The sequence below is a fragment of the Jaculus jaculus genome, chromosome 1, assembly GCF_020740685.1.
Source record: "Jaculus jaculus isolate mJacJac1 chromosome 1, mJacJac1.mat.Y.cur, whole genome shotgun sequence".
Classification (NCBI taxonomy): Eukaryota; Metazoa; Chordata; class Mammalia; order Rodentia; family Dipodidae; genus Jaculus; species Jaculus jaculus.
The window spans coordinates 42,703,140-42,991,497 of record NC_059102.1 but is presented as its reverse complement, the minus strand read 5'-3'; the positions used below and the strand labels follow the sequence as shown (position 1 = coordinate 42,991,497).

At 41.2% G+C, this 288,358-nt stretch overlaps 3 protein-coding genes and 1 pseudogene across 4 annotated transcripts; all 4 read left to right on the top strand.

Moving 5' to 3' along the window:
• Nucleotides 1–34,736: 34,736 nt before the first annotated feature.
• On the top strand, nt 34,737–43,283 carry LOC101608960 (annotated as a pseudogene).
• A 25,848-nt stretch (nt 43,284–69,131) lies between these two features.
• On the top strand, nt 69,132–261,839 carry Exoc6 (exocyst complex component 6). Of its 2 annotated transcripts, XM_045141870.1 has the most exons (23): nt 69,772–69,882; nt 70,856–70,966; nt 111,508–111,679; nt 112,910–112,957; nt 113,082–113,172; nt 116,125–116,170; nt 124,537–124,741; nt 125,780–125,932; nt 131,337–131,405; nt 135,918–136,001; nt 139,107–139,153; nt 139,890–140,010; nt 142,334–142,405; nt 144,809–144,906; nt 157,323–157,428; nt 160,218–160,327; nt 163,096–163,207; nt 163,912–164,046; nt 176,011–176,190; nt 203,398–203,539; nt 221,570–221,643; nt 258,770–258,882; nt 260,689–261,839. In XM_045141870.1, exons 3-23 carry the CDS (start codon nt 111,548–111,550, stop codon nt 260,819–260,821), a joined length of 2,271 nt encoding a protein of 756 aa, XP_044997805.1. In that variant the 5' UTR covers nt 69,772–69,882; nt 70,856–70,966; nt 111,508–111,547; the 3' UTR covers nt 260,822–261,839. The 2 variants fall into 2 exon arrangements, with proteins under 2 accessions (XP_044997806.1, XP_044997805.1); XM_045141871.1 differs by lacking the exons at nt 69,772–69,882; nt 70,856–70,966 and adding an exon at nt 69,132–69,259.
• Nucleotides 261,840–263,412: 1,573 nt separating this feature from the next.
• LOC101609251 (cytochrome P450 26C1) lies at nt 263,413–271,752 on the top strand. Its single transcript, XM_004653028.2, has 6 exons — nt 263,413–263,616; nt 264,131–264,355; nt 265,145–265,420; nt 266,686–266,841; nt 269,175–269,492; nt 271,375–271,752. The coding sequence occupies exons 1-6, from the start codon at nt 263,413–263,415 to the stop codon at nt 271,750–271,752; spliced, it is 1,557 nt and encodes a 518-aa protein (XP_004653085.2).
• A 4,057-nt stretch (nt 271,753–275,809) lies between these two features.
• On the top strand, nt 275,810–279,285 carry LOC101614465 (cytochrome P450 26A1). Its single transcript, XM_004653216.3, has 7 exons — nt 275,810–275,998; nt 276,236–276,460; nt 276,695–276,985; nt 277,063–277,221; nt 277,700–277,834; nt 278,365–278,517; nt 278,747–279,285. The coding sequence occupies exons 1-7, from the start codon at nt 275,810–275,812 to the stop codon at nt 279,086–279,088; spliced, it is 1,494 nt and encodes a 497-aa protein (XP_004653273.2). The 3' UTR covers nt 279,089–279,285.
• Nucleotides 279,286–288,358: the final 9,073 nt, after the last annotated feature.

The window sequence follows — 288,358 nt, the reverse complement described above, 5'->3', positions numbered from 1 at the left end:
GGATGGTCTCGAACTCACTGTGATCCTCCTACCTCTGCCTCGCGAGTGCTGGGATTAAAGGTGTGCACCACCATGCCTGGCTCCTATTAAAGGTTTTTTCAGCCTCAGTTTGTCCATCAGGACTATCTTGTCAATGTCACAGTGCTGTTACAAGAATTCAGTAGATTTTATATATGTAAGATTTTAAAGCCCAGAACAATAGACTGTAAAAGTTGGAGTTACTGTCATGACCAGAATATTATACTTTGCCTCCCAAGCTTTAGAAGAAAGATTTACATGGCTTTGTAGAAGAAGAAATTATTCTATTAAAAAAGAAACATTGGGCTGGAAAGCTGACTTAGTGGGTAAGGCGCTTTCCTGCAAAGCCAAAGGATCCTAGTTCGATTCTCCAGGACCCACATTAGCCAGATGCACAAGGGTGCGCATACATCTGGAGTTTGTTTGCAGTGGCTGGATGCCCTAGTGTGCCCATTCTCTCTCTCTATCAAATAAATAAATAATAAATACTTTTTTTAAAAAAAAGAAATATTGGAGATTGGGGCTGGAGAGATGGCTTAGCAGTTAAGGCACTTACCTGTTAAGCCTAAGGACCCATTTTCAGTCTCTCTCCAGATCCCATGTAAGCCAGATGCACAAAGGTGAGGCAAGTGCAAGGCTGCATGTGCACATTAGGTGGCACAAGGGTCTGGAGTTTGATTACAGTGGCTGAGGCCCTGGTGCACCAACTCTATCTCTCTCTCTCTTGTTCTTGCTCTAAAAGAAAAGAAAAAAAAAAAGAAATATTGGCAGGGCATTGTGGCACACACCTTCAATCTCAGCACTTGGGAGGCTGAGGTAGGAGAAACACAGGGAGTGTGAGGCCAGCCTGAGCTAGTGGGAGACCCTGCCTCAAACCTACTCCCTTATCCCCTCCAAAAGGAGAAATATTAAGTCTGCTATGGCAGAGGATGCCTATAATCCCAACATTTGGGAGGTAAAGGCAGGGTGATTCAAAGTCATATTGAACTACATTGCCAGTTTAAGGCCTGCCTTGACTACATTAAACCCTGTCTCAAAATACAAAAAAAAAATAAAATAAAAAAGAAATATTGATGATGATGTGTTAGGCATCATAGCCTGATTCCCAAACCTACAATTCATCTCCCTCTCCACCAAAATTTCCTACCCTAGTCTGGGCTTCCTTGAGATTTTTAATATTTTGACCCTGTCTTACTATGTAGCTGTAGTTGAGGCTACCCTAGAACTTGTTATGTAGCCCAGGTTGGCCCTTCTGCTTCTAACCCTGGAATTCTCTGGCTACAGGCATGCACCACCATGCTCAATTTCCCTGGGATTATTGCAATAGCTCCTTCAGTCTAAAGCTTTCCCAAATGAGTTATTTTGGCACACATGCTAAGCTCTTGGCTTAGCTTCTTGCCTCCTCTGGGCATGGCTCTTGTTGGTCCCTCGGCCTGCAATTCTCCCAGGACAGAGGTATGCGTGCTTTGGTCCCTGCTTGAGTCAAGTCTGTGCTCTAACTTGACCCCCTCAGAAAACCCCTGCCTCATCTACCACAACAGACCCCTTCCCCATCAGTCTCCACTCCTTTACATACCTTACTTTCTTCATAGAATCTTGTTATCTGCCTCTCCTTCCATGAAAGCAAGGCTTTGCTTATCCACTGTTGCCTCAACTCCAGCCCAGAGCCTTGGGAGGCAGCTATCATATGTGTCAATGAAGGAACCAGTGAGTGGATGAATTCAGGAGAGCTAGGGGAGAACTATGGATCTGGGTTTTGTTTTGGCTTCATGGGGCTGTTACTTGAAGGCTGTAACATTGCAGATGAGTATTTCTCCAGCTAGTGGAGGGACGGAGCTCACAAAAAGGTTTTTTGGGGGGAGGGGGGCTAGAAAGATGGCGCAGTGGTTGAAGGCTGATGTCTCTGGTTTTATTCCCCAGAACCCACGTAAGCCAGGTGCACAAAGTGGTGCATGTGTCTGGAGTTCATTTGCAGTGGCAGGAGGCCCTGGCGCATCCATACTCACTGTTGCAGTCAGGTTCGCATTGCTGCTAGAAATCATCCAACCAAAAGCAACTTGTGGGAAAAAGAGATTTATTTTGGCTTACAGGCTCGAGGGGAAGCTCCACAATGGCAGGGGAAAACGATGCCATGAGCAGAGGGTGGACATGACCCCCTGGCCAACATAAGATGGACCACAGGAACAGGAGAGTATTCCAAACACTGGCATGGGGAAACTGCCTATAACACCCATAAACCCGCCCCCAACAATAAATACACTACCTCTGGGAGGCTTTGATTTCTAATTGCCATCAGCTGGGGAACCTAGCATTCAGAACACCTAAGTTTAGAGGGGGGGACCTGAATCAAACCACCACACTCACCCTCTTTCTGTCTGCCTCTCCCTTAAATAAATAAGTAACTAACTAAACAAATAATTCCTTCCGAAGGTAGACTGAGAGCTGGCTAAGGTGAGGTACCTGTCAGTGTGACTTCTTCCTCTGACCGCTTTGCAGCCTTGGCAGCATCCTCGTTTCTTCCTGATTCCTTCCCAGTGGACCCTTTAAACACCACTGAGCCTGGGACTGACCTCTCAATGCTCTCCTCAGTTCCTTGATTTAATAAGAATCTTTAAATCAAGGAACTGAGCCAAGAACAATGCCACTGAACTCCTGTTTCCTGACCTTTTAGAAAACTCAAGGATGTGGGACAGAAAGTTTCACCACAATTAGCCAGGTCACTTCTGCTCTGCAGCAGCTGCCCTGTGGAACCTGTCTTCCTAGCCTGGCCAGTGTTTCTCTCAATGAAATCCTGTGTTTTGTGCTCCCGTGGGATATGAAAACTGGCTTCATAACTTTCTTTTTTCATGACATTTTCTTGGGAACAAAAATTAAATTCAATGGTCTCTTATTTCTTTGTCATATGATCAAATAATTCAAAAAATTCTCTGGGCATTTGAGGACATTTTGGAAGAATAATAGTATATAATAGTTATATTTATTTATTTGAATTTTGATTGAATAATTTATAACAATGTTGATGACTATCATTTATTAAGCATGACTAGGTGCAATGTCATGAGTTTTGCGTTGATTATCTTATTTCAGTCCTATCACATGGACTGGTATGCTAACCTGATAAAAACATCAAATTCACCCGCATCCAATTTAATTTTCTCAACTCTATGGCAAAGGTAACATTATTATCCTCATTTTACAGATGAGAATTTTACCAGTGAGAAATCTGAGGCTTAGAGAAATGTTTTAGTCTGCTAGGGCTGTCATGAGAAATAGCACAATCTGGGTGCTGTAAATAAGAGAAATTGGTTTTCTCAGTTCTGGAGGCCAAAGCTTCAAGGTTAAGGAACTGATTGGTTTCTGGCAAGACATCTTTTCCTGCCTTGGAGATGGCTGCCTTCTGGCGCTCTCAAGGCCTTTCCTCTCTGCTGGAATGGAGAGACAGCTCTTTGATGCCTCTTCCTTCCCTTCATCAGTATCACCGAATTCCACATTTGTGATCACGTCCCTACAGGCCTTATTTCCAAATATAATCACACTGGGGATGAGAGTTTTGTTGTATCAGTTTTGCGGGACAGAATTCACTCCATAACAAGAGGGTATGAGCTATAGACTACAGAACTGCTTGGTTGCTTGCTAATTCTCCAAGATAACCCCCAATGTCTCCACAGGGATTTGAAAAGCATCTTCCTGCCTGAATACTTGATAACATATATATAGCTCTCTCCTTCAAGCTTTACTATTCTTCTCTAGTGGGTGAAGGCGCTTGTGGCTGCTGTGTGCTTTATGTCTGTGTAGGTATGAAATATAGATCTCCCTCATTGCTGTTGCTCAAAGTTGCCTTCTGCCCCCTCCAGGTTACAAGAAGGAACCTGTCATGGATTCTGCCTGTCTTCCTCAGCTGCTCAAGGAGCACATTCTCCCTCTGCCACACCACCACCCCATGCCTCTACCTCTTTTTCTGTGCCACTTTTTTTTTTTTTTTTTTTTGAGGTGAGGTCTTGTTCTAGCCCAGGCTGACCTGGAATTCACTATGTAGTCTCCGGTGATCCTCCTGCCTCTGCCTCCTGAGTGCTGGGACCAAAGGCATGCTCCACCCTGTGGGGCCTCTGTGCCACTTTTGAGAGCTCTCTCTGGGCTGGGTTGGTCCATTGGTTCCTCTCACTTTCACATTTCATTTTAATCAATTGCTTCTTCTTTTCTGTTTTCGCTCACAAGAATGCCTTCTTTTACTCACCACCTTCATTAACTCAGCGCAGGGACAAGTCGAGCTGGCTCTGTTTCAGAAAGCCACATTCATGTTCAGACCTGCCATCTGTGTGGCTCCTGTGTCTCCTGGGTGGAATTCAGTGATACTGATGAAGGGAAGGAAGAGGTATCAACGAGCTGTCTCTCCATTCCGGCAGAGAGGAAAGGCCTTGAGAGAGCCAGAAGGCAACCATCTCCAAGGCAGGAAAAGATGTCTTGTCAGAAACCAATCAGTTCCTAAGCAGCTTGTCCACAGCACATCCCAGCGTCTCACTTTGAGTGGACCCAGAAATCTGTGTTAAATGAGCATCCCTCACTCTTGAGATTGTACTTCATAACTCAGGGAAGCATTCATTGGTTGGGTCCACCTGGTCTATACTAGTGTGAAGGTAAAGAATTAAAAAAAAGGGGGGGGGTTGTGGCTCAGAAGATAGCTTTGTGGTTAAAGACACTGGTTTCTAAAGCTTACCAGCCAGGGGTCAATTCTCAAGCTGCCCACATAGGTCAGATGCAAAAGAATGGCACAAGCATCTGGCATTGATGTACCCATGTATCGGCACACACACATACAAATAAAGTAATTAAATAATGAAAAAGAATGATACTTAATTTAGTTATTTAAGAAAGAAAGGCAGAATGAGACAGAGAGAGGGGAGGAGAATAGATAGAGAGAAATGGGAGCACCAGGGCCTTTAGCCACTGCAAACAAGTTCTAAGTGCACGTGCCACCTTGAGCATCTGGCCTTACGTGGGTGCTGGGGAACTGAACCCAGGTGCTTAGGCCTTGCAGGCAAGCACCTTAATTGCTGAGCCAACTCTGTAGCTCAGTACGTCTTTCTTTAGTACATGCTCACTCATGGTTGTTCCAGAAAATTCTCCCTACCCCAGTTCCATGCCTCATAACTGGTTGCTAGGGCTATGCCTGGTTCTGGTATCACTCCATCCTCTTGAACACAGTGCAGTTGGGATGTGCACCTTTTGGGCCCTTACTCTGCCATGCTCTCTGTGAGCTTCCATTGTCCCACAGTGCCAGTGCCAGCATGCTTGGATTACAGAAGCCAGCCACGGGCCTCTGGCTTTTTACATGGGGTCTGGGAATTGAATTCAGGTCCTTGACCTACACAAGTGCTTTCTTCTGATCCACTGATCTCCCCAGCCCCATGAACAAGATAAGAGTGTAACATTATCTTGCAAAGAGTGTTGTGCCAGCTGGGAGCCGTGGTGCACGCCTTTGATCCCAGCCCTCAAGGAGTCAGAGGCAGGAGGATTGCCATGAGTTTGAGGCCAGCCTGTGAATTCCAGGTCGGCCTGGACTAGAGTGAAACCCTACCTCGAAAAAAAAATTTGTGTTGTGCTTAAAGGGACTAAATTAAAAATTAGTTGCAATGATGTCAAAAATGACAAGATTTGAGCACTCGTTTATATTAGGAGAAATCACAGAGGTTTGTATATAAGGTGAAGATTATCTTTATCCTCTCGGTGGAAAGGAAGCCACAGCTGGAACTGGGAACCAAGTCAGAATCTTAGGGAAGCTTGGATCATGGATGCCAAAGAGAAACTCCCACTAGTCTGGCCAAAAGAGAGAGGCTGCACTAATCAAAATCTTTCTAAATTAACTTTGCCTTATCCCTTTTAATGTACTCCTGTCCACTGGAGAACCTGTTTTTCTTTCACAGAAGGCAGCGAGAACGGAGGATGACCCAAATCTATCAACCAGACAAGACAGCTGCCTCCCTGTGAGGAGATGAGCCACCGTAGCGCACGGGCAGGGCGCAGGGGCAACAGCAGGAGTGCCGCTTCCAGTCGATGGAAGCTGGCCGCTACTTGCAAGATCAAGCAGTTCTCTTTCACATGCAAAGGGAAAAATTGTTTGCCTTTCTGCGCGTGGGGTTCCATCTAAGGGCTTGTCAATTTGGGAAGTGTGACCCTCCACAGCGACTAAGGTAAACGTACGCCCTTGCCCTCGCTTGTGAAATGGAAAGGACCATTGTAAGGCCATCCTGAAGTTTATTCATTCGCTCATAAGCCCCATTATCAAGGAGAAAACAGGTTGCTGGGAGCCGGTGGTGGCCTTTCACACCTGTCAGCGGGAGGCATTCACAGCTGCTCTGATCGCTCTGAGAAGGCCCCCAGGCTCTCAGGATGGAGCATCGAATCATCTGGGCGCTGGAAACCTGAGCACAGGGCTCACCTGGCTCTCTCGGGCCTGGAGCCCTCCCTTGCCCGACGTAACTGCCTAGAGCGCCCTCTAGGGTTTCCACTCACCACTGGATTACAAGTATTTGGCTCTGCTTTTAGCAGCGACTGGCTATATACACAGTGGGCGTCTTCTGCACGCGGTGGGCGCAGCCTGGAACTGAAATCCCGAGCTTTAATTGTGTTAACAAGACTTTGAAGCAGGCCCTTCCTGAGCTGGTGGTGTGCAAGGGAAATGCCTTAGAGATACGGCTCACAATAGGGATATCCTTTCTGCTATCCCCCTGATTGAGGCAGAAATACTCAGTAAAGGGCTGAGCTTTGAGGTATTTAAAGAGAGAGATTAACACTTATTGTACAGGTGCTAATCACTGATTGAATTAATCAAGGGTCAAACTACAAGGTGTTAACAAGAAAGATTAGCGAATTCGGATGTGAATATTCAAAACTGGGGCTGGGAAACCTGGGGCCCGAGGTTTTTTCCTGGGCACATAACGGTGGGGGGGGGGGGGACAAAATAAAAGCCAAGGTAATGGATTACTAGTTTTGTCCAGTTATTTCTCCTTAAGCAGGGCTCTGGAATCACTAAAAGTATTAAATGTCCAGTGCACAACACAGTGCTTGCCTTATATTAATCACTCAATAGGTGTTAGATTTTGTTTATTACTTTTTATCTACACACACACACACACACACGTTTTTCAAGGGTCTCACTCTAGCCTAGGCTGACCTGGAATTAACTATGTAGTCTCAGGATGGTCTCAAGCTCACGGTGATCCTCCTACCCCTGCCTCCGGAGTACTGGGATTAAAACCATGCGTCACCACGCCCAGCTTCTACCTATATTTTTTTGAGGGAAGGTCTCATTGACCTGGAACTCACTCTATAGCCCAGGCTGCCTTGATCTCAGGGTGATCCTCCTACCTCAGCCTCCCTAGTGCTTGAATTAAAGGTATGAGCCACTATTCCTAGCTTCATTTATCTATTAAAGCCCTTATGTGGAATATTTTATTTTAATTTATTTATTTGACAGAGAAAGAGGGACAGAGAAAGAGAGAGAGAAAGAATGGGCACACTAGGGCCTCCAGCCGCTGCAAACAAACACCAGACGCATGCGTCCCCTTGTGCATCTGGCTAAGGTGGGTCCTGGGGAATCAAACTTGGGTCCTTTGGCTTTGCAGGCAAATGCCTTAACCACTAAGCTATCCCTCCAGCCCCCTTATGTGGAATATTAATGGAGTATAAAAGACAATTTTTCTTTAGAGAAAGGAATGAAAAGGAAAAAAAAGACTGGCTCAATTACTTTATTAAAAAACTACTGAGGAATAATTTGCCTCTAGGAATTGGCAGCTCTGAAAGGAATAACTTAAGCCCCACTACTTTTATAATAAAAGGATAGGGAGAATATTTCAAGGTGACAACATATGCTAAAATTATTTTCAATTTCTTTCTGACACAAGTGTCCTACAATCAGAGAAACAAATAACCAAGGATAGAGAACTTGAAAGTGAAATTAGAACATAAGAGGAAATGGTTGCTTCAAATGAGCAGCTATGTCCAAATCAGTAGTGCAGGATGGATGGTTTTCTAGGAAGACTGTATTTGCAGAGAGAATAAGGAAAGGCATAGGAGCATCCAGGGGCTCTTTCTCAGAACATGCTGCAGCTTTGAGAATGGGTGTTCATTTCAAAAGATAACAAAAAAAAGCCTGAACAAATCCAGAAGAGGTTAAACAAAAACAAAAGCAAGTAATAATATAGTAAATACAGTTAACTTAAAAATTATTTAAAACTCAATTGGAGCAATTGATAATTTGAATGTCTTTTTGGATACCAAATCGAGGTGGAAGATACTAACATTTACAGTGCTTTGCTAGGGCCATTGAAGGGCAAAATGCGAGCCCAAAGAAGACTTTGCATTTAGAAACTTCCAGACCTAGGACCTGGAACAGGTAACCCCTTTCCATCCTCCTCATACCCCTATGAGGCGAGTAATATTTCAGAGCAGGAAAACAAAGCTCTAACGTCCTGGAGATACTAGCGTGTGTTTACAATGAAATTCAGTCAAACAGGCCCACAGTTGTTGAAATGCACGTGTAACTCTTCTTCGATAGAAAAAAATTGTTCACCATTAAAGCTTAGTAAGTCATATGATTGTGCATGTGATCGGTCATGTTAACATTTTATCACACAGATTAGCACTATTCTATGGCATAAGGGCTTTACCTGCTCAGTCAAAATCTAGTATGCACATGTTAAAAAGTAGCAGGAACAAGATCATTTTAACAATGTATATGTTTTCTTTTTTTGGTGTGTGTGTTCATGTATGTGAGTGTAGGTACACACACGTAGAGGTCGGAGGACAACTTTGGGTGCCCATCCTTACTGCCTATCTTATTTTTTTTAAATTTTTTTGTTCATTTTTATTTATTTATTGGATAGTTACAGAGAAAGAAGGAGGCAGATAGATGAGAGAGAGAGAGAGACAGAGAGAGAAAGAGGCAGATAGAGAGAATGGGCGCGCCAGGGCTTCCAGCCACTGCAAACAAACTCCAGACGCGTGCGCCCCCTTGTGCATCTGGCTAATGTGGGTGCTGGAGAATCGAGCCTCGAACCAGGGTCCTTAGGCTTCACAGGCCAGCGCTTAACCACTAAGCCATCTCTCCAGCCCCCGCCTATCTTATTTTGAAGCAGGTTTTCTTCCTCATTCACCACTGTGTCTGCCAGCCCACTGTTGGCCCATGAGCTTCCAGGTGACTCCCCAGTTTTGGCCTCTCTTCTCACCCTTGGTGCTTTCTGGTGCTTTCTGGGACTATGTACCACCACAGTATCCGCTTTACATGGGTTCTGGGGATCTGAACTCCGGTACTCACGCTGCATGGCTAACACGTTATCCACTGAGCCATCTCTCCAGCTCAATTTTAAGAATGTATTTTCTTTAAATTTGCCATGTCGACATGTAATCGATGTTGTAATACAAAATTATTAATGAGATTTTTATGTTTTCAACAGTAAGTGTTTGAATTCTGCTGTGAATTGTTGAACCTCATTCCAGACCAACCACATTTCCAGTGTTCAGAAGCCCCATGTGGCAACTGCATTGGACAACAGAGATATAGGTGTGTAAAGTACAAATGTGCTGGTTCCACCCCTGGAGATAATGATTCAAAAGTATGTGAGATCTTCCAGAATGTGAATGAGTGAATGATGAGTGAAGGGTAGCTTTTTTTTTTTCCCCCCAGAAGAAAGGCCTTGCTTTAGTTGTTCCCAGCACCAGTAAGAATAAAGCAAAGCTGCCAGGCGTGGTGGCGCATGCCTTTAATCCCAGCACTCGGGAGGCAGAGGTAGGGGGATCGCCGAGAGTTTGAGGCCACCCTGAGACTCCATAGTGAATTCCAGGTCAGCCTGAGCCAGAGTGAGACCCTACCTTGAAAAACCAAAAAAAATAAAATAAAATAAAATAAAAAATAAATAAATAAAAATAAAAAAATAAAACAAAGCCACTTTTTTTTTTTTCTGAGACAGGATCTTACTATGTAGCCCAAGCTGGCCTTGAACTTAAAATTCTCTGGTTTCAGCCCCCTGAGTGCTAGACTTAGAAGCATATACCACCTCACTGTGCCAAAAGGCAGTTTTGAACCCCCTGTAAAGCATTACACATTTCTTTCAATTTGCTGTCCTTGGCATCATGACCCTGAGAATTCCTTGGGACTGGCGATTTCTCAGCTTTATTCTTTAAACTATTGTACAGTCGTCCTGAGCTTATTTAGCCATTTCCCCATTGGTGGAGATGTAGGTTATCTTTATTTACTGTGGTTACTGTAAGAAAACAGATTTTTTTCCTAACATGAAAAATAACATTTTTCAGAAAGGAGGATGGCATGTTTGTCAGGGTTTGGTAACTTTTTTTGTTTTTTTATTAGCATATACTTATACATAATAATGGATTTCATTATGAAATTTCATATATATATTCAAGCAGAAAAATAGAGAGAGAATGAGAATAAGAATGATCATGGGCAGGCCGGGGCCTTTTGCTGCTGCAAATGAATTCCAGACACATGTGCCACTTTGTGTATCTGGTTTTACATGGGCACTGGAGAACTGAACCCAGGGTAGTAGGCTTTGGTAGCAAGAACCTTTAACAGCTGAGCTCTCTCCCCTTCCTACTCCCTAGCCATCCATCACAGCATATAGATCCTCTGGGAGAGATGGGACTTCTTGAGTCCCTCTCAGAAGAAGTCCCTCTCAGAATTTGGGAGATCAAACAAATTGTCCAAACTGTTGGCCAAGGGCCAGAGCTGATGGCCCTCTGGTTTCCTCTGAGGTGCTCAAAGTAAGTCATCACAAACATTCTTTGGGAGAAGATACCTTGAGACTAGAGAGAAGGATGAACAGAAGGCAAATAGTTTCCTGTGGCTCAGGAGAGACAGTTTCTAGAAAAGCAGTGCCGGGGAGCCCAGTCTGGAAAATTCCCTGGGCTTTTTCACAGCTCTGCTCCATCCTCAAGGTGCCTGGATCCCTCATGCTGCCCACGGGTTGCCCACTGATGTTCTGACCCAGCGCCTGGGTGTCTCCACCACAGTTGCTCAGCTCTTCAGTCCTTTTCAGGAGAAAGCACACTGTTAACACAAGCTCATATGGCTCATATTAGCCAGCTCTGGGCTCCTTGAATGACACGCCCAAGACCATTAACTTAGGAAAGGCTTATGTGCGTTCATAGTTCTGGGGACTTGAGCCCCACGTAGGACTGGATGTGTGGGAATGACAGTCTGCATGTAATCCCAGTTCTTGGGTGGAAAGGGGGTCCCTGGGGCAAGCTGGTTAGCTAGACCAGCTGAATCAGCAAACTCTGGACTAAAGTGGGGAGCAGTGGAGGGAGAGAGCTAATACCAGCCTCTGGCTTTCACACGATGTGCCCATATGTGTGCCCATACTCACGTGTCCATGTGAATTGTGTGTGTGTGTGTGTGTATGTGTGCGTGCACACACATGCAAGCCAAGGTCCCTTTGCTGCTGAAGATGAATACCTGTTATGCATTCACATGGGTGTCTGAGGAATTGAATCCTAGGCTAGCAGGCTTTGCAACTAAGTACTGTTAATTGCTGAGCCATCCCACCTGCTTCTAATTTAAAAATAAAAATTGTCACTTTTTGAGATGGAGATTTGTTCTTGTAGCCCAAACAGGCCCAAAACTCATGATCCTCCTGCCTCAGTCTCCCAAGTGCTGGGCTGACAGGTATGTACCACTACGCTTTGTGCAGTCCCTGGGATGTTTTCTTCTCTGTTGTTCCTCATCCTCCATGGTCTGGATGGCTCACCGAGGATTCCTTTGCCTCTGTCACATCATAGAGCAACTTCCTTTCATTTTAGTCAAGGAACAAATTTGGCACATCCAAGAAGATGGTCCAGAGCACATGGTGTAAACCATACAACATCATGAGATGAACTATCCAATCCTACTGGTGAGTCGGCTAGTTATGCAACGCGGTGGGTTCCAGTACAGGATTGGCCATCTCACCACGATATTTAGTAAAACCATGCACAGAATATATTTAATAATAAATTAAGCAACATAGAATTATACCAACCTAAAATATTGTAAAACAGATTTCTGCTTCCTCTCCTCCCACACTAACCTGACAAGCTTAGCATTTACCCTGGAAGCATTTAAAATTAATGAGTCATCAGGCTTTGTTAAAAGACTTAATCTTTGTGTAAAGGTGCTCTGTTCCACCAAACAAAAAGGCTTCACAACTCATTTAAAGTAAAGATTAAACATTTTAACCAGAGCAGTGCCCTAGTTCATCAAATTTTATTTATGTCCAAATGCAGGGCGATTGGCAATGAAGAGCAATTCAAAAAGTCATCTCCAAGGCAGTTCTTATGCAGCGCCTTTACAGTCCCTATAAATTTCCCCTGGTGACCTTAGAGCCACTGCTTGACCACATCACCAAATATTTGTATTAGGTGTTCCTGTGTTTAACACACTAATTAAAAAGATGGTATTCTTTGAGTCTATCGCAAATCATTTTACTTCTAATCTCTTTCTGGAAAAGGCTGCTGGATAAATGGAACTAAGAGCTTGCTTTCTCAAAAGAGGCTTTACTGGGTTGCAATAAATCCAAGGAGTGGGAACATTAATGCACCTGAAGTGCTTTTAATGTCCCTATGGTGGGGAGCATGCTAAAAAGGTCCCGTTTCAGAGAATTTACCTCGACGGTTATAAATCCTCTGATAAATTACTATAATGGGATAAGCTTCACCAAAGGAAACATTGAGTTCAAACATAGTTAAATGCACTGGCCACAAAGGCAGGCTTAAGGACAGGTGGGGAGGCCATGGCACTTGGAGACATTAAGTCATAATGCTTGTCTTTGGTGAGGCCACATGACTAGTCCTGAAATGTGTTCAGAGGAAACCAAAATACCATTTGAAACCTCTCTGCTGACCCTAAAACAGTACATCTCCTGCCATTTTTTTTTCCTGTTTTGAATCTAGGGGGTGAAAGGGACCATAGATAGATCAGATCACATCCAAAGTGCAGTCTGAGGACCACCAGCATGGTGATCACCAGAAATCAAGAAAGATGAACCCATTCCATCCGAGCACGTTCCTGCTCAACCAGGATCCTTGACAGCAGTGTGGTGGGAGGCAGCTGGAGACTTCTTCATTAAAAAACACATTATTTATTAGCCTGGACGAATACAGCAATGGTAAGGCTGGGGGGAGAGAGAGCTCAGTTGGCAAAGTGTTTGTCTTGCTTGCAAGCGTGAGGACCTGAGTTTGATCCCCAGAATTTACATTAAAAATGCCCAGTGTGCAGACAAATGTTTGCAATCGAGTGCTGGGGAGGGAGAGACAGGTGGCTTCCTGGCGCTCACTGGCCAACCAGTCCAGCCTATTTGGCAAGCTGCAAGCCAAGGAGAAACCCTGTCTTAAATATGTGGATGGTGGCTGGAGAGATGGCTTAGTGGTTAAGGTGTTTGCCTGCAAAGCCAAAGGATCCTGGTTCAACTCTCCAGGCCCCAAGTAAGCCAGATGCACAAGGGGTGTACGCATCTGGAGTTCTTCTGCAGTGGCTGGAGGCCTTGGCATGTACATTCTCTCTCTCTCTCTCTCTCTCTCTATCTCTCTGCCTCCATCTCTAAAATAAATAAATAAAATATATTTTAAATATGTGGATGGCACTTAAGAAATGACACTCAAGGCTGTCCTCTGAACTTGACATGTATGTGCATGTGTACCTGCACACAAACATGTGCCCACATACATGAACGTGGATACATATACTTAGAAATTAAAGTAGCAAGAATAAGATTATTGAATGTTAACTAGCTCACATAGCATGTCTTATGAAAAATAGAGATATTTTCCAGAATAACAAATAACTTGGTGAGCATAGTGGTATAAGTCTCAATAGTATGTAAATGGCTTCACAGAGACCAGTGGGACCCTCTTGTCGGTCTCTGCATTGGGATTCTCACATGTTATGTTAAAATCTATTCATTAAACTGGAGAGATGACTTAGAGATTAAAGCACTTGCCTGCAAAGCCAAAGGACCCAGGTTTGATTCCGCAGGACCCATGTAAATCCAGATGCACAAGGTGGTGCATGTGTCTGGAGTTCATTTGCAGTGGCTAGAGACCCTGGTGTACCCATTCTCTCTCTCTTTCTCTACTTGCTTCTCTCTCTAATCAATAAATAAAAATTTAAAAATATTTTAAAAATTTGTTCACTGTCCTGGAATGTACATCTTTATTTGAGTTTTATTTATTTATTTGAGAGAGAGTGAGAGAAAGAGGGGGACAGAGAGAGAGAAAGAGGGGAAGAAAGAGAGAATGGGCATGGTAGGGCCTCTTGCCATTGCAAATATCTTAGACGAGAGTAAGATGTTAGACTTGTTGATAAAGTTACGACCTTTCTTACAATGTACAGAAACATTTATATACATGACATTATTTTTTATGCCAGTGTAGTCTCATAGGCATCTTCTTTCCTCCCCTAAGACTAGAATAGTCAGATTTTTAAAATAGGCTCTCTTCTGAAAAAAAAAAAAAGTGCTTCTTAGGAATGCAGATGTTCCATCCTCCAGACCAAAGGCAGGTAGGTGACTCCCAATATTGCCATTATCACGCCACCACAACAGAATGCAACCATGCGCGTGACCAAGACTCAAAGCTGCACTTCCCTGCATTCCTAGCAATGGGATGTGAGTGGATGTTGTATTTGGCAATCTGGAAGCTTTCCTTCCAAGGTAACTGATGTGTGCCCCTTGCTGTCTCTTATTTCCTCCCTCCTACAGAGAGCTGCCTGGAGTTCCATCATGGGCCAGGACGTCAAGGCCCCTGGCCTGGTAAACAGAAACCTAAAAGGAGCTTGAGATCCTGAGACCTTCTTGGTGCAAAACTCCCAGCTCAGTATGTGTGGTGGTTTGAATAGAATAGATGGCCCCAATATATTCAGTTCCTTATTGTTTGTAGTTTGCATCTGCAGCCACCTGGCTGGAGGCAGTGTCACTGGGTGAATCTTAAGGTGTGGTGGTGGGTTTCCAATTTCAATCTAAAGATGTGCAAAGTGTGCCTAGCAAGAGTTCCTGAAGTGTGCTGTGGCTTTTTGCTTTAGGCTTGTGCTTCTCTGTCTCTGCTTGGGCCTGTGCAGGCAGGCCAGCTTCTTCTGCCATTATAGAACTTCCCCTGGACCTGTAAGCTTCAATAAATATCCCTCCCTCCATAGCTGTGCCTGGTCTGGAAGTTATCTCAGTGAACCTGAAGCTGTCTGCTACAGTGTATTATATGAGAGAGAAACAATTTCAGGTCGCTCTGCTACTGTGTTTCTTGTGGCTCGCCCTCCCCTAGCTGACATTTCCTTTTACAACTGTGAAGGGGAGAGCCAGGGGATTCTCTGCAGGTCCTGGGTTAAGCTTCCACTTGTCTGGGGGGGGGGTTCCCATCTGTAGGAGCTTATCAGGGTGGAGTAACAGTGAGACTGGTGCTCCCTACAGCCTCTGACCAGCCTGGCCTCTCCCAGCTGCCCACAGAACGAATGGGGTTTCTTGGTCTGCCAGGGCATATAATGTGCTCTTTACTGCTCTTCCATAGTCCCATGGCTCCCCCCTCACTTGGGTGATGTGGCTAGGAGTGGGTCTATTCAACCCACAGGAGCATGCTAGGAATGGACATATGTCTTTTTTTTTGTAAATACGTGTTAAATTCTTATTGGACATTCTTTTTTTTTTTTTTTTTTGAGGTAGGGTCTAGCCCAGGCTGACCTGGAATAACTCACTATGTAGTCTCAGGGTGGCCTCGAACTCATGGCGTTCCTCCTACCTCTGCCTCCCAAATGCTGGGATTAAAGGCATGTGCCACCATGCCTGGCTTAAACACTCATGTTTTTAAAATATTTTATTTATTTATTTGAGAGAGAGTCAAGGAGTAAGAGGCAGATAGAGAGTGTGGTGGTTTGATTCAGGTGTCCCCCATAAACTTAGGTGTTCTGAATGCTAGGTTCCCAGCTGATGGATATTTGGGAATTAATGCCTCCTGGAGGGAGTGTATTGTTGGGGGCGGGCTTATGGGTATTAAAGCCAGTTTCCCCTTGCCAGTGGTTGGCACACCCTCCTGTTGCTGTAGTCCACCTTATGTTAGCCAGGGGGTGATGTCCACCCTCTGCTCATGCCATCAATTTTCCCTGCCATCGTGGAGCTTCCCCTCGAGCCTGTAAGCCAAAATAAATTTCTTTTTCCCAGAAGCAGCTCTTAGTTGGGTGATTTCTACCAGCAATGCGAACCGGACTGCAACAGAGAGAGAGAGGAAGGGAGGGAGGGGAGAGAATGGACACGCCAGGGTCTCCAGCCACAGCAATGAACTCGAGACTCATGGACCACCTTGTGCACTTGGCTTTACGTGGGTACTAGGGAATCAAACTCAGGTCCTCAGGCTTTGCAGGCAAGTGCCTTAACTGCTGAGCCATCTCTCCAGCCATAGCCATTTATTTTTAACAGCTTCAAGTCCATTATTCCATTGTAATTTTTGCTTTTCCAGTATTAATTGTTTAACTCTGTAATATTGAATGGGTCAGTTTCCCCTTTTGATTTTTGCATTTTACTTCTTAGCATTAGCATTCCCTTCTATAATGCCTGTTTGCTGCTGCGTAGCCTTAACTTCTGAGGTAACTTTAATAAACTGTTCTCCATTCATGTTACTGGTAGGTAGGAAATATAGCCACAGATGTGAAGTGGTGGCATCTGGCTCCCCATTCCCCAACTTGATTCTCCAGTGAAGGGTACTTTGGCTGGAGGCTGAGGGCTGAGGAGCTTATGGTTTCTGTAATGGGTCAAAGTTTTCAATGACAGGACAATACTGCATTTTCTTAAAGGATCTATTTTTCTTAGTTCTAAGAGTAAACCATCTAAATTGTGAAGATTGCTATGGCTTGAATATGCAATGTCCTCCACAGGCTCATGTGTTGAATATTTGGTCTGCGGCTGGTTGTGCTATTTTGGAAGATTCTGGAAATTGAAAAAGAGTGTTGGAAGAAGTTGGTCGCTGCGGGGGGGTGGTGGTGGTGGTGGTGGTTCATGCCTTTGCAGGTTATACTGCCTGTCCCCAGTCCCTGGTCCCAGTCCTTCCTAACTGTAGGCTTCCGGTGTACCAGGAGGTGAGGCAGCTCTCTGCCCCACCACCAGCCTAGGATCAGCCAAGCCGGAGACGTGGACTGAAACCTGTGAGGCCATGAGCCACGACAAATCTGTCCTCTTTTAAGTTGCTTATGTTGGATATTTTGCCACATCTGGAGAAGCAAATAAAGCAAAGATCCTTGGGGAACAGTGAAATTATTAATACCAATACCATGAATAGTGTTAATTACATTATTAGTATAAATACTGCTAATCACTAATGGTACTCATGTGAACTTCAAGTGCACATGCGCTTAGAATTTGTCATCTTTTAAAATTCACCCTAATTTTCAAAAATTGGTGCTCATTGAAACAGCAGTGAGGAAAGGAGAGCCTAGATGACATTTGTGTCAAATAAGTCAACTCAAATGCTTCTGCCATCTCCTTCCTCCCTCTTACTTACCTTTAAAATTAAAAATCCCTTCCCTTCATTAAGTCTGCCTTTGACACAGCCTTCAGTCTCTTCCTGGTTTGTTCATTCACCATCATTTCAGCATAGGTGTACCATGGAGCCCTATTTTTTTTAATTTGAGAGCGACGGACACAGAGAGAAAAACAGAGAGAGGGAGAGAGAGAGAATGGGCGCTCCAGGGCTTCCAGCCTCTGCAAACGAACTCCAGATGCGTGCGCCCCCTTGTGCATCTGGCTAACGTGGGACCTGGGGAACCGAGCCTCGAACCGGGGTCCTTAGGCTTCACAGGCAAGCGCTTAACCGCTAAGCCATCTCTCCAGCCCGAGCCCTATTTTTTGTTGCTTGTTCCAACTTGCTTTAGAACACTGGACTTACCTTTTTTCTATCTTATTATTTGTGTGTGTGTGTGTGTGTGTGTACATATCTGATGTGTGTATATATGGGGGTGTGCTTGCCAGGGAGCCTGTGTGGAGCTCAAGAGTGGTGGCTGTGTTTCTCCTTCCTTTACACCCTTTTGAGACAGTTTCTCTCGTGTCCACAGCTGCTTGAGAGCCTCCAGATTCTCCTGGCTACTGTGTCCCCCACTGCAGCCGTTGTGTTGGGATTACAGATATCTGCACTGCTTTGTGGAGAATTGAACTTGGGCCTACAGGCTTGCAAGCAAGTGCCTTAAACCACCGAGCCAACTGCACATAGCAGCAGGGTGTATTTCACATGTATATTTCTCATAGGCCAAGCATAGTGTGCTACAGAATCGCTATAGATGTTGAATGAAGGCTGCAAAAAAAAAAAAAAAAAAAAAAAGCCAATAGATGTGTGAGTAAATGCGCAGATGGATGGATGCTCAGCCTTAAGAACACAATGAATGGACGAAGAATTTCTCAGCGTTAAGGCTGCTACTGACTTCCTAATTGCTAAATTTAAGGGCCCACTGTCACTTCTCATTTCCAGCCTTTTGTGTTTATCTATTTATTTACTTTTGAGGTAGGGTCTTGCTCAAGCTCAAGCTGACCTGGAATTCAGTCTCAGGGTGGCCTCCAACTCACAGTGATCCTCCTACTTCTGCCTCCCAAGTTCTGGGATTAAAGGCGTGCGCCACCATGCCTGGCTTGATTTCAAACCTTTTTGTAATCTAATCTTTTCAACTTTCTTCCCTATATCATTTCTTTCTTAAGCATCTTTTTCTCCCTTGGCTTTCAAAATTGAATGCTATTCTTATCTAAACACAAACCCTCCACCTACTTTTTTTTTCAGTACCCTCCCTTCTTCTAGCCTTAATTGTGGACATGCTAAGCCTTGAGCACTGGACTCATTTCTGTACTTTTGGCCTGACTCTACCTGACATGCTCTCACTGTCAACCCTCACCACCATGCTGATAACCTCCAATCCGTATCTCTAGCCCTGACCTCTCCCCTGAGTTCCTGCCTCTTATCTCTGACTGCCCACCACTGAAGACTTCTGCCCGGATTTCCTACCACCACCAACTGACCTTCCCAGACTCCTGTCTATGGAGAAAGAGTGCACATCTCTCTCTCTCTCTCTTTCTCTCTCTCTCTCTCTCTCTCTTTCTCTGTGTGTGTGTGAGAGAGAGAGAGAGAGAGAGAGAAAGAGAGAGACTCGCTTCCACTGTAAACAGTAATGATAGTGACAGCTACCACATTGCAACTATCTATTTTTTGTCAGGCATTTCATATCATTATCTTGTTTAATCCTCATAATAGTTCCAAAGAACAGGAGTTGCATGCACTTTTATATAAGAAGAAACAGAGGCACTGAGAAGCTCACCGGCTGTTCCATAGCTAGAATGGGGGACTCAACATCAAGCATGACTAGCTGCAGAGCTTACGTCCATTCCATCCACAGCTGCCACAATGTATCTTCATAGCTAAATTCTTTGGCAGATGAGGGCCACCAGTGATCTCCGAGTCTTCAGCATTCTGTATGATCAATACCTCTCTACTGACATTTACAACAAGTGGTGATTAACCATAGAAGCTTTGCATTCAGGCAAACCTGTGTTCACTCCAACTGCCCAGTTCAACAAAGGGGCAGAAGAAACCTTCTGGGTCTCAATGTTCTCACCTGTAGATGAGGACACTCGTACCTACCTCCAAAAAGTATTGGAAGAATAAAGGAAAGAGTGTTTGTCATAAGCCAACCAACTAGCTGGGTATTGTGGCACACCCTTATAATTATAGCATTTAGAAGGTACAGGCAGGAAGGGCCACTTGGGCTACACAAGACCCTGTGTCAAAAACAAAACAAACAAACAAACAAACAAACAAAAAACAGCACCCAGGAGGCAGAGGTAGGAGGAGCACTGTGAGTTTGAGGACAGCCTGAGACTACATAGTGAATTCCAGATCAGCCTGAGCTAGAGTGAGACCCTACGTCAAAAAAAAAACAAATTAGGGCTGGAGAGATGGCTTAGCGGTTAAGCGCTTGCCTGTGAAGCCTAAGGACCCCGGATTGAGGCTCAGTTCCCCAGGTCCCACGTTAGCCAGATGCACAAGGGGGCACACGCATCTGGAGTTCGTATGCAGAGGCTGGAAGCCCTGGCGTGCCCATTCTCTCTCCTATCTGTCTTTCTCTCTGTGTCTATCTCTCTCAAATAAAAAAAAAAAAAACAAAAAACAAATTACCAAAAAAAAAAAAAAAATAGGGCTGGAGAGATGGCTTAGCGGTTAAGATGTTTGCCTTCAAAGCCAAAAAACATTGGTTCAATTCCCCAGGACCCATGTAAGCCAGATGCACAAGGTGGCACATGCTTCTGGAGTTCGTTTGCACTGACTGGAGGCCCTGGTGTGCCCACTCTCTCTCTTCCTCTTTCTCTCTTAAATAAATAATTTTAAGCCGGGTGTGGTGGCGCACGCCTTTAATCCCAGCACTCGGGAGGCAGAGGTAGGAGGATCACTGTGAGTTCGAGGCCACCCTGAGAATGCAGAGTGAATTCTAGGTCAGCCTGAGCTAGAGTGAGACCCTACCTTGAAAAAACAAACAAACAAAAATTAAAAACCCCAAAATAGACAACAAAAATGAACCCAACTATTTAGAAAGAGAAAGGGTCTCATGGGAAGGGAGAGGGAAGAAAGTATGAGGAGGGTTGAAGATGGTCAAAGTACATTATATACATGTATAGAAATGTTATGAGACCCATGATTCTGTACAATTAATATATGCTAGTAAAGTTTTTGAAGTATCCACCCAAAATACTCATCTGCTCATAAGTGCACATATGCAATATGATATATCTACATGATGAAATAAAAAGGAATGAATTTTGATACATGCTATAATCTGGATCAGCTTTGGGAATATGCCAAATGAAAGAAGTGGGACATAGAGGCCCCTATTATGTTCCATTTTACATAGAATGTTTAGAATAAAAACTCCGTAAAATAAGAAAGTTGAGGGCTGGAAAAATTGCTTAGTAGTTAAGGCACTTGCTTGTGAAGTCTAAGGACCAGGTTCAATTCCCCAGTACTCATGCAAGCTAGATACACATGGTGACACAAATGTCTGGAGTTCATTTGCTGTGGCCAGAGACCCTGGTGAGCCCATTCTCTCTCTGTGTCTCCCTCTCTCTTTCTCTCTAGTAAATAAATAAAAATAAAAAAATATAAAAACAACCTTAAGGGCTGGAGAGATGGCTTAGTGGTTAAGCACTCGCCTATGAAGCCTATGGACCCCGGTTCGAGGCTCGGTTCCCCAGGTCCCACGTTAGCCAGATGCACAAGGGGGTGCACGCGTCTGGAGTTCGTTTGCAGAGGCTGGAAGCCCTGGCGCGCCCATTCTCTCTCTCTCCCTCTATCTGTCTTTCTCTCTGTGTCTGTTGCTCTCAAATAAATAAATAAATAATGAACAAAAAAAATATTAAAAAATAAAAGAAAGTAGGTTAGTGGCTAACTAGGGTAAGAGGAGGGCAGTTGCAGGAGGGGATAGAGAGAGACTGCTGATGGATATGGAGACATTGAGGGGCAATGAGAACTTCCCACATCAGACGCGCTGTTGCATGCACAATTGTGTATGCATGTATGGTGCCCTGAATTCGGTCTTTAACAAGAACGAAAAAATGTAGAATCAATTCTCCCAGCAAGTCCTTGTGATGTCCCCAATACACCGAATACACTACCCACAGACTTTTTTTTTCTATATGCCAAAAGACTTGGAATTTCTTTCTAAGAAGACATGAGACTCTTTGTAGATCAATGAATGGTCATTCTAAATGCATATAATCTAGCCAAATACACTTAAGTATTTTAAAACTGGGCACTGCTCAGATAATTATTTCTAGAAACTATAAGCAAAATGAGACTGTAGTTTCCAAACAAGAGAGCAAGTTTACTGACTGAATTCTTACTCGTTTATCATACTCTTCTGTATTAATATCTTTAGCTGAGCAGTCAATCATAAAAAAAAAATCAATCCTCAGTAAATCTTATCAGTGCCACAGAAATAATGGCATTTCTGTTTACAAGGTGTCGATTGTACTCAGTCTTTGATAATGACTGCAGACAGTCAATAAACACTGAGACATTTACATGGCCAGTAGGAGACTAACTAAACTATCTAATCTTTCAAAAGACAGTCAACACAATGAACTCTAAGCCTAATCCCTTCAAATACTAGAGAGAGAGTTTAGTGCTCTAAATGCTACTCAACTCAACCCCTACACTAAAAATCACCATTAAAGCTTTCTTTAACTCACAGGAGAGAATTCTGATCTTAGTTCATTCAAGGATGGCAAGCCTTTATAATTGAAGCGTAGTGATTTATAGGACCTGAGGCTTGGGAAGAATGGCAGGTGTCGTAGGCTTTAACTAAACAGTGGCAGAAGAGCAGTGACTTATTTTAAAACGTTAGAGATCTCTTTCTTTGATTTTATGCTGTTTTGTTCACTATAATCAAGTAACATATTTTGTGCAGAACTCCAGTGTAGTTATATGTATTTATTGCTGGGATAGTCTCAAAAGGAGGTTGAACTATGTAAGTTACCCACTTCTTCTCTCACAGGCCCACAGTACCCAGTGAAGAGAAAAGTTAAAAAAAAAATTCCAAGATCCTGGGCCAGAGACTTTTGGATAAGGGGAAATTGAAAATACGTGATTATGAACTTATCAGGTTAGATACTAAAAGAAACTTTGGATTTTCTGTGCACATAGGAAGAGAAAGGAACATTTGCAGCATGACTTGTGTAAATGCCCTTTTGACTCTCTGAAGTTTTTGATGCATCTGTCAACCATACAAGTTCTCCAGTCTGGAAAACTGGGGCGGGGGCATTTCACCCAGAGTGCCTTGCCTGGGATGCTTGACTTGAGCCACGTTGCTTCTTTCCTGCATATGTGCAAAGTGTTGGATCCCCCCTGGTTCCTGTTTAAGAAGCCTGGCGAGGGAGGTCTGGGTTTATCGCTCCATTCCACATCCAGGGCGGGAGGCAGTCAGGAAGGGGAGTCCCGTTGCCGGTGGGGCTTTAATGAGCCACTTTACAAACACAGGAGGCCTTGCCCTGCCAGCCCGGCCGCTGACACAATGGGCTGCGGAGCTCTGATGTCCCTTCTGTGCAGACTAGAAAAGAGAGCACCCGGCTGACCTGGCGCTCTGCCCTGTCCGAGAGCACACTGGAATCTCAACTTTGCTGAATGCAGGAAATGACAGGAAATGCATGAAAATCCAGGAACAGTACTTCATCATGCCTCACGATTAAATACAGGAGGCCACTAGGTATCAGGTGGGCAGCGAGTTTTCAGAAGGCTAATCTGCTCATTTTGGAATTGTTGCATTCACACTGACAGGCCCCTAAACTGTCAACATCTTTGGGTACCATTAAAAGGTAGATTTGAATATCTTGGGATTTTTTTTTTTTTTTGGTAGTCCAAAGTACATATTTTTACCTATGTTTCAATTCCACTAGAATCCCAAATCCATTGATTCTACTGCATTTGCACTGTCAGTCTGGTACTTCTCTTTTTCTCTTAGCTCAAATTTGTAGTTGAAGATTTTAATCATTCCCTTGAAAATGCCCTCAAGTCCCTTGTTACCTCTCACTTTGTTGAACTAACAGCTGGACTTTCTCCTGCTCCACTTGTACAGTGGAACTAAGCTGGAGAAAGGCACACAGACAGGCTGGCCTCTGGCCTCATTTGTGTATATGTGTGTGTGTTATACATGTGTACATGTGTGTATGCAGGTTCCTATGTGTGTGGGCATGTGTATGCAAATGCATGTGGAGACCAGAGGTCTCGCCTGGAGTTCACTAAGTGCGTTACACAAGCTAGCCAGCAAGCTTTAGCAGCCCTCACGTCTCTACTTCTCCAGCACTGGGATTACATGAGTGCTGGGGAGCTGAACTCAGGTCCTTGTGCTTATGCAGCAAGTACTTTACCCGTTGAGCCATCTCCCTAGCCTTCTTCTTCTTCTTCTTCTTTTTGGTTTTTCAAGGTGGGGTTTCATTCTTGTCCAGGCTGATCTGGAATTCACTATGTATGTAGTCAGTCTCAGGGTGGCCTCGAACTCATGGCAATCCTCCTACCTCTACCTCCTAAGTGCTGGGATTAAAGGCATGTGCCACCACAGAGAGAGACAGAGAGAGAATTGGCATGCTAGGGCCTCAGCCACTGCAATTGAACTACGGATGCTTGTGCCTCCTAGTGGGCATTTGTGACCTTGCGCTTGCCTGACCTTTGTGCATCCGGTTAACATGGGATCTAGAGGGTCCAACATGGGTCCTTCGGCTTTGCAAGCAAATGCCTTAAGTGATAAGCCATTTTTCCAGTCCTTGTTTTCGATTTTTTTTTTTTTTTTTGTGGTGTTGTTTTTTCAAGGCAGGATCTCACTCTAGCTCAGGCTGACCTGGAATTCACTATGTAGTCTCGGAGGCCTTGAACTCATGGGAGATCCTCTTATCTCTGCCTCCTGAGTGCTAGGATTAAAGAAAGGTGTGCGCCACCATGCCTGGCTGTTTTCAATTTTTAAGACAGAGGCTCATGTAGCTTAGGCTGGCTTTGAGTGTGTTCACTATGTAGCTGAAGGTGATCTTGAGCCACTGATCCTCCTGCCTCTGCCTCCTGAGTGCTGAGATTACAGGTGTGCACCTCTACTCCAGCCTGATTCTTGCTACCATCAGTGGCTCTATTTCCCTAGGCCCTTCATTCATTACTCCATTGGATGATGATTATTTTATAGCTCTTATTTTCTTCTTAAAACTTCCATCTTCGTTACCATGACAACTTTGCTTCCTGTCTACTAAGAAAATGGAGGCCAACAGAAGGAGACTTCTAGAATCTCCCACAACTTCACAGATCCCCTGACAAACATTTGGGCTCATCTGTCTTGTTACTGTGCATGAAGTCTCCATCCTCTTTACAAAGACCAGCCCTTCACTCTCACATCCATACCCCGCCCTCAGTCAGTCAAGGACAACATCTCAGCTTTTTGCCCCTCTTCCTTCATCTCATTCTTTTCCATTATCAAGTATTTCTCACCATAAAAAACAAAACAGACTTCAAGGTATAATGGTGGTAAGCTAGCTTACAGAGGGATTTAAGCAAAACTATAGCAAAATATACTCTTCAGAAAAGTGAAGGTATATAGGTTATTATCAGCCACAGCAGAGAAATAGGAGAGACCAAGATCTACCAGAAAGGAAGAAACTGGCCAGAATCCTGCCGAGTTGCTTGTGCCTTGATCCACACAACTGCCTGGCCAGTGCCGAGCTGCAGGAGCAGGGACCAAACAAGGGGATTTTCCCATCTGGTCAGCCTCCTTGCAAAGTCAAGAAACCTGAAGGGGGGACAGCAAAGACCAGCTGAGGAGCTGCTGAAGGGGACACAGGCGCGACCAGCCAAGCAGTTCCAGTACAACTCCAGGCTTCCTGCACTTTCCCATCCCCCAACCATCAGAACTGCGAACCTCTGGAGAAGCTTTAAGCCCCTGGCAGCAGGGCATCCAGCACAGCTGATCAGAGCACCAGATCCACAGCACAACACAGAAGGATCAAGGTGGGCACTCAGCATTGGTGAGATTGGAAGCCACTTCAAAAGGTAATGAGGCCGAGTGACAAAAAAAAAAAAGCAGGTACATAGCCCTGGCAGTGCTAATCTCTCTCTTTCCATGCCAGGGCAGGTTATGGGTTATATATTCGTTGTTGTCTTTACCATTCTCAATTAAACTATATTTGGGGATTGACTATTCTTGCCTTTGATGCTTTCATATTTATAGGACCTTTGTCTTTTTCTTCTGTCATTTTTTGGAGCAGGGTCTGATTCAGACCCAGGCTTACCTGGGACCCATTTCAGAACAAAAATCTCAATCTCCCAGCTGACAGGATTAAGGGTGCAGAGCAACATACACCCTTAGAAATTTTGACTTTATAAGGTTATCTGTTTGTTGTAAGTTAGGCAGAAATACTAGCAAAACACAGCAAGTCAAATAAAAAAAAACTGTGGAAAGTCTCACCAGTAGAATGGATGAAGGAGAGGACAGAATATCTAAGCTAGAAGACCAGGTGGCAGATCTAATACAGTCCAACAAAGAGAAAGACAAGCTAATGGGAAGGTTTGAATGGGAATTTCAAAATATCCAGAACACTATGAAAAGATCCAACATAAGAATCCAGGGTATAGTAGAGGGAGAAGAATTTTACTCCAGAGGCATAGTAGGCATTTTCAATAAAATCATAGAAGAAAAATTTCTCCAAATTGGGAAAGAAATGCAATGCAGAAATAGGAAGCTTTTAGAACACCAAACAGACAAAACCAGGAAAGAACCTCTCCTCGCCATGTTATAATTAAACTACTAAACACGCAAACTAAAGAAAATGTATTGAAAGTAGTTAGAGAGAAAAAGCAAGTCACCTATAAAAGCAAACCCATCAGGATCACAGCTGGTTACTGAACACAAACTTTACATTTCAGAAGGGCTTGGAATGATATATTAATCCAAGTTCTGAAAGATAACAACTGTCAACCAAGACTACCTTATCCTGCAAATATATCTATCCAAATTGATGGAAAAATAAGGACTTTCTGCAACCAAAAAATAAATGGGCCAATGGAATTTATGACAATTAAGCCAGCTCTACAGAAAGTACCTGAAGGAGTCCTTCATGCTGAAGAGAAAGCAAAGCACACACATGAGGAAATAGAAAAAAGTAAATGATAGTCAAATAACACTTAAAACAAGTAAGTAACGGGAAAACAGGAAATACTACAAAACAAGAAGAATGGTGAGAATAATTACATACTCTTCAATATACTCTTAATATCATTGGCCTCAATGCCTCAACCAAAAGACACAGGCAGGATCCTGCTGTTTGTTGCTTCTGTGAAACTCATCTCTCAATAAATGATAGACACTGTCTTAGGGTGAAAGGATGGAAAATAGTATTTCAAGCAAATAGGCCTAGGTTGCTATCCTAATATCTGACAGGATAGACTTTAAACCAACATTAGTGAGGAAAGATAAAGAAGGTCAATTTTTATTGATTAAAGGAACACTCCAACAGGAGGACATTACAATCCTAAACATATATGCACCTAACATGGGGGCTCCCAATTACATCAAACACACACTATTAGACATTGTGGCTGGGGCTCCAGCAACCCTTTTTCATCCTAGATATACTTTTTTTTTAAAATTTTTATTTATTTATTTGAGAGTGACAGACACAGAGAGAAAGACAGATAGAGGGAGAGAGAGAATGGGCGCACCAGGGCTTCCAGCCTCTGCAAACGAACTCCAGACGCATGTGCCCCCTTGTGCATCTGGCTAACGTGGGACCTGGGGAACCGAGCCTCGAACCGGGGTCCTTAGGCTTCACAGGCAAGCGCTTAACCGCTAAGCCATCTCTCCAGCCCATATCCTAGATATACTTGAGGGTGGAACCCACTGCCAAAGACAGAAAGTGAAAGGAAAGAAGCAGTCTGGGTGGCTGGCAACCTTGTGGAGCTGCCATGCCAGCTCTAGTCAGTTCTAGTCCGTATCTTGAATCTTTTGCATGGGAGACTTAAGGATGTAAGTTGCATTCAATATTAAGTAATGAAACTGAGCCCATAGGTTTTCACTAAAAATAAGCTTCATTACATGAAGGTTCTAACTAAGGTTCAAAGCTGTTACCACTTTCGTTTCCTTTCATTAAAACATCCACATCAGACAAATTTCTGTGCAACATAAACTTTGGATCTCTACAAAGACTTAACCATTACTGAATCAACAACAGGAAAAAGAAAATAACAAGATAACCAGTGGAATCTGAATTTGGCCAGTGAGCTAAGGATGCCTGATGAATGACTTCAAAGAAAAGAATGTGTGCTGGGAATGGTGGTGCATGCCTTTAATCCCAGCACTAGGGAGGCAGAGGCAGAGGTGGAGGAGGATTGCTATAAATTCAAGGCCACCCTGAACCCTGAAAAAAAAAATATATGTATATATATATTGTGAATTCTAGGTCAGCCTGGGCTAGAATGAGATCCTACTTTGAGAGATTTTTTTTTAAAGAGAAAACAATGTGTGGCCTTGATTTTTACTATAATTTGGGTACAGTCTTAAACTTCCAAATTACATGTGCACTGCCAAGGCAACTAACTGCATGTCTGATGAGACAGAGATTGGAAAGTTTGTGCTAGATGGCTTGTTCTGTGTTGAGTGTCTCTTGAGATTCAGGCCAGAACATGGGCCATTGCTCATGTCTAAGGTGACTTCTGATCAGTGGAAAGAACAGACTTCTGCAGGTCTTACTTCTCACAAGTTTCCAGGAAAGTCATTGAAGCTTGAGAGTGCAAGTGCTTTTTTTTTTCTTTTCAAATCTATAGAATGGAAATAGCATAGGCATAAGCATTAGGACTGTTGAGATTAGAGAAAGAGAATGAGTGCAAAAGGCTTAGTTCATAGGAGTTACTCAATAAATATTTGTTCACCAGTTGATTGTGATAATAAATTGCATTTTATAAATGTTTTAGAATTTTTGAAACGCTCTCACATACTGGTCAAGTTATGGACAAAGTACCAAGTGCTGGTCAACACTTCCTCTAAGAGCCTTTGGATGGTGGGGTTTTAATTGGTTTAGGATATGACCAGCATTGTGGAGTTGAGCTAGTTGGCTTTATTATTCCCTTGCAACAGTTCCTTTGCACTCGTTGATTTCCATGGCTACATGATGATTACTTCCTGAGAAACAAAGGAACAGATGTGTTTAGAAGTAAAAAGGAAGCATACAGATCACCTATTGAACCCTAACCCTGTAAAACCTGGTGGAGATGGAAACTTTTCTATCATAGTGTGTTTGAAATGAAAGAATTTATATTTGGCATTCTCTCAAATTTTACTTTACAATAGTTGTTCTTGTAAGAGGATGGATTGTATCAGGGTCTGTAAACCAAATTTACTCCCAGAACTTTTGTAAGATAGGTTGTTTATAACAGCAAATTAAAAAAAAACTTTTAAAAAAAATTTTATTTGTTGGGGAGGGGGCAGATAGAGAGAATGGGTGCACCAGGGCCTCCAGTCACTGCAAACAAACTCCAGATGCATGCACCACCTTGTGCATCTAGCTTACATGGGTCCTGGGGAATTGAACATGGTCCTTAGGCTTTGCAGGCAAGCACCTTACTGCTATGCCATCTCTCCAGCCCACATCAATTTTTTAAACAAAATTTTATTCTTATTTATTTGAGAGAGAGAGAACGAGAAAGAATCAGAGAGAGAGAGAGAGAGAGAGAGAGAGAGAGAGAGAGAGAGAGAGAGGCAGATAGCAAGAGAATGTGCGCACCAGGGCCTCCACCCGCTTCAAATGAACTCCATTTGCGTGTGCCACCTTGTATACCTGGCTTACATAGGTCCTGAGGAATCGTACCTAGGTCCTTTGGCTTTGCAAACAAGTGCTTAAACGCTAAGCCATCTCTCCAGCCTGACATCAAAAATTTTGAGGAGTAAGCCGGGTGTGGTGGTTCATGCCTTTAATCCCAGCACTTGGGAGGCAGAGGTAGGAGGATCGCCATGAGTTCAAGACTACCCTGAGACTACATAGTGAATTCCAGGTCAGCCTGGGCTAGAGTGAGACCCTACCTCAAAAAACAAAAACAAAAAAAAATTTTTTGAGTAGTAACCAATCCAGAAAAGTGATAGTAGATAATGGGAATTTTGAAGACAAAGAATGGGGGGAAAGTGGGATGCATATGCTTGTCTTCCCAGCACATGACAGGCTAAGACAGAAAAATCACAGCCAACCAACTAACCAAACAACAAAAAAGAATGGGTATAGGAAGAACTCACCATTCATAATGGCTCTGTTGTGCTCCATTCTATTAATTATTGATATCAACAAACATTTATTGAAGACTTCTGTATGTGAGGTCCTATACTAAATATTTTGAGAATAAAGGTGAAAACACCCAGAAGTGGAAAAATTCTAGTTTAGCCTGTCAGCCCTGGTTTGGTTCCTCAGATCAACATAAAACCAACTGCACAAAGAAGCACATGTGTCTGAAGTTGGTTTTCCAGTGGCAAGAGACCCTAGAGCGCCCACACTCTTCTTGTTATTTCTTTTCTCCTCTCCTCTTCTTTCTCACTCTCTCAAATAAATAGATATTAAAAATAAAGCATCCAAGTTTTTATACATTTTCCCCCATGTAGTCCAGGACTTAGAGTGGCCTCGAGAAAGGGATTGTGTGTGTTGAACTATGAACTTGTGGTCAACAAATGAAGACAGAAAAAAAAAGGTCACTTTAGGAAACAGGACTGCCATCCAAGCCCAGAGGAGCCCAGGCCAGATCTAATGGATCACGGCTTGTCAGAAAATGGTTTGGAGAGCAAGTGCCAGCTGGGAGTTGCCATGGTGGGGATGTGGTCGCCATTAGCAGGTGAGTGTTCAGTGAACAGAGAGGGGCTTCAAGAGCTGGGAGAGGAAAGCATTCACTTTTGGAGCTCTTTAGTAGAGTGATATATAGCTTGTTACAGATGAAGTTGTGGGCTTAGGTGAGAAGTGCAATTGAAAATTGAGATTTGGAACTGGTCAACACTCAAAAGCTCCATGGAAATGGTAGGCTTCTTTTTTAAAGCACAGTTCTAATTGTTGGAGAAATGTCAAACTCACCCGGAAACACTAAAGGAACATTTAATCAGATTTTTTTTTTTTTGAGGTAGGGTCTCACTTTAGCCCAGGCTGATCTAGAATTCACTGTGTGGTCTCAGGCTGGCTTCAAACTCGCAGTGATCCTCCTACCTCTGCCTCCCATGTGCTGGGATTAAAGGTGTGTGCCACCACACCCGGCTTTAAACAGATTTTTTTTTTTTTTAATTAAGATTATTTCCTAGGATTTGCAGCTTTTGCTCCCAAGAATAAATTCAAGCTGCCTGGACAGAACAAGTAGGTGGTTGCCTATGGGGTTGTATAAGGAATGTTTCTAGAAGTCAGGTAAAAAGGGATGTCCTGGGTTGGGACTCTTCAATAAGCCAAGGAGGCAATGTCTTACAGTAATTAAGAGCTTAGAGTTCAGCATATCTGGGCTAAAATTCTGATTCTGAGGCCCAGAAATGGATTCTTCCAGTAGGTTTGAGTGCTGTCCTGGTGTAGAGTGTAGGTATCTAACCCACCATTCCAGGCAAGTAGGAATAAAGGAGACATTTCTCTACTGACCACTGGACTTCTCAAAGAGTTGGCACCTAGAGGATTTTGGGGTTTTTTTTTTGTTGTTGTTCACCAAAAATCCCAGGCTGACCTTAAACTTGTGGTGCTCCTCTTTCCTCAGCCTTCAGAGTTCTGCGATTATAGGCATCATGTCCATAGATTCTAAAGTACACAGTTGCTTTCTATATTTTAACAATATTTTATTTTTGTCTATTTATGTGTGTGTGTGTGTGAGAGAGAGAGAAAATGGGTGCGCCGGGGCCTCTAGCCACTGCAAATGAACTCCAGACACATGTGCTACCATGGGCATCTGGTTTATGTGGGTTCTGGGGAATTGAACTTGGGTCGTTAGGCTTCTCAGATGAGTGCCTTTAACCACTGAGCAATCTTTCCAGCCCTATGTTTGCTTTTTAAAGATGAATGAGTTGGCTGTGGCATACGCCTTTAATCCCAGCCCTCAGGAGGCAGAGAGAGGAGGATCACCGTGAGTTCCAGGTTATCCTGAGACTACATAGGTCAGCCTGAGCTACAGCGAGACCCTATCTTTTTTTTTCTCAATTTTTCTTAACATCTTCCATGATTATAAAAAATATCCCATGGTAATACCCTCCCTCCCCCCACTTTCCCCTTTGAAATTCCATTCTCCATCATATCACCTCCCCATCTCAATCAGTCTCTCTTTTATTTTATTTATTTATTTATATTTTTATTTTTTGATGTCATGACCTTTTCCTCCTCTTATGATGGTCTTGTGTAGGTAGTGTCAGGCACTGTGAGGTCAAGGATATCCAGGCCATTTTATGTCTGGAGGGAGCACGTTGTAAGGAGTCCTACCTTTCCTTTGGCTTTTACATTCTTTCCGCCACCTCTTCCGCATTAGACCCTGAGCCTTGGAAGGTGTGATTGAGATGTTACTCAGTACTCCAGTCACTTCTTTCCAGCACCATGATACCTTCTGAGTCATCCCAAGGTCACTGCCATCTGAAGAGAGAAGACTCTCTACCAAAAGTGAGAGTAGCATTAATATAAGGGTATGAATATTAAGAGAAGTGCTTACTGGGTAGTTTGATAAGCAAAAACAAAAACAAAACAAAAGAAAAAGAAAAAGATGAATGAGTAAACATCAAATATCAAATAGTCCACAGTAAAGATTTATAGTAAGTATCTGAGCATTGTGGTTTCTTACCATTTTTATGAGTCACTCTTTGTTTCAGACTTCTGACCACTGAGCTTCAAAACGCACATACATGTATGCATTTGAGAAGAAATGGAGGAATGAGTCTATTCACCAGACCAAAGATAAAAACGCTGCTAATGTTATCTCCATAGAACGTGATGGGTACTCAGCAGTGACACAGAGCTGACTAATGCTTCTGTGGTGTATTGCTTTTCCTGGCACTGTTCTGAAGACTTTATTTTCATTAGTTTACCAAATCTCTCAACAGAGTTACGGGACAGCAGTTTGTCTGTTATGAGGAAAAGGAAGCTGTAGACCAGGGACAGTACTCAGAGTCACGGAGCTAACAAGTAGCAGAGGCAGGATTGACACTCGGGCCCTCTTAGCACTAGAGAGAGAATGACTACACTACACAGAGTGTGTATGCACACCTGTGAGGCAGGCTGTCACATTCTTATCTTCTTAAACTCTCACTCCTCCTGCCTCAGCCTCCTGGGTGCTGGGGTTACAGGTGCGTTTCACCATGCCCACTTAACAAGCCTGCTTTGAGCCTAACTCCACAGCTAGACACACTGTTATAGGAAAGCTTCACTGTGCCTATGAAATAAGGCTCAGTCAGACAAAAAGCACAATACTTACTTATACTAATAGAAATAATAATCATGGGCTGGAGAGATGGCTTGGCGGTTAAGGTGCTTGCCTGCAAAGTCTAAGAACTCATGTTTGAATCTCCAGGTCCCACGTAAGCCAGATGCACAGTGGCACAAGTGTGCAATGTCACAAATACGCACAAGGGGGTGCACATGTCTGGGGTTCATTCACAATGGCTGAAGGCCCTGGTGCACCCATTCTCTCTTTCTCTCTCAAAATAAATTTAAAAAAGAAATAAAAAGTAATAGTCATAATCACAATCATGCATTCACAATTTATCCCCCACCCCCTGCTACAAATCTCATGGGTAGGTGATTTCAACCCCTTGTCACAACCCTTCATTCATAAGGAAAGAGAGAGGTTCAGGGCCTATGGGTGGGGCCAACAAGTACGTACTCTTGGGAGCTTCCAGGAGCACTCTGTCCTCGCTGGTCCTGCTGGGCAGTTTCCCGAGGGGCCCCTTGTGGACAGTTTGTATATCCCAGGAGGCAACACTGATTGTCCTTTACCTGAAACGTGACTGGGAGACATGTAAAAGAACTTGAAGACCTGGTATAGTGGTGCACATCTGTATCCCCAAAACCTGGGAGGAAGAGGCAGGAGGATCAGGAGTTCAAGAACAGCCTCCTCTACATAGCAAGTTTGAGGCTAGCCCAGGCTACATAAGAACCTGTCTCAAAAGTCTAAACCAAACCAACTAAACAAACAAAGCCAAAAATAAAAACAAAGGGCGCTAAGAAGACAAAGCTTCAAACCACAAAGTGGAAACATTGCTGCTGTCTTGAGGGAAATTTGAATCCAAGATGATATTTTACAGTTACTTTAAGGAATGGATCTAATGTCTGTGTGCAAATGTGTGTGTGTATGTGTGTGTGTGTGTGTGTGTGTGTGTGTGTGTGTGTGTGTGTTTTCAGGCTTGGGTTGTAGTTCATGGTAGAATACTTATTTAGCTTGAGCAAGGTCACTACAAAAAAGAAAAAGGAAAATATTTTCTCATATTATGCTCAGTGAATAAGTATGTTTTATAATTAACTAACTCTTATTTAATTATATTCAATATCACTTACAGGAGAAAAAATTTCCAAACATAAAAATAAATCCCATTGGGCTTTATCTTTTTTTTTTTTTTTTTTTTGAGGGAGGGTCTTGCTCTAGCCCAGGCTGACCTGGAATTCACCATGTAGTCTTAGGGTGGCCTTGAACTCATGGAGAGCTGCCTACCTCTGCCTCCCAAGTGCTGGGATTAAAGGTGTGTGCCACCATGCTTGGCTGGGCTTTGTCTTTTGATTAGTGACTTTTTTTTTTTTAACCTAATAGGAAAATCCTTGTTAACAGAAGATTTGAGAACAATAAAGCAACTGGAGGTTATTAATATGAAAATATGGCCGATTGTTCCTCTTGTAGAAATCTCTCTGGACTGCCACTTCCTGAAAAATGACTCAGCAAAAACTCCCAAGAAGGGCTGTTCGGGTTGAATATGATTGTTTAGGTCAGGGCTTATTTCTTATCTGTAAAGTCACCTTTTGATTGATGATTCATGTTTCTCTTCAATAATGGGCTTTGAATGCAAACTGTTTCTTAATATAAACAAATGGCTTCAGTATTTCAAGCAAAACATTTCCGTTGGTTTAGAACTATTTCCTAGTTTACGCCCGAAACTGTAGTTTTTGATTTCAAAAGAGAGAAAAGAGAATGATTGTTTAGAAGAAAGTGTGCGAAGAAGGGGTGCCTTCACCATGGGTGGCCCTCAAGGCCTGCTTGGGATGAGAGGGAACAAGTGGCCCAAAGAAGTAGGTGCCCTGAATTTTGGCTGTAGAGACCTTAGTGTCCTGGGAGAGAAAGGGGATCTTTGGTAGCCTGGTAAAAAAATCTTCCACCATGTTCTCAAATTCCTAGTTCTGCTGAAGAGACCTAACCTACAAAAGTCGAGGATAAATGATGCATTGAGCAGTTGTTAAAAATACTAGAAAGCTGGGCTGGAGAGATGGCTTAATGGTTAAAGCACTTACCTGTGAAGTCTAAGGACCTAGGTTCAATTCCCTAGTACTCACTTAAGCCAGATGCACAAGGTGACATATACATCTGGAGTTCATTTGCAGTGGTTAGAGACCCGAGACACCCATTCTCATTCTATCTGCCTCTTTCTCTCTCTCTCAAATATAAATAAATAAATAAAAGTTTAAAATACAAGAAAGTTTTTTAGTGCTTTCTGAGGACATGCCATGTGAAAACTATGACACATGCCTGTAATCCTAACACTTAGGAGGCTGAAGCAGGAGGATTGCAGCAAGCCTGGTCTTCATGGAGAGTTCATGATAGCCTGGGATACATAAGACCCTGCTTCAAAAAATAAAAATAAGGGCTGGAGAGATGGCTTAGTGGCTAAGGCGCTTGCCTTCAAAGCCAAAGGACCCAGGTTTGACTCCCTAGGACCCATGTAAGCCAGATGCACAAGGGGGCCCATGCATTTGGAGTTTGTTTGCATGGCTTGAATCCCTGGTGGGCCCATTCTCTCTCTATCTGCCTATTTCTGTATTTCTCTCTCTCTCAAACAAATAAATAAAAAGAAAATATTTTTTAAAGAGTCATGGGCTGAGGCTTATGCCAAGTCACTTTACCCCAGCCTCAGTCCTCAAAATAAACAAACAAACCAACCAACCAACCAAATAAAAAATGTAGAATAATAGCATAAGCTACTTTCAGTTGGCCACCAGGTGGAGCCAAAATCTAGTTCTGTATTGGCCAGCGCAAGTTTAAGATGCACATTTGGGAAAAGGCCAACAGGACAGCTTGAATTTTTTCAATGAAAAGGCCATGAATAAACCAAAGATTTTTGTTTTGTATCCAGGGATACTGTCATAGAAGGGATTTTGAGTTGTCTCTTCAGCCTAGAAGTGCATAGAGCTGAAGAAGAATCACAATTACTATGACAGTGAATCCAGAATTTTCTTGTCAAATTAAGAAAAAGGTATCAATTTAACTGAGCAGTAAACACTCCTCAAATTGTTTTCATCACTGGAGTCTTCGTCATTCCTGTTCAGGGCTTCCATTCATATATATATATAGAAATTTTACATATTTATTTGTTTATTTGTGTGTGTGAGAGAGAGAGAGAGAGAGAGAGGGATGGAGGGAGGGAGGGAGGGAGAGGAAGTGGCAGATAGAGAATGGTCACGCCAGGGCCTCTGGCCACACTGCAAATGAATTCCAGATACATGCACCCCCTTGTGCATCTGGCTTACGTGAGTACTAAGGAATCAAATCTATGTCCTTAGACTTCATAGGCAAGTGCCTTAACCGCTAAGCCATCTTTCTAGACCCCATTCTGGTATTGTCCATCACTTGTCCACTACCTGCCTCATATCATGCGATGTGCTTTGGATCTGAAGCACATGCCTTGTTTTGGTGCACCTCAGTCTAGCAAGGTAGATAAATACCTAACAAAACAGCGGCACTAAGGAATTACAATGAGAATCAGACAAAACAGCAGCATCCAACATCGTCCAAGATGACTGGTAATAGGTGACAAAATGCTCTCCTCATCTGCCCAGCTCTCTACTGGTTGCATTTGTTCCTTAGCAAATGCTTCCAAGTCATGCTGTCTTCTCAAGTATATGAGGAAGGTGAGGCCACAGACAAGAACACATGCTTAGGGAAGAAGTTCTAGACTAAGGAAGCCATATGTATGAAAGCCCAGACATGCACAAAACCATGGTCTATTCCAGGCACAGGTGGGTTGAGACAGGAAGAACATTTAAATAGTCTCAGAAATGCCACATCTTCTGATTCTATAACAGAAAAGTACGCTGAGCTATGTCAGATTCAGAATGAAATTATTTAAAATTCCCATGATTTTGATGCTTTATTTTATTTGACATTATAAAGTTGTACATAATTATAGTGTACTCCATGATATTTTGAAAAAGTTCTTTAGGGGCTGGAGAGATGGCTTAGCAGTTAAGGCACTTGCCTAAAAAGCCAAAGGACCCAGATTCAATTCCCCAGGATTCACATAAGCCAGATGCACAAGGTGGCACTAAGTCTGGAGTTCGTTTGGAATGGCCAGAGGCACTGGCGTACCCATTATCTCTCCCCCCCTCTCTCTGTTTCTCTCTCTCTCTCAAATAAATAAATAAAAATAAAGTATTTTTTTAAAAAGTCCTTCAAGAATGGTAGGAACATCACTTATTGAGACAACACAGATTTATTGAAAAATCAGAACAGAAATTGAGTTTTCTGAAGAGTGTTTCTTTTAAAAGTGCTACTTAAGGGCTAGAGAAATGGCTCAGTGGTTAAGGCTCTTGTCTGCAAAGCTGAAGGACCCAGGGTTTGATTCCCCAGTACTCATGTAAAGCCAGATACACAGTGTCACATTCACCTGGAGTTTGTTTGCAGCATGTAAAGTTCCTGGAATACCCATTCTCTCTCTCTCTCTTCTATCTCTTTCTGCTTGCAAGTAAATAAGTAAAAATTATTTTTAAAACCTCTACTTTAATCCCAGCACTCAGGAGGCAGACATAGGAGAATCACTGTGAGTTCAAGGCCACCCTGAGACTCCACAGTGAATTCCAGGTCAACTTGGGCTAGAGTGAGGCCCTACCTTGAAAAACCACACACACACACACACACACACACACACACACCCCTCTACTTTAACAATGCACATTATTGTAGATCTCCTGAAAAATCATAATGCAATTGTTTTAAAAAATATTTTATTTATTATTTGAAAGAGGCAGAGGTAGAGAGAGAAAGAGGCAAATAGAAAGAGAGAATGGAGGGCTGGAGAGATGGCTTAGCAGTTAAGGTGCATGCCTATGAGGCCTAAGGACTCAGGTTCAATTCTACAGGTCCCATGTAAGCCAGATGCCCATGGTGGTGTATGCTCTGGAGATTGTTTTCAGTAACTAGAGGCCCTGGGGTGCCCATTCCCCCTCTCTCTCCTTTTCTTCTAAGCCTTCTGGGCATTAAGAAAATATCTCAGGGCTGGAGAGATGGCTTAGCACTTACGGCGTTTGCCTGCAAAGCCAAAGGACCCAGGTTTAATTCCCTAGGACCCACATAAGCCAGACATACAAGGTGGCACATGTGTCTGGAGTTTGTTTGCAGAGGCTGGAAGACCTAATGTGCCCATTCTCTCTCTCTCTCAAATAAATAAAAATTTAAAAAATATTTTAATAAAAAATAAAAATAATAAATCTTTAAAAAGAGAGAGAGAGAATGGAGCCAGGTATGGTGGCACATACCTTTAATCCCAGCACTCAGGAGGCAAAGGTAGGAGGATTGCCATGAATTCGAGGCCACCTGAGATTACATAGTCAGCTCTGGGTTACAGCAAGATCCTACCTTGTAAAACCAAAAAGGGAACAAAAAAGAAAGAAAGAAAGAAAGAAAGAAAGAAAGAAAGAAAGAAAGAAAGAAAGAAAGAAAGAAAGAGAGAATGGGTGTTCTAGGGCCTGTGGCCACTACAAATGATTTCCAGACACATGTGCTACCTTGTGCATCTGGCTTATGTGGGCACTGGGGAAAAAAATCCTAGGTAGGCTTTGCAGGTAAGTACCTTAGCCACTGAGCCATCTCTCTAGCCCCCAATGCTAAGTGCCTTTTTTTTTTTTTTTTTTTTTTGGTTTTTCAAGGCAGTCTCTCTCTCTCTGGCCCAGACTGACCTGGAATTAACTATGTAGTCTCAGGGTGGCCTCGAACTCAAAGCAATCCTCCTACCTCTGCCTCCTGAGTGCTGGAATTAAAGGCATGTGCCACCACACCTGGGTCTGATGCTGTGGTTTTTACCTAATTGAATATCTTGAAAGATTTCCTAATGTTGTAGTAATATCAACACAACTTTTAACTATCGTATTTTAGATAGCCTTTTAAAGACAAACTGTGATATAAGGATTAAATATTTACTTGTTGTCCATTACTTCCAAAGCTCTGTGCTTCTATGTCAAGATACTTTATTGAACAAATATTTATTGAGCATGTACCTTGTACCTACCTGTCAGCTGCTGGAGCCAGGAGGCACCAAGGACCCACTCTCCACGGTGGCCCTCTCCTCAGGCTCCCCCTCATTCACCTCTGCAGGTACACTGGCTTCTCAGGTCACCCACTCTCTTCACATTAGGGATCCCCATTTCTACCAACTTCTGTGCATGTGTCTTGGTGTAAATTCCTGTAGTATGCAAGTGGGAGCCATTCCGCAGTTTTCAAGCCCAGAGGCCTATCTTCCTTAAATACTCTCCTTTTCTTCTAAGCCTTCTGGGCATTGAGAAAATCATCTCAGGGCTGGAGAGATGGCTTAGCACTTATGGCGTTTGCCTGCAAAGCCAAAGGACCCAGGTTTAGTTCCCTAGGACCCACACAAGCCAGACACACAAGGTGGCACATGTGTCTGGAGTTTGTTTGCAGAGGCTGGAAGCCCTAATGTGCCTATTCTCTCTCTCTTTCAAATAAATAAAACTTTAAAAAATAATTTTAAAAAATCATCTCAACCATTTTGACATGTACAGTTGAGAGTGTTAGGTATATTCATAGCTTTGCAACAGGCTTTCCAGAGTTTTTTTTTTCTTTTTTCTTTTTTTGTGGTACTGGGGAGTGAATCCAGGGTCATCTTTTAGGCATCCTTCTATATCCTCTTTCTGTGCTTCCCTGCCTCTGGCAGCCACATCCTTCTTAGTTCTGTGACAGCTTTAGATGCCTCATATAAGTGGGAAGATACAGGATTGGTCTTTAGTGACCATTTGTTTCACTGAGCAGATATCCTCAAAGTTCTTTCTCTTGAGCATTTGAGAGGACACCCTTCCATTTTAAGGCTGTATAATATTCCATTGCATGTCATAACACATTTTGCTAAAGATTCAGTCACCAATGAGTACTTGAATTGTCCTTTCTGACATGCCTATTTCTTCCTTTTTAGCACAATCTATTTGAACACATTCTTCTCCTCTCTCATCTGTATATTTCTTCATTTATTTACACATTCACCCACCCAGCAGGTATTTATTGGACAGGCATAACTGTAGGCACCCAGGTATATTATCAATGAATGAAACAGAAAAAAATTATATCTTCATCACCTGCATCCTACAAGTGAAGACATAATAAATGAGAGAAGTAAGTGAGGTCTCCAGTGTGTCCAAAAGTGGTAAGTATTAAGGGACAAAAACAAAGCAGTGGAGGAAGAAGCATCACACTGAGGCTACCATGATGGACTTCATGTCCACCAAAGATGAGTTTGGAAGGAGTGAGCTAAGCAAACACCAGGCGTTAGAGCAAAAGGCGGAGCAGAAGCAGAAACCCTGAGATGAAGTAAGCCTGGCCCATGTGAAGACCCCCAGGAGACAGGGCAGCCACACGGAGTAGATCTGCTCCATGGCAGAATCACAGGTGTCCTTGCAGGAGGTGGAGAGATCAGAGCAGTAGATGAGGTCAGGCAGGGGGAGCTGCACGGCACAAGGCAAGGAGGTCTTGCCATCATTCTTTTTTTGTTTGTTTGTTTATTTTATTTTGTTATTTTTAGAGAGAGTGAAAGGCCCAAGAATTCAGAAGCCCAGAAATACTATCACGCTCCAAAGGGAGCTTAAGCGGGCCCCTGCACACCTCAAACTCCAGGCTTTACTCTCTGTTGGAAGCAAGTAAAGAATCCCTCTTCTCATTATATCAGAGCCCGCTCCTAATATAAAACTAGGTAAAAAGGGCATGAGATAGCCCTCAAGGATGGGAAATGAGTAATGAAGTGAACCACTTATTTGGTTTCTGTAAATAGCCTGCACCATAAGCCTTAATAGCCCACACCGTAAGCCTTAGTAGCCTGCACCATAAGCCATAGCAGCCTGCCTCAGACCACCAAGGTCATAGGAGACTGATACCACACTCTGCTACCCCCACCCAAGGACCTGCGCAAATGCTGACCACCAAGGTCATAGGAGACTGATTGGTCCACGAGGGGCTTGAACAAATTAAACTAATTGGCTTAGAAACTATGGAGTGGCACAAACTGACTGGCTCTCACCCTGCGGGCTCCTGATGTTAAAAAAATGATTGGTCTAATGCACAGGCTTTGTTAGAAACCCTATAAAAACTGTCCCATTCCTGCATTCGGGGCTCTGCAGTCCTCTACCCCTGTGCGGTGTACGACTGTGGGCCCCAGCGCGCTTGGAATAAAATCCTCTTGCAGTTTGCATCAAGACCGCTTCTCGTGAGTGATTTGGGGTGTCACCATATCTGGGCAGAGCGTGGGGTTCCTTTAAGAGCAAGAGAGAGGCAGAGAGATACAGAGAGAGAGAGAGAGAGAGAGAGAACTGGCATGGCAAGGCCTCAGCCACTGCATTTGAACTCCAGACGCTTGTTCCAACTCACACTCACACTAGCTTCCTCTCAAAATAAGAAACCTTGAAGGAGAACACGGCAGGGACCAGGTGAGCAGCCGCTGAAGGAGATCACAGTTAAGCAGCTCTGGTACAGCTCCAGGCATTCTGCACAGCCTCCCATCCCCCAACCACCAGTGCTGAAAACCACCAGAGAACTCATTCAACCCCAGGCCACACAGCATCCAGCACAGCCAATCAGAACACCAGATCTAGTGACCCAAGCAGCCTAACAGTCCACAGCCCAGCAGAGAGGATTGATGTGAGCACTCAGCATTGGTGAGGTTGGAAGCCATCCCCAGAGTAATAGGGCCTATTTACACAAAGCCGGGTACATAAACCTACACTGGAAGTGCTAATCTCACCTTCAGTGTCTGGGCAGGTTATGTGTTATATTTGGTTGATGTACCTTTGTCAGTAGAATGGATCAAGGAGAGGACAGAATATCTAGACTAGAAGACAAGGTAGCAGATCTAGTTCAGTCCAACAAAGAGAAAGACAAACAATAGGAAGGGATGAATGGGAATTTCATGACATATGAATTCAGGGTATAGTAGAAGGAGAAGAATTTCATTCCAAAGGAATAGTAGGTATTTTCCACAAAATTACAGAAGAAAATTTCCCCTAAACAGGGAAAGTGATACTAATACAGATACAGGAAGCTTTTAGAATGCCAAACAGACAAAATCAGGAAAGAACCTCTCACCATCATGTTATGATTAAACCACAAAACACACAAATCAATGAAACTATATTGAAAGCAATTCGAGAGAAAAATCAATTCACCAAGTTGCCTCCAAGAAACTCACATTTCTGTAAAAGACAGACACTATCTTAGCGTGAAAGAATGGAAAATAGTATTTCAAGCAAATGGGCCTAAAAAACAAGCAGATGTTAATATCTGACAAGGTAGACTTCAAACTAACATTAGTTAGGAAAGATGAGGAAGGTCACTTTATATTGATTAAAGGAACACCCCAACAGGAGAACACTGCATTCCTAAACATATATGCACCTAACATGGGGGCTCCCAATTTCATAAAAACAATAACAACAACCACAAAACGTTACTAGAATTAAGGTCAGAGGTAACACCAAACACAGTTGTAGTGGGTGACTTCAATATCCCACTCTCATCAATTGACAGGTATCCCAGCAAAAAAATAAACAGAGAAGTATATAGAGTAAATGAGGTCATAGAACAAATGGACCTAACAGATATCTACAGAATATTTCATACAAATGCTATAGAATACACATTCTTCTTAGCAGCCTTATGTTTTTATGTTGGGTCTGCATGAGGTTTATCTTGTCCTTTCCAGTAGCGTGCCAGTGCTCCTGAGCCTATAACCTGTGGTGTGGCAGCAAGACTTGCAGGGACAACTGAAGCCATTTTCACTCCATTGGAAAGAGCTCAGACGTTGCTTCAAGATCATAAGCATCAAAAAAAAAAAAAAAAAAAAAAAAGATCATAAGCATCATGACAAATTCACAAGCATCAGGCTTTCCAGGCACTGAAATGTCATGGGATTGGGCAGTATTATTGAGGTTTGGTGCCCATTCTTTTCCCCAAATGGATTTAGCAATGCCTTTTTCTTTGGCCTTCGAGGACCTGTTAAGGAGCATCAGCCTATGGCGACAACGCATAGTGCTCACCTGGTCAATGACTTTATTTGCGGAGGTCTTTTGGGTGCCATGTTGTGATTTTTGTTTTTTTTTTTTTTTGCAATTAATGTTGTGAAAGGTTGACTGCAGTCTCAGATTGGCGGGGAATTTCAGCCCTCCAAGGTTTTAAAAACCATCTGGCAGGACAGGAAGCTGGCAAATCTTTTCAGAGGTGCTCTTCTGAATTACCATCAGTCTCTGGTCTCCTGGGGATTAATCAATGCAGCTTACAAGTTTTTGTTACAGGTTAAATGACAAAGTCACCAGCAAAATGTGATTTATCAGCCAATTAGACCCAAGAAGAATGCAATTTGGTTTTGTTCCTAATTGTCCTAAATAAATTGGTGTCATTAAGTCAGTAAATTATGGGCAAAGCATCATCAAAAACAAAATAAAAGTTTTCAGGAGGAAAAAGAAAACAAATGACAATATATGCTGGTGAGGATGTGGAAAAAGAGGAACCTTCTACACTGTTGGAGGGAATATAAACTGGTACAGCCATTGTGGAAATCAGTGTGGAGGTTCCTGAGACAGCTAAAAACAGATTTACCATGTGACCCAGCTATATCACACCTAGAAATATAACCTAAAGACTCGTCTCAATACCTTAGAGATACTTGCACAACCATGTTTATTGCCACTCTATTTACAATAGCTATGAAATGGAACCAGCCTAGATGCCCCTCAACTGATAAGTGGATAATGAAGATGTGGTACATTTATACAATGGAATTCTATTCAGTGGTGAAGAAAAATGCAATTATGATATTTGCAGGGAAATGGATGGACCTGGAAAGGATTATACTTAGTGAGGTAACCAGGCCCAGAAAGCCAAGCACCACATGTTTTCTCATATGTGGACCCTATCTACAAAAGCTTGGACTTGTATGTGAGTTGGAATAAAACTCAGTAGCAGAGGCCAGTAAGCTCGAAAGGGGCTCTAAAGGGAGGGAGGGGAGGAGAGCACTTAAGGGGATGGTATTGTATACATGTAAGATGAACAGATTACTGGAGGTGGAATGGTCTAGGTAAGGACAGGAGAAGAGATTGAGTAAAAGAAGGGTGGGGGGAGGGTTAATCAAAATCTAAGAGGTTATGAATAAGCTGTATGTAAACCTAATTTATTGGACAGTAGCACACCAGAACCTATAGATTGTCACTAGAAAAATTTTCAGTGCCAGGGATGGGATACTTTCCAGTGAGCCATTTGCCAGGGAGGTCCCTGATACCCCCAAAACATTACAGGCCATTGCCAAGGCTCTTGGTTTCCCACTAGGAATAGATGGTAAGACTCTATTGCTGAAGACTCCACATGCTTGGGCTGCAAAGTCACTGACAAATCTTGGTGGACCTGATCTGAAAACCTCCTCTCTATAGACCAGCTAACAGAAAGCTGGAAAAAGCTATGCTATGTGCAGCTCTATTGGAGAGAGAGAGAAGTCAACAGTTGAAATAAACAATAGTGGATAATATAGGCCTTAAGTTTGACCAGCCAGGCCAAAGAAGCCAACAGATGCAATAGTGGTATGCCTGTTATGGGGAAAACCAACCACTCTCTAATTGTACTGGAGTTCTGCTCCATGGGAGGGAATACATGCCTGATATTGAAAACCTGTGATGGGGAAGGTCATGAGTCCTAGGGATGTAATGTCTGCTTGCATCTGCCTAAATGCATATATTATGCTCACCAAACTGCCTGGTAAGCACTTTTCTTAATGTTCATACCCATATAGTAAGGCGACTCTCACTTTTGGTTAGAAAAGCTTCTCTTTTCAGATGGCAGTGACCTCTGGGATGACTCAAAAGGTACCATGGTGCTGAGAAGAAGTGACAGAGGAGTGTTCAGCACTAAAACATCTCTATCACACCTTCCAAGGCTCAGGGTCTATTGCAGAAGAGGTGGCAGAAAGAATGTTAGAGCCAAAGGAAGGGTAGGACTGCTTACAATGGACTCTCTCAGATACAACATGGCCTCCATATCCATGACCTCATAGTGCCTGGCACTACCTACACAAGACCCTCATAATAGGAGGAAAAGATGATGACATCAAAATAAAAGAGACACTAGTTGAGAGGAGGAGGGAATATGATGGAGGGGAAAGTAAGGTGGGGAGAAAATTATCATGGTTTATTGTCTATAATTATGAAAGTTGTCAATAAAATTTTTTTTCAAGGTAGGGTCTCACTCTAGCTCAGGCTGACCTGGAATTCACTATGTAGTCTCAGAATGGCCTTGAACTCATGGCGATCATCCTAGCTCTGACTCCCAAGTACTGGGATTAAAGGCTTGTGCCACCATGCCCGGCAATAAATTATTTTTTTTGAAGCACGATAGGTGGCTCAGTCAGAAATACTATTTGAGGGTTAGACAGATGGCTCAGAAGCCAAGGCACTTGCTTGCAAAGCCTGAAGCTTGGGTCTGATTCCCAGATGCACAAGGTGGCCCATCTATCAGGAGGTGTTTGCAGTGGCAGGAAGTCCTAGCATGCTCATACTCTCTTTCTTTCAAATAAACATAATAAGATATTTAAAAATATTATTTGAAAGACTCCTACTGGAACGCACACATAATTGTGTCCTCTGAAGCACTCAGTGATCGTCATGTTTCTGTCAGAGGATGAGACTAAGGAAAAGCCTCTGTGTTCAGCTCGACCAGCACAAAAGATAACAAGCTTGCAGTGTCGTTGTTCTGACCTCAGTATTATTTGTTATTATTGCTTTTTTTAGACAGAATCACATTCTGTAGCCCAGGCTGGCCTGTAGTTCATGGCAATCCTCTTGCCTCAGCCTCCCAAATGGGATTACAGACGGCAGCCCCGTGCAGACTTGTAGCCGCTCAGTTTACTTACATCAAGCTTTCAGTCAGGGAGCTTTGTTCATGCCATTTTCTCTCTGAAAGAGTCTTCCCTTTTCCCTCTTTTACTTGGCAAAAGTCTGCTCATCTACTGCTGTTGCTTACTCTTAAGGAAGCCTCCTACCCTTTCTCAAGGCCAGTTAGGTGACACTCCTTTGTGTTTGCACGGTGACAGCCTGTGAGTCTCTTTCATAAAAGCCCTGATTATACTCTGTGAGAGAATCCACTTCCCAGAATGCACTGCAGCCTCCTCCAGATTAAAACGTACATTCCTACATAACTGTCCCAGAGCAGGAATTTGATGAGGAAAGAACTATAGAACTTGTTTTATGTTGTTGCTGTTGTTGTTTTTCAAGGTAGTTCTCACTCTAGCCCAGGCTGACCTGGAATTCACTCTGTAGTCTCAGGGTGGCCACAAACTCATGGTGAACCTCCAACTTCTGCTTTTCAAGTGCTGATATTAAAGATGTGTGCCACCACACCCAGCTATAGCCCTTGGGTCTTAACTCAAGCCTAATACTTCACATTTATCCTTCCCACACATGACTGGGTTGGTTTTCTTTAGCATACTGCATTAGCAGCACTATTTATATTTCTTAGATGACTCAAGTAGTGGCTAAAATGAGTTCTGCATTCACTTCTGTCACTTACTGGCTGAGTGACCTAGGGAACATTACTCAATTCTCTACCTCCTAAGGTATTGCACGCATTAAATGGGCTATTATTTGTAAAGTACTTTGAATAATGCTTAGCATACATGAATGATAATGTAGGCACTTATTAAAATGCCTGATTGCTAATTAAGATATATTTCTGGGGCTGGGAGGAAAGAAGTGGCATAAGCATCTGGTGTTCATGGGCAAAAGGCCTGGTTGTGTACGTGGGCATGTGTACACACATTCTCACACACAAATAAATAAATTTTAAAGATGATATGTTTCTTTGTATTCTGCCTCCTGACTATAGATACAATGTGGCCAGCTGCCTCCTGAGCTTCTTACTGTGCCTTCCCTGCTGTGATGGGCTGTACCCCCTTGAGCTGAAGCTAAATGAATCCTTCTTCCCTTAAAATTGAATACATATATGTGTATGTATATATATATATATGTCTAAAATATGATAACATATAATTTCATTTCCTAATTGCCACTAATATATAGTTATATGTGTAGACTTCATCCATCACTTCTCTATGTAGTAAGATGGCTGAGTGGATTAAATGCTAGCCATGCAAGTGTGGGTACCTGAGTCCGGATCCCCAGAATCCACATCAAGCCAGATATGGTAGTGGGTGTCTGTAGTCAGAATGCACTTATGGAAGGAAGAGAGGCAGACATAGGAAAGTCTCCTATAAACAAGTGGGCCAGCCAACCTGTTCTACACAGGAGTGATCGGAGACAGGGCCTACCTCAAACAAGGTTGAAGGTGAAATCTGATGCCGATGCCCGAAAGTTGTCCTCTGACCTCCACTGGGACACATGTGCCCATATGAACACACACGCACACACACACACACCACCTCCACCACCACCACCACCACCACCACACACTTTCTCAGTCATGGTTAACTGTAGTTAGAGGGGAAAAAGAAAAAGAACAAACCAGAATGGTAGAGTGGTTGTTCAGTGGCCTGAGTTGGGAGGTTTCCATCTAGGCAATTTCAGGCTGGGGATATAGCTCAGTGGTAGAAAATTAGCCTAGTAGGTGCAAGATCCTAAGTTATTTTTTCCCAGAGCATCCCATCAAAATCTGGGTCCTTAGGCTTCACAAGCAAATGCCTTAACTGCTAAGCCCTGATCTTGCCATGTTTTAATGTTTTATGACTATTAACACTTATTTCAGTTAGGACCCAAAGGATCCCCAAAATTAGTCAAGCAGTAGATCACATTTATAGGTATTTGGTATGTTTTAATGCCACTGGGTATGACATTGATTTGTATTTCATTTCCTAGTTGCCACTAAACATATAGCTGTATACTTAGATTTTATCTAGAGGCCTTCTAGATTCACTCATTGTTTATTGTTCTATTTTCTGCATAGATTCTACAAATGTTTTTACTTTTTCATTACCGCTCTACATATTTTATTTCTTTGCCTTGTCCTATCGCACTAGCTAGGATTCCCAGGACGATCTTGAATAAAGCTAGAGATTGCTGTTTGATTGAACTGAGGGCTACCATTCAGTACTTCGTTACATACATCAAATTAGCTGGGGCTTTTGGGTTCTGTAAGTTTGGTGAGCTGTTGTTTTCATGAACCCATCTACACATTTAAGGTAAGAATTACACCCACAGGAAGGTGTGGAAGGAAAGGGAGAGTGGGACTTGGGGTTCACCGAGGCTGGGCAGAACTGACTAGCAGGTGATAGCTGCCTGGGTAGGCTGGGTTCTCTTCCTCCTGGGACACCCTTGCCTTGTTCCCGGTTCCTCGATGTTCCCTAGAGACTGCAAACTGTAGCTGTGGCACCCGTGCCAGGGAAACCATGAATGGCTGGGATTCTAGTCTTGGTGGGGAACAAATGCCCATTGAGCTTACTTTAAAAAAAGAAAGAAAGAAAGCCAGTTTTTAGTTCCAAGGCTCCTAGAAGGAAAAAAACAGAGGTTCGGTTACAGAGAAGGAAGGAAAAGACCCAGAAAGGGGCATGTTGTTGCTGGGGTGGGGGCGGGGTGCAGCACGCTCATGGCCAGATGGTGTAGCCCGGAGACCACTCCAGTTTCCATCAGCTGCTGGTTTGATCCTAGCAAGCAGTGAGCTCAGCCTGCAGCGGGGAAGAGCGGTAAGAATGCAGCTGGAGAACACTCTTGTCCCACCCACCATATATATATATATTTTTAATAGCTGTCTTGAAATATGGCTGTTTAAAACTCTCCACTTCTTCCTTTTCCTTATTTGGTGAATTTGCCTTTAGCACTCAGACAGGGGAGGTTGTTTTTCTGACTCTGGCTTTAGGGAGGTGAACCTCTCCTGTGCTTTCAATCTGTGTGGAATGGCAGGAAATGCACTCAAGGAAAGTTCTGAATGCAAGGAAGATGCTGGCCTAGCCAGCGGAAACAGGAAGTTGTTGCCTGTGTCTTATACAAAGTGGAGGAAATAAGAGGCAGAGGGAAAATTCACTTTATGCAGGTGGGCGGAGCAGGAGCGAGTGGAAAGGAGGACAAGGAGATGGTGGCGGGCAGGGGACAGTCAGAGGCAGGGAGGACCTTGACTCTTCTGGTGGGGCTGCTGTCCCAGCAGAGGAGGGTTGGCCAGTAGAAATGTCAAAGGTATACTGGCTTATTAAGTAAACTACTTTAGGACAAGTGTTAGCCTATTCTAAAAGTACTATATTTAAATCAACACCAGTTTTTTTTTTTTCATATTACGAACACAGGCCTACAATTCTAAAACTGCAGAATAAGCAAAAAGTGAGAAAATAAATGTGGCCACATGTTACAACCACACCGAGGTCATTGTATTCTGTGTTCTTTGTGCCTCTTCTATAAATTTGAAAATGTACAGGACAATATTTTTTTTTGGTTCTTGTTCTGTAGCTCAGGCTGGCCACAAACTCCTTTCTCCTCCCGATGTGGGGAAGACAGGCCAGCTCCAGCATGCTTGGTAAATAAAGGTTTGAACTATGTAAAGAGGTGAATCAATTTTAAACCTATATGCTATTTAGGGTAAGATGTATCATCACAGGTATGTGTTTATTCTCTCGAATGTACCATGTGATTGACCAATGCTGATTGACAAGAGTGATTGCTCATCATGTATTTATGCATTTCCAGGTACTGATATGTTTAATCTGGAATTGTCAGATTTTTACCTTGTTTGGACCAACACTTCCTTTCAAGGCAAAAATAACTCTTGCCTTGCAATTTTCATTCATTCATTAAGGATTTTATTTATTTATTCATTTTGTTTTGATTTTTGATGTAGAGTCTTACTCGAGTCTAGGATGACCTGAAATTTACTAGGTAGTCTCAGGCTGGCCTTGAGCTCACAGTGATCCTCCTACCTTAGCCTCCTGAGTGCTAGGATTAAAGCGTGAACTACCACACCTGGGAGGGAGGGAGGGAGAGACAGAATGGGCACACCAGGGCCTTCACCTGCTACAAACAAACTCCAGACTCATGTGCCACTCTGTGCATTTGGCTTTACATGGGTACTGGGGAATTGAACTTGGATCACTAGGCTTTATGGGCAAGCTCCTTAACTGCTGTGCCATCTCTTCAGTCCCTGTTAAGCATTTCTTGAGCCTCAATTATACTAGACATCCTACTCATAAATATCTTTTCATTTGGTGCAAGTTGTATTAAATGAGTTTAATGATAGAAAATCATTGTTTTCCATTAAGTCTTAAAGGAGGGCATGATTACTGCAGGCTAGGCACACTCCTGTCACACCTGCTCCATCCTGCCATGGAGGAAAAAGAAGCCTCAAATTGGGGCTCTTGGTGGAGGTTGAAGTGAGTAATAGCACTGATCCGCTATTGCTGGCAGCCATCGGTCAGCACCTGAGGACATTTGGTCTTGCTCCCTGTTTGCTGGTTAACTGGAGGAATGGCCGATCCAGTCTGGGCCTGGTGGACAGCTTCCATTCAGCGTGCTGTGGCTGGAAGAAAGTACTTGTTTGTCTCTGCAGGTCTGTGGATTGGTGGGGAAGACTGCTCCAAGTATCTCTCAGGAAACGTTCTTCTCCGGTGGTGGATGGCATAAGTATATGAGGCCTCACAAAGCAGAGGCTCCAAACTTAGTGTCACTCTGTCACTTCAGTTCATGTTACTGGCCAGCGTAAGTCATTGACAGTGCAAGGACACAACCTGAGCCCACAGTGAGATTCTGGCAAGGGTGTACATATAGGTAGGAGTGACAAGCTGACAATTATATATAAATATATGTATATATATATATATATATGTATATATATATATATATAATTTCATTTATTTATTTGACAGAGAAAGAGTGAGGGAGGGAGAAAGAGAGAGAGAGAGAGAGAGAGAGAGAGAGAGAGAGAGAGAGAGAGAGAGAGAATGGGCCTGCCAGGGCCTCTAGCCACTGCAAATGAACTCCAGACGCATGTCCCCCCTTGTGCATCTGGCTAACGTGGGTCCTGGGAAACCGAACCTGGGTCCTTTGGCTTTGCAGGCAAATGCCTCAACCACAAATCATCCCTCCAGCCCCTGACAATCTTTTGATTAGATCATGCTTTATTACATTTTTAAAGAAAGAGGACTTAAAATTTTCGGAGCTATGAACTACTATGATAAAAACTTGCTGGGAGTGTATGTGACATGTACCTTTAAACTCAGCACTCGGGAGGCAGAGGAAGGAGGGTCACCATGAATTCAGGCTAGCCTGAAAGTACATAGTGAATTCCAGGCCAGCTTGGGCTAGAGCAAAACCGTACCTTCAGAAACAAAACAAACAACAACAACAAAAAATAAGATAAAAAGTTAATAGATTCATACGGAAGAATGGCACTATCCCATTTCCTTAACAATCTATCTTCTTGTATGAGCAAGAAAGCTTGAGATTAAAATCATAGTGCAGGGGGCTGGAGGGATGGCTTAGTGGTTAAGGCATTTGCCTGCAAAGCCAAAGGACCCAGGTTTGATTCTCCAGGACCCACGTTAGCCAGATGCACAAGGGGGTGCACGTATCTGGAGTTCCTTTGCAATGGCTGGAGGTCCTGGCTCGCCTATTCTCTCTCTCTCGCTCTCTCTCTCTTTCTCTGTCAAATGAATAAGTAAAAATAAAATCATAGTGCAGGGCTGGAGAAATGGCTTAGCAGTTAAGGCGTTTGCCTTTGAAGCCTAAGAACCCAGGTTCGACTCCCCAGAGCCCATGTAAACCAGATGCACAAGGTGGCACATACGTCTAAAGTTTGTTTGCAGTGGCTAGAGGCCCTGGAAAGCCCATTCTCTCTCTATACCCCCCTCTTGCATAAATAAATAAGAATAAAATAAAATTGTATATAAAATCATTGTGCAAAAGCCCATTTCGTCTTTTAGGCTTATTTTGGGCTGGCTGTAGACCACATTTCCATTGATAGTTTGGGGTATGTAGTTTTGGCATTCTTTCTTCCTCTCAGTGGCAATTAGTCCCCTTAAAGTCTTGACATCTTCATGTCCCTTTTTCCTTCCCATCAAAACTAACTGTGGCCAGGCATGGTGGTGCATGGCTTTAATCCCAGCACTCAGGAGGCAGAGGTAGGTAGATCACTATGAGTTTGAGGCTAGCCTGAGACTACATGGTGAATTCCAGGTCAGCCTTGGCTAGAGTGAGACCCTACCTTAACCCACCCCAAAAAGCAACAACAACAACAAAACAAAAATTGATTGTGCAAAAATGACCTGGCAATCTCAATTGCAGTGAGGCATAAGTATAGAGGAAGGATTAAAGTCTAAGTGCCTCCGGGAACAGCTGCATTGGAACATGAGCAAAAAGACCTAATGACTCTGGAAGGGACAGAATTAACAAGGAGACAGCAGAAAGGGCAGAGGAGCACAGAAAACAGGGGACCAAGGAGCTAGCCTCGAGACTTCAAAATTGCAATCCACAGGACACTATATTCTTCCTAGATTAAGATGCCTACTGGGACTTATTGGCAAGGGCAGAGGTTCAGGAATAATCATGAGCCTATGTTGATGCAGTTTCCACAGGGCGTATATCCTTAGTGTGAACAATATGAAAACGGAGGATCTACCAAATCAACTGTATGTAATGAATTTTTATAGCAAAGTGGTTCTAGTTCCTACCCATAGTTACTGTCTTAGAAAAACAAATGAACAAACGTAGCAGGCATCAGGCAGGAATGTTCTGAACTGTGTCAAGGTTAATAATAAGTAAAATGTTATAAGTAGAGACAGGACAGCAACAGCTGGGCAACATTTTTGGCTGCAAGGACTTTGATAGTGTGAAGGCAGATAGTGAGCTTGCTGCTTCTGCCTTGAGTGAATAGAGAAGTCTTACAGTAATCACAAGCAAACTATGCTTATTTACTGCATTATAATTATTTCCATATAGAACCCAATGTCTACAACTGGGGAAGCGGGGGCATGTGGAGCTATGGTGGAAGAAGACACAGATCAGACCTATGAGAACGTTCTGGCTGAGATTCAGTCTTTTGAGCTGCCTGTCGAAGCTACTTTAAGGTAGGAGTCCTTGATGTTTTATCATCTCCTTTCTTTTTCTTTTTCTTTTCTGATGTTTTGAGACAGGGTCTCACTCTGTAGCCCAAGCTTACTTTGACTTTTCAGCTGTCTTTTTGCCTCAGCCTCCTGAGTGCTGGGATTACAGCACCGTGCTGCCATACCTTGGTTTATATTTTATTGTTCTTTAGTGGCTGTAAGATAGTCCTTTGCCCTTCCTTTTGTCCTTTTCTTTATAGCAGAACAAGAAAAAATTTGAACAATAATTATAGTTCTATATATACTTGGTCTCAAAATTTTCTTATCCATATAGAAACTATAATAATTAATCCACTTTTTTGCTCATTATATTTTTTGCTCATTATTTTCCTGACCCCTAACCACAGAATAAAAATGTAAAATGACTTTTAAGGGGCAAAAAATGACTCAATGACATCTCTAAATAGGTACTGTACCTCTGCTGATGTGAGCTTTCAAATGTTTCTCTAAAATGTCTTTTATGAAAAACATGTAGAAAAATCAGACATATCAATGAAACAAATTTATATTTTGGTATATCTGAATTGTAGAAAAATATAGAATGTTTGTGTTGTGTGGTGGCTACTCCCTTGACTGTATGGTGATCTCTCAGATAATCTCAGTTAACATTTAAAAATAGCTTCTTTAGTAATGTGGATATTAATGTTCACAATTCAAGTACAGCATTAGATTGAATGCTCATGTGTCTTTGTGTTACCAGGGCAGTTTTTAAAATTTAATATTCCCTGATTGTCTGCCTATATATGACTCTCATCTGTGTGTGAATAAGATGCCAATCACTGCATGTGACAATGATAGTCAGTAAATATTTGTTGACTCATGTTTATACAGTAAGTGGAAGATGGAAGGGAGTTTTTGTTTTTTAATGTTGCCTCTTTATTCTCAGAAAATTCCTAGGGCCAAAGTGGTTTGAGATCCAAAGGGCTTACTTTAGCACTGGGCTTATAGAAAACTGAGTTTAGTTGTCCAATTCTTGGATTATCAGTATATAGTTATAGTTTCCACAAAAGTTTCTCCTGGAACATACTGGGTACTGTATCAGCCAGTGCCTTCTGAAACTTGAGCATTTGCCTAGTGGTTAGACCAGGAGTGTGAGAAAAATTAGAGGAAGTGAAAGGTAATTAGATGTGTTCAGTTACCGTGGCCTCTGCTGCCATTGCTGCTCAGACCCTTTGGTCTCTAATCCCTGACCCTGTCTGCCTCGACTACCACAGTCTTCGTCCATCCTAGAGCTGAGCTGTCAGCTAGTCTTGCTTCTGTGCTGGGCCTGACTTACTGCCTTGGTTGTTAGTTTTTTGTTCTGCCCTCTGCTCTTAGGAAAGATATTCCCAGTGCCAGAATTAGATCTGGCCTTCTTAAAAAAACAATTTTTTGATCTAGCAGCCACAACATTTTTCCAGCATCACTCCCAAGAGTGCAGGCTATCCAGATATGTGTCTTCAGTGATGTCTTTGCCATCGCTACCAGTGGGTTTGGAATACCCAATGTTCCAAAGGCTCCTGTTAAAACACAACAATGCTATTGTGAACAATACGGTAGAGTCACAAACCCTCTAGCAAGCCTCTATTTGGGACAATATTAGACAAGATTAGTTTGTCTAAACTGATGCTTTAATCATCTGGTTAGGTGAAGACTTCCTTTTTCGTTTAACTTTTTTCCACGCTGGAAGTGAACCCAGAGTCTCACTCATACTAGGCAAGGGCTCTGCCTCAGAGCCCCAGCCCTTTGTTTCCCTAATTGTTTGCTCTTAACTTCTGCATGACAAAAATCCAACCTATTTTGCAAGGCCTGTCCAAATGCTGTCTTCTATGCACCCTCCCTACCACCAGCAAATGTCAAGATTCTATTCTTTGAAGCTCTAAGGGATCCAGGGCATTTATGCCTCTCTCTCTTTCTCTCTCTCTCTCTCTCTTTGTGTTTGTGAGTGTGTGAGTGTGTGTGTTGGCTTTGGGTTATAACCACTCCCAGGCTGAAGATCCCCAAGGGCACAGTCTTGGTCTTACTTAGGTCTTAATATCTGACGCAGGAGTTTTCATGATATCTGAAACTTTAATAGCGAAATAAATATTTGTCAAACTTATTCCTATGAGATTATAAGTTAATGGTGATCTTGTGAGGCAAAGAAAGGAAGCAGTCCAGAGAGAATGCCGTCATTTCAGCAAAGAAGAGGAAGAAGTGAGGCTCAGTGCGGTGGCGCAAGCCTGTAACCCCAGCACTCAGGAGGCTTGAAGCAAGATCGTGAGCTCCAGGCAGGTGGAGGCTACATAAACCAAAATAACCAAAACAAACAAACAGAAGATGAGAGGAAGCCAAACTATTCTAAAATTATAAGTTCTAAGGGCAGAGAGGGAGGAAAAGAGGTTTGGATGGAGGTAGAAATCCTGGCAGAGAGACCAAAGCCTTACTGTAAGGTCCAGGAGAGGACAGAGACAGTGGGGCTAGGAATCCACAAGAGAGACATTCCCAGGGGAATCCTTGCACCTGGAAATTGAGGCAGAGAATATCTGAGAGTTCTCCTACTCATTTTCCCCTGTCACAGGAGGGGAGAGGCATTGCTTGAAACCAGCGTGTCCTGTTGTCAACTCCTAACCCTTCCAGTGCTTTCTCCCTGCCCGCCTTGTCTGCCATGCAGGAATCTGAGGTGCAGTGCTCAAGGTCAGCCCTGAGATCGGGGTCGCTGGACTTGCTTCTCTTGCAAGGTGAACTCTGAGAGCTCAGTCACTTTGAACTCAGACAGCTTCTACCAGTGTCGCTTTAGATGATTCAGTTGCTCTACTTCTGCAAAGCCTGCAGACCTTCCTGGCACCGTCCTCTGTTTCCCACCCCATCACATGGGAGAATGAGTCTTGTTTATCTGAATGAGGAGTTATTGGGACCATGCGTCATGTAGGCAGGTATCATCAATGGCCTGCAGCCTCTTGAGTCCTGTCCAAACTGTATGCACCCCACCTCCTGACTATATACTCGGCTGCTCCCAGAGCAAGCTTCCCCGAGTGGTGAGCCTGGTTCTTGCCTGGGGCCTCCTGTGAGCACCTTTGGCCTCTGTTTTGGATTTTTGGAAGATTGGATAAGAATCAGATTCTGTTTTTGTTTGTTTGGTTTTTTTTTTTTTTTTTTGTGGTAGGGTCTCACACTGTATCCCAGGCTGATCTGGAATTTGCTATGCAGTCTCAGTATGGTCTCGAATGTTGGGCAATCCTCCTACCTCTGCCTCCCACGTGCTGGGATTAAAGGCGTGGGCCACCACGCCTGGCAAGAGTCAGATTCTGAAGTCCTGTGTTTATTTTCATTCTGTGTAAGATACTGTAACATTGCCTTTAGTGCTGTTTGAGGAGAGATGGATTGAAGGGAGAGCTGAGGCACTATGATTGTCCTGATTCATTTGAGTTGCTAGTGAAAACATTTGTTAAGGTTACCTCAGACAGGTATACAAATTGAACTGGGGGATAAAATTCCAGGTTAGAATAGTGGAATTTGATGTTAGCCATGGAAATTGTGACTGAACTTAAGAAAAAAGAGAGAGAGAGATGCAAAGGATGACTTGGTGCCATACCTGGCGGTGTTCCAGTGTGGATTCGCTTTGGTACTGAAAATGTCCTCACTGACAAGAGTGGGAGGCAGCCCCCCCCCCACCCCAGGAGAGATCTACATTGAATTTGCTGTGCTTGTCCTTTTGTCCTGGGCATAATGCTGCAGCCAGGTGTTAATGTCCACCGGATAGGTGTCTTGATGTTCATGTCTGTCCCTCTATTTGACTTAAGGACCACCTGATGATTCCTTGCCAGCTTCTCCCTCTAGGGGATATGGCTGCCTTTGGGGGGCTTTGTGGCTGTCTTGAGCCATGCTAAGAAAATTTGACTTCAGGCTGCAGAGCTGTCTTAGTGGTTAAGGCATTTGCCTGCAAAGCCCAGGGACCCATGTTTGACTCCCCAGATCCCACATAAGCCAGACACACAAGGTGATACAAGCACCCAAGGTAACACATGGGTCTGGAGTTCGATTATAGTGGCTGGAGGCCCTGGTATGCCAATTCTCTCTTGCATAAAAAAAATACATCAGCAATGAGTGGGAAAGAATGGCGGAGAAAATGACAGTTGTGGCTGAAGCTTCTCTTCCAAACAGATGGGAAAAAAAAGAAAAGAAAATAAGAAAGAAAACTTAACTTCGTTCCAATTGTCCTAAGCTTTATTAACTTTTTTGAACAAGGAAGGTGAATAAGTCTCAACGAACCTAGCAGTTCTGCTCACGGTTGCCTGACTCTTCCTTTTGAGGCTATTCTGATAAATTGGTGATGGTAGCTGTGGTTTTAGGCAATGTTGTAAACATTCATTTACTCTGTTCACACTAGAACTTCGCCTGCCCGGCCTACTCCCCATGAATACTGAGGAGACCCGGAGGTAGTGGGGGTCTCCTTAGGCCCCCCTGGGGTCCTGCAGGTGTGTTGTTAGTCCCTCAGCGAGGCTCTGAAAATAGATCTGAACTGACTTGGTTCAGAAGTCGCAGAGTGCTTTGTTGCTGTCACAGAGCCAAACTGATAAGAAAGTCATGGACCCACTGTGGGCCCAGCAAAGTCGGCGGGAGGTGGTGGGGTGGGGCAGGGACATGGGCCAAATAGGGCCTGCAGAGGGCTGGGAAAAATAGGAGGAAAAGGGAATTGTACATGATGACGTACCAGAAGAAATTTTTGTAATTGTTTTATGATAACATGATTGTTCCACACTTGTATTCACAGACTCTTTTGGGCTATTTTCCAAAAGCTGACCATGAAGTTTTACCAGTTTAAGAGCAAACAGGATATTGTATTTCTTTGACTATAATGCTTTTAGGAATGAAGATAACACAGTTTTAGAAAAGGAGAGAAAATATTTTTAAAAAGTCCTACACATAGAAAAGTTAACTAGTTAAATTCAATGTTCGCTACTCCAGAATATGCTTGTTGTTTGTATTTTAAGAAATGTAAGATTTATACTATATTTTCTTCTATTAAGTACATAATTAAGATCAAATCTGAGTTTTAATCTGGACCATACAGTTGTATAATTTTGGCTTTAGTTTCTGAAACTGTGAGATGGAGAGACAATGAGCCCTGTTTCAAATGGTTAGTGTAGATGCTTAGCACAATGCCTTCTTGACACATTGCAAATGCTGAGTAAATGTCAACTATTATTATTATTGTTTAATTTACATGTAGCATATTTCCCCCAGCATAACAACATATATGTACTTATTTATTTTCTTGCTGTAGCCCAGGCTGATGTGGAATTCACTTTGTAGTCTCAGGGTGGCTGAGAGGCATGCACCACCATGCCCAACTATAATTATTTTTAATATATATTTTAGGGCAGAAGTAAATAAACACTCCAAACATCTTGAAACCCTGATTGGGGAAGAAATATTAAGTCATGAGACTCATTTGTTTTTTAAAAATATATTTTTCAAGGTAGGGTCTTGCTCTAGCCCAGGCTGACCTGCAATTCACAATGCTACAACTCATGTTGATACTTCCACAATGGACTCGCGAGCGCTAGGATGAAAGCTGTGCAGTACCACTAAAAACAATTTTTACTCATTTATTTATTTGCAAGGGGGTGGGGTTGGAAGAGAATGGGTGTATTAGGCCCTCTTGCCAATACAAATGAACTACAGATGAATGTACCACTTCTGTGCACCTGTCTTTATGTGAGTGCTGGGAAAATGAACACAGGCTGTGAGGTTTTGCAAGCAAGCACCTTTAACTGCTGAGCCTTCTCTCTAGCCGATGATAATCTTTATATAGGATTTGGTAGTTAAAAATTTACTTTATAGCCTGGAGGGATGGCTTAGTGGTTAAGCTGTTTGCCTGCAAGGCCAAAGGACCTAGGTTCGATTCCTCAGGACCCATGTTAGCCAGATGCACAAGGGGGCACACACGTCTTGAGTTCCTTTGCAGTCGCTGGAGGCCCTGGCACACACATTCTCTCCCTCTCTCTCCCTCTTTCTGTGTCAAATAAATAAATGAGTAAATAAATAAAATATTTTTTAAAAAATTACTTTATGGTTGGAGAAGTTAAGGTACTTGCCTACAAAGCCCAAGGACCTGGTTTTAATTCCCCAGTACCCACGTAAAGCCAGATGTACAAGGTGGCACATGTGTCTGGAGTTTGTTTGCAGTGGCTGGAGGCCCTCGTGTACCCATTTTCTCTATATATGTATATCTGCCTGTTTCTCTTTCTCTCTCTCTCAAATAAGCAAACAAATAAAAGAAAAACATGGCTGGAGAGATGGCTTAGCTGTTAAGGCCCTTTTGCCTATAAAGCCTAATGACTTATATTCATTTCCCCAGTACCCCCATAAAACCAGATGCACAAAGTGGTGAATGTATCTGGAATTTGTTCGAAGTGGCTAGAGACCCTGGCTTGCCCGTTTGCTCTTTCTCTGTGTCTCTCTTCACTCTGTGCAAATAAATAAATAAGTAAATATTTTAAAATATTGATTTTCATTATAAGATAGGTTCAAAAGATAGTCACGAATTTATAAAAGAAGTAGAGTCCTTGGAAATATGCAAATTGACTCTTAGCATCTAATTATTCCGTATAGCTAATTATTATCAGACTCAGGAAGACACAAGATATGTTTGGCTTTTTTGTTTTCTTTTCTGAGAAGCTTTTTCCTGAAGTTTGTATTTTAAAAGAAATACTTTCTTAGATAAGTTGGGGATGGGGATGGAAAGATGGCTTAGTGGTTAAGGTGCTTGCCGGCCAAAGGACCCAGGTTCACATCAAGTCGAGGTACAAGGTGGCGCATGGATCCGGAGTTCGTTTGCAGTGGCTAGAGGCCCTGGGGGCCCCATTCTTTCTCTATCTGTCTGTCTCTCTCCTTCTATTTTAAATAAATAAATAATCTAAAAAAATATGGGAGTGAATTTATACCTAAGGGACACAGAAAAATACTGTAAGTTACCACCAAGGAATTTTGCAAGGACACTTAATGGTTATGAAATGCCTAGGATAATCAGTAGATTTTGTTTTCCCCTTTTGTTGCATGTCTATGTGTATGTGGTGTGTATGTATTTGTGTGGACATGTGTGTGTTTGTGTGTAAGCCACAGATCCATACGGAGTGTCTTCTTCAATTGCTCTCATCTTTGTTTTGTGAGACAGGGTCTCTCTGAACTAGACAGAGCTCATTGTTTCAGCTAGACTAGTTAGGCAGCAAGCCCCAGTGGTCCCCCATCTCTACCTCTCCAGTACTGGGAATACAGACATGTGTCACCATGCCTAGCTTTTATGTGGATGCTGTGGATTTGAACTCAAGTCCTTATGCTTGGGTGACAAGCACTTTACTGACTGGCCCATCTCCCCAGGTCTGATTTTCCCTTTAAAAAATATTTTTTTTTCTGGGATAGAGGGATGGCTTAGAGGTTAAGGCATTTGCCTGCAAAGCCAAAGGACCCAGGTTCAATTCTCCAGGACCCACATTAGCCAGATGCACAAGTGGGTGCACATATCTAGAGTTCGTTTGCAGTGGCTGGAGGCCCTGGCATGCCCATTCTCTCTCTCCCTCTTTCTCTGTCAAATAAATAAAAATAAAATATTTAAAAATATTTTTTCCTTCTAATAGAAACAAATTACTTGCAAATATTTAAGAGGTACAATATAATATTTCAGTACATGCATACAGTGTATAACAACCAGGTAATTGGCATATCTAATATCTCAGACACACATCATTTCTTTGTGTGGGAACATTCAAAATTCTCTATGTTAGAAAATTTTTAATTTTTAAATATTTTATTTATTTATGAGAGAGAGTAAGAGTAATACAGAGAGAGAGAAAGGAAGACCATAGGCACACCAGGGCCTCTTGCTACTGCAAAGGGAACTCCAAATGAATGTGCTACTTTGTGTGTCTAGTTTATGTGGGTAATGGAGAAGTGAACCTGGGCTAACAGATTTTGCATAAAAGTGCCTTTAACCTCTGAACCATATCCCTAACCTTAAAAATATTATAAATTAACACAAATGGCTGTATTTATTGGGTACAATGTGCTGGTCTAATATGTTTGCACTGTGGAACGATCAAATCAATAATCTTATATGCATATATTTTTCGGTGAGATACTAAATGTTCTATTAGCAATGGTGAAATATATAATGCATCATTACTGGTGACTAAAGCTTATTCTTCCTGCCTCACTGAAATTTTGTGATCTTTGATCAACATTTCTCTCCTCATCACCCGCTTTCCCCACCCACTTCCTTCAGCCTCTGGTAATCACCATTCTACTGTTTCTATGAGTATAAGAAAAAATGTTCAGAAATAAATGCCACGACAGAGCCTTGCCATGTTTACACCACTTTGGGAAAGTTTAAGGTAGACAATGTGTAGCCAATTATTGTGCATAGTACCAAGGAGGTGACTCAGTGGTCAGGCACTTTCCCAGCACTGCAAGAATTACAATACCAACGACAAGAAAACAATTTTTCCTGGACATTTAACTGATATAATTTGCTATTTGATCTCCATTGTGATACTAGAGAAAAAAAAAAAAACATTTGGTACCTAAGTACTTCAGTCAGCAACAAGTAGAAGAAGATATGAGAAGGGATGATAGTTTGTCTCATAAGATGAGAAGGAAAATATGAGAAAAAGTCACAGAATAGAATGCACATTACTTCTTAATTTCCCTGTGGACTTTATAATGTTTAGTTTTTAAAAAACATTTTATTTATTTGAGAGAGAGAGAGAGAGAGAGAGAGAGAGAGAGAGAGGCAGATGTAGAGATAAAATGAGCATGTCAGGGCCTCTAGCCACTGCAAACTCCAGATGAATGTGTCACCTTGTGCATTTGGCTATATATGGGTATGGGGGAATTGAACTCTGGTCCTTAGGCATTGCAGGCAAGCACCTTAACTGCTGAGCCCTCTCTTCAGCCCAAAATGTTTAGTTTTTGAAGCCAGGTGTGGTGGCTCACATCTTTAATCCTAGCACTGGAGAAACTGAGGTAGGAAGATCATTGTGAATTCAAGGCTAGCCTGAGACTACAAGAGTGAGTTCCAGGTCAGCCTGGGCTAGAGATCCTCCCTCAAAACATATTCCTCACAAATACATGATGCATAAATTATATATATATATATACACACACATATATATATATATATATATACACACACACACACATATCTATACATATGTATACATACATATATATATATATATATATACATATACATATACACATACATATACATACACACACACACACACACACACACACACGCACACACATATACACAGAGTTTAGTTTTGGAATGAGTAAGCTAATGGTGCTTTCAGGATATTGTTCTAGGGTGGGACTGGCCATGCAATTTGTGGGGCTCAGTGGCAGATGATAATTCAGAGTCAATTGTTAAGATTTATGAGAAAGTGATGGCAGAGTATTAAACCAAGGACAAACGCACAGGTCATATGCCCATAAACCAGCCTGTCTGACAGTTAAGTGCAAATCCTGACACGCAACAGCAAATGTTCAATAAAAATAGTTGATGCATAAATAAAACCCTAGGGCAAATTACTTTTGAACTCCTCTGAAGACTGGCTCATAATTCATGAAAAACTGATTTTATTTGGCTGTAGTTTCAAATTTCCTTCTATTGTTCTCCACCGTGGGGGTCCAGATCTTTATGGGACAGCAGGTTCCTGAATAAGGGTTTGCAGAGGAATCCTCCCAAGCAGGCCGGCTTTTGTTTATTCTTGTTCACTTACAAAGCATGGCCACTTGGGGTCACTGCACTAAGGAGGTGGAGGCTGGAGGAGGGCTCTTGTGGTTGGTTATCTGGAATCATCTGGAAGTCACCTGGAAGGTTAGTTTGTTAGAGACAAAGCACTTCATATTTTGTTTCAGTTCTTCTATTATATACCAAGGACTCTAAGAAATATCTGAATGATATTATCAAAGTTCCAGGAGCATAAAGATGGTTAGGGTTTCCATGTACAGGGAGGGGAAATTCGTGGAGAAATATGCTTTACCTCATAGAATGTGCTTTTATAAAATTAAAAAAATATATTTATTTATTTATTTGAGAAAGAGGAGAGAGAGAGAGAGAGAGAGAGAGAGAAAAAGACAGAGAGAATGAGTGTGCCAGAGTCTCCAGCCACTGCAAACAAACTCCAAACATATGCACCACCTTGTGCATCTGGCTTATGTGGGTCATGGGGAATTGAACCTGGGTCCATTGGCTTTGCGGGCAAGTGCCTTAACTGCTAAGGCATCTCCCCAGCCCATTTTCTTTTTTAAGAACATGATTTTTTTCTTTCTTTTTTTTTTTGGTTTTTGAGGTAGGGTCTCACTCTAGCCCAGGCTGACCTGGAATTCACTATGGAGTCTCAGGGTGGCCTTGAACTCATGGCAATCCTCCTACCTCTGCCTCCCGAGTGCTGGGATTAAAGGCATGCGCCACCATGCCCGGCTAAGAACATGATTTTTATAACATTAAGTTTACCATGAGAAGGGTTTTTGTCTGGATCATTCACTTAACACAAATTGGGTGCACACAAGACACTGGGGTGGGCCTGGTTTGAGCACTGACTGGAAGTGGACCTAGACTCAGTGATTGAGTGGCTTACCACCACAATCTATGCCTCAGAGATGGACACTGACCCCAACACTAGGAAGATCCAGAGTACAAGATCCAGGGGGTCAAGACTCTAACCTAAAATACATCCCCCCCTTCCTCCTCTATGATGGCAGGAAGCAAATTTCAGGCATTCTCCCTTTAGAGAGCATTCCGAAATAACAAGGCTCAGATGCAGAGACCTGGTGCACAGTAACATGATGGTTAGAAAAAGAACATTTATGCGTCTGATTTTTATTTTATTAAAGAAGAAGTTATATGCTGTTCTACCTGGTTTACTGACAAAGGCCTGGTAATCCTAGTTTCCAGTTCTGGGTTAAATATTATACACGTGTTATCTCTCTAATCCCCTGGTGAGTCTAGGGACTCTCATTGTCTCTAATTCACACTTGAAGAAACTGAGGCTTAGGCAAGTTAAGTAACTCACTGAGGCCTAACATCTAGTAAGAGGTGAGTTGGAATTTGACCCCAAGTAGTAAAATGCCAGAACAAGGTTATCTGTTTTCTGCAGTTTTCTTCTTGAGTTTGGTCTGCTGACTGCAGACAAATTCTTACTTTGTTTGTTTCATATTGGACACAGAATGTAAATTCTGCCCTGAAAGTTTTCCTGGAGTATCTTCCTGGTGTGTCCCCTCATTTTTGGATGGACCTCTGGAAGCTAATACCTATTATTCTCCAAAACAGCATGGATGTGAACTGCCTGTGTACCCTGCCATCCCTAACCCCCTCTTCAGACCAGACTAATGAAAACTTTACTCTTTGGACAGCCTTGGTTGTTTTTTTTTTTTTTTTTTTTTTTTCCTCTCTCACAATTTTTGTTTTGACATACTTATGTCCATGATTAAAATCTACACAAAGTGGGCTGAGGATTAGTTTAAGAGGTACTGTTGTTGGACAGCTCAAGTCTAGCTGTAACCAGGCTCTCTCGGGTTCATTATTCACAGCATTCTAAATGAAAAACCTGGTAGCATGTGTGAGGCTCTGAGTTTGATTTCAGCCTTGAAAATAAATGAAAGTGCAGAAAAGACAGACTAACAATTGGCAAAGAGCGAGCTGGGGATGTAGCTCTGTTGGCAGAACGCTTCCCTAGCATGCGCAAGGCCCTGGCTTTGATCCCTCGCACTGCATAGAACCTGGCTTGGTGGCATATGCCTATAGCCCCTGCGCTCAGGGAGTGGAGACAGGAAGATCAGATCAGGAGTTTAACGTCATCCTTGACTTGGAGGTCAGTCTAGGATACATAAGACTTGTCTTAAAAAAAGTTTATTAGAGTTTGGCCAAACCAGGGAGAAAATAAAGCTTCCTGATTCCTCTCCAGCTTCTTGTGTCAGCCTTAACAATTTACAGAAAGAAAAAAAAAATGGAGCAAAGGCTAGGAAATATGTAGGCTTAGATATGAGATGGTAAGAAAGGTCATTGGTCCTTTGGGGGATGGGAGGAGGCCTCCCTTGGCTAATACCCTAGGCTGCCCAATGTTACACAGTTACAGCACAGTGCTTGCCTGGCATCTCAAGTCCCTGGGTCTAATCTCCAGCCAAACTATCCAGCCAGCTGAGCGAGCAATCAGAACAGGACAGCTTAGATCCACGACATTTAGCTTCAAAGTCTTAGCCAAACCTTCAGGTACTACTGAACTGTCTGTCTAAGGCCACAGAGAGGAAATAACAAAAACTATTTCAGAAGGAGAAGTGGTAAATGACTTCCTTTTGTTTTGAATTGTGCAAATATCCCATTGTACTAATCTTGAGATAATTTCTATAGACAGGCATTGAAACAGATCTGGTGACAGGAATGCTTAAGCAGGCTTGGCTTCCCAGAGCAGGGCGTTTGGAACTGAGGTTGGATAGATGGTGTCAGGATTGTGAGAGGAGAAAAGCTCTGGGTAGCCAATGCTCAGGAAGGGAGTACCGCAGCAGGAGATGGTTGCTAGGTACAATGCTGGCCTGTGCTGCCTGCCGGGTTTCCTTACCTCATCTGGCTCTAGTCTTCAGAGCAATGAATCCTGGTTATGCTTATCCTCTGAGCTAAGATAGCCCTTTCACTGCATAGAGAACTCGGTTTTTATTTCTTTGCATGGGATTCAGGTGCCTTCATTCTTTTATGATTCAGTTTTCAAAAGGTTTACCTTTCTCTTCTTGAGAGCTGAACCCGTGGAGCTGGGGAGATGGTTCTGCGGGTGTGTTTGTCTGATTTGCCCTTAGTTTGATTCCCCAGCACCTATGTAAACAGCTAGGCATGACCACACGCACCCTAACTCCAGACCTGAGGGGTGAAGGCTGGAGAATCTCTGGGCTCACTGGTCAGCTAGTTTGACACAACAGCAGCAGCTCCTGGTTCAGTGAGAGAATCTGTCACCAGGAAACATGTGGATGAGGAACAAAGGAAGACATCTGATGTTCTTCTTTGGCCTTCTCCTACATGCAGCACATACACACACACACACACAAATAAACAAAAGAGCCGAACTTAGAATTAGGGTGTGCTAATGCTGGATAATGGTGCCTTAGTCATAAGAGAGCAGACAGCAGAGGAAAAAAATTTTTTTTCCAGATTTTCTGTTTTATTACTTATCAAGGCCAATTTGTGTGGTCAGCCATGAACTTTTTTTTCATTTTATTTTTTATATTTTTGTTTTTCAAGGTAGGGTCTTGCTGTAGCCCAGGCTGTCCTGGAATTCACTATGTAGTTTCAGGGTGGCCTTGAACTCATGGTGATCCTCCAACTGCTGCCTCCCAAGGACTGAGATTAAAAGTGTGTGCCACCATGCCTGGCTTTAATTTATTTTATTTTCAAGTAGAGAGAGAGAGAGAGAAAGAGAGAGAGAGGGAGGGAGGGAAGGAGGGAGGGGGGAGATATTATGTGTGCTAGGTCCTCTGGCCACTGCAAATGAATTCCAGATGCATGTGCCACTTTGTGCATCTGGCTTTATGTGGGTACTGGGGAAATCAAACTGTGGTTGTTAGGGTTTGCAGGCAAGTGCCTTAACTGCTGAACTGCTGAGCCATCTCTCCAGCCCAGCCATGACATTCATATTCTTTGACATAAATTCTGCTCACATGGGAGTTTGTGATAAGAGTGGGGACCAGAGAATTTCAGGTAACCTTCTCTGGTAGTGCTATAGGTTTCTATCAAGGTGACTATAACACCAAACACAAAAGGCAAAAACAAACAAAGAAAAAAATCCAGACATGCCACTTTTTTTTTTTTTTTTTTTTCCCGAGGTAGGGTATCATTTTAGACCAGGCTGACCTGGAATTCACTCTGTAGTCTCAGGATGGCTTTGAACTCATGGTGATCCTCCTACCTCTGCCTCCTGAATGCTGGGATTAAAGGTGTGCACCACCATGCCCAGCTCAGACATGCCACCTTTTACATCTTGCTTTCATAGATGCTGGGGAATTGAACCCAGGCTGGGGGGCTTTGCAAGCCAGGGCCTTTAAAACCATCGAGCTCAGGACCAAGAAACACAAACTAGAGTCTTTGAAAAAGAAATCAGGTTGTGTTGGCACTTTGAGTAAAGCCCAGTGAGAACTTTAATATCCTTGAGTTGTTTTAAGCTACTAAGTGTGTGGTAATTGTTACAAGAACACAAAGTTAATATAAAAGCAATATAAGGTAGCCACTATTTTTACTATGATTTACAGATGTGAAAACGGAGATGCAAAGGTGAGGTAGGCTTTTAGCCAGAGTCACACGTTAATGTGTAGAGACATTAATTAAGGACCTCAATTTTGGATACTTGTCTTTGGAGTGCATATTCTTTTTCCAAGTGCACATTCTTAACTGTTAGACAATTCCATCTCTCAGATTTCTTGTGGGGAGGAAGAAGGAGGCAGGCTTCTAGAGACTCAGGGAAGGGAGTCACTCAGCTGGTTAGAGAAAGGCATAGCTAGCTCAAAGGAAAGCTGAAAGCTCTGATTAATGGAGACCAGAAAACAGTTGTCCCTAGGGCTAGGTTTGCATTAGGTTCTGATTAGTCACCATCACTGCGTTGATAGTGACAAACTGCTTTACTAAGTGTCCTAGAAACATTGTTAAGCAAGCCTTTCTATACAGCCTTGGCTCAAACCACCCACCTCCCTCCCTCTCCCTCTCTCTCTCTCTCTCTTTCTTTTTTTGAGGTAGGGTCTCACTCTAGCTCAGGCAGACCTGGAATTCACTATGTAGTTTCAGGGTGGCCTCAAACTCACAGCGAGCAATCCTCCTACCTCTGCCCCCCCCCCCCCCGCCGGCTTCCACCCACCTATCTCTGTGTTCTTTACTCCCTTTTCAGAGCTCTGACCCCTCCCCACCCAACTACATGGGTGCACTTTCCTTCAAGGACTTTGGCATGACATCACCGATTGCCTTGGACCTGTTTTGCGGTTTTGCATCAAGTATCCTAAGTCCTTGTTCTCATTTCATTTTTTCCCCTGACTCTACTCCACACTCCCCTGGAACTCTAGCTCCAGGCTGGCGTGGAGCTCACAGCGATCTTCCTACCTCTGCCTCGCAAGTGTTGGGATTAAAAGCGTGGGCTACCACGGTTAGGTTTCTTTTCTTTCTTTTCTTTTTTTTTTGGTTTGTCGAGGTAGGGTTTCACTCTGGCTCAGGCTGACCTGGAATTCACTATGTAGTCTCAGGGTGGCCTCGAACTCACTGCGATCCTCCTACCTCTGCCTCCCGAGTGCTGGGATTAAAGGCGTGCACCACCATGGCCGGCATTTTCTTTCTTTTTTTGAGATAATTTATTGTCAAGATGACTGGTCTCTGAGAACTTGCTTCAGGCAGGGGACACGAATTCACTCAGAATGGTCGCCATGGTCTCTAACTGGAATTTTTGTCGTTCCTAAAATAAATGCTAACGACCGCACCACGTGCAGTTTTGCTCTAGGCGAGCGCACATTTTCCTGTCACTTCGGAGCACATTAGCCCTTCTTGTGACACGTTCCCGAAGCTTTTATTACGGATTGACGGAGAGCGACTGGCAGTCCCCTCCTTCACGACGGTGGTACCCACAGCGCGTAGCACAGGGTCTGGAATTGAGTACTCACAGAATCAACACGTCTAGACAGCTGCGGGGAGGATCCCGGGAGAGCGCGGGCACCACCACCAGGAGGACACGCCCCGCCCCTCCGCCCCCGCCCAGCCATGTCCCGCCCCCTGCGCCCCCGCCCAGTCAGGCTCCACCCTGCTATGCCCCGCCCCCGCCTCCCCGCCCAGTCAAGCCTCGTTCAGCCCCGCCGTGCTCGGCCCCGCCCTGCCGCGCTCTGCCCCGTCATGCCCCGCCCCACTCCTCTGGACACGCCCACCTCCCGGGCCAGCCGTGCCACGCCCCTCCCCCGCTGGCCACGCCCCACCAGCACTAGCCACGCCCACCTCCCGGGCCAGCCGTGCCACGCCCCTCCCCGCTGTGCCCCGCCCCGCCGCGCTCGCCCCCGCGCCACCTGCCGCTCGCCCCTGCGGCTCTCGCGGTGCCGCGCCTTGCCGGCTCCTCAGCTTCCAGCCAAGATGGCGGAGAGCGGCGAAGGTCTGGGCACAGTCCCGGAGCACGAGCGGATCTTGCAGGAGATCCAGAGCACCGACACCGCCTGCGTCGGGCCCACTCTCCGGTAAAACTCTCGTCTTCCCGGGACTCGGGACTGCCCCGACCAGTGTCACCTCAGGAGTCCAGCGGGGCGTCGGTGGCTGGGCGCGCGCGCGCCGGCGGGACAGGGGGCGCGCGCGGAGGCGGGCGGGCGGGGACGCCCGTGGGCGGTGGGGCCCGGGCTGCGGCTGCTGCACCTGTCAGCCTCGGGAGCTGTCACCCGGCCGGCCGCAGGCTGTGGATGTGGTTACCGGGGCGCTCCAGCCCGGGACCCAGACACGCGTAGGCCTGCCTCGGTCGTGCCCGGGTTTGGCTCCGGCCGGGCTGGGGACCGAGGTTAACTGCCGGCCCGGGTGACCCAGGGGCCAGGTTGCCCGCAGGTGGAAGCCCGGGCGCATCGGTGTGCCTCGGTGTGGGAGAATTGAAATCGAGGAGGCGCCAGCACCCTTCTCCCTGCGGAGGCAGAGTGGGCGAGAAGGGAAGCTTTGCCGACGGAGGACCCGTTGGTGTGACCTGCACTCACTAGCAAGCTTCCCTGAAGACAGAAGCTTTTACTTATGGACGAACATTTCATTAATTTTAACATTAGTTTTTCTGTTTTAAGTAGATCCTCACTTTCTTTAAGAGTAGTCATTGGTTTTCTTGATGGTAAATTGGGGATGAAATGGGCTTTCAAAGTTTTAATTTGCATTTCTATGATGGTTAGAGACAAAAATGACATACTGGTGAGGATGTGGGGAAAGAGAAATCTTTATTTACTGTTGCTTGGAGTGTAAACTAGTTCTGCCACTAAAGAAAACAGTGTGGAGGCTTTTCAAATGTAGAAATGGAAATACCATCTGGCCCAGCTATACCACTCCTAGGCATGTGCCCAGGGGGCTCTACAGCTTGCCAGAGGGATACTTGCATATGCATGCGTGTCTGTGCTCTTTTCATAATAGCAAGGAAATGGAACCAGTCTAGATGTCCACCATCAAATGAAAGGATAATGAAGATGTGATATGTACACACAATAGAATTTTATTTAGCAATGAAGAGAAATGAAGTTATGAAAATTTCAGAAAAATACATGGAACTAGCAAACATTATATTCAGCGAGTTGTAACCCAGGCCCAGGAAGACACAGACCTTGTGTTGTCTCCCAACTCCTAGCTTCTGAATTTTAAATATGTGTATCTAGGTGGGAGCAAATGTGGGTAAAGGCTAGAGACTAGAAAGGGGCCAATGAGGCTGGGATAAAGGAGGTTCATAGGGAAGGGGTGGGGAAGACAGTAGAACCCTGAGTGGAAGGGGCCATAGGAGGGTGCATGGGAAAAGGGGGGGGGCTGGGAGATGAGGGGTGTGGAAAGAGAATCTATCAAAACAAAGTATGTTTGAAATTAACTGTTAGCCTTGTAACTTTGTACTAGATAATTAATATTCTATGCCAGACTGAATACCTGATGCCCCAGTAGATTAAGTGGGTAGTATGCTGTCATGAGCCATTAGATAAGGATAGGCAATCTTCAAGACTAGGTTCCTCTCTAAAATGTAAGGTTTCATCTGTCTGAGTTAGGCTAAATGTTGTGATTCATTTAAGGAACTCAAGACTCAATGTGCTTTATCAATAATATTTCTTCAGGACACATTTCTTGGAAATGAAGACCTGTAGAGAGAGGTACACTGAAAGTGAAGTCTAAAGTCAGTTCAAGTTATGCAAATTTGCTTTGCCTTGATAATCAGTTTATCTGGGGTGAGTTTGTGTATTCATTTATTCATTTAGCCACCGACTGCCGCTGATGAAGTGTCTAGTAAAGAGCAAGAATCACTTATCCCCTGTTGCTCTGTTTATTTGTAGAATGGAGACAAGTGTGTTTAGATGCTCAGAAAGCTCAGAACTGCCAAGCAGGTGGCAAGTTTATACATTTTTGTTAAAGTTCCTGCTGTTAATATGGTATTGCCTCAGCAGTGCTTTTTCATAGTTTTCCAGCATGATTTTTTTTTCTTTTGGTAATCAAACTGTACATTTAGTAATAAAAACAAATAAAATTTAAAAGAAGCTTTGCTTTCCTCACTGTGTCTTGAAACCGACAGTACAGTTTGGATATAGTTAACCAGAGTCATCTCTTTTTAAAAGTGGCATTGATTATGAAGGAGATTCTTTTTTATTTTTAGGTTTTTCAAGGTAGGGTCTCACTTTAGCCTAGGATGACCTGGAACTCACTATGTAGTCCCAAGCTGGCCTCACATTCACAGCAATCCTCCTGCCTCTGTCTCCTGAGTGCTAGAATTGAAGATATGTGCTACCACGCTCGGCCATATGCCTTTTTTTGTTGGAACCTACTCACTTACTAATTTTGGTAGTAAATCCCAGTGGCTCATGATTATCATGTGTGTGTATGTGTGCATATAGATTCATATATATGTATATAGACATATATATATACATATACATGCATACATACATATATCATTGTCTTTTTGGGCTTATTAGGTGTGTGTTTTATTTATACTTTTTATATAATCCTGATCAGTTGACATTTTTTGTCATTATGAAGTCTCTCTAGCTGTGTTTTAAATTCTGTTTTGTCTGACATTGGTGTAGTCATTCCAGTTTAAGCCTGCTTTACTTTCAGCTGCTTCTGAAGTGTCTGATTATATAGTGCACCGTCTTTAGGTAGCGCTTCGTTAGATTGTCATTCTATTTGACAACCTATGCATTTTGTTTGGATTGCTTAATCTATTCATATTTAGTATTTACATACATGGAGTTGAATTTGCTGCTTTTGTTTTATCTCATTTCTTTGCTTTTTTTTTCTGTTTAACTACTACTTTTTTTAAAAAGTTTATTTATTTATTTGAGAGAGTCAGAGAGAGAGACAGACAGAGAGAATGGCCATGCCAGGGCCTCCAGCCACTGCAAACGAACTCCATACACATGTGCTACCTTGTGCATCTGGCTAACGTTGGGCCTTGGGGAATTGAACCTGGGTCCTTTGGCTTTGCAGGCAAACACCTTAACTGCTAAGCCATGCCTCCAGCCCTTAACCACTACTATTGCATTGAGTGGATATTTTCTAGTATGACGTTTAATTGCTTTAATAATCTTTTTCAGCATTTTAAAGAAAGTTATTGTTTCTTTTTTCATAATCAACTTCAGATTTATCCTAACTAAATTCTAGTGAGATATAGAAATCTTACTGTATGATATTCATTTATTTTCTTGTTATTGTAACCAAATACCTTACAGAAGCATCTTAAGGAAAGAGAAGTTTATTTTGGTTTACCCTCATTCAGGAAGCAGTCTATCATTGTAGGGAAGGCATGGCAGCTGAAGGGGCTTGGTCTGCGGTGGTGGAACCTCTAGCAGTGGCTTCTGAAATGCCACTGACAAGGAAGCAGAGTTTGGGCCTGATGGGGTGGGGCGGGGCTATAATCCCGAATGGCACCCCTAGTGGCTATGAAGCTTTGCAACATTTCTTCTTGCAACATGTATTGCAGTATTTCTTCTGATATTTTTCTGCATGAGAATAATATCTCATAGAACAAATTGATGTTCTTTCATGGTTTATGATGGTATATTATGTCATCAGCCTTTAATTCCTAGAATAAATCCTGTTGATAGTGTATAACGCTTTTGCTGTATTGATATGCTAGTATTTTGTTGAGGATTTTTAGGGGTATTTACAAGGGCCAGTCTGTAATTTCTTTTGTGTGTAATGTAGTCTTTGATGTCAAGGTAATGCTTGAGTTTAGTAATTTTTTAAAATATATTTTAATTTATTTATTAGAGAGAGATGGTGGGGGGAAGATAATGGGCATGCTAGGGTCTCAAGCCATTGCAAATGAACTCCAGACATGTGCCACCTTGTGCATCTGGCTTATGTGGGTACTAGGGAATCACACCTGGGTCCTTAGGCTTCTCAGGAAAATCACCTTAGCCACTAAGCCATCTGTCCAGCCCAAGTTTCATTATGGCATTTTCATAGATATATGATCATCATCCTTTGTTCTTACGCATTCCTGTCTTCTACTGCCCTTTCCCATCCTCTAGCTCCTTTGTTCCTCCCCCCACCCCCAGTCATTTCCCTTCTGCTCTCATGGGCCATATAATCCTATTACCCTTTTGTATTCCCATCCCTTCTTTTATGGTCCCCTTTTTACTTTCAGGATCCACGCACACACATACTTAAAATCTGGATCCCACAATGGTAATTTTTTTGGCCAGTTTCTTAGTTTATTTTTTAGCATTTTCACACTTTCTTTCCCAGGTCATCCTTTATAAACTGTTTGGTGTGTAGTTGACTCTTGTCTTTATTGAGTTACCAGCCTCATCTCAGTTGCTTACCACCAAAAATCTTCATTGTTTTTGAGAATGTTCTTATGCTTGGAACTTTCCCATACTTTTTTTTTTTTTCCTGATTCTTTTCCCTCAGGGTGCAATCTCTGAGTCATTTCTCTGGAGATGAGGACATAGACAGTGGCCTCTTCTCAGAGTGACACCCTTTATCAGCATGGTGGTAGGTGGATTGGTAGTAAATTCTGGTCTTAGCCTGTCTCTCACCATATGGAGTCTGTCCTGTAAGTAAGCTGAAAGGAAGCTAGTAAGAATCCCAGTATCCATGGCTTTTGTACCTATGGTGGCAGCTCTGTTCTGTGACATCCTTTTGGGTTTGGGTATACCAAGGAAGACTGGATGTGAGCCATGCTCACCTCAGTGTTAGCCTCCGCCACACAAAGTTGAGGTCAGCGGCATAAGAAGTAACGAATGCCTGTCCTTTCTGTGGTCCTTGCCAGAAACTTGTAGGGAAGAGAGAGGCTCTTAGCCCCACCTACTCAGGATGGAGATTCCAGTATGTTGAACTGCTGGTGCATGGATGGGAAGAGGAGGCTGTGGTGTAGCACAGGCTGCACATTCTTAGTGTTAATTGTCAATTGTTTTGTAGATTTTCTTGAGTAAATGGTTCTTCTTTTGCTGTATGCTTTTAGAACAATCCCAGAGACTTTAAATGGTATCCTTTATTTTTATTTATTTATTTGAGAGAGGGAAAGAGGGAGAAGGAGAGAGAGAGAATGAATATGATGTGTGTGCTTCCAGCCACTGCAAACAAACTCCAGACGAGTGTGCCACCTTGTGCATCTGGCTTACATGGGTACTGGGGAATCAAACTGAGGTCCTTTGGCTTTGCAGGCAAGCCCCTTAACAGCTAAGCCATCTCTCCAGCCCTAAATGGTATCTTTAAAAATAATTTTTATGCTGGGTGTGGTGGTACATACCTGCCTTGAATCCCAGCACTTGAAAGGCAGAGGTAGGAGGATCACAAAAAGTTCAAGGCCACCCTGAGACTACATAGTGAATAACAGGTCAGCTTGAAGAAGAATGAGGCTCTACCTTGAAAAGAGCCCCCTCCCTAATTTTTTTTTTTAAACTGGTGGCACATGCTTTAATCCCAGAACTTGGGAAGTAGAGGCAAGAAGATTACAGATTCATATTTGGCTACTTAGTGAATTTGAGGCCAGCCTGGTATACATAAGACCCTGTATTAAAAACATTTCTTTTTATTACTTTCACTAAGGAGCAGATTTGTGTCATATTGATATTCCAGGAGTGGATCTCACTTAAAGATTACTCTTGTGTTTTTTTTTAAATTATTTATTTATCTGAGAGCGACAGACACAGAGAGAAAGACAGATAGAGGGAGAGAGAGAGAGAATGGGCGCGCCAGGGCTTCCAGCCTCTGCAAATGAACTCCAGATGCGTGCGCCCCCTTGTGCATCTGGCTAACGTGGGACCTGGGGAACCAAGCCTCGAACCGGGGTCCTTAGGCTTCACAGGCAAGCGCTTAACCGCTAAGCCATCTCTCCAGCCCACTCTTGTGTTTTTTTAAAGATAGAGGTAACTAAAAATAACAAAAAATAAGTCATTTAAAGCATTAAATTTAATGATAGTCCTGTATTAGTTTCTTTTTTCATTGCTATGACAAAATACCTGACACAAATAACAAGGAAGGGTCTATGATTTGAGGGAATCTAGTCTGTCATGGTGGGGTAGTCGAAGTGGTGGGTAGATGAGGCGGCTGGTCACTTTGGGTCCGCAGTTGGGAAGTAGAGATAAATGCTGGTTGTCAACTCACATTCTCCTTTTCCTTTTTTTTCAGTGCAGGACTTCAGCCCATGGGATTGTGCCACTGACATTCAGGGTGGGTCTTTCTCCTCAGTTAAAACTCTCTGGATACTTGGGCTGGAGAGATGGCTCAGCAGTTAAGGTGCTTGCCAGCAAAGCTTAATGACCCAGGTTTGATTCCCCAGTACCCACATAAAGCCAGATGCACAAAGTGGCACATGCATCTGGAGTTTGTTTGTAGTGGCTAGAGACCCTGGTGCATCTATTTTCTTTCTCTCTCCACCTGCCTCTCTCTCTTCTTGCAAATAAATGAAAAATAAAAGCAAACACTAAAACAAAAAACTCTAGAAACTCAAAGACACATACCGAAGTGTGTCTCCTTGGTGATTCCAAATGTAGCAAGTTGATGATGAAGACTAAACATCGTAAGTGGTCAGTAAGTGTTGGCAGTCATACCTCCTCTAGGTGAATGTTTTATCATTCTAAAACTGTGCATACCAGGCAGACACTGCTCATCCCTCACCTTTTCTTGGCCCCTGGAAACTATTGATTGCTTTCTGCCTATGTGGATTTACACTATTCTCTTCTGCATATCTCACATAAGCAGAATATATGACTGTGTTTTTCTTCTCTTATTTTAGCATAATATCATTGGGGTTCATTTAGACGTGTCCAGCCTTTAGCCTATGGATCCTCAGCATCCCTGGATAGCTATGAATGTGGCCTAGTGCATTTGTTGACAGTATAACAATGTCATATTGCAGTGTCAAAAGATAAGACACCCCTGAATTGTAATATGTACTTGCAGTAGTTTGGAAGAATTTGGTTTCTTCCAAATTCTCTCTCTCTCTCTTTTTTTTTTTTTTTTTGGTGGTAGGGTCTCTAGCCCAGGCTGACCTGGAATTCACTATGTAGTCCCAGGCTGGCCCTGAACTCATGGTATTCCTACTACCTCTGCCTCTAGAGTGCTGGGATTAAAGGTGTATGCCACCACACCAGGTTTTCATCACTTTTTTCCTCTCCTGTTATACAGGTCTTGTGTAGATAGCGTCAGCCACTGTAAGATTAGGAATGTCATAGCTACTTTGTGTCTGGAAGACAGTATTGCAGAACACTTCTCCCCTTCCTTTAGCTCTTAACTTTTTTTTTTTTTTGAGGTAGGGTCTCACTCTAGCTCAGGCTGACCTGGAATTCACTATGTAGTCTCAGGGTGGCCTTTAACTCATGTTGATCCTCCTTCTTCTGCCTGCCAAGTGCTGGTATTAAAGGCATGCGCCACTACACCTGGCCTCTTAAATTCTTCTTACCACCTCTTCTGCAGTGGAAGGTGAGATAGATATGTCTCACTTAGTGCTAAAAACTACTGTCACCTGTTCTCAGCACTTTTATGAATTCTGAGTCGCCTTATTGCTCACTGTCAGCTGAAAAGAGGGACTTCTCTAACCAAAAGTGAGAGTAGTGTTAATATATGGGCATAAACAGTTAGCCAGACAAAAGTAGTATATTTCTCCTAGGGCTTTTGACCACCCCAGCCATAGGCTTTTGATTAGGTTTTCAGTACCAGGCAGGAATTCTCTCCCAAGGAGGCACCTAAAATCCAACAATCAGCCATTGGTTTCTCCAATAGCAGACATGCCATCATTGTCTCAGTTGGCACATTTGGCCTGGTTAGCCATCCATAAGCTTATGGGGCTCACTGCTGGTTAAGATTGTAGATGACTTTTCTCCACAAACAGGTTGCATAGCTCTTTCCCATGTCCTGACAGCTAGGCAACAGGAAGGAGGCTTCCAGCTCAGCTCTAGCTTGATTTCTGAGTATCCTGTAGCCCAAGCCTTTGGGGTCTTTAGCAATAGGGTTTTACCATCTAGTTTTGGTGGGCTCTTGGTTGCCCACTAAGAAACTTTAATTCATAGTTTTTTATGTAGGTGTGATGTATGTGTATGTGTGTGGGCACACATGAGCGCAGATGTGCATGCATATGTGCACATGTATGTTTCTACACTTTGCTATAATATTGTGTACTTGCTGATATATTGGAAAAGTGTTTAGATTTATGACTTTCTTCTGTTAATATAAAAATTTTATGGAATCATTAGCATATTGGAACATGGAATTTGGTGAAACCTAAATCTGTGTTCCTAGGCCCTGGTCACTCATATTTGGCTCCAGAATAAACTATCTCTTACTCCATTTGAGATGAAAGGGGCAAAAGGAGAGGGAATGAAGAGGAAAGTTTATTTTGCCCATAATCTCAGAGATCTTAGCCTCATTGCCTTGGCCCTGTTAAAAGGCCGTGCATTATGACAGGAGCATGTGCAGAAGCAGCTGCTGACCTCATGGCGACCTGGAAAGAGTCAGGGTGTCCTGTCCCTTCTAAGTTCACCTTTTTGATGACCTCACATTTTCTTGCTACATCTTTTCTCAAGAGGGCCTTGAGTTGGTGACTAATCCTTTATCACATGGATTTTAGGAAATACTTGTGCAAAACATGGTATGGGGTAGACCTGTCAGTAGAAATACTGGCTCATCTGGTGAGCCTATTCTTTTTTTTTTGGGGGGGGGGGTGTGTTGAGGTAGGGTCTCACTCTGGCTCAGGCTGACCTGGAATTAACTATGTAGTCTCAAGGTGGCCTTGAACTCACTGCCATCCTCCTACCTCTGCCTCCCAAGTGCTGGGATTAAAGGCGTGTGCCACCACACCTGTTTCTTTTCTTTCCTTTTCCTTTTCCTTTCCCTTTCCCTTCCTCCCTCCCTCCCTCCCTCTCTCTCTCTCTTTCTTTCTTTCTTTGTAAGCCTATTCTTAAGTTTTAAGAGTCTGTTCTCAGGGCTGGAGTGATGGCTTAGTGGTTACTTGCCTGTGAAGCCTAAGGACCCAGGTTCAGCTCCCCAGTACCCACGAAGGCCAGATGCACAAGGTGGCCCATGTATCTAGAGTTTGTTTGCAGTGGCTAGAGTCCTGGTATGCCCATTCTCTCTCTCTCAAATAAACAAACACATTAAATATTTTAAAAATAATCGGTTCTGTGAAGTGTAAGTAGTCTGAAATACATGAGGCTTTAAAACTATCCTTTGTTATTTTGATGCATGAATGACGCTCTGCTTTTTTTGTCACTGTGCCTGGCTATGTGGGACCTGGAGATTCAAACATGAGTTTTCAGGCTTTACAGGCAAGTACCTTAACAGCTAAGCCATCTCTCCAGCCCCAGAAATGTATTTGTTAAAAATATTTTTATTTATTTATTTGCAGGGAGGGAGGAGAGGAAGAATGGGTATACCAGGGCCTCTAGCCACTGCAAATGATCTCCAGACACATGTGCTATTTTGTGTATCTGGCTTTACATGGGTACTAGGGAATTGAACCCAAACCTCAGGTTTTGCAAACAAGTGCCTTTCAGCATTGAGCCATCTCCGCAGTCCCAGAAATGTACCTACCTGTTAAAGTTTTTTTTTTTTTTTTTTTTTGACAGCCAGGTATGGTGGTACACAGCTTTTTTTTTTGAACTTTATTTATTTATTTATTTTTATTTGGGAGTGACAGACAGAGAGAGAAAGAGGCAGATAGAGAGAGACAGAGGATGGGCACGCCAGGGCTTCCAGCCACTGCAAACAAACTCCAGACGCATGCGCCCCCTTGTGCATCTGGCTAATGTGGGTCCAGGGGAATTGAGCCTCGAACTGGGGTCCTTAGGCTTCACAGGCAAGCGCTTAACCGCTAAGCCATCCCTCCAGCCCCCCGCTTTTTTTTTAAAGAGAAGGAGAGAGAAAGAGGCAGATAGAATGGGGGCTGGAGAGATATTTTAGCAGTTAAGGCACTTGCCTGTGAAACCTAAGATCTCATGTTCTACTTTACAGATCCCACAAGCACAAGGTTGCACATGCCCACTAGGTGGCACAAATGTCTGGAATATGACTGAGTGGCTGAGGCCCTGGTGTGCCAATTCTCTCACTCTCCTCTCTCTCTAAAATTAAAAAAAAGAGAGAGAGAATGGGTATGCCAGGACCTGTATCCACTGCAAACAAATTCCAGACACATGTGCAACTTTGTGCATCTGGCTTATATGGGTACTAGGGAATTGAACCTGGGTCCTTAGGCTTTGCAGGCAAATGCCTTAACCACTAAGCCATCTCTCCAGCCCTGTGAAAGTTTTTACCTATATAAATTTAATCTAGAAGAACTCACTGTCTCTTTTTGTTTAAATTTTATTTTTTATTTTTATTTATTTGAGAGTGACAAAGAGAGAAAGAGGCAGATAGATAGAGAATGGGTGTGCCAGGGCCTCCAGCCACTGCAAATGAACTCCAGGTGCATGTGCCCCCTTGTGCATCTGGTGTACATTGGTCCTGGGGAATTGAGCCTCGAACTGGGGTATTTAGGCTTCACAGGCAAGTGCTTAACTGCTAAGGCATCTCTCCAGCCCTTACTGTCTCTTTTAATGCAACTTTTACTTTAATGAAACATCCAATAAGGCTATTTCTAGCTTTTTTTCCCCCCTCCTTACACATGCTATACAAGTTACCTTCTTGTTTCTGGGACAAAACACCTGACCAGGAACAGCTTTTGCAAAAAAGGTTCCAGGGGAAGTTTCATCATGGTGGGGAAAGCATGGCAGGAACAGAATCCAGGCATCATGAAGTACAGTGATGCCGGCTGAGTATAGCAAGAGGGGTTAGGCTGCATCACTCCCAGGCCTGCTCAGTGACACGCTCCTCCAGAAAGGTTCTACCTTCCCAAAGTGCCCCAGTCTTCACAAACAGCACCACCAGCTGAGGACAATGTATCCAAGCACGTGAGGCCACAGGGGACATTTTACATTCTGATCACCACATTGGGCATCATCTAACCCTTGGGAGGTCCAGACAGAACAAAAAGCAGAAGGGTTGGAGAGATGGTTTAGCAGTTAAGGTGCTTGCCTGAAAAGCCCAAGGACCCAGGTGTGATTCCCCAGTACCCATATAAGCCAGATGCACAAGGTGGCACGTTGTCTGGAGTTTATTTGCAGCAGCTAGAGGCCTTGGCACATTCATTCTCTCTCTCTCTCTAAAATAAAAAAAAAAAAATTCAAAAAGCAGGAGAAGAAGAGTGGGTACTGTAGTTTGTGGTGAGACATCTACCTTCTGTCACTAGATATTGGAGCTTCTGGAGTCCCTTTGTATTCTGGGCTTACGCCAGCAGCCTCCTGGTTCTCAGACCTCCCAGCTTGGACTGAAATGTACTACTTCTCTCCAGCTTGCACAGACCATGGCATGGGGCTTCTCACCCTCCATGGTAGAATGACATCTTCCTTTCTCCTCTCCTCTTTTACCTCTTTCCTCTGGCCTGTCCTGCTCTCCTCCCCTTTCTTCCCTTTCTCATCTCCTCCTTTCTCCTCCCTATCTTTCTTCTTTAGGAGGTGGGAAACGTGGTCTCTTCCCAGGCTGGTCCAGTTACAGAGTGTGCCACTAAATCTTGCCCCCCCCTTTTTGTTTTTTTTGAGGTAGTGTTTCACTGTAGCCCAGGCTAACCTGGAACTCACTATATAGTCTCAGGGTGGCCTTGAACTCAAGGTGATCCTCCTACCTCTGCCTCCTGAGTGCTGGGATTGAAGGCGTGTGCCATCATGCCTGGCGTTTTTTTTCTTTTTAAATTTTATTTTATTTTGGTCTTTCAAGGTAGGGTTCTCACTCTAGCCCAGGCTAACTTGGAATTCACTATATAGTTTTTGGCTGGCCTTGAACTCTCAGCAATCCTCCTGCCTTGGCTTCCCAAGAACTAGGATTAAAGGTGCTTGCCTCTATGCCCAGCTTTTCTTGGTTTTTCAAGGTAGGGTTTTCCCCTAGCCCAGGCCGACCTGGAATTCACTATGTAGTCTCAGGGTGGTCTTGAACTCACAGCGATCCTCTTACCTCTGCCTCCCGAGTGCTGGGATTAAAGGTGTGTGCCACCAAGCGTGGCTCATGCAAGCATCTTTGACAGTCACTGAACTACTTCTCCAGTCCTCAGTTTTTATTTATTTATTTATTTATTTTATTTTCAAGGTAGGGTCTTGCTCTAGTCCAGGCTGACCTGGGAACTCACTATGTAGTCAGGGTGGACTTGAACTCATGGTGATCCTCTTACCTCTGTCTTCTGAGTGCTGGGATTAAAGGCACATGCCACCATGCCTGGCTCTCAGTTTTAATTTTTAGTTAATCAATTAATTTATTTTGACAGAGAAAGAGGAGAGGGGGGGAGGGGGGAGAAAGGGAGAGAATATTGGTGTGCCAGGCCTCCAGCCACTGCAAACGAACTCCAGATGCATGCGCCCCCTTGTGCATTTGGCTAACATGGGTCCTGGGGAATTGAACCTGGGTCCTTTGGCTTTGCAGGCAAACACCTTAACTGCTAAGCCATCCCTCTAGCCCTCAGTTTTAATTTTTTTTAAAATTTTTATTAGCATTTTCCATGATTATAAAAAATATCCCATGGTTATTCCCTCCCTCCCCCCAGTTTTAATTTTTTTAAAGATTTTATTTTTGTTCATTTATTAGAGACAGAGAGAGGGAGGGAGAGAGAAAAAGAGAATGGGCACACCAGGGCCCCTAGCCACTACAAATGAACTCCAGATGTGTGTGCCACCATGTGCATCTGGCTTACGTGGGACCTGGAGAATTGAACCTGGGTCCTTAGCTCTCTCAGGCATGAGCCTTAACTGCTAAGCCATCTCTGCAGTCCCTCAGTTTTAATTTTAATGCAATAAATAATGGTAGTCATAATGCATGTAAGAAAAGCTGTTTGGACTTCTCTGTAATTTTTTTCTGTTTTGAAGTGTGATGTGTGTGCATGGGCACATGAACTTGGAGCCAGAGACTGATGTTGGTTATCTTTCTCAGTCACTCTCTACCTTATTTATTTATTTTTTTGAGATAGGGTCTGTCATTTAACCTGGAGTTCACTTATTTTGCTAGACTAGCTATCTAGCAAGTACTGGGGCATCTCCTATCTCCTCCTCCCCAGTGCTGAGATTATATACAGGTACTTGCCACTTGCACTTGGCTTTTACATGGGTACTGGAGACTCAGACCCTTCCCCATGTGTGTGAAGTAGTCCCTTTACTGACTGATTAACCTCCCTAATATCATGTGGGTGCATATGTATGTATGTGTGTATTGGCATGTGTTATGCCTTCTTTTTGAGATAGAATCCCTTTTTTTCTTTTTCTTTTTTTGTCACAGCCTGTGCACCAGTCTACCTGGTCTACAAGCTTTGGAATTCTCTTGGCTCAGCCTCCCATTGCTGTAGGTATGATACACGTGCCACTTTGCATCAGGCTTTACAACCTGGGATGGCAGGCTTCCAGGCAAGCATCCTTAATCACTGAACCATCTCCACATCTTTCCCTCTATAAGTTATCAGAGTGCAGAAGAAAACAAAAAATTGAAAATTAGTGCTTTCAGTTAAAAGAGCCTCTTCCTGTTCTTCCTGTTCTTTGTCCTTCTCTTTCTGTCACTTCTCCTCCCTCCCCCACTTTCCCCTTTGAAACAGTACTTTCTATCATATCCCCTCCACCTCTCAATCAGTCTCCAATCAGTCTCTCTTTTATTTTGATGTCATGATCTTTTCTTCCTGTTATTTTTTTTTTTTTTTTTTTTTTTTTGGTTTTTTGAGGTTGGGTCTCACTCTAGCCCAGGCTGACCTGGAATTCACTATGGAGTCTCAGGGTGGCCTCGGACTCACAGCAATCCTCCTACCTATGCCTCCCGAGTGCTGGGATTAAAGGCATGCGCCACCATGTCTGGCTTTTTTCCTCCTATTATGATGGTCTTATGTAGGTAGTGTTAGGCACTGTGAGGTCATGGATAACCCGGCCATTTTACGTGTGGAGGAACACGTTGTAAGGAGTCCTACCCTTCCTTTGGCTCTTACATTCTTTCTGCCACCTCTTCCGCAATGCACCCTGAGGCATGGAAGGTAGGATTGAGATATTTCAGTGCTGAGCACTCCTCTGTCACTTCTTCTCAGCACCATAGTGCCTCCTGAGTCATCCCAAGGTCACTGCCATCTGAAAAGAGAAGGTTCTCTAACCAAAAGTGAGAGTAGCATTAATATATGTGTGTGAACATTAAGAGAAGTGCTTACTGGGCAGTTTGATGAGCATAGTATATACATTTAGCCAGACAGCAGCAGAGGTTACACCCCTAGGGCTCATGACTACCCCTATTTGTAGGTTTTCAGTATCAGGATGTATTCCCTCCCATGGAGCAGGCTTCCAGTCAAATTAAAGGGCAGTTGGTTTCCCCCATAATAGATGTGCCACTATTGCACCCATTGGCTCATTTGGCCTGGCTGGCCAAATATAAGGCTTGCAGTGTCCACTTTTGGGCATCTTCACTGGTGATTTCTGTCTCTCCCATTGAACAGCATGCAGCATGGTTTTTTTCCTGCTTTCTTTCAGCTGGTTTACATGGAGGAGCTTTTCAGCTCAGCTCTAGCAGGATTTCTTAGTGACCTTGTAGCCCAAATATGTGGAGTCTTCAGCAATAGGGTCTTACCATCTATTCCTGGTGGGAAACCAAAGGCCTCAGCAATGGCCTGTAGTATTTTGGGGGCATCAGGGACCTCCCTGTCTGATAACTCACTGGAAGGTATCCCATCCCTGGTACTGAAAATTTTCTAGTAACAATCTATGGCTCCTGTGTGTTCCATTGTCCAAAAAAAGTAGGTTTCAATATGACTTATTTATATTCTCTTAGATTTTGATTAGCCTTCCTTCCACCTTTACTTTACTCAATCTCTTCCCCTGACCTCGCTTAGGCTTTTTTTCTCCAGCTCAAAACAAACAAACAAACAAACAGACAAAAATCCCAACAATATTTATTTGAGACAGAAGGGGAGAGAGAATGAGAATGGGCAAGCCAGGGCCTGTAGCCACTGCAAATGAACTCCAGATGCATGCGCCACCTTGTGCATCTGGCTTTATGTGGGACCTGGAGAATTGAACCTGAGTCCTTAGGCTTCGCAGGCAAGAGCCCCAACTGTTAAGCCATCTCTTCAGTCCCCCAGATTTTTTTGGCATGGCTTCTATTTTGGCTTTTTATTTTTTATTTTTATTTTATTTTTTTTTATTATTTATTTATTTGAGAGTGACAGACATAGAGAGAAAGACAGATAGAGGGAGAGAGAGAGAATGGGCGCGCCAGGGCTTCCAGCCACTGCAAATGAACTCCAAATGCATGCGCCCCCTTGTGCATCTGGCTAACGTGGGACCTGGGGAACCGAGCCTCGAACCGGGGTCCTTAGGCTTCACAGGCAAGCGCTTAACCGCTAAGCCATTTCTCCAGCCCTGGCTTTTTATTTTTAATTTTTTTCTTTTTTTGGCTTTTCAAGGTATGGTCTCACACTGGTCCAGGCTGACCTGGAATTAACTATGTAGTCTCAGGGTGGCCTTGAACGCACGGTGATCCTCCTACCTCTGCCTCCCGAGTGCTGGGATTAAAGGTGTGCGCCACCATACCCGGCTTATTTTTAATTTTTAAAATCTTTTTATTTTTACTTATTTATTTGAGAGAGAGAGAAAGAAAGTGGGAGGGAGAGGGAGAGACAGAATAGGTGTGCCAGGGTCTCCAGTGGCTGCAAATGAACTCCGGATGCATGTGCCACCTTGTATATCTGGCTTATGTGGGTCTTGGAGAATAAGACCTGGGTCCTTTGCAGGCAAGTGCCTTCACCACTAAGTTGTCTCTTTAGCTCTTGGTTTTTCTTTTAAAAATTTACTTATTTACATGTGTGTGCTCACACTGGCCTTGAATTCTCTGCTGTCCTGCCTCAGTCTTCTGAATCATGGAATTCTACAGGCAACATGCCTGCCAAAACCATGTGTGTGTGTGCACATGCACGTGCATGTGCATGTACTCAGGCACTCATGTAGCATGTTCATGCCAATGCAGGTATGCGCGTGTTCAGAGACCAGAGGACAACCTTAGGTGCTGTCCACCTTTTTAAAAATATTTTTGTTCATTTACTTATTTAATTATTTGAGAGCGACAGACACAGAGAGAAAGGTAGAGAGAGAGAGAGAGAGAGAGAGAGAGAGAGGCGCGTGGGGGGAGAATAGGTGTGCCAGGGTTTCCAGCCATTGCAAACAAACTCCAGATGCCCCCTTGTGCATCTGGCTAACCTGGGTCCTGGGGAATCAAGCCTTGAACCAGGGTCCTTAGGCTTCACAGGCAAGCACTCAACCACTAAGCCATCTCTCCAGCCCTCCACTTCGTTTTTTTAAGGCAAGGTCTCTCACTGGTCTGGAATCTGTCTAATTAAGCTAGGCTGGCCAGTGAGTTCCAAGGATCCATCTGTTTTCACCTTATCCAGCTTTTTTCCCCAATAAGATATTTTATTTATTAAAAAACTTATTGACAGCTTCCATAAGTATAGACAATAAACCGTGACAATTTCTACCTCCATCCCTATAACCCCCCTCTCAAATCCACACTCCATTAAATCCCCTCTTCTTTTCAATTAGTCTGTCTTCTTTTTAAATTTTTTTAAATTTTTATTGGAGACAGAGAAAAGGAGAGACAGAGACAAAGAGAGAAGTGAGGGGGGTTGGGGGAGAACATATGGGCTTGCCACATATATCCTAGCCACAAATGAACTCCAGACTTATGGACCACTTTGTTCATCTGGCCTATGTGGGACCTGGAGAATAAAACCTGGGTCCTTAGGCTTCTCAGGGAAGCGCCTTAACTGCTAAGTCATCTCTCCAGCCCTGTCTTCTGTTTTGAGGCCATCATCTTTTCCTCCTATTATGAAAGTCTTGTGTAGGTAGTAGTGTCAGGCACTGTGAGATCATGAATATCAAGGCTATTTTATATCTGGGAGGTTGCAGCCCTACTCTTCCTTTGACACCTACATTCTTTCTGCTACCTCTTCTGCAATGAACCCTGAGCCTTGAAGGGTGTGATAGAGATGTATCAGTGCTGAACACTCCACTGTTAACTTCTTCTTAGCACTGTGATAACTTTTGAGTCACCCCAGTGGGTAACCACATCTGAAAAAAGAAGCTTCTCTAACCAAAAGTGAGAGTAGCATTAATGGGTATAAATGTTAAAAGGTGCTTACAGGGCAGTTTGGTGGCCATAATATATGCATTTTGTCAGACTGTAGCAGGTGTTGCTCCCCTAAGACTCATGACCTCCCCAGCCACAGGCTTTTGACTAGGTTTTCAGTACCAGGCATGTGTTCATTTCATGGAGTAGGGCCCTAGTCCAATTACAGAGTGGTTGGTTTCCCTCATAACAGACATGTCACTGTTGCACCAGTTGACATATTTGGCACCCAGAATCATTGCATTATTTTCTTAGGGTTATTCTTTTATGCCATGTAAAACAAACAAACTATCTATCTATCTATCTATCTATCTATCTATCTATCTATCTATCTATTTATTTATTTTGTGGCAGGGTCTCACTTTAGCCAATAAGTGGCCTTGCCACTGGTGTCTGTGTTTATATCTTTTAGATATATTTATATATTTTAGAGTACACTGATTCTACTTCAAGTTAAGTATAGAGCATCCTTAGGTTCTCCAGGAGGTAAGGCATTGCTGTCATAGGAGGTGGAAGCTCTCTGTGTATTGCAGCCCTCGAAGACCTTACAGTGGGGCAAGATGTGGAAGTGAAGGCCTTGGCTGATGTGTGTATTTGTGTCTTGATTTTTCTTTTTGTGGTGCTGGGTATTGAACCCAGGCCTTCTTGCAGTTTAAGCAGTGCTCAACTGCCAGTTAAATCCTCAGTTCTGTGTCTTAATTTTTAACAAAAAGTATAAAAAAAGAAAATAAAAATTTAAAGTAGCATATGCTATATAGCTTAGGTATCTAGTAAGCTGTGCCATCTAAGTTTGTGTAAGTACACTTTGCAGTGTTCCCCTGATGACAAAAGTTAGTGCATTTCTTAGAACATACACTGTGAACTGGGTATATTCTCAGTGGTAGAGTGTTTGCTTAGCATGCATCATCCATTGAGGTGCTGGGTTTGATCCCTATCACCACAAGATGAAAGAAAGAGAGGGAGAGAAGGAAACACACACGGTTTATTGTCACCAGCATTATGACGGTGTTTTATTTTTCTAATTATTTTCATTGGGTCTTAATAACTGGACACACATATGTGCGCGTGCGCACACACACACACAAGGTGGGGGGGAAGGAGGGAGGGAGTGTGTTGGATATGTTCCCCAAAGACCAAGTCCTAAAGTGGTTCTTTTGGAAAATAGTGGAACCTCTATGAGGTGGAACATCGTGGTCCTTAGGTCACTAGAGGCATGCCCTGGAAGGAGGTTCTGGGAGCCCAGCTCTTCCTCTTTTGCTTCCTGGCTAATATGTGCTTCCTCACCATAGGCCTAAAGAAATAGGGTCAGTTGATCATGACTGGAGCATTCAAGACTAAATTAGAACAAATCTTTTCACTTTTTAAGTTGATTATTTTAGCTGTAGTGATAGCACACATACACATTCATTTGTGATTTGTTAACTTTTTAAAAATTAAAAAAAATATTTTAATATTTATTTATTTAAGAGAGAGCGCGCATGCACGAGCACTCAGGGCATCCAGAAACTGCAAATGAACTCCAGACACATGTGCTAATTAATTAATTGCTAAGCCATCTTTCTAGCCCATGTTTGTGATTTTTGTGCCTTATTTTGCCCCCCAGTGTTAGAGGTCAAACACAGGGCCTTGTGCAAAGCTAGTTAAGTGCTCTACCACTGTCAATGTCAGCCCTGCATGCTTAAGTTTTTACTATTACTTTACTAACTTTTCTTCAGTAATTCTGTTGATATGTGCGTGTATATATGTAAGTGTATGCATACACATATATGTACATATTCACACATGTATATGTTACTTTTGTGATGCTGAGGCCAAAATAGTGGACAGAAACAGCTAATGGGAGGATTTATTTTGGCTCATGGCTTTAGAGGATTTCAGTCCATCCTGGTAAGGAAGGAAGGGGGCAGAGCAGCTCAGTTCAGTGCAGTAGGAACATGTGGTGAAGGCTCCTCACATCATGCAGGACTAGGAAACAAAAAGTGAGACTGGAGCAAGGGCCCACTGGGTATTACCTTCAAAGGCTGGCCCCTGGTGACCTGCTCCTGTCAAACAAGCCCCACCTCCTACAGGCTCCTTGCCTCACAGACTAGCACCACCAACTGAGGAACAAGCTTTCAAAACATGTGACTGGATAAACACTGAGAAAGCACATAAAAAAAAAAAAAAAAAGCAGGAGCCAGGCATGGTGGCACACACCTTTAATCCTAGCACTTGGGAGGCAGAGGTAGGAGGTTCACCGTGTGTTCAAGGCCATCCTGAGACTAAGTAGTTAATTCTAGGTCAGCCCGGACCAGAGTAAGACCCTACCTCAAAAAAACAAAAAAAGAAAAAAAAGTAGAAGCTGCCGAGAGATCAACATTAAAGGAGACTTATAACATCCCCTCCAGGGTTCAAGGGGGAGGGTTAGAGGACATTACAGAACTGGAGATAGAAAGAATGTAAGAGCCATAGGGTAGGAAGACATACTTAGAAGCATTGCTTCCTCGTGTATTCATGACCCCACACTGATTATGGATACCCCGCTGAAGAGAGGGTATGACATAGTGGGAATATGACCAATTTTCAATGTATTCATATATTAAGGTTCTCAATAATAATTTTCAAACCCACATGAGCCTGTGGGGGGGCATTTCAAATTCAAAGCATAATGATACATAATCACACATTTAAATACTGTTTTACTTCTTCATTTAACTTCTTAAACCTTAGATTGCTTCTTGCCTAATTTAATAACCCAATTCAGTAATTACAGTCCAGCACAGGTTGAGCATCTCTAATCTGAAAATATGAAATCCAACATGTTCCCAAATCTGAAACTTGGAGCACTATAATGCTACAAGGGGAAAATCCCACACTGTGAAATAGTATGTTAAACTGCATTTCAGGCTATGTTCAAAGAAACATAAATGAACTTCATATCATATTCCCAAAGATATCTTATTATCTATGTGCAGATTTCTCCAAATCTGAGAGAAAGAAAGAAATCTGAAACACTTGTGGTCACAAGCGTTTTACATTAGAGAGAGGCACTTTACATAGTTCAGATAGCAGCATCTTTGTCTCTAACTTTAGAAGGAAATCTTTTAATGTTTCTCATTGACTTTTGGGCTGAAGTATTTAAATTTTATCATATTAACGGAGAATCTATCAATACCCACTTTATTTTGCATTTTAACAAGAAAGGCTGTTGAATTTTGTCATTTTTTTTGCATCTTTGGAGTTACTTGATTTTTCTCTTCATCAATAACTGCAGTTTATTAATGGATTTTCAATTATTGAAAGATCCCAGTCATCATTAGCAATGATCCATGTTGTTCCTGATGATTATTTTAATGTGCTTTTGTATTCTCTACGTTAGTATGCTTTTAAAGATTATTTTGTATTGATATTTGTGAGATTGGTCTGTAATTTTCTTCTTTAAGGTAATCTTTGTTTTTAGAGTTTTAAATCAATATAATGTCCATTTCATAAACAAAATTGGAAGTTTTTCTTTTCTTTTTGTGCTTTACACATTATAATTAGAAGTTACTAGCTGATGCTTAAAGATTTCTTAGTTATCCCTGTGGATGTCAACCTGAGTCTGGTGGATTTTGTGGAGGAGTCTTTTTTAGTTCCTTTTCCTGTTTCTTCCTTGGTCTGTGTCTTTGATGGTCAATAAGTTGTTCTATTATAACATTATCCATTTATTTAAGCTTGTCAAATATGTTTGATGTTATGTATTCTTATAATTTTTTTATAATTCTTTTATTTTAGTATTTCCCTGTTTCTTCTAGTTTTGGGTAGCCATAGTTTCACTCTGCCTGTACCCTGCCATTAGGTTGGCTAGTGGTCTGTCTAGTCTGTTATTTTTTTTTAAGCCTGCTTTTGGATTTATTAGTTCCTTCCTGCTTTTATGTTTAATGACTCCTTTCATTTCTTTCATTTTTCTAGCTTTTTGTACTTTGTACCTTTTTACTTTCTTGATATTATTTAATGCTATGTTTTTCTCTGATGAATTATTTTACATCTAGTTTTGTTCTAGCTGGATTCCATATATCCTTATACAGTTTCCTTTTTGCTATTTTTGAGAAATTTTTCTGTTTTATCTTTGCATTTTTCCCTTTGATGGAACAGTTTTAAATAGTGTGTTAAAAAATTGTAGTGTTCATTTACTTCATTTGTAGATTTTAGCATTATAAAGTGCATAAGTTATAAACATAAAACTTTATTAATCTTGTTTTGTTTTCCATGAGTGCGTAGTGTTCTTTTTGTTTTGCTGAAAAGCCAGCTCTGCAGCGTGTTTGCCCTAATTATAGACTAACATTCCTGTAAAGGGCTCTGGTGAAGCATATATAGTTCATCTCTCAAGCTCTTTGGCAAAATGCACATTATATCTGCTTTAGGTAGTCTGATATTTTTAATTTTCTAAAGTTTTCTAGGGAAGCAGTCCATATATATTCACTTTCATTAATCTACCTAATTGTTTTTGAATTAAAATTTATTCTAGCGATTGTTCTGGAGAACAAATAAAATTATGTATATTGGGTATTTCCATTTTTCATCTTTTGTATTTTACCAAGTAGTACAAAAGTCAACAGGAAGAGACATCTCTTTGGTCAGGAATGTAAAAACAGGAAGGAGGAAGTCTTTTGCAAATCTGTGTTAGCTGATTACAGTCAGGTTTCGCTATAGAGGATATTCATTAGTGATTGTGCTGTGTCCTTACCCAGAGTTATAGCGAGCGTTAATGTCAGAACTACATGATGTCAACTCCACTTATAGGAAGTAATATTAACTAGCTGCACAACTAGGTTCTCTCCTATGCGTGGGAACAGGGTACTGATAGTGAGGACAAGTTACAGAAATTACACATCGGGAAAAATGAGGCAAGTAAAACTCAACAAAAAAATTGTCTGTGCTTCTTCATGGTATTTGACAGGTTAGATGATCCTTTTAAGCTTTAATGGTGTTTCTTTTTCAATGTTGAACATGCACAAGGCCAAGGACTCAGTCTCCAGTATCACCTACTTTTTTATTTTTAGTAAGGGTATGTTGCGTCTGTCCGTTAAACTTTTTTTTTTTTTTTTTTGACAAAGTATCAACTGAATTTTAAGAATCATCTAGCCATTATCTTTTTAGTGTACCTGTAGATGAAATTTTTCATGGTCATATGCGCAGAAAGTGTCTATTTTATAAACAAGAAATCTTTTTCAGGATTCTGTGATGAAATTGGAGTGTGTGTATGCATAATCACAAATGTGTATACACATACACACGCATTCTTTCTAGAGTTAGAAATTCTCAGTTGCTCTGCCGCCATTGAGATACCTGATTGGTTTGGTTCCTAACCAATTGTATATTATCTTATCCTAAATTCTTTATGTAGCACTACAGTATTACAGATGGTTTAAGAAAGAGTATGTAAGAGCTAGATGGCATGTTTGTTACATGGTTGTATCATTGTCAATATCATCCTGAGATCTTTTTGAAATTCCCTTTTCCTGTGGAGTATGCTAATTCAAACTGCTCTAGTTTAGACCGTTATTTCTGGCTTATTATGTGGGGTTACTTCCAAGAATTTTTTTTTTGATATGGCATAACCTGAATACTCGTGTTAGTTTAGAAGTAGGTTAAAAAAAAGAACCTCATAGATCTGTTAGAAATTTGCTTATTTATCATTTTGTAATTTTAGCAGTATCTTCATATAATACCTAACACAAGTAAATCATAAAATAATCTACTTTTAGGGTTGCTAATGACGAAAATAAAATATAGTTTTGTTTGATATTCATTTCCTTTTTTATATTTTAGAGTTTAGGAGCCAGTGCTAACTTCCCATCAGTTTCTGGTATAATATGGGTATTTTTAATGCAAACAGACTTTAAGATGATATTTAATAAAATGATTTTTATGTGTGTTCTTTTAATACCTGAAAACCTACATATCTGGTAGTATACAATAGCTGAAAATCATCCTGGGCCATAATGTCCATGCTTACAAACTTTTAGTGTTTACTGATCTGGTCTGCTGTTTTAAATCATTATAGCAAATCATGGAGAGCAAGGTAAAATGGCTTCATAAAAGGCAACAGAAATCTCCTTATTATGATTCATAGTACTTATATGTTAATTAGGTTGAGTATAAAGTTCACACATACTTTGATTCAGTTGAAAATAAATGTCTAAAGATAATTTTTTAGTGAAGAGTGCCCTCTATTGAGCCTTTTTACTCTATTAATTAAAATTTCTAGTTTGTTTCTTTACAGCACTAGTGAATTGAATTTAGTAATGGAAGATATCAGTTCCCAAGAAACAGGGAAATTAAAATATAAATATACACTTAATAGAGTAAATTTGATTTGCTATATGAATAGATAAAAGATAAAGTATTGATTTTATGTAGAACAGCTGGGAAAATTTCATGTAATTGGAAAATTATCTAACAGTGGCTCTTTGAAAATTATTCTGAAAGGATGACTTTTTGAAATTTTAAAGAAGTTGAAGATTAATAGTGAGCATATGTAGGAAAATCACATTCTTGGGATAGAAAAAGAAATTTGACCCCTGCAATGACTAACTGCTGTTGATCCACAACCTCATGGTCAATACCAGCAATCCCACTGAGGAGGACCCTCATTGGAATGGGGTCAGGGAGGGGGAAGATGTTGGTACCAATACATGCTGTGTCCATAAAAAGTTTCTACTTAATAAAAAAGCACAAACAATAAAATAGGGCTCAATATGTGAATATCTTTGTACAAATAAGACAAAGAGAGACTAGAAAAAAGAGACTAGAAAATATGTTGAATATAATTTTTCAAACACATTAAATGCATAAAAAAAGAAATTTGGATAGTACCAAAATGAATTAGTGCTGAAAGGAAAAAACATCATAAGGGAATTGATTATTCTTGAAAAAGTTTTAATATACTACTTTAAGTATTTTATGTAAATACCTACATAATTTATATTTTACCTGATATCTTTATTTAGGAACTCAGGAAAGACTCAACTTGGAATCTGGTTTGGGGTCTGTTATGTGGTTTTAGTTAGTTTTTTGTTATTCTAATAAATACCTGAGATACCATACAAGAAAAAAAAGATTTCAGTCCGTCGTCATTTGGCTCATGCTTTTAGATCTGTGACAAGGGAGCATGTCATGTCAGGAATAAATGGCAGGGCAAATCTGTCCCGGATACAAAAGAGGAAAAGGAAAGGGCTGGGGTCCATTGTCCTCTTCAAGGGCATGCCCCAATGACCTAAAGATCATTAGGCCCTAATTACTGAAGATTCCACCATGTCCCAGTAGCACTTCCTTGGGAACCAAGCTTCCAACACATGGACCCTCTGGGGTGCTGAGGTCCAAACTATACATGATAGTGGCCAGAAACGACTGCTCTCAGCTGCTTGTTGGAGTTGAAGTCATCTGAAGCCCAAGTAGATTAAAACGGCTAAACCATGAAGCCCCAATCATGTAGGTGACAGTTGCTGTGGCTTTCTTTGGACTGCTTACCCCTGGCCTTTTGAGTGTGTCATTTTTAGGATAATCAGATTTTTTAAATGGTAAATGCCTTTTCCCAGAGTAAGTATTTAAAGACATCTAGGTAGATGTAAGGTGTCTTCTAGCCTCTGAAGATGCATAGTAGTTTTCACTTGTCCTGTGTTTTGTTAGCCAAGACCTACTCATATTCAGAGAAGGAGCTACAGACCACACCCCTCAACGTAAGATGCACCAGTTTTGGACCTAGGTTATAAAGCTACTTCCTTTACTTTCCTGCTTCCCTAAAGAATGTGGCTTTATGCAGATACTTAGTGACTTAAGGAACAGTTATCCCCTATGAAACCTATTGTGTATGTTTCTTTTCTGCCTTGCTGTCCAGTTTTTATTGCATATATGCTTATGCAATAGTTAATAAACATTATGGGAAATAATCATCCTTTCTCTGCCTTAGAACAATTTAAGTTCTTGTTTGCTCATAGGTTACAGAGTATCAGAGGAAGTTATTATTCATGCCTGCTGAATTTGATAAAATAGTTGGAAAGTGTTAACGCTGGGCATAATACCTTTATACTGATCATCTTTCCTGGTAGCCTCGTTAGGGTGTAGCTGCAGTAGGATTTTTTTTTCAAAATGAAGTGGCTACTTGAAGCAATTTTTTTGTTTATTTAAGCTAGATGGTATATTACTATTTGATGCTTAAAAGCATTCTAAATCATGCAATTTATGAAATGCTACCTTACTTGCTATTGCTGAGTACTTTTTGAATTCACTGTTTCTCATGGTTGTGGATGAAATTTTGGAGCCTAAAGTATGTCTGAAAACAGTTGCAGTGTTTCAGATCCCATCTCTCGCTCCAGCTGCAGAATTTCAAAGACCATACCAGTGAAAGTTTGGATATGTCCTCAATTTACATAGCCAGAATAAAAATTTACTGAGATAAACTTCGCTCGGATAGGAACAAACAGTGTCTGCGTAGCTGCCTCCGGTGAGGCCGCGGAGGGAACTGTTGACACTTTATCTGGGCGAAACAGGTTCTCTGTGGCTTTCAGAGGCTTTTTTTTTTCTTTGTAACTGTCTTCTTATACTTGTTTGTCCCATTCTGTAAAAGCTTTAATAACTTATGGCCTTCTGCTGAGGGAAATGTTTTCAAATATTGTCTTTAGATCAGTTCCAGGTTATTAATGTAATGACTGTTTTTGTGAGTTTACAAATTTACTGAGTATCAAAATTTTGTTTTGAGGTATTTTACAGAGTAGCAGCAACTAGTATATAGATAGGTAGATAGACAGGATGTTTCAAATAGCATTTGAGAATTTCTAATCAGTTTTTAAAAATTACATTTAGGATTGTTTTCAAAGCAGTATTTAAAAATGTTTAGTTTGTCAAAACTTTGCAATCATAGGGTGGTTAATTATTTTATTGAATATATTTAATATTCAGAAAAATGTATTTCATGGTACTAATTTGTAAGAGTAGCACACAGAATATGAAAAGAATCAGTATAAATATGAAATTACTAAAGAGGTATTATAATTTTATTACTGTTGAATATTAAATTTTTATTAGAAATGTAATACTAAGATTTATAGCCTAGAAATTAAATGATAATTTGAAGTATTGGTGAAAAACTTGCAAACATACCTATAATAAACAATGCTCAAAAGAATATAAAAGCATTTTTTAAAAATTTCTTACAATGAAAAAATCAAGGCAAGGAAGACCTGGTAAAAATGTGGTTAATCTCTTAGAAGATAATGTCATTAAAAGTTGATACTAACACATAATGTATCCATACAAAGTGTGTTCTTAATAAAAAAGCATCTAGAGGAAGTCAGCAGTAACTGAAACAATTTTTGTCAGAGATAAAAGAGTGAAATTTTGTTTTGAAAAAGATTTTTAGAAACATGTGACACCAAAAGGTATAAACAGTGTTATTAATATCTGGAAATTACTGAAAAGCATTCTAGTTTTCTAGTATTTGCACATCTTTTTTCTTAAAAGCAATTAATTGAGTTCTCCCCACCCCAGGTAGGATGTTGCTCCAGCCCAGGCTAACCTGGAATTCATTGTGTAGTCTCAAGGTGGCCTTGGACTCCCAGTGATCCTCCTACCTCTGCCTCCCCAGTGCTGGGATTAAAGGCATGTGTCGCCATGCCTGGCATTAATTGAGTTAAAAAAAATTTTTTTAAAAAATTATTTGAGAGAGAAATAGGCCAAGACGGGGATGGGGAGGGAGAATATGGTTGTACCGGGGCCTCTAGCCATTGCAAACTAACTCTAGATGCGTGTGCCCCTTGTGCATCTGGTTTATGTGGGTCCTGGGGAGTCAAATCTGGGTCCTTTGGCTTTGCAAGCAAATGCCTTAATCACTAAATCATCTCTCCATCCCTCACTGAGTTTTAATAACATTTATAGGAGAGTCTGCCAGTGGCTAGTATTTTAATGATGGCCTTCATGATATCTTCCCATCACCATGATTGCAGCTGCAGACCTTTACCACATTCCTTCTTGGCCACGCAGTTAATCCCAGAACAACATATTCCAGGACAGACAAAAGTCACTTTTTTTTTTTTCTGGAAAAGAAACTATAATATTCCCAGTATAAATATATATGTTAGGATTAAGTACTTTGAGGTTACAGCAATTTTTTTCAATGTGTAGACATTATTTTAGTTTAAAATTGTCTTAAAGGGGCTGAAGAGATAGCTTAGCGGTTAAGTGCTTGCCTGTGAAACCTAAGGACCCTGGTTCAAGGCTTGATTCCCCAGAACCCACTTAGGCTAGATGCACAAGGGGGCGCATGCATCTGGAGTTTGTTTGCAGTGCCTGGAGGCCCTGGCACATCTATTCTCTATCTGCTTCTTTCTCTCTCTGTCTGTTTCTCAAATAAATAAATAAAAATTAAGGGCTGGAGAGATGGCTTAGCGGTTAAGCGCTTGCCTGTGAAGCCTAAGGACCCTGGTTCGAGGCTCGGTTCCCCAGGTCCCACGTTAGCCAGATGCACAAGGGGACACACGCATCTGGAGTTTGTTTGCAGAGGCTGGAAGCCCTGGCGTGCCCATTCCCTTTCTCTCGCTCTATCTGTCTTTCTCTCTGTGTCTGTCGTGCTCAAATAAACAAACAAACAAACAAACAAACAAACAAACAAACAAACAAACAAACAAACTCCTGTGCAAAAAAAAAAAATTAAAAAATTGTCTTAAAACACAATGAGCCAGTGTGGTGGTGCATACCTTTAATCCCAGCACTTGGGAGGCAGAGGTAGGAGGATCACTGTGAATTCAAGGCCCTGAGACTACATAGGGAATTCCAGGTCAGCCTGAGCTAGATTGGAACCTACCTTGAACACCCCCCCCTACAAAAAAAAAAGCAGTGAATTTTATTTTCTTCTCAGATATTGTGATAGAATTCCCTCTCTCTCTTTTTGGTTTTATGAGGTAGGGTTTTATTCTAGTCCAGGTTGACTTGGAATTCACTATGTCATTTCAGGCTAGTCTTGAATTCATGGCAATCCTCCTACCACTGACCCCTAAGTGCTGGGATTAAAGGCATGCACCACCACGCCCGGCTTAGAGTTATTTATAATGAAAATATTTAAAGAAAAATTCTAAAAGTAGGATATGCGCTTTTTGATGAAAAGTACTTTTTTTTAAACCAGTGATTAGTCTTTTTAATTCCTGTGAGTGTTATTTTTCATCAGAAATAACCCTTTTTGTTTTATAGAAATAAAACTTTGAAAGATTATTACTAATTTTATTTATAGGATGTAAAATCTGTCAAAAATTGAAGTAGACTTGGTTTCTAAGTTAAGAATTTGATGATAAAAGCATTAATTTCAAGCTAACCAAACTTTAACAATTTTATATTTTCTTATTTTTATATTTATAACCACTAGGTGGAGCCCTATACACACAATTCAAAAAGGTACCTGTGGAAAAAGAATTGCTTAAATTCTGAAAGTCTGATATATTTTAGATGATCAAACATTGTGTAATAAACATGTTTCAACACAGCACTTTGAAAAATTTGATAAGATTAAGATAAGATTAAGATAGATTATGTGTACTTTCAAACATTCTGGTATAGTTTTGAGACATACATTTCTAGCTTCCAAGATTAAAATATGTTAATAAAATCTTTAGTATAACAAACTATCTTTACTTTCTACTCACACAAAGTTTCTAAGTTACCATTTTTAAAAGACAAAACTTGATTTTACACCTCAATTTTTGTTGTGTAACATTGAACTTTGCCAGAAGTAAGATTTACTATGAGCATTTGGAAGGAATGACTGAACTCTTATCTTGACACCATTATTTGTATGTGGAGCACTTAGTTTCCACATTAGTGGATGTGGGATACAACATTTACCAACTTTCTATGTCTCTGTTTTGCTAGTTTTGTCATACTTATTCATAAATAAATCTTTATTTTTAGGAACTTGATTAGCTTTGCCAGTAAACATTAAACACTTGTGGGGGGTATCTTGAAGAAAAACTTATTTTCATTAAGATTATATATTGCTAAAAATTTAGTAATATATATGACATGTTAATATATTAGGTTAATATATTAACCAGTTTTCGGTTCAGAGTGAATAGTACTAAACAGTGTTGTCTTTCCTGCCCTGCAGTTCAAAATTTTAGACAATAGTGATGATTATTCAAAGAAAAAAAATAGATTTTTCAGAGTTTCTTTAACCGAACTCAGACAAGTCTGGGCCTCTGTTTTCCATGCTTCATATTTTTCTCATTTTGTTGCAACTTAATACTGCTAACAATTAGCTATGCCTCAGTTCCTATCCCCTTTTTCTGTCCACTGGCTGATTTCACCTGATGGGTGCAGCAGTGCACATCAGGGATTCCCTATTGAGTCATTCTCAATTGCTGATCTTCAAAGGTGATCTTTTTGGTTCCTCTGCTGCTACTTTCCCTCTGCACTCCATGCTGCTTATCACCACTGCTGACTGGAAAAAGTCCATTTAACATAATAATGAAGAGCACTGGGTCAGGTAGACTGAGGCTTAAATCCTGGCTCTATTTCCTTATTTATTTATTTTTAAAATATTTTATATTTTTATTTGAGAGAAAAAGGGAGGGAGGGAGAGAGGGGAAGAGGAAGAGAGAGAGAGAATATAGGGCCTCCAGCCACTGCAAACAAACTCAAAATGCATGTGCTACATTGTGAATCTGGCTTATGTGGGTCCTGGGGAATTGAACCAAGGTCCTTTGGCTTTGTAGGCAAGTGTCTTAACCACTGAGCAATCTTGCTAGTCCTATTTATTTCTTTTTGATTTTATTTATTTATTTGAGAGAGAGATAGAAAGAAAAAGGCAGATAGAGAGACAGAAAATGGGCACGCCAGGGCCTCCAGCTACTGTAAATGAACTGTGGAATGCCACCTTTTGCATCTGGCTTTATGAGTACTAGGGAATCGAATGTGGGTCCTTTGGCTGTGCAGGCAAGTGCCTTAACAACAAAGCCATTTCTCTAGCCCTTGGCTCAATTTTCTAAGTGACCTTAAACTGGGGTGCTAATCTGTGGTGACTGTTTAGTGAGATAGTGCATCTACAACATTGACTACATGATAAATACTTGTTACTTTTATTTACTTATTTTTAGCTTAAATATTTTTTTATGAGAGAGAGGCATACACAGAGTTAGTATGGGCATATCAGGACCTGCTAATGGACTCCAGACTCATCTTGCCACTTTTTGCATCTGGCTTTATGTGGATACTGGGGAATCCAACATGGGCCATCAGGCTTTGCAAGCAAGTGCCTTTAAGTGCTGAGCCATCTCTCCAGCTCCAGTACTGGTTACTGTTATTACCACTATCATTAAGGCATAAGCAGCAGTTGTAACTCCTTTCTGTGGCATTGTTCACTGGGAGAGCACATCTCTGCTTCTATCCTTATTCTCCTTCCACCATTTCTCCAGATTATTGCCAGTTAAATACAAATCTCATTAGAAAACAAGTTGCTAATTCCTGTATTGCATATTATACTACAATACTCCTGTAATCTGAATTGTGGGAGCTCCTACATGAGACTGTTCAATGGTCATACTTGATGACCTTCAATTCATTTGGGGTTCTTCTAGCACATGATCTTTATAAAAACATTTTGTTTGTTTATTTGCACTCAGAGACAGAGTGGAGAGAGGGGGTGGAGAGAGAGAGAAGGAGGAGGAGGGAGAAAGGAAGGAAGGGCAGGCAGGCCGGCATCTAGTTGCTGCAAATGCATTCCACATGCAGTGCTACTTTGTACATTTGCCTTTATGTTGGTACTGGGGAATCGAAGGTCACTAGGCCTTGCAGGAAAGTGCCTTAACTACTGAGCAATCTCTAGCCTTAGAATCATAAATGAGATTAGGTGGCTTAGTGTGGCCAGTTAACCTGGTTTGCTTGCAACCAAGAAGTTTCCTAGGATGGAAGACTTTTAACTAAATCCAGGGCAGTCCTTGACAGATTGAGAAGGTTGGCCACCCTCTTCCAATCCTAGTCTAAGTCGCCTTTCCCCTTCTTCTCCTCCTCCTCTCTGTCTCTGTCTCATTCTTCTCTCTCACCCCCTCTCCTTCCTCTATTATTTCATTTTATCCCTGTCCTCTCCAGGTCCTTAGTATGCAGTCCAGGCTGACCTTGAACTCACTGTGGCCTAGCACTCATTCCTGTCTCAGCCTCTTATTTTTTTGAGAGAAAGAGGGGGAGAGAGAGAGAGGGAGGGAGGGAGGTGAGGGAGAGAATGGGCATGCCACTGCACTCCAGCCACTGCAAATGAACTCCAGATGCATGCATGCATGCACCCCTTGTGCATCTGGCTTATGTGGGTCCTGGATAATTGAACCCGGATTTGCAGGTGAATGCCTTAACCACTAAGCCATCTCTCCAGCCCCCCCCCCTTTTTTTCTTTTAAGCTGTAGGGTCTAGCTCTAGCCCAGGCTGACCTGGAATTCACTATGTAGTCTCAAGGTGGTCTTGAACTCATGGCAATCCTCCTTCAGCCTCTTTTAAAAAATACTTTTATTTATTTAGGAGAGAGAAGGGAGGACAGAGAAAGAGAGAGTCAGGGCCTCCTGCCACTGCATACAGCTTTGACACATGAGCCACTTTGTGATGTAGCCAGGCAACTGGGCTTTGTAAGCAAGGACCCTTAACCTCTGAGTTGTCTCTCCAGCCCCATGTCTCAGCCACTTGAATGCTAAGATTGCAGATGATGTCTTCATAGCTGACTCTTTTATTAGTTTCTTTAAATGCAATGTGTTTCTTTGGTTTACAACTTTCCTTCACCCTGGGAGGACTGTTTGGGAAGAGGAAGCAGTGCAGGGAGAGAGGAAAGACAAGACAAGAGTAGACAGAGAGGGAGTATGCTCAAGGCACATGATACACAGTCGTGAAGATGGCATACTGAGGCTGGGGAAGCGATTCATGGGTAAAGCAATTGCTGTGCCAGTGTGAGGACCTGAGTTTGGATCCCATAAATCCCCGTAAAGCTGGATGTGGTAGTACGTTTACAATCGCAGCCCTCACTGAAAGCTGGGAGTCAGAGGCAGGAGAAGCCCTGGAAATTTGCAGGCCAGCCAGACTTGTGAGTCTGCAGCAGAGAACAAGATGCTTCATCAAACAAGGTGGAAGGTGAGGACTGACACCTGGGTTGTCCTCTGCTCGCTGCATGCACACCGGAGTGTGTGTGCACCTGCGCTACTACTGCTCATGAGCACCTCTCAGAGATTAAATAGCATACTGAGGAACCTGTCTTGTACAATGAACATAGGCTAGTAAGACTTTTTCCTTCATCTTGATTACACTTTCTGTGTACTGTGTTCATTGATATGGATCAAGGTGACACGTCATTGAATTAGCTTGGATTGCATGCAGTACTCATGTCTGGAATAGCAAATGACTATGACAAGGGTCAGAAGAGTACCAGAAAGAATGAGAATTAGTAGTAGGAGAACCAGCCCTGTTCTTCATATGTTCACAGGATAGATTGAGTATCCCTTATATGAAATGCTTAGGACCAGTTGTGTTTTGGAATTTGGATGCCAGGCAAGTGTTTTTCCCCAGTCCTTTATTTTAATTTTCAATCTTGATATAAGATCTTTCTAAATTACTCAGGCAGCTCCTGACACCTTGCATTTTGCCTTTTCTAGATTGTTACATATATGGAATCCTATAGTATGTAGCCTTTTCAAATTGGCTTCTTTTCTTGGTAACATACATTTAAGGTTCTTCCATGGGTTGGTACATTTTGCTTAGTGTTCAGTATTAATTAGTTTATTGTCTGGCTAAAGCGCAGGGTGTTTATTCATTAACTTAGAGGGACATCTTGGTACTTCCAAGTTTCGGCAATTATAAACATAAACATCCATACACAAGCTTTTGTGTGGACATATATTTTCAACTGCTTCTGATAAAGAAAATGAGTATCAGATAGCTGGATCCTATGGAAAGAATATGTTTAGATTTGTAAGAAACTGCCTCACTGTCTCCCAGTGTGGCTGAAGCCACATTTGTAGCCAGTTTGTATTCTGCCCTACATGCTTACTAGCAGTTGCTGTTACAGATTCTGGATGCTCTAATAGATAGATAGTTGTATCTGTTAAGGTCTTTAGCTCATTTTAAAATCAGGTTATTTCTTTGCATATTTTACATAGCAGTTAGCTTGTAGCTCTTCTTGTTATTCTTGACATTGCCTTTGACATAATTTCTTTAAAAAAATTCATGGCATCCAGAATCTTTGCTGGGTTGTAGCTTTGGTGTTGTATTTAAAGTTAGCACCAAAGCCTTGAAAAGCAACTCAGGGGAAGAAGGGTTTTTGCTTACAGCTCAAGGGTATTCCGTCCATTATGGTGGGAGACATATGGTGACATGGCTAATAGAAGTGAGCAATAGCCATTACAGAGCCTAATAGCTTCCAAAGCCAGAACGCAATTCAGGATTCAGTCTAGGACCCCAGTCTATGGAATGGTGCTGCCTGCAGTTAATATAGGTCTTTTTACCTCAAGTAACCTAATTTAGAAACTTCCTCACAAACATGCCCAGGTGCCTGTCTCCTTGGAGATTATAGATCTAATCTATTTGACAATCAGGATTCATCATCACAAGTCTACCCCTTATCAATTTGACAGTCAAACACACCACTTTTAAGCCATAACCTTCTACCCCTTGTTGCCATAGGCTCATGGCCATCTCACAGCAGAGAAAATGCATTCAGTCTAACTTCAAAAGTCCCCATGATCTTTAACAGTTCCAACACTGTTTAAAAGTCCAAAGGCTCTTTTGAGAATCAAAGCAGTTGCTTAACTGAGAGCCTCTGTAACATCAAAAACCAAGTTACATAGTTCTAGTATACAATGGCACAGAGTAAATATTGCCATTCCAAAAGTGAGGACTGAGGGCATAGCAAGGAAAGATGCCCAAACAGGTCTGAATCCTGCAGAGCAGATCCAAATCCTGCAGCTCCATGTCTGACAGCTGGAGCTCATGACAGAATCATTCAGATTCTTTAAGGGATTGGATGCCCCATTCCTCCAGCTCTACTGCCTGCAACACACACAACTTTGTCTTGGGCCAACTCTGTTATTTTTTTTTCCAAAAAAGAAAAAATTCATTTGCAATGGGAGAGAGAGCAGTAATGAGAGGGGGGGAGAGAGAGAGAGAATGAGAAAGAATGAATGGATGCTCCAGGGCTTCTGGCCACTGCAAATGAACTCCAGGAGCATGCACTACTTTGTGCATCTGGCTTTATGTGGGTACTAGGGAATTGAACCCAGGTCCTTAGGCTTTGCTGGCAAGCATTTTAACCACTGAGCCATCTCTCCAGCCCAAGGGTCAGCTCTGTCTGTGCCTACAGCTTTTCTGGGTGGACAGCCCATGATTTGGCACTCTCCATTGTAACTTGGGCTATCCATTGTAACTTGGGCTATCCATTGTAACTTGGGCTATACCTTCACAGCTTCATGCAGTGGTCTGTCAGGACCTCCTTGCAGAGATTCCAACTCTGCTACACATTTCCTGGCTACAGTGGCTCTCTGTAACTGTGATGCAATACCCCATTACCTCTGAAGGGGCTGTGGATGTAGCTCAATTTTTGCCTAACCTGCATGAAGCTCTGGGTTCAATCCCTAGCACCATCTCAAAAAACAAAACAGGAGCTAGAAAGATGGCTTAGCAGTTAAGGCACTTGCCTGCAAAGCCTAAAAACTCATGTTCAACTCTCCAGGTCCCACATAAGCCACATGCACACAGGTGGCACACATATCTGGAGGGCTCTGGCGCCGATTCCCTCTTTCCCTTCTCTTGCTCCCACTCTCTGACATAAAAAAAAAAAAAAAGGCCAGTCTGTTGGGCATGCCTAAAAAGAAAAGTTAGGGCTGGAGAGATGACTTAGTAGGCAAGGCGCTTGCCTATGAAGCCTAAGGACCTACGTTCAGTTTCCCAATACTCACATAAGCCAGATGCACAAGGTGGCACATGTGTCTGGAGTTCGTTTGCAGTGGCTAGAGGCCCTTGTGTGTCCTCTCTCTCTTTTTCTGTAATAATAAATATAATAAAATATTTAAAAATGTCTTTAAAAACCAAAACAAACCAAAATTGAAACTCAAACAGAAACATTACTCCCCCCCACCCCCATCAGTCTATATCTTTCATCCTGGAAAAAACGAGTGCCATACAGACAATGTTGTCAAGTTCTGCTGTGAGCTTGGTATGAAGTCTAGTCTCTGGGACTGCAGTGCTATCTGCCTCTGTGTACCTTCCAGGCTGACCCTGGGAAAACATTTCCCTAGGTGGTAGTTTTAAATCTGGAAGCTGCTTTGGTGGCATTCTCAATTTAGACTCTCGTCTTTCAAATGAATTTGTATATTTATAAGTGGAGCCTTTGATGGTTGGGGTCTTGCCCTCAGAGCACTCTTCCTGTGGTTCTAGTATATAGTACAGGAGGTTTCTCTTTACTGGTCTAATCCTTTAAGAATTACAACTTTCTCAGCACCAGCTTGTTCTGCAGTGTTAAACTCCCTTCTTTCCCAAAGCCAAATAGTATCTCTTTCATACCTTTTTGCTCTGCTTACTGTGCTCTCACAGGAGACTTGGATCAAAGCAGTGGGCAGTAGCCATGACACAGCCTGAATATCCTGTTTTGAACTTTCCTCCACTAAACAAATTAGTCCATTACTTTTGAATTTAGTTTCACTCAAGTTCTAAATACTCTTTTTTTTTTTTTTTTTTTTGCCAGAATATAACGTAAATGGCCTCCAGACCAGTTCCCAGTAGTCCTCATCCCCCCTGAAACCTCAGGAGCCAGGCCTCTCCTGTCCACATTTTTCTCAGCATTCTGGTCTTCCAAACTCCCACTAGAATAGTTAGTTAAGCTCAGTCCAAAGTTCTGAACTCTTCCACAGTTTCAGACTTGAAGAGGCACATGGTGGGGAAAGCATGGTGGCACAAACAGAAGGTGACTGCTCACACTGCATAGGAAGCGGAGCAATGAATGCTGGCGCTCAGCTTATATTTTCCTTTTCATTTTGTCCAGGACCCCGGCCATGGAATGGTGTTCCTTGCATTTAGGGTGGGTCTGCCCATCTCTGTTAACCTAAGCTAGCAATGCTCAAAGGATTCTTAGTGATTCTAGATCTAATAAAGTTGACAAGCAATATTACGTATCACATCAGGATCAGCTATATTTTCTCCTATGTTATATTTTAGTTTTTTTAAAAAACAACATACTTTTTTTTACTGTTTCTTTAAAATTTTTATTTATTTATTTGAGAGCAACAGACAGAAAGAGGCAGAGAGCTAGCGAGCATGGGTGCATCAGGGCCTCCAGCCACTGCAAACAAACTCCAGATATATGCACCACCTTGTGCATCTGGCTTATGTGGGTCTGGGGAATTGAGCCTTGAACCGGGATCCTTAGGCTTCACAGGCAAGTGCTTAACTGCTAAGCCATCTCTCTAGCCCCTAGGATTTTTTTTTTTTTTTGCAATTTATTTTTAGGTCAGAGATCCATTTTAGTTAACTTTTGTAAATGAATATTTGATAAGTGAATACAGTCAGAAAGGCACTCATTAGCTGTATAGTCTCAGATAACTTACATAACTCACTTGTTTAAAATAATTTTTTAGGGGCTGGAGAGATGGCTTAGCGATTAAGTGCTTGCCTGTGAAGCCTAAGGACCCCGGTTTGAGGCTCGATTCCCCAAGACCCATGTTAGCCAGATGCACAAGGGGGTGCACGCGTCTGGAGTTCATTTGCAGTGGCTGGAGGCACTGGCGCGCCCATTCTCTGTCTCTATCTGCCTCTTTCTCTCTCTGTCTGTCACTCTCAAATAAATAAATAAAAATGAACAAAAAAGTTTAAAAAATAATTTTTTAGGTTTTGGTTTTTTAAATTATTTTTTAAATATTTTTATTTATATATTTGAGAGTGACAGACAGAGAGAGAAAGAGGCAGATAGAGAGAGGGAGAGAGAATGGGCATGCCAGGGCCTTCAGCCACTGCAAACGAATTCCAGAAGTGTGCGCCCCCTTGTGCATCTGGCTAACATGGGTCCTGGGGAGTCGAGCCTCGAACCGGGGTCCTTAGGCTTCACAGGCAAGCACTTAACCGCTCAGCCATCTCTCCAGCCCGATTTTTAAAATTATTTTATATGTTTGTTTGAGAGAGAGAGAGAAACAGAGAAAGAAAGAGGCAGATAGAGAGAATGGCTATACTAGGGCCTCTGCTACTGCAGATGAACTCCAGACACATGTGTCACTTTGTGCATCTGGCTTTATATGGTACTGGGGAATTAAACCCAGGCCATCAGGCTTTGCAAGCTAGTACCTTTAACTTCTGAGCTATGTCTACAGGCCAGGTTTTGTTTTACTGAGACAGGGTCTTACTCTAGCCCAGACTGACCTGGATCTCACTCTGTAGCCCAGGCTGGCTTTGAACTCAAGAAGGTCCTACCTCAGCCTCCAAAGTGCTTGGATTTTAGGTGTGAGTCACCATTCTTGGCTCTTAACTATCAATTTTTAAACCATATAGTAGAGAGAGAAATAATACTGACAGCAAAGAATAAGTAGACTTAAAAATTAAAAACAGGGGCTGGGGAAATGGCTTAGGGGCTAAGGCTCTTGCTTACGAAGCCTAAGGACTCTGGTTCTATTCCCCAGGGCCCACGTAAACCAGATGCACAAGGGGGTTCATGTGTCTGGAGTTTGTTTGCAGTGGGTGGAAGCCCTGGCGTGCCCATTCTCTCTTTCTCTCTGCCTCTTTCTCTGTCTCTCAAATAAATAAATAAAATATTAAAAAAAACAAAAACAGGCCAGTTCTGGTGTTATATGCCTTTTATCCCAGCACTTGGGAGGCAGAGGTAGGAGAATTGCCTTGAGTTCGAGGCCACCCTGAGATTACATAGTGAATTCCAGGTCAGCCTGAGCTATAGTGAAACCCTACCTTGAAAAACCAAAATAAATAAATAAATAAAAATTAAAAACAGTGCCAGGTCCTGGAGAGATGGCTTAGCAGGCAGGAGCACTTGTCATAAGCATAAGGTCTAGAGAGGGTCTGAGACCACCATGAGTTCAATTCCCCAGAATCCATATGAACAGCTGGGCATAGCCATGCATGTCTGTAACTCCAGTTTTATGGGGAGCAGAAGCCAGAGAATTTCTGGGACTCAGGAAAACCACAGCTCCATGAGAGACTCAAGGAAATACACAGGTGAGCATTGGAGGGAATGGCATTCAGTGCTTCCTGGCCTCTTAGCATGCACAGACACTCTCATCTGCACATGCATACTGTACACAAATACCACACCACACCACACATGCTATTGAATGCCTCCCTTCCCCCCCACAACACCATTAGGATAGTGATAGAGCTTTAGTGGTATAGATCTTTCTTTCTTTTTTCCTTTATAATTTGAGAGTGAGACAGAGAGAATTGTTTTAATTTTTTTGTTTATTTTTATTTATTTATTTGAGAGCAACAGACAGAGAGAGAGAATAGAGAGAGAGAATGGGCGCACCAGGGCCTCCAGCCACTGCAAATGAACTCCAGATGTGTGTGCCTTTTTGTGCATCTGGCTAACGTGGGCCCTGGGGAAGTGAGCCTCGAACTGGGGTTCTTAGGCTTCACAGGCAAGCGCTTAACCGCTAAGCCATCTCTCCAGCCTGAGACAGAGAGAATTGACATGCCTGGGCCTCAGCTACTACAATCAAACTCCAGATTCTTGTGCCACCTAGTGGGTATACGCTTGCCTTACCTTTGTGCGCCTGACTTACGTGGGATCTAGAGAGTCAAACATGGGTCTTTTTGCTTCGCAGGCAAGCACTTTAACCACTGAGCCATCTTTTTAGCTCTAGAGTGCTTTCCTAGTATGCTCAAATTGTAAGATTTGTGGTATATTCTTTTTGTTTTGTTTGTTTTTTGAGGTAGGGTCTTACTCTAGCTCAGGCTGACCTGGGATTCACTATGTAGTCTCAGGCTGGCCTTGAACTCTGGGCAATCCTCCTACCTCTGCCTCCTGAGTGCAGGATTAAAGGTGTGCACCACCACACCCGGCTATATTAATTTTTTAAAATATGAATTTCTAGTTGTTTTGGCACCATTTGTTTAAAAGACTATCTTTTCTCCACTGTACTATCTTTCTTTTGGTCCTTTGTCAAAATTCTGTTGATTTGGCTAGGGCTAAGTGTTAGGTGCTAGGCTCAATCCCTAGCATTAGAAAAAAAGAGTTGAATGTATTAATGCATATTTGTTTCTGGAATAGCGATTGTTCATTGATCTATTTGTCTTGATTACTGTAACTTTACAATGAATTGTGAGTTGTCAGCATGCCAGTTTTGTTTTCTTCAGTCTTGTGTTGGCTATTCTGGGTCTTTGTCACCTACGTAAACTTAAGATTCACTTTCTTGATATCTATAAAATAACTTGATGGAATTTTGGTCTGATTGCATTGAGTCTATAGATAAACTGGGAATAACTGACATTATAACAGTATTGCCTTCCTATTTATTAGCACGAAATACCTCTTATTTAGTTCTTTGATTTTTTAAAATTTGATTTTATTATTATTATTTTTGGTTTTCGAGGTAGGGTCTTGATCTGGCCCAGGCTGATCTGGAATCCTCTATGTAGTCTCATGCTCTACCGACTGAGATAGCCTGGCTTCATTGGAATTTTATTGGGCGGTAATTTAAATTTTGGTTTGTTTTGTGGTGCTGTGTATCAAACCCAGGATGTTCATTTTTAACAAAAAGAAAACCTGAGAAAAGTTATGTGAGTATGTGTGTGTGTGTGTGAGAGAGAGAGAGATAGAGAAAAGAAAGAGAGATAGGTAGGTTATAGCCAAAGAAAGCCTTTCTAAAAGGAGGACAAAAGACTGGAAACCTATGAGCCAGAGATCAGGGAATGAGAGCATGTGATACAGGTGGAAGTAGCTTCATTTGCATAACAAAGGAGTGTACTTGATGTGTTTAAGAATTGAGGAGGCCGGTGTCACTGGCATGGAATGGGTAAAATGGAGATTAAGTAGTAGGAAACTATGCCAGTAAGATAAGATGAAGCACAATTATATAAGTCCTCATGGACCCAAAGGATTGCTGCAGAAGACAAGTGAGCATAATATCATGGTTTTATTTTGATGAGATCATTCTCATAGACATCATTTGGCTGCTGTGTTGAGAAGATATTGAAGGGAGGAGCAAGGTAGAATCAGACCAGTTAGGAAGCAATTGGCAATAATTGTAAGGCAAGACATGTTGGCCTCGTTAAGGATGATGGCAGTGGAAATAGTGAGATGTGACTAGGTTTGTTAGATTGTTTGTGAAAGAAGAGTGGAGAAAAAGAATAGTTAATGATGATTTCAAGGCTTGTTAAGAAATTAGAAAAATGGAGTTTACTGGGTTGAGGAAGATTATATGGGAAAAGCATGTGTGGGGAAGATATTTAGGAATTTATTTTTTAATATATTTGAGATACATACTCAAGGATTTCCATTTGGAGAGATAAGAATTTGTAGTTTGGTCCTGGAGAGATGGCTCAGCGGCTAAGGCAGTTGCCCACAAAACCTAACAACCTGGGTTTGATTTCCCAGTACCCATGTAAAAAGCCAGACGCACAAAGTGGCACCTGCATATGGAGTTCATCTGCAGTGGCTAGAGGCCCTGGGCACTCCTTCTCTTCTTGCAAATAAATAAAAATTAAAAAAAAAGAGTTTAAAGTTTGAATAGAGATTAGGAATAAAATATAAATTTGAGAGATGGTATTGTATACCTGGATTTTAACTCTACAAGATGAGATCAAGAGAGCAGTATCTGCACAAAAGAGAAGATGGGCAGGAGCAGTCTCAGAGCCCCTGTTCTTAATGAGTGCTGTCCTGTATTAATATCACTATCCTATAGTACTTACTCACCAGAAACTAAGCATACAAGCTGTGCTCAAGAGACCTATGATATATTTAGGGAAACAAAATATATGACATATATAAACATTAAAATTACAGAAATGTATGGTCAAATCTCAGCATAGTTATTGAGGACTTAAGTTTATCTATCCTGCAGATGAAAGGATTACTTCTTATAGAAATGATTGGCAAAGGCCTGTTAGAAAGAATATAGCATACTGAACTTCAAATAATGAGCAAACTGTTGGCAAAGTGCACTTTAAGAAGTCCTTAGAATCACTCTAATGCTCAAAAATGTGTGAGACTACTCAGAATCTAGCAGAGCTGTTGGTGGTGTGGTTCTGCTTGCTACAGCAAGAGTCCAGGTTTCCACCTGCAAGGGCACACTGAGCAGGGTAGAGGGCAGTGCTAGGCGTGACCTTTCAGGCCCCTTTCCCAGACCTGTTGCCCCAGTGGACATAGCTGACATCCCACCTTGCTGACCTTGGTTTTCAGCCTCTAAAAAGCCAACAGCCCAAAACCACCCCTGCAAAATCATGCATTTAAGAACCGCAAGTAAACAAACACATGTTTCAGGCCAGGCATTCCAAAGGCTTAGCTCCAGGACCAACAGGCAAGGTGCGTCTTTTACTGCGTAGTAAAGGAGTGGGTGTGGCGGTGTTGCCCCTGTGGCGACATGAGCTGAGCTTTGTGCCATGCTCAGGGAACACTGTGGTAGCTACAGTGCAGTCCTGTGCTTGGGAATATGAACTTTGCAAATTAGATCGCCAAACTTCAACTTTCAGCTGTCACTCTGGGGTTAGAGATTCTATAGCAGATATATGATCAATAACATCCATAAAGCAAGAGTAAAAACAATACCTATTTTATTGGATTATCGTGAGGATTAAAGAGTTAATATATATAGCTCTTAGAACATAGTAAATGCTATAGAAATTACAACTTTCTTCATTTATTCTTTATCCATTCACTCATTGGTTTTATTATAAGCTGTAATATGGTAAAACTTGTATTTGGTCTCCTGAGCCTTATACTTTTCTTTTTGGATACCTCGTGATATATTTAGGAGGTGTTTACCTTTTTGGCTACTAGCATGTTCTATCTCTTTGAAAATTGTCTCTTGGAATATTAGCAGTATTATCCAACCCATTCATTTATGCAGAGATTAAATCTCCAGATTGAGCTTAAAAATGTTTGGTAAACTGAAAAAGTAATTTTAGTTTTCTTATATGCATGCAGATCTGTGTATGATGACCAACCAAACGCACACAAGAAGTTTATGGAAAAGTTAGATGCTTGTATCCGTAATCATGACAAGGAAATTGAAAAAATGTGTAATTTCCATCATCAGGGGTTTGTAGATGCTATTACAGAACTTCTTAAAGTAAGGACTGATGCAGAGAAACTGAAGGTAGGAAATACATTAAAATTCCTTTTACTTTTCTCATTGAATTACATAATACATACATACTGTTAAATGCCCCTTCAAGAAACAAATGAGTGTGCCTGTTTGAGATTTCTCTTTGTGCTGTATGAACATAGCTGTTAAGTTAGTAACAGGAATAATCTCTGTTGTTGTTGTTTTTTTTTAAAATAACACATTGACTTAATAGGGTTTCTTTCCACTTACAGAAATTAACTCAAAAGCATGCTCTCTATGAAAGGCTGTCTTTGTAGTTTCAGAATTTTTTAAATGACAGTACAATATTGATAAAAAGCTACATATAATATGATAAAAAGCTATCCTCCAAAATCATTTAAAAGTTTACTACAGTGATTTTGTTTTGTTAGTTATATTCAAACTGAAAATAATTAATCGCTATAATTTTTGTAAGAAAGTTGCTCTGCATTTTCTCTTGTACGTCAGAAATATTATTGATTAAATGAGATTTGGATTTGTTCAGAAAATGAAATGTTTAATTATAAGAATTGTCTTGTTTTTACATTTAAAGTGCTTAGTAGACAGAATTCAAAGGTTATGATTAGAAAACCATTACATAAAGGATATTCAGATAACAAGAGACCAAATACAGCATCAATGAGGTCACTGAGCATCTTTGTTCAGAAATTAATGAGATTTTTAATAAACCAGAATGTGCTTCCTTACTATGATGACCTAATGAGTCACTTAATATGTGGGAAAATTTGAGGTCGAGCTTTGCCTGCACCTGCAGCATTAAAATGTTGCTGTGGATTGAGATTTCTGCGTTTGATGTTAATCAACCACCCAGTGTTTGCATTCAGCAAAGTATGAATGTTTAATTACCATAAAATGCAATCAGCATTTCCTGCAGACAGTGATGGCACATAGGCCTCATTGAAGTTATCAAAAAGGACCAGTGGTCAATTGGGTCACTGATTTGAATTGTTTGACAGACTTAGGAAAGCCAGTAAAGTTCAAAAATCCTGAGTAAATTTGAGAAGTTTGCCACAGAATCTGTTAAAAAGAACTGTCATAACTAATTGAAGTTAACAAAAGCCCTTTTCAATCAAAAGTTCAAGTTCAAGCTGTAGAGTTAATTTGAATTTGCATGTCTTTGTTCTAAGTTTCTCATGAAGCATGATCTGATTACAAGGGTGAGCAGTTACATCAGGGCAGTTTTATGCATATTTGTCTAACTAAGGTGAAATTATTTTTAAGGTGCAAGTTACTGATACCAACCGAAGGTTTCAAGATGCTGGAAAAGAGGTAAGAAAATGATAGCTTTTTCTGTGCACGTATTTGTATTCAATGTATGGATACTATTTAACTTTAAAGTTATGAACATTTAGGGAAAAAAAGGAAAAATATGAACATTGTTTTCTTTTCTAAGGTGATAGCACAAACAGAAGATATTATTCGATGTCGAATTCAGCAGAGAAATATTACAACTGTAGTAGAAAAATTGCAGTTATGCCTTCCTGGTAAGCTAAAGTTACCTATCATATAATGTTTGGCATGGTAAATTTATAGTTTGGTAATATTCTTTGTTATGGGAATTATAGATTATTTAGTGATTGCTTCCCAAAAGAGCCCATGATTACCTTTCCTGTTTGCTCTGTTCCCTGAATTTCTGTTTTATAAAGCCCCTGTTCTATTGTCTGTCATATCAGTTTCCTAGAACAATCTTTTTTTTGTTTGTTTGTTTTTTTGTTTTTTTTTTGAGATAGGGTCTCAATCTAGCCCAGGTTGACCTGGAATTCACTATGTAGTCTCAGGGTGGCCTTGAACTCACGGTGATCCTCCTACTGGGATTAAAGGTGTGCGCCAATACGCCAGGCTTCCTAGAACAATCTTAACTGGTCCATTTCTTCTCTGCCTTGTTAGGTGTCTGTGTCATCATCCTTCACTACACTTTTCCCCACTTTTTTGTTTCTCTGTTTTGCTTTTTCTCAGAATACTTTCTCATGGGGAGAATGCCTTTTTTTAAAAAAACAAATTAAACATATTTATTTATTTATTTACGAGAGAGAGAGAGAAAGAGAGGCATAGGCAGAGAATGGGTACGCCAGGGCATCCAACTGCTGTAAGCAAACTCTAGACACATGTACCACCTTGTGCATCTGGCCTATGTGGGTCCTGGGGATTCGAACTGGGGAACTGGGGTCCTTTAGCTATTTAGGCAAGTGCCTTAACTGCTAAGCTATCTCTCCAGCCTGAGAATTTTTTTTTGTTTTGTTTTATTTTTCAACATAGGGTTTCACTGTAGCCCAGGCTGACCTGGAATTCACTATGTAGTCTCAGGGTAACCTTGAACTCATAGCCATCCTCCTACCTCTCTGCCTCTGGAGTGCTGGGATTAAAGGTGTGTGTCACCACGCCCAGTTTTGAGAATGTCTTGATAACATTTTTTGGCCTTTGCCTAATTTACCTGATTTTTACCTCTAGTTTTCCGTTTGTTACTTAACAGGTTGGTTTTGCTTTGCTCACAATCTCATTTAGTTGATAAGGTAAGAAAACAAAAAATGCTAGGTCTCCCTTCTTGCCTTTCCTGCTATATTTTAGACTTATTTTCTGGATGGACACAATGGTGCATGCCTTTAACTCCAACATTTGGGAGGAAGAGATAGGAGCATTACCATGAGTTTGAGGCCACCCTGTGACTACATTGTGGATTCCAGGTCATCCTGGGCTAGAGAGAGACCCTACCAAAAGACTTATTTTCTGGTCTTTTGTTAGGGCTCAGATATTACTGGGACATCACATGAATTCTGACATACTTTCTTTACCTAGACCTAACATACTTTAAGTTGAAAGCATCTGTTCAAACAAAAGCAAGCAGGTATTTGCCACTTTTTTTCTTATTGTAAGGTAATCCATCTCACTATCTGATTTAACTTGCTGTTTTAGGAAGAAACTTAATCTTCTCTGTCTAGGGGAATAGAATGTCTTGTATAATATTTATATCATACAAATTATATTGTTAAAAACTGTCAATAGATTGTCCTGGCTAAAAAAGTTATTGTTTTCTCACTAATGAGAATAGCTTTTCAAAGAGTCAATGGAAATCCACTTCATTTAATATGTGATGGACTGGAAATATTTGCACATTGAGTACATAAAATGTCTACTTTTAATTTTAGATTTGGAGGGTAAGTTATGCACATCCTTCGGATGATGCTTAATAATATCTCTGTCACCCTTAGATTCATTGTAAGAGCCATGATGACATTCTCTGGGGTTGAATGCTTTGTTCTTTATGATTTTAGATAGTAAGTCTGAAAGTAAGGTACTGAGGGAGTGGCAAAGACCTGAGGCCAGCTGACTTCTTAGTGGCTGGTATGAGAGAGAAAGGTGAAGGGAAGCAGAGGGCAAGTCTTTGTTAATGCTGTTGTCTTTGCCTTTGATCAAGGCTGGACAGCACCTCTGCGTTCATGCAAATATTTTGTTGTTCTTATTTTATTTTTGGTTTTTCAAGGTAGGGTCTTGCTCCAGCCCAGGCTGGCCTTGAATTTACTATGTGGTCTCAGGGGCCTTGAACTCATAGTGGTTTTTCTATCTCTACCTCCTGAGTGCTGGGATTAAAGGCGTGTGCTACCATATCCGGCTTTTTATTTTGTTTTTAATTTCTACCTCCAGAGCTACCTTCTTTCCTTTATCCATCCCCTAGTTGGTAATATATGACTATATTGTGTCAGACACTAGGAAAATTGAAAAAGTTTATTACAATTTTATTGAATAACTTCTGGGTCTTTATAGAAAGGATAAAATGAATAAAGATGCTTTGCTGGTCTATTTCTACCTTTGTTATAATTCACTCTGCTGTTAGTACTTGACGTTTTTTCTTTCTTTGTAGGGTTGGTGTAAGTTTTCTTGTATACTTAATTATAAGACAGTTGTGTTATTTTTATTTATTTATTTATTTTGGTTTTTCGAGATAGGGTCTCACTCTAGCTCAGGCTGACATAGATGTAGTCTCAGGGTGGCCTCGAACTCATGGCAATCCTCCTACCTCTGCCTCCCAAATGCTACGATTAAAAGTGTGTGCCACCACGCCTGGGTGACAGTTATGTTGGAATTAGAACTAATGAATCTTATGGTTACTTAATTTTTCTCTCAAATAATAAGTACAGCCTTCTAATTCTAATATTAATTTCAGAATAGAATAATTGCAAATTAGTAAGTCAATATCTCAATTGCATGTATTTATTTTTACCAATTTCTATGTTCAATATAATATGTTAATATATGTAATACTCAAAATGTAGAAATTAAAATATTTTCACTTTTGAAACATACATTTTATTTGAAAATATCAGTTTTAACTACTCATAGCAATAACTAATAAATTTGTTATATTCTTGCCTGCTTTACTTATTGCAGTCTCTCAAAATATTCTTTTATGTTTTGAAAACAAAATATGTTTTTTAATGCAGTGCTGGAAATGTACAGTAAGCTAAGAGAACAGATGAGTGCAAAAAGGTGAGTTGGCTTCTTTCCTAATGTTTTAATTAAGATTTTTTTCTATTATTGTAAACACAGATATAACAGTGTAAGTTGTAGTGAATTGTATGAATTTTGCTTTCTACCTTACCTAACCTTTGTTCTTAGCAATTTGCTTATCAAGATAACTGGTATAGCAAACTGTAGCTATTTGTGAATCTTTACCTTTGTAAATGATTTCAAAGATTGACAGTATTAATGAAGGATAGACAACTAAACAGAAATCAGCAATCTTTTGTTAACTAATGAACATCCTAACACTGCACATAGTCAAGGGCTAAGTGCAAAATGTGATTTTGAAATTATATTTTGAAAATACGGGAGCCGGGCGTGGTGGCGCACGCCTTTAATCCCAGCACTCGGGAGGCAGAGGTAGGAGGATCGCCGTGAGTTCAAGGCCACCCTGAGACTACAGAGTTAATTCCAGGTCAGCCTGGACCAGAGTGAGACCCTACCTCGAAAAACCAAAAAAAAAAAAAAAAGAAAGAAAAAAAAGAAAATACGGGCTAGCATCACTTGCTATTTTATAAAAAAATAAATACATAGCAAATGAAAAATAATATAGTTTATTGATTGTCAGAGAAGCATAACTGTGATGATTAAAAAATTTTAAAACAATTAATTCCAAGATAACATTGAAAAGTCAGAAGAAAGAAGACATATTTGGATTAGGAAATAATTATTTTTTTCTTAGTTTATAACTATCACATTACATTACATACCAACCTATAGTTAAGGATTTATGTATGTCCTGCTTTTTTTTTTTTTTTTTTTTTTTAATAAGAGAGAGAAAGAGAATTTGTACATCACGGCCTCTAGCCATTGCAATTGAACTGCAGAAACTTGAGCCACCTTGTTACACATGTGAGCATGTGTAACTTTGTGCATGTGTCACATTGTGGATCAAGCCTATGTGGGATCTGGGAAGTAGAACGTGTGTCATTAGGCTTCTCAAGCAAGTGCCTTAACCACTAAGCAATCTCTTCAGCCCAGGATGTCCTGCTTTTTAAAATATATCTGTATTTATTTGCAAGTAAAGAGAAAGAGAGACCCATAGAGATAGACAGAAAATGGACATGCCAGGGCCTCCTGCTGCTGCAAATAAACTCCAGATGCATCCTTCACTTTGTGCATCTGGCTTTACGTGGGTGCTGGGGAACTGAACCTGGGCCTTTATAAGGACCTGAACTGCGGAGCCATCTTTCTAGCACCTGTCCTGCTTTTATAACCTTCAGTTTCATTAGACTTTATCAGTTGGTGCTAATTAGTGGAATGAGTTTTTCCTTATTCATAAATAAGCTAAAAGATTATATTATTATTTTCTTATTATCCTCATATTTTAAAGTTTTGAAAGATTTTATGCTTATTGCCAAAAAATAATTAAAGTCAAACAACAACAAAATACTACACCAGGCATTACCTTTCCTACTTTTTATTGACCAGTTTTCCTTTGCAGAGGCTTTTACGTCTTTTAGTCATTTCAGCATTTACATTCTTTTTCAAGTAACTGTTGCTGTTGTCTTACAGTATATCATTTTAGAGCATTATCTACTTTTTCAACAATTTCCAATTTCCCCAATATATTGCATTTTTTTCTCTCTGAAAACATTGCTTATTGTGTGGGTTTTTATTTTTAATTTTTGTATTTATTTTGCTTTATTTATTTATTTTTGAGACAGAGTTTATTCTATAGCCTAGGCTTTCCTAGAATGCCTTTGAACTTTTGGTGCACCTCCTCCCTCAACTTCCTGAGTGTTGGTATTATAGGCGTTAGACACCATGCCTAGCTTTTGTTGCTTTTAATCTAGTCTCTTGCTTTTCTTTGTTTTTCATGAAAATGTGCAGGTCAGTTCTTATAGCCCAGGGCATCTTAGTTTTGTCTGAGTGTTTCCTCATGATTAGGTTAGCCAATTTTGGCAAGTATTTGACAAAAAATACACCTCTTTTTGTGTTTTATGTGATATTAGTATTTAATTTGATGTTATCTCATGGTTATGCAAAATTTGATCATTTGGTTAAGGAGATTATTACTGGATCTCTTCGAAAAGGCCTTATTTTTAATCCTTGCACTTAATTAGCAATAATTAACTAGTATTTTGACACTTGTTTCCTTTTTGTTGTTGTTTACTTTTCTTTATTTATTTGAGAGAGACAGACAGAGACAGAAAGAGGCAGAGAGAGAGAGAGAGTGGGTGCACTAGGACCTCCAGCCCTTGCAAATGTACTCCAGATGCATGCGCCACCTTGTGCATCTGGCTTACTTGGGTACTGGGGAACAGAGCCTGAGTCCTGGGGTCCTTAAGCTTCACAGGCAAGTGTTTAACAGCTAAGCCATTTCTGTAACCCGACACTTGTTTCTTTTTTTTTTTTAAAGTCTTTTTTTTTTATATAAATTTTTTATTTATTTATTTGAGAGTGACAGACACAGAGAGAAAGACAGATAGAGGAAGAGAGAGAGAATGGGTGCCTCTGCAAACGAACTCCAGACGCGTGTGCCCCCTTGTGCATCTGGCTAACGTGGGACCTGGGGAAACGAGCCTCGAACCGGGGTCCTTAGGCTTTACAGGCAAGCGCTTAACCGCTAAGCCATCTCTCCAGCCCGACACTTGTTTCTTAATAACTCTTTACCTTTTACTTTTAGACTTCTTGCCTCAATCAGTTTTTATATTGGAGTTATAAAATAGTAGCTTTTAATAATGTTATCATTTTTTAATACTTATTAACTGGCTTTTTTGTTGTTGTTGTTTTTGAGGTCGGGTTCACTCTAGCCCAGGCTGATCTGGAATTCACTGTGTAGTCTCAGGGTGGCCTTGAACTCATGGTGCTCCTCCTGTCTCTTCTTCCCAAGTGCTGGGATTAAAGGTGTAGACCACCATGTCTAGCTTAACTGGCTTTTTTAATAAAAAGAAGGATTTTTCACTTATATCTTCATTTTCCCCCAACTATTGCTGTAGAATCATGAAGTTTAAAAAAATAAATGTTTCACAATTTATTATTAGTTATTATCATTCTTTTTGATATGTAGATTTGTTCCACATTTGTTTAGAGAAACCCCTTAGCCCAATTTTTGGGTCCTCATTTATCTTTGAGTACTTCCTGGCTTTTTGTACAATAAGATGTCCTGTCTCTCATCATGCTGGTCTTGCCCAGCTTTGATCCAAAGTAATAATCTTCCATGAGATCTGGTCCCTGACTGTCTTGGCATTTAGAAGCTAAGATTTGCAAATAAACCCGAGGTCTATCTTTCTCTCTCCTCTCTCTCTCTCTCGGTCTGTCTCTCTCATATACATATATAATCCTTTTCCTACCTCTTTCCATTTCTCATGCCTTTCCTCTTTGAGGGTTGCTATTAAAAGCAACTCTAATTTCCTTTTTATTTTTTTGAGGCAAGACCAACAGACAGGCCTTTTTTTTTTTTTTTTTTAAATCTGAGAGAGCAAGAATGAGTGAGGGAAAGAGAGTTGATGTGCCAGGGCCTCCAGCTACTGTAATTGAACTCCAGAAGTGTGTGCCACCTTGTGTGTCTGGCTTATGTGGGATCTTGGGAGTCAAACATGGGTCCTTAAGGTTTATAGGCAAGTGCCTTAACCTTTAAGTTATCTCTACAGCCCTCTTATTTTCTTTTTAAAAAATATTTATTTAGGGACTGGAGGGATGGCTTAGCAGTTAAGACACTTTCCCACAAAGCCAAAGGACCCAGGTTCAATTCCCCAGGACTATGTAAGCCAGATGCACAAGGTGGCACATGTCAGGAGTTTGTTTGCAGTGGCATGCCCATTCTCTGTCTCTTTCTCATTCTTTATCTCTCTCTCTCTGACTCTTTCTCAAATAAATAAATAAAATTTTAAAATTATTTATTTTGTGTTTTATTTGCAAGGAGAGAGAAAGAAGACTGAGAGAAGGAATGGGTGTGCCAGGGCCTGTTGCCACTGCAAGTGAACTCCAGATGCACGCACTACTTTATGCATCTGGCTTTACATGGGTACTAGGGATTCAAACCTAGACTGTTAGGCTTTGCAAGCAAGTGCATTTAACTTCTGAGCCATCTCTCCAGTTCCTCTAATTTCTTATTCTTCCTTGTGACCCCCCCTCCTCCTTTTTTTTCCAAGGTATAGTCTCACTTTAGCCCTGGCTGATCTCATTTTGTAGTCCCAGGCTGGCCTTGAACTCACACTGATCCTCTTATTTATGCCACCTGAGTGCTGGGATTAAAGGCATGTGCCACTTGTTTTCTATGTTCTGTGATTTCTTGGTGATGTGCTTTGGTTTGGTCTATTTATTTCCATTGTACTTGGTACTTGGGGAGTTATCTTTGAACCTGGAAGCTATCCTTTAATCTGATAATGTCCTTAAATGCTAGGAATTTTTTCTAAAATCATTGAATTTATAAGGCAAACTCCATTATATATTATTGCTTGGGATATATGAATCGATAGAACTAGAAATGAAGGTGCATGGATGGATGGAAATATGACCAAATGGTGAGGTAATTACTACATGGTAGTATCAGGTCATGGGTAATTTTCCTTTTCCTCTTTTAGATTCTTTATTTTTCTAATGGTGATGGCTTACTCTTAGATTTTTTACAAAAATATTTTATTATTTATTTATTTAACAGAGAGAGAGAGAGAGATTGAGAGAATGGGTGTGCCAGGACCTCCAGTCACTGCAAACAAACTCCAGATGTGTGTGCCCTCTTGTGCATCTGGCTAACTTGGGTTTTGGGGAATCGAACCTGGATCCTTTGGCTTTGCAGGCAAACACCTTAACCGCTAAGCAATCCAGCCCAACTGTTGGAATTAAAAAAAAAAATAGCATCACATATACTGAGAGAGACATGCTACCCATTTTGCTTGCATGCAGAAATAGACAAAGCTTAGGATATTTATGACTAACTTTTAGAAAAGTTCTATTATCTGGTGTCTGACTTCTGTTTTCTGTAAAAGTTTATTGACTTGGTAGGGATCTTAGCCTGGATTGCCAAGAGAAAGAGACCATATGTGAATTTTATATTTTACTACTTTTTTAGGGAATATAATATTAGAAAACCTCAGAAGCTGGTTAAGGGAAAGAAAAATGAGATAGGAAACTTGGAAGAGCAAATGTGATGGTGAGCTATTGAGCTAGTTTAATGCTTGGTATTGATAAGTTTCAAAATCTTTTGAGGCAGCTGGGCATGGTGGCACACATCTTTAATCCCAGCACATGGAAGGGAGAGGTAGGAGGATTGTCGTGAGTTTGAGGCCACCCTGAGACTACATAGTATATTCCAGGTCAGTCTGGGCTAGAGCAAAACCCTTCCTCTAAAAACAACAACAAAAAATCTCCCCTAAACAAAGCAACAGCAACAAAAGTCCTTTGGGGCTGGAGAGCTGGCTTAGTGGTACTTGCCTGCAAAGCTAAAGGACCCAGGTTTGATTTTCTAGGACCCATGTAAGCCAGATAGATGTACAAAGTGGCACATGCATCTGGAGTTCGTTTGAAGTGGTGGAAGGCTCTGGTGTGCCCATTCTCTCTCTCTGCCTCCTCCTCAAATAAATAAATAAAAATAAATTTAAAAAGTCTTTTGAGAAGTTGTATAAATTGTTAACCAAAGCATTCCACCAGAGAGGAAAAAGGAAAATTTATCTTTTAGGTTCTTTTCTCATTAGTTAACAATTCAACTTGTAGCATTAACTCCTCATAGTTCTGACTTATGTATTATAGATACTCATAGATAGTCTTTTGATATCTTAGGCATCAGTGACTCATGGACATCCCAGGATGGAAGCTGAGAGGTGAGCCAAGTGAAGAATGAAATGAACACATGGACTAAGTCAGTTGACTACACCTGCTGTATATTTTAAAGACCAATAGCAATACTTTTAGTCCAGCATCTATCACTTATGAATTCCAACATGTTATAAGCATCACTAGAAATTTTCAGAAGTTATACTTGTTGTAGAGAGAATTCTTTTGGAATATACCTAACTCAAATTAAGTCAGAAAACAGGCAAGCAGCAAATAATGTAGTCTAACTATTGATGAGTCTATTCTAGCTCAAGGTTTATACTGAAGAGATGTAATTCACTCTCTCACTATATCTAAATATTTAGTATTTTAGATTGCTAAACTAGGAATAAAGGAATCAGGTAAATTTTATGGAGAAACAAAAAGAAAAATTAAATGATGCAAAATGATTTCACTACGGAAATTAGATGCAGTATGGATATTAAGACCAGGTTGAAAATGTTCTAATTAGTATAGAGAGGGAAATACTGTCTCTAGTTCTTCACATATGAGAAAAATTATTCTGTAAGAAAAGATATATGTACATGTATTAATGTATGTCCCCAGAAATAATTGAATGTTTATGAGATACCAATCAAAAATATTTTAGGGGCTGGAGAAGATGGCTTAGTGGTTAAGGCATTTGCCTGAAAAGCCAAAGGACCCTGGTTCAATTTCCCAGGATCCATGTAAACCAAATGTACAAGGAGGCGCAGGCATTTGGAGTTTGTTTGCAGTGGAGGACCTGGCATGCCTATTTTCTCTCTCCCTACCTCTTTCTCTTGCTCTCGAGTAAATATTTTAAAAAATATTTTAGGGCTGGAGAGATGGCTTAGTGGTTAAGATGCTTGCCTGCGAAGCCTAAGGACCCATATTTGATCTCTTTCCGGATCCTATGTAAACCATACACACAAAGGTGACACATGCGCACTAGGTGGTGTAAGCATCTGGAGTTCGATTTCAGTGGCTGAGGCCCTGGCATGCCAATTCACTCTCTTGCTGTCTCTCAAAAAAAAAATATTTTAAGCATTGCCAAAATCATTATAATTATCTCTCTCCTACTCATACTATCAGCTAAATATCTCAATTTATGAAAAAAAGTTTATGTTGTTCATATTACTAAATAACCAAGATGAAATATAGCCCAACTTTGTACTTTGTGGTAGTATTTTATGACAGATTGTGCAAAATATATTTGATTATTGAGAACAAATGCTGTAAAAATATCCTCTGGAAAAGCCATTAAGTATATTTAAAAATCTTAGGAACTCATCGTTCAGCTTACTATGTTCATTAGCTGTGTCATTTATTTATTTATATATAGTTTCCTTACATAGCCAAAGATGGCTTAGAACTTGATAGATAGTCTATGCTATTCTTGAAATCTCCATTGTCCTGCCTCCAAAGTGCTGTGATTACATGTGTGTGCCACCATGGCCAGTGTATTTTTAATTCTATCTGATTCAGTAGGAAGGCATAGAATACTGTTGATTAAATATGAAAATTCTTCTACCTACTTTCAATTGGTTTTGATTATTCTATTGTAGGAAACAAAAAGTCTCAGTCCTACTACCAGTTGGTTGAGAATCCTGATGAGGTTGCATGTTCTTTTGTGTTTCAGCTTTTTCATCTATAGAACATTGATGGTGGTGTTTGCCATAGAAGTGTACATTGCAGAAGTCCAAAGAAAATTACATTATGCATAGGAAACTATGTGCTAGTTTCTCTTAGCACAAGCTCTAAATTACTAATTGCTATATGCACATGTCACATGGTACCATGTAAATAGTAGGCATTCAGAAAATATTTGTTGAATTTAAAAATTACTTAACCACAAAAAGCCAGGTGCAGTGGTGCACACCTTTAATCCCAGCACTTAGGAGGCAGAGGTAGGAGGATTGCCATGAGTTTGATTCCACCCTGAGACTACATAATGAATTCCAGGTCAGCCTGGGCTAGAGTGAGATCCTACCTTGAAAAAACAAAACAAAACAACAACAAAAAAAAATCACTTAACCAGTGATTTTTCACCTGATTTGTGTGACATGTTTGTAATTGCTTTAATAGTAGTGCAAATTTTTTTCAAAAATCCATTTTATATTTATTTAGAATTAATATATACTACATGCTTTTTACATTGTGATTTTGTGTGAATGCATGCTATGAGAAGAGAGTATGAAGTTACATATCAAATAACTAATATTTTGATTTAGAAATTAAATTTGTGTTTAAGATATTATAATGACTATGATAATACCCGATGGTACAGATTTTGCTAAAATGTAAAAAAGAAGTTTATGTTAGTGGAAGCCATGAATATTTGCCCTGAAACTTGTATTTAGTATATATACTCTGTGCTTAGTAAATAGAAATAAATGTTAATTTTTTTCTTTTTTCCAGTGCTAGGGATTGAACCTAGGGCCTTGTGCATGCTAGGCAAGTGCTCTACCGCTAACATCCCAGCCACTAGCACTCTTTTTTTTTTATGGGAATGTTAAACTGATTATTTGGATTTACTTGTAATATGAAGGTGATAAGAATTTTTTAATAGAATTTCCTTTTTTAACTTCTCACAGGTATTATTCTGCCCTTAAAACTATGGAACAATTAGAGAACGTGTACTTTCCCCGGGTTAGTCAATACCGCTTTTGTCAGCTAATGATAGAAAATCTTCCTAAACTCCGTGAAGATATTAAAGAAATCTCCATGTCTGATCTCAAGGACTTTTTGGAAAGCATTCGCAAGCATTCTGACAAGATAGGTGAAACAGCAATGAGACAGGTGAAATTAATAACAGTGTTCATAGTCTAGGATGTAAGGCTTATTCCTTTAGCTTGCACAGTATGCTTATCTTTGTTTAGTTTTACCCTTTTCTTATCTTGCCTGGTTCTTTAGAATGGATTTTGCTGGTGTTTCATTTACATTTTTCTCTCTCTTTTCAAGTGTGTGTGTGTGTTGTGGTGTGTGCGATATGTGTGTATGATGTGCGTTAGAGAGAATGTAGGCCCACATGTGTGTGTATGTGGAGGTCACTGGTCAACTTCAGGTGTGTCCTTACCTTCCACCTTTTTTTTTTTTTTGAGGCAAGGTATCTTTCTTGTTGTTCACTAGTGTTCCGCAGGCTAGCCGGCTTGTGAGCATCTGATTCTCCTGTCTCTCCTTCAAGCAGGCTGGGATTGTGGACATGAGCTACTTTGTCTAGCTCTTGCATGGGTTCTAGGGAACTGAGCTCCGGTCCTCATGCTTGCATGGCAAACACTTCATCTACTGACCCATCTCTCCAGTCCCTCATTTATTTCTTCTTTCATGCTAAGATCCATTTTAGGTTCCTTTTTAGGACAAATTTAAAATAGTGAGTTTGAATTAAAACTCCCTCAATTCAATAAGAGCAGAAGTAAACATAATAGAAGACACAACACAGTGTGGAAGTAAAGAGTGCCAAAAGTTGGTCGTTAAACTTTTCAAATAAAATTGGTAGTGTCTTACAAGGCATATTTGGAAAAGGAGAGGGAATGTCTAAGTGAAGTGAAAAGGAGACATTGCTGCAGGTGTAGGTAATACTACATGGAAACTAAGAAAACACAAACAGATCTTTTCCACCTCTGGATTTGGTGGCATACACCTATAATCCCAGCACTTGAGAAGCTGAGGCAGGAGAATCTTGAATTTACGGTCAGCCTAGGATTCATAATGAGTCCCACTTCTGCCTGGGCTACACAGAATGACCCTGACAGTTGGATGAATGATGGATAGTAAGTTTTGAATGAATTTTGACAAGAATAAAATTTGAAGTTATCTGAATTTTGTTCTTCAAAATAGGCACAGCAGCAGAAAACTTTCAGTCTTACTCTACAGAAGCAAAATAATGTGAAATTTGGGAAAAATGTATATATAAATGATGACAAAATTCCAGAAGAAAGGAATGATGTACTGAAACATGTACTGGATGAAGAGGCTGAGAATGAGGAGGAGGTAATGAAGTTTCTTTCTTTATCTGTTATTGAATAATTTTTTTCTGTTGGATTATAATGTACTTCTGTATTCTCAGGTATAAATTGAAGTCATGTCAATCAGATTGTAATGAGCAGTAGAATGATTTGAAATATTAGACTACACAGTTGACAAGCAGGATATATATTTGAAATACTAGACTACATCATTTGAAATAGTAGACAAACAGGATATATCAAAGTAGATTATGTTTTTAAACCATGAATATTTAAATCTGGCTGTTTCACCATAATTAGTAGTAAAACCAAATCTATTTTTTTGAGGAAATTGCTCATATTTGCATTGTTGCAGTCAGGTTCGCATTGCTGGTAGAAATCACCCAACCAAGAGCAGCTTGTGTGACAATAGAGGTTTCTTTTGGCTTACAGGCTTGAGGGGGAAGCTCCATGATGGCAGGGAAAACGATGGCATGGGCAAAGGGTGGACATCATCCCCTGGCCAACATCAGGTGGACAACAGGAACAGGAGAGTGTGCCGAACACTGGCATGGGGAAACTGGCTATAATACCCATAAACCCACCCCCAGGAATACACCGCCTCCAGGAGGCTTTAATTTCCAATTGCCATCAGCTGGGGAACCCAGCATCCAGATTACCTAAGTTTATGGGGGACACCTAAATCAAACCCACCACATGCATTATCTGTGGCAAATATTTTATTCCATAATGTCTCGACTCTTATTATTTAGCCCCTGGATAGCCCTTCTGTTTCACTTGGTCCTGAGGTTCTGCAAAATAATTTTTTTTTCCTGATATTTATTTATTTATTTGAGGGTGAGAGAGAGAAAGAGGCAGATAGACAGACATCAAACAAGCAGATGGGTGCTCTAGGACCTTCAGCCAGCCACTGTAAAGGAACTCTGGACACATGCTCCACCTTGTGCATCTGGCTTTATGTGGATGCTGGGGAATCAAACTTGGCTCCTTGGCTTTGCAAGCAAGCACCTTCACCACTGAGCCATCTCTCTAGCCCTCTGTTGTGTTTTTTGTCAAGATTTTTTTGTTATTATTAAAAAACGAAATCCTGGTCTGGAGAGATGGCTTAGCAGTTAAGCACTTGCCTGTGAAGCCTAAGGACCCTGGTTTGAGGCTTGATTCCCCAGGACCCACATTAGCCAGATGTACAAGGGGGCACACGCGTCTGGAGTTCATTTGCAGTGGCTGGAAGCCTTAGAGTGCCCATTCTCTCTCTCTCTCTCTCTCTGTCTGCCGCTCTCAAATTTAAAAAAAAAAACAAACCCACAGCAAAACAAAACAAAACAAACAAACAAAAAAACACAACAAAATCCTGAATGCAGGGGCTTTCCCCTGTTCGTGCCCTCTCATAGGCAGGAGCTCCCTGTTTGCTCTCCTTCATCCTTCTCTTAAGCTCTGGACTTCTCAAACCTACTCTTTTATCCTTGGGCAAGAGCCCTGCCTGCCTGCCTGCCTGCCTGCCTGCCTGCCTGCCTGCCTGCCTGCCTGCCTGCCTGCCTGCCTGCCTGCCTGCCTTCCTTCCTTCCTTCCTTCCTTCCTTCCTTCCTTCCTTCCTTCCTTCCCTCCTTCCTTTCTTCCCTTCTTCCCTCCTTCTCTCCCTCCCTCCTTCCCTCCTTTCTTCCTTCTTTCCTTGTTCTGGGCTTCCCCAATTAACCTAAAACTTTGAAAGAATCCTGAATGACTAGATACTTGAAATTATCCTTGAAAATTTATCTTTTTTTTCACCATTTTTTCTTTACTAGTTATGTATATACTCAGTTTGTAAATAGCCATGTTGGTACCATAGCCTCCTTCCTGTCCTCCCCCCTCTGAAGGGACCCTCCTCATTGGAGATGCCAGTTATCCCCATGGGGATTGTGGATTGTGTATTATGGGGGCAGCCATCAGTTATGGGGAAGATGCATATCTCTGTGCGTAATGTCCCAACTTGTGGCTCTCACAATCTTTCCGACCCCTCTTCCACGAATATCTTCGTACAAATTTATTCTCTCATTTTATTATTATTTTTTGTTTGTTTTTTCCAGGTAGGGGCTTGCTCTAACCCAGGTTGACTTGGAATTCACTATGTACTCTCAGGGTGGCCTCAAACTCACAGCGATCCTCCTACCTCTGTTTCTGAGTGCTGAGATTAAAGGTGTATACCACCATTCCCAGCTTCATCCTATTACCTTTTAAAGTTCTCACTGCAGAGACATCTGTTGAGTCTATTATTATTATTTTTTTGTTTATATTTATTTATTTGAGAGCAACAGACAGAGAGAGAAAGAGGCAGATAGAGAGAGAGAGAGAATGGACGTGCCAGGGCCTCCAGCCACTGCAAACGAACTCCAGACGCGTGTGCCCCCTTGGGCATCTGGCTAACGTGGGTCCTGGGGAATCGAGCCTCAAACCGGGGTCCTTAGGCTTCACAGGCAAGCGCGGAACCACTAAGCCATCTCTCCAGCCCTATTATTATTTTTGAATTTATTTCAAACTTAGTCCTTACCATAGGGAACCTAGTTATTCCTTGTTTATAAGTTTTACTGTGTCAGTGAGGTTTTATATTCTTTTTCTAATAACCTAATTTTGGAAAAATACAGAATTTTTTTTTTTTAAGACAGGCAGGGTCCCTCCATGTAGCCTATGCTAGCCTCAAATTTAAAATATGATACCATATCCTCCCAGGTGCTGGGATTACAGGTGTATACCACCATACCTGCTGATAACTTTTTTTTTTTTTTTTACCCTGACACTGGAATTACAAGTGTATGTCACCACTGCCAGCTTTTTTTTTTTTAAATTTTTTTAAAATTTATTTATTTGAGAGTGACAGACCCAGAGAGAAAGACAGAGTGAGAGAGAGGGAATGGGCGCGCCAGGGCTTCCAGCCTCTACAAACGAACTCCAGACGTGTGCGTCCCCTTGTGCATCTGGCTAACGTGGGACCTGGGGAACCGAGCCTTGAACCGGGGTCCTTAGGCTTCACAGGCAAGCGCTTAACCGCTAAGCCATCTCTCCAGCCCCTGCTGATAACTTTTTAAAGTATAGTGTTTTTGCATATAAGTAGTTTGTGTGGTATGTGTGTGGTGTGTGCATGTGCATATGCTGATGCAATGTTCTGTGGGCCTGCCTGTGGTAACCAGAAAAAAAATACCATGTATTGCTTCTCCTGCCTGTTTGTTTCTTTTTTCTTTTTTTCTTTTTGTGAGCCCAGGGATTAGCTGGTCTCTGCTCCCTCCCGCACAGGACTAGAGTTATAAATGTACGGGGGTTGTTTATTTGGGTTCTGGAGATTTGAGCTGGGGCAATCTCAGACTCCCTCAGGCCCTTGTGCTTGCATAGGAAGCAGACTTAACAGTTGAGCCAACGTCCCAGCCCCTGCCTAGAACTGTTAGTCAAACTGTAGGAATGTGGGCTCATGGTTACCTGTGATACCTGAGTCTTTATTGTGTATATTTATGTTCTGTGTCTGAGAATGAGACTACGAAGATACATAGGTGTGAAAACATACATATTCACACACACACACACGTACATGTGTATATGTGGTACAGATAGGTATATACAGTGGATGTTTGTTACTGTCTAGAATATAACGAATAGTCTTAGTTAAGTATTTTCCTTATATGGAATTTGTGTCTCTTGATTAGTCCATTGAAGTTAAATATTTTTGCATATGTATGTGTGTATGTGCACGTGCGTATGTGTGTGTACAGGTCTGAGGTCCATGTTAAGTGTCTTCTTTAATCATTCTCTACCTTACTTATTGAGAGAGAGTCCAAAGCTCACTGACTCAGCTTGTCAAGCTGTCCAGCTTGTCCTGCTGTCCTCCTGATTACAGGTGTGTGCTGCCACACCTCACACTTGCATGGGAGTCACTCTACTGACTAGGTCCCTGGTTCTAGCATCTAAATAAGGTTTTGTGTGTGTGTGTGTGTTTTGTTTTGTTTTGTTTTTGAGGTAGGGTCTCACTCTAGCTCAGGCTGACCTGGAATTCACTGTGTAGTCTCAGGGTGGCCTTGACCTCTCAGCAATCCTCCTACCTCTGCCTCCTGAGTGCTGGGACTAAAGGCATGCACACCACGCCTGGCTTAAATAAGTTTTTTTGAACTCCATATTTTTGTTGACTTCATTGTAAAATAACTACCATGAACTAGGTGGGATGGTGAATGCCTGTATTCCCATCACCTGGGAGGTAGGATCAGGAGAATCCAGAGTTCAAAGTTACCCTTAGCTATATAGTGAGTTTGAGATCATTGTGGACTAAAAGAGAATCTATCTCAAAACACACAATGCAACTCCATCCTAACAACAACAAAACCTTACCTTTCATGAAGAAAATCAGGAAATAGATGTAAACAGTTCAAGCAGTAGTGGCAGCTTTTGTGGAAAGGCAATAGAGCAGAGCTGGGACCATGACTCATTTCAAATGAGTAATTTTCAAAGCAGTGCAGGGATGTAATGCTCAGTGATAGAACTTTTAAATGAGGCTCTAGGTTCAGTCCTCAGTACTGAAAAATAAAGTTTCAAAAAAATAGACATCTGATGTTATATTTTATTCTGACAAATAACAGAAAAAAAAATCCCATATAGGTTGTCATTATTGAACACAAGATAATTAATATTACTAGGTAGGTTATTTGAGATAGCTTACAAATCACAAGCATAGTTTCATTAAGACATCTTGAAATAGACATTTTTATTTTTCTTGTTTTTCAGAAGGTTTCTATATTCTCCTTTTATAAAGTTCGAAATGGTGAAAATAGACCATTCTTAACTCAGTTTCCCCCAATCTATCCTGAATGCCTTTAACTGTGGGGATCATTGGAATCATGTTCCCTATTTTCTTGGATCTTGTACTATTATTGCATTTTTGTTTTCATCATTTTCCCTAACAAATGGCACTTTAATAAAAATAATAAGTCCACTTGGGATTCATGAGAATAGAAATGTGTTCCTTTGAATGAATTTCTCAAGTCTGAGATATTTAATATTTAACCAATCCTAAAGGTATATTTTTTCACATGATAACATAATGTGAATAGTTTTTTACATTATATGTTCCAGAAGTTGTATACATTGTAAAACTGATGTCATTGTTTTAAGTGGCTATTTTTTTACTCTTTAATTGCCCATAAATAATAGTTATGAGTCTTTATCTGGAAGCAGATGGAAGCAAACAGGAACAACCAAAGCATTCTAAGGATGTGAACTCGGGGTTAACAGAAGATTCTAATGCTCCCAACAGTTAAAGACAATGCAAAGCAGGCTGGGGAAAATTAAAACATGCTTTCTGTGGGAGAATTAAATAAATGTATAAAATCTGTGGGTTTTCTTACCTATCTTTATATTATACAGTAGTTAACTAATAGTTTAACCCTTGATTTCTTAAAATGTTTTTATTTTGTTAGGTCTTAACTGTTCAGGATCTTGTTGATTTTTCTCCTGTTTACCGATGTTTACACATTTATTCTGCTTTGGTAAGTATATTTAGATAATTATGACTTTCTGTGACCTAGTGTAATATATGTGTTTTTTTTTTTTTTTCTGAAGTAGGGTCTCACTGTAGCCCAGGTTGACCTGGATCTCACTCTGTAATCCTAGGCTGTCCTCGAATTCACAGCAACCCTCCTACTTTGCCTCCCTAGTGCTGGGATTTAAAGGTGTGCATCACTATGCCTGGCTAATATATGTGTTCTTCACTTCAGTTTTCTTAAAATTTTTTAAAAATTCATTTGTTTGAGAGAGGGAGAGAGAGTGACAGAAAGAGGCAGATAAAGAAAATGGGTGTTCCAGGGCCTCTAGCCAATGCAGACAAACTCCAGATGCATGTGTCACCTTGTGCATCTGGCTGTATGTGGGTCCTGGGAAATCTGGGTCCTTTGGCTTTGCAGGCAAGTGCCTTAACCACTAAGCTATCACTTCAGCCCAACTTGTTTTTAATTAAAAACAAATTCAAAACAGGCTATACCACATATGCTTGGTACATAGTAGTTTGTGTAAGCACATCCTGTGTCATTTACACAATGGGGAATTCAGAGCTTTTCTCAGAAAGGATCCTCATCAAGTGATATATCACTGTTCTTCCATTTCTCCTGTCTTTTTGTGCTCATGTTGTATCAAAATTACTTATATTTTATTTCTGCATATGTTTACTCCACATTACATTGTAAATACTTTTGGTTAAGCAGTCAATTATCTTTTTTTTTAAATGATTGCTTAACCAAGATATAATTCAGGGCTACGAATGTAGCTTAGTGGTAAATGCCTCCCTAGCATGTGGGAGACCTTGGGTTCTATTCCTCGCATCAATAAAAAAAATTCATACACCAAAAAGATACATGGTGAAGTCATTTTAGCTCAGGAAGATGCAACAATTACAAACATACATATTATATTATTTAATATGTAATATAACTAACATGTTATATGTATTTTTTTCATCTTAAAATGTCATCTTTGTGGTGGTCATGGGGGTGTACATTTTTTGCTATAGCACTGGGATGCTGAAGGAGGAGGATTGCCATGAGTTTGAGGCCAGCCTGGACTAGAGTGAGACCCTGCCTCAAAAAAGGCAAAACAGTAGTGCTTAAAAAATGTCCTTTTTGCTGGGTGTAGTGGCGTACGCCTTTAATCCTAGCACTCGGGAAGCAGAGGTAGGAGGATTGCCATGAGTTTGAGGCCACCCTGAGACTCCGTAGTGAATACCAGGTCAGTCTGGGTTAGAGTGAAACCCTACCTCAAAAAAAAAAAAAAAAAAAAAAAAAAAGCAATGTCCTTTTTGTCAGGTGTGGTGGCACATGACTTAATCCCACCACTCTGGAAACAGAGGTAGGAGGGTCACTGTGAGTTTGAGGCTACCCTGAAAGTAAATAGTGAATTCCAGTTCAGCCTGGACTAGTGAAACCCTACCTCAAAAAAAAAAAAAAAAAAAAAAAAAAGAAAAAAGAAAAAAAGAAAAATGAAATGTCCTTTTGGTATTTGGATTTGGTGCTTAAATAAGTGTATTTTAGCTGATGGTCATATAGCCTCTCCAGTTTTAGATACTGTTGGCTGGTCTCTTTACTTTTAGCCTCTTTAGATCTTTGAATCTAAGGTGTATGGATTTTTGAAAAAGTATTTTCTTTCGGGCTGAAGAGATGGCTTAGTGGTTAAGTGCTTGCCTGTGAAACGTAAGGACCCGGCTCAAGGCTCGATTCCCCAGGACCCACTTTAGCCTAATGCACAAGGGGGTGCATGCATCTGGAATTTGTTTGCAGTGACTGGAGGCCTTGGCATGCCCATTCTCTCTCTCTCTATCTCTATCTGCCTCTTTTTCTCTTTGTCGCTCTCAAATAAATAAATAAAATAAACAAAAATTTTTTTTTTAAATTTCTTTATTTATTTGAGAGAAAGAGGCCGATAGAATGGGCACACCAGGGCCTTTAGGTATTGCAAATGAACTCCAGACACATGTGCCACCTTGTGCACCTGGCTTACATGGGTACTGGGGAATTGAACCTGGGTGCTTAGGCTTCCCAGGCAAGAGCCTTAGCCATTAAGCTATCTCTCTCTCCCAAGGTATATGGTTTTTAAAAAGTATTTTTATGTATTTATTTGAGGTAGAGACAGAAAGAGGGAGACAGAGTGAGTATGGTCATATCAAGGCACATAAACTCTTGATGCATTGCCACTTGTGCATCTGGCTTTATGTGGGTACTGGGGTATTAAATCTGGGCCATCAGACTTTGCAAGCAAGTGCCTTTGACCACTGAGCAGTCCCTCCAAGGGGTATGTTTTGTAGATAGCACTTATTAAATTTGTTTTTTTATTTTAAATTTTATTTATTTACTTACGGGGGCAGATAGAGAGTGAACATACCAGGCCCTCCAGCCATTGCAAGCAAACTCACCTTGCACATCTGGCTTACATGGATTCTGGGCAATCAAGCCTGGGTCCTTAAGCTTTGCAGGCAAGAGCCTTAACTGCCAAGCCATCTTTCTAGTCCCATTTTTTTAAAAATAAAGTTCCAGTCTGCTCATCACTGTCTTTCAGTTAGAATGTTTAGTTCCTTTACATTTAATTTTAATACTGATAAGGTAGACTTAGTGTCATCTATTTGTTTTAACATGTCTTACATGACTTTTGTTAATCTGTTCCTTCATAACTTGTTTTGTATTCAGTATTTTCAATTGTACCATTTTACTTCTTGTGCTATTTAGTTCATAGCATTTGTCCTGTGTTGTACATTGCAAACAGTGTACTGCAGATTAATACCCTTATTTTTGTGCCATTTTCCATAAAAATTACATTGTTATCATTATTAGCCCATTGACAGCCTTATAATTATTTCTTTTTTTGTTTTGTAAGATTGAGAAGAAAAGTGTTGCAAATGAAAAATATACTAATGTCATCTCTGTATTTACCTTTATCAGTACTTCTTTTTCTGCATGTGGACTAGTATTGCTATCTAGTGTTCTTTCATTTCTGCTGAAGAACTCCTGAGTGCTGGGGTTAAAGGTGTGTGCCTCCATGCCTGGCAAATTTTTAAAATTTATTTATTTGATACAGAGAGAGAGTGACAGAGAAATTGAGAGAATGGCACTCCAGGACCTCTAACCACTGGAAATGAACTCCAGATGCATGTGCCACCTTGGGCATTTGACTTATGTGGGTCCTGGGGAATTAAGCCTGAGTCCTTTGGTTTGGCAGGCAAGCACCTTAATTGCTAAGCCATGCCTCCAGCCCCAATTTTTTTTTAAACTATTTTATTTAGTCATTTGAGAGAGAGAAGTAGGGAGGCAGATGGAGAGAATGGGCACACCAGGGCCTGTAGCCACTGCAGATGAACTCCAGACACATGTGCCACCTTGTATATGTGGCTTACATGGGTACTGGGGAATAGAACCTGGCTTCTTAGGCTTTACAAGCAAGTGCCTTAATTGCTAAGCCATCTCTCCAGCCCTGAAATGCTTTTAGTTAGAGAGTATGGAAGAATTGAACACATTTCTTAATTAAATATCTATGTAAAACATTTTCTGTGCTATGAATTTAGTTCATGAAATATTTTAAAAAGTAATATTTTGTCTAGATACTTAACTGTAAATAAATTTTTTTTCAGTGAAATACAGATTTTTGAATTTTTTTCTTATTGTTAAATTTTTCTTTATTTTTTCTTTTGAGCCCATATGAACAGGAGAATGTGATCTCAACTTTTCCTTTTGACTATGGATTTTTATTTAAACAGAGAAAATGACAGGGTGGAAGGAGCTATATCTATACAGTCATGTCTTTCATCAGCCATGTATGAATACTGCTGTAATAGGGATGTATTGATTGCTGTAGCATAATTAAAAACAACAAAGCCTTTGAATATTAGGGAAAGCTATCTAAAAGAAATAACTCTGGGGAGTCCTGAGAGATATATAAAAGTCACGTAAAGGAAACTGGGAATATCTTTCAAGAATTCCCTCTACAGAGGCTGGGAAATGAAAGGAGAGGAGCACTGGATAGCCTGAGATTAGCGGTGTGACAGCAAGGGATGGAGAGAGAGGCCAGATTGCATCTACTTCGTCTCAGAGTTAGGCTGCTCTGCTCATTTCTTTATTTAGTTTCCCTCACTAACTGCCACATTTTGGTTTCATTAGTCCAACTGCTCAATGTCAAGAGATAGATGCAGTAGGCAAATGTCAAAATGCTTGAACTTAACTTTATTCTTCCTAGTGGAAATACCAAATAAAGTTACTGTATTTGAACTATAGTGCCATGATATTCACTAGGAAAAGCCATTCAGTATTTATATTCCCTTTTGAAAACTTAAGTGATTCTCAAGGGATAAAGGAGAGAGGCAAGGGAGGGATGGGGAGGGAGGAGGGAGAGGAAGAAAGAAGGAGAACAAGAAGGGGAAGCGGAGGAGAGAAAGGGAAGGAGAGGGCGAATAAATGAATATGAGAAAGAGAATGAATGTAAGAAATGGGTTGAGAAATTTTCATTATCTTCCTGATTTTGTTTAGGGTGATGAAGAAACATTTGAAAATTATTACCGAAAACAAAGAAAGAAGCAAGCGAGATTGGTATTGCAACCTCAGTCAAGCATGGTGTGTGAAAATTTTCATTTTTGTTATTACCTTGTATCTCCTTATTTTGCTTTAATATCTTCAGAGCATGTATCACCATTCATCCAACTGTAAATATTTATAGAACACCTACCATTTCTAGTGATTGATTTAGGTGCCAAGGGAACAACAGTAAGTTGTCATGAGTTGCTTGTCTCATGAACTTACATTCTATTGGGACAGATAGTGAATTAAAAACATAAATATATAAAATGTTAGTAAGTAATAATGTTTCTGACAATATAGTAAATTATGGATTTTAAGTTTTTGTCTCACTGAAAAAAACTAAAGGTACTTGATATACATTAAAGTTTCTTTAATTTTAGATATTTAAAAAAGGTACTAAGGTGGTTGGAGAGATGGCTCAGTGGTTAAAGGCACTTGCTTGCAAAGCCTGATGGCCCAGGTTTGGTTCCCCAATACCCATATAAAGCCAGATGCATAAAATGGTGCATGCATCTGAATAAACAAGTTATTGTATGTGCACATGGCAGAACACTTCTCATCAGCCCAAAGGGATTGATACATGCAAGTCTAAGGGTACAGGCTGGAGAGATTGCATAGTGGTTAAGGTGATTGCCTGAAAAACCTAAAAACTTTTCAAATCTGCAAGATCCCACATACAGGCAGATGCAACAGTGACACAAGCATGCAGTGCCACACATGCCCACAAGGGGGTGAACATGCCTGAGTTCATTCACAGCTGCTGAAAGGCCCTGGCATGCCCATTCTTTCTCTCAAAAAAAAAAGAGTATATGGGTATATTTACAAAGTAGTATTCTGAGTGAAAAGACTCGTATGCAGTGAAATATGTACAAATACGATTTATGTTATTTGACATTTTTGAGACAGCAAAGCTGTAGGACAAAATGAGATCAGAAATGGCCCAAGGCTGGAGATCTAGAAAGGTAGTGCTCTACAAACAGGCACAAATGTGAGGAGCTGGTCATGGTTGTGCATGCCTGTTACCCCAGTACTGAGGGTGGGCAGAGACAGGAGGATTGCGGGGCTTTCTGGTCAGCCAATCTAACTGAAAAACGGGGGGCCACAGGTTAAGTGAGAGTCTGACTCAGGGAAATAAGGTGAAAGAGCAACAGGGGAGGACACCTGATAACTTTCTGTTACCTCCACACATGCACACATGGCACATAGTACCATGGCAAACACACCAGGAATAATAAATATAAATAAAGATCAGTAGGGGCTGAGGATGTAACTCAGTGATAGAGTGCTTGCCTGGCATGTATGAGGTCCTGGGTTTGATCCCTAGCACTACAAAAATGACAAAAACTACAAAGATACTGAAAGTATCTAGAGAGAAAAAGATCATTTTCAGAAACAGGACAATGAAAATATCCTCAGTGTTGAAAGAAAATCACTGTAGTGTAGTATCTAGTATGCAGTGAAAGGACAAACAGACGTTTTCAGACAAGAAAAATGGAGTTTGCCACCAAAACACTTTAAAGAAATTTTAAAAGAAAAGGCAGAAGGAAAGCAATAACAAATGGGAGATGAAAACACAAAAAGTAATAAATAGCAAAGAAAGTATAAATGTGTAGGCAAATGTATATTGATTGTGGGAAGTTATAAGGGTTTTAAAATAAGTTGGGAGTAAAATATATAATAACAACCACAGGCATTGGAATAATATGAAAAGTAGCTATTCTATAGTATTTTAGTTGTCCAGAAAAACAGTAAAACATTGTTTAAAATGATTACTTAAGGATGTACAATGTGATTTTTTTAGAGAAACTTCTAAAAGAATAGAAACTGGAGCTGGGTGTGATGGCTTACACCTTTAATATCAGTACTCAGGCAGCTGATGTAGGAGGATTTCCATGAATCCAGTTTGGTCTGCAGAGTTTGCCTGGGCTGAAGTTAAACCCTGCCTCAAAAAAAACCAAAAAACAAACAAACAAAAAAAACCACCAAAGGGGGAAAAAAAGAATAGGAACCAACTGTATACTTTTAATTTAATCGAGGTAGAAAAAACTTAGAAAATGAAAATAAAATGTATGTATGTCTTGGAGTGGATAAAATGATAATTCTAAACCTATAGGCATTTAGGCATTTGATAATATTGATTCAAAACAAAGCAGAATTTCCATAACTATAAGGAGAAACGGTTAAATTTGAAAGCATATAACAGGTTTTAAAATACCTTGTAAACCAAGTAGACAAAATTCCTGTAATAATATAGAATATACTTAATAGGCTTGATTGAATAGAATCTAGAGAATCCTACTTGACCAGTTATAGAAATATACTTTTTTCAAGCATATATGGAATGGTACAAAATTTTGATTATATGATATATTTTATAGCAGTATCAAGACATAGCAAACATGTTACATAGAGATACAGAGAGTACAAATGCCCCTAGGCTAGTGGTCTACCACTGAACCATACCCCTGACCCTTTGTCTTCTCCGATTATGTATTTTTAAATAAAAGCCTCACTCTCTAAAAACTGAAGACACTTAGATGTTTAAAAATTTGATCACATTTATGAAATATGCAAAATGTACAACTTTAACTCAGTTGACATATGAAATTTTTTATATGATTTATAGATGAAGGTCATCTGATCATATATTTTCCTTTATGTGTTTTGTTAAAAATAAATAGGCAAGCAAATCATTTTTAAGCTATTTGACTTTGTTTTAAATGGTATGAAAAGGCACTGAAATGGTTTTGGCAGACGATGGCATGTTCTCATAGCTATTTGAAAAGTATCATCTGACAGTTATATGGGGAATAGAAGGGTCAAGCCTAGAAGCTGAGATAGGTAGGAGGATGATATATTAGTCCAAATAAAAGATGATGGTTTCTTCACCTAGTCTGTGGAGAAGTAGGTTCTGAAATCCCATTTACTTTTTACTTTCTTTATTGTCTATCTCTGATTGAGTGTACATTTCATGAGAGTAAGGACTTTGTGTTACTTCTAAGTATGTCTCTGGTACCAAAAATGCATGTAGCATATAGTAGGCTCTCAATAAATATTTGTTAATCAAGTTGTAATGAAGTGGGTCTTTTATGTTATTGGTACTTATTAATTTAAATAGATTTTTTTATTTTTTATTTGAAGCATGAAACAGTTGATGGCTATAGAAGATATTTCACTCAAATTGTAGGGTATGTATCTAATGTGGAAGTATCTATTATTAATTTTTTTTTTTTTCGAGGTAGGGTTTCACTCTAGCTCAGGCTGACTTGGAAATCACTATGTAGTCTCAGGGTGGCCTCAAACTCATGGCAATCCTCCTACCTCTGTCTCCTGAGTGCTGGGATTAAAGACGTGCACCACCATGTCCGGCCCCTATGTTACTAATTTTATTCAACACATTAAACTAATTTTATTAAACCATAACAGCTGTACTTACCTGCACAAGACCTTTGCAAGATTGGGCCTGTCAACATTTCATCATGTGTGGGGGAAGGGCCCATGAAGCCCCACCCTTCCCTGAGGAGGTGTTGGCAGTTAATAGTGGCTCGGGGAGGGGGCTCATTTTCTGTAGTGAAGTAACCTCTGGTACCTGCTCCATTAAAGAAGTCCAGCCATGCTCATGCAGGCAATCCTAACCAACTTCACCGAGACACCACAAAGACACCCCCCCCCCACTCTCTCTCTCTCTCTCTTGCATGATAGTCAAGGAAGAACAAGGGGTTCAGTGGGAGAGGGTCATTACAGAGGGTAATGGAGGTGAATATGATCAAAATACACTGTATACATATATGAGATTGTCAAAAAATAGGGTTAGGGTTATTTTTAAAAACCCAGTTTTATTTAAAATTTGTTAAATGTCAGAAATAATGATTTGTACTTTCCTGTTTTTAAAAGTGCATGCTGTGTCGATAATTACTGTTGTAGGTTCTTTGTGGTGGAAGATCACATTCTACATGTGACCCAGGGATTGGTAACCAGGGCATACACTGATGAACTTTGGAACATGGCGCTCTCAAAGATAATTGCTGTCCTTAGAGCTCATTCAGTAAGTCAGACAATTCATGTTACTAGTTTAATTTATTTACTTCAGAAGCTTTTGTGCTATATAATGTGAGAGGAAAACTGTGCCTCTATCATCTTGCAGTTTTCGGTAATTGCTCAGATTTGGAAGTAGTAATGTCAGGCTTTTGCCTGGTTTTATCCAGGCTGTGTGATTTCATACCTGACTGAGGTTCCTAGCACCCTTTTTTCAGGCATTATAGAAAACACAGAACCAGGCTGGTCTCATTAATCTCAGCTGGCCTCTTCATTAGATCACCGAGAAACACTGTGAAGAAAGGGTCTTAATTATCATTCCAAATTCTTTGTTTCCAAAATAAGCTCCATTATTAACAAACACAGTAGAACTTGTTCTAGACTGACTTTAATTTATGGTAATATACCACAATTATGATTTTCTTAAATCTGTAGTTTTCAAAATTTGAACTCATTTGAAATAACTAATATTTATGTAATGAGGTTTGGGGGGGAGGGATGAAGGTTAAATGACCAAATATTTTTCTAATTCCTTTTGTGGGAATCACCAACATGTTAATGTTACAAAAAAAAAAAAAAAATTGAAGCCTGGTGTAGTGGTGCATGCCTTTAATCCCAGCATTTGGGAGGCAGAGGTAGGAGGGTTGCTGTGAGTTTGAGGCCACCATGAAACTCCATAGTGAATTTCAGGTCAGCCTTGGTTAGAATGAGACCCTACCTCAAAAAAAACATTCTTTTTTGAGGGGGCTGGTGAGATGACTCAGTGGTTAAGGTGCTTGCCTGCAAAGCCCAAAGGCCTGCCTTTGATTCCCTAGTACCCAAGTAAAGCCAGATATACAAAGTGGTACACACTTCTGGAGTTCATTTACAATGTCTTGAGGCCCCTGGTATACTTATTCTCTGTCTCTCTTCTCTCTCTCACTGCTTGCAAATAGATAAATAAAAATAAATTTTTTGAAACTAGTAATTGGTCAGTGTAGACTTTTCTTTAAGAGAGCTTTGATACTTAACTAAAATTTACAGTGTTTTAATTACAATATTTAAAATTTTGTAATCTATTATGTAATGGTAAAGTTTAAGATATATTAAATGAGGATTGTTAGGTTTTATGATATTTAGATTGATCAGAAATATTATAGATTCTTGTTGGATATGATGGCGCACACCTTAAATCCCAGCACTTGAGTGGCAGAGGTAGGACTGCCGGGAGTTCAAGGCCACCCTGAGACTACATAGTGAGTTCTAGGTCAGCCTGAGCTAGAGGGAAACCCTACCTTGAACAACAACAACAAAATAGAAGGAAAAGGAAATAAAGTAGTACAGATTCTTGATACATTAGCTAGTAAACTCAACCCCTTTCTAATGTATTAATAAAGAGTTTAGGGAGTTCTGGGTGTTGGATCCAGGGCCTCGTGCATGCTAAGAAGTGTTTTACCATGTAGCTGCAGTCCTAGTCTGTGAGCAATGCATTTTATTATGGTTTAAATTAAAATCAACTCAGTATATAAAATTATGCTATCATCCTATCAATATGAAAATATAAAATATTAAATGTAACATCACATTCAAATCACATTATATACTGCTTAAAAGGAATCATAAATTTGGACTACATAGTGAGATGGGGTGGAGATGGGATAAATTTCACTATCCCTTTGGTAATAATTTTCATTTGATTAATTACTGCGAAATACTGAATTGTCATTTAATTTTTAAAATTTATTTATTTGCAAGTAGGGACAGAGAGAGAGAGTGAGAATGGGTACACCAGGGCCTCTAGCCACTGCACATGAGCTCCACATACATGCTGCACTTTGTACATGTGACTTTACGTGGGTCCTGGGAAATCAGAAGTGGGTCATTAGGCTTAGCAGGCCAGCATCCTAACCGCTGGGCCATCTCTCTAGCTCTGTCATTTAATTCAATATATTTCTTTTATAAGGTAATACATCTCTTTTATAAGAAGGAGAGTAAATAAATGAATGTAAAAGGAAAACACATAGCATATTTAAAACCATTGTTTGTTTAAAATAATTAGTTCCTCAAAAATCTAAAGACCTATATAACCATAAATACCTTGTTTTGACCAAAATTACTTATGTGAAAATCTCAAGGAATTAATTTTCACTTACTAGATATGACATGTCGTGATCTCTTCCTAAACATTTTACTGAAAAGAGCAGCTAACTGTTGATCCACTTAACATTCTACTTTTATTTGCAGTCTTCTAGATTAAAGGGCAGTTTTTTAGGTTCTTGTTTTTAAAGCATTAGTAACTCTTGTTTTTGTTCTGCTTGTCTATATTTCCACCATCACATTCCCCAACTCCTTAGTCGTACTGCACTGATCCTGATCTTGTTTTGGAGCTGAAGAATCTCATTGTCATTTTTGCAGACACCTTGCAGGTTGGTACTGATATATATATTAAAGACTGTGTTCTTTTATTTTACTGTAGACTGATGGCAGTAAATTAGTAATAATAAACATTTGCATATGTATTCATGTTCTCTATTATCCAGGTTACCCATGACAGTGTATATAAGAAAATATTACCAGCTCATAAAACAATGACCAGTTGTTACCATAGCATAGACACCTGTGCTATCCTGTAACTGTGTGCTTGCAAATGAAAATCGGTTTGTGAATTACTAATTTTCAGTATTGTTTTGAGTTCTTTAAAACATGTTACTAAAATGAAGACATGCAGTTTGAATGCTGTATATATTCATTTCCTTCTTAATTTCGGATTTACCATGTATATGATGAATAATAAAATTACTTCTTTGAATTTTTGTTTTTCCTTCTGAAAATATGATTAAATTACCTCAAAACTTAATGGTTTTTAGTGTTTTTAGTTATTAGTGTGAAAATATTAATACATCTGGCTTGTTCCTCCTTGATCATAAATAATTGAGACTTGATTGCCTTTTGTTTATGAGATTGTTTAGAGGTAACATTTTATGAAATAAAGACTAGCATTTTCCAAAGTGTGATAATAGCTATTCCATAAAAAAGGATTCTGTAGTGAAAAGTGATTTAGAAATGTTAAGTGAAACAAAACATGTTTCTCCACCAAAAGCCTTTCTCAGAGCAAGTTTATGCCTTAGGTTTGCAAAATAAGATGGTTGTGCAGTATTTTGACAGTATTTTTGGCCTTTGAAGTATTTTCCTCTCAGAACATTTCTTACATCTGTAACTTCACAGAATTTGCTTTACTGCTATGAACTACTTGCTTTATTCTAAGAGTTTTGCATCCTAAAACATAGCTGCTTAGTCTTAAAAGCTAAAAATAATATTCTGCAAGTTGCCTTGGCGTTAATAATTTGTATGGTCTATTTGGTATCACCAGAGTAATGTGGGACTTTTTGGCTTTTGTGTGATAAATTTTGTGACACCTATATCTGACATATTAATTGCAAGGAAATTTTTGATAACTTTTTTGGGGGGAACTTCCTTAATTTTGGGCTCATTTATAAATGATTTGAGGAAATTTTGCTATCCATAATAATTCAAAGCATTAAAGTTCAAAGTATGATCTAGGAACCAGTGCTCTGAAACTGTTACCAGTTTGCCGATTACTTGTTATTATCAAAATAAATTATGTCATTAAGTACAAAGTTTACCTCAGTTGGCATCTTGCTATAATATGCAAGACTTTATCCATGTAGGTATCAGCACTGATTTCTCTCTCTCTCTCTCTCTCTCTCTCTCTCTCTCTCTCTCTCTTTGAGATAGAGACTCATGTGGTGAGTCTTCATTAGGATGGCCTTGAATTTACTATGTAGCTAAAGATGACCTTGAACCCCAGATCCTCTTGCCTCCACCCCCTAAGTGCTAGGATTTTAAGCATGTGCCACCATACCATGTTTAGTGATTTTAAATATTTAGGTAAATGAAGAAACAAATACACTTACAAATGTGCTGGGATTATAGTATGTGTCATGATGCTTGATTTTATATGATGCTGGGGATTGAATCTAGGGCTTTGTTCATGCCAGATAAGCACTCTACCAACTAAGCTATACCACCAACTCCCTAACGTTGATTTATATTCTAGTGTAAGCTACTTATTTTCTTGTAGACTGTTACAGGGAGTTTTTGCACTAGCATTTTGAGAACAGCTAAATCTAAAGTACTGGATGTGACTCCAAGGAATTGCGTATAGAATAAAAAAAAAAGAGAGAAGTTAAAGACAGTATTTTAAGTAATATAGTGAAAAAGCAACTGTATCAACCCTTGCAAGGAGACCTTTTCATTTTTTTTTTTTCTTTTCCCTTTCTTCCAGCAGGTAATAAAAAAAATATCTGGCCATTCTATGGGTTGGATTTCAAACTAGAAAGGAGTAGCTGTGTGTGTGTGTGTGTGTGTGTGTGTGTGTGTGTGTGTGTGTGTGTGTGTGTATTTGGAAAGGTACATGTTTTTCTTAGGGAATGAAGTTAATCTTGAGTTGAAGGTGTAAAAGGAAGCCAGCATGTTTCAGACAGAATTTGTTTTCTTCTTGTACCCTACTTAGGTACACAGGTAGGTCACTAATCTTCAACTTTTTCTCTCATCCTTGGTTGTGATACTTTTTAAGGCTAACACTGTAATAGTTCTAGAAAAGTTAAAGAAGAAATGAAAAAGTTATTCTGAGTCCATAAAAGTCTTTCTAGACCTCTTTCTTAATACAATCTAGTAGAAAATAAAACAATATTTTTTCCTTTACTTTAGGAATAATATACAGTGACATAATGATGCCACACAAATGATTCTTGAGTGTTTCTAACATTTTATTTATATACTTACCTCCTTTTATTTTTGTATCTTAGGGCTATGGATTTCCAGTGAACCGACTTTTTGACCTTTTATTTGAAATAAGGGATCAGTATAATGAAACATTGCTTAAGAAATGGGCTGGTATTTTCAGGTGAGTTAAGCCATGGTGCCTTGGTATAATGAATATGTTTGATTCATACTTAACTAATTGATCTTTTTGATATAGTAATAAAAAGGTTTGTAATCAGTTTTTATTGTGGTAAAATGACATGAGTTAAATAACTATATGGAACATAGGCAATTGAGCAGTGGCCTATAGGAGTTCCTAAGGAGACAGAAAACCAGCAAATGGGATTGAGAAGAATAAAAAATAAAAAGGAAAGAATGAATTGTATAGGAGGGGCATTAAATGCTTTTAGACAAGAAACAAAACTGCTAGAACCAATTTATCATCATCTTCATTTTCCCCTCCCTACATCTTCCTTATTTTCCTTTCTTTTCTTGCTCTTTTCAGCCTTGCAATGCCTTTTTTTTTTTTTCCTGCATCAGCATTTCGTAGCTGTGTAACAGCAACATCCACTTGTGCTGTTTCCTTCGGCCCTGGGGTCTTCCCTTCTTCAGGCTGCTTGTCATTTGCAGCGTGCTTGTCCCACATCTCTTCCAGATTAATGTCACCAAAGGATAGGCAAGGACAGTTGGTTAGTTTGGTGTGATACTCAGAACAGAAAAAGAAGGCTGAACAAGGCTTCTTGGGGTCCTTGGACTTGCTTTTTCTTTCCCTTTAGGAGTTATGTTCAATTTCTCTCTCATAACAAGCCTCATCTGCCTGGGCCATGTTTTCAAAATTCCCTTTCTCTTTAGCAGACATGGTCTCTTGATCCCTGAGCACTCCTTAGAGAACTCTTTGAAGCGGGCAGAATGGTTTGTGCCCCTTGCAGCATGTATAGGTTGCATGAAGAGCACATGTGAGGACCCTTTGCTTCCTCACTTCTTCCAGGTTCTCCTCAGCGAGGGCCAGGGCTGCCTAGTGTCTGCTGCCTCTCACTTGCCCTGTGCTGCCTCTGTGGAGTTAAATCTCCTCATGGATGTCAGAGCAGGACAGTCTTGATGAGTCTTATATAACTATGATCAGTTTTTTTTTTTTTAATATTACTTTTCAAACAGGGGTAGTGCTCCAATCTAGAAATCTTTCTCTCTTTTTTTTTCGAGGTAGGGTCTCACTCTAGCTCAGGCTGACCTGGAATTCACTATCTAGTCTCAGGGTGGCCTCGAACACACAGTGATCCTCCTACCTCTGCCTCCTGAGTGCTGGGATTAAGGCATATGCCACCACACCCGGCTTCCAATCTAGAAATCTTAAGATAGATAAGAGAGCTGGCTCAAGATAATTTATCACAAAGACTTAAGCATCCTTTGAAGAGGCCAAGTATATAACATCAACTGTAAGATTTTGTATGTATACAAATATTTCGTATATCACATTAATAAAAGGGAAAGGAAAATACTGGTAGTTTTATAGCTATCATAAGTTCACTAACCATCTCTATGTGACCTCTTTATCCTAATATGAAACATCACAGAGAATATTAGAAAAGAAAATATATGTGTTGTATAAAGTAAATTAATTTATAGCAGAGTCATATGTAAGAGTTGTCGTCTTTCTTTCTTTCTTTCATTCTTTTTTTTTTTTTTTTTTGAGCTAGGTTCTTACTCTAGCCCAGTCTTACCTGGAATTCACTATGTAATCTCAGGGTGGCCTCAAACTCACAGTGATCCTCCTCCCTTTGCCTCCTGAGTGCTGGGCTTAAAGGTGTGCACCACTACACCTGGCATATGTAAGAGTCTTAATAGCATTTGTATCTGTATTTCTTTTGTTATCACTTTATCACTAAATCTCTATATTTAGGGAGCAAATTAATAAATTATCACACTTGTTTTTGTAGTGCAAAATGTTTAAAATCTATTCTCTTGTCAAATATGAAATATATATTACATATTACATATTACATATATAAATATATATATAAATATATATATAAATATAATATAAATATATATTACATATACATATTAAATATGAAATATGAAATATATATTACATATTACATATATATATATAAATATATATATAAATATATATATAAATATATATATATAAATATATATATAAATATAATATAAATATATATTACATATACATATTACCTTGCTACACAATAGATCTTAAAAGTTTACTCCTTGTTATTTGATATATTTTAAAAAATTTATTATTATTTATTTATTTATTTAGAGAAAAAGGGGGAGAGAGAAAGAGAATGGGTGCACCAGGGCCTCCAGCCACTGCAAGTGAAGTCCAGATGTGTGCGCCCCCTTGTGCATCTGGGTCCTTTGGCTTTGCAGGCAAAAGTCTTAAACGCTAAGCCATCCCTCCAGCCCTGTTATTTGATATCTTATACACGTTAGCCAACAATTCCCCCTTGCCCCTTAACTGAGTCTTTGGAAACAACCACCATTCTACTTTACTTTTATGCTTGACTTTTTTAGACTCCATATGTAAATGAGATCATGGAATAATTGTCTTTCTATGCTTGGCGTTTTTTACTTAACATGATACCCTCACCATTCATCTATGTTGTGAATGATAGAATTTTTTTTCATTTTTAAGGCTGAACAATCTATATACTACATTTTTGTTATCTATTCATCCATTTATGGAACCTAATTTGAATCTATTATTTGATTATTGTGAATTATGCTACAGTGAAATTGTGGATGAAGCTATCTTTTCAATATCCTGATATTTTTCACTCTTTGGACTTGTCCTCAGTAATGGGATTGCTGGATTATATAGTTATATTTTCAGTTTTCTCCATACTGTCCCATGCTTTTCTTTTGTTTTTTGCTTATACTTTTTTTTTAAGACAACAAACATTTATTACCTCAAACAATTGCAAGAGTCTCGAATATAGGAAAGCCTTGGCTGAAGGTTTTTTTTTTTTAATTTTTATTAACATTTTCCATGATTATAAAGTATATCCCATGGTAATTCCCTCCCTCCCCACCCCCACACTTTCCCATTTGAAATTCCATTCTCCATCATATTACCTCCCCATTACAATCATTGTAATTACATATATACAATATCAACCTATTAAGTATCCTCCCCTCTTCCTTTCTCTACCCTTTATGTCTCCTTTTTAACTTACTGGCCTCTGCTACTAAGTATTTTCATTCTCACGCAGAAGCCCAGTCATCTGTAGCTAGGATCCACATATGAGAGAGAACATGTGGCACTTGGCTTTCTGGGCCTGGGTTACCTCACTTAGTATAATACTTTCCAGGTCCATCCATTTTTCTGCAAATTTCATAACTTCATTTTTCTTTACCGCTGAGTAGAACTCCATTGTATAAATGTGCCACATCTTCATTATCCACTCATCTGTTGATGGACATCTAGGCTGGTTCCATTTCCCAGCTATTATAAATTGAGCAGCAATAAACATGGTTGAGCACGTACTTCTAAGGAAATGTGATGAGTCTTTTGGATATATGCCTAGGAGTGCTATAGCTGGGTCATATGGTAGATCAATCTCTAGCTGTTTTAGGAACCTCCACACTGTTTTCCACAATGGCCGGACAAGATTGCATTCCCACCAGCAGTGCAGAAGGGTTCCTTTTTTTCCACATCCCCGCCAACATTTATGATCATTTGTTTTCATGATGGTGGCCAATCTGACAGGAGTGAGATGGAATCTCAATGTAGTTTTAATCTGCATTTCCCTGATGACTAGTGACGTAGAACATTTTTTTTAGATGTTTATATGCCATTCGTATTTCTTCCTTTGAGAACTCTCTATTTAGCTCCATAGCCCATTTTTTGATTGGCTTGTTTGATTCCTTATTATTTAACTTTTTGAGTTCTTTGTATATCCTAGATATTAATCCTTTATCAGATATATAGCTGGCGAAGATTTTTTCCCATTCTGTAGGTTGCCTCTTTGCTTTTTTCACTGTGTCCTTTGTGGTGCAAAATCTTTGTAATTTCATTAGGTCCCAGTGGTTAATCTGTGTTTTTATTGCCTGAGCAATTGGGGTTGTATTCAGAAAGTCTTTGCCAAGACCAATATGTTGAAGGGTTTCCCCTACTTTTTCCTCTAGCAGTTTCAGAGTTTCCGGTCTGATGTTAAGGTCTTTAATCCATTTGGACTTAATTCTTGTGCATGGCGAGAGAGAAGAATCTATTTTCATCCTTCTGCAGATATTTATCCAGTTTTCAAAACACCATTTGCTGAAGAGGCTGTCTCTTCTCCAATGAGTATTTTTGGCATTTTTATCGAATATTAGGTGGCCATAGCTACTTGGGCTTACATCTGGGTCCTCTATTCTGTTCCACTGATCTACATGTCTGTTTTTGTGCCAGTACCATGCTGTTTTTGTTACTATGGCTCTGTAGTATAGGTTAAAATCAGGTATCGTGATACCACCAGCCTCTTTTTTGTTGCTCAGTATTATTTTAGATATTCGAGGTTTTTTGTGATTCCAAATGAATTTTTGGATTGTTTTTTCTATTTCCATGAAGAAAGCCTTTGGAATTTTGATAGGGATTGCATTAAATGTGTAGATTGCTTTAGGTAAGATTGCCATTTTCACAATATTGATTCTTCCAATCCAGGAACAAGGGATGTTTCTCCACTTTCTAGTGTCTTCTGCAATTTCTCGCTTGAGTGTTTTAAAGTTCTCATTGTATAGATTCTTTACTTCCTTGGTTAGGTTTATTCCAAAGTACTTTATTTTTTTTGATGCAATTGTGAATGGGAGTGATTTTCTGATTTCATCTTCTGTGTGTTTGTTGTTAGCATATATGAAGGCTACTGATTTCTGTGTATTTATTTTGTATCCTGCTACATTGCTGTAGGTTTTGATCAGCTCTAACAGCTTGCTAGTAGAGTCTTTAGGGTCCTTTATGTATAGAATCATGTCATCTGCAAATAAGGATAACTTGATTTCTTCCTTTCCAATTTGTATCCCTTTTATGTGTGTCTCTTGCCTTATTGCTATGGCTAAGACTTCCAAAACTATATTAAATAAAAGTGGGGACAGTGGACACCCTTGTCTTGTTCCTGATTTTAGTGGAAAAGCTTCCAGTTTTTCCCCATTTAGTAATATGTTGGCTGTAGGCTTGTCATAAATAGCCTTTATTATATTGAGATATGTTCCTTCTATTCCCAGTCTCTGTAGGACTTTTATCATGAAGGGATGTTGGGTTTTGTCAAGTGCTTTCTCTGCGTCTAATGAGATGATCATGTGATTTTTGTCCTTCAACCTGTTTATGTAATGTATTACATTTATAGATTTGCGTATGTTGAACCATCCCTGCATCTCTGGGATAAAGCCTACTTGGTCAGGGTGAATGATCTTTTTGATATACTCTTGTATTCTGTTTGCCAATATTTTTTGAGAATTTTTGCATCTATGTTCATGAGGGAGATTGGTCTGTAATTTTCTTTTTTTGTTCTATCTTTGCCTGGTTTTGGTATCAGGGTGATGCTGGCCTCATAGAAGGAGTTTGGTAGAATTCCTTCTTTTTGTATTTCCTGGAAAAGCTTAAGAAGCAATGGTGTTAGCTCTTCCTTAAAGGTCTGGTAAAATTCAGCAGTGAATCCGTCCGGGCCTGGGCTTTTTTTAGTTGGGAGATTATTGATAACTGTTCGGATCTCCATGTTTGTTATAGGTCTATTTAAGTGATTAATCTCATTTTGATTTAATTTAGGTAGGTCATATAGATCAAGGAAATCATCCATTTCTTTCAGATTTTCATACTTTGTGGAGTATATGCTTTTATAGTATGTCCTTATGATTTTTTGAATTTCTCTGGAATCTGTTGTGATGTTACCTTGTTCATCTCTGATTTTATTAATTTGTATCTCTTCTCTCTTTCTTTTGGTCAGATTTGCTAAGGGTTTATCAATCTTGTTTATCCTTTCAAAGAACCAACTCTGTTTCATTAATTCTTTGGATTTTTTTTGTTTGTTTGTTTCTATTTCATTAATTTCTGCCTTAATCTTTATTATTTCTTCCCGTCTACTGATTTTTGGTTTGCCTTGTTCTTCTTTTTCCAAGGCTTTAAGGCGAAGCATTAGGTCGTTTACTTGCGACCTTTCTAATTTCTTAATATAGGCACTCAAGGCTATAAATTTGCCTCTTAGAACTGCCTTCATTGTGTCCCAGAGATTTTGGTATGTTGTGTTCTCATTATCATTTGACTCTATAAATTTTTTGATTTCCTTTTTGATTTCTTCATTGACCCATTCATCATTTAGTAGTGTATTGTTTAGTTTCCATGATTTTGTGTATGCTCTATAGCCTTTCTTGCTACTGATTTGTAGTTTAATTCCATTGTGGTCAGATAGAATGCAAGGAATTATTTCAATTTTCCTGAATTTGTTAAGATTTGCTTTGTGTCCTAATATATGGTCTATTTTAGAGAATGTTCCATGTGCTGCTGAAAAGAATGTATATTCTGCAGCCTTTGGATGAAATGTCCTGTATATATCTGTTAAGTCCATTCCTTCTATGACCTCATTTAGTCCAGATGCCTCTCTGTTTATTCTTTCCCGGGATGACCTGTCAATTGATGAGAGTGGGGTGTTAAAGTCACCCACCACCACTGTGTTTGGTGTTATCTGTGACCTTAGTTCTAATAGTGTTTGTTTGATGAATTTGGGAGCCCCCATGTTAGGTGCATGTATGTTTAGGATTGTAATGTCCTCCTGTTGGAGTGTGCCCTTAATCAATATAAAGTGACCTTCCTTATCTTTCTTGACTAACTCGGACTAAAGTCTACCCTGTCTGATATTAGGATAGCAACCCCTGCTTGTTTTCTAGGCCCATTTGCTTGAAACACCGTCTTCCAACCTTTCACCCTAAGATAATATCTATCCTTTGTAGAAAGGTGAGTTTCTTGGAGACAACAAATTGTAGGATCCTGCTTTTTAACCCAGTCTGCAAATCTATGTCTTTTCGTTGGGGCATTGAGGCCGTTGATATTAAGAGATATTATTGAAAGGTGTGTATTTTTGTTTGCCATTTGTGTGTGTGTGTGTGTGTGTTTCTGGTTCTACCTGCACTCTCTTCTGTTAACTAGTATTTGAGTATTGCTTGTTTTTTCTAGGTTCCTTATATGTGTGCTTTTCCTTTTCTTCAGCATGGAGGATTCTATCAAGTATTTTCTGTAGAGCTGGTTTTGTCTTCAAATACTCCTTTAACCTGCTTTTGTCATGGAATGTCTTTATTTCTCCATCTATTTGAATGGATAACTTTGCAGGATAAAGTAACCTTGGTTGACAGTTGTTATCTTTCAGAACTTGGAATATATCACTCCAAGCCCTTCTGGCTTTAAAAGTTTGTGTTGAATAATCTGCTGTAATCCTGATGGGCTTGCTTTTGTAGGTAACTTGATTTTTCTCTCTAACTGCTTTCAATATTTTTTCTTTGGTGTGTGTGTTTGGAAGTTTGATTATAATATGGCGAGGAGAGGTTCTTTCTGGGTTTTGTCTGGCTGGGGTTCTAAAGGCTTCCTGTATCTGCATTGGCACCTCTTTCCCAATTTGGGGGAAATTTTCTTCTATGATTTTGTTGAAGACGCCTACTATGCCTCTGGAGTGGAGTTCTTCTCCTTCTTCTATGCCCTGAATTCTTATTTTGGATCTTTTCATAGTGTCCCGAATATCTTGAAATTCCCACTCATAGTTTTCTATAAGTTTGTCTTTCTCTTTGTTGGATTGCATTAGGTCTGCCACCTGGTCTTCTAGCTTAGATATTCTGTCCTCTCCCTCATCCATCCTACTGGTGAGATTTTCTACAGAGTTTTTTATTTCATTAACTGTGTTCTTCATTGCTAGTAATTCTGACTGGTTTTTCTTTATTATTTCTATTTCCTTATTTATGTCTTGTATTGCCTTCTTTATTTCATGAAATTGGTGTCCTGCATCTTCTTTGATTCCTTTGATTTCCTCTTTAAGTTCCTCTTTGACTCCTTTGATTTGTTCTCTGACTTCTTTGAACATATTTACAATCATTCTTTTGAACTCTTTCTCAGGCATTTCCTCTAACTCTTTCTCACTGGAGGACATTTCTGATGCATTAATACTTTTAGGTGGGTTTATATCGTCTTGCTTTTTAGTGTTTCTTGTGTTATAATGTATATATTTTTGCATCTTGGATTAAGTTAATGCTTGGATTTTCTAGATAGCTGTGTATTCTTAGCTGTATCAATTGATTTGATGTAATATATTTTCAGGGTAGGACCTTAAGGTGTTAGGTGTGGCTCTTAAGACTCTCAGAGTATCTACAAAGATGTTCTTAGGGGTTGAGTTTCCCTGCTATAGGAGTATTCAAGTAGGCTGAGTGGAATAAAATACAGTTAGATTCTAAAATTTAACTAAACACTGTACACATTCAATCAAAAAACAGCCCCAAGTATGTATGTGTGCAAGAGTAGTTATTATAACGACCAGATCCTCTATCAACAAAGAGGTTAAGATTTCTGGTCTGTTGAGGGATCCAAGTCAGCTTGTGACCAAGTGAGACCCTTCCCTGGTGCAATGCCAGTTACCTTGGATGATTTTGGTCTCAGTCAAGTTGCTGCCTGGGCCGTCGGGCTGCTGTTCTGATTTCTGGAGCTGGGCACTTGCTTTTCCTGCGGGCCAAACCGAGCCTGGCAAGTGTGGCCCTGCAGATCAGCACCCCTGCTGTTGGAACTGCTGCTGCTCAAGCTGCCCCTGCTGGAACTGTAGCCACTGCTGCTGAAGGTGTTGCTGCTGGACCCACCGCTGCTGCTGCCTCTGCTGCTGCTGTTGCTGCCACTGCTGGAGCCACCACTGCTGCTGAAGCTGCTGCTGCTATGTCCACTGCCGCTGCTCCCCCTGAAGCTGCTGCTGCTGAGTCTGCCGCTGCTGCCAGTCCTGTGTCTGCTGCTTCTGGGGCTGCTGTTACCGGTGCTGGAGCCGCTGATGTTGCTGCCGAACTCTGCTCCTGCTTGGGTCCCGCTGTTGGCGTGGCCGGGTCCTGTGCCGCTGCTCTTTAAAGCGGAGCTGGGCTCAGGCAGTGGGGGAGGGGAGGGAGCCGCAGCTGCTCTGGTTCTCTCGCTGCTCCAAGCGTTCTTCTACCTCGCGGTCTGCTCCTCCGTTGCTCGCTGCCGCTCTCCCCTCACGTTTCCCAAGTTGCGGAGAGCGCGGTGTGAGGGGAAAATCCCGCACCTGGCTTTTCCTGCGGCTGGAGCCGAGTCTGGCGGCTTTCTGGTGTGCCGTGGCCGTGGCGGTTGGCCGAGCTGCCGGAACCGCTTTTCCCGCCTGTGCAGGCTCTGGATGCTCTGGAACTCTTCTACTTCTCTGCTGCTGCTTCAATTTCCTATACACCTCACTTTTTAGTAAAAGTGTGTGTTTTGCTGAGTTTTTTTGGTCTTTTTTCCCCCCTAGGCTGCTTTGGCGTGGTACCTACGCCGCCATCTTAACCGGAAGTCCCTTGCTTATACTTTTGAAGTTAAGTCCAAAAGTATCATCAACCAGTGTTGGGGGGGGGTATTTTATATTCATGATTACCCAGTCCTAGTATAATGTCTTATATGGAATAGGAATTTATCTTATGTTCATAGAATTTGGTTTTATAAACAGATCATATTAAGGACACATTAGCATTTTCAAAATATAAATTTGTTAAACTATTTGTCATAGTAACTGATTCAACGTTTTTATAATGACTAGTTTATGGCCTTCTCATAATTTATTTCTTTGCAACTTGCCTTCTAGTCTATTTTGTTTCATTTTAAAAAATTTATTCACTTATTTTAGAGAGGGAGAGAGAATGGGCACACCAGGGCCTCCAGCTACTGCAAACACTCCAGACGCATGCTCCCCCTTGTGCATCTGGCTTATGTGGGTCCTGGGGAATTGAACTGGGGTCCTTAGGCTTCATAGGCAAACGTCTTAACTCCTAAGCCATCTCTCCAACCCAATTCTTTTTTTTAAGGTAGGGTCTCACTCTAGCCCAGGCTGGCCTGGAACTCACTCTGTAGTCCTAGGCCGGCCTCAAATCCATAGTGATTTTGCTACCTCTGCCTCCCAAGGGCTGGGATTAAATGCATACATCATCATACCATATCATATTTCATTTTTAACCACTGTTTAGAGTGAAGTGAAATAATGGAAATTTCTTGCTATTTTTTAAGTGAGCAACATTGTTTAAACACATGTCTTTATTTCTGGTCTGTCATAAGGACCTAAGAATAAATTTTATCAAACTAATCATTATCTTCTATCTACATCATATCTTTCCTTTGTATTTCTTTCTTTCTTTTTCTTTTTCTTTTTTTTGGTTTTTCGAGGTAGGGTTTCACTTTAGCCCAGGCTGACCTGGAGTTCACTATGTAGTCTCAGGGCGGCCTTGAACTCATGGTGATCCTCCTACCTCTGCCTCCTGAGTGCTGGGATTAAAGGCGTGTGTCACTACACCCAGCTCCTTTGTATTTCTTACTTCAGTAAATATCTCTGATTAGGAGAGATATACATTACCAGATTTATTATGATTACTCTTTCCCTTACACGCTTACACAGGCCCAATTCTATTTCTTGTAGCCTGGTTTATGTACTTACTTCCTCCCCATCTTTAAGTCCTCATCACCTCTTCCTGGATTATTCCTCAGTCATTCTAACTAGCTTTTGTTCATTTCTGGCTTTTCCCAGTTTGTTTTCTACAGAGCAAAAATCTTCCTATGGTATTCTTCCTAAAACTTTTCATTGCCTACAGAATAAAATCTAATTATCTTAATTGTCTATATACTCAGGCTCACCTTTCACCTTGTTGCTCACAGATTATACTATGGCGGTAACACTGTATTGCCTGTGGTTGTGCACCCTGGACACTTAGCTGTCTTCACCTCTTATGTCTTACATGTATGTCCTTCTGTTCAAAATGCTTTTTTGTATTCTTATCAGAAGTGTTTCATTTCATTTTCCAAAAGCCAACAGAGCCCATACTTTCTCTGTTGAAGTTTCTAGGAAACCATCCTCTATGTACTCTGATAGTGTCTCCTTCCTCTATCCGCTATTGAAACTTGTACTCTCTTCTTATATGTACCACCCAGCAATAAGAACATTTTAACTTGCATCTCTGTCTCTTCTATTTGGAACCTTGTTTTCGTCATCATTAAGTGGGGACTTTTTCATTTTTCACCACTGCTCAAAGCTTAGCACATAATAGTTATGGATAACTTTTTTCTTTTTTTCCTAGACAAGGTGTCACTCTAGTCCAGGCTGACCTGGAACTCACTCTGTAACCCCACGCTGGCCTTGAACTCATGGTGATCCCTCCTACCTCAGCCTCCTAAAGGCTGAGATGAAAGGCTTGTGCTACTATGCCAGGTTTCAATAACTTTTATTACATATATATTTATTACACACACACACACACACACACACACACACACACACACACACACATATTCTTTACTTATTTATTTTTGGTTTCTGAAGGTAGGGTCTTGCTCTAGCCTAGGCTGACCTGGAATTCACTATGTAGTCTCAAGGTAGTCTTGAACTCATGGCAGTCCCCCTACCTCTGGCTTCCCAGGTGCTGGGATTAAAGGTGTGCACCACCACGCCCAACTTCAGTAACTTTTAATCACACTAAATTATTGGTTAAAAGTAAGTTGATTTTGGAGAGCAGCTACCTTAGGACAAGGTAGGTTATGCTGCAGTTACAAGAGCTCACCAAATCTTAATGAATGGAGATGGTTTATTTTCCACTCACACAGAAGTCTACAGAAGATCTAGTAGTTAAATATCCAAGCTAATATACTTGCCTTTGTTTCTATACCTTTTCAACATGTTCTCTTGTCTCCAGGGAAAAAGGATGGTTACATAGTTGGTTTGTAGGTACTTTAGACTCAAAGCAACAGAAGCCCTTTCCATTCTGAGCCCATTGTAGCCACTGAGCCCATTTGTGTGGCCCTTCCTAGCTGCAAGGGGTCCTGTGCACAAGTAAATAAATAAAAAAATATTTTTCCACTCTTTAAAAACTCACAGTTGGAAAGAGAAAAGACATATAACAAAAAAATTGAAAATTATTCTTATCAAGAAATTTGAACTGTTTTTAGTTATGAGTGAACTTATTCAGATTGTATTATCTGGTTCTTGACTGGAAAATTAAAAGCAAAATACTAGGAGGATGTAAAGCTAGTAGACAAAGGAAACTGATGCTGGGGAGGAGGAAGATAGGGTTGGGTGAAGGTGGGACAGAAATCCACAAAAGCAAATTATATTTGAAAATGCCAGAATGAATGATACCTAGATCTCTGTATGCCAACTTAAAAAAAAGAGGATATTAAATATGGATTGTGGTGATAAGACATATGTGATAATTTTAGAATTCTGGATAATTAGTATTTTCTAGTTTGGCCCTTTAACAAAAAAAATTCTTTTGTAGGAGCTTTGCTTTTTAAGATACTGTTTAATAGAATTCTAATGATACATTTTGGAATAATAAGATGTTAATTTTCCTTTTTATTAACAGGGACATTTTTGAAGAGGATAATTACAGCCCCATCCCTATTTCCAGTGAGGAAGAATATAAAACAGTCACCAGTAAATTTCCATTTCAAGATTCAGACCTTGAAAAGGTATAAACTAGTTTGTTTTTTTTTTAAATTTTTAATGAGAGAGAGAGAGAGAGAGAATTGGCGTGTCAGGGCTTCCAGCCATTGCAATCAAACTCCACACGTGTGTCATGCTGTGTGCATGTGTCACCTCATGTGTCTGACTTACATGGTTTTGGGGAGTTGAACATGGGGTCCTTAGGCTTTGTAGGCAGGTGTCTTAACTGCTAAGCCATCTCTCCAGCCCTAAAATAGTTTTTATTTTTTTATTATTGACAACTTCCATAATTGTAGGCAATAAACCATGATAATTCCTTCCCCCCTTACTTTCCCGTTTGCAACTCCTCTCTCCATCATATCCCCTCTCCCTCTAAATCAGTCTTTCTTTTATTTTGATGTCCTCATCTCTTCCTCCTATTATAATGGTGTAGGTAGTGCCAGACAGTGCAAGGTCATGGATATGGAGGCCATTTTGTGTCTGGAAGAGTGCATTGTAAGAAGCCCTATTCTTTCTTTGGCTCTTATATTTTTTTCTGCCACCTCTTCCAGAATGGACCCTGAGCCTTGGAAGGTGTGATAGAGATGATTCAGTGCTCATTCTCTCTTTGTGTTTCTGTCCTTTCTCTCTCTCAAATAAATAAACAGATTCTTAAAATATTTTAAATAATGTTATATTTATTTATTTGAGAGAGAGGGGAGGGGGAGGGAGGGAGAGGGAGAAGGAGGGTCAGGTATAGAGAGAATGGGCACGCCAAGGCCTCTAGCTACTGAAAATGAACTCCAAATGCACGTGCCAGCTTGTGCATCTGGCTTACACAGGTACTGGGGAATCGAATTTGGGTCGTTAGGCTTTGCAGGCAAGCACCTTAACCACTAAGCAGTCTCTATAGATCCAGATTTTTTTTTAAAAGAAAAGAAGTGTAAGTGGAGAAGAAGAAAAGGACAGATCATAATAGCCCTTACATATAATTCTGGAGACTAGCATTTATCATGAAGGGTAAAAAAGCCACAGGAGTTTTAAGCAGTAGGAACATTCACATTTTTGCTTTATGAATGACTCTGGCTAAATCATAAAGAATGTATTGGAGAAGAGTAAGGATGGTGGTAATACACCAGCCAGGACAGCTTCACAATCATTCTGGTAAGGGAGGTTGGGGACCTGAATAGAAGCTATGCTCATGTAACTTGATTTAGGAGACATGTATGAGGTTGGACTAATAGGAGATAGTGGTAATTTGCATACAAAGGGTTAGGAACATAAAGGGATCAAGTATAATAATCAACTTTCTGCCTTGTAGCAGCATTCACCACGATGGGAGACATACAAGGAGGAGGCTAGGAGAAAAAAGTTTAATTTCACTTTTGGAATTAGTATACCTAATATAGCATAGCCAAGGGTCTGATGGGTATTTAGGTGTATGGATTTGGACTTTAAGAGAGAATTGATCTAGAGTTGAAGATTTGGCAGTTAGTATAATTTGTATGGTGATTCATGTCATGAGGGTATCTCAGATCATCCAAGGAGAAGGTACATATAGTAAGAAAAGAAGATTTAGGATAAAACCCTGAGTCATAGCAATAGTATTTTAAAAGTTAGAGTAGGTAGAAAAATGGCAAAATGCCAGGGAGGGTCAGGATACCAAGAAAAGAGAGACCCTATTTAAGAAGCAGAAGAGGGCCAGTTGTATCAGCTACTTCAAAGAAGTTAGCTACATGAAAAACTAGAAAGCTCCATTGGACGGACCAGCTAGCAGATCATTGGTGACCTCAGTGAGAGTGCCTTCACTAACGTAGCAAAGTTGCAGTGAAGGTGAAAAGTATAGGTTAGACTTCATAATGTATAGATGAGAAGCTTTGGGTGAAAATCTTGGAGAAATTTTCCTTTTCTAGAGCCTGGGAATTTTAAAGTGGATATTGATGGATAAAGTAGTTTAGCCAAAATAGCACACTGTAAATGATTGGCTGTATGCCAGTGTTTGCTGGTATGATGGCCAGAAAGCTTCTGTAAGAAAGATAAATTCTGGGGATTATGAAATGAACTTGATAGCTTCTTGAATCTGCTTTAAGCCTTCAGTCAAGCTAAGTAAAGGGAATCTTCTTGTTGCTCAAAAGCTCTGAACCAGCAAGCTGACTGTATAACTGTCATGGCCACCCTGGCTCTTGTACTATGAATACAAAGAAGCAAACAGCTAAGTATCTCTGCTCAATGCTATGTCATCAGAACACAAAGAGGCATTCAGATGTGTGGCCTTTTCTTGATAGAAGTCTAGTAATGTGATTTAAGTATAAGGCCAAATGGCTCTGCATAATTTTTTATAAGGCTAAATAGCTATGCAGTTTTTTTCAGAAATATTCTGGAGTTCTTTAAAAATATCAAAAATAGGCCAGGCATGGCAGCATATGTAATCCTAGCCCTTGGGAGGCAGAGGCAGAGGCAGTAGAATTGTCAGTAGTTCAAGGCCAGGCAGTGCTACTTAAAACCGTATCCAATAAATAGCTTTCCAACTATGCTCATATGAGTAATCCTGGGTTAACTCAGCTGGGTCACTGGGGGAAAAAAAAAGGCATGAAAATAGAAGGGATTAGGTGGAAAGAAGGATTTAGTAGGAGTAGGAAGGGAATAAGAAAGGGCAGCATGAATACGATCAAAATATATACATGCTTGAAACTGTCAAAATAATGTAGATGTATAACCATAGAATTTATGTAGTTGTTATTGACTGAAATGAGAAATCAACTTGGGTTTTTACATTTATAAGAGATTAAAATGTCTTTTAAATTTCAAAAACAGTATTAATTTTCTCTTTCTACAGCAAGCTTTCCCAAAGAAGTTCCCCATGTCTCAGTCAGTGCCTCATATTTACATTCAAGTTAAAGAATTTATTTATGCCAGCCTTAAATTTTCAGAGTCATTACACCGAAGGTAAGTTCACTAGTGTGAAGTGCGTCTTTATTATAACTGTCTTTACAAATCGTTTTCATATCGTGACTCTTTAGTGGGCTGCCACTTCCCTGGAAAGGCTTACGTGCTCAGATGTCGCTTAGGGTTAAATTGCTGTAAATATATCTTTAAGTTAGTATTTGTGCTTTTAGATTTTTTTTTTTTTTTTCTGAGGTAGGGTCTTGCTCTATCCTAGGCTGACCTGGAATTCACTATGTAGTCTCAGGATGGCCTCAAACTCACAGCAATCCTCCTACCTCTGCCTCCCAAGTGCTGGGATTAAGGGCATGCACCATCACGCCTGGCCTGCTTTTAGACTTTTCAGAGTAATGTTTTAATTTAAAAGTAAAAAGGTGCTAAAATCTTAGCCCACTTTTAAGTTTTAAAGTGGAGGTAATTTTGGTTTTCCCTGTTACCACCCATCTTCCTATATTGGTAATGTCTAGAGATATAGCTGGTCATCATAGCCAAGAAGCTATGATCCAAGGACAACTTACCTACATTAACAATGAGGCTTGTGGCAGTCAGGTTTGCATTGCTGGTAGAAATCACCCAATCAAGAGCAGCTTGTGGGGAAAAAAAAGAGGTTTATTTGGCTTATAGGCTCGAGGGGGAAGCTCCATGATGGCAGGGCAAATGATGGCATGAGCAGAGAGTGTACATCACCCCTGGCCAGCATAAGGTGGACAGTAGCAACAGGAGAGTGTGCCAAGCACTGGCAAAGGGAAACTGGCTATAACACCCATAAGCCCACCCCCAACAATACACTCCTTCCAGGAGGCGTTAATTCCCAAATCTCTATCAGCTGGGAACCTAGCATTCAGAACACCTAAGTTTATAGGGGACACCTAAATCAAACCACCACAAGGCTATATCCAAGAACTTATTATTCCCATAAGTTGAAGGTGTGGTGGTTAGGAGAAAAAATAGATTTTGGTACTAGCTTTAGAAATCATTAAAATGTTTAACATTATTGAGTTTTTTTCGTACCAAATTAAAATGAGTTTAAGGCAATTTATTTTAATGTTTTTGACAATCTCAGAAGAAATGGATAGCTTAATTACATTAAAAAAGCCAAGTCTGGCCCAGATCTCCTGCGCTGGAGGGTGTGTGGGCAGAAAGGTAGTGAGAGCCCCTTGCATTTCAGCCAAGGCCCATGTGAAACCACAGAGGAATTGAGGAGATGAGCAAGCGTGTTGCTTCCTTGGTGAGCCTGACAATCAGGGCCAGGATGAACAGAGACAGACGCTGAAGATAGTCAGCACACACCAAAGCAGAGGTCCAGAGGCTCCTAAGAGCTCAGCACTGAAGTAGATTTACAACTCACCCACCAAGGCAAGGCTCAGGGAATTTTGCGGAAGAGAGGATGGAAAGATTGTAAAGCCACAGTTTGGGACGTCATACCCAGAGGCATTGCCTCCCCTCAATAACTGACTACTGCTCCCACAGTGCATAACCCACAATCCCATGGGGAATACCAGCAACCCCACTGAGGAGGACCCTCAGTGGAATGGGGACAAGGAGGAGGGCAAAGGTAGTAGCAACACATGATGTATCCTTACAAAGTATGTTCTTAATTAAAAAAAAAATTAAAAAACCAAGTCTGTGGGCTGGAGAGATGGTTCAGCAGTTAAAGACACTTGCTTGCAAAGCCTGATGATCCAGGTTTCATTACCTAGTACCAACATAAAACCAGATGCACAAAGTGGTACATGTATCTGGAGTTCTTTTGCAGTGGCAGGAGGCCCTGGCATGTCCGTATTTCTCTCCCTTTCTCTCTCTGTATCTCTGCCTCTCTCTATTTCTGCTTGCAAATAAATAAATAAATAAATTTTTAAAGAAAGCTAAGTCTGCTAATTCAGTACATCTACAGAGAGACCACAGTAATTTTTTTGTTTTCTCTTGTTTGTGTATACTCAAGACTGAACTCATGGTCTCATATATGCTAGCCAAGTAATCTACCACTGACCTATATCCCTATCCCCTCAATTTATTTTGGTTTTTCTTTCTTTTTTCATCTTGATTTACTTTTTAGAGAGAACTTGAGAGAGAGAGAGAGAGAGAAAGAGAGAGAGAGAGGGAGAATTGGTGCGCCAGGGCCTCAGCTGTTGCAATTAAACTCCAGAAGCTTGGGCCACCTAGTGCTCATGTGCGACCTTGCGTTTGCATCACCTGTGTCCGTCTGGCTTATGTGGATCTGTGGAGAGATCAAACATGGGTCCTTAGACTTCACAGGCAAGTGCCTTAACAGCTAAGCTATCTCTCCAGCCCTCCACAATTTATTTTAATTTAAATTTAAATAGTAATTTTTAGCTATGGTTGTATATGAAGTATTTTACATAGTAACCATTCTATAATAGTCATAATTTAAGAATAGTTTTATTATTTTCTGCTAAATATGTTGTGATTTTAGGTGTTGATTGATTTTATACATTTAAGTTATGGTATAGGTGAACATTTTGCTGTATGGTAAAAATTTCCCCTTGATGAAATTAAATGAAGTTTATAGTTTAATAAATATGAGTTAATATATGTTATAAATATGTTGAATTTATATATAAAGATATATAATTTTTATATATGCATATATAAGATACAAAAGATTACTTAGAACAAATTATGTTGTAAATTGCTCTAAATGACTTGGAATGTTAGAAGGGAAAGGGGTAAAGCATTGGACTGCATATAGTTAGAAGTGTTAACTAATTGTTCTCTTGGAAAGTTTAATTAATGACAACTTTTGTTTTTAGCTCAACAGAAATAGATGATATGCTTAGGAAATCAACAAATCTGCTGTTGACCAGAACTTTGAATAGCTGTTTACTGAACCTTATTAGGAAACCTCATATAGGTTTGACAGAGGTAGGTTAAGAAGACACACTGCCAAATATTTTAATATATAAAAATTATTATAAATTGTTACTGCTTAACATTATCCTATACAACTGGCTTTATATTTTAAATTTATTATTTTAAACAGACTTTTAAAAACTAAAAGTATCAGTGTTAATTAAAGAAATATGAAGGCAGGTGTGGTGGCATGTCTTTAATTCCAGCACTTGGGAGGCAGAGATAGGAGGATCGCCATGAGTCCAAGGCTATCCTGAGACTACATAGTAAATTCCAGGTCAGCCTGGGCTAGAGTGAAACCCTACCTTGAAAAACAAAACAAACAAAAAACAAAAAGAGCGAGGAAAAGAAATGTGAGAAAAACAATTTACATGGGGAATAGGGCATAGTTGGAAATACAAGAACATATATTTAGATTTCTAATCACCAGACTTTCCATGAACAGTCAAAATTCTCATTTTTATTAAATATATAGCATTTGAAAATTACTATGAAAGTTACTTTAAAATTATTGACAATATAATTTTGATATATATCCATCATAGTATTCACATACAGTATTTGCAGCAGACTCTTGAAATTAGCTAATCACTTGTATCCTGTTTTAAGTGTGCAGAAATGGTAGAGTTGCTAGAAGTGATAATCTCTTTTAAAAAAATCAGGTGGTCTTGCATATGTGTAACTTGTATTTTGCTGTTATATTTCATGTTTTGTAGCTAGTGCAAATCATCATAAACACAACACACCTGGAACAAGCTTGTAAATACCTTGAGGATTTTATAACTAACATTACAAATATGTCTCAAGAAACCGTTCATACGACAAGACTTTATGGGCTTTCTACATTTAAGGTATATAAAAATCCAACCCAAACTTTTCATTTCAATTACTGTAAGCAAACTTTAAAAAATTAAAGATAATTTTTATTATATGTGTGATTCCATTAGATTCTATAGACAACCATTTGCCCTCAATAGTAACTATCTGTCAGTTGCTTTTTGGCATTTTAAACATCTTAGTAAGGGCTGGGGATATAGAAGTGCTGGCCCAGCACACATGGAGCCTTGGATTCTATTTTCATTACCACATACACGATGTGGTAGCACACACCTATAATTCTAGCACTCAGGAAGTGAAGGCAAGTGGATCGGATCAAAGTCATCCTCAGCTACATAGTGAGTTTGAGCCCAGTCTAAGCTATATGAACTCTTGTCTCAAAAAACAAAGTTTAAACTTTTTATTAAAATGGAGGAAAAAATTGACTTTCTAAAGCATAGTTCATATTTTGACAACAATGGTAGTATTGAATTAGATTAAATTAATTTCTGTTACTGCTTCATAGTTCAATAATTTTATATGAATGTTCAGAAATAAAATATGTGAGGTAAGCCTGGCATGGTGGCACATGCCTTTAATCCCATCACTTGGGAGGCAGAGTAGGAGGATCACTGTGAATTCAAGGCTAACCTGGGACTACAAAGTTAGTGTCCAGTCATCCTGGGCTAGAGTGAGACTCTACCTAAAAAAAAAAAAAAAAAAAAAAAAAAAAAAATTGGAAAAAAACAAACAAAAAGTAAGAATTTAAAAGTATGAAATTTGCTTTCCATCTTTTATTTATTTAAAACAGAAATAGGGGTTGGAGAGATGGCTTAGCGGTTAAGCACTTGCCTGTGAAGCCTAAGGACCCCGGTTCGAGGCTCGGTTCCCCAGGTCCCACGTTAGCCAGATGCACAAGGGGGTGCACACGTCAGGAGTTCGTTTGCAGAGGCTGGAAGCCCTGGTGCGCCCATTCTCTCTCTCTCCCTCTATCTGTCTTTCTTTCTGTGTCTGTCGCTCTCAAATAAATAAATTTAAAAAAATTGGAAAAAAACAAACAAAAAAGTAAGAATTTAAAAGTATGAAATTTGCTTTCCATCTTTTATTTATTTAAAACAGAAATAGGGGTTGGAGAGATGGCTTAGTAGTTAAGTGCTTGCCTGTGAAGCCTAAGGACCCCGGTTCAAGGCAATATTCCCCAGCACCCACATTAGCTAGATGCACAAGGGGGCGCAAGCATCTGGAGTTTGTTTTCAGTGGCTGGAGGCCCTGACGTGCCCATTCTCTCTCTCTCTTTCTCTCACCCCCCCTTCCCTCCTTCTCTCTCTGTCGCTCTCAAAAAGATAAATAAAAATAAACAAAAAAAACTAAAAAAAAAAAAAAGCAGAAATAGGCAGATGAAGAGAGAGGGAATGAGTATGCTAGGGCTTCCTGCCACTTCAGACAGCAGTTGGCTTCACATTGGTACTGGGGAATTGTCACGCTGAGCCATCTTTCCAGCTCTTCCCATCTTTTTTTGGCCATGATCTGAAGAAAAAAAGAAACCATTGATGTTTTCCTTTTTTTCTGGATGAAAGAAAATTTCTGTTTGGATAATGACATGGAATATTCTGAAAGATTAGTTGATTCTTTGAAACAGAATACAAGATGAAGATATTTTGTAAATTTGTTTTAAGCTATTTTCTTTTTTTTTTTTTATTTGAGAGCGACAGACACAGAGAGAAAGACAGATAGAGGGAGAGAGAGAGAATGGGCGCGCCAGGGCTTCCAGCCTTTGCAAACGAACTCCAGACGCGTGCGTCCCCTTGTGCATCTGGCTAACGTGGGACCTGGGGAACCGAGCCTCGAACCGGGGTCCTTAGGCTTCACAGGCAAGCGCTTAACCGCTAAGCCATCTCTCCAGCCCTTAAGCTATTTTCTTGATTTAGAGTTATAAAGGAAGACATTGGTTGTGTTAGCTTTTTGTTGCTGTGATAAATACCTGAATGAAACAGTTTGGAGGAAGGATTTATTTTGGCTCCCAGTTTCAGAGGTTTTAGTCCAAGGTGACCTTGTTTTGGGCTTCAGATGAGGCAAACATCAAGGTGGGGAGCACATGGTGGAGCAGTGCAGCTCACCTCATGGCAACCAGAAAGCAGAGTGAGGCTGAGCTGGCAGACCTCCTCTCGTTGCACTTCCTTCCATCTGACCCTCCAGTCCACTGACTGTGCTGCGCACCCACATTCAGGGCAGGGCAGGGCTTCTCTACTTAGTTGGGCCACTTGCCAGTTATCTCTGGAAAATCCCTGAGAGAGACACACAGAAATGTGCTTTACTCATCTTCTAGACATCTCTTAGGCTAACCAAGTTGACAAAATTAGCCTTCATACTGGTGTAGTCTAGTAACATCAATCCCCTTGCATTAGGTATTTAATTAAATTAAAAATAGTAATGTACTAACTGATCTTTATAAAATGCACTAGATTTACACCTGGTCTACAATTTTTTTCATCTATAAAATTATATGCTACCTTATGTAAGATCATTATTAAGATTAAAGTAGATAGCATAGAGAAATTTATTGTATATCACTTGTATGCTGAGCACTAGATATGATATGATATGATATGATATGATATATGATATGATATGATACAAATAGCTATCCCCTCCCATAGCAAAAGCAATCCTTTCTCATAGGAGAAAGAAAAAACCTGTAGAAGACACTTAATAGTATCATTCAAGTGCCATAGTATAGAAGAAAACTCTGAAATTTTTAGATTCTTGTTTAGAAGGATAAATTGATTCTTATCTTTTATATTAGATGTTCTATAATCTGATTTATTGCTGTGTCCTTATAGTCATACTCAATAAGAGGCAATTCATTAACTGAGTTATAAGCATATTTAACTGCCAACATTGTTTCACCTGCTTATTCAGTACTTTCTGATTAAAATGAATTACCTTGATGTCTAATATTCTTTGAGTTCTTCAAGCAATTTTTGTCATTAGTTCTAAGTAAAAAAAGCCAGGATGTTGGAATATGATGGTCTTAGATTAGGAGAGCGTGGAGCTGTATTTCTCAGAATGTGCCTGTTGGGAGAGTGTTAGCTCTTTGTCCACCACTCTAGAGTTGTAGTAGATGCTTAGTTTCAACCACAGCAGACTTCTGCAGGTGAGTGGGTTTGCTTGGAGACCGAGAATCGGGTTCTGCTTGCACAAATAGCGGCACATCTGTTTCTCATTCCTACTGTTTGTTTTGCAGTGCTGGGGAGTGGACTCAGGACCTTTGCATGCTAAGCAAGCACTCTAGCCCCAAGCTGCGTCCTTAGCACTTTTGTTTTCACAAACAACTAAGTAAATGCTCTGTTTTTATAATAAAATGAAAGCAGTTTTTAACTCAGTGCTTGAAGATTAGGTATTTTTTACTTCTACCTTTGGGTCTGTTTGAAAAGGAATTTGTCTTAAAACTAATATGGGGGCTGGAGAAATGGCTTAGTGGTTAAGGCGTTCGCCTGCAAAGCCAAAGGACCCAGGTTCGATTCCCCAGGACTCACATGAGCCAGATGCACAAGGGGCACATGTGTCTGTAGTTCATTTGCAGTGGCTATAGGCCTCAGTGCGCCCATTCTCTCTCTGTCTGTCTTCTCTCTCTCTCTCTCTCTCTCTCTGCTTGCAAATAAATAAATAATTTAAAAAAACTAATATGAAGAAACATTTTGGCAAGAATTGTTAAATCAGTATTAGAATGAATTACTGATAGATACAGAAGAGTTTCCACTTGTAGTGAGTAAATCATCCTGGTGTCAATTGTACAGAGATGCTTGAAGTATAGTTTTGATTACAGACCTAAATTGGATTGCACAGTTAACCTCTTAGCCTAATTCTTTTCAGCCCAGTGACTACAAAACTTACTCCTATTATTGGCTTAATAATGGAAATAAGCACTTTCATTGTCCCTTTCCCCAATTGCTTCCTTCCAGTAAGCATATAGGCACACACACAGTGCTTCATCTGTGTCATACATGTTTTCTTTTCTTTTTTATTTTTATTTATTTATTTGAAAGAGGGAGAGAGAGAGAGAGAAAGCATGCGCACGAATGGGTGCACCAGGGCCTCCAGCCACTGCCAACGAACTCCAGATACATGACCTTGCACATCTGGCTAATGTGAGTCCTGAGGAATTCAAGCTGGGTCCTTTGGCTTTGTAGGCACACACCTTAACTGCTAAGCCATCCCTCCAGCCCATATATGCTTCCTTTTCTTTTCTTTTTTTGAAGATTTTTATTTTATTTTAGAGATAGCACGAGAGAGAGAGGGAGGGAGAAACAGAGAGAGCAAATTAACATGCCGGGGCTTCAGCCACTGCAATCGAACTCCAGGCACTTGTACCACCTAGTGGGCATGTGCAACCTTGTGCTTGCCTCTCCTTTGTGCATCTGGCTTATGTGGGATCTGGAGAGTTGAACATGGGTCTTTAGGCTTCGCAGGCAAGTTCCTTAACTGCTAAGCCATCTCTCCAGCCCCATATATGCTTTCTTAATGAATTATTTTGTGTACTATTTTACTAGCTTGCCCTCCACTTTACTAGATTGGTGACAGGTTTAGTAGTGGTCTCTGACATTAGCTAACAGTATCTTAGACTTTTGAAATTAACACCCATACATACCATATACACATGGCTATTTAAAACTATTGCAAGACTTCTTTTAAAAACTATTTTAAAACTATTTTATTTATTTATTTATTTGAGAGAAAGAGGCAGAGAGAGAGAGAAAGAAGGAGGGAGGGAGGGAGGGAGAGGGAGAGGGAGAGAGGGGAGGAGGGAGGGAGAGAATGGGCATGCCACGGCCTCCAGTCACTGCAAACAAACTCCAGATGCATGCGCCCGCTTGTGTATCTGGCTTACATGGTCCTGGAGATTCAAACTGGGATTCTTTGGCTTTGTAGGCAAACGCCTTAAACACTAAGCCATCTCTCCAGCCCTTAAAAAATATTTTTATTTATTTGTGAGAGAGACAAAGACACAGGGAAAGAAGTAGACAGAGAGAAAGTGTGGGCATGCCAGGACCTCGTGCCAATGCAAATGAACTCTATATGTATGTGCCGCTTGTTGCCTCGGGCTTTACATGAGTACTGGGGGATGGAACCTGGGTCATCAGGCTTTGCAAGCAAATGCCTTTAATCACTGAACAATCTCTCCAGTCCCCTCTCCTCTTGCTTATGGATTTTCGAGGTAGGGTCTCTCTTTAGCTCAGGCTGACCTGGAATTCACTATGTAGCTACTGGCTGGCCTCGAACTCACAGCGATCCTCCTACCTCTGCCTCCTGAGTGCTAGGATTAAAGGTGTGTGCCACCATGCCCAGCTCCAGCCCCCTCCCCCATTTTTTTAAAAAGGTTATTTATTTATTTGAGAGAGAGAGGTAGACAGAGAGTAGGAGAAGACTTCTCTTTTTTAAAAATATATTTTATTTATTTATATTTGAGAGAGAGAGAGAAAGAAAGGAAGGAAGGAAAGAAGGAAGGGAAGGAGGGTGCGCCAAGGCCTCCAGCCACTACAAATGAACTCCAGATGCATACACCCCCTTGTGCATCTGGCTTCCATGGATTCTGGAGAGTTGAACTGGGATCCTTTGACTTTGCAGGCAAACGCCTTAACCACTAAGCCATCTCTCCAGCCCAAACTTCTTGTTGAAGCAATTTTCCATCAAGATAGTGGGGAAAATAGACCATTCCCTTTTAAACCAGAAATATCCCACTTTTCCCTCTTTGTCATCAGGGATCTTTAATTTGGCTCTGTGGAGATTTTCCAACTTGCCACCTCAAGATTTCTTCCTTTTTTCAAAAAAAAAAAAAACTATTTGCAGTGAAAGAGAGAGAGAGAATGAGAATGGGTATATCAGGGTCTCTTGCCACTGCAAACCAACTCCAGACACATGTACTCCTTTGTGTATCTGGCTTTATGTTGGTATTAGGGAGTTGAACCTGGGCCACCCGGCTTTGCATGCATTTGTCCCTAACACTGAGCAATCTTTCCAACCTATTTCTTTCATTTTGAACTGACAGTGATTACAGCTGTAAATCCATCACAATAATATGGCATATTAAAAAAAAAACTAGTGAAAAGTAGCCAACTGAACTAGCAACCCCTTACTAATAGAGTAAAAAGCATAAACAAGCAAATCTTTTAATTTAAAAATTGATTTTAGAATAAAACTTTCCTTGATTGTTCTACAATCTGAACATCTAAAGAAGCTATCTATGTAGTTTTTAAATTTAATTCTATTTTTTTGTTTATTTTTATTTATTTATTTGAGAGCGACAGACCGAGAGAGAAAGAGGCAGATAGAGAGGCAGAGAGAATGGGTGCACCAGGGCCTCCAGCCACTGAAAACACACTCCCAACACATGTGCCCCTTGTGCATCTGGCTAACGTGGGTCCTGGGGAATCGAGCCTCAAACCAGGGTCTTTAGGCTTCATAGGCAAGTATTTAACCACTAAGCCATCTCTCCAGCCCCATGTAGTTTTGTTTTTGTTTTTTTTTTTTCTTGGTTTTTCAAGGTAGGGTCTCACTCTGGCCCAGACTGACCTGGAATTCACTATGGAATCTCAGGGTGGCCTTGAACTCACGGCAATCCTCCTACCTCTGCCTCCTGAGTGCTGGGATTAAAGGCATGCGCCACCACGCCCGGCTTTCCTATGTAGTTTTTAAAGCTATGATTTCTTAAACTGGCTCTTCTTCCTGTTAGAATCACTATCACATTCCTTCCCTCATCATGCCTGCTTGGTTTCATTGTATAGTTATATCTAAACCCCTTTGTCATCAGGCTCATTACATCATGAATTGAATGTTGTCTACACTATAAATAACATATAAAAATTTCTAATTCAAAATTAAATGACTAGTTGGCACAGTTTCCTAAATTAGAGTAGGAAAACTTACCTAAATTAGAGTAGGAAAACTTAGCTAAGGAGTCCTACTTATTATAATACTTTCAACCTTATCTTTTGCTTAGATTTTTAATATCTCAAGAAAGTCATAAAAGGGTTTCCTTTACTCTAAATGAATAAAATTGAATATAACATTTTTGTACCTATTTAATATAATATTTCTGTAAGATACTTATACTAATCAGTGGTATTAACAGAAAATTGACAAGAAAACCAACCCAGTCTTTCTTTAACAATAATGGGGCTGTGTAAGTGGCTTATACCTATATATATAGTTCCAGTTACTTAGGAGGGTAAGGCAAGAGAATCACTTGAATTCAGGAATTGGATACCAGCTTTGGCAACATGTCAAGCCCTAATCAAAAATATGTTAAAAAGTAAAGTATTGGGAAAAGTATTGATCATTGTAATGGAAAAGTCCAAGGATAGGGCAGGTTCTAGGGGAGGCTAAAGTCAGTTGTTTAGGAGACTTTCAAGGATCCAAGAGTCCCTTCTTAATCTTTAACTCTATTTTATGAAATTTTGGCCTCATCTTCAGTCTCTGCATGATGCCATGGTGGCCTAGTGTCTTTAGGCTCTCTTCGGAGAGCAAAATCTCTTCCCAGTCACAGTTCTAAACCTCATTGGGATCCATCATTGGAGCTCTATATAGATTCAGTCTCTGCCAAACACATTATGCTATGAATGGGGAAAAGATGATTTTCCAGAAAATACTTGGGGACTTTTCTAAGAAAGGAGCACAGATACTAGAAAATTATAGATGTTTACTAAAATGTTTAACTGTTACTACTTGGCTTCTATTCAAAACATGTATGCCTGTGGCCCAGGGGCTACAGGTAGAATTTGTGCATGTTGTACACCTTTGATGAGAACTACTATAGTGTAAAAGCAGGCATTTAAGTTTTAGTCATTGAAACTGTTTTAAACTATGCTAGGGACATTTCTGCCTCTAGATGGCACTATTTCTTTAACAAGCAAAGGAAGAATTAATTTGTAAGCTGAATCTTACAATTTTATCTAGGAATTAGTTTATATGTCCCTGACTTCTGGTGGAGTCATAGGTTTATAGTGTGCCAGTTCATGCAGTCTCAGGGGCACATATTTCCTGATGGCTGTATTTGTTTGGGTTTGGATAAGCAGGAACTCCTGGTTCTTGGAAAAGTTCTTTGAAATGTTCCCTGTGAAACATGTTCCTGTTCAAAACTGCTGACTGATATTTTTCCCATTCAGCACAGCCACTAGATGCCTGATTTAGATTTCTTTGCTTGCTATTATAAATTATGGAAGCCATTAGTAAACTTATTTAAAAATGCTCCTCTGAACTTTAAAAAAAAAATTTTAAAGTTTGCCTTAACCTAAAAAGTTTATGAGAAAAGTAAATCTTCCCCTGGTCAGAAAAGTAGACATAGTAGAATAATTACAAAAGTCTTTGATAGCAACAATAACAAAAATAACTAATGAAGTTTTATATCGTATACCTTTTGTTGTTATTTTGAGATATGGTCTTGCCCTAGCCAAGGCTAACCTAGAATTCACTATGTAGTCTCAGGGTGGCCCCAAAATCATGGCGATCCTCCTACCTCTGCCTCCTGAGTGCTGGGATTATAGGCATGCTCTGCCACACTCAGCTCCTCTACTTCATTTTTGTTTAGTTTCTGCTCCCTCCCAAAGGTATAATTGGGATCACTTTTTCACTGAAAGTGAGCTCCAAAAACATATAATCAATTATTTAATTTCACTATAATGTAAGTGATTTTTGTAAGTCATTATTTTTATAATTTTTCTTCAGATTAAAATTGTTGTTTTCCCTTATGACTTTAAAATTTCTAGATAGTTCTTCTCTCAACTTTGAGTTAATACCCATATTATGAGTTTCAAGAGACGAGCTGGGGAGATGATAAAATGCTTGCCATACAAGGACAGATCATATGGGCTGCAACCAAAAGTTTCCTGGTCCTCAAGCTATCTTCTGACATTTAAAAGCAGGAACCTATAAAGGAGTGTTTATGTCGGTTGCTGTCCCAGTTAACTACCAATTAATAAAATACCTCAAAAGTTAGTGACTTAATGATTGATAAGTGCTCAGGCCTAAATGAGACGCATACATCATCCCTTCCAGGCCCGGCAGACATCCCAGAAGATAGATAGAATGAATTCCAGAGCTGTAGTGTGGGGAGGAATGCTTTGGAACTCTGATGTCTAGTGACAATGCCATTACATTCATGAACGTACACCATTTGTGGTTACCAGTACAAGACCTGAATGTGATGGGAGCAGTTAATAGTCTCTCACAGATAGGGGAGGGGCTTAGGAGGCTACTCTTCCCTCATGAGCAAATGGCAGTTAAAGGTTGCCAGGGATGGAGGAGTCATTCTTTTCCATGGCATAGCCACCGTTAAGTGATGAGGTGAAGGGCACAGTGAGACTGAGGGGCATACAGGTGGGAATTATGTGGTACCTATGATCAAAACATAAGATATATGTATAAAAATATCAAAAGGCACATTAACAAGTTAGTGGCTTATGGGCTGGAGAGATGGCTTAGCGTCAAGCGCTTGCCTGTGAAGCCTAAGGATCCTGGGTCGAGGCTTGATTCCCCAGGACCCTCATAAGCCAGATGCACAAGGGGACAAATGCATTTGGAGTTCGTTTGCAGTGGCTGGAGGCCCTGGCATGCCCATTCTCTCTCTCTCTCTCTGTCACTGTCAAATAAATTAAAAAAATATAAACAAAAACATTTTTTTAAAAGTTAGTTACTATGGGATATTGTTTACAATCATGGAAGTTGTTAATAAAAAAATTGAAAGGAACTAAAAACACCCAACCAAATGTAAAAAAAAAAAAAAAACATTACTGGCTTAAAATACACATTTAAATTATGTTCCCAGGGTCTGTGGGTCAGAGGATAGTGAGGATGACTTTGTTGTGAATATTGTGCTCAGCTGGGATGGCCTGAAGCCTGGAGCAAGACTCAAGAGCTAAGGATTAGAATCATTTGGAGGCTTTTCTGCTCGTGTTGAAATGGGCAACTTTTCCTTCTTTATAGCTCCAGGATAACTGGGATTACTTTTTCCTTTGTTTGCTAGCCTGATTTTTGAAACAAGATCTCACTATGTAGCCTAGGCTGGCATTGAACAGCCTGTGTAGTTCAAGCTGGCCTCAAACTGAAAATCCTCCTGAGTGTTGGCATTGAATCTTTGCACCACCACACCCAGCTGGTAACTAAACTTATGACACATCAGCATGGGGCTTCATGCAGAAATGCTTGAAGTCAAGTGACAGCTACGCTGGCTTTTAGGTCCTAGCCTAAGTTACATATTATGTCCACTGTTGTTTGACTCATGATGAAGCAATCGTAAGTCATCTGTCCAGCTAACGAGGGAAGTACGTGAGCTCTCACTACTCAGTGAGAGAGGTGTCAAGAAATTGTGGTTGAACATTTGTCATCCTTTCTAATAATGAATAGTGAATAAATGACCCATAAAGAACCTTTGTCAGTACTTTAATTTCCCTAAAAGTGTGAAACCACTATACCCCTTGGTCTTTGCCAAGGGGTTCTGTGTGGGTGTGCTGGGGCATGCCTTACAGTACTGAGATGGAAGTTCATGACTTTGCTTTCCGCTTCCATTTCCTGTCTGTACAGAGCTTCAGAGTCAGTCATAAGAACTTAGAACTTTCTCGTTTTTTATAAGTATGTACATTGACCTACAATATATATGTATATATGGTCTAGATTCCCAGAAGTATGACAGTTAAAAAAATGTCTATAGACATCACATTTTCCAGTTTTTCCCTTTAAGCTTTGTGTTTAACCTGTTATGTGTCCCAACTGCAATATACCACCTATTGCATCATTCTTGAAAAATTTGTCCCTATATTTTTGGCTTATGTATGTCTGCATATGTGTGTTGTATGTGTACTTGTTTGTATGTGTGTGGGTACATGTGTGTATCTATGTATGTGCATGTGTGTAGAGTTCAGAGAACAACCTCAGGTTTTCCTCTTGCTCCAGCTACCTTTAAAAAATTAGAAGTATATTTAGAGAGTTTGTACATCTCAGCCACCTTTCTTTTCTTTTCTTTTTCTCTTTCTTTTTTTTGTTTTTTTGAGGTAGTGTCTTGCTGTAGCCTAGGCTGACCTGGAATTTACTATGTAGTCTCAGGGCAGCCTCAGACTTACAGCGATCCTCCTACCTGTGCCTCCCGAACGCTGGGTTTAAAGACATTCATCACCACACCCAGCTTTCAGCCACGTTTTTTGAGGCAGGGTCTGTCATTAGCTTGTAGCTAGACAAGTATGGTAGGCCGGTTGGCCTGTGAGTCCCAGGGATTCACCTGTGTCTGCCTCACCACCTCTGGGATTACAAGATTTTTATGTGGGTTTGTGCATTGAATCCAGGTCCTCACACCTGTGAGGGAAGCACTTTACTGACTTGCCTTCTCGATGTTTTAGATAAATGTCCATAGGGAAAGGACAAGCCTAACTCAGGTCAAGTAAGGTGTTCCTGCAAGTGGGGAGGAGAGTCTTCTTTGCATTCATTGACATTCTGTTAGACTTTATTAGAAACTATAGATGATTCAAATATACAGGAGGTTGTGTATAAGTTATTTGCACATGCTATACCTTTTAATAAGAGACTTGAGCATCCTAGGAATAATTTGGCCTGTGGGCTGGGACAGGGATGGGGAGGATGATCCTGGAGCCAGTCCTCTGTGGATCTGGGAAAATAACTACATTCTGTTTTTTTTTTTCTGTGATAGTTTCCTTAGTGAGTTAGTGTGGTCTTTTGCATTCTTAATGGATTGTTTTCTGACATTTGGTTTCTCTAGGAGCCTTTTTCTTGCTGTAAGAACAAGTTAGGAGTTAATATGTTATGCAGTATTCATTTGCTTATAGACAAAAAGGATGATAGTAAGGGTAGAGAAGAAAAGATGTGATATCCCAGAAAAACAAACAAACAAACACCAACAGCTTTTTTTTTCTGGATTTTGCATACATGACTATAATACCAAACTTGCTTCATTATCTCCTGTAACTGTTTCTGATTGTTACTTTGTCTCCTGTTAGGATGCTCGACATGCAGCCGAAGGAGAAATATATACCAAACTTAATCAAAAAATTGACGAATTTGTTCAGCTGGCTGATTATGACTGGACGATGGCTGAGCCAGATGGACGAGCTAGTGGTTATCTAATGGATCTTATTAATTTTTTGAGAAGCATCTTTCAAGTGTTTACTCATTTGCCTGTAAGTATAAACAATTTCCAAAAAGTACAATGTAAGTTACTTACCAAAATGTATTTTATACTTTAATTTAGTTTGATGCTTTCTTGTTGAAACTAGATTCTCAGTTTGCATATTTCCTTCTCTGTAATTATCAATCAATTTATAAAGGATCTAGCCAAAGTTATTTGATGTTTAAATTAGTTTTACTTTTCAATCAAAATAACTATAACTTTCATCCCTTTAAGACCAAAACAAAACCCTAACTTCAGTAGAAATAAGCTGTCATAGGAGTTTGGATGAAAGTCAGTATAACCAATGGCTTTCCTAGTTAGCACTGGCTGTGGAATGACTGGATATTTTTAAAAATTTTTTTTGTTCATTTTTATTATTTATTTATTTGAGAGTGACAGAGAGAGAAAGAGGCAGAGAGAGAGAGAGAATGGGCGTGCCAGGGCCTCCAGCCATTGCAAACAAACTCCAGATGCATGCGCCCCCTTGTGCATCAGGCTAATGTGGGTCCTGGAGAATTGAGCCTCGAACTGGGGTCCTTAGACTTCACAGGCAAGCGCTTAACCACTAAGCCATCTCTCTAGCCCTGACTGGATATTTTTAAGGCAAGAGCTAAAAAGTGAAACATGAGCATTGTTCTGTCCTGGTACATATTTATAGGACATCCACATCTTGCCACATCTTGATCTTTACATCATCTTCTCTTGATGAAATACACACACACACACACACACACACACACACACACGATGCCTTAAGGACATTTGAGTGAGAATAGACTGAAACATTTAATTCTTCTCTTGAGGACTACAGAGGCTGAAAGATAGAGTGAGAATGTTCTTATTATGTATATCCAGACTACTGTTAAAAGAAAAATGAAATAATTTTTATACACATAGAAATAAATTTTATCAACTTTTTAAATTAAGCTAAACACAAAAATATGGTATTTAATTTGGAGCCTAAAGAAGTGCCACCAACCATTTCCTTTGTTTGAAATGAAAAGCAATAGCAACAACAACAAAAAAAATCCAATGTTTTTAATCACTAATGCGTTATGAGGAGTTGAATAGGATAGTTGGAGGAAAGTGTTTCTTTTTGTTGACAATTTGTATACGTGTATTTGTGTGTTTTACATATAATCTCCTCCTGTGACTTTCTGTTGTGCTCCCTCCCTTTCCCCCTTCCAGTCAACCCCTTCTCCCAAACTCATACCTTTTCTGCTTATCAGTCTTTTTCATCCTTTGTATGTGTGGTGTGTCCCATTTTTATTTATTTATTTACTTTTATATTTATTTATGTGAGAGAGAGAAAGAGGGAGCGAGAGAGGGCAGGAGAGAGAGAGAATGGGCACACCAGGGCTTCTGGCTATTGTAAACAAATTCCAGGCACATGCAGCACCTTGTGCATCTGGCTTACATGGGTCCTGGGGAATCAGACATGGGTCCATTGGCTTTGTAGGCAAGTTCCTTAATCACCAAGCCACCTCTCCATCTCTGTCCCACTGAGTTCAAATTAGGAGCCTTCGTAAGCATGGGTGGGGGATTATTTACCAGAGCATGTGCCACCTACCATTGAGGAAAATGTCTCCCTCTCCCTCAGCAATCATTCATTGCCAGTAACTCCTCAGGGAGGGGTGTGGACGTGAGGTCCTCCTCCACCGTCCCTGATGGAATGCTGATGGACCCAAGACTGTGCAGTCACTTCAATGTTGCGAATACAGCAACCACATCATATTGGAAAACTGCATGAAGGATGATGGTTCTAAAATAAAATTAATGAAAGGGGCTGAGGAGATGGTTTAGTGGTTACAGGTGCCTGCTTGCAAAGTCTGCTGGCCTGGGTTCAATTCCCCAGCTCCCATGTAAAGCTAGATGCACAAAGTGGTACATATGTCTGGAGTTTGTTTGCAGTGATAAGAGGCCCTGGCCTATTTCTCCCTTCTCTTTTTCTTCCTCCTCTGTCAAGTAAATAAATAAAAATATATAAAATATTTTTTTCAAAATTTAATAAAAATAGATTTTTATTGGTGAATATTCATTGTAAAAAATAATGAGTTTTATTATGAACTTTCTGTACATGTATGTATATATGTATGTCATGTAATTTGAACATACTCATTTCATTACCCTCTTTTGTTCCCTTTTCCCTTCACTTATAGTCCCCTTTCTCTGATCCAATAGCCTTCTTTCTACTTTCATGACTTTTCTTAAATCTGTCTTTGTCATGTGAGGAAAATTGAAGTGTTTTTTTTTTTTTCTGTTTCTGACTTATTTCACATAATAGTTTCTAGTTCCATCTATTTTCCTGCATATAATTTTATTTTTAGGGCTTAATAATACTTACTAGATGTAAAAGCCACATTTTCTTTTTTTGTTTGTTTGTTTTTTTGTTTTTTTGAGGCAGGGTCTCACTCTAGCCCAGGCTGACCTGGAATTCACTATGGAGTTTCAGGGTGGCCTTGAATTTACGGCAATCGTCCTACCTTTGCCTCCCGAGTGCTGGGATTAAAGGCGTGCGCCACCACGCCCGGCCAGCCACATTTTCTTTATTTGTTCTTCAGTTGGTGGGAATCTAGGCTGAATCTATAATTTGTCTAATTGTGAGTAAAGTCACTTTGAATGAACATGCAGAGAAACTTCCATGCTGATTTTCATAGTAGCTGTACTAAGTTACATTTCACCAAAAGCATACAGATGGGTTCCTTTCCTCCTGTTCTCTGTATTTAGCCAGACATTTGTTTGTTTTCTTGATGAGAGCCATTCTTACTGGGATAAGGTTTTCTCTTATTCTTCATATCTTTCCACTGTCTTCAAAGGTTTCTTTTGGTGCAGAAGCTTTTTAATTTCATGGGATCCTATCTGTCATTTTTTGGTATTTCCTGAGCTTGCTGCCTTGTACAAAAGTCATTGTCCATGCCCATAGCTTGAAGTGTTTCCTCATAGTAATTTCAAAGTTTCACATCTTACATTAAGGTGTTAGACCCATTTCCAATTGATTTTTTATGCAGGCTGAGAGGGATACATGTGGAACTCCAGTTTTCACAGCACCATTTGTTGAAGAGGTGTTAAGGGTCTTTTGGTTTTTGATCATATTATCTATACATAGGGATAACTGAATTATTCTTTCTCTACTTAGAGCCCTATACTTTCTTTCTTTTGCCTTACTGCTGCTGCTAAGAATTTAGTCATTTAGCTCAGTTGGTAGGGTAGTTGCCTAGCATACACAAGCCCTGGGTTTAATTCCCAGTCCCATATAAACTGGGTGTAGTGGTACATACCTGTACTGCCAGGATTTGGGAGACTTAGGCCATTCTGGGATACATAGTGATCTCTGTAAGTTTTCTGTTTGCTTTGCTGATATTTTCCTTTGCTTTGAAGGAACTTTTTAAAAATGTTTTATTGATAGCTTCCATAAATGTACATAATATACAATAATCTCCTCCCACTATCCCTCCTTTCCCTCTCCAAAATCACCCCTCTTTTGAATCCCTTCCTCTCTCAAACTAGTCTCTCTTCTATTTTAATATCATCATTTTTTTCTCCTGCTATGCAGGTATTGTGTAGGTAGTGTCAGCCACTGTGAATATCAAGGCCACTTTGTATCTTGAAGACATCATTGTAAGCATGCCTCCCCTTCCCTTGGCTCTTACATTCTTTTTATCATCTCTTCTGTATGGTCCCTGAGCTTTGGAGGGTGTGATAGAGATGTTTATTTATTTATTATTTTTATTTTTATTTATTTTATATTTATTTATTTGAGAGCAACAGACACAGAGAGAAAGAGGGGGAGAGTGAGAGAGAGACAATGGGCACACCAGGGCCTCCAGCTACTACAAATGAACTCCAGATCTCCAAATGGATGTACCACCTTGTGACTCTGTCTTACTTGGGTACAGGGGAATTGAGCCTTGAACTGGGGTCCTTAGGCTTCACAGGCAAGCGCTTAACTCCTAAGTCATCTCTCCAGCCCAAGATGTCTAATTTAGTGCTGGACACTCCACTGTTACTGCTCAGCACTGTGTTGAATTTTTTAAAAATATTATTTATTTATTTATTTGAGAGACAGAGAGAGAAAGAGACAGAGAGAGAGAGAGAGAGAGAGAGAGAGAGAGAGAGAGAGAGAGAGAGAGGGAGAGAATGGGCATGCCAGGGCCTCCAGCTACTGCAAATGAACCCCAGATGTGTGCACCTCCTTGTGCATCTGGCTTACGTGGGTCCTGGGGAATTGAACCTAGGTCCTTTTGCTTTGTAGGCAACTGCCTTAACTGCTAAGCCATCTCTCCAGCCCACTATGCTAAATTTTGAATTTCTGAAAAGTCTGTCTCATTTGGATAGAACATTGAAACTATTGATACTAAGAGCTATTAGTGAAAGGTGTATACTTATTTCTGCCATTCTTCTTGATTTTATAGTGTTTGTTGTATTTCTGTTACCTTTTTGCATTAACTATTACATGAACATGGTTTATTCTTTTCTGTGTTCTCATATATGTATGGGTTTCCACCCCCCCCTCAGTCTGAAGGATCCCTTCAAATATTTTCTGTAGAGCTGGCTTAGTGGTCATAAATTCCTTTAGCCTGTTTTTATAATGGAAAGTTCTTGTTTTTCCTTCAATTATGACAGATAGCTTTGCTGGATAGAGTAGTCTGGGTTGGTAATTATCTTTTAGAACTTGAAATACATTATACCAAGCTCTTCTCGCTTTTAAAGTTTGTGTTGAGTAATCTGCTGTGATTCTGATGGGCTTGCCTTTGTAGGCAGTCAGTTGCTTTTACTATTCTCTCTCTCTCTCTCTCTCTCTACACACACACACACACACACACACAGAGTGTATATTGTAGGTTAATTATAATATGGGGAGGAGAGGTTCTTTTCTGGTCTTATATTTTTGGTGTTCTAAATGACTCCTGTCTCTATTAACATATTTGGGGGAAATTTTTTTATGATTTTGTTGAAAATATTTTCTATGCCTTTACACTGAAACTATTCTCCTTCTATACCCTGTCTCTTCTTAATGCCCCCAAATGTCTTGAAATTTCTACTCACACTTTTCTATTAGTTTGTCTTTCTGTGGGTTGGAATGATCTATGATCTGCCGCCTTGTAGCTCAGATGTTTGTCTTCTTCGTCCATTCTATTGGAGAGACTTTCTTCAGAGCTTTTTACTTGACTTACTGTGTTTTATATTTTTTCTATTTCAGATGGTAGTGCTTCAGTATTTCTATTTCTTTACTCATACCTTATACTTACCTTTTTATTTGATTAAGTTAGTTTCCTGTATTCTCCTTCAGGAATGTCTACTTCTTTGATTTCTTCTTTGGTTTCTTTGAGCATAGGTATAATCATTTTTTTAAATTCTGTGCCTGAAATTTCATCAATTCAGGCTTGCTAAAAGGCTATTTCTGTTAAATTTATAGTTTTTGAAGGAATTATGTTCTCTTGAATTTTTTTTGTTTTGTTTTGTTTTTGTGTTTTTTGTATTAGAGATTTTTGTATCCAGAGTTATTTCAATGCTTAGGTTTTCTGCTGTATTCTTAGATGTGTAAATCAGAAGTTATATTATCTTCAGGAGCTCAAGGTGCCAGGTGTGGCTTCTGTATGATTCCCGGAATGACAGCAGGGGTGATCCAGGCTGTTGAGTATGCACGCTATGCAAATGTCCTAGTATTAAGTTAACAGCAGTGTTCCTTTTGACTTCAGTAATTGCTGGTGAGTAAAAAAACAAGGCTGGTAGAAGGTAGGGTTGTGGTTACTTAGAAGTGGGAGCAGTGTAGGGTGAATTAGTGTGAGGGCTAGTATTAACTTTGAAAAAGATGGAGGTGACACAGGTATCCGGGAGAGGGAAGTTGGAGTACTGCTAGTTTCCACAGATTTTAGAGGTTGTTGGGGCTTTGGAAAGTTGTAATTGTGGAAAATAATGAGAGGGACTAGGGAGGCGAGAATGTGGAAAGTGGGTTGGAAAGACAGGGAGAGTAAGCAAGTTGTGGGTAGGAAGAGTAGTAGAAAGATTCCAATAGTAGGCTGGGTAGAGAAAAATACAGAGCAACCCTAACATTCAACTGAGCAATATACAAACATCAACAAAGCTAGCATGGACTATTTATGCACAAGTGGGGCTTAAAACAAACAGAAAAACTAGCAAAATCAAAGGCCCTAAAATGGGTTGGAGTGGTGATTTGTGCCTTAATTCTGTCAGTTGGGAGGCTGAGATTCCTGGGCTGCCTAGGTTTCAGGCCAGCCTGGGCTAGAGTGACAGCTTGCCCTTAAGAAAGAAAGAAGGGGGAAAAAAGCGCTATAGGTTAAATATTAAAAGTGACAAAAGTTAACACCAAAACAAAACTTCTTTAAAAATGGCAAAGTATGACCTGGAGAGATGGCTTAGCGGTTAAGTCATTTCCCTACAAAGCCAAAGGATCCTGGTTCAATTCTCCAGGACCCATATAAGCCATATGCACAAGGTGGCACATGCATCTGGAGTTCACTTGCAGTGCCTGGAGGCCCTGGCGTGCTCATTCTCTCTCTCTCTCTCAAATAAATAAATAAATAAAATATATTAAAAAATATAAATAAAAATGGCAAAGTAGACTAACTACATCAGATCTAACATGTTAGTATTTTTAAATTATTATTATTTAATATTTATTTGCAAGCAGAGAGAGAGTACGTGCCAGGGCCTTTAACTGCTGCAAATGAACTCCAGTTACAAGCACCACTTTGTGCATCTGGCTTATATGGGTACTGGGGAATTGAACCTGGATGTTAGGCTTTGCAGGCAAATATCTTGACTGCTGAGCCATTTCTCCAGCCCCCAGAATTTTTTTTGTTTTTCTTAGTGGGCCAGGATTCAAATTCTTTCCCTTTCTGAGATTTTTTTTTTAAGCAACCTTCCCTGATATGCATGGTGTAATTGGCACTTGTAGTGCAAGCTTATATTCCCCGCTTTGAGGTATATGTTGCCCTAGTGTAATACAGCCTAGTTACCTCTTGGGAAGTGTCTTTCTGTCTCACCTGTGTTGAGTGTGAAGCTGGCTCCCTCTTCAGTGCTTTATGGCTCAGTCTGTCTGCTCTTCAGATCAGCTGTGCTGAATGCTGTGTGTGGGAGGGGTCACTCTAATCCATTGTCATCCCAAGATATCCAGTGGTTTCTGGGGCTGGTTTATCGGGGAGAGAAGGGTGGGGAAAGCTACCTGAGGTTGTTCTGAGTGGCTCTGCTGGACTCTGTTGTCTTCTCCCTAAGGCTTTTGATTTTGCAGGGCCAGTGTGAGTGGGAGAATCTCTTCCCCTGTATTTCTGCTCTTGCTGGCTCAGGCAGGGCCTGCCAAGTAGAGCCCTTCCCAGAGGCCTCTGGCTAGAGGCCCTCCCTATCCTCGTTGATTGACTGATGGCTGGACACTCCAGCTCCCTTCTGCTTCTCTGCGGGAGTCTCGTCTGGGTTGATAATTCCTTACACACCTTCACTTTTTGGTAGTAGAGTGTATTATGTGTTATTTTGCCCCTCCAATGTTTAAATAATTAGCTATAAGGTAATTTAGTAAGCCATTTTTCCTTGTCATTTATTTTCAGCTGTATTAATTAGGTGAGACATAGTGACTCTTTTTAAGCATTTTTACCATTGTTTATTTGCTGTAATTCTCTTTGTGAAGAAGTAAACGTTTTATTCATTTTATTTAGAATAAACTATTGAAAAAGGTACTTGTTAAAGATTCAGGTTTCAGTACTTGGCTATAGACCCAACTAAAATTACTGTAGCTTAAAATCTGTACTTTTTTCTTAAAGTTTGAGAACTGCTGTTCAATAGCAAAGAATCCTGTCAAAAATATACAGACTGAAGCTGGGTGTGGTAGCACACACCTTTAATCCCAGCACTTGTGAGGCAGAGGTAGGAGGATTGCTGCGAGTTCGAAGACAGCCTGAGATTACATAGTGAATTCCAAGTCAGCCTGAGCCAGCGCAAGACCCTACAAAAAAAAAGGGGGGGGGAGGTATTTTCTAAATTTACAAGATGAATATGGTTGCTCCAGGGCCTCCTGCCACTACAAACAAACTCCAGGTGCATGCACCACTTTCTGCATCTGGCATTACATGGGTCCTGGGGAATTAAACCCCAGCCCCCGGGCTTGCAGGCAAGCACTTTAACTGCTGAGCCATCTCTCCAGCCTAGCTCTCACTATTTTAATGATGATTAGACACCTTGTTTAAATAGATAAATGTTTGGAAAAAATTATCTGATTAATGTGGATATAAAAGCTCACATATAAGCCAGGTGTGGGTTTGCTGCTCACACCAGCACTTGGGAGGCTGCGGCATACCAATCACTGCAAGTTCAAGGGCAGCATGGTCTTTGTAGTAAGCTCAGGACAGCCTGGGCTACAGAGTGAGTCCAGGTCTCCAACAAATAAAAACAGACAAGAAAACCCCACAAATATAAGCCTTCAGAATAAAATGATGATTATATGTCTGTGATAAGCTAATGTGGTAAGCAAATGCCTTAGAATTATAGCAACAGATGGAATTGACTTGTTGTGTAGTGTATTTACTTTTGCTGCTCTGAATATTGCTTTTGTTATCAGAATACATTGTCCTTTTTTATTTGATTGCCTTGCTTACTTTCTTCTCAGACTAACAACAAAGATTATGCAGCCATGTTGGTAAGTAGATACAAGCTAAAGCTAGCATGCAAATGAGAAAATGAACTTCTGCAGGCTTATTTTTCCCAGAGAAAAATAAGTAATTTTTAATTACTTTTACATTGTTCGTCATATGTTTGTAGTATGTGTAACCGTAAAGTTTGATTATAATAGTAGCTGTTTTGGTGAAACAGGATTTTCTGTGATTTGATTATGAAAGTTAATAGGAAGGGATGTGTATGAGTAGTGCAGTGGTTTTAGAAACTTTTCTGTGGCCTTTCCTCATCTATAAAATGGTGTTCATGACAGTATGCATTCCAGACTGTTTGCGAGGATTAAATGAAATCGTGTGCATAAAAGATTTTGGGAGGATTCTGGGCATATAGTCAATCCTCAGAACATATTAGTTGCACTACTACGCACTTCTGAGACAACTTGTACTTTTCCTGAATGCTCTTTTTCTACGGTCCTATGACAACTTACACTTGTGAAAATTTAGCACAGTGCATGAGCCAATGCTGTTCATGAACCAATATGATTCCATGACCTGTGTAAATATTTCTTTCTGTCTGTAGTGCAGGGCTACCCTCCTGAATTCCTTAGGTCTTACTTTTTTAAATGGCTTTATTATTTTTTAAATTTTTTTTTTAAATTTTTATTTATTTGAGAGTGACAGACACAGAGAGAAGGACAGATTGAGGGAGAGAGAGAGAATGGGCGCGCCAGGGCTTCCAGCCACTGCAAATGAACTCCAGACGCATGCGCCCCCTTGTGCATCTGGCTAACGTGGGACCTGGGGAACCGAGCCTCGAACCGGGGTCCTTAGGCTTCACAGGCAAGCGTTTAACCGCTAAGCCATCTCTCCAGCCCTATTTTTTAAATTTTTATATTTGCCCTTCCCAACTCCAAGTGTGAGCTCTTGACAACCACAGTAATTGCTAATGAATATTTTCTAAATATATATGTTAAAATGTCTCTTTAGGGGAAGAAGTGTCATTTAGCATACCTAACCTATATTGTATATATATCCTCCTTTTCTGTTCTTATTCCTGTTGCTGAAATTCAAGTTTGTTTTTTCGAGGTAGGGTCTCACTGTAGTCCAGGCTGACATGGAATTCACTATGTATTCTCAAGGTGACCTCAAACTCATGGTGATCCTCCTACCTCTGCCTCCCAAATGCTGGGATTAAAGGTGTGTGCCACAATACCTGGCTGAAATTCAAGTTTTAATTACTGTAACTGTCTTCTAACTGGTCTCTACCAGCAGTCTCTCCTTTTGTCAGTCTGTCCTACCTATGAGTACCAGATTTTTTTTTTTCCTAAAGCAGTCTAATCTTATTTCTCTGCTCAAAAACTTCCAGGGTTCTTAATTATCTGTTGCATTAAATTAGAATTCCACAGACCAGCAAAATATCCACCCTTTTTGTGAACCATTTCTGAATATTATTCAATTTATGTTTTGGTCATCTGGCATATTTAGTGCATCCTGGATATTCTACCTTATTTTCACTTAAAACTGTAAAACTTTTAGATATTTTCCCAAAGTGATCTCTGGCACCTCCTCTTTCACAAAGTTTTTGCTGATTCCAGTTAACCATGTGAGGATACTTTGTTCTTCTTTTATGTCTCTTTATATTTTGCCTTATATTTTTCCTGTTCATGGATTGTTTTTTTCTCTTGTTAGAATTTAACCCCTTAGGAAGAATGACATTCATTTTGCATTTCCTGTAGCACTTAGCATAGTGTGCTACACAGAGTACATACTTAATCAGCGTTTTTACATGACTATTGGAGAAATGGTAAAGACATAAAGTGTACAAACACCTTTTTCTTGTTTGTGTAGAGTATAAAATGTATACTGTTCTTGGCAAGCCTTTAATCCTAGCCCTTGTGAGGATGAGGTAGGGGGATCACAAATTTGAGAGCAGCCGAGGATACTTAGAAAGCCCCTGTCTCAAAAATCTCAAAAATCAGGAAACAAAAGTGTGCTATCTACCCAAATCATTTGTTTGTATATAGAAATAAATGTGTTTGAAATAGAGTACTTACTATAGTATTTAATGAAAGTTTTCAGGTTTAGGCAGAAATTTGGAAAATATTGATATGAAAATTAGTAAGGATGATACCAGTACTGATTAAAATATTGTATGTGGGCTAGAGATATGGCTTAATGGTTAAGGCACTTGCCTGCAAAGTCTGACAATCCAGGTTTGAATCCTAGTACCCATATAAGCTAGATGCACAAGGTAGTGCATGCATTTGGAGTTTGTTTGTAGTAAGTAGAGACCTTGGGACACCCATTCTTTTCCTCTCTCTCTCTCTCTGCCTCTTTCTTTCAAATAAAATAAATTTTAAGTACTGTATGTTTATTCACTTCTTATACACCTCTATGAATGAATAATACATTAATTAAAAGCATAGCTCTATAGATTCAGCAATAAATTCAGTGGCGGTTAGAAAAAAAATTAAAGAACTTCTTGCTCCAAAATTTGTCCCATATATTATTAGAGAGACATTCCCTTAGACATTCACTTGGCCTTTTTACTCAATACAACAATGACTAGGTATTTATGAAGTTTGCTACCAAATTTCCTGCCGATTAATCAAATACATGTTCAAAGTACAGGATTGATACTCAGAGCTGAGATTGACCTCAAATTGATTTTTTAAAATTTACAGTCTATTGAAAATGACTCCTAAAGAACAAAACTGTACAGAAAAAAACATACAAGAAAACATTCAGTGACCACTTCCCTCTAGTACTAAAGGAAAGAAATACAATGAATCAGTTGCAGGTAGGTTTATCTCATATAACAATGTGTTTAATATCATAGAATTTTTTCCCATAATAAATATGCACCAGAAGTATTGTGCATATAATTTTACAGATTCACCGCCCCCTTGAAGAGTCTTCATGGATTTTCTTTTTTTAAATTTTTATTTATTTATTTGAGAGTGATGGAGAGAGAAAAAGAGAGAGAAAGGGAGAGAGCGAGAGAGAGAATGAATGGGTGCACCAGGGCCTCCAGACTCATGTGCATCTGGTTTATGTGGGTCCTGGGGAATCGAGCCTCAAACTGGGGTCCTTAGGCCTCATAGGCAAGCGTTTTAATTGCTAAGCCATCTCTCCGGCCCCCATTTTGTTTTTCTTTTTGGTTTTTTGAGGTAGGGTCTCCTTCTAGCCCAGGCTGACTTGGAATTTACTGTGTAATCTCCGGGTGGCCTTGAACTCATGGTGATCCTCCTACCTCTGCCTCCCAAGTGCTGGGATTAAAGGCATGCACCACCACACCTGGCTGGATTTCATTTTCAAAACTGGAAATAATTTTTCTCATATTCATTGTAGAAATGCTACCTTCACACAATCTTCATCATATAAGTCAATGCTGCCAGCTGAAAGCTATCTAGAATATGAATGAGCATAAACATTCAACTTGAAAACTTTTTAAGGAACTTTTGCTTCTGACCTTTTAAGAGGTAAAGGATGGCTTAGTGGTTAAGTGCTTGCCTGTGAAGCCGAAGGATCCCAGTTCAAGGCTTGATTCCTCAATACCCATGTAAACCAGATGCACAAGGTGGCACATACATCTGGAGCTCATTTGCAGTGGCTGGAGGCCCTGATGCACCCAATCTCTCTCTCTCTCCCTCTCTCTGCTTCTTTGTCTGTCTGTCTGTCACTCTCAAAGAAATAAAACCAAAAATAATTTGTTTTAAAAGAATAAAAACACAGGACTAGGTATATGGATCAGTTGTTGGAGTGTTTTTTGTACAGGCATGAGTTTAGATTTCAGCACCCATATAAAAAGCTAGATGTGGTAGCATGTACCTGTAATCCCAATGCAGGGAGATGCAGACAGAAGGAACACCAGGATTTGCTGGCTAGCTAATCTAGCTGAATCAGTGAGCTCCAGGTTCAGTGAGAGGCTGTATCTTTTTTTTTTTTTTTTTTTTTTTTTTGCTTTTTAATTTAACTTATTTATTTGTTTTTGGTTTTTTTTTAATTTTTATTAACATTTTCCATGATTATAAAATATATCCCATGGTAATTCCCTCCCTCCCCACCCCCACACTTTCCCATTTGAGAGGCTGTATCTTAAAAAGAAGATAAAGAGTGATTGAAGAAGGCACTGATATCAGCCTCTGGCCTCTACACACATGTAGAATAATGTAAGCCCGGCAAAGTAGTGCATGCCTGTAATCCCAGGATTTGAGGAAGCTGAGACAGGAGGATCACCACAACTTTGAGGCTAGCCTGGGTTACACAACAAGTTTCAGTCCTAGTCAAGGCTATAGACCTCAGTCTCAAAAAATGCATTTCAGGGTTGGAGAGATGGCTTAGTGGTTAAAGTGTTGGCCTGCAGAGCCAAATGACCTCGGTTTGATTCCCCAGGACCCACATAAGCCAGATGCACAAGGTGGCACATGTGTCTGGAGTTTGTTTGCAGTGGCTGGAGGCCCTGGCATGCCCATTCTCTCTCTCCCTCTTTCTCTCTCTCAAATAAATAAAGAAAGGATAAAATATTATTATTATTTTTTTAAAAATTTTTTTGTTCATATTTATTTATTTATTTGAGAGTGACAGAGAGAGAAAGAGGCAGATAGAGTGAGATTGAGAATGGGCACGTCAGAGCCTCCAGCCACTGCAAAGGAACTCCAGACGCGTGTGCCCCCTGTGCATCTGGCTAACGTGGGTCCTGGAGAATCGAGCCTCGAACCGGGGTCCTTAGGCTTCACAGGCAAGCGCTTAACTGCTAAGCCATCTCTCCAGCCCGATAAAATATTATTTTAAAATGCATTTCATTAAAAAATACTCAGATAATTTCCTTTGTGTAAAGTAATGTGAATGAGATGTGCATTAATACTTATTTACTTATTTAATACTTATTTACTTATTGAGAGAGAGAATGGGTGCACCAGCACCTCTAGCCAGTGCAAACAACTCCAGATGCATGCACTATCTTGTATATCTGGCTTACATGGGTACTGGGGAATTGAACCTAGGCCCTTAGGCTCCTCAGGCAAGCACCTTAATCAAGAAGCCAATTCTCCAGCCCTGCATTAATATTTACAAGCAAATTATTTCACTGCCGGGACTTTAAATACCTTAAGAGCAGAGCACATTATGAACACACTAAGATCACAGCTGTGTCAGTACCCTAGGGACTATTGAGCTTCTAGGCTGTATGGGCATATGACCTGCTTCCGTGCTGGCTGCTGCTTCTTGAGCTTCTGCCTCTTAGGGTTTGTCATTATTTTCTAACAATTGCTAAGGTTTGTGGATACTATTAAGAAAATCAGGAATCTCTTTCCATCTCATTTCCCCTTTATCTTCAGCACATCCTTTAATATGTGAAAAATGCCTTAGGTCTTTCTCCAGAGCCCATGCCTATAGCTGAATCAGTTTTGCCAAAACATATTTTTGGTGACTTTTGAATATTTGTTTTGCTTAAATAACCTGCTTTTTGTTCTGAACCATTTTTTTCATGTGATCCAGCAAGTCTATATTTTATTTCTTCATGAAAGAAAATTTTTCACAACTTTCCATTTCTTTGGAATTTATATCATATGCCAGCAAAATACACATTGAAAATGTACAGTGAGACAGTGTGCTCAGTACATGTTGATATTGAGCCATTTAATTTGCACCATTTAATGATACTTCTTATTACATCATTTCTTCTGCTATCTCCACCAACTAGGAGATGCTTCTGTGTGGTATCCCAGTCAGTCAGGGATTCTATGGCATATACGTGGTGGGTGGAAGCCACACATTGTTTATTGGCCTTCAGTTAACTGTAGGCTTTAAGAAGAAGGCAGGGACAGATTTTAGGATCAGTTTTAAGTAAATTTTCATTAGAAATGTTTTAAAGTTTGGTGCTTGAGTATCTAGCATTTGAAAAATTATTTCTGTGAGGTTTTTATCCTATGGTAGTAAGTTAGGTATTTCTGTGGCATGTTTTGATATGTTTCCATATTATTACAGTGAGTTGATTTCAAGTACACAAAAATCAATGAAAACAAGCCACTGACAGTGTATCATTGCAGTAGTGCTAAAGAACTTTGAGATGGAATAGAAATGGAAAAGTTGAAAGCAGACAGAACTATTTTAAATAATACTTATATCCTTATTAAGTTTTTTTAATGCTCTTAAAAGCATACTTTTCACTACATGAAGCTAGTTACAAAAAAACTTAGTTAAAAATGAACATACTTTTATAAATTTAATCCTCTTAAGCATTTATTAAGTTGGTGTTTCAATTTGTTACATGCTGACTACTCTTGGTGAGAAATTTATTCCATAAGTTGTCAGTCTCATGCATATTACAGCATACTTAAATGCATCCCTGCTGTTAAAACATCTCAGAAAACAGTATTTTAACTTGCTCTTAGTCTGGACTTCATTGGAAGTAGTAGTATTAATAGGAGTTGTAGAAGCAAATACCATGAAAGCTTCCATATGAAGCCAGTAGATAAAGATTACTATTCCAGACCTGACCTGTAAGTAAAAGGCAAGAGGAATATAAATGGAAATAATTTAGGTGGACTTTGCTCAGTCTGTCACTAAACTCTATGTGTGTACTAGCTGAGTCTATGGGGGCTAAGAGCAGAATGTGGTAGCTCGAATGTATGGCCCCATAGTCTCAGGATCATCTTAGAGTAAAAATTGCATTCAGACCAACTTCAAAGGTCCCCATAGTCTTGACCAATTTTACCACCATTCAGAAGTCCTAAGTCTCATCTGAGATTTAAGACTGTCTCTTTACTGTGAGTCCTATAAGATCAAAACACAAGTTATTACTTCCAATACATAATGTTACAGAATAGACATTTCCATTATAAAAAGGCATAACAAGGAGAGACTGGACCAATGCAAATCATAACCAGCAGGCAAATATCAAGCATCTATAGTTTAAGTCCAACATTCATAACCAGTGACAAGTCTCTCCAGCTGACAGCCATTCTATAGTCCTAGTAGATCCAAAAGATTCTTTGGGTCTATACCAAAAACTACAGTTCAACTTCATAGCTCCACATGGTGCCCTTACTTGCTTCACATGCTGCATCTCTCCAGTGGCTCTGGTTCACTTTGATACAATGGCCTTACCTGGGCATGGTGGTGCATGCCTTTAATTCCAGCACTGGAGAAGCAGAGGTAGGAGGACTGGCACAAGTTTGAGGCCACTATGAGACTACATAGTGAGTTCCAGGTCAGCCCGGCTAGAGTGAGACTTGAAAAACAAAACAAAACAAAAAAGAAACACCCAAATCATACAATGGCCTTACTGGGCTTCAACATAGGCATTTCAACAACACTGCTTTACTTTGCCCAGGAGCCATTTACAAAAAGCAGAACTGTGTTGCAATTCTTGACCCATTTCTCTGCATTTTTCATGCTTCTAAAACCAGTACCAGGTGTGTGGCCTAGCCAACTTTATAAATCTAGCAGGGTGTGTCTGAAGAGTAGATGTTGACTTTGAATAGCAACATACTCTTTTAGAATTATTCCTTCAAGTCCTTTCCTTATAAAAGAATTTGTATTTTTACTCATGTGAGCCTTCAATGGGTGGATTTCACTTTGAGACATCTTTTTCATTGTCCCAATGCAAAGCAGTTGGCCCACCCCTAATGGTAGTAACTAACAATTGTAGCTTCAGTCTGTGTGCTAGTAGCATTAAAGTTGTCTGCATTTTTCCTGTGATAAACCATATTTTTCTACTCTGTGTCTTCCTCCAAGCACAACAGTCTATTACTTTTTTAAAAAATGTATTTTATTTATTTATTTATTTATTTGAGAGAGAGAGAGAGAGAATCGGCTGCCAGGGCCTTCAGCCACTGCAAACAAACTCCAGATGTGTGAGCTTACTTGTGCATCTAGCTTATAAGGGTACTGAAGAATTGAACCTGGGTCCTTAGACCTCACAGGCAAATGCCTTAACTGCTAAGCCATCTCTCCAGCCCCAGTCCATTACTTTTAAGTTCAACCTTGGTCAAACTCTGGGCATAAGCAGAAAAATGCAGCCAGTAGTCCAGTTCCAACAAAGTTCTCTCTTTCCCCTTTAAAATTTTGTAAGTCAAGCCTTCACAATCCACAATTCTTTCCTTATTTAGCATTTTCAAACTCTCACCTAAATAGTCCATCAGTCTCTGCTTACAGTACTGGAAGGCTTTTCTATTCCAAAGTACCAAGTCCTTCCACATTTCTTCTGCCCACAAGTTCCAAAAAACCCAAAACCCATATGGTCAGACTCATCCATGACCCCACTTTCTCACTACCAATTTTTCTGTTGCAGTTGCCTTCGCATTGCTGGGCAAACAACTGACCAGAAGCAACTTAAGGGAGAAAAGGGTTTATTTCAGGTTTATGGAATCCTGGGGTAACACCATCAGTGGCAGAAGAAACTTGCTTACCTCCATAGATTATAGCAGATGGGGGGAACAGCCATCAAACACAAACAGCCAGAGCTCAACTGCTCTGAACATACCTAATAGGACTGGCCTTAAGATCTGCCCCAATGACACACCCTTGAGTAGGCTGCTGGAGACTTAATTGCAAGCTTAATTACAAATACCTCAGGCTATGGAAGGCAGACGTTTATATTCAAACCACCTGTGGTAGTTTGAATGGATGTCCCCCAATAGATTCAGCAGTTTTATTCAAGCTCATAACTTGGATTTCCAGCCACCTGGCTGAAAGAGGTCTCACTGTGCATGGATCCTAGGTCTAGCCCTAAGGTGTATCTGGGAGTGGATCTGGAATCCAGTCTCAGGTCTGCAGAGAGCAGTCTGAGTTCTGCCTGGGTTCCCTGCTGTTTGACTTCTGGCTTTTTCTCCTGCTTTAGGTAATGGGTTTTCTCTCTTTTTTTTTTTTTGCCATTATTTCCCCTGGATCTGTAAGCCTGAAATAAATTCCATTCTTCCTATAAACTGTGTCTGGTTTGGAGGTTTATCTTAGCAGTGTGGAACTGACTACAATGGAAATTGATACCAGAGAGTGGGTTGTTGCTGTGTGATGAATCTGACCACATGGATTTTGGTCTTTTGGAACCTTTGTTTTGGAGGAGTGGGCATGGTTTGGTGCTTGAAACTGAAGATGCCTTCCAGAGTGGTAGGCCAAGTTTTATGAACTGTTCTTGCGAGAGTTTTAACATGCTAAGTGCAGAGAGAATTGTATTTGGAGGCTTTGCATATGAACTTTCTAGGCAGAAAGAAATACTGTAGAAAACTTTGTTGGAACTGAGCTACTGTTATAAGGACTGGGTATGTTCTGCTGCCCATGCCCAGAGAGTTTGGTCAAGGTTAAATTTGTAATCAATTGATGTGTTTGACTAAAGATATAGAACTGAGAAATTTATGTTTTAAAGTTGGAAAAACTCAAGCATGTTTAAAATTACCAGCATTGAGACTGGTTGCTGAAGCTGCTATTGTTAAGGAGATATTACTATGATTAAGGATGGCTTTGTTGCTTTACATTGAAAGAATGCCTGAAGTGATTCTACTTCAGAAACATTGAATGGAAGAAATGCAAGCTCTTTAGAAAAGAAGAAACCTGCTTTTCAAGGGCTTGATTTATTTTGTTCCTGAATATCTGTGTCTTGCACACCTGGTATTGGTTTAAGGGAAAAAAAAAAATGCATGGAATGGGTCATAAAATAGGCAAAGTTCCCGGACCTGCTGCTGAGACACAGCGTGGAGGCATGATGATCCTGATAGAGAGGCTGCAAAAGCCATTGGCAGATTGACCATAGTTTGCATGGAAACCCAGAGATTTTTGCGATATACTAGGGCTGTGCAAGAGCAACCATGGAGCACTATTGGCTTGGAATAGAAATATTCCATGGCTACTCTGCCTAGCTGGAGGGGTGGAATTGGAAAATTCAGAGACTCCTCAGTGGTTACTAGTTACAGATATCAGACTTGAACTGCAGATGTTTTGTCTAATGCTTGTTGAGTCTTTCCTTGTTATGCCTTATAGTAATAGAAAGTTTATGATGTGCCATTATATGTTGGAAGTATGTAGATTGTTTGATTTTACAGGACTCATAGTTAAGAGACAGTCTTAAATATCATACTAGACTTGGGACTTTGGAACTACCTTTAGTTGGTAAAGACTATGGGGACCTTTGAAGTTAGACTGAAAGCAATATACAATGTGAGATGGTTATGTATCTATTTGGGGGCTGGGGTGGAATGTGGTAGTTTAATGGCTGTTGCCCAGTAGATTCAGCAGTTTTATTCAAGCTCATAACTTGGATTTCCAACTGCCTGGCTGGAGGAGATGTCACTGTGGATGGATCCTAGGTCCAGCCATAAGGTGTGTCTGGGGGTTGATCTGGCATCGAGCCTCAGGTCTGTAGAGAGCAGTCTGAGTTCTGCCTGGGTTCCCTGCTGTTTGGCTTCTGGCTTTTTCTCCTGCTTTAGGTAATGGGTTTTCTCTTTTTTGCCATTATGGATTGTCCCCGGATCTGTAAGCCTGAAATAAATTCCATTACTCCTATAAACTGTGTCTGGTTTGGAGGTTTATCCCAGCAGCATGGAGCAGGCTATGTATGACACTCCCACAGTACATATGCATACACATGCACTTACATATCTTCTAACTTGACTCTTTAATGTAGCTACAGCTGGAGATGAGATATACTAAATCATTTGTCCAAGTATTATAACCTTATTAACATCTCTTACATTTTATGTATTTATTTGGGGGAGTGGGGCTCAGAGTTTCACTCGGTAGCAAGTTTCCATCATCTTGTTTTCATTTGCTGTTTTTGAGAATAGGATGTTTCTGTGTATCCCAGGTCAGCCTTGAACTTGCAGTAATCCTCCTGTCCTACTGCCTCTTATGAGCTCAGTCTTCAGTACCACCAAGAAAAGGAAGAAGGTAGAAGAAGGAAGGCTTTTTAAAAAAATTTGTTTTTGTTTTAAGCTGGATGTGCCTGTAATCTCAACACTTGGCAAGCAGAAGGACAGGTGGATAGGAATTTAAGGGTCATTATCGAAATAGCAAGTTCCTGGGATACATAGCTACATGAAACTAGGTTTCATCAAACAGTAACAATGACAACACAAAGTCAGGTTGTCGGTAACTGTCTTCTCATTACTTCCTTTTCTTTTATCCAAGAGACTTTGTACATGACAGGAAGCCTTCATGGTTTTTGTTGTTATTGTTGTTTTGTTTTGCTTTTTCAGGTAGGGTCTCAACTCTAGCCCAGGCTGACCTGGAATTCACTATGTAGTCTCAGGGTGACTTCAAACTCACAGCAGTCCTTCTACCTCAGCCTCCCGAATCCTGGCATTAAAGGTGTGTTGCACCATGCCCAGCACATTGTGTTGTTTTAAGTCTTTTTTTTTTAATATTTTTTATTTATTTATTTGAGAGTGACAGACACAGAGAGAAAGACAGATAGAGGGAGAGAGAGAGAATGGGCCCAGGGCTTCCAGCCTCTGCAAACAAACTCCAGACGCGTGCGCCCCCTTGTGCATCTGGCTAACGTGGGACCTGGGGAACTGAGCCTCGAACCGGGGTCCTTAGGCTTCACAGGCAAGCGCTTAACCGCTAAGCCATCTCTCCAGCCCTGTTTTAAGTCTTTTATGGAAATCAGTGTGATAGGTGAGATCAAAAGTTTTGACTCTTTAGTGATCCTGATCATTTTTTTGAAAACTTAAACATATTTTAATAAAGTTGTGAAATAATAAGTTTCCTTTATAATATGGCTTTAACATTCTGAACTGGATAGTTATATACAATACTAAAGATGTAGTTCAGCTGTCAGAGAGTTGTTGCTTTAATAATGTTTTCTGACATGCTTTAGTTTTTAACCTGACTTCCTTGGATTGTCCGTACTACTTAGAGTCAAGTGCAGGGAGAAGGAAGCTTATCTTTAACTTCTTTTGCTTTTTTTTTTTTACATTTGTCAAATGGAAAGAATTATAAGACTTTCATAATTAATTTAAATTGTATTCCTTATGTCAGGCTAGGTATGGTGGTGCACACCTTTAATCCCAGCACTTGGAAAGCAGAGGCAGGAGCACTGGAGACGTCTTATCCTTGGCTACATAGTGAGTTTGAGGCCAGCTTGAGCTGCATGAGATCCTATCTCAAAAAATTAAAACAAACAAAGCCTGCTGATTGCAGCCCAATAATCAGTATCTTGAAAAATAGAAGAGGAATTCTTGAAAAAGTTGACCTCTCAAGACTTGTACTGCTCTGCCTGTTCTTGTTTGCTCTTTCAAAATCCCTGTTAAAGTTAGGCTGAGTTTGAAGGTATTATGGGACTTTCATGGCAGCAGCAAGGGTATCTTCTACCAGAAAGCTAAATACATGTTATCCAAGTCCGTGTTCAAAAGACTGCTTACAATACATACATTGTCAAAATTTGATGAGCCCATGACTGGGATATCAAACTGAATGAAATAGAAAAGTACCACTTATTATAGTTAGTCCTGAAATTTTCTAACTGTGGGGAAAATATTTGTTTCAACTTAAGATAATCATCCTTTGAGCTGGAGATGGATCCATGGTTTAAAGGTACTTGCTTACAGAGCTTGCCAGTCTGGGTTCTTTTTCCCAGTACCCACATAAACCCAAGTGGTATATGTGGGTCTGGAGTTTGTTTACAGTGGCAAGAGGTCCTGGCATGCCAATTCATTCTTTATCTTTCTCTCTGCTTATAAATAAATAAATATTTCTTAAAGATAATTGTTTGTCTCACTCATATTGTTCACTTATATTCCCCTTTCCCCCAAATCATTTATGTTACTATTTCATATCTTTATGATTGGGAATCTTAGAAGGAAGAAAAATTTTAAAGCCTAAGGGAGAAGAATCAGAGCTTATAGTTGATTGTGAACTGATGTAACCAATCATTTCAGGAAATAGAGGTAGCTTGATGAGGACAGAAAGCAAATGTAAGAGAAATATAGCAATGGTAAAATTATTTGGAGGAAGGTTGGGAATGTACAAGTGAGTATATTTTGATAGACTTTTGAATTTTTTGGCATAATCTCAAAAATCTGTCTTCAAGGTGGTATTAAACTTATTGTTAAAACTCACTAAAGAAATTAATCTTGATATTTAAACCTTTATAAATTATCCATTCTATATTGTGGGTGATTTGAGAATTCCATTGTTATATAAGAATATTAGAAAATGGATTAAGACCAACCTTACTTGGTAAATGAAACCTTGTGTATTTTTAAATGCATCTTGGGAGAATTTTCATATTCTGGCTTAGTTTTTTCTGATTTAATAACATTTTTACCTTTGAGCAAAATGTAGTTTCATATAGTAAAACAGGTTAATGGTTCTTACATAAAAGGAAGAATAATAGAGTTCCTGAAATAAAATATCTACTTTTCAGTTATCTGTCTTAATTTATCTTTTTTAAAAACAAGTTTTATTTATTTATTTATTTGACCGAGAGAAAGAGGGAGAGAGAAAATGGGCACAACAGGTCTCTAGCCATAGCAAATGAACTCCAGATGTGTGTGCCCCCTTGTGCATCTGGCTTACATGGGGAATTGAACCTGGGTCCTTTGGCTTTGCAGACAGATGCCTTAACTGCTAAGCCATCTCTCCAGCCCAATAAAACATATATATATATATATAAAAGATAAATTTTATTGGGCTGGAGGCTTAGCAGTTAAGACACTTGCCTGGGAAGCCTAAATACCTAGGTTCGACTTCCCAGTTCCCATGTAAGCCAGATGCATGCATCAGGAGTTCGTTTACAGTGGCTGGATGTCCTGGTATAACCATTCTGTCTCTCTTTCTCAAATAAATAAATATTTGAAATGTTTTATTTATTAAACATGCTTATTTATGAGAGGGCGGGGGACAGAATGAGTGCTCCAAGGCCTCTTTGCCACTGCAAATGCACTCCAGATGTATGGTCAACTTTGTGCATCTGACTTGATGTGGTTCTTGGGGATTCGAATCTGGGCTGAATGTAGGCTGGCAGGCCTTGCAAGCAAGCACCTTCACCCCTGAACTGTCTCCCCAGTCTATTCTTTATTTCTACGTTTAGTGTTTACTTCATATATGATAAAAGACCTCAATCTTCAGTCTTCTTTTGTTTGTTATTTATGTGTGTGTGTGTGTCTTGCCACTGAAAATGAATGTCACATGCTTGCATCACTTTTTGCATCTGGCTTTGCCTGAGTGGCTAGGGAATTGAACCCAGGCCAGCAGACTTTTTGAGCAAGCCTCTTTAATCACTAAGCCAGCTACTTTGCCCTCAGTCTCTGTGTGTGGTGGTTGTTGTGGTTGTTTTCAAGGTAGGGTTTCACTCTAGCTCAGGCTGACCTGGAATTCACTATGTAGTCTCAGGGGGCCTTGAACTCATGGCGATCCTCCTACCTCTGTCTCCTGAGTGCTGGTATTAAAAGCATGCATCACCATACCTGGCCACAGCCTGTATATTTTAAAAGATTATTTGTTATGACTCTTTGGGAGTCTGATCAGTTTAGCAAACTCTTTTCCTTCCTCTTTTGCCTCTGAGCAAATTAAAAAGCAATGAGATTGTATGAAATAGCAATTTACTATTAAATAGCTTCAAAAATTAGGATCAGAATTAGTAAATTCACTTACAGTATTAGATTTTATATTCAAATTGATCGTGACCTTGTTTTTCTAACTTATGAGAACAAAATCTGATACAAATTTCAAGAAAAATACAGTGCACGATATATTTACATTTATATATTTCATTTTTACTTAAGTGAAAAAAGGAGTTCCTTGTGCACAGTTGATTTTTTTTGTAGATATATAAAAAAGGAAAATGGATTCCCCTGGGATCGTTAAGGAAGAATAGACCAATACAAAGAATGGTTGTGATTTCAAGAGCATAGTTTTACATCAAATGTACTTGAGAGAATGAAAGCAGCTTTGAAAAATACTTTCAAATAATTACTGTTGAAATAAAAACTTTCGTCTTCCATCTGTGAAATAAGAGAATGGTGAGGCAAATTAAAATTTAAAATACCAAATTAGTTTTTTAAGTGTTCAATATTTCTCCCCCTATTATTTTAGAGCTGACTTATGAAAACATTACTTTGAAATGAAAGCAGTTTGAGCCATAATCTAATACACTGTGATGTATTTTTATTGCCATGTTATTTTATGATCTTTCAGAAAGAACAGCATCTTTAGCCTAAGCTATAATAGTAAATTATTTTGGAAGTTTGGCTTGACATACAAACAGATGTGCTTTCTTGATTCCTTTTAGGCTGAGGTTAGTGACTAGTGGTTTATTGTTCCTGTGATTGGCATTAAAAGCTTTATTTCACAGCTTGCAGTAAGGAACTATTGGGTAAAGAGTGGTTGTGTTCCACAAACTAAATTCAAAAAGTGTCAATCAAAGTCTTACACAGGCTACTTAGAGAATGAGTTTTCTTACTGGTTTCACCAAATGTCGCCTCATGCTGTCTTTGATTGGCACAGCCTGGCAGGGAGGATGGATGAATCTGTCACCGGCTGGTTAATTGTGTTGCTGGTCTCAGTCTGACATCAGGTCTTTGACTCTTAAATGGCTCAATACAAAACAAATTAGCAGATTGTAGTCATATTTCTCATTCTATATGCTTTGACTTTGTTGAATGCAGTCCATAAATCATATTGACTGACACACAAGTAAATGATGAAAGCTGCTTTTGAGACATGACTCTAGAAAGCAGCACTGTGAAGGTGCCATGGAAGGATGCATATGGTTGACCCTTTGGGAATTTCCTAGGAGCCAAATGTCTCTTTACCACAATTGTTCTTAGAAGAAAAGCTTTAGGGTAATGCAGAAAGGATCTAATATGTCAGCAGATTCTCTTTTACAAGTTCCTTTGAAATATAAGAAGTTTGTCTAAGGGTTTTCTCTTTTTGCAAGTTGTTTTTCAGCAAAATGTTAAAGCAGGGCAAAAAAGTACTTATCTTTAAAAGTTTAGCAGGTGTTTTTACTTATTTATTGAACTTTGTGTTGTTAAAGAGAAAGAAAAATTGAGTAATGCCATGACTAATTTTTCAGGGCAGGAGGGATGTTTGGATAATTAAAATTTATTAAGTATGCAATATTATGTCACTTAATTATTTAGCTTTGTTATCAAGTTAAAATGTATATCTAATGAAAGGGCTAGTTTTTAAGATAGTTGCAAAAGTACTTAGATTATTATTATTTTAGAAAATATGTATGATTAAGAGAATCAGTAATACTAGTAATATTGGTGTTCTGATAGGGGTATTTAGTTACACCAGAATGTGCCAACATATTTGTAAGCATCAGAAATAAATTGCCAAATAATGACTTTTGGGTGTGCAAATCTTGAAGCATTGAACATTTTCTATATAAAAATAAGTAGCACATAAAACTTAAGACTAGTTCTGTATTTTCTGCAGTTAGAAAGTAGGCATTTTAAAAAAGTGTGTAGTCTTACATAAGCTTTTTAAGATTTGAAAAATCTAAATCTTTTATAGTTATAAATTTTGATGCATCAAAAGAAAGAATTTATTTTATTTGAAAAACATAAAATATTTTATAAATCTTTAAAACTTCTATCTTTGAGAACAATAAACCTATATTTAATATGACTAATCAAAAAACTTTAGTTAGGATTTTTCTGTTGCATATATCATTTTAAAAAGGAACCAGGTTTACATATGTGTTTTTTATTGCCTATTTTCACCAGATTCATGGAATAGCCTATACCTGTACTCCTGCCATCATTTTTAGTTCCAGTACTAATGCTATATAGTCATTGAAGTTTCTGAGCCTATATTAAAACAATATTACTTATATTGTGTGATGCATTTGTACATGAAAACAAATATTTTTGGCAACTTATGAATCTGCTTTTACAGTTAGTATACTATGTTAGAAATATAAATGGGACATGGAGCTGATTTGATGGGAGAAGTTCATGAAACTAAAATGTATTAGTTGTTCCATTAAGTAAAACTAACACTTCCATTAAGTATTCTACATTGTAATTAAATGTCATGCCATTTATTTCTTCTTTTTCTGCTTTTATCCCCCCCTCCCATTCATATTGATATTATTCTGCTTGGAGAATGGAGCTGCATGTCTCTCAGACTAATTCCTCTTGGATTTGGGGGATCTTGAAGCATGCTGGGTTTTCATTGTTTGTTACATTCCTTTTTGGCAGTTCATCAGTACCTGTCAGATATATTGTTTGAATCAGCTTTTATCTCTTAAAGTTTCTGATTGAGAAATTGACATTCCATGTTAGAAATTTAGTTTTCCACTGTGCAGTGTCTGAATGCTAAAGACCTACTCATAAAAGTTGCTTTGTTCAAGTCTAACTTTTAATATGCAATTTAAAGTACAAGTATCCTCACAAGTCCCATGAAAATATATTTAGGTTCCTTGTTTCCTTTCAAATTACCTTTACATAGCATTTTGTATTAGTATATTATAGCATTTAATGTTTTCAAGATAGCTTCATTTTGTAGCTTTCTTTACCTTTGTAATTGTTTTCTTCTTATTCATCACAAATATCATTGAGTAAATATTAGTTGGAATGAGGTAAAACATGACATAGCTTTCAAAATTCATTATTTTTATAACCATGCATGTTCATAAACCTTTGACTCCTACCATTGGATTCAGTCCATCATCAAATTGCATAATTGTCAGCTAACAGCTAGCCATCCTAGAATCAAAATTACACTGGAAAATTTTTACCTGAAAGTGTTTCTAATTTTTTATTTTATACTTCTACTTCAAATCCACATCTAGCTTAAAGAAACAGTTTCTACAAAATGTGATGTAATATTTTATTCAGCTGTGTAATCTGTAGGCCATCCACTTAAAAGATGTTCTTTAGTTAAGGCATTAGTGATAGTTCATATAGAATTTTAGAAGAAATATTTTTAAATGATGTTACTTATGACAGTGGGAGGAAACCAAAAGTATTTGTAGTTTACTTAACTACATGTGTTTAAATTACTAACAATTTTAAAACTTAATTTCTAAAACTAAAAAATGGCATAAATTTCAGTGCTTCAGATTAATTCACATAGGTAGGAAAACATTTTTGCCCCCATCATTAGTTGAAGCTATGCTACAGACTAATATCTGAAATAGAAAGAAGGACTTAGTACCCACAGTATGTTTTGGATGTTAAGTACTATTTAAATAATAATATCTTGTATGTTAAATGCTGTTAAATAACAACAATAATAACACTGTTTGCTTCCTTTATTCTGTTTTGGTTAAATATATAAAGTAGAGCTTAGGGAGCATCATATGAATGAAATGGTATATCAGTCCATTGTGATTTTATGTCATAAAAATTATATTTTCATTCAAAAATGTTTGTTGTGATATTTTAAGAGATTTGGAATAATAGTTTTTAAAACTTGCATTTTAATTTTCTTTGGGGTAGTTAGAGCTGTCCAATAATAATATATCCTAAGAACTGAATTTTAGTTCTGATGATACAAACATGTAGCCCTTCAGAAATAGAAAAGCCAGTAAGCTATATACCAACAAAAAAATACCAACTATATAATTTTGTAATCTTTTATGGTACATTTCTTTGCTTTCTTATTTATTTGTTTTTGTTTGTTTGGTTATTTGTTTTAAATAGGGGAAAGTTGCCCAGACAGCCTGCATGTCAGCTTGCCAGCATCTGTCAACATCTCTAATGCAGATGCTACTGGACAGTGAGTTAAAACAGATAAGCATGGGAGCTGTTCAGCAGTTTAACTTAGATGTCATACAGTGTGAATGTAAGTACCGTATTGGATAACTCCTTTGCTTTCTCTAAGAATCTACATTCATTCATGCATTCATTCATATGTGTGTGTGTGTTTCTGGGTGTGCTAGGTAGGGCCTCTTGCCACCACAAAGGAACACCAGATGCTTGTGCCATTTTTTGCACCCGGCTTAACTGAGTAGCTTGAAAACTGAACCAGGCTAGCAAGCTTGGAAAGCAAGTGTCTAACCTTAAGCCCTGGAATCTATATTCAAATAGTATCAAAAATTGTATATAGCTCAAAAAGGAGAGAGAAGACCTGATTTAACCAAACTTTTGGTACCCTTAGGAGTAATAACTTCTTTCCATGAAGAGACAAAGCCCTCAGCTTCACATTCAAGGCCTCTAGAGAGAGGCATGGAAGAGGTCATTCAGATAGGGATAATTAAAGAAATGATTCATATTCCATATTATTTCTTCCTCTGGCCAGTCTTGCTTTCTTGCTGGGACTCCTGTAGTGTTTGTCATAAATGAATGAAATGATCCTAAGCTTATCATTGTTTTTCCTGAGTACTGGCTAGAGACCTGCTAGAAGGATAATCTTAAGACTGCATACCCAATTAAGTTCCTGATGTTTTTTTTTTCTTTCTCAAAAGATTTTCCTAGCCTTTACAATTTTAATTTTCATGCTTTATTTTATCTAGATAACATGGTTTATATATTCCATAATCTAATGTTGACATTAGCTATTGAGCTTCAAAACTTGCTGTGTTATTAGCCTTGTTGTATGTGCTTTGGATATGCACTTTATCAAGCCTCCATGACAGCTGATTAAGTTTAGAACATAAGTAGCTTCCAAGAAGTGCTTCAGTAGTTTCAAATGAATGGCACTATAATTCAGTGATGAAAATCCTTGGTTGGCAGTTGTGTCAGGCACCTTAGTTGACAAATTGAAAATCAGTGGGGCACTAGAAGGATTATAAAATATTTGTCTGATGAAAAATTTTATAATAATATATTTTTGTGGGAGATACTAAAAAATTAAATGTCAGCAGCCATCAGCTGAAGTAAGAGTGACACTTTTCTCTCAATAAATATAAAATATGTGTTCACTATTTATGATTATACTATGTTCTGCTATAGACAAAATGAAACTTTTATTTTCCTAAAATAAAACTACTATGTACAAAATGTTTATTTTGAAGCTGGGTGAGGTGGTGCACACCTTTAATCCCAGCATTTGGGAGGCAGAGGTAGGAGGTTCACTGAGAGTTTTGAGGCCATCCTGAGACTACATAGTAAATTTCAGGTCAGCCTGAGCTAGAGTGAGACCCTACCTCAAAGGCAAAAAATGTTCATTTTGCATTTATATGAATATTTGCTATAAAACACACTTTTAAAATGTTGCTTGCAGGCTGGAGGGATGGCTTAGCGTTAAGGCTTTTGCCTGTGAAGCCTCAGGACCCAGGTTTGATTCCCCAAGACCCACATAAGCCAGATGCACAAGGGGCTGCACATGTCTGGAGTTTGTTTGCAGTGGTTGGATGCCTTGGCATCCCCATTCTATCTGCCCCTCTCTCTCTCAAAATGGATAAATAAATGCAAATTTAAAAAAGAATAGTCCCAGCTGGGTGTGGTGGTGCACGCCTTTAATCCTAGCACTCAGGAAGCTGAGGTAGGAGGATCACCATGAATATGAGGTTACCCTAAGAATACAGAGTGAATTCCAGGTCAGCCTGGGCTAGAGTGAGACCCTACATCAAAAAACAAAAAAAAAAAAAGAAAGAAAGAAAGAAAGAAAGAAAGAAAGAAAGAAAGAAAGAAAGAAAAGAAAAGAAAAGAAAAGAAAAGAAAAGAAAAGAAAAGAAAAGAAAAGAAAAGAAAAGAAAAAGAAAACTCCCAAAACTAGGTGAACTCAAATGATCAGAAATCTGTAACTTGTAACTTAATTTACTGACATATGCAAGTTGAAAAAAAAAAAAAAAGTCGCTTGGGTTGGAGAGGTGGCTCAGCGGTTATGACACACGCCTAAGGACCTGGGTTTGATTCCCTAGTACCCACGAAAAGCCGGATGCACAAAGTGGTGCATGTGTCTGGAGTTGGTTAGTAGCAGCTAGAGGCCCTGGTGCACCCATTCTCTCCCACCCACTGTTACAGTCAGGTTCGCATTGCTGGTAGAAATCATCCAACCAAGAGCAGCTTGTGAGAAAAAGAGATTTATTTTGGCTTACAGGCTTGAGGGGGAAGCTCCATGATGGCAGGGAAAACGATGGCTTGAGCAGAGGATGGACATCACCCCCTGGCCAACATATGGTGGACCATAGCAACAGGAGAGGGTGCCAAACATTAGCTTGGGGAAACTGGCTATAACACCCATAGGCCTGCCTCCAACAATACACTGCGTCTAGGAGGCTTTAATTTCCAATTGCCATCAGCTGCGGAACCTAACATCCAGAACACCTACCTTTGCAAATAACTTATATATGTATATATACACATATATATTTAAAATACTGCTAAAGAGATAGAAGAGAGAAAGACAGAAGGAATGGGCCAGCCACTGTGGATGAACTTCATATGCATGTGCCACTTTGTGCATTTGTATATTCATGGGTACTTGGGAATTAAACCTAGGTCGTTAGGCTTTGCATGAAAGTGCCTTAACCACAGAGCTTTGACTGCAAAGCATGTTCACACAATGAAGAAGGCTTGCTGGTCACTTACTGTACCACAGAGGACCTGCCTGCCCTGTGCAGCTTCTGGTCATTCAGCTCACCCTGTGAGCAATAATTTGCCTGAGTCCTTGGGGTGTGAATTAGTCACTTTTCCCTTGACAGAACATCTGACAGAAATAACTTAAGGGGGTAAGTAAGGACTTACTCTGGCTCATGGTTCCTGAAGGTTGTCCAGCAGTGTCAGGCTCCATGGCGCTGGTCAGCTACTGGTTCACTGGCCAGTGAAGCCTAGTTGGGGAGATCCAGGTCAATGACAGACTCTCTCAGAAAAGGTGGGCAGTGTTCCTGCAGGTGAGATCTGAGATCTTTGGTCTCTACTTGCACACAAGCTCAGGTGTACACCCACACTTATCCCAAAGAGGTGGGCAAATATAATCCCACCACTTAGGAGGTGGAGGATGAGGAGTTCAAGGTTATTCTTGGCTACATAATGAGTTTGTGGTCAGCTTCAGCTATAAGAGACCCTGTCTCATAAAACTAAAAAGCTTTGGGAGGAGCCGGGCATGGTGGCGCATGCCTTTAATCCCAGCACTCGGGAGGCAGAGGTAGGAGGATCACCATGAGTTCGAGGCCACCCTGAGACTACATAGTGAATTCCAGGTCAGCCTGAGCCAGAGTGAGACCCTACCTCGAAAAACCAAAAAAAAAAAAAAAAAAAAAGCTTTGGGCTGGAGAGATTGCTTAGTGATTAAGGTGCTTGCCTGCAAAACCAAAGGACTTCAGTTCAATTCCCCAGGACCCACGAAAGCCAGATGCACAAGGTGGCGCATGTATCTGTTTGTTTGCAGTGGCTGGAAGCCCTGGAGCGCCCATTCTCTCTCTCAGTCTCTCTCTCTCTCTCTCTCTCCCTCTTTCCCCCTCTTTCCCTCTCTCAAATAAAAAAAAAAATAAAAATAAGGTTAAAAAGACTGAAAAACAATAAAAAATAAAAATGCTGCTAATCGCGTGGTGGCACACACCTTTAATCCCAGCACTCAGGAAGTAGAGGTAGGACGATCACCATAAGTTTGAGGCCAGCCTGGGACTAGTGAGTTGCAGGTCAGCCTGGGCTAGAGTGAGACTGTAGCTTGAGAAAACAAAAACCAAAAATGTTTAAAAACACTTGCTCAGCCCTTATCATTATTTTCATTCTACAAAATGTTTGGTCTTCTAACCTCCTTTCTTTGTTCCCTTCTTCCTCTCTTTTCATTTTTTGATGCTAAATATTGAACTTAAGTATGATACTGTACTTAGTATGATACTAAACTTAGTGTGGTTCTGGTGACCCCATAAACTTATGTGTTCTGAATGCTAGGTCCCCAGCTGATGGCAATTTGGGAATTGAATCCTTATGGAAGCAGTGTATTGTTGGTGGCAGGCTTGTGGGTGTTATAGCCAGTTGCCCCTTGCCAGTATTTGGCACACTCTCCTGTTGCTGTTGTCCATCTGTTGTTGGCCAGGAGGTGTTCATTATTTCCCCCGCCATCACAGAGTTTCCCTTCAGGTTTATAAGCCAAAATAGACCCTTTTTCCCACAAGCTTCTCTTGGTCAAGCATTTTCTGCCAGCAGTATGAACCTGACTGCAGTACTTAGTATGATACTAAACGTATACTGTACCAGTGAGCTATACTTTCAGCTTTAGCTGATTTAAAAAAATTTAAAGTGGTCTTATGAGATGATTTCACTATACCATTGCTTATGAAGTTTTGCATAAATAATACTTGAAGCATTTTGTGTTATTATGTCTTAGTGTGGCTTCAAAATAGTTAGGTGGTTAAACCTATTGTTGGAATTTGTATCTTGAGATTTAGATTTACTGCTAAATGATAAAAAATGCTATTTGGATAGGCAGCTTGAGGTCTAAATCTGTTGCCTTACCTCCCCATGAAAAGGCCAACCTGACTAACTGCACTTAGAGAATGCACATATCCCTCCCCTCCCGCTCATTGCCACCATAGGGTACTTTCCACTTTTAGCCACTTTTTCAAGTGGAAGGCTCCTTTTAATTGCTGATGTTTTATGAAAAAAATAAAAAAGGCTAGCCTCTTAGAGAAGACCAAGGAAGGAAAGGAAATCTGGGGTCAAGTTCAGGAGGGATAAACCCGACTCTGTTGGAGGCTGAGTTTCTGACACCAAAGACATAGAAAGGAAGAGAACAAGACTCAAAGGTAAACCATAGAAGTCAGTTGAGTCTCCTTAGGATTTTGCCTAGGGTTGGTTGTGCCCCTCAAAACTAATGATGTATTACTACTGCAGTCTTTACTTAAAGCTGTTTTGTGCATTTAGTATTTATTGAACAAATATAAGCTTATTACATTTTCATATTTATTTTACTACCTCTGATGCCAAATGTTTTTTCTAAAAGACATCTTTTTACTTCAAAAAGTATAGTATAAATAATAAAAAAGTCTTTCATGCATTTTCTAGTAGGAAAATATGTATCCCTCAACTCATGACTTTCAGTGATTGATATATGTATCAGTCATTTAAAAATGAAACTCAGGCTGAGAAGGTGACTCAGTGGTTGAAAGTGCTGCTTGCAAAGCTTGATAGCCTGAGTTTGATTCCCCAGAACGCCTGTAAAGCCAGATGCACAAGTGGTGCATGTGTCTGGAGTTCCATTTGCAGTGGCAGGAAGCCCTGGTGTACCCATTGTCTATTTCTCTTTCTTTCTCTCTGTCTCCTTCTCTCTCTCCCCTTGCAGATAAATAATAAACAGAACATTTTAAAAAATAAAGCTTAGGGACTAGAGAGATAGCTTAGTGGTTAAGGCACTTGCCTGCAAAGCCAAAGGACCACTTTTCAAATCTCCAGGACCCATGTAAGCCCGTCTGGAGTTCATCTGCAGCGGCTAGAGGCCCCAGCGCACCTACTTTTAAGAAAATAAAATCAAAATAAAGTTTAGACTCACTCTTCTCTAATATTCCTATGTTTTTAGTCTAGAAGAAAATAGTTTCCAAAACAAAGCTGCTTTACAACATCAAAGTTTATATTGTTTTCTCTATATTGGGATAATAGAAGAAAGGGAAGTAGGAAGAGGAATTTAACTACATAGAAGGAAGGCTAGAATGCTTGGTAAATTTGTGGTAAGTAGTATGGATACCTTGGGAATTATCCAAGATAGGCAGGTTGTTTAAAGAAAGAATCCTAGATGCTAAGCCATCACTGGACTTCCTTCTCTCAACCTGGTGACAATACACCTATTCCTCCATCTCGAGTCATCTGGCATTGGAGACAAGAGTAATACTCAAGCTGCACATTTTGTTCTTTGAAAAAAATTATTTGCATGTGCATGTGTGTTTGTGCTCATGTGTGTGTGTGTATACAACAGAGTCTTTTGCTGCTGTACATAAACTCCAGATCCATGTGCCACTTGTGTCTGGCTTTACAGGGGTGCTGGGGACTCAGACCTGGTAGGCCAGCACACCTTGCAAGCAAGCGTTTAGTGATTGCACCATCTCCGCATCCCCCGCACTTGGTATTCTATAAAACAGTCCTGCAATGTGGTTGTCCAACTATACTTTAAACGTTCTCTTTGTGGGGTTAACTAGTCAGTACCTGTGTTTCCATCTGATAGCTTTACTGATAGATTACTTTGAAATGGAACCACTTTGTCTCTAAATTTATTCTTTTCTGGGTGTGTATGTGTATAAGATGTATATGTAAGACTTCAGGTATGCATGTACCACGAAGCATATGTAGCGGTCAGAGGATAATGTTTGGGTGTTGGTCCTCATTTTCCACCTTGTTTGAGGCCAGGTCTCTTGTTCTCATTCTTCTTGTTTTGATTGTTGCACTTGCCAGATGGCCAGTCCATGAGCTTCTAGAAAATTCTCCTGTCTGTATCTTCCATCTTGATGACAGTGTGCTGGAATTACAGACTTTACATTGGTGCTGGGGATCTGAACTTGGGTAGTCTGGCTTGAGCATTAAGCATTTTATCCATCTCTCCAATCCCTCTAAATTTATATTAATGGACCTAATTCTAACAGGCTAGAGTCACCACTAAGCTATATTGTGCCCTTTTGCAAATCAGAAAAGGTATTTTCTCCAAAAGAAAAATGTCCTAAAAAGCTACTTTTATATGCATTGGAGAAAATAGCCTATTTCTAGCTGGACTCCTACCATAGCACATTGACTTGCTTCAGATGTAAAGTGGAGTTCAACCCTCCCTCTCCTCCCCACTTCTCATCCATTCATCTGGGTGTAAGAACCTAACAACAATATGTGTAGCATTTCTACTAGGGTCATATATTAAAACAACTCTATAGACTAATTCTATGAAAACTGCTCTGTAACCTTCTGACTTTTCTACATACTGTTTTGACTATCTTCTGTTAATATTAGTATCTGATGCCCAGGTATAGGGGAACTACTAAAATATGTACATGGACTATCAAATACACTGTTCTGTACTCTGTACTTTATTAATAAGCCCCAGCTGAAGCTGAGAATGTTGACACATGCCTGTAATCCCAGTAAAATTGAGGCTGAGAGAGGAGAATGCTACAAGTTCAAGGCCCGCTTGGGCTACATAGTAAGACTATCTTAAAAAAAAAAAAAAAAAGAAAGAAAGAAGAAAAAAAAGGCTCAAACGTGACTTTGTGGTGGCCTAGAATATGCTAAAGCTATAGTCTTCTAAAAGTCACATAGTCCTCCTTTTTGTATTGTTAAAGTCTGTTTTCCTAATCTTATATGATTGGTTTTTATGTTAGGATTAAGATAATCCTTAGTACATTTTCTGTTTTAAGATGTGGATATTAACTAGCCCATTGAGATCTTTTATATCACAAGTTAATGTTTTATATCACAAGTTATTGTAATCTATATAATTCTTATCCTACTTTGTATATATTTAGCAAGGTCATTAGCAGGGTGTTGATCAAGATCTATTTTTAATATCTTGATATACAGTATACACTATTAGTCCTTAAACCATGGTCTACATGAGCAGCAGTAGCATAACTTGGGATCTTGGTAGACATATAAACTCATTGATGTTGTCAGCTGAATGAGGAGTTCTTGGGCAGGACCTAGCAATTTGATTAGTCCCTCTAGGTGATTCTGAGAGCCACTGCATTATGTGAACTCCCCTTCATATTGACTTTGATCCATTAGAAGTTTATTGGTTTCTTCTTCTCCTTCTTCTGGGGATCAGACCCAAGGCTTTATGCATACTAGCAAGCCCTCTACTACTGATCTACATTCCCAAGTATCTTGTGATTTCTTAATCAGTTACCAATTCCCTAGTTGAGTCTATCTTATTGCTTAGTAATTGCTAGTTCATAGAGCTAATTTTGCCATTGGACTTTCCTCACCTCCCAGTCTTTCCTTGCAAAGATGGTCCTAGTGAGTCTTCACAAAGCCACATTGACTGACAGTAATCACATCTGCAGCCTTCTCAGAAACTATTATGTAACGGTCAGCAATTGATTGTCAGTATTCACATAAAGTCCTACTAGTCTGTGGCATGTTTGTGAGCTATCCATAGTTCCAGCAAATCAGGTAGCAGCTTTCAGGGATTTAGACTGGAGACTGAACCACCACAGAGCCTGAAAACCTCAGAAAAGGCTCTTAAGTAGAAGAATTAACCCATAGGAGATGGGTTCAGTAGGAGAAAGGATCATCAGGAATGGCCTGTGCTCCTAAGATATACACAAGCTGCTTATTTCTACTCTAGGTACCATGATCTGGCCCTGCCTACCTCCTCCCTTTTGATCTTTGTCATGCCATTGATGCACTGTTTTGACACACTGACCTTTCTGTTCTCCAGGTATCACATATTCCTTATTGAGAGGCTGGCTTCACATGCCCTTCTTTTGCTTTGACTGATCTGTCCCTAGGCTTTTATGTGGCTTAGTACCTCAACTTTGGTTCATTGAGTTTCACCAAAGTTCTTAGTGACTAGAAGGTCCCCTTCTTAAAAACAAACAAACAAACAAACAAACAAAATAAACTTAAGTACTCCTTTTCTTGAAAGGTGGTTTACCTACTCCCACTCCTTTTTTCTTCTCCAGTCTTAGTTTGCTAGATATTCACAAATCAGCTAGGAGTGAGTCAAGGGCTTTGCATCTGTCTTAGAATTGAGCTAGCTTGGATCAATTTCTGTGCCTACAAGCCAAAGTTATATGGCAAATTGAATCTTTCAAGAGCTTTCTCTGAATCTGTATTATTAGTTCTGTTTTTTTTGAAACAATGTCACCTTTGTTTATAATTATGTTGGATCTCTGTCAGGATTACTGTTTATTACCCTTTGTAAACTCATTTCTATTTTGCTGCTTGTTCATTCAGATAAAATTCTTAAATATATTTATGTGTGTATGTATGTATATATGCGTGCATATATAGTAATAAAGTGTTTTATGAAAAGCATGGCCTGTATTCTGAGTTATATTTTCCTATTTTTAAAAAATTATTTATTTATTTGTTTATTTATTTATCTATGAAAGAGAGGAAGGTAGATAGAAGAATAGAGAGAGAATAGATTTTCCTTTTATTTGGTTTAGTAATAAAGCAAACTTAAAAACACAAAGTTAAACAAAAACTAAAAGCAGGACTCTTCTCTGGTACTCCTTGTGATGAGGAACATCTCTGAGGTAAGCACTCTTGTGCTAAAATGCAGTTTCATAGATTTAATTATCAGGTAGTGTCAGTGCGTGAATGCAACAGGTACTTCTGGTTATCTTGACCATAACAATAATATAACATTTTTGACAATAGGTAGATAGGGAGAAATGTATACTTGGAAACTGCCAGAGTAGAATTCTGTGAGAGTTGCACTGAATACTTGAACCTATTTAGACGTTAAGTTCAGGATAAATTTCTTCTTGGTTGATGGTGTGCACTTGCCATGCATGTCATAGGCTGATGTTCTAAATCTATATATATGCTTCAGTTTTTATTTATTAAATGCCTCCTGCATATGAGTCTTTATATAAGTACCTTAACAATGTTATTGTATTAAAGAAAATATATTTTCTTACCAGGTTATTACAAAAGTGTCTCAGGGGAGGTACAGTTCAGTGTGTAGCTTAGTGGTAGAACCCTTGCCTAAGATGCACAAGGTCTTGTATTCAGTCCCCAACATTAAAAAAACAACACTCCAAACAAAAATAAATAAATAAACAAACAAACAAGAACACTGAGCCTAAGGAGGAAAAAGCAGGTGTAATTACACTTCAGTCTAAGGGTGTCCAACCTTTTGGCTTCTCTGGGCCACATTGGGCAAAGAATTCTTAGGCCACACATACACTGATCAGTGGTACTTTGCTAAGGTTAAATTCTAAGAAATGGAGAGGACTGGATACCACTTTACATGAAGATAGAATGATAGACCTGGAGGGATGGCTTAGCAGTTAAGGTGCTTGCCTGCAAAGCCAAAGGACCCACATAAACCAGATGCACAAGGTGGTGTGTGCATCTGGAGTTTGCAGCAGCTGGAGGCCCTGGTGTGCCCATCTTCTATCTCTCTTTCTCTCTGTCAAATAAATTAATAATTAAAAACAACAAATCTAAAAAATAGAATGATAGATGTATTAAAAGCTTGCATCTCACTGGGGCTAACCACATGTAACTGAATAAAGTCACTGAGCCAAAAATCCTCATACCACTTTTTCTGCCTCACCAGGGAGCCCACTAGATGGCACCCACAGTCATTCCTTCTGCTAATACATCTGATCTACAAGTTCTGACCAGCTGTTTAAATCTCCAGATTTTCAGAAATGGAACTGTAAAGAATATCTTCAATGTACAGACTATTCGTGTGCATATTCAGTCATTGATCTATATAGAATTACTCCATTTTTGTACTGCCAGCCATTGTCATCTGTAAGCAATATCTTTAGTTTGTGGGGTAAGCTCTGCACACCCCCTTTCTATCTTTTGTCGTACTTTGGATCTGTTCACTCTTGTGACTTCATGAATAATCTTTATTCCCCTTTCTTCCCCCTCCCAATCCTATTGACCCTGTGTAGATGCTTTTAATATCTTCATTATAATTAATCCCTTCTCTCTCTACCTTACAATAAAGTTAACTTCTGCCAAGAACTATTTTTTAAAGGACCTTTCCTTCTGCATTTAATTTCAGCATGGGTCATAGTTAAAAAGTTTAGGGGGGCTGGAGAGATGGCTTAGTGGTTAAGTGCTTGCCTGTGAAGCCTAAGGACCTTGGTTCAAGGCTCGATTCCCCAGGACCCACGTTAGCCAGATGCACAAGGGGCACCTGCATCTGGAGTTCATTTGCAGTGGCTGGAAGCCCTGACACTCCCATTCTCTCTCTGTGTCTGCCTCTTTCTCTCTCTGTCGCTCTCAAATAAATAAAAATAAAAAACAATAAATAATATTATAATAAATAATAAAAAACAAAAAATAAAAATATTTTTTATTTTTATTTCTCTGATAGAGAAAGAGGCAGAGAGAGGGAGTGAGAATGGGTGTGCCAGAGCATCCACCCACTGCAAACGAACTCCAGACACATGTGCCACCTTGTGCATCCGGCTTACGTGGGTCCTGGGGAATCAAACCTAGGTCCTTAGATTTTGCAGGCAAGCGTCTTAACTGTTAAGCCATTTCTCCAGCCCATGGGTCATATTTTTGTGCTGGAATATATGCTTAAGGTCTGACTTCTTGGCATTCTTCTTCTTTCCCACCCTCACCCCACACTGAACCAGTATATTCTCTATAAGTCTTGAGGAAAGGAAAACTCTTATTATTTATAAAATAAATGTTCTATGTACAAATAATTTGTATTTTTGCTTACAGATCCTATTTCTAGTCTCTTAAAATGTCATAGATTACCAGTTTGCACGATACCCTTTTGTCATCATCATAGCTCGCAACCTGTATTACTTCTTTTTTAATTTTTTATTTATTTATTTGAGAGCGACAGACACAGAGAGAAAGACAGATAGAGGGAGAGAGCGAGAATGGGCGTGCCAGGGCTTCCAGCCTCTGCAAACAAACTCCAGACGCATGCGCCCCCTTGTGCATCTGGCTAACGTGGGACCTGGGGAACTGAGCCTCGAACTGGGGTCCTTAGGCTTCACAGGCAAGCGCTTAACCGCTAAGCCATCTCTCCAGCCCACCTGTATTACTTCTATTCTGCCCTGATTCAAACTGGTCTTCTTTCCAGCTATGCTGATATAGCAATTTTTTTCAAGTTTTTATTTTTTGAACAATTTTAAAAGTTTTTATTTATTTAATTACAAGGAAAAAGAGATAGAGAGAATGAGAGAGAGATAGACAGCCAGATGCAGGGCACTCCAGAGCTTCCAGCCACTGCAAATGGACTCCAGGTGCATAGCGCCACTTTGTATCTGGCTTTACGTGGGTACTAGGGAATAGAACTCAGCCATTGGGCTCTGCAAGCAAGTGCTTTAACTGCTGAGCCATCTCTACAGCCCTATAGCAGTTTTACTATATGATCATCATAGCTATTCCTAATAAGATCAGACACTTCACTTGCTAATATGTTTTGGGTATTTTAAAACTTGGTATCATTTATTGTTGCTAAATTTTACCTTATAGTAGAACATAAGTAAAAATAAATTTATCATGAAATTATTTTGTTTTAAAAATAATATGGGTCAAATTCCCTACATAAGATTGTCAGTATTTCCATATAGATGGGAGAAGGGTTCATAAGACCTCACACTCCCAAGCATAGCTAATGGAAGCTGATAATTGCTGGGAGATGAGGAGTGTTCATCAGTAGTGTGGCCACTGGAAAGTTGTCCATTTCACAGTAAATAACCTTCTGCCCATGATCATGCAAGCAGCCCTAACTCAGTGGATTTTTAAAAAGGTATGAAAGTAAAATGAGGGTACTACTGAGGGAGAAGAAGGGTATTGGTGGAAGATCAAAACATATTACATATGCATGAAAGTGTCAACCATGAAAAAATAAAAATGAAATAAATCTTATGAAGAAAAGCCCCAGACAACTTCCTGGTGCCCTTGAGTTCTCTACACTTGAGTGGTTACTGACTCTTTGGTAGTGTATTCAGACCTTTGCTCTTAATAAAGTGTTTTTCTACATTTAAAAAAAGGAGAGTAATTAAAATTAAGGCAACATCTTCCCATAACTGATGGCAGCCCACACAATGCATGACCCATAATCCCCATGGGGATAACCAGCATCCCCAATGAGGATGGTCCCTTTGGAGGGGGGTCAGGGGTGAGGGTAAGGATGGTACCAACATGTGCTGTTTATATACTGAGTATGTCCATAACTAATGAAAAATAAAATTATAAGAAAAGAAGACAACAAAAATTTAGAAACTAGCAGATATTTAGAATAGCCTTATAAAAATTTTAAATCCTAGAAACTATATTAAAATATCTTGTTGGAATACCAGGATCATTATGTGTCTTTTAAAAACACTCTTAAAAGGCATGATTAAGTAACAAAGACCACTGTACCATTAAAGGAAAATAGGCATTGTTTTCTTTTTAAATTAAATAATTGCCCAAGGGAGGGGAACAAGGAAAACTAAAATCTGATATCATATACAAAAAGCGAATCTGGATGAGCCAAGAAGGAATTCGAGGAATACATCCAAAGATTTCAAATATTAGTCCTCGATTCTTTAGAAGCTTGAAAATTTACCTCATGTAATCAGTACTAGCGACAACGAACTATTCATATTAGTATTTTTTCTTCCTTTTTTTTTTGTTAAGTACGGTCTTGCTTCAGACCAGGCTGACCTGGAATTCACTCAGTAGTCTCAGGGTGGCCTCAAACTCTTGGCGATCCTCCTACTTCTGCCTCCTGAGTGCTGGGATTAAAGGCATGCACCACCACGCCCAGCTATATTACTGTTCATTCATTCATTCAACACATATTCATTGAATTTTTTCTTTATATCTGACACAGGATATACAAAGATAAAATAAATTACTTTCTAGGAGCTTCTTGTTTAGCGTAAGAACTCACATTTTCATTTTTGAAGACTGTCTTAATATTCTTACCAGCTTCCAACTTTTTGGTGACATAGACACTAAGTATGCACCGATTGTTTTTTTGCACTATTTAATAGCCACTCTTGGATACTGGATTTTAATTGAAGTGAAATTAAACTAAAATTTTGTGCAGCACAGTTATAGAACATTTTTATTGTTGCAGAAAGTTCTATGGGGCAATGTCATTCTAGGGCTAGATAATAAGCTAACTGCTAAGACTGATCCAGGATTTAGAAGTTATCACTTGTAGCCAGGCATGGTGGTGCATGCCTTTGATCCTAGCACTCAGGAGGCAGAAGTAGGATTGCTGTGAGTTCGAAGCTACCCTTAGACTACAGAGTGAATTCCAGGTCCTAGACTACAGAGTGAATTCCAGGTCCGCCTGAGCTAGAACGAGACCCTACCTCAGAAGAAAAACAAACAAAAAAAAGTTATCACTTGCTCTTTTTCCATCTGCTTGTTTAAGAAATTTGACTGCTTGTTTATTATTTAGGTGGTAGGAATTAGAAAGGAATGTATAATCCTTACTGTCAGGGACTAATGACTTTACAGCAGTAGCCTGAGTGTTGTGTTAGGTTGCAGTATAAAAACTTACAATGAGAACACAGAAAGGATCTGACTCAACTTTCAGGATTTGATAAAGAGAAGTCTTCCCACAGAATTGAAGAAATGAGAGTTAGTTATCCAGATGGAGAGGACAAGAAGGCTTGCTAAAGGCAGAAGGATCAAAGGCACTATGGAAAGAGTCTGTAATGTACACAAGGATTTTCAGGCAGCTGGTCTGGAAAGTGGTAAGAGGTGAGGCTAGAGAGGTGGCAAAGTCCAAATTATAAAAGCCTTGGTCTTGTCTTGTTGAGAAGGCAGTGGTGGACCGTCAAAGGGTCTTAAACGTGGAAGTGCCCACGTGATGATTACATCTTACTTAAGTCACACCGGAGAGGAGGAAGGAGTGGTGCACAGGAGCCCAGCCGAGCAGACTCATGCTCAGTGAGCCAAGGGAGAAATGATCTTGGCATGAGCTGAGAAAGAGGTAACCTAAGATGAAGGGAGAAATAGCAGAATTGACTTCATTTGAATTTTAAAGACAGAGGAAAATACTTGAAGCTAATGATCAAATTGAAATGCTCTTTGTGTTGGGTGATTATCAAATAACTAAGTTGTCTCCTCTCCCTAAAAAATAATTGAGAAAAAGCTCTGAGAATTACACACTCATGAGCTCCTTCTGTGTCAGTTAAATCCTGTGAGAAGTGAGACAATGATGAGAGGCTGAGTCCTTAGTCAAAATCTGGACCAGTGGACTATGAATCAGCTGTGTGATCCTGGAAAGTTACTGTACTTTTAATTTTTCTGTGCTATAAAATGAAAAAAAAAAAACTGGACAGCTTTTAAAACAAACCCTCGGGGAACTGTTGAGGATATTTCAAAGTGGGTATTCTTTTCCTTGTGAGATTTTATAAGCCACATGCCCTGTTTGCCAAAATAAGTTATTTTACTGATCAAAGCAGATGGTATATGAGAACTGTGAACTGCTGTAGATTTATGGTGCTGTTATAGTTTTGACACTAAACTTACTAGTAAGCCAGTGAACCTTAGATTTCAGAAATTGAGGGGGAAATGACAGATTCTTCTTTCTTCTTGTTTTTCTTGTGGTTCTAGGGATCTGACCCAGGGCCTTGTGCATTCCAAATGATTGGTCTATTACTGCGTTACATCCCCTGTACAGATTATTTTTCAATATAGAAATTTTTGAAGCAAGTGTAGGACACACCTATAAACCCAGCACTTGTGAGGCTGAGGCAGAAGGATCACAAGTTTGAGGCCAGTCTGGGTATAATAATTTATCATTAAAAACAAAACAAAACTGTTGAATTAGGTAGATTATAACTGCAAGTATAGTTTAAATTGAGTTTTGTGCCCAATAGATAAAATGTATTTGTTTGCATTGTAGGACGGCTTTATTTATATGGTCTTAAGCATTTGTGTTTAACAGACTATTATAATTTTGCTTAGCACTCTTCAGTTAAGAACTAAGGGATTAGAGAAACTCAGTTATCTTGGACATAGTAAGAGATGGAGATGCCATTATCTATGAAAGTATGATGCTTTTCATTGTGTAAAGTTGCTAGTTACAGGAGTAAATTATACTAACTACTGAAAAATGTGTCAAGATCTCTTCATTAAATACTGGGTTTCTAGTACTAGGGAACCTGAGAAAGGTTAGTTGAATCATCTGTTGATGATCCTACTTAGTAGCTTGCAGAGATCCAAGGTGAGGGGGGAAATGATGATGCTTCTTGGTTACCTGTATTCAAAAGGTACATATAGTCTAGCATTTGGGAGACTGAGGTAAGAAGATCACAGTGAGTTTGAGGTCAATCAGGCCTAGAGTGAGACCCTGCCTCAAAAACAAAACAAAAGGCAGAAGTAGGAGGATTGCCGTGAGTTTAAGGCTACCCTGAGACTACATAGTGAAATCCAGGTCAGTGTGAGCTAGAGTGAGACCCTACTGCGAAAAAGAAAAAAAAAAAAAAAAAATCAAAGGTGAGCATGGTGGTGCACGCCTTTAATCCCAGCACTCGGGAGGCAGAGGTAGTAGGATCGCCATGAGTTTAAGGCCACCCCAAGACTACATAGTGAAATCCAGATCAGCCTGAGCTACAGTGAGACCCTACCTCAAAAACCCAAAAACAAAACAAAACAAAAAGACAGCCAGGCATGGTGGCACACACCTGTAATCCCAGCACTCAGGAGGCAGAGGTAGGTGGATCTCCATGAATTTGAGGCCACCCTGAGACTACATAGTGAATTCCAGGTCAGTCTGGACTAGAGAGAGACCCTACCTTGAAAACCTTGAAAAACCAAAAAAAAAAAGAAGACATAAACAGACATTCTTGAATCATCCCGATTTAGTTACTTAAAACATTTTACGTATGTGTACATGTAAAGCTGATTTATTCTTTCCTCCCTTCCTCCCTTTCTCCCTTCCTCCCTTCCTCCCTCCCTCCCTCCCTTCCTTCCTTTCTGTGAGAGAGCAAGAGTGAGAGTGAGAGAGAGAGAGAGAGAGAGAGAGAATTGGCACACCAGGACTTCCAGCCACTGTAATGGAACTCCAGATGCATGTGCCACCTAGTGCGCATGTACGACCTTGCATCACTTTGTGTTTGGCTTATGTTGGACCTGGAGAGTCGAACATGGGTACTTAGGCTTCTCAGGCAAGCACCTTAACCACCAAGCCATCTCTCTAGCCCTTAATTAGTCTCTCTTTTATTTTGATGCCATTATCTTTTCCTTCTATTATGGAGAGTCTTGTGTAGGTAGTACCAGGCACTACAAGGTCATGGATATCCAGGCCATTTTGTATCTGGAAGATTGCACTGTAAGGAGTCCTACCCTTCCCTTGGCTCTTACATTCTTTCTACTACCTCTTCCACAATGGACCCTGAGCCTTGTAAGGCGTGATAGAGATGTCTCAGTGCTAAACATGTCTCTGCCACTTCTTAGCACTCTAATGCCCATTGGTCACCACCGTTAGAAAAGAGAAGCTTCTCTAACCAAAAGTGAGAGTAGCATTAATATTTGGATATGAACATTAAGAAAGTGTTTACAGGGAAGTTTGTTGGGCCTAATATATGCATTTAGCGAGATAACAACAGGCATTACTCCCCTAGGGCTTATGACTTCTCCTGCCATAGGCTTTTGACTAGGTTTTTGGTACCAGGCATATATTCCCTCCCTTCCATGGAGCAGTTTTTGGTGGGAAGCCAAGAACCTTGGCAATGGCCTGTAATGTTTTGGGGGTATCAGGGATCTCCCTGGCCAACAATTAACCTATGGCTTCTGGATGAGCCATTATCCAAAAAAGTAGGTTTCCATATGGCTTATTCATAATATCTTAAGTTTTGACTAGTGCCCCCTACCCTTCCTTTAACTTCTTACCTTGGTGTCTGACTTTCGTTGCTGTTGGCAAGAGGTGAGATTTTTATAGAGCGTGTTGTATAACAAAGCAGATATTTTTAAATAATGTTGACAGCCATGGAATTGCTAGTTTCAAAATGCTTCTGTAATTGTTCTCCTAAGGCTAAAAAAGTCAGAAAACTTTACTTTGATTGAAGTATATTACTACTCTTGAATTTTATGTAGGATAACTCTTCTAAATTTATTGTGATTAAAGATTATAGTAATTAAATGAAAGATTTGAAGTTTAAAATTATTAAAATATTTGTGGTAATGGGTGTGGAGAACATAGTAGTAGAAATTGAAGGTTATATGTAGTCTCCATTTGAAATGGTTGTGTATAAATATTATAGCACATTTATAATGAGTAGAAATGTGGCAATAATATTTTTCAATCTTGTTTTAATTCCCTTTTTCTTTTTAAATTTTTAAATAGTGTTTGCCAACTCTGAGCCTGTGCCAGGATTCCAAGGGGATACCCTGCAGCTAGCATTCATTGACCTCAGACAAGTAAGATATAATAATATACTATCACCTATTGCTTTCTCTCAATTTTTAATGCTACAAGAATGCCTGTTTGCCTTAAAACAGCCTTGCTTTAGAAAATGCTGTTTTGATAACTATGTATTTGCACATCTCTGAACCTGCATTATCCAGTTTGTATCGCACCTTCATGGGATACCTTCACATGAATATTCATTTATCACTTGCAAAGCATATTGCTTTATACTTTGGTTTAATGGCACTTGAGGCTTCTTAAATCTTAATAATTTTATGGTCATATGTGAAAATTGGTGGTCATAACACTAGTGTCAGGACCAAAATTAAATGTAAAATTATTATAACCTAGAAAGTAACCCTTTGCTTAAAGTATTGTTGAGGTAAATAGTATCAGTTTTACAAATTTTCCTAAATGCTTCCTGAAGGAAAAATAACACTTGATTTAAAAAGGTGATTAGACATGTACATAATTCTTATCTAGTAATGTTCTAAGTCTGGTAACAAATGTGGGCTCTTTCTCTTCCATTCATTTTTAAGTTTTGATATTTCTACTCTACTGTTATATTTACTTTCTTCCCTTTTTTATCTCCCCCAATTTTTTCTTCCTCCTTTTTCTCACTCTTCTTCTTAATCCTGGGATTAAAGAGTTCAGTAAAGCTTGTGGAGGAGGGGATGATGCCCCAAGAGGGTACAGGAATGACTAGATTGACAGTAGGAGTGACTGCTGTCCTTGGCAAGAAAACATATGGATACTGAATTAAAACAAAGCCACTCTGATTATCAGTTTGTTAATGGTGCCCATTTGCATTGAGGATGGAGTTGACCAGCGGTGAGGTTCCAATTCCAGTATAAGCAGACTCCTTTCACATTGATGCTTGTGGTAGGACTAATTTAAGCAGTTAAGAAATGGATTTCAGGGCTGGAGAGATGGCTTAGTGGTGAAGCGCTTGCCTGTGAAACCTAAGGACCCCGGTTCGAGGCTCGGTTTCCCAGGTCCCACGTTAGCCAGATGCACAAGGGGGCGCACGCATCTGGAGTTCATTTGCAGAGGCTGGAAGCCATGGCGTGCCCATTCTCTCTCTCTCCATCTGTCTTTCTCTCTGTGTCTGTCACTCTCAAATAAATAAATAATTAAAAAAAAAAAAGAAACGAAACAGATTTCAGTAAATGTTTGGGAAGAAAGCTTTGGGTTTTTTTGCTTCTTTAATTTTCAGCCTGTGTTAGTAAGTATTTATTGAGTACTGTATATTCAGTATTAGAGAGGGCACATGAAGTTGAAGTAGATACAGAAGTAATTTGACATAATTTCATCCCAAAGAGTTTAAAAGTCTTAGAGAAGCAAACCAGTGAGTTGGTAATCTATGTAAGACAATGAGTTATGTGGAAATGAGTGCTATATTTTCAAGTCAGGCTTATAAGGAAACTGGAAGACAATTTCTGTCACCAAATTATGTTTGTAAAACATTGCACATATTTTTTCTGTTTGCAGTCAATACACTCAAGATACTATGTCCATGAAGGTGGATGACCTTGATCAGCAGATGGTCACCCTGTAAATTGGGGAATGTAGAATATTAGGAAGTCAGGTTCTTGGCTTACACTTTACCAGAAAAGATTCATTCTTTCTTTCTTTTCTCTCCCAACCCCCCCCTCTCTCTCTCTCTCTTTCTTTCTTTATAATTTATTTATTTATTTTAGAGAGAGAGGGAGAGAGAATGGGTGCACCAGGGCCTATAGCCATTGCAGACAAACTCCAGATAAGTGCACCACCATGTGCATCTGATTTATGTGGGTTCTAGAGAATCTAACCTGGGTCCTTAGGCTTCTCAGGCAAATGCCTTAACTGCTAAGCCATCTCTCCAGCCCAGAAGAGATTTTTTTTCTATTGGCAGTAAATCCATTCCTTGTGAAGGTGTTCTCTCTGTTGCATTCCTACTTCTTCGAACAAGATGGTCAAAAATAGAAAAGTGAGTTAAAGCAGATTGGATGCTGGTTTCATTGTATATTCCTTATCTAAACAGGTTGTGGCCACTTTCTTACTTAGGTAAGTTTCCATGTTTCAAGGACATGAACATGTTCTCTAATCCAAAGCACAACTTTAAAAGGAGATGACTTGAGCCTCTATTATATAAATAATCTGTTCACAGGAAATTTGAAACTTATTATGTGACATTTTGTTTCATGTGAACTTAGATGGTGTTAACTAGTTTATTAACTAGTTTGTGATGTGTTTGTAGGGTAATGAATGATACCATGTAGCTTATGAAAATGTAATGATTCTGTTGTTTCTAAGGGGATGGGGCATAGTTCAGTAATAGAGTACTTCCTGGCATGCCTAAGATCCTAGCTTTGGTACTTGGCATGTCAAAATCCAACCAAACCAAAAAACATACTTGGTAGTATATGTCTGTAATCTTACTGCTTAGGAAACCGAGACAGCAGGGCTGCTGCCAGTTAAAGGCCTACCTGGTCTACATAGCCACCAGACCCTGCCTCGAAAGAACCCCCCACCGAATAAAAAAGAAGCCTGCAAGTGGGCCTTTGTTACTGCCCTGCCTCTTGTCCTGCAGCATATTAAATAAACTCTTCATTCATTCTTCTTTTTTTTCTTAAAGAAGATTCTGTTTCTTGATTTGGTCAGATAGGCAATTGGTTGAATAAATATTAAAGTTCTGATTCCACTTATTTTCTTCCTTCAAAGACAGTCATCATTTGATTGCATATAGCAACCTAGGAAATTGGTATTCTGAGATATTTAAATGTTAATATCTCATGTTATTTTGATTGAACTTACTTAGAAACTTACTTGCACCTAGAAGACATTAAATTCTGGTTGGCTTTCCCTTATCAGCGTAAGTTGTTTGGGAGACTTTTATGTGAATTTTAAAAACCTAGTATAAAATTTATTTGTTACAGTCATCATGATATGCATAGTGAGTTGCTAAAGCAACAGACTTAAATGCTATCTAGTCATAGGAGCTGCATAAGTATTAATACCTTTCTAAAGTTTAATACCAAATATGCGAGGCAGGAGGCTGGTGGATAGAAAGTTTTGATAAACATTGTGTGTTTGTGTAGTCTTAAAACAGTTTTCTGTAATTATTAATGATAAATTTAATAATACATACTCTGATTGTCCTTTTATATTCTAAAATGCAAAGTTATAACTAATTCTTACCCTTAGCTGCTAGATAGCTGTGGCCATAATTGAAATTTTATGACTTCATTAGCTTAGATTTAATAAGTTTGAAAGGGTAGTTGTTTTTTTAACCTATATTTGCTTTTAAAATTAATCTATAAACATTTGTGTTGTGAAATATGAGAATTGTATGAGAATTGGCCAAGAAATAAAACTAACCTTGAAAATGGAAGCCTCCGATGAGGTGATAAAAGTATTTTGTGTGAAATGCTAGTGATTACTTAAGTAAGGCTGCTAAAGTTTTGACAATGTTTTTATGTCTCTGAGCTTCATAAGGCTATTTTATAGTATAGTATTTTTGCACTTATAAGAAAAGTAGATCTCTAAACAAAAAGGGGTGCTAACACCTTTATTTACATTTCAGTGGAGTTTCTGCACTTTTCCTTTTTTTTTTTTTTTTCCCAGTCTGTGATCCATTTCTGTTTTAATAGGGTGGTTGACAGTTCTTTTCAAGTATACTTAGAAAGGCAAAAGAACTCTTTTCAGAGTACTTATAGAGGTCATGCTTCTGTTCTTTAGTTTGAATTTGATACTGCTTCATGAATTGCTGGGTATGAAAGATTAGGAAGTGAGTCCAATGGTCAAATTTTACCTGCCCACCCGGACTCTGCCCTGAGGTCAAACTCCTGATATTTGCTGCACTGAATAGAGGAGTTGATGACAAGTAGGAGCTGATACAAGAGGAAAGTTAGAACTATATCAAAGCTGAAGCAAGAGAAATGGAACTCAATAAGAGACTGTAGCTAAAAGATAGATCATCAGGCTTGCCCTCTTCTAAAGGAAAGGAAATAGCTGACCTGTGAGTGAAAAGAATTTATCATTCTGCCAATCACAGACTTGCTAATGGAAGCCAGTTATCTCAACAACATCTTAAGGCCTAGTGCCCTAACAGACAATGTGGAGGATTAGCAGTCCTGGTACTGCGTTATAGGAACATGCTGCCTCCATCAATTTAAACATACCATTTAAACATGATTTGTATGTGGTAAATTGGCATCTAAGTAAACCTGTCATTCTCCTAACTGAAATTAAGTTACTAAACGGTGGTATTTGATACACTTTAATATCTGTAGGGTTGTTTTTTTTTTTAAGCACAAAGGCCATCTATTTTTTTTTAATTTAATTTTTTTTTTATTTATTTGAGAGTGACAGACACAGAGAGAAAGACAGGTAGAGGGAGAGAGAGAGAATGGGCGCGCCAGGGCTTCCAGCCTCTGCAAACAAACTCCAGACGCGTGTGCCCCCTTGTGCATCTGGCTAACGTGGGACCTGGGGAACCGAGCCTCGAACCAGGGTCCTTAGGATTCACAGGCAAGCGCTTAACCGCTAAGCCATCTCTCCAGCCCCTATTTTTTAAAATATTCTTTAAACTTCAAATGAATATGTGAAATTCTTTTAAGGATATATGAAAGCCCTAAGATTTTAAATCTGCTTTACTTTAAGATTATCTATATAATGCATGGTTTCAGTAATGTCTTTTATAACTCTGTACAAAATAGAAGCAACTTATTAAATTTTACTGGAAAGTGAAATATCCCATGTAACTGAATTTTCTAGACAGCTAAGGATTATATTTTAATCAGGAAAACTTTAAAAATGTGGCAATTTTGATGAAAAACTTAAAATCTCTAACCTGCATGGTCCCGAGTATAATTCTCATAGTAAGTTGAACGTCTATAGCTTTGCATATACTAATACTAACTCTTCTTTAATTGATCCCATTTAACTTTGTGATAAATTACTTAGACTTGTAAAATATTACTTCATTTAGCTGGATGTGGTGGCGCATGCTTTGAATCCCCGCATTTAGGAGGCAGAGGTAGGAGGATCACCATGAGTTCAAGGCCACCCTGAGACTACTTATGAATTCTAGGCCAGCCTGAGCTCGAACGAGACCCTGCCTCAAAATACCAAAACAAGTATCTATACATAACTTCATGTGACAATGTCTTGATCCTTCTTTGGCTAGTATTCAGTTTAGGTAGATTGAATGACAAAGAGTACTAAGGGGGGGGGGTAGGTTTGTAGCCAACCAATTTCTTCCCCATTGTTACCTTAGAATAGTGTTTCCCAAAGTGTCTTTCTAGAAACATTGGGTTCTCAGGATGAAAACAGTTACTTTTTTAACAAAGCTTCCAAGCTGAGAATATAACTTTGTAGAGCACTTGCCTAGCATGAGTGAGGCCCTGGGCTCAGTCCCCCAGCAATATAGCCAGGAAGGGGGAGTCTCTAAAACAGTTTGGGAAACATAAGAAGCATTTCATGTTCTATTATTCTTTCAGAGACTAAATACATTAGATTTTTAAAGATACAGGTTTTGCAGCATCCCTGTATTTTCTAGGCTCCTCAAAAAACTCTCCCCTCATTCATTTTGGGATGTATTACATGAAACATCCTTTGGGAAAGGCTATTTTTTTGTTGTTGTTGTTTTTGTTTTTCAAGGTAGGTTCTCACTCTAGTCCAGGCTGACCTGGAATTCACTATGTAATCTCAAGGTAGCCTTGACCTCACGGTGATCCACCTACCTCTGCCTCCCAAGTGCTGGGATTAAAGGCGTGCGCCACCATGCCCGGCTTGGGATATGCTGTTTTAAGGAAGTCTGGCACCACTCTGTAACTATCTACCTCTAACTGTTTGTAACCAACATATTTTTAAACTGATGAATTGAGTAAAGACAAAAATATGAATTAGACATATGCATTACATAAAGCTAGGATAGTTACCCAAGATGACAGAAGACATAATCAAAGTTCTCTCAGTAGGCTTGAGTGGTTTAATAAGGAAAATGTTAACTGCTGTATTTATTTGATTACAAGATTGAAAATAGAGGATACAGGAAATTTGACTTGTAAGAAAACTCTGGTAATTAGCTTCCATGCGAACAGTGGAATGGGAACTATTAAATCTGTACCTTGAGTATTTAAAAGGTTACTGAGGGGGCTGGAGGAATGGCTTAGCAGTTAATGCACTTGCCTGTAAAGCCAAAGGACCTCGGTTCGATTCCCCAGGACCCATGTAAACCTGATGCATAAGGTGGCACATGCATCTGGAGTTTGTTTGCAATAGCTAGAGGCCATTCTCTCTCTCTCTCTTCCTGTGTCTATTAAATAAATGAATAATATTTTTAAAAAGGTTATTGAAGGACTGGAAGATAGTTTAGTGGCTAAAGGCACTTGCTTGCAAAGCCTGCCAGCCCATGTATGATTCCTTAGTACGAACATAAAGCCAAATGCACAAAGTGGCCCATACATCTGGAGTTTGTTTGCAGCACCAAGAAGTCCTAGCATGCCCATACTCAGTCGCTCCTCTCTCCCTCTCCCCGCCAAATAAATAATATTTTAAAAATAGGTTTGGAGAGATGACTTAATGGTTAAGGTGCTTGCCTGCAAAGCCAAAAGACCCAGGTTCAATTCTGTAGGACCCAAGTAAGCCAGATGCACCAGGTGTCATACGTGTCTGGAATTTGTTTGCAGTGGCTAGAGGCCCTGGCATGTCCATTCTGTCTCTCTACTTGCCCCCCCCCCACATAAATAAATAATAAGATACTTAAAAAGTAAATAAAAGACTAGTGAGGGATCAGTTTCTTCCTTTGAAGAGCCTTTCTAAAGCTCTTGGAATATTGTGTCTAAAACATTATGGAGGTATGCCTTTGTAGAGAAAAATCAAAAGCATGGCTTTTTACTTTTTTGTTTATTTTTATTTATTTATTTGAGAGTGACAGACAGAGAAAGAGGCAGATAGAGAGAGAGAGTCACTGCAAACAAACTCCAGATGTCTGTACCCCCTAGTCCTGGGGAATCGAGCCTTGAACCTAGGTCCTTAGGCTTCACAAGCAAGCACTTAACTGCTAAGCCATCTCTCCGACCCAAAAACATGACTTTTATTGGCCTAGGTATTAGTCATATATGACATTTTTTTCTTCCAAATATAGACTAGGCCATAAAAATTACCATTTTCTTTATTGTCCTAGGGCTAGGTCCTGTTTTTAAGTGTTGATTGTGGGCAATGAGGGAAAAGAGGACTGGTCAAGCCTCTAACATATATAGGAGAATTTGAATTGTATCAACTCTGCTTGGGTCCTATCCTTTCAAATAAATGTTTTATTAAAGTATAATATACATTTGGCAAGTCATAATAGTAATAGAGCTGATTTTTTAATGAAGTGTTTGTTTCTCTGTAACACCCACCTCAAGCAAGAATGACGACTTGACAAAAGAGTTCCAGTCATGACTCTCCTCCCTTGCAGAGAATTACAGAGAATAATCACTATCATGGCTTCTGATGTCACATAAATGTAACCTGACTTGTAGCTTTGTATGCATGAACTAAACAGTATAACTTCTTGGTCCCCCCTTCCTTTTGCTCAGTATGTTTGTGCAGTGAATCCAACTCATGTTGTATGCTCCAGTTGTGGGTCATTGTCTTTGCTATGCAAATATATCTGCCAGCTTGTCTATGCATTCTATGGTAGGTGTATGAGTTGGTTCCACATCTGCTGTTGTAAGGAATGCTAACGTGTGCATTCTTTTATATGTAATTGGTTAACATTTGTATGGTGGTTTGGGGGATTCAGGATCCCCCATAAATTTAGGTGTTCTGCATGCTAGGTTCCCAGCTGATAGAGATTTGGGAATTAGTGCCTCCTGGAGGCAGAGTATTGTTGGGGGCAGACTTATGGGCATTATAGCCAGTTTCCCCTTGCCAGTGTTTGACACACTCTCCTGTTGCTCTTGTCCACCTTATGTTGGCCAGGGGGTGATATCCACCCTCTGCTCATGCCATTGTTTTTCTTGCCATCATGGAGCTTCCCCTCAAGCCTGTAAGCCAAAATCAAACTCTTTTTCTCACAAGCTGCTCTTGGTCGGGTGATTTCTACCAGCAATGTGAGCCTGACTGCAACAATTTGCAAGCATTTCTGTGGAGGCGTTTAGCTAGAGTAGTTGCTGTGGCAGAACAGTAGAGGTAGCTATATGAAGAAGCAGTTTACTAAAGCACCATCTTAGTTTCCATTTCAGCCAGGGTGAGGGAAGTTCTAGCTGTTCTGCTTGCTTGTCATTTGATAATGTCTGTCTGTCTCTTTAGAACCACTTCAGTGGCCACACTGTAGTTCTGTATTGTCATTTCAGTACACATTTCCTAATGACTAGTAAGAATGAACTCCCTTTATGCATTTCTTGGTCATTTGTGTATCTTCTTTTGTGGATAACCTGTCCAGAGTTTTGGCTTTTGAAAAGAAATTGGATTGTTACATTTTATTGGCTTTTAGAGAAGTTCTTTATATATTCTGAATGAGTTTTTGTATGTATTGTAAATTCTTGTACCTTCTCTTGCTCTCTCATCATAGTATCTTTTTTTTTTCCCCAAGGTAGGGTCTAACTCTAGCCCAGGCTGACCTGAACACACTTTGTAGTCCCAGAAGTCACCTTGTGAATCTGGCTTCCGTGGGTACTGGGGATTCGTACCTGGGTCCTTTAGCTTTGCAGGCATGCACCTTAACTGCTAAGTCATCTTCAGCTCATCATCATAGCATCTTTTGATGGAATCTTTGGTTTTATTCAGTGTTGGGGATTGAAGGTAAGGCCTTCTGCAGGCTAGGCAAACACTCTCCCAATGGGTTACATCCCCAGCACTGATGAAATAATTTTAATGAAATAAAATGTATCATTTATCTTTGGTTACCCTGCTTTCATAAAGGCACTTTCCTGTGTTGTCGTAAAATGTTTTATTATTTGACCATATTTAGCTTTGTAATCCATAGGGAACTGATTTTTATGTATACTGTGGGGTATAGGCTTCATGATTCATTTTGTTTCATGTGATGATCTAATTGAAACAGGATGGACCATTTACTGAAAAGTATTGGATGTTCTAGCATTTTGATGTAAAATAATTGTAGTACACAAAACTGTGAAATATGATAAGTGCATTTAATATATAGTAAAATGTTTTCATTTTTCCTTCTGTTAACTATATGCTTATGTTTCATGATTCATGCTGCTTTCATATTCAAATTAGTTGATTGAACTTTTGGAGGTTTTTTTTTTTTATATACTAACCTAACTATATTCTTACCACATCGAAGTATTTTTAGGTCTGGAGAGAAAACTTAGCAGTTAAAGCATTTATCTGCAAAGCCAAAGGACCCAGGTTTGATTCCCCAGGACCCAAGTAAGCCAGATGCACAAGGTGGCAGGCACATGCATCTGGAGTTCAGTTGCAGCGCCTGGAGGCCCTGGTGTGCCCAAATCACTGTCTTTCTCTCTCTTCTGGGTCTTTTGGCTTTGCAAGCAAGTGCCTTAACTGCTAAGCCATCTCTCCAGCCCAGTAGTACATTTTTGTTTGTGCAAAGTAGTTAGTATCCAAATGTATTCTAGTTGACTCTATAACTTTAAAGCCTTTAATGTGCTAATGAAATTGTAAATTTATAAGCCATAATATGTGGAAATTCTAACACTTATATGATCGTAGTTCACATTTCTCATAATTCACACTTCCAAATAATAGTTTATGAAATGCTGCCTTACATTTCATTTTGATACATATTTTCATTGCTGATTACTTTTTTTTTTGTTTTGTTTTCTTCAAGGTAGGGTTTCACTCTAGCCCAGGCTGACCTGGAATTCACTCTATAGTCTCAGGGTGGCCTTGAACTCATGGCAATCCTCCTACCTCTGCCTCCCGAGTGCTGGGATTAAAGGCATGTGTCCCCACTCTCTGATTACTTTTATAAATTAATTTTTAGGTTAACATACAAAGTAATGGGTTTCATTATGGCATCTTCATACATGTATATCATTAGATTTTGTCTCACGTAGTTCAGACTGGCCTCACAGCATAGCTGAATATGACCTTAAACTTCTGATCCTTGTTTCTCGTGGTGGGCACCACCATGCATGGCTTAGGAGGTGCTGGGGATTAAACCCAGCATCTCATACATCTAGGAGTACATTGTACCAACAGAGGTATATATCCCCAGACCTAGTATAGGTTTTGTTCTCACTTGTATTCCTTAAATATTATAAATGAAATGAAAAAAGTATTTTCATAAAAGGTAAGTTCTCCACTTTTCTGCTTATAAAAAATGCTCATATTGTTTAAAAGTGTTTGAAGTGACTCTTTTTTTTCCCCAGAATAATTGTACCCTTCCTTAGGACAGAGTAGCTAATATTTGCCAAAATTAAATCCTGAAAATCAAACCAGAAATCCAGAAGGAAAATAGTATTACTGTTTAAAGGTATTATAAATACAGTGAAAAAAGTTTTAAATCCTTAAGAATTTACAGAAACGTCTTTGCCCGGTTGGCTTATTCTACACGTTAACTAAGCTGTGAGCACCCACACGTGCAGGAAGAGAACAGTCAGGAACAAAAACTGCTTTGTTCAGTTCGTCCTTTTTATGTGACATTAACCAAGTCCTCCATGCCAGCTAAGAGAAAAGTTTTACATTCAAATATGTTTTTATTTCCTGACATCATTTTTTGGATCTGACACAGATTTGTAAAGAATATTCTTTTGAAAAGTTACTGTATGACCCTACTCAGGCATCTTTATTAATGGCTCCCTGGGAGAGTGCTCTGCTTCCCATTCATAGACTGCTCCAGTGTGATGACAGTCTTTGTAGGCTGTTTGGTTTTGTTGAGATATGGTCTGATTCAGCCCAGGTGGGCTTTGAACTCCCAATACTCCTGTTTATGCCTGCTGAGTGCTAAGACTGCAGACACGCACCACCAAATCCTGCTGTGGCTTTTTTATGTGGACTCTGATTTGTGCTAGTGCCTGTCCACCCCGAGCCACATTCCGTCCATCCCTTGTTGTTGATTTTAAGTCTTTCGGCAACTGCAGTTCATCTTTTTCTTATTCAGGTCCTGATCAAAGATGATCTCATTTAATGGAAATAAGATAGAAATGCAAAGTGCTTGCCTAGCATGCACAAAACCCTGGGTTTGATGGCCAGCAAAAGAAAGAAAGAAAGAAAGAAAGAAAGAAAGAAAGAAAGAAAGAAAGAAAGAAAGAGAGAAAGAAAGAAGGAAAGAAAGAAAGAAAGAAAGAAAGAAAGGAAAGAAAGAAAGAAAGGAAAGAAAGAAAGAAAGTAAAGAAAGGAGGGAGGGAGGGAGGGAGGGAGGGAGGGAGGGAAGGAGGGGAGGGAAGGGAAGGGAAGGAAAGGAAAGGAAAGGGGAGGGAGGGAGGAAGGGAGGGAAGGAAGAGGAAACACCCCAAATAATTAGAATAATTAAAATAATTACAGTTTAATATAGTTTATGACTTTTAAAAATATTTCATTTATTTATTTGCAATTAGAAAGATAGAGAGGGCTGGGGAATTGGCTAAGTGGTTAAGGCATTTGCCTGCAAAGCCTAAGAACCCCAGTTCAGTTCCCCAGGACCCATGTAAGCCTGATGCACAAGGGGGCACATGCTTCTGGAATTTGTTTGCAGTGGCTGGAGGCCCTGGCGCTCCCATTTTCTCTGCCTCTTCCTCTCTCTTTATCTCAAATAAATAAATAAAACATTTTTTAACAAAGAAAGATAGAGGGGCTGGAGAGATGGCTTCGTGGTTAAGCATTTGCCTGTGAAGCCTAAGAACCCCAGTTCGAGGCTCAATTCCCCAGGACCATGTAAGCTAGATGCACAAGGTGGCACGTGCATCTGGAGTTCGTTTGCATTGGCTGGAAGCCATGGCACACCCAGTCCCTCTTTGTCTATTTGTCGCTCTCAAATAAATAAGTAAAAATAAACAAAAATTTTTTAAATATTTTTTTCTTATTTATTTATTTATTAGAGATAGATAGAAGGACAGAGGGAGAGAGAGAATGGGCATGCCAGGGACTCCATCCACTGCAAATGAACTGCAGATGTATGTGCCACCATGTGCTTATGTAGGACCTGGAGAATCAAACCTGGGTCCTTAGGCTTCGCAGGCAAGTGTCTTAACTGTTAAGCTATCTCTCCAGGCCCAAAAATTTTTTCTAAAAAAAAAAATATATATATATATGTATGTATATATATATATGTACGTATGTATGTATATATGTGTGTGTATATATATGTATATATTATATGTATGTATGTGTGTGCCTGTATATATATATATATGTGTGTGTGTGTGTGTGTGCATCTATCTATCTATCTATCTATCTATATATAAATATACATACATACATATATATATATATATATATATATATGAGAGAGAGAAAGAGAGAGAAAGAAAGAGTATGAGTATATAGGCATGCCAGGGGTTCTAGCCACTGCAGACTAACTCCAGAAGCATCCACTACCATGTGCATCTGGTTTAATTGGTTCTGGAGAATTGAACCTGGGCCTTTATGCTTTCCAGGCAAGTGCCTTAACTGCTAAGACATCTCTCCAGCCCATTTTATGACTTTTTTACACTAAGGTATCTATTAAAAATTCCTCCTCACTTAAGACACATTACACATATATCATCAACATATGTGGTCATTTCTTCCAAGTAAATTACAAGTCTGGGTTCCTCTACAATCTACAGGAAAATTAAGCAACAACTAACCATTGAGATTACTTATTTATTTAGTTATTATTATTGCTTTGAGGCATGGTCTGGATATGTGGCTCAGGCTGGCCTCAAACTCACCATACTCCTGCCTCAGCCTCCCAAGTGCTGGGATTATAGACATGTACAATCATGCCCAATAGCATTACTCATTTGATTACTCATAAATTCTACCACTTTACAGAGAAATTTATTGGGGATAGTTTGCAGATTTTGTTTGTTTTGAGTCAGGATGACACTGTAGCCCAGGCAGACTTGGATCTCATTCTGTAGCCTAGCCTAGCCTAAAACTCACAGTAATCCTTCTACCTCAGCCTCCCAAGTGCTGGAATTATAGGTGTGAGCTACCACACTCTGCTGATTTACAAAGTTTTTGTTGATTTATTTTCTTAGGCTGTCATCTCATGGACAGGAATTGGCTATACTATAGATTACATCGCACAGAGCTCATTGCTTGTCTTATGATCATGAGTTCTAACCTAGGGGTCATGGGTTGGTTTTAGTTGATCCATTCAGGATTTTGTTTATGTGCATCTTTTTTTCTGAGAAGAAAGCCTGATGCTTTCATTTCAAAGGAAACATCCATGACCTAAAATGGTTAATTAGCCAATACTGCTCTAGGAGAACTGAAAACTGTTCAGATTAAGGTAGATTACCAAACATGGCTCCATTTCAGGTGTTTCTGCATGTATTTGTCAAATGTGTGAGCACCTGCTCTGTTGTAAGTCCTGGAAGTACAGTGGTGATGGGACAAGCGTTGTCCCTGTCCTCATAAGTCTCTTTTGTCATGGAGGTCCACAGCAGATGGTGGTAATTGCAAATAGTTTTTGGTGAAACTTCAAAGGGCTTCTAAATGGTATGAGAAAATTGAAATCGATAATGTGCTAGTGACTGGAAGTGCGGTGGGCAGCTCAGGACCTGGTGATCAGGAACACCTCTTTAAGGAGATGACCTTTGAGCCTTGATAGCTGAGTGAAATTGGGAGATGTAGGGAAATAACATTGCTGGCAGAGGGAAGAGCAAAGTCCCTAGATGTGTCAAGGAACAGAAAAGTGGTGGTGTGTGTGGTCAGGGCAGGAGAAGTGGCCATGATGAGAGTGCAATCTGTGCAGGACCTTGTAGAGGAGTTTTCACAGTGCATGTAATGGGAAGTCACTCAGTTCTTATGCGGGTACATGCTCTAGTTTACGTTTTGAAAGATGATTTTGGCTGCTTTAAGGAAAACAGATTTAAGAGACAATTAGAAATATCAATTAGATTATTTTGATAGTCTGGCTGAAAGTTGATGAATATTCCTTAATTATTGGTATTATTCACAACTTCACAGGAGAGCTGTCTTATTGGCCTTAGGAATTTCTGTTTTCAGTATTACGGGCCACCAAATTGTCTTGAGCAATTAGGTTGTTTATATTCTCAAGAATTTGTTAGTGTAGTCCCAAAAGTACTTGCCATCAAAAGCATTACATATGGATGGAGTTTTCGGTATTCACCTGTTAATTTTCTCATTTATTAAATAAATCTGTATTGATTGCTTCAAATAGCCTGGCATTAGAGAAGAACAAGTGAATAGTAGACATAAAATAAGGAGTAGACTAAGATGGGCATGGTGGTACACACCTTGATCTTAGTACTGGGAGGCAGAGGCAAAAGGATTCTAAGCTTGAGACAAAACCCTACTTCACAAACAAACAGGGCTAAACTATTTAAGAAATGAGTTCCTTGGCATTAGTGACAACATTATCATGGCTTAAGGATAGACTCTTAAGGAGTATAAGGAGATGGGCTAGGGAGATAGCTCAGTGGTGAAAGGCACTTGCTTGCAAAGCCTGTTGGCCTGGTTTCAATATCCCCAACATACATGTAAAGCTGTTAACAAGTGCTGTATGCATCTGCAGTGGTCTTAGACCCTGATGTGTGTGTACATGTGTGCATGCACATGCACACATGCACACACATATGCACAAATAATTTTTTTAAGAGTGTAAAAAGAGGGCTGGAGAGATGGCTTAGGGGGTCAAGGTTCTTGACTGCAAAGCCAAAGAATCTAGGTTCAATTCCCCAGGACCCATGTAAGTTAGATGCACAAGGTGGCACATGCATCTGGAGTTTGTTTGTAGCTGCCAGAAGCCCTGGCACACACATTCTCTCTGTACTGCCTCTTTCTCACTACATATATCTTTCTCTTTCTCAAATAAATAAATTTAAATATTTTAAAAATTAAAAATTAATTTTAAACGAGTGTAAAAAGAAAGTCACTAAAATACCATAATGAAGGGGTTGGGGTGGTTCAGTAGGTTAAGAGTGTTTGTTGCACAAGCATGAGGAGCTGAGCTTAATCCCCCGCATCTGTTCAAAGAGTTGGACATGGTCACACATGCCTGCAACCCCAGTGCTGAGGGGTGTGGAGACAGGAGGATCACTAGAGCTCCCTTGTCAGCTACTCTAACCAAAAAATAGGAAGCTCCAGGTTTAATGAGATTCTGTCACAAGGAAACAAAGCAGAAAAGTGATAGAGGAAGACATCTTTCTCTGGCTTCTGCATGCATGCATACCACACATACACATATACACAAACTAAAAAAATAAAAATAAAAATAAATCTGATGATGTGTTAACACTAACACTGTGGAATTAGGACATCAAGAGACAGGATGGGATCTTACTTCTCTTACTAACTGTGGACTGAACTTGGAAAACTGTTTCCTAGATTGTTTTAACTGTATATTTTAATAAAATCTATGGGGGAAGTTTATAGCTTATTTTTTTGAGAAATCTATTTCCTTTAATGTTTAATATTCATGGCTAAAGTTAGTGACTTGTACAACACTTGTATTACAGGATCCGTCAATTGAGTCACCATCCTTCTATACATAATGTATTTCTTCAAGCAATGACAGGAGTTTCCTCCCAGGTCCACATAAGGGTAAACTTTTAGACTTTGCATCTCCTTCCACAAATACTGCTTGAAAAAAGAAGTACCCAGGGTACCCATCTCCTTGTTCTCCTTATCCTCTTTGCCTTCTTTCTTCCACCTTTGGATCATAGACCATACCCCTAAATTATAAATTTTTGGAAAGAAGTTCTGATGTATATCACCATAGAAAAATAGGAGTCTCCAGTAAATTTACAGGACTCAAATTGCATTTTACTCAAAATGAACAACCTTGGATTCTCTCTCAGGACATGAATAGGCCTTGGAAGTTATGTTTGGCCAGAATTCTTGCCATGGAGACTGAGTGTCTGCCAAGGCTTTACTTTGAAATTTCTGTCTTCTGTTTCTAGTCTTAAGGCATCATAACATATCATTCTTTTGCCACTAGTCTATTTTATTCTTTTATGATGAAGAAGTCACTTTTAAATAACAATTATTTCCACTATAATTAAACAAATCTTCTTTTGTTTGCATTATATTTGCTACCATATTGTATATATACTCTACCTGCTTAAACTTGCCCATGTAACTACTTCACAGGAACTTTCTTTAGAAGTTTTAAAGTCTTTGCCTTCTTAAAGTATTAATGGGATTTGCCAAAGTTGTAGTATCTGAATACTTTACTAGACAGAGTAGCAGGACAATAAGCTTGTTCACACAGCTCCTCAAGCAAGCTTTTTTTTCCTTTAGACAATTCTAAATTCATTTGAAGTGCCAAAGAATTAAAGGAAGATGTATTTGCATTCACTCCTGAACATAACAAGACCAGACACCTCACAGAGTTTACCTTAAGGTCCAGATATTAGAAAAGTATGCTGCCCTTTGGGAGAGCTTAGATTATAAAAGATTAGTCTGAACCTAACAGCGTTTGTCTTTTTCTTCTTTGACTTCCAGTGTCATAACACTAGAAGCTTGCAGTTTATATATTTAAATGTCTAGGTGATTTGTGCTCATAATTATGTATACTTGGAACTCAGGTTTCTACTATTGTTTGAAGAAGAAATTATGAGCTATTATACACTGTGAAAAAGTATCCTCTAAGATAACATTTTAAAAATGCAATCTCTCTTCTTCTTTCCTCTTCTAACTCCTTTTATTATTTTCTCTCTATCTGTCTCTGTATAAGGATTGAACTGAGGGCCTTGCACATGCTAGGCAAGTGCTTTACCACTGACATATGTCCCTAGCCTAGTTTCTCATTAAATGCTTACACACTCACAAAAGGTTCCAAATAGGTCCCTGGTATACTGCACTCACTTTTTCCAATGGTAACTTTCTACATACATGTAGTACAATTATCAAAACCTGAAAATTGACATTACATGCATATTGGGTAAGACAAATCAAAGAAAAGACCGTAATTTTTCCTTTCTCTTCAATCTCTCAGAGTAATTGGTGTACTTCCTTCTAAACATTCACACATTTACATGTACATATTTGTGAGAATATAAATATTTTTTGTTTGAGATAGTATCTTACTGCATGTAGCCCACGCTGGCCTTGATCCTCCAGCCTCAACTTCCCAAGTGGTGGGATTATACCCATGTGCCATCATGCCTTAGTCATTTTCTTTTTTTGTGGATGGATTGGGTTATTTGTACTTAATTTATGTTTTGATTCAATCTTAAATGATTTCATATTATTAAATATGGACCTGCTTCATTTTCTTTGATTTTTATATGGTCCTATAGTATAAATATGCTGTAATTTATTGAAGTAAGTCCCTGATTCTTAGACATTTAGAATCTTAAGTTCTTCACTATAAATAATGCCGCAGCTGATATCCTTATACACGTATAGTGAGGCCTTAGAAGTGGAATTGCTGAGCACTGCTAAAAATAACTGACAAAAAAATATACCAATCAGAATTATTTTAAAGATAGGTACTTAAAAAGATAGATTAAAAATACATTAAAAGAGTTATTTATGATAATAAATATGATAATAAGCAGAATTAGCAGATTTATGGGAAAACACATCATATGAGTGTACAGTTGGGAAAATATAGACTGTAATATAGGCCTTGTCATACTGCAATTTGTTTTTTGGCATTAGTGGAGTTAAAAGCCACGGTCTCATTCATGTTAAGCAAACACTACCACTGAGTCACATGCCCCAGCCTGTGTCATTAGTTTTGAGGTATGTATATATGTATATTCTCTATGTATATTCCCATAGAGTTGGAATTGTAAACCAATACATAAAATAAGAAATAGCCTTCAAATTTAGGTGTTTTTAAAATCATTAATATTCTCTCTCTTTTTTTTCACTGAAAGGGGTAGGCTAGACTTTCTAGAATAGCCTGTCATAGTAAAGGGTAAAGTTATTCTGGATTCTGATCAATGTATGTACCCTAGTTACTGAAAATTAACCCAGTATTGACAGTATTCAACAAGGAAATATATCTCTTAAAATCAATTCACATGGGCTGGAGAGATGGCTTAGTGGTTAAGGTACATGCCTGCGAAGCCTAAGGACCCAGGTTCAATTCTCCAGGTCCCATGTAAGCCAGATGCCCATGGTGACGCATGTGTCTGGAGTCCATTTGCAGTGGCTGAAGGCCCTGGCATGCCCATTCTCTCTCTCTCTCTCTCTCTCTCTCTCTCTCTCTCTCTCTCTCTCTCTCACACACATTCTCTCTCTCTCTCTCTGTCTGTCTCTAATAAACAAATAAATAAATAAAACTTTAAAAAGACAAAAAAACCAATTCACATTATTTTGCCAATCTCCTATTATTAGTTTATTAAAATATTTAATATGATAGTCGTTTTCCTCTTCCTACGTTTGTGCCGTGTTCGTGTGTGCGAGGACAGGTGCTCACGCGCCGCAGTGAGCATGTGCTGGGCAGAGGACAGCCCTGGGCGCTGGTCCTCGCCTTCTACCTTGTTCGAAGCAGGGTCTCTCATTGTTTCCTGCTTTGCTCAGCAGGTTAGCTAGCCAGCACGTTACTGGCAGATTCCTCAGTCTCTGCTTCCCTTCTTGCTGCAGGCGTGCTGGGATTTCAGACACTCAACTACAGCCTCGAGCTTCTTGCATGGAGTCTGGGATTGGAACTCAGGTGCATGATCATGCATGCGTGGCAAGCACTTTGTCTGCTGAGTCACCTCCCGACCCAATTGTTTCATTTACTGAGTGAAACTGTTTGCCCTTTTTTTTTTCCCCCAAAAGGCTTCTTTGAATTTATAGGATAGTTATGTTTTAGTTTTTTTTAACTTTTTAAACATTTTATTTACTTATTTATTCATTAGAGGGGGCAGGCAGATAGGAGAATGAATGCACCAGGGCCTCCAGCCACTGCAAACAAACTCCGGATGCTTGTGCCACTTTGTGCATCTGGCCTATGTGGGTACTGGGGAATCAAACCTGGGTCCTTAGGCTTTGCAGGCAAGCGCCTTAACTGCTAAGCTCTCTCTCCAGCCCCATATTTAATTTTTTTTTTAATTTCCTTTGCCAGAACAAGTAATAATGCCAGCTTCACATAGTAATTAATATAACAATCATCATTTTCACTTTTACATTTTTTTGCCATTTAAAATAATATTGCTTTATAGGTTTTCATTAGTAGTATACTAAAAAATATATAAAATTGATTTCAATATGTTGCTGTCTTGCAACCTTGATGATTTTACTTATAAATTCTTAGAATCTTTTTGTAAAGATTTTCTCCATAGATGGTCATGTTGTTTATGAATATAGTATTATTATTATTACTAAATTGCTCAGACTATGCCTATATTTTATTTGCCATGTCCAGGGTGACTCCAGTGTTCCAGTGAAACATTACATACAAATACAACTAGTGGTCTAACATGCAGAAAAAGGAAAACTAACAGTGTGAGCTAAACATGCACAGTCTGGGAACATCCACTGTAGGGGATCTGTGTATATGTGAAAGAGCTCCAAACTCAGAGTAGGAACAGTTTTCCAGTGGTTTAACAAGAAGCTTTTCTTACGTATTACCTTCCCTGCTCTTCTTGGGGACTGTGCTTTGCTAGAGAAGATGTAGTCAGTCTTGACGCTCTTGGTATTCTATGCAGGATGATGTAGTTCAGTTCATGAAGTTTTGCTGAATGCTGTTAAGGGAAAGCATCACCTCTCCATGCTGGAGGCTGAGCACAGGGTCTTGTGTGAACTAAGCCAATGTTCCACCACTGGGCTACATCCTCGGGCCCGTGAACTCCTCCTACCAGAAACTAGGCATAAGTAGACACTCCAGAGCTTAGTAGGTAGCAACCGTCTTCCAATTTAGGTGACTCTGGAAACTCAGCAGGCTGCTAACACTGGCAAGAATGCATTCCTCCTCATCTGCCTATGTATATATGTGTGTGTACATACCTACATACATGTGTACATGTATATGTGAGAGAGAGAATAAGTTGTGAAAGAAATGTTGATCAGTAACATGTGTGTGTGTGTTTTCATATGCATATGTGTGCATGTTTACATGGAGCCCAGAAGACAACTTCGGTGTCTGTCTTCAGGCACCATCCACTGTTTTAGAGACAAGGTCTCTTAATGACTCAGCGCTTGACAGTTAGACTAGACTAATTGGCCAGCATCTTCTTGTCTCTGCCTACCCAGCACTGGAATTACAAGTGCTCACTCCATGCCATGCTTCCCTGTGTGTGTGTGTGTGTGTGTGTGTGTGTGTGTGTGTGTGTATGTGAGTGAGTGACATATGCACATGTGTGTGTGCAGAAGACTAAAGATAATAGCCAGAGTCCTTCCTGATCACTGTCCCACCTGACTTCCTTGAAATAATCTCTTGCTGAACCTGGATCTTCCATCTTTTCAGTCAGACTAGCCGTCCAGTGAGCCCCAAAGATGCTCTTACTTCTGCTCCCTCCTGACTGGAGTTTTAGGTGTGTGTGTGGCCATGCCCAACTTTTTACATGGAACTAAGAAGTGAACTCAGGTCCTCTTGTTTCACAGTAAGTGCTGAGCCATCTCCCCAGTCCTGTGGCTTACTTTTTACGTGGAATCTGAAGGTCAGACTCAGGTCCTCATGCTTGCAAAGTAAGCACTTTACCAACTGGATTCTCTTTAAAACTTTCTTTGTCAAAGCCTATGCTCTCTTGCTGCTGCAAGATGCATGCGCCACTTTGTGCATCTGGCTTAACGCAGTTACTGGGGAGTCAAACCCTGGCTGGTAGACTTCGCAAGCAAGTTTCTTTAACCACTAAGCCACCTCCTCAGCAAAGCCTATACTCTGTTAGCATCCTTCCTTCCTTTGTATTGTACACAACCTGGTGTCTAAATGTTAGTTGATGTCCCTGAAATTTCTGCTGCAGACTGCTCTGCTGTACTCCACCTGCTAATCTAGTCCACTCTCAGCAGTTTCTGGTACAAAATGGTATATGCTTTAGATCTTCATCAATAGTGGCTTTGTAGAGATTTTTCACTTAGATGTATATTGCACTTCATGTATAGTCAATGCTGTCACCATGCCATCTTTTCCTCATTCTCAGATCCCATCTCATTTCCATTTTGTCTGACACATCAGGTCAATCATCAGGTCCTATTTTTCCTGGTAAATGTTTCTCAAACTCATTCTTTCTCTTTTTAAAAAAAGATTTATTTTACTTATTTATTTACTTATTAGAGACAGAGACAGACAGAGAGAGAGAGAGAGAGAGAGAGAGAGAGAGAGAGAGAGAGAGAGGGAGGACGTACCAGGGCCTCCAGCCACTGCAAATGAGCTCCAGACACTTTTGTGCCACCTTGTGCATCTGGCTTACATGGTTTCTGGGGAATTGAACCTGGGTCCTTAGGCTTCACAGGCAAGTACATTAATGGATAAGCCATCTTTCCAACCCAAGACATCCATATTCTTTTGTTTCCTGGTCCTTGTCCCCTGTCCTAGCCTGTCCCAAACTACTACTTTACTCCTATTTCAGGTTAATTTCACTAAAGTTGTTGACACTCTGTAAGCATTTCTTAATCTATGTATCTTTCCTCTTATTGTCCATATGTTCAAGATACCTCAACCCTTCTTTAATTGACATCTTCTTAAGACTTAATTTGGGTACTGTTGTGAGTGTATTATGCCAGAAACAAATAGAGTTTGTGTCTTTCCACATCAGAATTTATTAAATAGCAAAATTCACAAGCTATGTCAGTTTCATTGGCTGCAGTTTACCATGTATTTCTGATTTTCTTTGATAGCTGGCAATTAGCAAACACAACTTCATTAATTTTGATCTTAACTTTCTAGTATTGACTCTCAGATCACACATTCAACTTCACACAGTGTGACAGTTTTGTTGTCAACCTGATCTGATTAGCAATCAAGTAAGAGGCTCCAGTGTGAGTGTGAGAGCATTTCCAGGAAGGACTAACCAAGTGGGGGAGTCCTTCCTCTGAAGTGCATGGTCATTTCAGTCAGTCCTGTTTACATTGGAGACCAAGCTAAATAAACTCCTGGGGAAATCATCAGGACTTCTCTGTCAGTTCCTTGACTCACCAGGTGATCAGATGACAGGTCCGTGGGGCTATCCCCATTACAGTTGTATTTTCCTCTCTGTGGGGTCCAGGTAAGGGTATTGTACCCTCTGTTAGCTTGATTTTTCTGATATTGTTTACATCCCTGTGCTTTCAATCTATTTTGATAAGCTAACAAGTGGTAATAAGTGGAGATTCGAACATGGGTCCTCAGGCTTTGCTGGCCAGTGCCTTAACTGCTAAGCCATCTCTTTAGCCCTAAAACCACATTTTAATTGCTTAAATAAAGATTATAAAATCTATTATAAAATTTGAAAGAAATGGCTGAGAATGCAATTCCCCTTAAATATCAGTACTTACCAAAATGAAGCATTTATGAGTATGTGTGCACATGCATGCCCGGTGGATGCTTGACCACTGTGTTCTACCCCCAGCCATAATATTCTTTCGATTTTTGATTTTTTGTTTATTTTTATTTATTTATTTGAGAGCGATACACAGAGAGAGAAAAAGGCAGAGAGAGAGAGTGGGCGTGCCAGGGCCTCTGTCCACTGTAAACGAACTCCAGACGCATGTGCATCTGGCTAACGTGGGTCCTGGGAAACCGAACCTCGAACCAGGGTCCTTAGGCTTCACAGGCAAGTGCTTAACTGCTAAACGATCTCTCCAGCCCAATACTCTTTCTTTTTAAGAGACTGTAAAGAACACTGTTTTCCTTATCTCCACCATGCTATGTGTTTAGTGTAACTCACTTTACATTCCTTCTGAACTCCAAGGTTGTCTGACCTTTTCTCAGCCTAACAGTGAGATAGTAGTCTGAAATCCAGTCCATTATTCCACCCCAGAGATTCCTTGTAAGGGCTAAGATAGGCTGAGTTCCACATTTTTGTTTTGATTTTTGGGGGTGGGATCTTACTCTAGCCCAGGCTGACCTGGAACTCACTTTGTAGCACAGGGTGGGCTCAAACTCATGGTGATCTCCCTTTTAAGCCTCCTGGTTTGGGTTTTTTGAGATAGGGCCCCATATATAGCCCTGGCAGGCTTGGAACTTGTGTCTGAGGATGATCTCAAATGCATGATCCTTATGCCTTTGCTTCCTGAGAACTGGGATCATAGGCATGTGCCACCACTCCCAGCTCTGAGTTCCATTTTTAAGAAATAAATGACAAGATGCCTCTGGGGTCTGAAGTATTTAGTTTTAATTTTAACTTAGCTCTTCTTCTCTAACACCAGACCCAACACTTATAATACTGACAAATTACAAATCTTACTTAACTTACTAAATTTTAGAGTGAAACATATGTGACTAATTTTATTAAATATACATTAACCTTGGTAGTGGATTATCTGTTTCATTTGATTGATTGTTTTAGATTCATTTATTTTGTATGTGTGGGTGTGCTGGAAGTCAGAGGACAACTTTTATATTGATTCTTCCTCCCTTCTCAGTAAAGTACCCTGGGATTACAGAAGCCCACTGTAGCTTCTGGCTCTTACATGGGGTCTGGGGATTCAAACTCGCTCAGAGTTGTGCAGGAAGTACTTCATCCACTGAGGTACCTGCCCAGCCCCTCATTTTTTAAAAAATATTTTAGATTTATTTGTTTGGCAAAGAAAGAGGGGAGAGAGAGAGAGAGAGAGAGAGAGAGAGAGAGAGGGAGGGAGGGAGGGAGGGAGGGAGGGAGGGAGGGAGGGAGGGAGGGAGGGAGGGAAAAAGAATAAGAATGGGTACGCCAGGGCCTTTAGCCACTACAAATGAACTCCAGACACGTGCATCCCCTTATGCATCTGGCTAACGTGGGTCCTAAGCAATCGAACCTGGGTCCTTTGGCTTTGCAGGCAAACATCTTAACAGCTAAGCCATCCCTCCAGCCCCCAGCACCTCATTTGTTTTAAGTTACAGCCATTAGCCTCTGTGCAGAGCAAAGGTTAGCAGAGAATACCCACTGAGATTCTTTCAGATTTGAAAATCTAGTTATTCTCTCCCCAACCTTTTTTTTTTCTTAACAGTTAAACTATAAAGAAGCATCCAGAGCTGGGCGTGGTGGCACATGCCTTTAATCCCAGCATTTTGGAGGCAGAGGTAGGATTGTGAGTTCAAGACCACCTGAGACTACGTAGTGAATTCCAGGTCAGCCTGGAGCAAAATGCTACCTCAAAAAAAATACAACAAACAAAAAAGAAAGAAAGAAAAGAAGAAAGCAAGCGAGCAATCAGGCAGGCTGGAGGGATGGCTTAGCAGTTAAGGCATTTGCCTATAAAGCCAAAGGACCCAGGTTTGATTCCCTAGGACCCATGTTAGCCAGATGTACAAGGTGGCGCATATGTGTGGAATTCGTTTGCAGTGGCTGGAGGCCCTGGTGTGCTCATTCTCTCTCTTTCTCCCCCATTCTCTGTCAAATAAATAAATAATGGAATATAAAGAAGGAAAGAAAGAAAAAAAAAGGAAGGAAGGAAGAAAGGCCTTCAGCTTAGTCTGGCTTGTTTTTTATGTTGTTTGTTTGTTTTTTTGGCGGCGGGGGGGACATGTTTCGAAGTAGGGGCTCACTCTGTTCCAGGTTGACATGGAATTCACTATGTAGTCTCAGGGTGGCCACACACTTATGGTGATCCTCCTACCTCTGCCTCCCGAGTGCTGGGATCAAAGGCATGCACCACCATGTCCAGCTTTTATTCTTTTGTTAGAGTATCTGGTATACGCTGGAGTATAGACGTCAACATATCCCCCCTCCTCATTGGTAACTCCAAATTGCCTTCTTTTATTATTTGAGTTATTCTAAAGTCAGTTCACACACACATATTTTATTTCTTCAGAGATTTAATGAAGCAAAATGGCTCATCAGAAGAATTTTAAGTCTAGGGAATACCTCTGGAGTTTAAAGGTTTGATTTTTTTTAAGTATTGCAAGTCTTTAAGCAATATTGGTGGAGTTATTGCATAACTACTATATAAGTATAGCAGGTGATGTAATGAATCTAGACAGAAAATGAAATGTATGACCTAGAATGCTTATTTGGTGTGCTAACATGGACACCACTGATTAACAAAGGTAATCTCAGAGGCAAAGCTTTGGTTATGAAATATTTTAGTACATTCTATATCACAAATAAACTATTAAATAGACTACTGCGGCCTTCAAAACGATATTAAGACATTACTAACAGTTCAGAGATGCCTTAGTTATTAAGGGAAATTATTACAGCCACACTGTTAATATGTAAGGTAGGAGTTCACTGTGAACATAGACCTGCATGTCAAAAGGTTACAGTCTCAACAAGCACTTAGTCCATACCTACTGTATACCAGGTATTCAGGCCAACTGTGAAGATACAAATCTTAAGCAAAACAAGTCATCAGTCTTGAAACTCTTACAAAGCATGTTCTAGGAGGAGAAAAGGTAACTCAGCTGCTGGGATATTGGAAAGAGACAAGGGCTAGGAAAGCCAGGAATTGTTCCAAGGAAAAGGAATTGGGAGTGAAAGCAATGCCACACGAGCGCGAGGACCTGACTTGGATGGCCAGCACCCATGTCATGGCAGGAGTGATGGTACATAGTCACAGCCCTAGTGCTTGTGAGTCAGAGATGGGATCCTTGGGGATTGCTGACAAGCTAGTCTAGTGGAATTCGTTAGCTCTGGGTTCAGTGAGAAAAACCCTGTATCAAAAATCAGGAGGAGAGGGCTGGAGAGATGGCTTAGGGGTTAAGGTACATGCCTGTGAAACCTAAGGTTCGATTCTCCAGGTCCCACGTAAGCCAAATGCACATGGTGGCACATGCATCTGGAGTTCGCTTGCAGTGGCTAGAGGCCCTTGTGTGCCCATTTAAAAAAATTAGGAGGAGGGCTGGAGAGATTGCTTAATGGTTAAGCACTTGCCTATGAAGCCTAAGGACCCTGGTTCAATTCCCCAGGACCCACATTAGCCAGATGCACAAGGGGGTACACACATCTGGAGTTGTTTACAGTGGATGGAAGCCCTGGTGTGCCCATTCTCTCTCTGTCTCCCTCTTTCTCTGTCTGCTGCTCTCAAATAAATAAAAATAAACAAAAAATAAATTTAAAAAAATCAGGAAGAGAGCAATTGAGGAGGCATCTCATGCTGACCTCTGACCTCCATATGTAAAAAACATACATATGCATATGCATGCACACCACACATATATACACATGCAAAAAAGCTAAACAAGAAATTATTGATGTTGGATTCTTCTTTTAAATTTTTTTTGTTTATTTTAATTTATTTATTTGAGAGTGGCAGACAGAGAGAGAAAGAGGCAGATAGACAGTGAGAGAGAAAATGGGTGCACTAGGGCCTCCAGCCACTGCAAACGAACTCCAGACGCGTGCGGCCCCTTGTGCATCTGGCTAACGTGGGTCCTGGGGAATCGAGCCTTGAACTGGGGTCCTTAGGCTTCACAGGCAAGTGCTTAACCGCTAAGCCATCTCTCCAGCCCAATGTTGGGTTCTTAACAGAAAAACACTGTGATAGAGCTATGTGGAAGGTACTATGAGAACACACAGGAAGAGCAGCAAATCCCAGCAAAGTGGTCAGAGCAGGCTTCCTGGGAGAGGCTTTTCCAAGCTTAAGCTTTGTGAATAAGTAAAAACAGTACAGTTAGAAGAAGAGGGAACAAGAACTTCACACAGGAAGAAGAACATCATACCAGGGCTTGGAATAGAACTGAGAGTGGTTCTTTATTTTTCAGAGTAGGAGAGGGAGCCAAAAGATTGACCTGGAGAAGGTGCAAGACACTAAGGGACTTGAATTTTACCTAGTAGTAATTAAGACATCAGAAACCTTTTATTTTATTTGTTTGAGAAAAAGAGGCAGAGAGAAAATGAATGACTGAATGAATGAGTGAATGAATGGGCACATCAGGACCTTCAGCTGCTGCAAAGGAACTTCAGATGCATGTGTCACCTTGTACAGTTGGCTTACTTAGGTCCTGGGAATCAAACCTGGGTCCTTTGGCTTTGCAGGCAAGTGTCTTAACTGGTAAACCATCTCTCCAGCCCCAGAAGCCTGGTTTTTTAAATGTATTATTTATTTATTTATTTAAGAAAGGAGAGCGAGAATGAATGAATGGACACACCAGGACTTCCAGCCGCTACAAATGAACTCCAGAAGCATGTGCCACCTTGTACATCTGGCTTATGTGGGTACTGGGGAGTTGAACCTAGGTCCTTAGGCTTTGCAGGTAAACACTTAAATCACTAAGCCATCTCTCCAGCCCCAGAAACCTTTTTAAGTTTGCTTATGTAGTCCTTGGGATTACCCATCAGAGACACATTTTTAATGCTGCATATGTGTACTGTGCATGTGTTCAGTTGCACGTGTATGTGCCTGTTTAAGGAGGCTGTCATTCCTCAGGGATGGCATGCACCATTATTTTATTTTATTTTTGCAAACATTTTCTCTCATTGTTTTGGAATTAGGCTAGAATGGCTGGCGAGCAATCTCCAGGGATCCCCGCCTCCCCCTCTCCAGCGCTGTTATTACAGAGGTGCACAGCCATGCCTGGCATTTGTATGTGGGCGGTTGGCATGCAGCTCAGGTTTTCATGATTGCAAGGCAAGCACTTCACCAACTGAGCTATCTTCTCAATGCTCAGAGGTTTTTCATTGCTTGTTTGTGTGTGTGTGCGTGTGCATGTGTGTGTGCGTTGCAGTGCGGCAGGTGTGTGCAGTGTATGCACATGCATGTGCCCTTGTGGGACCCACATGGCAGGAAGTGCTCATCTGCGGTAGTTGGAGCTGAACTTGGAGTGTCCGAGTGGCCTTTGTCCTTTCTTTTAAATAATAATAATAATACATTTATTGGGTACCTACTACGTGTACCGAGTTTTCTAGAGCTTCAGGGAGACAGAAGACGAGACCTGAATGTAAATTTCTGGCTATGCACCCCACAAGGGCAGGCTAAGGTGGGTCCCACAAAGAGCACACTGTGGCCGCTAGTTCCTGTGGTAAATGAACGTATGAATCCAAGTGTCCCGCAGACTAATCCAAGTGTTCCTGGCCCCTGGGGTGGCTGAAATAGCCCAGACTTCACTGAGGCGTCTTGGGGGTTCTGGCAGGGTCCGAGAGGCCTGGAGCAGGCTTGGGAGCCATCTCCCGCACTACAGAGACTCAGCATGCCAGACAGACACTTGGAGGCCTGACAGGCCCAGTATGTCACCCCAAGGTCCCCGTCGTCTGTCTTCCACCCTATCCATCCCATTCGAGTCACCTTCCCAGTTCCACCTCCAGTGTGGTTGAGTCCTCCCCCCTGGGTACCGAACCCAGGCCTGGACATGAGGCACCTAGGGCTCACGGGGGTGGGCGCTCTTCCTCAGGATGGCCCGGCGGTGATCCCGAAGTGCGAAATCCTTAAGCTGAACTTCCACCATGACCATCAGCAGTGCTGCCACCCGGGAGCCCCACTTCCCACGCCAGCCGAGCAGGTATCCCTTCTGTCCTTTCTTATTTGAGCTGGGATCTCTTAATGATCCCAGAGCTTGCTGTTTTCTCCATGATCTCTGGCAATTTTCAGGACTCTCCTCCCCTACAGGACTCAGGTTACAGATACTTACATGGGTTCTGGGGTTCTAACTTGGGTAGTCAACCAGGCCTCCTCAGGCCCTCAGTTTTGTACAGAAAGTGCTCCTAACTAACTGCTAAGCCATATCTCCAGTCCTCAAAGATTTTTTTTTTAAATTTGGGTGCATGCATTTGTTTTTTTTTAAAATTTTTATTTATTTATTTATTTGAGAGCGACAGACACAGAGAGAAAGACAGATAGAGGGAGAGAGAGAGAATGGGCGCGCCAGGGCTTCCAGCCTCTGCAAACAAACTCCAGACGCGTGCGCCCCCTTGTGCTTCTGGCTAACGTGGGACCTGGGGAACCAAGCCTCGAACCAGGGTCCTTAGGCTTCACAGGCAAGTGCTTAACCGCTAAGCCATCTCTCCAGCCCTGGTTTTTTAAATATATTTATTTTTATATACAAGAGAGAGGGAGGGAGGGAAAATGGGTGGACCAGGGCCTCTAGCCACTGCAAACGAACTCCAGATGCATGCACCACCTTGTGCATCTGACTTACGTAGGTCTTGGGAATCGAACCTGGGTCCTTTGACTTTGTAGGCAAGTGCTTTAACCGCTATAAGCCATCTCCCCAGCCCTTATTTATTTATTACATCTAGGGAGCAGGCATCAGAGACTTTAAGCAAGTAGGTAGTGAGATGAGTTTTGTATGGCTGAATCTCTAGCTCAGCATGGAGGTTGGTGGATCCTAGTGTCTTGGAAGAGATTGGCAGAGATGACAGGCAGGACCAAAAGCTCCAGAGGAGTGACTGTGACTTCTAAACTAGGATGGCAGTAGTAGAGAGAATGGAAACTGAGAAGAAGGTGAATTCAAGAAAGACTTGGGAGGTTAGACTTGCACAACTGGGAAACAAGGTAGATGCAGGAAATGAGAGCAGGCAAGGCAAATTGAATCCACAGAAAACTTGGCAGATGAACATTTGAAGAGGGAAGGCTTGGGAAAGGAGTATGAAAGCCTTTAACACTTGAAGGCATGAAAGGATTTGACTAGAAAACACTATTGTTTGACTTCTTCATAGTTTTTTCTTCTCTTGTAGCCTAGGCTACCCTCAAACTTGCACTATAGCCAAGGATGATCTTGAACTTGATTATCCGGCTTCTATGTTCTGAGTGCTGGAATTACAGGTGTAGGTTTTCTGTAGTGTTGGGGATTAAACCCAAGGTCTCATACATAAGTTATCTACCAACTAAACTACATTCCCAACCCCTTTTCTGTAGCTTTTGACCAAGCTCCTACTTGCTGCTGTTTAAAATTCTCTTATGTGTTTATCTAGTTTGCCATGTTCTTTAAAGAGCATATGGAGCTCATAATTTGATTACCACTTATTTAGGAAAAGGAGTTGTATTTTCTACCAGTGTTGCTAGTTTAGTAAGACCTTTTTTTCTTGGGTTCTCCATGGCTAATGACTCAGGACTCATTTGAAGGAAAAGTATTTCTTACTTAGTGCTGTATGGAGCTTGGGAGTGCTATTGATGTTTAAGTGGCTAAAGCACTCTAGGAACCCTTGCCTCAGCTTTGTTTCTTGGAGGCAAAGGAAAAATGATCTTCTGGTTTACTTTGGGAATCTGCAAAGCAACCCTGAGGTCCCAGGTGGATTTAGTGTTTGGAAAAAGGAACTTGGGGGCTAAGGTTGACCTGAGCCCCAGGTCACTGTTCACATTTACAAAAGCAAACCTGGTATGTATCCCCAATTGCTTTTCTCTTGAGGTTGGCTTCACTTTATTTATCTTCTGTCTTGGGTCACTGCCCCTGAGGTGCTTCAAAAGCAAAATCCAAAAGACCCAAAACAAAGAAAGCTAACCCAGATTCAAGGAAAAATTGACCTGGCACTATGGGTTCAGTTTTCCAAATGCAAAAAGCCATTTTGAGAGTTCCATAGAATGGTTTTAAGTCTGCCTAGATTCCTTGTGTCATTTGCACAAAGTGATCTCAACAGGTCTGAGACCCCAAGTTTCTTGGGTGTTGGTTAGGAGCCAGTCTATAGGATGGGAAGCTGTCAGCAAGCTAAATGGGTCGACACAAATGAATTCCTCTGTGATTCTGCACTGATTCAACTATTTTGAGCTTATAAATGGGACCACCCATGAAACCTTTTCTTTCCTTAAGCTGATCTTTTTGTTTGCTGGACACACAGGAAGTACCTAGGAAGTGAGACATAACTCACTCACGAATACTGGCATAAGTCCACTTGATATGTTTGGATTTGTTCTGAAGGGTGTTTTTGAATCCTTACTGAGCAAAAGGGATACTAATTTCAGGTAATTTTATGAATTGTGATGAGATACAACTAAAGCACATTATTTTGTTATTTATTTGTATATGATCTATACTTTCACTTCCTTCCCAAAAGGACTTAAAGAATTATTTTACTTGACTATTGGAACAAACTCACTTTTAGAACTTAATACCAGTTTTCATTATCAACTTTATCCTTCAATAAGTATTCATAAAGTTGCTTTTAAATTCTCTGGTGAGATTTATTTTTTGTTTTTGTTCATGTTTGTACTACATTTTTTAACTTGAGGTATGTATGTTAAACAGTAAAGTCACCTTTGGGACCATGGCTTACTGGTTTTTTACAAGATTAAGAGTTTATATGACTAATAACAAATGTATATTTTGTCCCCTGTCACCTGAAGGAAACAAAACTTGAAATAGACAGGTTTTCTTCAATTGGGGTTGAAATTTCAAACAGTGCATTCTGTGAAAGCTGGCCAGTTGTAAGAGGCAGTCCCCAAGGCAGTGACCATGGGTGTGGAGTGAAACTATCTGTTTCCTGGCAACACCTCATCTTCCTCTTCACATCTGATGCTGGAGCCATCATGTTCTTTTGATGCCGTCCAGTGAAAGGCCAGGGTATGCACTGCTTGTTTAGAGCAGTAAGCATAGTAACCTGTGAAGACAAACTCAGTCCATAACTCTGGCCTGGCACAGGAGCAAATCGGGCTCTGCACTAAAGTCCTGGGCCTGAGTTATAACCCTTTCACTTCAGTAGAACTGTGTTGTGACAGGTTAAAAAAAAAAAAAGGCCTATTTTATAGATGAAGGGCACTGGTAAGCCATTCTAAAATATTGTTGGTGATTTCTCTGGGAAGACCATTTTACTCAGTGATTGTACCTGATGCACTAATCATTAAGGACTCCACCTTCTCTATTAATATCCAGTAAAACCTGGGAGATGTTTACTCATCCCAGCATTACTGTGCATTTGAAAAGTTATTGGGGAGGAGAGGGTATTAACATGGGATATTTTTTACAGTCATGGAAAATGTTAATAAAAATTGTGAAAAGATAAAAATAAAATAAAATAAATTTTTTTTAAAAAAAGAAAAGTTATTGTGTACATGGAAGGGAGAAATCTGAGCATGCCATCAGCATGCTTGCTGATCCTGTCATTCCTACATGCATAGATTCTTTGGGACACGTTCAGCCATTATGTTCAGAGACAGAGTAATATCAAGCAGTCAGTGGTTTCTATCTTAACTCTACTTTAAACTTCTTTCTGTGATACCAGAGTTTAAATTATTAGAATTTTAAGTGACTAGTAGTCTTTTTTGGTTTTGTTTTGTTTTGTTTTGGTGTGGTTTGGTTTTTCAAGGTGGGAGGGTGGTCTCACTCTAGCTCAGGCTGACCTGGAATTCACTATGTAGTCTCAGGGTAGCCTTGAACTCCTGGCGATCCTCCTACCTCTGCCTCCCAAGTGCTGGGATTAAAGGCATGCGCCACTACACCTGGCTGTGACTAGTGGTCTTTAAAAGCAATTTCCTCATGTTAATATCAAACTATTACTTACTTCTTTCTTAATTATGCCACCACTTTAATGAAAACTCCTTGAGGAAAGGGACATTGTCTAGTTTCTGTCTTGTCCTTTGGTGCCTAAGAGAGTATATAGCACTTTGTAAGTAGGCTGTAAATATTTATTGAATGACTAAATTAATTTTATGTGTATCTTTGGCATTGGCAATACATTCCTTAAACTTTATTGTAGGTTTCTGCAAAAGTCTATAGATGTTACATGAAATGTACTTTCACTTACTTATCTATTTATTTGTGTGTATTTGTTGAATGAGCACACATGTACGTGGAGTTCAGCGGACAACAGCAGGGGATTTGTGCTCTTCTCTCAGCTTCTTTTGAGACGAGGTCTCTCTTGTTTTACTACTGTGTGCACCAGTCTAGTTGGCTCACAAGCTACTGGATTTTCCTGGCTCTTCCCATTGCCACAGGCCCTTTAGGATCACAGATATGTGGGCCACTTCATTTCTGCCTTTATGTAGGTGCTGAGGAGGGTTGAACTCAGGCCAGCAAACTTGTAAGCAAGTGCATTTAATCACTGAGTCATCTCCCGAGTGCCATAATCTATATTTTTGTAAAATGTCAACGTGAAACATAGCTCAGGTTTGTTTACCTGTGTGCAGGTATGTGAAATTTTATGCTTCTTCTGATTTCTAGTGATTTGCAATGAGTTTTTCATATGAAAAACTTGCATGTGATGTCTGACTGTGTGTAAAAGCTTGTAAGCATCATATTTCTCTGTCTAGGAAAGACTGTTTCTGTGCTGTAGAAAAATCTATTCTGTGTTCACAGTTTGGAAGTGGTGTGAGTTTTATTTCAATAAATAATTTTCTTCTTTCAACCTAAGACGGGGCATCATTTAAAGACCTCTTGCTCTTCCACATCCCCGAAGGTCACATGGCTAATGCATTTTGGAAATAAAGGCTAGTTACAGCCAATATATTAAGTGATTGGCTTTCTGCTGACTGTGCACAGTCACATTTACTTGTGGAAGTGAAAGAGGAAGGAAGCTTTGGCTGACAACTGTGTAAAGGCTATTCATTATTGGAATTTATTTTAACAGATAAATGCTATTTTAAAATTTATTTATTGTGTGTATAGGGGTTTCTAGGGTCTCTTACTACTCACTGTAAATGAACACTAGATAATTGTGCAACTTTTGTGTCTGGCTTTATGTGGTTGTTGGGGAACTGAACTTTGACACAGATTTTGTAAGCAATTGCCTCTAACAATTGAGTCTTCTTCTGAGCCATAAATGCTATGTTTGATATATTTTATTTTTTAAAAAATGGTTATACTCTTATACATCCCCTCCCTTGTTCCCATTGCACTGAGGGCCCTCCTCAGTGGAGTTACTGGTATTAACTGTAGGGTCATGAGAGTCATGAAGTCAGTCTATGTGGAGTGGTTGTGTCTCAGGATTTTCCTACCCACCCTGTGGCCCTTATAATCCACTCCCTCTTCCACAGTGTTCCCTGAGCCAAGACAGGCGTGTTAGCAGCCTGATTTAGTGTGGATCTCTCTGTTGCCTCTGGATTTCTGCTTTGCTGAATTTTGAGTGACCACAGTGCATGTTGCCATCTTCCTGGAGCTGGTTGTCAGGCTAGCAGTAAGAGAAGTACTTGTGTCAGTGCTTTCTCTTCAATGTCTCCTGGGCCCAAACAGATGTGATAGAGATGACACATCTCATGGTGGCCGGTTGGCTATCTTTTCTTGTCATATTGATGGATCTTGTATCTCCCCAGTATTCTCTGCCATCGGTAAAATAAAACAGATTCTGCAACCAACAGTGAGAGCAGCTTGGATTAAATGAAATAAGCATACTTGAGAAATTTACTGATGTATATATTCCCACTCTTCTTAGCCAGAGAGCAGTGGGAGTTTCTGGAGTCTAGGAGTTCTCAGTACCAGGTATGATTTCTTTCCCATGGAGTGGGCCTCATGTCCAAATTGAGAACAGTTGGTTATCTGCATGGGTCGTGTGCCACTATTGCACAGGTGTTTCTTCTTGCCCAACTGATTTCATAGCTTGCAGGATCTCATGCTTATTCATGCTGTTAGTGACATTATCCCCCAGCAGCTCCCATAGCACTTCAGTGCTTTGAGGGCTAGCCAGGAGGGAATGGCTGCCCTCTCAGTTCCAGCATCGTCTCTCAGTGTCCTATGACTGGGGCTTGTGGTATCTTCAGCAATAGGATCTTGTGTTTTAGCTCTGGCAGGTAACCAGATGATTTGGCAATGACCTTTGTTTTAAGGACCTCATGGGTCTTCCTAACCAACAGTTGCCCACCATAAATGCTCTTTTTAAGTATAGTATTAACACGTCTATTGTAGAATATTATGAAAATGAATAAATTGCCTTTAATACAGAATAACAACTGTTTTTAACATATTTCCAAATTTCCTTCTAGCCTTTGTTGGTGGTGGTGGTGTTTCGAAGTAGGGTCTCACTCTAGCCCAGACTGATCTAGAATTCACTACATAGTTTCAGAGTGGTCTTGAACTTGCAGCGATCCTCCTACCTCTGCCGCCTGAGTGCTGGGATCAAAGGCATTCACCACCACACTCAGCTATCTTCCAGTCTTTTTTAATAGATGTAAAAAAATTATGTTTTAATTTTTACTTTTTTGGTTTTTCGAGGTAGGGTTTCAGTCTAGTCCAGGCTGACCTGGAATTCACTCTGTATTCTCAGGGTGGCCTCAAACTCACTACGATCCTCCCTCTGCTTCCTGACTGCTGGATTAAAGGTGTGTGCCACCACGCCCAGCTTTTTAAATGGATTTAAAAATATAATTAAGTAGCAACACACAGCCATCTTCCCAAGTGATTTAATGTTCTGTGTTACTAAGTACATGATACTCAGGTAAAAATATCTGCCTTAGTATTCTGCCAGTTAGTGTCTCTTCCCCCACTCCTCCTTTTCTTTCTTTACCTCTCATTTCCCTCCCTTCTGTCTGTCTCTCTTTTTCTTTCTTTCTCTTTCTTTCCCTTCTGTCTCTCTTTTGTTACCTCCTTTTCTCCCTCCTGCCTCTTTTCCTCCCTCCCTTCTGTCTATCTCTCTCTCTGTCTTCTATCTCCCCTCCCTTTCCTTGCCATGCTAGGGTTAAACCCAAAGCCTCGTACATCGTGGGCACCCATTTCTTAATGTTTAGATTTAGGCTGTTTTTAATTTTTTTACAACCTGATAAAATGTTAGCAATTACTATCCAGTGCATAAAGTTTTGTCTACCTTTATTACTGTTTCCTGTTAGTCTGATTACTGGTTAGCTTTGTAAGCCCAGTGCAGAGTGGCATTCCTGAGGAACTGCACTTCTGTGCCCTCACCGTCCTGGCAGATGACAGCAACCTTCTGTCCTGAGAAAAGAAGGGAAGTTTGCTTGCTGCCAAATAGCAGTCAAACATTACACATAAGTTTCCATTCTTTTTCAGACAGTATGGTCTTGGTTTTGCCTCATTATAGATACTGCCTCAGTGTTTTATCTTTTGGCAGGCATAGAATGTTTTGTTGTCTGACAGTAAACTACTAGTAATTAATATTCTAATATATTAATATTTTCAATATAGCATTTCCCACCTTTTGGAAGAGTCTATATTAATAGTTTCAAATTGGGGAGAGAAAAAAGAGTCAAACTAGTTCCCTTTGCTAGGGACAAAGTAGCTTCTCCTAAACTTTATTTGGGTTGCTTTAACCACCCTAGAATTTCTATTCATCTTACAGTTATTGGGACCACATAGGTATCCCATGAGTAAATGCAATTTCTTCATTTGAAAGCAAAACTAGTAGAGCTCTTACTTATAAAGTAAGTTTTCAGAAAGAATAAAACTAAAGGAAATAATAAGTAAAGGAAATAGTAAGTAAAGCATCTAGCTTTCTGAAACAATTCAGATGGGGATAGGAATAGGAAGTTGGCTTTAAATGGCTTAAAGGGGATTAGGGCTTTAAAGTTGGATAAGGGGTTTGGTGCTTTGGTTTAGGCCTGGCATTGCTTTTAAAAGATTACGACCATATTTGACAGTGATTCTCTCTGGAGTTTATAAAGCAAATAGTCAATTTTAAGATGCTATGGGAAACAAGAGGATTTCTTTTTGTTGTTGTTGTTTGTTTACACAAAATGATTGCCTAGAGTTAACAGGACAGATCCTGAAGCCCTTATTTCATAATACTACTGAGGATCTTTCACCACAGAGAATCCAACAGAAGTTGTTTAATGCACTTAATTGAAATTATCTGAGCTTTTGGTTTAAATTACTTTAGAAAAGTCTGAATGTAAACAGCTTCTTTGAAAGGTAAACATACCTCTAAGGGGAAAAAAAAATGCTTCTCCATTCTTTTACAGTTGGTAGCACTGACCCTTATTGAGTACTGAGTCAACAGTGTGTAAAGATAAAATCTCTAAACATCAGCACAGGTGTTAATATAATTATGAGATTATTTTATTAGAATTATAGAGTAAATGCAACTATTGACAATCCTTGCAATTTTAAAGGAAAAGATATGCTATTTTGAGTATAAAGACCAATTAGTGAAGTTTGAAAATGAATTTCCTTATTTAATTTTTTTCTAAGAAATCATATGGAAATGGACCAAGAATATCAGATACTCGGTTTATATATGGGTAAATAGCCAAATGATGACGCAGTATTTTCTCTGGCATCCTCAGCTCCTCGACCTGTTTATGGTGTGGGATTGGTCTACTTACCTAGCTGATTATGGACAGCCAGCTTCTAAGTACCTTCGAGTGAATCCAAACACAGCCCTTACTCTTTTGGAGAAGTGAGTATCCTCTGAAAACTGTTTGGGGTATATTTCAGCAGGCTTTGATTCAGAGGCAAAGTGGAGAACTAGAAATGTCTTTTAAAAATAAATATCTAGCCAGGCATGGTGGCACATGCCTTGATCCCAGTACTCAGGAGGCAGAGGAAGGATGATCGCCATAAGTTTGAGGCCACCCTGAGACTACATAGTGAAATCCAGGCCAGCCTGAGCTAGAGTGAGACCTTACCTTGAAAAACCAAAAACAAAAACAAAAAAACAAAACAAAACAGAAAACAAGAGTCTAGATAGAGTTTAAGAGCCCAGTCCAACCTGGCTGTGTTTGTCATCCTAGCGCTTGGGAGGCAGACCCTGGACAATCATCAGTTTGAGGCCAACATAGGCTACAAAGTGAGATTGTCCCAGAAAAACAGAACAAAACAAATAATGGCAAACAGTCCATTTTATGACCAAAAGATAAGTTTCTCTTTTACATTTCAGAATTGATGTTTTATTGATGTGAACAAGACATTTTTTCTATTATATCCTGAACTTTTCAAATGTAATTTCCCTTAGAAATATGTTCACATAAGAGTGGAGGATATAGCACACTGACAGAGTGCTTGACTAGTGCCTACTGGAGCCTGGTTCATCCTCAGCGCTGGGGGAAATGTGTACTGTAGAAATAAGAACTGAAGCTACTTTTTTTTTTTTTTCTTTCAAGGTAGGGTCTCACTGTAGCCCAGGCTGACCTGGAATTCCCAATGGAGTTTCAGGGTGGCCTCGAACTCCAGTGATCTTCTTACCTTTGCCTCCCAAGTCCTGGGTTTAAAGGTGTGCCTACCCAACCAGCTGCTGAAGCTGCTTTTAAAAATAGACAGACAGACAAGCATACAAACTATACTGGAAAGAAGATACTTTGTAAAATATGGCCAGGAATTAGAATGTTTGCCACCAGTGCTATATGAATGTTGGATTGTTTGCATGTAGAGAAATAATGGGAAAAAATTATATTGTAAAAAGTGAGGTAACTTGATTGGTGTAGCTAACCAGAAACTGGGGTATTCCTTTTCTCATTACTTAGCCAGATTTTTCTTTACTCAATCATATTTTGTTTAAAGTTTCACTATTAAATTATACAAATTTTAAATTAAGATCATATGTTGTTTTCCCACATTTTAAAGTGTCTGTGTTATATTTGAAAGGAAAAAGGGAGCTGTTTAAAATTAATATAAATTTATGTTATAATGCCATGAAATACCACTGAGGCAATAACATTTCAGTTTTTTAAAAATTGCAATTTAAAATTTTCTGATGATAATTTTACTTTCACATAGTCTCACTATGACTTTAATTTCTAGAGCCTATAAAGGTATTTTAACATAGTGTATGGGTTAATATTAGAAAACATAAATATATAATATATATATAAATATAGTTGAAAACAGCTTGTTTTAGGTTAATGTGCTATTGTAAAAATAATACTGCATATAAATTATAAAATTAAAGCTGCTGGTCTTGAGCATTTCTGTATCTATAACTTCATTAGACTTTTCTTTGAAGTGTGTGTGTCAAGCACAGGATCAGGGTTAGATAAGTCACAGCATGCACACTTTTTTCTTGTGACAGTATAGATTTTAATCTTCTTCTTTTTTTTTTTTCCATTTTTTTGAGGTAGGGTCTCTCTCTAGCCTAGGCTGACTTGGAATTTACTATGTAGTCTCATGCTGGCCTTGAACTCACAGTGCTAGGATTGAAGATGTACATCATTACTCTGGGCTTAATTTCCTTCCTTTTGTAACTTTTTTTATTCATATGTGTTTCTAGGATGAAAGATACTAGCAAAAAGAACAACATATTTGCTCAGTTCAGGAAGAATGACCGAGACAGACAGAAGTTGATAGAGACAGTTGTGAAGCAGCTGAGAAGCTTGGTGAATGGTATGTCCCAGCACACATAGGGTCATCGCTTGCACTCCTGGACATCAGACCCGTGACTGAGCACTAATCTCCCATCAAGCCCAGCTCAGGATGCAGGGATTTGTTTATAGAATTCAAAACTACAGTAGAAAAAATACACTGATGAGGGCTTAAGCAAGAAATAGTAACAAATATTTGTATGGATTTTTAAATAATTGAATACTATTTTATATACAAAATGTGACATTAATTTTTTTCACTTTCTGGGGAAGGCAAAACTGTAACATATAAATCAAATAAAAATTGTATATGAAACTGATTGTAAATACATTAGAAAAACTCATGTGTCTACTTATAAGTATTTTTTTCTATTTAAACTTGAATGAGCAGTTTTTGCTTCCGTGTACAGTTTTGGAATGCAGTCATGTCTGGTATGGGAGTATTTCACAGTTCATTTTTGGATGTTTAGCCTTTATTTTCACCTCAGTGTGATTTTAAGTCATCTAAATTTTTAGTTCTGTTGATTCTGAGGGTAAATACACAAATCTTCAAAGCTCCTGAAATCAAATGTAACTTGGTGAGAGTTTGTGCTATATGGGTGGTTCCATTTAATTTAATTGTTCTGAATATGACAAAAAGGTTTGGCATTTTATCAACATGTAGTGTTGCTTGTGTTCATTGAAGTTATTAATATTCCTGCCTGTATTTCTTGTAGCTAACCCCATTGTTGATTTTAGAGGATTAATGTAATGAGAGGGCGGTTGAAGGGACTACGGGCTTCAGGTGTTCTGTATAATGAGGTCATCACAAGCTTCCTGTGCTCTGCTCTCACTCTGGAAACCAAATCAGCTGACCTGTGAGACTCTACAGCAAATGTGCATTTCCTTTAGCAATGTAAATCCCACCCTTATATATAGTGTTTATGCTGAAATGCTCTCTTCACATTCTCTATCTCTGTAGGTCTATCTGTACCTGATTGTAAAATAAGTGTAAAGAACTGTGTTTACATCTCTTGATTTGTGTGATGAAACATTAAAAGGTTGAGCGAGTTGTTGAGAATGCATTGCTGTGTTGTCTACCCAGAGCTGCTCACCCGAAACTGCCTACTCCAGAGCAGGCATAGTATTCCCTGGTTATTAGACTAGGAGTGACACCAAACAAGAACACTCTCATTAAGAAAGTATTGTACATTAGAAAATGTTGCGCAGAATTTATGGTAGTTCTTCAGGTCAGGTGCTATAAAATCTGGACTTCAGAGAATGTGGGCAGCCAGTTCTCACGGAAGCCGGAAGTTGGTGGGATATGACTGGCCCAAGCTGCCTCAACCAGCCTCAGGACCCAGGACCGGGATGCCTATAGGCTTTGTCTCCAGCTGGGGATTCCAGGAGGGGACCTTCAGTCTGGGGTAGCCCCCTTGGGTTCCTCTGTACTCTTTACAATAATCCAGGCGGCCCAAAGGCACTTCTCCAGCGCTCTGCCCACTTCCAACCTCAGGTTATTCTCTCACAGAGTAAGACAAGAGGACTGGAGGCATTTGCAGCCCCCACCCCCACCCCACCAAGGGTAACAAGTAGGCTGAAGTGGGGAGGGGATCATCTGGGGGACTCAGGGAAAGTGAAGAAGTAAGAATTAGGTCTGTGGGACCTCAACAGCTCTGGCTCCCTGGGTTATGGTCTGGTGAGGGCCGCTTTGGACACCCCTGTGACGCTATGGAGAAACAATGAAATTACCACCTCTTGACGGGTCCCCAAAATTGCAAATCGAAGAACTGGGATCCAGCAGGGGAGAACTCGACCCCATCCATCCCTTGTGTGGCTCAGCTTCCCTGCAAGAGATGGCTCGGAGAGGGAGCCACCCCAGCCCTGGAGTCTTGAACTGGCCAACAGAAGAGGCTCGAGGGTGCAGGCTAGAGTTAGTGGTCAGGGAGGAATAGGGCCACGACATGGGGAGGGGGGTGCAAGCTGGTGCCTGTGTGCCTTCAGTGGAAATGGAAATTCGGGTGCAAAACTGCAGGCCCCGCCCAGCCGCCGCTCCCTGCCTAGATCCACAGGGTGAGTGTGACACTGCCCACTGCCTCATGACTGAGTGGGGCGCCTTTAATATGCATAGATACGTCACCTTGTATGCAATGGGATCAGTCTGGCGAGGGAGCCAAAATCTATATAAACATGTCCAGGGTAGGCGGAGAGGGTTATAGGAGTGGAGGAGGACAGGAGGTGGGGTAAGGGTCTGCAGCTCAGGATGGAAACTCTGGTTGGCAACACCGGTGAGTTGCTTCTGTCTTTGTCCTCCCAGCTTCTATCCTAGGAGCGCTGATCCCAGAGGAGGAAGGAGTATCCTGCGGGGCTCCACCTGACCATTCCCGAGGCAGCATCCGCTGGAGGGATTGACCTTTTTGATTGAGCGTTTTTTGGGAAAATGTCCCGCTGGCCTCAAGGAAGACGTGGATCTTAAGGGATCACGGTCATTGCTGCTGCTTCCCACTGTTGTCTCTTGTCTGAGGTTATTAATCCTGGGTTTAGCCTCAACCCTCGACGCTTTCCGGACAGGACAGGTGAGCTCTGAGAGCTGCCAGTGCCCCAGTCCTTGAGCTGCCTGCATTCCTAGCAGCCTAGCCCTCCGCAGACCCGGCATGTTTTCCTGGGGGCTGAGCTGTCTGTCGGGGCTGGGGGCTACGGGCACGGCTCTCCTGTGCACCGTCCTGCTTCTAGTCTTGGCCCAGCACCTCTGGACCCTCCGTTGGACTCTTAGCCGGGATCGGGCCTCGGCCCTGCCCCTCCCCAAGGGCTCCATGGGCTGGCCCTTCTTTGGCGAAACGCTGCACTGGTTGGTTCAGGTGAGCAGTTTGTCATGCCCTGCAACCTCATATGACTCACTTAACCGCTAGTCCTAGCTCTCAATGCACCTGGGGTCATGGCCAGACCCTTGCCATTCATTGCCCAGGACTCCGGGGATTACTAACAAACTCTGTTCCCCCTAAATGACTCTATGCCACTGTAGTTTTCCGGAGCACTCTCTTTTAAAACAATGTGCTGGGGTTTGGAGAGGGCTTAGGGATTGGAGAAATGTGCCGTATGTCTTGCAAGTCTAGAGTCAAGATCCAAGGGCGCATCTCCGCTGTGAGCCCTTGAGCGCTCACATCCCCGTTATGAACCTCGATTTCATCTCTTCTTATCAATTGGCCCAGGAGAGTCTGTATTCTCAGAGTACCCGAGAGGCCCACTTGGGATCCTATTTTGTAGGCAACAACTTAGGGCAGGTTGTCACCAAGAAGCAGTTGAGAGGTCTGGGTGTCAGATCCCCAGCCAGGTCTAGGGGGTCCAACCCTCCAAACTCCTTTCTGCTTGCAGGGCTCCCATTTCCACAGTTCCCGCCGGGAGCGCTACGGTACAGTGTTCAAGACACACCTGCTGGGCAGGCCAGTGATACGCGTGAGCGGCGCGGAGAACGTGCGCACCATTCTGCTGGGCGAGCACCGCCTGGTGCGCAGCCAGTGGCCGCAGAGCGCGCACATCCTCCTGGGGTCGCACACGCTGCTCAGCGCGGTGGGCGAACCCCACCGGCGGCGGCGCAAGGTGAGCGGAAAAACCCGGGAGACGTCCGTCGGTCGTGGTCCCTGGGTACCTGCCGTGGGCCGGGGCCAGGTGCTCGGATACACTGAGAGCGGAGATCTCTGCTTAACGAGCAGGTGACTCGTGACATTCTCCAGTTTTGAATTGTTAAAAACCCAGACAAAAATGAAAAAAAAAATTTTAAAAAGGGCTGGAGAGATGGCTTAGCGGTTAAGCGCTTGCCTGTGAAGCCTAAGGACCCCGGTTCGAGGCTCGGTTCCCCAGGTCCCACGTTAGCCAGATGCACAAGGGGGCTCACGCGTCTGGAGTTCGTTTGCAGTGGCTGGAGGCCCTGGCGCGCCCATTCTCTCTCTCTCCCTCTATCTATCTTTCTCTCTGTGTCTGTTGCTCTCAAATAAATAAATTGAAAAAAAATGAAAAAAAAATTAAAAAAAAAAAACCCAGACAAGGCCAAAAAAAAAAAAAGTTATTTTCTCACTGGTCCTCTGTGATTGTGATGCCGTAAGCGCTGGAGATCGGATCTAGAAGAGGGTTCCGGGAAGGCTTCGTGGAGGAGCTGACAGTGTCCACAACCCTCGGGTGGGGTGGGGGGGGCTGGACGGGAGGGACTGAGCCTGTCATAAAGCGGAGGGAAGGGAGAGAGCAAAGCCTGGGACTCTTAGAAGAGGAGGGGGGTGGGGAGAGAGAGCGAGGGACACGGGAGGCTGGACTTGGCTTCCTGGCCCCGGGCTCGCGGAGCCGCAGAGGCCAGCGCGCTGTCCCGCGGTGCGCTATCCCGCCGGCTCCCCGCAGGTCTTGGCGCGAGTGTTCAGCCGCGCGGCGCTGGAGCAGTACGTGCCGCGCCTGCAGGGGGCGCTGCGGCGGGAGGTGCGCTCCTGGTGCGTGGGCCGCCGACCCGTGGCGGTCTTCGCCGCGGCCAAGGCGCTCACCTTCCGCATGGCCGCGCGCATCCTGCTGGGTCTGCGGCTGGATGAGGCGCGGTGCGCGGAGCTGGCCCGCACCTTCGAGCAGCTGGTCGAGAACCTCTTCTCCCTGCCCTTGGACGTGCCATTCAGCGGCCTGCGCAAGGTAATGCCTCCCCCATCCCTCGCCCGTGGCTCGAAAAGACAGGGTGTCCTTCCACCCCCCGACTCCCGGCGTATCTCGAGCATCACCTTCTCGGGGAGTGGGGAGACGGAGAGACGCGGTCCAGCGCGAGGACTCAGCACGAGGTGGAGGCTGGTGGGCGACAGGTCTTCTTCTCATCTGACTATGTGGGGGATGGGCCAGGCCACGCATCTCGGTGGGACGCTGCAGGCGGACGCGCTCTAACCAGTGCAGCCGCGGCCACGCGGAGTTTGGGACTCAGTGACAGGCATCGAGCCCAGTCGGCTCGTCCTTTTCCGCACAGCGGCGCCTCCCAGCCGGGTCTCCAGCGTCTTTTGGAAGCCTGTGTGCTGAGGAACGCACGGGAGAGGGAAAGCCGCAGACGAGCGCAGACGCGGTCCGGCGCCGGCCCAGGGCTGGGGTGGGTGGGTGTCTACTCCCTACCCTGGGCCCTGGGCCCATTGGTTTCCGGATCCGAGAACCAGGGCCGTGGAAGGGGAGCCCCCATCGGCCTTCTGACTGCCCCCTGCCCCTGGGGCTTTGGTCAAGACGAAAGTTTATGTTATTGCGCCCATCACCTTGGATATGTTTTCTGATTTAGTCCTTGCCATCTGCAAAGTGTTACTCTCGTTGAGTCGTCTCAACAGGCCCCAGTGAGGTTCTATGACAGCTAAGAACACACAGCTTGTAGGAGCAAAGGCAAGGTTTGAACTGGATGTTAACCGCTACAGAACTTAATATCCGTGCTTCCCCAGGGTGATGCATTTGCTACGCTGGCTTCCTTAATTCAAGCGGGGCGACCCAGCTGTCTTTAGAACTGCCTTTAGAATGTCCTCCGCAGAGCGGTCCTAACCGCCCTTTTTCTTGGCGGTGATGTGTGCTGCTCCAGCTGGAGCCCAGTTCAGAAAAAGGATGACTCCACCTTGACTGGGCTCTGTGCCAGGCATGGGTACTGGAAGCTGTGTGAATGGACAATTGCTTGAACCCTCTGGGCTTTAGTGTCCTCCCCTTGGAATTCTTGGAATGACCTAAGTCTGCCTTGCTCAGAGGGGCTGGTGATAGTAATCCAGACGGTGCTGATGTTTGCAAACAGGGGTTGCTTCCCAACCATTTACTTAGCCACACACACTATGTGCCAGACTTGGGGGTGAGTTGACAGACTACTACCAGCATCTAAGTCGAGGTAGGTGGACAAGGCTAATACCTGTGCCTTGCCAACCACCCTGCCTTCTCTCACTGTGCATCAGGGCATACGGGCCAGGGACCAGTTGCATCAGCACCTGGGTGAGGCCATTGCTCAGAAGCTTCACGAGGACCAGGCAGCAGAGCCAGGGGATGCCCTCCATCTGATCATTCACAGTGCTAGGGAGCTGGGCCAGGAGCTCTCGGTGCAAGAGCTGAAGGTAGGTGGTGGGAGGCTGCCCCCTTTCCCCTCTTCCTTCTCAGCAGATCTCTCTCCAAGCATGCTGCATCTCCAACCACAACCGGTGTGACACCATTTTGAGGCACAGGCAATACTTTGGTGAGGTTCAGAGGGGTACCGGTTCCAGTCGTGTCCAGCACCCACCTCTGTGGAGCCTTGGGTTGGTCATCCTTCTTCCAGGGACATCAGATCCTAAGCCCCTCCTTCCAGATTCTCTATCCACTTTTCCAACACCCCTTCTCTCATCACATGCCCCCCTTTTTTGCTTGTCTGTATGTGTGTGGGGATGGGGGTGATGTTCGCATGAGTATGTGCCCAAGCAGTGCCCCATATGCTTGTCTGTATTGGGATGTGCTGGCCTGGGGAGCTGTCAGGTGTCCCACTCCATTGCTCTTTTGCCAGTTTTTTCTTTTCCTAAATATACTCATTTATTTATTTACAAACAGGAAGACAGAAAGAGAGAGGAAGGGGGGGCTGAGAGAGAAAGAACCTAAGTATGGGCATGCCAGGGCCCCTAACCACTGCAAATAAATTCCAGATGCATGTACCACTTTGTGCATCTGTCTTTACATGGGTACTGGGGAATTGAACCTAGTTCTTTAGGCTTTGCAGGCAAGAGCCTTAACCACTGGGCCACCTCTCCAGGGTCTAGTTCTTTAAAAAAAAAATTTATTTATTTATTTATCCAGTTCTTTCTTTGAGACAGAGTTTCTTACTAATACTGGAGCTTACTGCTTTTTCTGTGAGCTCTGGCAGTTCTCAGATCTCTGCTCCCCTGTGTAAGGACGTGTGGGTCCATGCCCAGCTGTTTATGTGGCTCCTGGGAATCTAACTCCAGCGGTGTCTCGGTCTCCCGCAGGGCACAGGAAGTGCTCTCCAGCCTCAGGGCAGCCTGCCTCGGAAGCTCTCTCCGTTCTTTTTTGTGAACTCTTTAAGTAGCCCAGCATCAAACTCCCCATCGTCAAAGCTCCCCCTTTCTCTCCAAATCAACACTTGCCTTTATACAAGCCTCTTGGCCTGGGCACCACCTGCCTGCTTTCGCCTCTGCTAACCCTTTCTGTATAGAACACATGCAGTGGAGGGAAGGAGGGGGTTCTGGAATGGCCAGGGCCTGCTAGAAAAATCACTCACCGTCCAAAAAAAAAAAAAAAAAGTGTGGCGGTCAGGGGAAAGTTAGAAATGGAAGACGTCAATTCTCCATAAGCCACCCTCCTGCTTTCTTCTCTGGGCTTCAATTTTCCCACTTGCACCAGCCAACCAATAAAGCGAAGGACTCCGCTTTAGTTTCTTTTCTGAAAATGGGGCAATAGTCTTCCATTCTGACTCCTGGGTAGGTGTGAGGCTCACAACCACCAAAGGATTCAGAAGAGAAGAGAATGAGTCCTAGGGAACGAGTTGTGAAGGAAGTGGTATAGAAGGAAGTGGATGGTTCCTCCCCACCGACGGAATTAGGGAGGCAGGAACAACATCTTTAGAAAGAACTTCGTCCTGTCCTGAGCATCAGAGGGAGAGCAGGCTGAGCGGAGACACTGGGGCACTAGCGTCTCCATCTCAGCTTCCCATTTTGTCCCAGGCACTGCCAGTAGTTAGCTTCCAACAAAGTCTGTATCTTTTTGATTCTGTGTTGGGACACAAATTGGGTAGCGAGCCACCGAGCACCTGCTTAGAGGTCTAGGCCGGGAGGGCACTCCGTCACCCAGGGATCCTTGGAACCAGCGTGCAAACACAAACGTGGTGCTGCCCCATGGAAGGAAGACACTAGGCAGGGGACGGGCAAAGGCGGGAGGTGAGGCCTGAGGCCTGCAAGATGGCCTTTCTTGAGTAGGGCAGACCAGAAAGACATTTAGTGACCAGTCCTGTAAGCAAGAAAATGAAGCCCCCTGCTGGCGCGGGGGCCGGCGCTCTCCCGCAGGGTCCTTTGTTCCTCGGCAGTCATTTGTCCGGAGGCTCGAAGCTCAAGGTGGCGTCATCAGGAGGGGAGGGAGGGAGGGAGGGAGAGAGCGAGGTGTAGACTCTCAGGGTAACTGCTGGAGTTACTAGGTGCCGGGATCTCGAGCACCATTTCCAACCCTGTGAGAGATGAAAGCAGTAATTGAGTTGAAATCCTTAGAGCGCTAAAGATAATTTCCCAGCGTCCCCGCTGGGAGATCTCCTAAAACAGGTGGATGGACAGATGCCGGTCTGGGCTGTTGCTATCAGGGGCCAGTTGGGTGTCCACCGAATGCCAGTATAGCACAGTAGGCTCGCTGGCCTGGGGTCCTTCCGCCTCCGCCGCAGCGCCTCTCCATGCGTGCCGCGCGCCCGGTCTTGCAGGAGTCGGCTGTGGAGCTGCTCTTCGCCGCTTTCCTCACCACCGCCAGCGCCAGCACGTCCCTCGTGCTGCTGCTGCTGCAGCACCCGGAGGCCGTCGCCAAAATCCAGCAGGAGTTGGCTGAGCAGGGGCTGGGGAGCGCGTGCGGCTGCGCGCCCGGGGCTCTGGGGTCCCGGCTGGACTGCGGCTGTGAGCCCGACCTCAGCCTCGCGGCACTGGGCGGGCTGCGCTACGTCGACGGCGTCGTGAAGGAAGTGCTGCGCCTCCTGCCGCCAGTGTCCGGAGGCTACCGCACCGCGCTGCGCACCTTTGAGCTCGACGTAAGTGCGCCGCGCTGCGGGCTTCCAGCTACCTGCAACCGCTCGGGGGCGGGACGGGGGTGGGGAGAATAGTGTGTTAGATCTTTTCTTCCCTTCCCAGGGCCTCAGCTTTCCGGACTGTAAAATGGGCTGAGCCATACTCTACTTCCATAGATCCCTCCTCCCCCAGTAGAAGGATACAAAGCTGGCCGGCAAGCTATAGGTGGGGATCCAAGTTGGTCAATGCAATTAGGACCAAATTTTAGGATGAACCATCCTCTGGCTTCTTCACAAGACTAAAAATCCAATTATTGTCCGAAATTTAGGGTTAGGCTAAATTCCAAGGAAGCATAACAGTGTAAATGCATGGCCCACTCTCATGGTGTCATCACGCTGCTCTGGCTGAGCAGGGTTAAGCCGTAGGCCTGATTCTATCTCTGAATGCCCTTGGACAGTTTTCCCATTCCTCTGGATCTCAGTGGACTCTCTGCACGCTGCTGGGTTCATTCCTGCTCTGATAGCCTCAGCTTTAGAGATGGTCTAATTCATACTGCTGGCCTGGAGGGTCTTTGCTGCAGTACCCCGAGCCAAGGGAGGCATCGAAGACGCTGAGAGAGGGGACCAGGACTACGGGGTGACCAACGGAGTCATCTCTAGTGCTGGGAGCTGGCAATTGAACAGAAGCAGTGGTTTGAATGAGAATATGCCACAGAAAGGGAACAGCTCAGTCAAAACTGGGCATTTATCTTAAATGCTTACATTTCATGCTGTGCCCAAGCGGATGTGGGAGAGGAGCAGAGGACTCGGCAGATTTTGGGGGGCCAGTAGGCAGAGGACAGAGAAGAGTCCTAGCCACCCTGCGCTCTGCAGATGGGAAAACTGAGGGCTGGAAAGGACCAAGTGATCCTCCGACGATTCCAAGGTGCTCTTTCTCCCTAGTGAGAATCGGAGTAGTAGAGACCCTCCACCAAACGGGCTTCAGAAAACTGCAGCAGCCTGCGGGGCAGATGACGTAGTAGTCCGAGGGTTGGAAGACATATTACAAAAGCAGCATGGGTTAGGAATGTACGTGGTAGGAGCACAGGCTCTGCACATTGAGTGAGGCCCTGAGTAGCCAATGCCCAGCAGGGGACCAAAAGGCAGACTGATGAAGCTGAGGGTCTGGATGAGTACAGGGGGCACAGAAAGCACATTGCAACTTCCTGGACTTCCTGGTTTCTGGTGTATCCAGTCTAAAGTGTGCGTAAATAATCTTAGCAGCGAATGGGAAAGATAGGGGATATATTTCGGGTACAAGCAGCAAAGAAAAACTTCGCTTTTGTCATTTGTGTTGTTTCAGCCCAGGCAGCTGATAGATGCAGGACTACCTTACAGATCTCTGAAATAAAGGTCAAAAGAAAAAAGAGGCCAGGCATGGTGGCACACACCTTTAATCGCAGCACTCGGCAGAGAGTAGACAGAGATAGGAGGATCATCATGAGTTCGAGACCACCCTGAGACTATAGAGTGAATTCCATCCAGGTCAGCTTGAACTAGAGTGAGACTCTACCTCACAAAACCAAAAAGAAAAGAAAGGAGAAAGATAAAATACCAGTCACACAATACATTCAGCTCTCCTTTTTGGAACCTTCACAACAGAGAGGCCATTTTTATTCTGCACGATCAACTAAGAAACAAGAGAGATTGAATATGTAGTCCAAGAGCTTACAATTTACTCGTGAAGGGACTGAGAGGGGAACGCAGTCCATCCCCATTTCCCCCCCTCCCCCCAACTTCTGAGTCAAGTCACACCTTCCTGGAGGTTTTCACAAGACTGTTGGGCGCTCCTCTGAGGGGAAGGGTTGGGGTTCAGACCGCCCTTTCAAGTGTTTGGTGGTCAAGGCGGTCCCTCACCTCCGCACAGGGCTACCAGGTCCCCAAAGGCTGGAGCGTGATGTATAGCATCCGGGACACGCACGAGACTGCCGCGGTGTACCGAAGCCCGCCAGAGGGCTTCGATCCCGAGCGCTTTGCAGCGGAGCGCGAAGACGCGCGCGGCGCCCCGGGCCGCTTCCATTACATCCCCTTCGGCGGCGGGGCGCGCGGGTGCCTGGGCCAGGAGCTCGCGCGGGCTGTGCTGCAACTGCTGGCGGTGGAGCTGGTGCGCACCGCGCGCTGGGAACTGGCCACGCCCGCCTTCCCCGGCATGCAGACGGTGCCCATTGTGCACCCGGTGGACGAGTTGCGAGTACTTTTCTACCCTCTCCCCTCTTTGCGTCCAGGGAATGGGCCACATCTCTAAGGTCCGGTGTCGCTAGACCTGGCTAGCCCAGTGGCAGCGGTGGCTCGTCTGCCACGTCCCCAGGTTGCATCATGCGGCGTATTCACCTCATCATACGTAGAACAAGTGTCCACGCAACAGGGCTCTGTGCTGGTTAGAACGGGTCGGAGCGAGAGCCGCAGACGCGGCCCTGAAGAAGCGCCTGGTCACTGGGAAGATGCTCCCGAGCTCCGTCCACATCATAGGCGCATCCCGAGATCGCAAAGCTTGATGGGAGAGCCCCCATCTTCCCCTAGGTGCTACCTTTCTGTGACAACTCCAGGCCCTGAAGGCGGGACCTACCTGAAGGTGTCCTCCCAGGGACGCATAAATCTGGGCTGGGCTGCAAGACCGGCAGCCTGGGTCTTGTGCTTCCCTCCACATGATGCACCCTGATGCTGGACAGCTGGTTGCAAGTAACCTCTCCTCTTACGGCTTCCATATCCTTTCTATCGCAGAGGAGAAAATGAAAATGAGGTGGGTGGGGACAAATGACTCCAGAGTAGCCAGTGCTTTCCTGCACCCCCTCTTCCATAACATAACCCTCTTGCCCCATCCTTTGGACCTGTGCTATCGTGTGGAATGTGGGCCTTTGGCCTCTCCCCAGTGATTCTCAGCCTGTCTTTAGGACCGCCTGGCCTTTCCAACCCAGAGGTTCCCATCACTGTTTAAACCAAAGCCAAGGGTCTCCCACCAATATTCTTAAAAGCGCACTTCAATCTGCCACCCACGTTCCCACAGGCCTGACAGGACTGGTGAGCCAGGAGAGCTGTACCCTGGCTTCACCCTGTAGTGACTCAGAAGGATGCCCCCGGCCTCTGTTTTATGCTTACGGTGGGTGTTGGGGCCTGAAGGAAAAGTGGGGGGGGACGCGGAAGTTTCTACAGGACTGGCGGTCCTTTCACAGCGCGGCAACCCACGTCTTCACTAGTCACAGGCCAAGCACCAAACCCTGCGTTCTGCAGGTGTCAGAGGCCACAAAAGGTCGCAAGGTGGAGGCCTAACCTCCACCGACCCTGCTTCCAAATTGATTCTGATTTGGGAAAAGAAAAGAAAAAATGGGAGAAGCCTTCAGAAACAAGCAGTCAAAAGAGTTCCAAGAGACTTGCACTGGGGTCTGCACATGGGGGTGCCTCCAATTTTTACTTACTTCTCTTTGTTACATCACTTAGTAATTGTAAGGAATATTCAGGCTCCTGTGTCTAGCTTCAAGGCTGTGGGGGAAGGAGCAGACATGGCTCTTGGCCCCCTGGACTTCATATGTTCACAGATCCAGGCCCACAATAAACTACAAGCGTAAACAGCAAAAGTGTCCAGTAGTGACAATGCTGTAAAAAAAAACTAAAATAGGCCTTTAACTCGGAGTGCCTGCGGCTAAATTCGGCGGGGGGTGGGGGGGGTGGGATAAACCTTCTTGAGCTGGCATTCGAATGTGGAAGGAACCAGTCAGCGGAGGTTTGGGGGAGGGGCGCCCCAAACTCAGAGAACAGCAGCGGGCTTGGAACCCGGGGACCCAAGGAGTGTTCTGGGGAGTCGCAGAGGACACTGCCCTAGTTATCGGACTTCAGCTACCTCTTCGCCCCTCTCCACCACCAGAAACAAAACTACAACAAAAACTGTGCCTCCAAGGAACCAACGCAGCATCGCCAACACCTTCGCAATAGAAAAGCTGTTTTGGAAACATTTTGTTTGCCAGCGAGCCAACCTTGCTTCTCTCCGCCCACCACCACACCCGAAAAAAAAGCTTATCGAAATTCCTAGATCAAAGTTCTTATTGGGCTAGTAATTCATTGACCCTCCCTCTTCCTCCCTTTAACGATGTTTTTAAATGATCTTTCACTCTCACATTTAATCTTTTCCATCCTGACGTCCTGCAGGTCTCGATGGGCAGCTAGAGTTTTCTTCTCTCCCTCTCTCTCAATCTTTCTCTCTCTCTCTCTTTTAGTAGTTTTTCCCTGTGGCTATTTCCAGCGCGCAGGCCGGGCTCATCTTGTGACCCGGCGCACGCTGAACTTGGTGAGGTGGCCTCACAGAGTTCACTCGGATGTCACGGTCCGGCCTGCAGGGGTCACAGGCGGGTCAGGGCAGAGGATCGGGAATGGGCCCCAGGTCACGCCCCCACTCGCTGGTTTTGCGCACCGGCCGGAGGCGCTCTCCAGAAAGGGGCGGCCCGAGATTTCTGACAATTACCTTCAGCACTGTTCGCCCGCCCGCGTTCTTGCCCGCAGCGCCTCTAGTTGGCTCGCATTCTTTACAGTAGCCAAAGCATTAGAAGAAACTACAGTGGGAGAGACTGCCCGGTCAGAGCCTTTGAAGCGCGGGACAGGCTTATGGAGGGCCGCCGATACCCCAAAATATGCCCCGCGGCGACCCTAACTTAGAGTTGCTGGGTCTGTGCCGGTCTGGCCTTCAAACCGCCGCAGATGTCTTCTGACATCACCAGACTCCGGGTTTGGGAAGCGCCGCACCGGAGCACGTACTGAAGTTTTCCATCACTAGGGAACACTTTCCAGGGGTGCGGGCGTGCTTTTGCTGCAGCCAGTGTACAGCACTAAACACACTTTCGTCATTCTGTTTGTTTTCCGTGTCGGCGGTGTGTCCAGCGCTTGGGCTTGTGACACCGCTGGTCCCTAGCCCTGTGGCGGGCGGAGGTGGGAAGCCCCGAGCGCACGTGCGCATCCCGCAGCTCCCCCACCCCGGCTCCGTAATGACTGAAGTTGGTCAAAATCCAGGGGACCCGATGCCCAGGGCAAATACCCTCAACACTTCCATTAACCCGCAACCCAAGTTTGGGTTTAGAACCCAACAGCTCTCTTAGGGGGTGAATTACGTGGTTTTACGCTGAATGGGATATGGGAAAGCGGAGGAAGCTTCCAGAGCCCCGCGTCCTGGCCACCCTGGTAATGCAGGCTACCGTGCCACTCCGAACCAGAGGACCCATTTGGGAACTCATAGCTGAGGCGTGGACAGAGTGGGAATGATCGCCTGTATCCTAAAGAGGGAAGCAGGCATGAGGATGCGTGACTCGCCCAAAGCCCAGACTCCAGACGTTTTCTTCCTTTACCTCTTTCTACTAAAGCTGCCTGGACAGAGGGTTCTCTTTCTACCTGGCTGGGCAGTTGAAATCCTCCGGGCCAGGGGATATGGGCTGGTACCGCGGGAACCCACAGTTGGGCGTTGACTGCCGAGCCTCGCAGGTCTCTTCAGTCCGCCACTGGGCGTCTTAGGAAGGGATCTGGCCGGTTGGCGCCTCGAGTCCGAAAAGATCTGGAGGATTTCTTGAATTGAACCCTCAAGTAGGACCTTCGGGGACTTCGTGAATACTGGCTCCCTTGCGGGCGCTAGAAAGCTAAGGTCCACTCTCCGCCGGTCATACTTCACTTCCGTGACTGTAGCTTGGATCCTGGCCCTCGGCTCTCCTTAGGATCCTCGGGCGAGTAGGAAAGCCAGTGCTTTGCTCTGCGTTTGGGATCTCATCCACCTGTGGAACGAGTCCACTGGATGGTGGGCCCCCGAAGCACTTCCCCGCGTCCTCGCAGCGGCGGTGGGGGCGTGGGAGGAACCCACCCGGCGCCTGTGAATGGAAAGCCACGAAGGCGGCCTTGGGCTGGGGTGGCCCGTCGGATCCTGCGCCAGGGACTCGGAAGGAGAAGTCCTGGGCTCGGAATTCCCGCTTCTCGCTGCCCCTCCCCCTCCACCACGCTCCCGGAGCACGGGCACACCTAGGATTTGGGGGTGGGGTGGCGGGGAGGGAGGCGGTGCTCCCGGCCCCACACCCCAGGAGGCGAGCTCCAAGGGAGGGAAGCCGCCAGAGCGCCGCCTCTGCCTGGGCGCGGAACAAACGGTTAAAGATTTTGGGCAGCGCCTCGCGAGGGGGAGGAGCCAGGGGCCCAATCGGCAATTAAAGATGAATTTTAAGCGAACTAATTTGTCTGACCAAGGTACGGTGGGGCAGCAACCTGGACCGCCTATAAAGCGAGCGCGCGGCGGGGCTCGGAGCGCGGGCGGCGGCAGGTGGCGCGGGCGGCGGCGGCGCGCCATGGGGCTCCCGGCGCTGCTGGCCAGCGCGCTCTGCACCTTCGTGCTGCCGCTGCTGCTCTTCCTGGCCGCCATCAAGCTCTGGGACCTGTACTGCGTGAGCAGCCGCGACCGCAGCTGCGCCCTGCCCCTGCCCCCTGGGACCATGGGCTTCCCATTCTTTGGGGAAACACTGCAGATGGTGCTGCAGGTAAGGGAGCTTGGCGAGGGACGTGACACTTCCCCGGAGCCCAGCTCGCCTTGGCTCTGAAGCCGGGGTAGTTGTCCCTGCGAGGGAGGCGACCCGCGGCTAACAAGAGGGGGTTGGATGCAAGGCGCGACGCTCTTCCCCGGCGCCCCCTCGCCAATCGCCGATCCCTCTCTCTCTCTCTCTCTCTCTCTCTCTCTCTCTCTCTCTCTCTCTCTCTCTCTCCTACCTTCCTCTCAGCGGAGGAAGTTCCTGCAGATGAAGCGCAGGAAATACGGCTTCATCTACAAGACGCATCTGTTTGGGCGGCCCACTGTGCGGGTGATGGGCGCGGACAACGTGCGGCGCATCCTGCTCGGAGAGCACCGGCTTGTGTCGGTGCACTGGCCCGCATCGGTGCGCACCATCCTGGGCTCCGCGTGCCTCTCCAACCTGCACGACTCCTCTCACAAGAAGCGCAAGAAGGTAAGGGCGGAGTAGCGACGCCGTATCTGGGAAGGGAAACCGACTCTGTAGCGGGGGTTCAGGCATGTGGGTCCAGGCCGAGGGCTAGCAGTGTGAGACGTGGACTGTCTCTCTGAGCTCGAGTTTAGCTTTCCCCGCCAGGACGGGCTTTGGGGCTGGAGGCGCTGCGAGTGCATGAAAGGCGAGGTGGGAAGCGGACAGAGGAGTGAGCGCTTTCTGCTCGTCGCGGCTCAGGTGATCATGCAGGCTTTCAGCCGCGAGGCACTCCAGTGCTACGTGCCGGTGATCGCTGAGGAAGTGGACAGCTGTCTGGAGCAGTGGCTGCGCTGCGGCGAGAGCGGACTCCTGGTCTACCCTGAAGTGAAGCGTCTCATGTTCCGCATCGCCATGCGCATCCTCCTGGGCTGCGAGCCCGGGCCGGCGGCCGGCGCCGAGGAGGAACAGCAACTGGTGGAAGCCTTCGAAGAGATGACCCGCAATCTCTTCTCGCTGCCCATCGACGTGCCGTTCAGCGGGCTGTACCGGGTAAGAGTGGCTTGCGGAGCTCGGGGCGCGCGAGCCTGGCATCCATCCGCTCACAGCCGTGCACTGTCTGCGCTCAGGGCGTGAAGGCGCGGAACCTCATCCACGCGCGCATCGAGGAGAACATTCGCGCCAAGATCCGTCGGCTGCAGGCTGCCGAACCCAGCGCGGGTTACAAAGACGCGTTGCAGCTCTTGATTGAACACTCCTGGGAGAGAGGAGAGCGGCTGGACATGCAGGTGAGTGGTGGCTTCAAAAGCGACACTGCTGAAGTGTCCTTTTCAAGCCCGGTTCTTGGCTCCCTTCCCCCACGCCGCGAAGCGCGGCCTGGGGCCCAGCATCCACAGATATGATCCTGAAGGTTGATAGTAGGTCCGAAAAGCTGTTGAAGGGGTTGACTGCTGAACTGGAAGCAGACCCTGGTCTCGTCTGGCTTCTAAGGGAAAGTCTGATTTTTGCGAACCGTTAAGAGAACGTGGGGGTGATTTGAATAAAACCTGGACTGGCTCAGGACGTTTTGGTAGAGTGGGATCTTGCTTGTTTTCTGGCTCTGAGTAAGGGACTTCGCATCCTGCTTGCATTCTTTGCCTCTCTATGAGCAAAGCATTCAGCCTATCTAGTCTTTGCTCCAGTGCCCTCAGCTTGGCTCTGAGTAATCGCTCGCTCAGTGAAACTGCACGCAGGCCTGTAGAAACTTCCGGCTTTCTCCATCCTCAGGCATTGAAGCAGTCCTCAACGGAACTCCTGTTTGGTGGACATGAAACCACGGCCAGTGCAGCGACGTCGCTGATTACTTACCTTGGACTTTACCCACATGTTCTCCAGAAAGTTCGAGAAGAGATGAAGAGTAAGGTAAGCAGACTGGGCAGGGGGGTCAGGGTTCCTGAATTAGTCTAGGAAATTCGTCTAGTCCCTAATAAGTAAGTGTGAAGAAGAGAGAGGGTCAGTTTTGTGAGTTGAAAGGGACAGAATCTTGAGCACTATCCCACTTGGACAGGCTTAACTTTGTATTGCCGCCCCACCTCCATCTTTTGCAGAACTGGGAAAGATTTCCAGATAGGTTCCACTTTCTTGGAACTGGGCATTTAAGGTCAAGAATAGTGTGTCTCGTGCCAATACCTGGTCAGCATGGACAGTGTTGGTGAGGGGCAAGGCTTGGCCTTCATACTTGGTGAGGGACATTGCTGAGAACTGAAAGTAGGTGGTGGATTTGGGCTGAGGAAGTGAGGAAGCTCATGGCCATTAGCTTCTGGTCTCCCCTGTACTCTCCCACCACGAGGCCCTTTGGGTTTAAGTCACCACTTAAGTCCTATGCATGTCTGCTGGGCTGATTTGATTGGAGTGCAAAATGACTGTTCACCTCTATATGACTGTTTTGATAGGGCTTACTTTGCAAGAGCAGTCAAGACAACAAGTTGGACATGGAAATTTTGGAGCAGCTTAAGTACACTGGGTGTGTTATCAAGGAGACCCTTCGACTGAATCCTCCAGTGCCAGGAGGTTTTCGGGTTGCTCTGAAAACTTTTGAGTTAAATGTGAGTTCTCTCCCTACCCTTCAATCACCCTTTTTCTTCTGTTGTAGTTTTCAACCTACCTTTGCTTGCCTGAGAAATTCTTTATGGATCTGCTAACATTGTCCTGAATCCGATTTCTTTCCCCTGTCCTCCTCTCCTTTAACACTCCCAACCATATTGATGAGAGCTTTTTGTTGTAGCAAGTTAAGTTCTAGTTTGTCAGTCTTTAGGACTTCATAATCTTTTACAGGGATACCAGATTCCCAAGGGCTGGAATGTTATTTACAGTATCTGTGATACTCACGACGTGGCCGATATCTTCACTAACAAGGAGGAATTTAATCCTGACCGCTTCACACTGCCTCATCCAGAGGATGCATCCAGGTTCAGCTTCATCCCCTTTGGAGGAGGCCTGAGGAGCTGTGTAGGAAAAGAGTTTGCAAAAATTCTTCTCAAAATATTCACAGTGGAGCTGGCCAGGCACTGTGACTGGCAGCTTCTAAATGGACCTCCTACAATGAAAACCAGCCCCACCGTGTATCCCGTGGACAATCTCCCTGCAAGATTTACCCACTTCCGGGGAGAAATCTGATGGGCAAAACGGCTCAAGCCTTGGACTTATTTCAAGTGTACATGAGTTTTTTTATATAGTGTTGTGTTGGCTTTATTATATTTAATTTCTAAATGTATATTATAATATTTATGTGTCTCTACTATAGTACCATGGTCTTTAAATATTAAAGTAGTAAATTTGTATCATTTCCAAATAAAGCAAAATTTGGAAGTGTTTTTCTTGCATTTAAGGTTCCTGTTAGAAAGTTGGATGCGGTAGCACACACAAGAGGCAGAGGGAGGACCGTGAGTTCAAGGCCAGCCTTCGTTCTGTAGCAAGTTTGAAGCCAGCCTGGGCTACATGAGACCCTTTCTAAACAAAATAAGACAAAACAATTTTTTTAAACTCATGGGTTCAGTGCTTAGCATGTTTAATAGGTTCAAGGATTCAACGAGAGTTTTTTCTCTTAGACAATACACATGTGTGTATGACTAATCCAGAAGTATCATTGCAAGTTCTTTTAATGTAATTGAAACTTTAGTGAACTAATTAAAATGAGTTTATTTACATTTCTGTGGTGCTAGGGTTTAAAACTCATGGATGTTAGGCAAGCCCTTTGCCCCTGAATTATACCCCCACACTCCCAGAATGGAGTTAATTTTAGAATACTTTCTGTGTGTGCATGGTGCAGAGAATTGAACCCAGGAGAATCTGAGATATCTGCATTGGTGGTTTGCTTTACTTCGGAGAACAATGATTTGACATAGTGATGCCAGAGCATTGGAGCCATCATTCCAATGTAACGACGCCAGCCAACCGGGCATTTCAATCAGCATAGTAAATCTATGTGGTCAGAGAGGATCAGAACTATTTCTGAAGTTAAAGTTTTAGATAAGACAAAGGCAGTCACTCTGATTATGGACAGTTCTTGATTAAAATGAGACCCCAAATCACCAGCATGTCACCTTTCCTTAGAAGCTGTATATGAATCTAGTGCTGGGAAGGCAAGTCTCTGGTTTAGATAAGCTGAACTGCAGGCTTTCTTTATTCAAGATGAGGCAGTAAGAGCAGATTTAACAAACTGACAGATAAAGTTTTTATCTGTCCCAGGCAATAGGGTGTGTGCCTGACATGACTGATAAAATGGCCCAGTCATGACCCTGTGAACCTTGGCTAACCTCCTCTAAAGCACAGTTTTGTCACATTTCTGACCCTGGCATGGCCATGTTCTGAACTGAAGGCCAGACTCAATCCAGAAAGGTTAGCTGCGGTGACTTGCTTATGCAAGCAGATTTTCAGTTTTGAAATGGCACAATCTGCTTGCTGAGCCCCTGATGGCTCGTAGGTTTTGGACTTTAAATTTTTCATTGTAACTTCTGGAATTTGGCAATGCGACGGAAACTGGGTGGTCTAAATAGGTGTTTGGACAGGGTTTTGTCTACAATTAAGACTTACATGTTCTACCTGACTTCAGTGTTTAGGTGGTATTTGGATTGTACTTATTGTTGGAATCCTCTGATTTTTAGAGGGCTTACTATATAACTTGCAATGACTTATAACAACTTTATAAGGCAATCTAAAAAAAAGTAACAGGCTTTACATAAGTCCAGTCAAAGCTTTAAGTTTTTGACATTGTACAAAGATGGCCTGTCCCCTCCAGAACATTTGCCCTAGATCTTAGCAGCTAGGAGAAACCAGCCTGAGGGCATTGTTCTTTCAGATAATTTATACAAAGGGCTTCAACATCTTGCTGGAGGAGAGTTAGCATTTAACAACAATGTCTTTGGTGACTTCAGGGCTATGAGGTCCAAGGAACAGAGTGCAATAAGAAACCTCAGCCATGGTAAGATACAATTTACCTTCAAAAATCCACCTTCCCTTTTGTCTGGCAAGCTTGGAAAGAAAGTGTTGCTGGTTCGCCTTTCCCAGGGCTGCCTTTAGCTTGGTTCTGCCCACTTACAGAGTAGGTTAGGATTCACCGCAAACACACAGGAGAAGCGCAATTTCTGGTGGGGTGCCCGGGTGCCCCGTGCCAGCAAAGGCGGGTTAGAAGTACGTGAGTGTAAGGCTGACTGGATGGTGTTGGGCTGTTGCATTAGATATAAAGTGAGCCTGGGGCAAGCATGCTTTATGGCATAGGTACCACTGGATCAGTGCCCACGAGGTGGAGAAATAAGGTAGATTTGGCTGCAATTGGAATGAGGAAGAATGGCTGTGAGTAGTGTAGCCCTTTGGTGTACCCAGGGTATAGCCCAATGATGGAGGGGGACTGGCCCTGTGGCTGTTGGTGAGCTACCACCCTGAGCAAGTGGGAGTCCTCTTTTTTCCCATAATGTCCTTAACCCTTCTCACTCCTGTGCCCTTGTTTTTAATTGGACACCATCACCATTGTCAGGACAAGATGTGAAGGCAGGGGATTCACCAGTCTGAAGGATTCTCTTAGCATAGCCCTTGGGGGTCCAGAGAGGGGCAGTGATTTTCTTTGGGCCACACATGGAATTAAGGAAAGGCTTCCTGATCCACCCCCCCCCCCCCCGCACCTTTTTAAAATCAACTAGTAGCTAATAACACCTGCCTGATAGCTTGCCAATTTTTCTTTAGCTGATCAAGGGATCATCATCGCCTAATAACTTTCTTCTGGTCTCCTGACACCCCTATTTCCCCAGACACAGTGCCGATCAACTCTTTCACAGACCAGCAAAGGCGACTGGTGAAAGAAGGTTGTGAGAGAAAGCTTTTGCCACCAGGGCCGACTGCACGACTGCACGCGGCCTCCTTTCCTGAGGCCCGTTCAGTGCTTCCGCGCCTTGCAACCTTCGAGAGGTCCACAAGGGGGCGGGCTTCTCCCTTCTATGCCAAGCTCGGGGTTCAGTGGTTTTCCCACCAGTGTCCAGGAGATCCAGGGTCTCACACACTCTGGCCCAAGGCTGCTTTGGCTCCATTGAGCCCAAAGTGAAAAGCTACAGACCACCTGAAGCTCAGAAAAGACTCCGCAACACTCCTGATTCCTTTCAAAGTGGGCCCCCATCCCAGGCTGGGTTAACCTGGACCATCTTTCTGTTCTTAAAGCAGCCACCAGCCCCCATTGTCTCTGGATTCCAGCCTCGCCCTCGCCCAGTCCATGAGCTGTATGCAGCTGGGTGCTACCTGGGAAAGCGCCCTCAGTTTGGCCGGGCCAAGGATCGGCTTTCCAAGAACATGGGCGATCTAGTCAGTGTCCAGATGACCTGAACCTGGGTCAGGAGCCAGCCCATAAGGGCACCGTGAATGTTAGGTTGTGGTGGCTCCTACAAGCGATAAGTTAAGCTACTACAGAGCATGTGCTTAGGAGGTGAGCCAGATGAGGGGGGTGTTAGCACCATGCAAGGAGGCAACTGGGGCCCTTGGGTGAGGAAACCAGTGACCTGTGAGAGACCAGGCTCCCTGTCAACAAAGACGTCCAAACAGAAGCTGCAGAGCCAAACCACCAGCTTGGATTATGACATGGAGGGCGAGGTGGGGTTAAATGGCTCTCCCAGTTCTCTTCCAAAATTAAATCCTTGAAAAGCTGTGATATTTCACCGTTTTAATTCAGTCCTTCAGATACCTACAGTACCTTGAAAGGCAGATTGACTTCAATCTAAGGACACAGGAGTCCCAACTCCCACCAACACACACACACACACACACACACACACACACACACACACACACACGGTTGCTTCCAGCACATTCAGCAGTCCCTGGTGATCTCTGGGAGCAGAGGTGGAGGTGGGGAGCAGGGGGCTGATCTGTGACCTCAAGGGCATTGAGCACCCTGTGACCTGTTGCTTCCAAATCCTGTATCTGCACCAATCTCCTGAGGCTTCTCCCAGCTCTCCCGCCTTAGGCATTCTCTCCCTTACCCCCATGTGACATCCTTCTCTTCCCAGTTTTCCAACAGTGTAATGCACTGACACTAGACTCCACCCATCCCAACAGCCCCTTCTCTCCACCTCCTGAAAAGCTACTGAAGGCCAGGAAATGTGTCTCACCTCACTAATCTCCTTCCTTTGGTCCCTCTCACATCCTTCGCTGCTCTCCTCCAGGATACACTATACATGGTGCGTGTTCTTGAGGAGGAAAGCTTCTTGACAAGCGTCTACCTTGTGTTTCTCCAGCTTACATGGTGCCATGTTTTTCTTTGAAAAGTGAAACTTTCATCCTTGGAAAATCTCAGAGGCCGCAAGCTTACACGGCTGTGGTTTAACAGCATGTCACATTCCTGAAACCGATGCTCCATGGCTTTTTGGCCAAACAAGCTTTCCTTTCTTTGAAGTAGAGTCAACTCCAGTTAGAACCCTGGGACAGGGGAGGAGACTTAGCTCTGGACTGTGTGGTGGGTTTTCTGGGTGAGAGTTATCATGTTGCAATATTTGTAACCACATCTCCTCAGTACAAAAGCTGCTCCATGCTGTAAGAGTTTTCACTGCTGCCAAACCCTTAGTCCATTGGAGGGTTAGAAATTTGCACATGCATTTCTTTCTTTCTTTTTTAATATATAAACTGATTTCAATTTGAGAGAGAGAGGAAGAAGCAGAGAGAGAGAGAGAGAGTGGGTTTGCCAGGGCCTCCAGCCACTGCAAACAAACTCCAGATGCATGTGCCCCCTTGTGCATCTGGCTTACGTGGGTCCTGGGGATTGAACCAGGGTCCTTAGGCTTCGCAGGCAAATGCCTTAACCACTAAGCCATTTCCCTAGCCCTGTGCATGCATTTCTGATGGATGCTTTAAAAATGTTCTCTGAAGTCACTAGCAAGTTCATTTAAGTTGCGGAAAAAAGGCAAGGTACTTTGCTTATAAGTTGACAAAACAAATTCATTAAATACAGCCAAAATCACTTCATTGATTAAGTACAGCCATATCATCCTGTGCAATAGTCACTTACTTAATGATAGATGAGACAACCTGCATTCTGAAAGGGGAATTGGTTTAGTATTAGTCACAGACCTTTAGAGCTGGAAGGAAGATTGTGGACTCACTCATCCAAGCACCTTGGATTGCCACTGAGAAATAGGTTCAAAGAAACCTTAGGTTTCAACAGAGAATGTGGCCAGCATGTTCAGCATGTTGTAGGACTTGGTCCCCAGTTAAAAAAAAAAAAAAAAAAAAAAAGAGTTGCTCATGCATCACTCAAAACCACAGGTGAGCAGATACTTTGAGTCTAAATCGTCTTCAGGTTTTTGCTCCTCAGTATCTCTTAGAGAACTCAAAAGTGGTGTGTTGAGAACTTGGGAGTTTTGTGGCCACAAAGCCTTGGACAAAGTTGGGCAGGAGGTAGTTGACGTACATTTCTGGTGCGGCTAGTGGCTGAGTCTGCACATTGGTAGAGCTGTATCCTCAGGTGTTTGGCTCTCCTTTTACTGAATAGCAAAAATGGTTTCTTAGGCAAGAATCCTTTTGTCAGAAGAAGCCATTCTCTATTTTAGTGTGTACAGAAGCCACTGGCGGGCTTGTTGAAACACAGGTTATTGGCTCCACCTCAGATTTTTTATTAAAGAATTATATTTATTTATTAGAGACGTGGGGTGGGGGGAGAATGAGTGTATCGGGGCCTCTAGCCACTGCAAACAAACTCCAGATGCATAAGCCACCACATGCATCTTGCTTTATGGGACCTGAAGAATCGAACCTGGGTCCTTAGGCTTCACAGGCATGTGCCTTAATCACTAAGCCATCTCTCCAACTCTCAGACTTTTTGAGTTGACTCAGAACTTGCATTTTTAGCAAGGGACAGGGTGAGGCTGATGCTGCTGGTCCAGGGACCACACTTTGAAAGTTTTATTTGGGGGCTGGAGAGATGACTCCATGGTTAAGGTACTTGCCTACAAAGCCCAACAACCCCACAAAGCCTAATGACCCAAGTGTGATTTCCCAGTACCCACATAAAGCCAGATGCACAATGTGGCACATGCATCTGGAATTCATTTGCAGCAGCTGGAAGCCCTGGCATGCCTATTCTCTCTGTTTGTCTCTCTTCTTTCTATCTCTCTCTGTTTGCAAATAAATAAATAAAAATATATTTTAAAAATTAAAAATTATGTTTTTATTTGACAGAGAGGGAGGGAGGGAAAGAGAGAGGGAGAATGGGCACACCAGAGCCTCTAGCTGCTGCAAATGAACTCCAGATACATGTGCCTCCTTGTGCATCTGGCTTATGTTGGTCCTGAGGTATCGAACCTGGGTCCTTTAGCTTTGCAGGCAAGCAATTGCTTGCAATTTAATTGCTAAGCAATTTCTCCAGCCCATGAGACTACACTTTGGGCCCCACTGGTCAAAATATTTCTGATCTGTGAATCAAAAATGGTGGACTTATGAAGGTTAGGCAGTAGTGTACCCTGCACTAGGTGATTAGCATGCTGATATGGGGACTGGGCAGCCTCTGGAGTGGGCAATTACTGTGCAGACCTGATCTATCATTGACCTGTAGGAATGAGCACCTTGGTCTGAAGCTCTTTCAATTATTTCAGGATGTCCTAGAGCTAATTCTGAAAATATATATACATATACATATGATATTAGAAGCCAATTAATATTATTTAAAAATGTGCAGATAAGTGAAACTTACTTGCAGTCTTAATGGCTACCAGTTTGCAATACCTTGAATCTTTTGCATGTGCGTATACTTACGTGCTTATTCTATTTTTTTTTTAATTTTGGTTTATTTCTATTTATTTGTTTGAAAGTGACAGAGAGAGAGAGAGAGAGAGAATGGGCGCGCCAGGGCCTCCAGCCACTGCAAACGAACTCCAGACGCATGCGCCCCCTTGTGCATCTGGCTAACGTGGGTCCTGGGGAATTGAGCCTCAAACCGGGGTCCTTAGGCTTCACAGGCAAGTGCTTAACTGCTAAGCCATCTCTCCAGCCCCTTATTCTATTTTTTTTTTTATTTTTGACACGTTAATACATGCATATGATGAATTGGATCACACTCCCCTCAATTGCCCTTTCTCTTTCTCTTCCTTTGCCCATTATTGCTTAAAGAATTTCATGCATGTGTAGGTTGTAGTTTGATTGCATGTACCCTTATTGCCCTCTACGATCTCCCTCCCCACTCTAGCTGAACCCCTTCTTCTTCCCACCACTTACCAGCGGCTGCCCCACCTAAGAGAATGACTCTCCTCCCCCAACATCCATTAACTACCATTATCTAACCTCAAGGAGGCATTGGGCCTCATGGGCCTCATGGGCCTCTCCTCTATCCATGGAGGAACGGTGACTACCCTATCTTATGTAGGTCACTCAGCTTCTGTGAGTTCATGAGTATGCTGCCATATCACATCCAGATGGGGTTGCTTAGCACTCCTCCCCATCTTCCAGCTCTTACATTCTTCCTGTCCCCTGTTCTGTGATGTTCCCTATGCCTCGAAGCCGGGGGCAGGGGATGATATAGATGTCTCATTTAGCACTGAACACTCAACAGTCCATTATTTTCAGCACTTTGGCAAGTGCTGAGTCTTCCTGGTAGTGACTGTCAACTCCAAATAGAAGTTTTTCTGACCAAAGGTGAGAGCAGCATTAATCTATGGGCAAAACCCCATAAATATTCAGACAGCAATTTGATGCATATGACATATCCATTTAGCCAAACAACAGTAGTAACTAATTCCTAAGGCCTATAACCTCCGTAGACTTTTAACTAGGTTTTTAGTACCAGGGATGAATTCCTACCCATTTGAGGAGGATTATTTGAGGAGCAGGCCTCAAATATAATCAGAGGGCAGTTGGTTACTCCCAAAACAGCCATGCCACTATTGCACCAGTAGGCACATGTGCCCAGCTGGTTGGTTGTATAGCTCTCAGGGTTCATGGCTGAGTTGATGACTTTCTTCCCCTAGTAGCCTGTGTAGTACCTTCCAGCACCATGATGCTATCCAGCAGCTAGGAAGCTTCCAGCTCAGCTCCAGCTTAATGTCTCGGTGTTCTGCAAACAAAGCGTGTGGCATATTCAGCAAAAGGGTCTTGCCATCTAGTTCTAGTGGGCAACAGAGAGCAGTAGTTTTATTGTTTGGGGGACCCTAGGGGCATTCCCTGATCTACAACTCACTGGGAGGGAGTTTTAAGAGGGCTCAGTGATGTAGGATTTAGCTGAGTGGTTCTGTTGGCTCCTGGCCTGCGATGCAGTTACCTAAAGACTTTTCTGGGACAAGAAGACCTGTTTCCAAGACAGAGACTCACATGGCTGTTGACAGGAGGCCTCATCACTTTGCTATGTGACCCTCTGCACAGGTTGCTTAGGGATTGGCAACTGGCCTTGCTCAGAACAAGTGATCCAAACACAGGAGCAAGATAGAGGTCTCCACGTCATTTAGCAGTTACTCACAGCTCGCCATATCCACAATCATACAAACTGCACAGAAGAGCTGTCTTCAGTTCAGTAGAGGAGGGAACACCCAGGGGTGTTATTACCAGGCACTAACACTCATTGGAGACCACAGTGAGTCCCAGTGTGTGTGAAGACTCTTCCTCTGCCTTCTCTCTGAAGTATTTCCATCTTGTTTCTAGCTGATTTCTCATATTTCTATTGTTACTCACTGCCCATAGATACTTGCTGCTGACATTAAGCAAAAAAAAAAAAAAAAAATTATAGAATTTCTCAGCTGTATAGCGTCTAAGGGGGTGATCCAGTTCAAGACTGCAAACTGGAGAATCTTGGGTGGAGCCTGAGTAAGCAGGTACTTAGGCTCTTGTTTGCCAAAGTTTCCAACCAGCCAATTTAATTCATTCATGTTATGATTCAGGCTTCTGAGTCACTTAATCTTAATTAAACTAATCCAACCACGAGGCTTGGTTTGTCTGGGATTCAGGACTTGCAGTGCTCAATCTTAGACAGTCTTAAGTATCAGTTCAGGTAGCCGATGTGAACTGATCCAGTCCCTCCACAGGTTAGCTCCATGGGCCAACTGCAGCATTTGCATGGTCTGGTTGCTTGGTGAAAATGCTGTCTCTGGGGTGTCACCCCAGACTTAGCAGCTCAATGAGCCTGTTAGTCAGAGTTCCCGGGAGAACGTGATCTACATTAAGGTTTGAGAATCTCTAGTGGAAGCAGCGCTGAGGACTCGGCTTTGCTGGCTGTGTGGATAAAGTGGACTTAGCAATGGCCCACTTGTGCTGAAGTAACTTGACCTTGACATACACCTTGAAAATTTTCCTCCTGCTTTCCCCCACCTGCATAAGGAAAGGCATCTAAAATTTCATTGTTGGAAGGAACCTAAAAGTTCCAACTCTCACCTGGGTTTGAGTGGGGGTTTTCATAGAACACGTTTTATAGTTGAAATAAGGGGAGATTGC

Excerpts from the sequence above, each read along its gene's own strand:
- Exoc6 (XM_045141871.1), top strand. The coding sequence starts at position 69,159 with ATGGCGGAGAGCGGCGAAGGTCTGGGCACAGTCCCGGAGCACGAGCGG. Across the intron at positions 116,171-124,536 it reads GAACAGATGAGTGCAAAAAG|GTATTATTCTGCCCTTAAAA; the intron begins GTGAGTTGGCTT and ends AACTTCTCACAG. Across the intron at positions 124,742-125,779 it reads GTGAAACAGCAATGAGACAG|GCACAGCAGCAGAAAACTTT; the intron begins GTGAAATTAATA and ends TCTTCAAAATAG.
- LOC101609251 (XM_004653028.2), top strand. The coding sequence starts at position 263,413 with ATGTTTTCCTGGGGGCTGAGCTGTCTGTCGGGGCTGGGGGCTACGGGC. Across the intron at positions 266,842-269,174 it reads TCTCGGTGCAAGAGCTGAAG|GAGTCGGCTGTGGAGCTGCT; the intron begins GTAGGTGGTGGG and ends CCGGTCTTGCAG. Across the intron at positions 269,493-271,374 it reads TGCGCACCTTTGAGCTCGAC|GGCTACCAGGTCCCCAAAGG; the intron begins GTAAGTGCGCCG and ends ACCTCCGCACAG.
- LOC101614465 (XM_004653216.3), top strand. The coding sequence starts at position 275,810 with ATGGGGCTCCCGGCGCTGCTGGCCAGCGCGCTCTGCACCTTCGTGCTG. Across the intron at positions 276,986-277,062 it reads CGTTCAGCGGGCTGTACCGG|GGCGTGAAGGCGCGGAACCT; the intron begins GTAAGAGTGGCT and ends GTCTGCGCTCAG. Across the intron at positions 277,222-277,699 it reads GAGAGCGGCTGGACATGCAG|GCATTGAAGCAGTCCTCAAC; the intron begins GTGAGTGGTGGC and ends CTCCATCCTCAG.